This window comes from Monomorium pharaonis, chromosome 6 (assembly GCF_013373865.1).
Source record: "Monomorium pharaonis isolate MP-MQ-018 chromosome 6, ASM1337386v2, whole genome shotgun sequence".
Classification (NCBI taxonomy): Eukaryota; Metazoa; Arthropoda; class Insecta; order Hymenoptera; family Formicidae; genus Monomorium; species Monomorium pharaonis.
The window spans coordinates 11,987,253-12,252,629 of NC_050472.1; the positions used below are offsets into that span (position 1 = coordinate 11,987,253).

At 33.1% G+C, this 265,377-nt stretch overlaps 6 protein-coding genes and 1 long non-coding RNA gene across 19 annotated transcripts; 4 read left to right on the plus strand and 3 right to left on the minus strand.

Annotated features, from left to right (window-relative positions):
- The first annotated feature begins 5,763 nt into the window (after positions 1–5,763).
- LOC118646275 (putative nuclease HARBI1) lies at positions 5,764–9,035 on the plus strand. Of its 4 annotated transcripts, none has more exons than XR_004963816.1 (5): positions 5,764–5,997; positions 6,073–6,369; positions 6,503–6,711; positions 6,982–8,281; positions 8,348–9,035. XR_004963816.1 is itself a non-coding variant. In XM_036288793.1 (4 exons), exons 1-4 carry the CDS (start codon positions 5,881–5,883, stop codon positions 7,097–7,099), a joined length of 741 nt encoding a protein of 246 aa, XP_036144686.1. In that variant the 5' UTR covers positions 5,764–5,880; the 3' UTR covers positions 7,100–9,035. The 4 variants fall into 4 exon arrangements, 1 of the variants encoding a protein (XP_036144686.1); XR_004963814.1 differs by having other exon boundaries at positions 6,982–7,840; positions 7,942–9,035; XR_004963815.1 differs by having other exon boundaries at positions 6,982–7,347; positions 7,417–9,035.
- A 118-nt stretch (positions 9,036–9,153) lies between these two features.
- LOC118646346 lies at positions 9,154–12,094 on the minus strand. Its single transcript, XR_004963920.1, has 3 exons — positions 10,291–12,094; positions 9,548–9,984; positions 9,154–9,442 (listed from the first exon to the last, which is right to left on the minus strand). It is a non-coding gene; the product is annotated as an uncharacterized LOC118646346 (long non-coding RNA).
- Positions 12,095–18,312: 6,218 nt separating this feature from the next.
- LOC105840012 (SEC14 domain and spectrin repeat-containing protein 1-B) lies at positions 18,313–49,833 on the plus strand. Its single transcript, XM_036289054.1, has 12 exons — positions 18,313–19,028; positions 36,757–36,979; positions 37,077–37,190; positions 37,290–37,461; positions 42,844–42,944; positions 43,025–43,234; positions 43,456–43,641; positions 43,719–43,833; positions 44,453–44,694; positions 44,783–44,905; positions 45,031–45,222; positions 49,427–49,833. The coding sequence occupies exons 1-12, from the start codon at positions 18,313–18,315 to the stop codon at positions 49,637–49,639; spliced, it is 2,607 nt and encodes an 868-aa protein (XP_036144947.1). The 3' UTR covers positions 49,640–49,833.
- A 516-nt stretch (positions 49,834–50,349) lies between these two features.
- LOC105840013 (muscle M-line assembly protein unc-89) lies at positions 50,350–215,994 on the plus strand. 9 transcript variants are annotated; one of them, XM_028192292.2, is made up of 41 exons: positions 50,350–50,415; positions 65,254–65,704; positions 66,114–66,298; positions 69,204–69,360; positions 73,360–73,582; positions 89,340–89,581; positions 95,372–95,494; positions 95,598–95,776; positions 96,247–96,494; positions 96,601–96,857; positions 96,998–97,189; positions 97,313–97,492; positions 113,178–113,786; positions 113,885–114,061; positions 114,301–114,484; positions 114,561–114,688; positions 127,702–128,142; positions 128,253–128,619; positions 128,701–129,125; positions 129,205–129,616; positions 129,702–130,004; positions 130,091–130,257; positions 130,322–130,606; positions 130,680–130,860; positions 130,930–131,126; positions 131,223–131,507; positions 132,383–132,557; positions 134,259–134,599; positions 134,817–135,045; positions 148,675–148,872; positions 154,365–154,565; positions 154,698–154,858; positions 155,009–157,756; positions 158,319–158,502; positions 169,096–169,785; positions 181,531–181,716; positions 181,996–182,508; positions 204,737–204,834; positions 204,946–205,126; positions 212,052–212,129; positions 215,309–215,994. In XM_028192292.2, the coding sequence occupies exons 2-41, from the start codon at positions 65,255–65,257 to the stop codon at positions 215,341–215,343; spliced, it is 12,615 nt and encodes a 4,204-aa protein (XP_028048093.1). In that variant the 5' UTR covers positions 50,350–50,415; position 65,254; the 3' UTR covers positions 215,344–215,994. The 9 variants fall into 9 exon arrangements, with proteins under 9 accessions (XP_028048093.1, XP_012542169.2, XP_012542174.2 ...); XM_012686715.2 differs by having other exon boundaries at positions 215,816–215,994; XM_012686720.2 differs by lacking the exon at positions 155,009–157,756 and having other exon boundaries at positions 215,816–215,994.
- On the minus strand, positions 76,899–87,298 carry LOC118646248. Its single transcript, XM_036288737.1, has 2 exons — positions 86,458–87,298; positions 76,899–80,223 (listed from the first exon to the last, which is right to left on the minus strand). Exons 1-2 carry the CDS (start codon positions 86,478–86,480, stop codon positions 78,432–78,434), a joined length of 1,815 nt encoding a protein of 604 aa, XP_036144630.1. The 5' UTR covers positions 86,481–87,298; the 3' UTR covers positions 76,899–78,431.
- On the plus strand, positions 80,221–81,866 carry LOC118646249. The gene is made up of 3 exons (XM_036288739.1): positions 80,221–81,110; positions 81,742–81,746; positions 81,854–81,866. The coding sequence occupies exon 1, from the start codon at positions 80,601–80,603 to the stop codon at positions 81,090–81,092; it is 492 nt and encodes a 163-aa protein (XP_036144632.1). The 5' UTR covers positions 80,221–80,600; the 3' UTR covers positions 81,093–81,110; positions 81,742–81,746; positions 81,854–81,866.
- On the minus strand, positions 141,977–144,564 carry LOC105840572. Of its 2 annotated transcripts, XM_012687535.3 has the most exons (4): positions 144,003–144,564; positions 142,906–143,315; positions 142,746–142,807; positions 141,977–142,331 (listed from the first exon to the last, which is right to left on the minus strand). In XM_012687535.3, the coding sequence occupies exons 1-3, from the start codon at positions 144,060–144,062 to the stop codon at positions 142,747–142,749; spliced, it is 531 nt and encodes a 176-aa protein (XP_012542989.1). In that variant the 5' UTR covers positions 144,063–144,564; the 3' UTR covers positions 141,977–142,331; position 142,746. The 2 variants fall into 2 exon arrangements, with proteins under 2 accessions (XP_012542989.1, XP_028049386.1); XM_028193585.2 differs by lacking the exon at positions 141,977–142,331 and having other exon boundaries at positions 142,571–142,807.
- Positions 215,995–265,377: the final 49,383 nt, after the last annotated feature.

Here is a 265,377-nt window from a genome sequence, read left to right on the forward strand (position 1 = left end):
GTATACAACATTACTGTGTCCAAAATTCTTGTGTCAATGAACCGCGTCCATTTGAAACGTGCACAATATTTTGTGTCCATTTGCACTGTGTTCATTTGCACTTTGTCCAATTGTACTGTGTCCAAGTGAACCACTCCCGTCAAAATCTATGCGTATCATATTGGGAAAAATTGCAACAATAATTTGAGCTAATGATTTCGGTATCTTAAAACGTAAATCGTATCTTTATTTCGTAATACTGATTGCGAAGAATGAAGAGCTTGAATCGAATTTTGTCTTTACTTTCCTGGCCTTTAAATGGATACATTTTGAAAATAATGAATTTCCAATTCCCAAAATAATGCAAATTATTAATGTAGAGAACAATAAATCTGGCTGTTGAAGTTATGAAAAAACTAAACGAATTGCAACGCCTCCGAGCTCTTTAAGCCTTAATGAATCGACCTTGTTACAAATTGAAAATTGAACATCTCGGCACCTAATTGCCCTAGCACAAAATTTCAAAAACGGTTTGAAAGATTTGAAATCATACTTTTCGAAATTTGTATCGACATTGTAGGCAAAAATTTTTCAAAATGGTGGATGACAAGGAAAGTGCAAGCAAAGTTGAGAAATAAATATTTGAGCTTGCGACAACACGTGGCGTAAAGTAGGTGTCATAGCCCAATGGGACAAAAATCCTCTAAAAGTATAAAGTATTATCTCTAAAATGCTTTTTTACGGAGCTTGATATGATAATTTTTCGCTGAGTTATGCAAGTTTAAAGAGAAAAGCTGTTTTTTAATTCAAATTTTAATTCAAATTTACTCAGCGAAAAATGATCGCATCGAACTCTGTAAAAAAGCATTTTAAAGCTAATTCTTTATATTTTCATTTGCATTTCGTTCCATTGGGCTGTGACACCTGATTCACGCCATGCACCGCCGAAAACTCAGATCTTTATTTATCAATTTTGCATCCTCTAACTTTGTCATCCACCATTTTGAAAAAAATAGCCACGCATAATTGCTATTAAAATATTCTTAAAGTGGACATTTCAAGCTATTTTTTTTTTTTTTAAATTTTTATCTTTATTATTTACCAAGTTATGATCATTCGAAATTTCGTAAAATTTTCCAAAATTTTAAGTGTACCACTTTTTTTGCTGCTGAGCGTATATATCTTAGTTTCGTATCAACTGTTTATTCGTGTCCAAAATTACAATCACAAAATGTATCTATAATAACGATAAATCTAATTATCCTCTCTCAACGCAATGAGTCGCGTACACACGGTGACACCGCCTAGGAAGTTTTTTCCTCTGAGTCACCAATATAACGCACTCTGATTACTTTAGCGTATCGCTTTACTATTTGGCTCTGTTCAAATAACGTGTTCGTCTTTACTACTCGTTCGAGCTAGACTGGTCCTGATGATTGCTGCATTCTTTTTAGCGATTGCGATCTCCTCTCTTTCTTAATTCTTAGGAATATTTCTATTGGTGAATATTCAATAAAACGAAGATCAGTGGAGGCCGTCCCTATGCTGTCACCACAGAGTAGTAGTGGAAAGAAATCCACATCGGAGTGATTGATTTATCGACAGTTTTACACTTAATGTTCTTCAAAAACATTAACCTCAACTTATTCTGTTGACATTGAGTGTCGCGATCGGAATGAGCAGAGGTACTAAGATTTGACAAAAGACGATTGAATAATACAAGAAAATAAGAGGGTATAGAGAAGTAAAAGAAGTTTTTCCGACCAACACGAATAGCGACGGAAAAATAAAAATAAAAGAGCCAAATATAAACGAATATAGCAGGAGATAGGACTAGAATACCGGTCCTGGTTAGGGAAGAGATTAGGAGAAGAAAGAAAGGAATGCCACGAACTTATACAGAAAGCGCCGAGGAAAAAAAAGAGACCAGGTACATACAGGATATGAATGAGAATAAAAAAAAGACATTTATGAAGAGAAAAAATAGTAAAGTAGCCATTGGACAAAAAGGAGAAAAGGAAGGAGGAATAATATCACTGCAGATGAAAGAGACGGCAACAACATGGAAATTGAAACCAGTGAACGTGGAAAACAGGCGAGAAAGGTCGAGGAACAACACACGAACGTCCATAACTGGTGTGTCAGAACAGTGATGACAAGATAGGATGGGAAGAAGAATCCACAAGCAATGGAGAGTGTGAACTTGAAAAGAGGTTGAGAACATAAGAAGATATGAAAGAAAGTGCGACAGGTATCCGCAAGAAAATTAAAATGATAAGAGTCAGAAATAAAATGAGATATGCAAAAGGCGTCACAGAGGAGTAGAGAAGAGTAAACGACAAAGAAGAAGCACTATACAAAAGCAGCCATGTGGGAGAAAATATAGTAGAGGCAACTTTGATCCCGTCAGCAAGGATAAGTAATAAAGATGTAACGGTTTACCTTTCCCGATCGCCTCGGACAGGCTCGCCGGATGTCAGGATTCGGGAGAAGGGGGGAAACCAACTTGCGTATACCGATATCAAATTAACAGTCCTTTATTATAAAACTTATGCTATGTACATACTTAGCCTACGGGTAATCTTATGCTAGGCCTTAACCTACGGATAGATATTTACAAGATATATACAGGCTAGTCTAACGGTATCCGGACGGGAGAGCGCTTATGCGCAGCACCGTAGTACGCGGTCGCGGTCGCGAGATTTGCGGATTGCAGGAAGCCGAAAGCCGGTGTGTGCCAGGTGGCGGAACGGTCTGCTGACCTGCTCCGTCGGCGGAATCGAGGAAGCCGAAAGCCGGCGTGCGCCAGGCGGCGAGACGGTCTACTGACCGGCCTCGTCGGCGGGAACTAGGAGGTCGAAAGCCGGCGTACGTCAGGCGGCGGAACGGTCTGATGACCTGCTCCGTCGGCGGAATCGAGGAAGCCGAAAGCCGGCGTGCGCCAGGCGGCGAGACGGTCTACTGACCGGCCTCGTCGACGGGAACTAGGAGGTCGAAAGCCGGCGTACGCCAGGCGGCGGAACGGTCTGATGACCTGCTCCGTCGGCGGAATCAAGGAAGCCGAAAGCCGGCGTGCGCCAGGCGGCAGAGCGGTCTGATGACCAGCCCTGTCGACGAGGAATGGTGCTCGATTCCGATCGAGCTCGGCTTTTATATCCGCCGGGGCGATCCCCACGCGCTCCCAGCAGCGTGGTGGGATCGATTCCCTGACGGGGATACTAGACTTTCGGGAGGGGCGTCCGTAGACGCCGAGTCCCGTATAATGGGACGAGTGGTCGGCCCCGGGACCTAGTGACAATCGTCACAAAGACAATAATAAACTAAAAATCTTAAGATATGTACATGAAAATAGATATAAGATAACTGAAATACGAGAAAGAGGTTTTGTAAAGATAGAGCTTAGATTCGAGAATTCTAAAGAAGCGAACTTGTGTTTGGCCGATAGAGAAAGAAAAAAATAAAAAGATAGTGGAAAAGAACTTTGAAATTCCGTACCGCGCTAAAACATGTCGAGCGGTATTATACGGGTAAGACTTTTTCAATCGAAGAATTGGTGGAGGCTATGGAAAATACTACAAATAGAATTAGAAGAAATGACTAGAAGAACTTTAAATTATTATAATAAGAAAATTGAAGAGGAAAATACAAATATGGTAATTATCACATGGGAAGGGAATAGAATTCCAGAAGACGTAAAAATCCACGGAGGCCTAACGAGGCTTAGAAGGTTTGACCATATGTTAGTCCAGTACTATAATGTTATAACTGTTATAATTACGGTCATCTTAAGAAGAACTGCAGATCCAAGAAAATATGCATGATTTGCGGCGACGAATATTATGGGATGTGGAATAAAGGAATAAAATGTGTTAATTGTGGCAGAAATCATAGATCTACGGATAAAAGGTGCGAAAGGTATGCGTATAAGCTAGAAGTTACAAAAAGAATGGCATACAAACGCTTGAATATTACAAAAGCCCAAAAAGAAGTTAAAGAAGAAAGAAAAGGGAGAAGAGGAAAAGAACTAGGAAAAGAAAATTGGTCAACTTTAGAAAAAAATGGAAAGGAAAAGGTAAGAAAATCAAATAAAAGGCAGACATGAGATCATATGCTAGGGCAGTAAAAGGTAGCATAGATGAGGGAATAAACAGCTGCGTCAAATGATATTAACCTACAAGATATTCAGATACTAATAAAATATATGAAAATAGTAATTAAGGAAACATACAAAAAAATATGCGAGATTATACATCAAGAATATTCTATTGAGACAGTCTTAGGGCGGAATTCATAGACGTTTTTTGAAACTCAAGATGGGTTTAAGCTCGTTCTTAAGACCACAATCGATTCATGGTTCTTGCTTAAGATCGATTTTTAAGTTCAAGCTTGAGCTCAGTCTTGAGTAAGCAATAACGTTACGTAGATAAATCTTAAAATCGAATTGACATTATTTGATACACAGTTCTTACTTAAGACTTGTCTTGAGATCATTTTTGTCAAGTTCACTGAATTGTCGACTTGAGTCTTGACATACAGGTTATGTTCCATGCAATATTGCGAGGAGACCATTCCGCATGGCGTATATCAATCATTAACCAAAAAGAAAAAAAAGAAGTTTGCAAAATAAGATAATAAAAGGCATAATTAGTTTTTCAAAAAACAATTTTTTACAGCGTTTTTTTCATCAAACTGTTACATTGCCGTTAGTGACAAATGTTTTGTTAAAAGCAAATGAGAAATTTTAGAGAAATAAAATCAATTATTTTGTTTTTCCAAACACTGATTCTAATAAAGAAATTTATATTTTATTTGGTAATTGTATATTACAAGCTTTATTATTTTCAACTTTTATTTATTTGATTAAAAAATATATTATTACCTGATGCTTGCTTTATCTCATGTTTATGATTTCGTTTTCATAATTTTTCTTTTTGACAGTTAAAGCAAATTGAAATTGTTTGCTACCAGTTAAAAATTTGTCATATAAAATTGATAATAAAAAATTAACAAACAATTGGGCATTGAATAAACTACTGGCTTCCTCAGAAGAAAAAAAGATTAATGGTATGTATAATTGAAGAGCAAAATACATTACACGTTGTAAAATTGTGCAATAATATCATTTAAATTATAGAGAACTGTGTGTTCAGTTAATGACTATCATTAGTTTCTGCGTATATTTGTTTTACTTGGAAAAGTAAGTAAAATTATATTATTATCTTTAATTGTACGTGTCTATCAGTTTATTTGATATTAAAGATATGTCTACTACTTGCCAGTGTCTTATGATTCCGTTTGTAAAACTCTTTCGTTTTCTTTCTAGTTTATAGCTATATAATTACGCAAATAATTGTTTTATAAGCTTGTTCCATAAACATTGTTTAATATAAAATTATTTTATAATCAAATTATAGTCCAGCTCAATCTTAAGTAAAGAGTCAACAAAATTAAACTAAAAAACTGCTATTGTGACACATTACGAATGTATATCGAATTTGACAGGTAATATCTTAAACTAATTTATAAAAAATTATTGATAATATTTTGTTAATAATATATATATATATATATATATATATATATATACAAAAATGCTTAGTAAAGGAATTATGATTTGGTAACGACTAAAAATATTATGAGTTATATAATTTTTAGGATAAATATAGTTTAGCCAATAAACTAATAATTATTTACTGTACATTTTAAAACATCATGGAATTAAATTTGTATGGCATATTTGATATTAATTTATTTGATAGTTCTGAATCCTCTTCAGATAAAGAATACAATAATATTGGCATAATACGAGAGAAACGATACGTACGAGATGCAATTAATCCATTTACTGCTTATCGTAAACATGAATTCCACATAAGATACAGATTTTCTAAAGAATCTGTTATGTATGGACTACTACCTTTAGTTGTGAACAGTTTAACAAATATGCGAGGTCTTTCAATCGAACCAGTTATTCAACTACTAATTTGTCTGAGATTTTATGCTACTGCTAGTTTTCAAGTAATATATATTCTTTATACTACGTCTTTAATGTTAAAGAAACTATAGAAATAATTGTATTACTTTATGATTTAGAAAGTAAATGGAGATCTCATAAACTTACCACAATCTACAATTAGCAGGATTATATTTAAAGTAACTACTATATTAGCTACTTATCTAAATACTTATGTCAAATTTCCAACAAATGAAGCAACCATAGAAGAAAATAAAAATCTATTTAAAGAATTAGGCTATGGATATGGAGCTATTGGACTTCCTAACATTAGTGGGGCAATAGATTGCACCCACATAAGATTAGTGAGTAATAACTTTGGAGGAATAGGTGAAATGTATAGAAATAGAAAGGGATATTTTTCCTTAAATGTCCAGGTAAGTTAATAAATGTAATGTTATTTAGCTGCGAGTAGACCATTCCGCATGGTGTATATCTATTTGCATGGGGTACATACATTTAGCTTTGTTGTTATTTTGTTTTGTTTTTATTGTGTTTTGTATGTTCAAGGCTATTGTAGGACCACGAACGGAATTTTTGGATCTTGTCCCCGAATGGCCAGGAAGTCAACATGACAGTCGATTTTTCCAAAATTTTCGAGTTTTTATGCGGTTTCAACAACGTGAACTAACAGGAATGTTAGTTGGAGATTCAGGATATCCCTCTCTCATATTTCTTCTAACACCGTTCAGAAATCCACAAAATGATGACGAACACAGGTTAAGAAAGCAGAATATAATAAGTTTTAAGGCTTTTGATCTCTTGTTGCAATTCTCTTTATTTATGACTTTAGAAGTGAGAAAATACAAAATACGATGACAAAAAAAATATATTTGTGAAATAAACTTGATCGAGCAGATTTATAAAATTCCAATTAATAAATAATGAATAATTATAAAATTATTAATAAAGAAAATTGCGGCAAATGTCTAGAAATTATAGGAGATACACCAATAAAAATTAACATGCTATAAAAAATTTATTTGCAGGTATAATGAAATTCAATCACGAACACGAATGGTTGTTGAAAGAACTTTTGGAATATGGAAAAGGCGATTTCCTTGTCTATCAAGAGGATTATCATTAAAACATATTAACATGTACTAGAGTTCTATCAGCTTGTGCAGTTTTGCATAATTTATCACTACATTACAAGGACGTTCTCCCAGAGGAACCAGAACCTAATGTAGCAATTGAAAATAATGAAGAGCTGCCCTACAATGAACCTCATGGGCAACCTGGTGATGGTCATGTTATTAGGCAAAATGTAGTTCGATAATTATTTAATTAGTAGTGAAGCGGAATGGAGCAAATTGGCGTCGCGTCAATAACAGGCAACTAAAAATATTTTACAGGTAATTAAAAATATTTAATCTTTTTTTAATCGAGCAAAGACATAATACGTCAAGTTGTTTCCGTTTTAGTGTAAACAACCGGAATTTCATTTATACTACATACTAACAGAGTTAAGATGGTCGCCTAATTTAATAAGCTGTCGTAAAGATAAAACGTCTTGTTCCATGATGACCAATTTTGTCAATGTATTGAATACAATTTTGTTCCGCAACGAAAAAATAGATTTGGGAGAGTTCAGTTTTACACACATTCCCAGCAAACAGAACATTGTAGCAATATTGCGACAATTTTGTAATATTGCTGTAATATTGCCACAATGTTATAACATTGCCGCAATGTTGCTGCTATGTTCTGTGTTTACTGGGTTGGCAGTTGGATCGATAGTTATCCTTTGGAGTGCCCGAAGAACAGAATTGGATCTTTATTGGAGATGCTCGCGACTATTTTTGAAAAATGTATTGCACTGCAAGTTTCTTGTAATAATTCGAGTCGGTACGTTTTTGTCTTTTATTTTAGATATATTAATCTCATAATTTTTTTCGAGCTACATTTTCAAGTTTATGTGACGAACACTTGCTAAAATTTGCTTGTAGATGGTGTCAAGAAAATGTTGGACGCATTATGGTGTGTCGTCGCATCTCGAGTTCGCCAACTTGTTTTCGATCCCGTGCTCTCTGGTTACAATTATAAAATTAGCTGCGTTCAGTGCGGAGAATGCAGCGGTAGCAGCATTGATATTTGTGAAAAACAAGGTAAGAATATTTTATCCAAATATCAGTATCTATTTTTTGAAAAAATAATATAACAATAATAAATTGCTTTGTGTCTTTAGAATTACCCAATATTATTTCATGTCGATTCTCGAGAATAAGCAATTTGTTGAAAACTTGAAGAAGGAAATTCCAAATTTTGACACTATTTTTATCCAAGTTTGTACGTATTTATCGTTTATTATGTTACGAAATAATCAGAGCAGAGTTCATAAAATTTATATTTTAGGTTTGGATAAAATGTTCCATTGTCAGTTACGACACAAACAGAAAAGATGTAAAGATTCTGCAAAACTACATTCAGTCTCAGTGAGATCAAGAAGATGGATACATGTCATTTACAATAGATTGAATTGCGAGCAAGTTGAAAAGATTCTAAAAGCACGCGGCATTAAAGGTGGCGATGACGAAAAGAAGAAAGAGACATGATCTAATGAGAAGTCAGTGGTGTAATGCGTTTTAAATGCGTGTGGGAGAAATGAGAATTGTCATTGTGCGATGTTTATTTCAATGTAACTTATATTTGGTTTTATGTTTACATATCACATATCAAACTGGTTTACATATCACATATCAAACTGTTATTACATAATTACATAAAAAAAACGAGATCATCTTTGTCAGCATATACATATTAACTTAGTATGTAATTAATAATTTTATATTTTAATAATAAAATAAAATAATAAAACAAAGTAAAACTTAATATCTCTTTAAATAACACTTATGCGTGCGCTTGCAATTAAGCATTAAACATCATCCGAAACGTAATGTTCTCCCCTAAAATTTAAAAAACATTTTAAAATAGAATTATTTTGTTTGAAAAAATTACTTACATCTCTTTTTGAGCACGAAACTTTGCTAGCTTGTATTTCTCTTGCAACTCCTTTTTTTCCAACAATAAGCTAATTACTATCTTTTCCTTTGTAACTTTATTAATAAACTCTTCTCGGTTTTTCTTAATATTATGCATCTCTATTTCATGGCTGATTTTTACATTTGCTAATTCTATTTCTTTTTTACATATTAATGTAATTCTATCCGTTTTTTGCTTCTTTAAATTAGAAGACAAATTGTCATTTATATGTTTATTATTTTTCTTTAAATCAAATAAGGCTTCATTTTCTTTTTCAATAAATATATCTAAAGTAAAATTTTTGTATACATTGTTAAAAAAGAACACATACACTTGTACATTTTATTTAAAATAATATTTAAATATCATTTGACATACCACTAGATTGGCTGTTGGATTCTCTCTCTATAGATGTTGAATCGTCAATGTCTGATGCAACTTTTATATTGTTGTTTATTTCTTCGCCTGCTATATTTAAAAAAATTATACACATATGTAATCAACAATAATTATTTTAATGATACAATTGTTATATGAAAAGCTTTATTTGTATAAATTAATTATTAAACTTACTTGTATCAAATACTACTTCGATGGATGGTGAAGTTAATATTTCCTGCTTTTTTGGATGTTCTTCGTTAATAATATCATCAATATTTTTAGAATTCTGTTGGATTGCTTTTTAAACTTTTTTTTGTCGATCTAAAAAACAAACATTCCATTTAATTATTGCTTTTGTCAAATACAATTTCTTTAATTTGTTACAAAGACATATATTATTTAAGGATATTTAAATTACTTGTAGATTCTTGGGTGAAAAGATTGCTTGAAGAAATGGTTGGTGCCGTTGTCATTAAATCAGAAATAATATCCTGAATATTCGGATCAACTTCACTTATATTTTCCTGTGGTTCTCCAGTTAGAAATCGTGATTGTCTTTCAGCAGTTAATATATTTCTAGTTTGTTGTTTTAAATTAAACCAGTACTTTTTCAACTGTTGTACGTCTCTCTGTAAACATTAACAATAAGAAACATTATTGTTGCACTGGTTGAACTCATGAACTGGTGGAATTCATTCTAACTTACGCCGTGTGAACTAGTTCATCAGTGCGGCAATAAAAAATAAATTTATTAACTATTACAAAAACTTTATTAAGCTAAGGGCTAATTTCACCATCTCTGATTAACATAATTAGCTAATTACTATCTTTATCTCTACCTTATTTTTTATAATTTAAATTCTATCTTATCTCTTGTTGAGATAAAGATAGAATTTAAATTATAAAATATAAAGTTGTAAAATAAACTTTAATACCTTAGTAGTTAAAGAAGAATTATTATATTGTTCTGTAATAATCGACCAAGCTTTTGATTTGTCTTTCAGCGTAGACGTATTTGTACTTTTTGATTCAATTACGTGTTTGTATTTTTTCAAAATTTCCAGGAATACTTGTTTTTCTAAATCCAAATATATAGTTCTCTTAAGCGTTGCCATTCTGAAAGAATTATTTATTATAAATAAGAATAACAAAAAAATGTAATCACAAAGAATTTTCACACAAACATGGTTATATCTTAAGGTTATATTTTTCCATTTAAATAAATTCGCATAATTATGAATAACAACAACATTACGTCAATGTTATAATTTCTCACTCAATAATATAATATAATGTTATGTACAACATATGTTATATGGCTTAATTTGTTTAGAAATGATAATCAGATGTAATGTTATTTGATGTTTATTGGAATTGTACTTTTATTTAATTAGATTTATTTTTACAATTAATTTTCAGATCTGATCGGAAATAATAACCTGACAAAAAAGCAAAAAGTTTTAATACAATTATTTATTTAACATATTATCTACGTAAAATATCTGCACTTGTATCTTTAATGCTATTGGTACATTTGTAGGAATTCACTAGAAATCCCGAATATTTCCGAAGTCGGATGCTCAAGCATAAGCTTCGTCAAGGCAATCTTAAGTTCAAATTCGAGTTTATAAGGTCCGTCTATGAATGTAAAGCTATCTTAAGATGAACTTGGGTCTCAAGTCGATCTTGGCTCAAGTCGAGCTCTGCTTAAGACAAGTCTCAAGAACTGTGTATAAATTCCGCCCTTAGAGAGGGCTTTAGAGAGCTCAGAGATCCATCAAGAATAGTATACAAAATGACGATTTCACTCACAAAGAAAGGGAAAAGTATAGAAAAGTAGATTTTGCGGGAGGCATTATTTCTAATAAACAATGGGACCGGGATACAAGAGAAGTCCAGGAAAACATAGTATTAGAAGAAGAAAACGAACTGGAAAAAGAGATACTTGATTTAATTAATCTAATTTGATTTGATTAATTTAATTTGATCTAATTTTCAGCAATACAAGCCAGAACATGTTGACGGAAATTAAAGAAGTGTTATGGAACGCAAGAAAATAGACAAACAAATATGCTGAACTATGGAGAAGAAATCCAAAAGTATGGTATCGCTATAATAACAAAAATAAAAAGCATAAGAAAATAACAATTTAAAGTACCACGGTACAAAACAATAATACAAAATAAATATAACGAAGGTGAGGGAGGAGCTGGAGAAATAGCCATTTTCCTCAAGGAAGAGATAAAGGTAGAAAAGGTTAATTTAGGAGAAGAAAGAAATGCAAAGTATAACAATATAAATATTATAGGTAGAAAAATCAAGAAAAAGAACAAAAAAGTCGTGAGAATATACAAAAGATCGGGTAGAACAAATTCAGCAAGGACTTGGTCCAGTATAGTTAAAAACATCCCTAAGAAACAGGATTTAATTGTGTTAGGTGACATGAACGCGCATAACATAGTTTGGAACTGTTCAGATACAAACAAGAATGGAAAAAGATTGCTAGAGGAATTTGAAGAAAAAGGTATGTACATATTAAACATGAATACATTATCAAGAATGGGAGAAGAGGGTCAAAAAAGTCAAAAAGACTCAAATATAGATCTCCTATTTAGTAACGAAGATTTATTGGACAAGATAGAATATAATCAGTTGGTCGACACTTGGGAATTAGATCACCATCTTACTGAACTTGAAATTAAAGAAAAACTAGAAATATATAAGAAAAAAAGCAGAATAAGCACAAAAAAATGCAAAGAATATTCATAAATCATAATATCAAAAAAGGAACGGTTAGAAGAGAATAAATATCTACAACTAAATGAAAAGGAAAAATATAAGGCATTGATAGAAACTATGAAATAAGCGCACAGTAGGCCAGGAGACCGGAAAAAGTGGCCAAAAGACAACTTAAAAATTTTATGAAATAAATTACGTCTTTATGTTGTGCATATTTTGAAGTTGCTGGGATACAATTTTTAACATTTTTTATCGATTCGTACTCTTTTGGCAGCATTTTAATCTGTAGCTAAGCATTATTTTTCTTCTCTAGATTATTTGTTGCAAACGTCGAAATTAAATATATATTATTATTTGAAGGGCCCGTTAGCTTCGTTTTTGTATACATAGGAATGAGTGAAATACATGAAAATTAATTACATGTATAAATAATCAAAATTACATACAAATTCCTAATATTATCAGCTTAATTAGTAAATTCTTCAGTATAATTTTGTATACTGATTATTCATAATCGGCCATAACTCATTTAAAAAAAAAAGAAGTATGGAATGTGTTGTTTATATTATGTACTTTAACGTACTTATGCAACTTTATGCCATTTTTTATTTACGTTTGAAAAAATAATATATACATGAGGCATCTTTCGCGCGATCAAATGCCACGGTGCACAATGGGCCAGGAGACTGGAAAAGCGACCAAAAGTCAAGATTTTGTTGGATTTTAATAAAACCTTATATATAGGGGTTTTGGAGGTCGCTAATAACGAATATGATGTCAAAATCTAAAAATTTAAAATGGCGGATCTAATATGACGGACGAGAAATGCAAAAACATGGCAATTTTAATGCAAATTTTTTATTGGAGATTTTCAAGGACGTTGATTACGAATATGCTATTCAATTTTTTAAATTAAAAACGGCAAATTTAAAATGGCAGACCAAAAATGCAAAAACTTGTCGTTTTTTAATAAAAATTTTTTCCCAAGGGTTTTCGAGGTCTCTGATTACAAATTTGCTATTCAAATTCTAAATTCAAAATGACGAATTGAAAATGGCAAAAAAAAGTCAATTGTAATACAAATAAATGTAAGTGGTCAGATGTCTATGAAGATAGGATATTAAAAATTTAAATCAAATATTTTATTAAATTCGCAATTAGCCTACATAACTATAATTTCTGAGATCTACCGCGAGAAGGTTGCAGGACATTATCGGACTCCATTTGTTTTTTATTTGTTTTTTTAATTAAAAAATTAAATAGCATATTTGTAATCAGCGTCTTCAAAAACCTCTGATTAAAAATTTGCATTAAAATTGTCATGTTTTTACATTTCTTGATAAAGATGTTGTGTTTGCCATATTGGATCCGCCATTTTGAATTGTTAGATTTTGACATCATATTCGTGATCTCCAAAACTGCCATATATTTAGTTTTATTAAAACGAACCAATTTTTATTAATTTTAGTCGCTATATTGTATCCGTTATTTTGAATTTTTAAATTTTGACATTATATTTGTCATTAACGACCTCAAAAATCCCTATACATAAAGTTTTTTTAAAATCCGACAAAATCTTGACTTTTGGCCATTTTTTCTGGTCTCCTGGCCCACTGTGAAGCGGTAAGAGAAGCCTGTTACGGAATAATAGCCTTTGCAACAGTGCTCTTCCCCACATCTACGAGGAAGGCAGAGCGTGCAGTTGAGAGCAGCGCGAGCATCGCTCTGGCGGCGTGGCGTGGGTGCGATGTGACTAACATGAATTTCTGAACAGACCTGCGCACGCGCGGTGACGGGCGTCGTGGTCCTGAGCTTGGAGCGTTGTTGCTTGACGGGTGCTCGCTTGAATTGAAAATACGTCGCCTTTTAATTGTGTGTGCGGGCGTGTGTGCTGTTGGTCTGTTTTTAGTCATTGTGAGAAGCGATTGAGATTAATTTGAATAACGACGTCGGCTTCGTAAGATTGTTCGACCGGGAAGTTTTGTACGCTCATACGCCGATACGGACGCATGCCACCAGAGGACAAACTCGAGCGGATACCACTTGCGGCCACCTCTACATCCGAAGGACCGATTTTGCCGACCTCCCGGGGATGCTGCGACTCGCCGACGACTACGAGCGCGCCCGCCAGTACGAGCAGAGTTATCAAGCACCAGAGAAGCCGAAAGACAAGGCAAAGGCCTCCGCCGCCACCATCGCTCCCGCCTACGACCCCCGCGAATGCTGGGGCTTCGGGCAACGCGGACATACCCGCCGATTCTGTAAGCGACCACCGAAGCTGTTTTGCTCCCAATGCGGCAAGGAAGGAGTGCTGACCCGCAATTGTCACAGCACCCCGGGAAACGCCAAGCAGGCCAAGGGAACAGAGGGGGCCCCCCCGTCTGCCAACACGGACGCCAGCGCTTAAGGAGCCAGCTACCGAGCATCAACCCTCGCGACACACCGACCGACCCGCGACCGCAGGGGAACATCGAGATCGCTGACCGCAAGTACACCGCCTTGCTGGACTGCGGGACCGTCCTGTCCTACCTGGCACCGGACACCGCCGAGCAGATACGACCGTACGCCCGAGTTCGACTAATTTCCGCCGCCGTACACCTGGCCGACGGCCGAACCAGCACAATCAAAGAGGAGATACACGCATAGGTCCGAATAGGCCGCTACCGCGGGTGGCACACATTCCACATGCTCAGGCCTGACCTCCGCCGTCATAACCGGGATAAATTTGCTCCGCAAGGTCGGCTTCCGATGGGACTTACCATAGATCGCGGCATTGTCACCGGACGACAAGGCGACCACCGGACTCGCCCCCTGCATCCCCGCACAACAGGAAGAGCTCGAAGCCCTCCTAGGGGAATACCTACCGAAATTCGAGCAACAGCGCGGTACCACACCGCTCACCGAACACCGTATACGACTATGCGAGGGACAGAAACCGATCCGACAAAGGTACCAAACCTTCAACCCCGCTATGCAGCACATTGTGGACCAAGAGATCGACGCCATGCTCAAAGAGAGGCACATCGAACCAACCAGCAGTCCGTGGAACTCCGGAGTCGTCCTGGCAAAGAAAAAGGATGGAAGATACCGTTTTTGTATAAACTTCCTGAAGGTCAACGAAGTCACAGAGAGAGACGCCTATCCGGTCCAGCACATACTCGACCAGCTCCGAGAGACCCGGTTCCTGTTCACCATCGACCTGAAGAACGGGTACTGGCAGGTCTCATTCCAATCTAGCCGACCATGACCGCCTTCGCCATCCCGGGCGGGGGACAATTTCAATTCACCGTCATGCCCTTCGGATTACACGCCGCTCCGGCCACTTTCCAGCGACTACTCGACTGCGTTATCGGGCCGGACATGGAGATACGCACTTTCGCTTACCTAGACGACATAGTGGTCTTGGGGAAAACATTCGAGGAACACCTGCAGAACCTACGAGAGGTGCTACAACGGCTACTAAGGGCCAACCTCAAGATCAACTCCGACAAGTGCTACTTCGCATGCACCAGCCTTAAATACTTGGGCCACGTCGTCGACAGAGAAGGGCTGAGAACCGACCTCGAAAAAGTGAGGACAATTATGGACATCCCGCCACCCACCTTCCTACCGGCCCTCCGAAGATTCCTGAAGATGACGTCGTGGTACCGCCGCTTCATACCGCAAATCGTCACAACCGCAGCACCGCTAAACGACCTGCTACGAAAAGGTAAACGATGGGAATGGTCGACAGCAACAGGCATTTAAAAAAATAAGGGACTGCCTGGCCACCGGGAGCGTCCCAGATGCGCACAGTAATAAACGGACACAGCAGGCTGAGTGAAACGGACACAGACCAAACGGACACAGTAATAAACGGACACAGTAACAAACGGCCAAAGTAACAAACAGACACAGACCAAATGCGCACAGAGCGAAACGGACGCAGTGCGAAACGGACACAGTAACAAACGGACACAGACTAAATGCGTACAGAGCAAAACGGACACAGTGCGAAACGGACACAGACCAAATGCGCACGGACCAAATGCACACGGATCAAATGCAATCCATGTACATTGCAAGCAGAGTAAAATCCACATAGGTTAGCGACTTGGACGGGGTGGGTGCGGGAGAGAGGCTGAAGGCCCTTCTTGCACCTCCCCCCGTGTGTATGTGTGTGTGTGTGCGTGCAAAGCATTTACTGCATCACATGGGTTTGCGACTTTCCGTGTGTGCATTTGGTCCGTGCGCATGTGCAGTGTGCGCATTTGGTCTGTGTCCGTTTTGCACTGTGTCCGTTTCGCTCTGTGCGCATTTGGTCTGTGTCCGTTTCGCACTGTGTCCGTTTTGCTCTGTGCGCATTTGGCCTCTGTCCGTTTGTTACTGTGTCCATTTTGCACTGTATCCGTTTGTTACTGTGTCCGTTTCGCACTGTGTCCGTTTATTACTGTGTCTGTTTGGTCTGTGTCCGTTTGTTACTGTGTCCGTTTCACTCAGCTTGCTGTGTCCGTTTATTACTGTGCGCATCTGGAACTCACTTTGGCCACCGCCCCAGTGCTACAATGTCCGGACTTCTCGATACCGTTCGTCCTGCAAACTAACGCCAGCGATGCCGAACTAGGAGCAGTTCTCACGCAAAACATCCGTGAAAACGAACGGGTCATAGCCTACGCCAGCCGAGCCCTCCGACCGGCCGAAGGACACTACTTGGCCACCGAGAAAGAATGTCTCGCCGTCGTATGGGGAATTGAGAAGATGCGGCCATACCTGGAGGGCTACAAGTTCAAAGTGATCATTGACTACTTCTCGCTCAGATGGCTACGGTTCCTGGACAACTTGTCCGGCCGCCTAGCTCGCTGGGCCGTAGCACTGCAGCAGCACGACTTTACCGTTGAGTACCGGAAGGGGGCCCTCAACTATGTACCGGACGCTTTGTCACGCCAGCCCTTTGAGGAGGGGGAAGAAGAAGAGGAAAATACCGATGGACAGGATCTGGCAGCCATCTCGCCCTGCAAATGGCATCAACGGATACTTCAGGCCGCGTAAATATCCGGATAGAGTGCAAGGCGACCGCCTATACCGCCACTTCCATGAACGCCACTCGACCGATAACATTCGCCTGGAAGCTGTGCCTGCCGCTACGGGAGGAGGCACTGAGTGAGTGCCACAACGCCGCTATCGCAGGACACCTAGGAATAACAAAGACCCTCGCTTGACTGGCGCAGAGGTATTACTGGTCAAGGATGTTCCGGCAAGCCGCCAATTACGTGCGACAATGCACAAGCCTATACAACGACAAACGGCCGGGCTTCTACACCACACCGCCATAGACGCTCCGAAAATGGTCGTCGCCATCGACTTAATAGGGGCTCTGCCAAGGTCATCCGAAGGCCATACGTGGATACTGGTCTGCCAAGACGTATTCACGAAGTGGATCATCACCAGGCCCTTACGACAAGCCACCGCCTCCACCGTCACACGAGCCGTTAAACGAGACATCATACTTCAACATGGATGCCCGAAGAGAGTCATCACGGATAATGGACGGCAGTTTGAGAGCCGCGAGTTCCGTGACATAATCGCCCAAGCCGGAATTGAACACCGAAAAACGCCGCCATACTCGCCCCAATGCAATCCCGTCGAGCGAGCCAACAGGACGTTGAAGACAATGATCGTGCAGTTCATTGGCCAGGACCACCGCCAATGGGATCGACACCTGCCGCAGCTGACGTTTGCCGCTAATACCGCTATCCATGAGAACACTGGATACACGCCGGCAATGTTGACGTATGGACGAGAACTTACCGCTCCCGGCACGCTACAAGCGAGAAATGAACAGACCCTGGGTGACGCACCGACCGACCGGCCCGCCGCGCGAGTTTGGCATTTTAAAAAAATGCGCGAACAGTTCGAACCCGCCGGCAAGAAGAAGCCACAGCGAAACAAGCGCGGTCTTATAATCTGCGGAGGCGCGATTGAAGGCCGGACATAGGACAACACGCCGGAAACATCCGCTGTCGAACGCCCAGAAACACTTCGCGGGTAAATTAGCATCCCGATACGCGGGACCGTTCATCGTTGACAGGCACATCTCCCCGGTCATCGTCCGCTTGCGGGATCAAAACAATAAGATCATCGGGACCGCACATGTCAAGGATTTGAAGGACGCCGAAGCAAAACACGACCGGGAGGATATATAAGACGCGACAAGAGTGAAGAAGGAAAAGACAGTCAGCATGGGCAAGCAAAGGAGCACTCTCCGGGAGCGTCTCACACGCGCTATCTCCGGACCACCACGCATCCCGGTAAGCAATCGGCCTTTCGAGGCAACAGCACAGCCGCCACCACCGAAACAACCGGGCACTCAGGGGATCAGTCAACCGCCCACCACCATCCGGGAGACAACGTCGCCGACGCACGAAGTACGACGACCACCGACCATCCGCCAGTGGACCTGCTCTCGGCAGGAGCGCCTCTACGAGCCGGCTCCCGCCGACACAGCTGCTGCCCGTCAAGCCGCGCTCCTGGCCACATTCGAATCCACATTGTTGGACCTCGACGACGACGATGACGACAACAACAACGGCCACGAGGAGGCCACCGGGCGCACGACAACCCCGCCCAACCCCATACCGGACATCGCGTCACTGACGATCGCGGGACCCAGCACGGTTCCGCCAGGGACGGCCCCACCAGCGCCGCCGCCGCTCTCGACGCTACCGACGCCGCCGCCAACGCCGCGACCCACACTGCCCCCGACGCCGCTGCCGACGACGCCCGCACTGCTGCCGACGCCGGGGTATTTCACCGGACCGCCACCACCAGCGACGTCCTTGATGACGTCACCGCCGCCCGGACCACCGATCCCAGCGACCATCGCTACACTAGGGGAACCCTTTCCCGAGGACGCCTTCCGGACCGTGCCGTGGGACCGCATCCGTTCGGGGCAACGGTACCGCTACGTGCACGGGCGTAAAATTGTTATCCGGCGCCGCCGCGATGGTTCGTGGCTCTTAAAACGAAGTCTCTTTTTTTGTTTACAAGGACAGGGTCTGCCGAGGGGGAGATATAACGAGCCGTTCCTCCGCTGCCGCTAGAACGGAAGTAAGGCAGTTATCCCCTACCTCGCACACTCCCTCCGCTCGTCTCTGCTTCCCTCACCACCGAGTGGAGGGTTTATAAACCCTCCACTCGCGATAAGAGACAGAGCTTCTTCGGCCTGCGCACTGAGCAAATCGCCCTGATGGAAATATTTTATTGAAAATCTCTTTCAATTGACCGATTTCATTGAAATTTATAAAATTCATTAAAATTTATTAAAATTTATTAAAACTGATTTAATTCATTAAAATTTTATGAAATTCATTAAAATTCATTAAATTCATTAAAATTCATTAAAACTCATTTAATTCATTAAAATTTTATAAAATTCATTAAATTTATTTTATTGTTATTTAACAAAAAAATAAATTATATGAATTTTAATGAATCTTAAAGAAACCTTAATAAATTTTAATTAATTTCAATTAAATGTAACGAATCTTACTGAATCTTAGTGAAAAGGGGTCAATTGAGAGAAATCTTTAATAAAATTTTCAGAAATATATTTCCATTAGGGCGTACCTCCTGGTGCACTGAGCTAGGCATCCTCGAGCGCACATTGAAGGCCCCCCTTGCACCCCCCCGTGCGCGCGCGCGCGCGCGCGCGTGTGTGTGTGTGTGTGTAAAGCATTCACTGCACCACATGGGTTTGCGACTTAAATGGTGTGTAATTGAACGGTGTGCAACAGAACGGTATGCAAATAAACGGTGTGCATCTTTTTGTGTGCAAATGATCAGTGCGCATCTTTCCGTGTGCAAATAATCGGTGCACATCTTTCCGTGTGCAAATGATCAGTGCGCATTTTTCCGTGTGCAAATGATCGGTGCGCATCTTTCCGTGTGCAAATGATCAGTGCGCATTTCTTGGTGTGCAAATGAGTGGTGGGCAAGTGAACGGTGTGCAAGTGAGCGATGTGCAAATGAATAGTGTGCAACTTTTACATGTCCAAGTGAACGGTGGGCATTTTTTCGTGTGCAAATATCAGTGGTCAAATTTTACGTGTGCTTATAACTGGTGTACATTTTTCATAAAATTTTTTTTGTGCGTGTCCAAATGCACAGTGTGCAAATGCACCGTGTGCAAATGCACCGTCCCAGGTAGCAAGCCAACGTCATTTTGACGTCCCAAAATGGTCATATCTGGTCATATGTCGTCAAAATGACCATTTTTTTACATGACCTAAAATTGACGTCATGATGACGTCATTTCGAAGTCATATTTCAGTCATGATCTGACGATTATTTTCCCAAACAGCACACATCCAAAATCGGGACATAAAGACGTCATTAAGACGTATTTTAAACACGCTCTAAAGCGGTGTCTATACAATGAGATTTAAGGCGTAAGGCATAAGCATATTATATAAGCATATTATATTTAACTTTAAGAGAACTTTTTTAAGAAAACATTTAGATATGTTGGAAATAATTTCAAAATGGTCAAATTAACCATTTGAACGCTTCAAAGTCTTAGTGCTAAATAGATCGCAATTTCCATCAAATTATAAAGATTATGGAAAAAGTTAAATTTAACAATGAAATTAATAAGTAAATAAGTTAATGCTATTTATTTTTAATATGTTTTGCAAAATTTAATTGCTTTTATAAAAAATAATATAATTGCGACAGTTTATAACATATAGGTATATGTAGACAATAACAAGTACCCATATCGATGATTTAAACTGGCGTAGCAGATAGAGTACAAGGTTTGTAATCCTAAGGTCCCGGGTTCAAAACCTACCAGCGGCAAGTAAGAGAATAAAATAAAATAATATAATTTAAATTTAATTAATTAATAAAAATTTGTCCCAAATTTAGTACGTACTGTTGATAAGAATAATAAAAAAAATGAAATTTTTATTTTATTTTTTAATCTCTAGTTGCATTTTAAAGATATCCGATTTAAGAAATCTTTTAGATATTAGTTTCATGATATCTTTCTGTTCTCAAAAAACGACGCATTGGTTAACATTCTGACATTATATGTTATCTTTTAGAAGTCTCTTTATGTTATCATTTTCAGAAACAGGATATCTTTTAGAGATCTTTTTGACAACATATTGTTCACGTCATTTTATGACGTCAAAATACGGTACATTTCATGACGTCAGGAATTTGTGACATTCGACCGTCATTTTAACGTCATAAGGACGTCATTTTGTGACGTCAAGAATAGTCAGTAAATGACCATTTTGGGACGTCAAAATGACGTGAGTTTGCTACCTGGGGTGGTCATTTGAACCGTGTGCAGGATATCGTGTCCAAAAGCACCGTGTCTAAATGCACTGTGTTCATTTGAATTGTGTGCAAGTGCATCGTTCCCACTCACGCGGGATGATCGAAACGATAACGTCGATCGCGTCAGCTGATGTGCCGAACAGCTGACACCGGGTACACCGCCGCCAGCCGCAGCGCTTCGCGCACCGTCAGCCAGGCTGGCACCGCACGTCACAGCGCCGCTACCCAAGGAACACACTAAAGTCAACAAAAAGTCAAAATGACTTTATTTTGATTCGAAATAGTCACGCATTTTTTGTATGACCAAAAATTGACTCCAGTATCTGCTACTAGCCACTTAGTGACGAAAAGATGACTTCCCAGATAGCACAACGAATTCGAAAAGAATTCTTTTTGAACACCCAAATTTTGAAATGAAGTCTTTTTCTAACCCATTTCTGCACCAAAAGGATCCTTAAGAGTTCAAAAAAAGTTCTTTTGTATGTCACCAATTCTGAGCCCCTTTTGTAATGCATATAAAGTTCATTTTATGTTCTATAAGAATTCGCATTGAATTTAAAATTATTTTTTAATAGTATTCTAATAAAACTTTATCGAGATACTTTTTTGAATTTATTATGATTTTTTTATAGTACAAAAAAGAATTGCTATTTGGTGTAAAAAAAAGGATTTTTGAAATTTTAAGAAATGTTAATTTAAAAATATACTGCTACAAAAATAGAGAATTTAGTATATTATTATTATAAGTGAGAAACTCTCTTATTGTTACTATACATGTATAAATTATGTATAAAATTTTCGCATATTTTATTATAGTATATTATTGAATTAACATTTCCTGATTTTATATAAAAATATATAACGTACTTTTTTACCATTTTTTTTACAAATTTTTTATTAAACGCATTATTATACGTTTATTATAATAAAAAAAATATTTATTTAGTTATATATCAAATTTATGACAAATAATATATATATATATGTATATACATATACTATATATATAATAGCATAAAGTATTTATATACTATTTAGATAATAATAGTATTTTTTACAAATAACAAAGAAATATATATTTTTATGTTCTTTTTATTAAAATCAAAAAATGTGTTATAGAAATTTTATGCGTTGTCAAAAGCAAAAAAAATAAAAAGACACTTATATTTGTTATACCTTTCTATAGTGTTATGGCTCTTTATAAGAATTTTAATATTGACTAAATTATATAAATTGATAATAAATTTGTATGTGGTATTCTTTTTAAACTAATTTCGAATCAATTATATGAATTCATAACAAATTTGAATATTGAATTTTTTTAAACTCATTTTGACTACATTATGTGAATTTATAACAAATTTAAATATGGTACTCTTCTTGAACTCATTTCGAACAGATTATGTAAACTCTTAAAGAATAAAAAAAGGTGAATTCTTTTTGAACTTAAAAGGATCATCTGTGCTATCTGAGTTTGCTCCGTGACGAAAAGATGACTAATCTCTAATTTTAATATATAAAAACGTATCAGCTTATATAGAAATTATACTTATGGTACATTATGCATATGTAATATGTACAGGTAATAATTAATTTTGCAATAGAACTATTTTTAGAGCAATACATTAAATTAAACAATACACTAAAATTATGAAAACTATAATACTAATATATATATATATATATATATATATATATATATATACAGGGTGTAATGTAATCGGAAGCCATCCCGTAATGGGAAGATAGACGGGATCGAGATGAACATAAAAGTCCAACATTGTCTTGGGTTAGGTCTATCAACAATCGAGATATAAATTTTTCAAATTGTACGAATGAGAGCGCGCCGTGTGAAGAGCCGAGACGCTCGAGCTGTAGCGCGGCCCACTGTGTCGAGCATTGGCTGCCGGCGGCGGGGGGAAAGGAGCAGAAGCGGCGCCGCTGCCTGTGCTTCGCCGCCCTCGCGTCTCGCCGCACCGCGCCTACACTCGCGGCGATGGTCGCTACGCACATTCGCGATTACTTGACAAATTAGGAGTTAGCAGAGATATGACAAATTAAAACCGTAATAAACTGCTGTGATTAAGAAAGTCGAAAGAGCAAAAGCGATAAAAACTTATGGAATCTACAAATAATCTAATTTCTATCGTAATTGTGAATAAGTAAATTAATAAAAGTTTTTCGTACATTCACGAAAGAATCTTTCTTTTTCTTAAATATCTTATTTACAGTATCATACAATTCTAACTTTGTTTCTCATCGAATTGTGTCGTACTGTTAAATCCTTGATGAAAACATTAATAAAAAATTACCATAAATTCACGATTGATTCTCAAAGTAATAATTTTCTTTTATAAGTGTATTATAATATTTGCCGCATCAAATTCTCTCATCATTTCTTATCGTTTTTCTTTTCATGAAATGTTAAATTAACGAAGGTTTATCACAATTAACATCTATGATTCTTCATACATTCTCTTTTCGTAAATATTTAATTAGAAAATTACAAAATGCGCAATATATCCATATAATATGTTACACTCTTTGTTCATAACACGATAGAAAAATATCTCTTGATGTAACGATTTCATAATAGATTATGCCTTCTACGATAATTATGCTTAGAGATCGATGTTCAATATCAAGTATTGTTAATACAAGAAGAGTTTTTCTTTCATAACGATAGGGAACTTGAAATTTCTTTTATCTTTAATTACATTATTAATTACGACAGTAATTTTTACTGATTGATTCAGAACAGATATAAAAAAGAATACAAGAATTTAATTGATTACTCTTTTGTAATCCATTACTTGTCTGAATAAAAAAAAAGAATTTCAAGAAGTGATATCATTGATATCAATGATATGTCTCCGTAGATATTTTGTCATATTCCAACGAGAAAATATACTTTCCTAACAGGAAACGAGAGAACGATAGACAATGATATCACTTCTTGAAATTCTTTTTTTTTATTCAGACAAGTAATGGATTACAAAAGAGTAATCAATTAAATTCTTGTATTTTTTTTTATATCTGTTCTGAATCAATCAGTAAAAATTACTGTCGTAATTAATAATGTAATTAAAGATAAAAGAAATTTCAAGTTCCCTATCGTTATGAAAGAAAAACTCTTCTTGTATTAACAATACTTGATATTGAACATCGATCTCTAAGCATAATTATCGTAGAAGGCATAATCTATTATGAAATCGTTACATCAAGAGATATTTTTCTATCGTGTTATGAACAAAGAGTGTAACATATTATATGGATATATTGCGCATTTTGTAATTTTCTAATTAAATATTTACGAAAAGAGAATGTATGAAGAATCATAGATGTTAATTGTGATAAACCTTCGTTAATTTAACATTTCATGAAAAGAAAAACGATAAGAAATGATGAGAGAATTTGATGCGGCAAATATTATAATACACTTATAAAAGAAAATTATTACTTTGAGAATCAATCGTGAATTTATGGTAATTTTTTATTAATGTTTTCATCAAGGATTTAACAGTACGACACAATTCGATGAGAAACAAAGTTAGAATTGTATGATACTGTAAATAAGATATTTAAGAAAAAGAAAGATTCTTTCGTGAATGTACGAAAAACTTTTATTAATTTACTTATTCACAATTACGATAGAAATTAGATTATTTGTAGATTCCATAAGTTTTTATCGCTTTTGCTCTTTCGACTTTCTTAATCACAGCAGTTTATTACGGTTTTAATTTGTCATATCTCTGCTAACTCCTAATTTGTCAAGTAATCGCGAATGTGCGTAGCGACCATCGCCGCGAGTGTAGGCGCGGTGCGGCGAGACGCGAGGGCGGCGAAGCACAGGCAGCGGCGCCGCTTCTGCTCCTTTCCCCCCGCCGCCGGCAGCCAATGCTCGACACAGTGGGCCGCGCTACAGCTCGAGCGTCTCGGCTCTTCACACGGCGCGCTCTCATTCGTACAATTTGAAAAATTTATATCTCGATTGTTGATAGACCTAACCCAAGACAATGTTGGACTTTTATGTTCATCTCGATCCCGTCTATCTTCCCATTACGGGATGGCTTCCGATTACATTACACCCTGTATATATATATATATATATATATAGTTTGTTCAATTATATCTATTATAATTATAAGATATAAACATTTTAATAAATTTGTTTTACATGTGTTTTTACTCTATAAATGTATTTCAAAAATTCTTTTAACTAGCAAAGAAAAACCCTGCACATTACTATAATACTAAATATATAATATTACAAGCATGACATTTTTTTGACGTCAATAAACCGTCAAATGTTGTTACCAAAAATTATCATTTTGACTTTTTCTGTCGTGATGTAATTATGACATCAATGTGATATCATTTTGACTATAATGTGTTCTTTGGGTAGCGACAGGCCTTAAGGCCACAGCGTAGCAACGCGCCGCGCCGACCGACACTGATCACACGCACCGCCGCGGCCAATCACGGTACTGCACCGACGCCGATCACACGCGCTGCCGCAACCAATCACGGCACCGCACCGATACACACGAACGCACGCCGCGACATAGTCGCCAGCACCTAGCGCACGAATACCTCGCACGGCGAGATTACACTGTACATATCAGCATAGGATTTTGTATACATTAGCGTAGGAGTTATTCTGCAATAAAACCACCCACCAACCCACATAGAAATAAAACCTCCAGTAGACGTCTAATGGAAGTCTGCCATGGAAGTTTAAACTGACGTCCAATATAGAGCCATTAGAAATCCACAGTTCCGCATTGTGGACGTCCATTAGACCTCCATTAGAGGTCGTCAAAGAGGACTATTAGACGTTGCGTGGATCATTAGTAGAGGCTTCATGGAGCCTCGATAGATGATTGACAAAATAAAAATTTAAAATAAAAATTTTATTTTTTTTAAATTATTTTTATCAACAGTACATATATTAAATTTAGGACAAATTTTTACGAATTAATTAAATTTAAATTATATTATTTTATTTTATTCTTACTTGCCTCTGGTAGGTTTTGAACCCGAGACCTTAGGATTACAAACCTTGTACTCAGTGTTGGGTAAGATACTTTTAAAATGTATCTCGATACAGATACAGATACTTATAAAAAAATGTATCTAGATGCAGATACAGATACACAAATCAAAATGTAGATACAGATACTGAGATACTTTAAAAGTATCTCAGATATGTATCAGATACTCTTAAATTATTCAAATAAAAAATCTGAAAAATTTAAATGTTTGTGCGCAACACGAAAAGCGCATTATAAAATAAATAATTACATTTTTGTGTTGCGCATAAATACCTATCGCTGAACTCTTACTGTCTTTTCCGAATTTTTTATTTGTTTGTTGAGTTGTTGAGTAAACTTGCGTTTCTCGTCTTTTAAATTATATTTTATTGTAATAATAATAATAATAATATTAATAATGTATGTTATAATATGCACAAAATCTAATGATTCTATAGACTAGATAGCAAAGTTATTTCATACATAAGTACTGTTTGCGCAAATCTAAATGACGCTATCGACAGTAATAGCAAATCAAAAATGACCTTAAAAAAACATTTTTTTCCCAATAAAGACAAAAAGTACGTGAAAATGTATTTGAAAATATATCTGAAAATGTATCTGAAAAGCAGTTCAGATACTGTGTTTTGTATCTAGATACAGATACAAATACTCTAATTCAAATGTATCTCAGATACAGGTTCAGATACACAAAATGTATCTCTATACATGTATCTAGATACATGTATAGAGATACTACCCAACACTGCTTGTACTCTATCTGCTATGCCAATTTGACTCATCGATATGGGTACTTGTTATTGTTTACATATACTTATATGTTATAAACTGACGCAATTGTATTATTTTTTATAAAAGCAATTAAATTTTGCAAAACATATTAAAAATAAATAGCATTAATTTATTTACTTATTAATTTCATTGTTAAATTTATCTTTTTCTATAACCTTCTTAATAATTTAATGGAAATTGCGATCTATTTAGCATTAATACTTTGAAGTGTTCAAATGGTTAATTAGATGGTTTTAACTATATAGATCATATATTCTAAGAAAAATTGAATAGTACATTTATTATTCTGTTTTTGTTCAGTACATGATAAATTTAGATTTTGTGCTTTTTTGTGCGCAGTAATTGTAGACAAACCGTTATTTTTGAAAACATTATCTTTATGATAATTTTTTTAAATATTAAATGGATCTCTCATTCAGGATGTTATAGTGTTGTCTGATTTCTGAGTCAACTACGACGCGCATGGACGGAGCAAAAATCGGACAGCATTGTGGTATCTTTTATGAGACATTAAGCTGATATCATTTAGCTGTGATATCATAAGAATAACATTTTCAAGAAACTTAAATGAAACTCTTCCATGAGATATCTGAACCCACACAGCAAAATTGATCCCGGGATCATCTCGATTTTATCCCATTTTTGTCCTGGCAAGATAAAACGTCTTATGGTTGTCCATAGGAGCTCTCAGTAAGAGCTCTCGTCCTGCTCAAGATCAATGCGGGACGGTTTAAAGATATCCCGTTGTAACAGCAAATAGACGAGCAAAGCGTACTCTCCAGAGGACATCCATAAGAGCTCTCAATAAGATCTCGTTCTGCTCAAGATCAATGCGGGACGGTTTAAAGATATCCCGTTGTAACAACGAATAGACGAGCAAAGCGTACTCTCCAGAGGATATCCATAAGAGCTCTCAATGAGATCTCGTCCTATTCAAGATCAATGCGGGACGGTTTAAAGATATCCCGTTGTAACAGCAAATAGACGAGCAAAGCGTACTCTCCAGAGGACATCCATAAGAGCTCTCAATAAGATCTCGTTCTGCTCAAGATCAATGCGGGACGGTTTAAAGATATCCCGTTGTAACAACGAATAGACGAGCAAAGCGTACTCTCCAGAGGACATCCATAAGAGCTCTCAGTAAAATCTCGTCCTATTCAAGATCAATGCGGAATGGTTTAAAGATATCCCGTTGTAACAACGAATAGACGAGCAAAGCGTACTCTCCAGAGGACATCCATAAGAGCTCTCAATAAGATCTCGTTCTGCTCAAGATCAATGCGGAATGGTTTAAAGATATCCCGTTGTAACAACGAATAAACGAGCAAAGCGTACTCTCCAGAGGACATCCATAAGAGCTCTCAGTAAAATCTCGTCCTACGCAAGATCAATGCGGGACGGTTTAAAGATATCCCGTTGTAACAGCGAATAGACGAGCAAAGCGTACTCTCCAGAGGACATCCATAAGAGCTCTCAGTAAAATCTCGTCCTACGCAAAATCAATGCGGGACGGTTTAAAGATATCCCGTTGTAACAGCGAAAGATGAGCAAAGCGTACTCTCCAGAGCACATCCATAGGAGCTCTTAATAAGATCTCGTCCTACTCAATGCGGGATGGTTTAAAGATATCCCGTTGTAACAGGGAATAGACGAGCAAAGCGTACTCTCCAGAGGACATCCGTAGGAGCTCTCAGTAAAATCTCGTCCTACTCAAGCTCAATGCGGGACGATTAAAAGATATCCCATTGTAACAGGGAATAGAGCAAAGCGTACTCTCCAGAGGACATCCGTAGGAGTTCTCAGTAAGATCTCGTCCTACTCAAGCTCAATGCGGGACGGTTTAAAAATATCCCGTTGTAACAGCAAATAGACGAGCAAAGCGTACTCTCCAGAGGACGTCCATAGGAGCTCTCAGGAACATAAAAATGTGACAATTACGACAATATTACACTTATTGAAACAATATATTAACAATATTAAAAATTATAAAAAATGACATCTAGTTCTTATTTTTTTTATTTTATTTTACCCAAACAGAGCAAACACAGATCTTTTTATAAGTTTTCATCATATTTCACATCTTATTTCGCATACGTAAAATTAATAAAAAACTGTAAAACTTTATATTTATTTATAAAAAAAAAATTGTAAGTTAACTATACATGTTTCATCCTTCTTACAACATCTATTAAAATGATTTATAAAAAATAATATGTAATGATAAACATGAAGTATTCATGGATCATCACGAAGCGTTAGATGCGTACGATCTTCAAAGTCAAGCAACGTCGGCGATGGTTCGCACTTGGATGGGTGACCGTTTTTTCCGGATGCAGAATTAAGCAAGATCTCCATAAGACATCGAGAGGACATTGAAATTTACATCTATAGTACATCCTTGGGACATCATGCTAGTTATCCCGCGATTGTCACGAGATCGTCTCATGGGATGCCTATAGGATCATAAATGTCCGCTTTTTTTTATCGCAGTAGGCCGATCTTGTTGACGTCCTAAAAACGTCAGCAAGATCGTCCTACTGCGGTAAAGGCAGTGGACATTTTTTATCGTATGGGCATCCCATGAGACGATCTCGTTACAATCGCGGGATAACTAGCGTGATGTCCCAAGGATGTACTATGGATGTAAATTTCAATATCCTCTTGATGTCTTATGGAGATCTTGGGCTATCGTAGGGACGTCTTTAGGACGTCAGCAAGATCGTCCTACTGCGGTAAAGACAGTAGACATTTTTTATCCTATGGGCATCCCATGAGACAATCTCGTTATAATCGCGGGATAACTAGCGCGATGTCTCAAGGACGTACTATGGATGTAAATTTGTTGTCTGGGTTTATTGTGTAAAATTAAAAGTGTGTGCACATTGTGTTATTTTTATACCTTTTTTCAGTTATTCTAATAATTTAACACTTTACTTTAATTAACACAACAGCAGTATGTTAAAGTAACAAACAAATATGTTAAACTTTAATATAAAAATTATAACCAGAATATTTTTTAACAAACACAACATTTTTTACTTTGTGTGAATGATTAACAAAGAAAATTTCAACGCCGATAATTTTGGCCAAAAATGCTATTATAATAAAACGCCAAGTGTTGTCCCACTATCCCGTCAAGTGTTGTTCCACTGCCCACATGCCAGACCTGCTATTTACTGATGAGGAAGATGTACATAAAAGGAAAAATAGGTTTTAAGGAGATGCTGGACTGCCTCTCAAATTTGATCGGGGGTCGATAATGTAAAGTCATTCGTGCACATCATTAATGAGACTTCGTATATATTTCTTTTATAGATCTGTAAATTCTTTTCCAGAATTAAAGTACACATATTACCCACCAAACACCAAGTTACATGTAACGTGCCGTTAGTTGTAATTTCCCACTCAACAACGTAATTATAATATAACACGTGTGTTATATTACAATTATATTATTGAGTGGGAAATTACTAACAACAAGCACGTTACATTTAACTTTGTGTTTGCTGGATAATATCAATCTATGAATTAGATTTTATATCGAGAACAAAAAAATTTTTTTTATATTACTTTACTTATCGACTTCTTCCAAATCTGTACTCACACATACATATAAAATTTTCAGACAAATTTTTTTCTTATATCAAAAGCTTTTAGCTGTTCTGAAAACACATTATTATCTTTTCCTATAGTGACAACCCTGCATAACAGTTATTTTACGTATAGAGTTTTCAAAACTTACAATTAGTGCTGCGGATGAAAGCAACGAAACGACTGCACAAAAGTATAATTTTCTAATTTTTTTCTTGTTTTTTTTAAAGAAAATTATATCTAGCAGGATTTGTTATTGCCTATACTTTAATTCTGGAGAAGGATTTACAATTCTATGAAATCAATTAAGAGCCAAGCTTGTTAGAAGATAATTAGTGTTCGATCGATAAAAGAGACGACTCCAGCATCCCTTTAAAAGTTGATGAAATGAGTCACTGAAATCTGTCGCTAGCTCTCGGACTATTGCAATGATTGGATGAAATAAATAACATCCCACACGGCATGTGACGTTGCTAAAATATTGTGATGTAGTATCGGAAAGAGTACAGAAACATTTCATTAATATTTTAATTATAACTCCCCACATAGAAATTGGCATCCAGTGAATGTCCAATGGACGTCTATTAAACCTCCATAGATCCATGAGACGTCTATGCCCATGGCGGAAGTTAGATAGACGTCCATTAGGGATCCAGTAAACTTCCATGGCTCCATTAGAGGTTTACCTCCATGGTGGAAGTTAGATAGACATCCATTAAGGATCCATTAAACTTCCATAGCTCTATGGAACATTTACTTCCATGATGGAAGTTAGATAGACGTCCATTAGGTATTCATTAAACTTCAATAGCTGTATGGAACATTTATTATAAAAATAACTCCATTGGATGTTTTCTTTCATGGTGGAAGTTAGATGGACGTCTATTAGGGATCCACTAAACTTCCATAGCTCAATGGAACATTATTTATGTAGAAGTTACCCAATATGTTCCTTATTATCAGTGATAGGATTTATTTGTTAAAATTGACAAAAAAATGTTGAGTTTACTCTGTAATTGGATTTTACCGAGGATCATTTCATTTCTGGGGACTTCTATCTACCCCGAGATGGCGCATTTCTCGTAAAAAAAATTCACATACTGGGTGAATAAAAAGGGCTCGCCAAGAACAAAGAACCAAATACGATTGCATTCACATATATTATATTGGACTGATTAGTCAAATAATAGACTCATAAAATTTTTATCGAAGATCCTGGAACAATCTGTATATGCAATTAAAAAATTTTTTCATTTCTAAAATAATTATTATTTAACATAACATATATGATTTATTAAATTAATATATGTATATAACGTGTTAAAATAATATTATAATCATGTTAAATAACATACATAATGTTATTGTAACATGTTATATATGTTACATTAACATTATTATAATGCTAAAAGAACATGTTACATGTGTTACTTTAATATAATTTTCCCATTAAATTGTTACACACAAATTATGTCAAATTATAAAATTTACATTTATTTTTATGTTAAAATATAACATAATATTTATGTTGCTATTTAACATATGCTTTTAATATTAAAGTTAAATTAACAGAAAAATTTCTTTGGACTGTTTGGGACAGGTGATATCTGTTATATTTAACTTTTAGCCTACACCTGGGATATGACATACTCCAGCACATGTTCAAGCTCAATTTTAGATACGTAAATTGATGAAAATGGTACTTATGATGCCATTTGTTAGTAATCAAGATGTGTTTCTTTAAATTGAAACGGTTGCTATTACCAGCGCGGAGTCAGTCTGCTTCTGGCAATCGATCGAAGTAGACACTCCGAAAAGTTGGAATATGACATACCCCTAGTGTAGGACATGTAATTTTTTCAATTACAATTTTTTTAATACTTTTTTTCTTGTAAATAGTGTAAGATTGTATAAAAAAGAAAAAAAAAATTTAAGAATAATGTGCCCAGCTTTCCAGCATCACATATGTGACAATCATCGTGCGGCCTTATGCACTAATTGTGCTTGCACAGATTGAAAAGAATGGTTTAAAGGTTTAAACAATAAATTACACTTTACTTGTTTATTTTTATACTTTTTGTTTTATAACTTAACATAACATTGTTTTATAACTTAAAATGGTTGGTAAGTAATATCTACTGAAATAAATGCGAATTTTTATTACATTTTATTGTCTTTATTTGTCTATAAAATCTACATTTTGGTACCTTCAAATAAATGTGGTTATTGCAACGCTCACCCTAGCATTTATTTTTCATTTTTAGTATTACATCTCTAGAGAATAATCGCATAAGATTTTTTTAAAAATATTGAAAATTAAAATTAAATTAAAATTTTTACTAAAAAATTATATAAATTTTTTAGTAAAAAAACGTCAGTTTTCGTCTAATCTTTACTTCAAAAATTTTTTAATGTACGTTAAAATTAAAAAATTTTTATGAAACTTATTAGATATTGCTTTTAAAGCTTCAAAGTTTATTTAGAAATTTTTCAAGTTAAAACAATGTGCTTAGAGCAACAATTTGAAGTAGCTGAGGTATAATACACCCTCTGTGTAGGCAACGTAATTTTTTCGAAGTGTGTAGGCTAAAGGTTAACACAAACTTTTTTACTGTATGATTATATGTATATGAGCAAATTTTTCTCATTTCTTCAAACTTAACTGCTTGTAAAAGAAACAATGCAAAAATTATTTTTTAAATTAGTTTCTGTCTTTTCAGTATAACTATTCTTTATTTTATATTAAATAGAAATTTTACAGAAAAAACAAATATAAACGTATATGGACATATTTTATATATATATTTATATACGCCTTATATAAAAAATTGTTCTCGGTAAAGAGTAAAAATTGAATAAAATTTTTTAATTAATAATATTATTTGTTACAATTAATAACAATTTAACTAAATCTATATGTTTTTAAGAACAATTTTTTTTAAACTTTTAAATAAATATATTGTATTAACTTTGGTAATTTTTATAATAATAACAGTTATTATTATTATCATTCAAATAGATAAATAAATAAAAAATACTTTCTCATTTTTTAAATTTCTTGCAATATTTTCAATTTTTAAGTGTAAATTTATTTGAATTCTTCTTCAGAATTATTATCGGATATATATTCCTCATCATTTTTATTGAAATTGTTATCGAACTCTTTATTTATTTATAAAATAAAAAATTTTTATACTTTTGTTAAGAAGCAAATTTATACAGAAGTTACATTTTATCAAAAAATTAAAGTACTTAATTGGGTAAAAGATAAAATTTAATTGTTGCGCTCTTCGTAACGTGCAGCGTGCCAATGTCTTCATCTTTTCAAATGGCTACCAGACCAATAAAATAATGATCGTACAAATGTTATTCATATAATTTGTTCACATTTATATTGTGTGTGTGTGTGTGTGTGTGTGTGTGTGTGTGTGTGTGTGTGTGTGTGTGTGGTGTGTGTGTGTGTGTGTGTGTGTGTGTGTGTGTGTGTGTGGTGTGTGTGTGTGTGTGTGTGTGTGTGTGTGTGTGTGTGTGTGTGTGTGTGCGGGCGCTCGCGCGCATCCGTTTGTGCGTGCGTGTACAGATAAATTTTCTTTAAAAACTATATTATTTCACCAAACATACTATATTTCATAATTTTAATTTGTATTAAAAGTCATAAATGATCACTGCATTAGAAACTGAATAAAAACCGCGTCATGCTGTTACACTTAACCTAGACGCAATATGTAAATTCAGTATGAAAATTGGCGTGCGAATTTGGTATTTTAATTGTATGTAATACAAAAACAGTTATACGTACCATAATGTAGTATATGTTTTAATAAAACTCTTCTGAAAATATATAATAACATTGGGGAGTATTAAATTGGCCAGCATAATAATTATTACTTTTTTTAAATATTAAAAGTACTACGGTAATACTGTTAATATTTAGAATAAGTAATAATTATTGGTTAATTTAATATTGCCCGCTATTATATTTTATAAAGAAAGTTTTCTTTATTGCCCTTTGTAATTATATTAGATATTAAAGAATGCACAAGCTGATGAACACGCATGAGCATGTTTCCCAGAAGCCATCAATAAATAATTTAAGCGAACGACGATACGACGAATCAATGATATTTGGTAATATGATTCCATTATTTTCACTAATAGCGTTTTCGACCGGGCTGCGTTAACACATTTCAGGTCCTTTTCTTTTAGAACTGGCAAATCACAGTTATTCCATTCTTTAAAAGAATGGCTGTTTCTTTAGAAGACTTGGCCATTTTTTATGCCATAATTGTGCAGTGCGTTTGGGCATATTTTACTAAATTCGTTAGTGATGTAAGACGTCATTAGTTAAATTAGTAATTTTTTTATTGATTTGGAAAATTTTCAAAAATTAAGATGGTAAATTCAATATGGCGGAGAGAGTCAATAAAATAACAAAAAGTTTTCCTAACTTGAAGAAAATAGAACATTCAGGATTATTCGTGAATACAATAAATGTAAACTAGAAAATGTCTTTTATCAAATGGATTCGTATCTAAATGACACTGAGTGTATTATTACTAATTTGCAGTGGTATACATATAACTGTGATAATTAATGAGTATTCACTGTCTTTTAATGATATTGAATTTAGAATTAGTGTATTATAAAACTGAAAGATTAGTATATTTATTTCATTGATTGATAAATGATAAGTCTACCCATAAAAATCAGTGTATTTTTACTAACTTTATTGATTATGCTTCAGAGAGTACAGCAGTTTTATTTCATATATATATAATTTACAAAAACCCAAATTATATTTTTGAAGTTGCATTACAACAAATTAGTAATATCTGTCAATTCTATAAACACTCATTTGTAAAAATGGCATATTGCCAATATTTGTGTCATTTCCGTAATCTTCACGATTTCGTGTTTAAAATATGCCTGCACATTCTTACTCAAAGAAAATAAGGAGCAGAAAAATTCGGTTCTAGAGAGACAAGGAGATGAAAGGAAGGGAAGAGCCCGTACATAGAGGAAGGGGGAACACACGGTTAATCGGTGCCAAAGTACCGTTGTATCTGAATGGACCAGAGATGGCTTTCGGTTTTCCTGCAATCTCTTTCACAACTGCAGCTTCGCGCTGCATCTATCGTGGATTGCGCTTGTGCATGTTTCACATAAATACATGTGTATACATTTACAGTCATGTAAAAATTTTTCTTCCGTTATTAACTCGACACGGAAAACGTACGACAGAGTCAACGAGACAGTTTGCTCGTCTTTCACGTGGATATAGTGCTATACGTGGACATACATCTGGATTTGAAACAGCTGCTTGCTAATACTTTACGTTTTCGCGATGCATTCTAAATAGATGTTATATATTGGGTATTGCGCCTGTATAATGTTTTCTTATAACATCCTTCAAGTGTTTTTGAAGTTTTCGATGTGGTTTCTCTCTTAGTGTGGAGATCGATATATTAAACCGGTAAGTACATACCATAGACTATAACTGTAATTAAATAAGTACTATTGTACATAGACTGTAATTGCAATAAAAATATCAATGCATAAAACATTTTAAGAATAAGAAATATACGTTTTTGGCGTACTTTTAATTTGCTATTCAAAATTATCGTTTTTAACAGACAGAGATGCTTACAAAAAATTTTAAAGCAGCAAATATTCTAGAGGCTTTAGAATCGAAGCTTGCGTATGTCCCAGGTGGTCGTGATCATGATGGACGACCTTTAATAGTAATTAATGTTCCACCAGAATTTGATCCAACGACAAAATTAAAATTAGAATCCCTTATTTTATATTTTATTTCAATTTTCAGGTATAGAATGTCTTTGTTATTTTACTACTATACTTATAGACTTAAAAATTATTTATATCATTAAATTTAAACGTATAAGTGACACATACATATTTATTTAACTACAGCGAGGAGACTAAAGAAAATGGATTGATTCTGGTTCTAGACGCACGTCGCAGTGCATGGCGTGTAACTAGATCTTGTATTAGACTTTCTACGAATCTTATAGGATCTAAAGTTATTTCCGTAATCGTAATACGGCCTGATGGTTTTTGGGATAAACGTGTCGATAGCTGTACTAAATCGCATAAAAAAGGCGAAGTGAGTACATTAATCTAATAAAAATATGTTAACTTTACTCTTCTAAGTATTATTACATATAAACACGTAAAAATTCCATTTTTATCAATTGTTTCAGCCAATATACGTTACTCTAACGCGATTGCATGTTTACGTTGATTTTTCTCAATTACCATACGAATTAACAGGTAACAAGCCATACAATCACGTCGAATGGATTAAGAAACGTATGGTAAATTTAGACATTTTTGTTTTCATGTATGAATTTATTACTGAATTTTCAATGCAAGTTTATTAATTTCTTAACAGATTAATACTCGTTATTTTGTAGAAAATAGAAGATTATTCAAACGATGCGTTAGAACTTGTATTAAAGATGACAGATTTACATCAAAAATTGAATTCTCTTGATAATATTCGTATCACGCAATCAAATGATATAGAATCTTATTGGGAGATAGGCACAGAATTGTTATCAACAGCACGTCATATACTTCAATCAGGTTTATATATATATATATATATATATGTACATTTTTAAATCTTTGTTTTTACAATTAATATAAGTACAATTAATATAGTATTTAAATCGAAAAATGGATAAAAATTTAAATAGTTTATAATTGACTTAGGGTAAAGACGGGCATTATGGCCATAATTTTTATTTGAAGTCATAATTTTCAAACCACTGGTTTTTTTATTTCGTAACTTTCTGAAATTCTAGTGTATTTAATAAGCTTTGATGACAAAATGTCTTGATCAATTAAAATATATCCATATTCGAAGAAAAAAAAAAGAATCTGAAAGGATGCGTTTTGGCCATATTAAACGTGGGGTGGGTAATATGGCCAACTAGTAGAAAAGTGTACAAAACAGTAATATTTTGCAAAGGTAATCGTACAGAACATAAACATTCAAACATTTGAAACATACACATTTGAAAAATAAACATTTAAAAAAAAAACATTGAAAAATAAACATTTAATCGGAATGTTAAATCTATGCACCCGCTAACTATAAGAAAATTACATAAAACGGTAACACAACACATAATGCTGTTGTGCTCTCACAATCATTATTTTCTTGCTTCGCTGTCATTCTCTGGCGTACTCTAAACTTTGTATTCGCTCTTCGTAAAGTCTTGTACTCGCTGCTCTCTCGTTGCACTCGCTGGCCATATTTGCCGCTGAGCATACATTTAATAATGTGCATTATAATTACAAAAATAATGGGCAAAGCATAATAAATTTATTATAAAAATATAGCCAAGATTTACTTTTTGAAATGTGTAATGACCCACACAGTACACATTTTTCAGAAAGCTTTCTGAAAGATATTGTGCTGTATGGGGAGAAAAGCCAAAATTATTTTGTTTTAATTTGAAAATCTTATTTAGTTGGAAATGCGATGTCTGACTTTGACGTGTATATTTTAATGATTATGGAGAACAATGAAGCACCAAACCACAAATAACAACAAAATAGAGAGGTTCTTGTTACCAAACTTCAAGAATAGCTACACTAATTAGTTTTTATACATTATCGACGTTTATCAATGTTTAGAATATTTAATACGGGCATTGTGGCCATATTATCCGCCTGGCTATAATGCCCGCCTTTACCCTATATATAATAAAAATTTAATTTTTCTTATGCAGCGTCCTGATAGAAATATATTACTGAAACGTTTTACTGAAAATCTCTTTTAACTTGTTAACGGCCAAATGGCCATTTAATTTCCTTATTTTCAAGGTAAGTTTTAAGCATGAAAGTGGAATATTTTAACAAGAAAACAGTTTCCTATAGGTTTCGGAATCGCTCTTCAAGATGTCGTTAAAATTTTATTTTGTAAACAAAGAAATGCAATATGGCGCCTTAAACGGAAGAAGTGCCCAAAAAATCAGTATTTTTTTAAATAAAAATACATTACTTTCACATTGAAAACGTTTTCGTGACTCTTCTGGAAGTGCTTAATCGTTGTTGGGCTTAATAGTTGTAATTTAAGAATAGACATTAAAATTTTTTTAACTTATGGCCGATTCAAAATGGCGACTAAAGGATCAAAACATCAAAATTTTAAAACTTTTTCATTATTATTTCATATAATTTAAGTGAATAACCGTTTTTAATCCTTAAAATAATATATATCATGTCTCTTGATTAGATCTTGATTATATTAAAAAATTTCAAAATGGATCCAATATAGCGATCTTAAAATTTAATATTTAAGTAGTTTTTTCTTTTTAGATGTTATGAACAGAATACTTTTGATACGTTTTTTACATATATGCAAAATTAAATATCGAACATTCCAATAAAAAATTCTTTTCGTAATAAAATAAAAAATTATATAATTAAAAAATACAAAAAATATAAAACTAAAAATTAAAAAATCATAAGATTTAGAAATACAAAAAAATTATTAAACTAAAAAATATAAAATTTAAAAACAAAAAAATAGTTAAAAAACCAAAAAAGACTTCTTATTCGTCCATCTGCACGTGGTGAAAGTTGGGTAATGTTGAATATTGACGGCTGATGGACGATTACATTTGACTTTTGTAATATTTGTGGATAGTGAAAAATATCATAACTCTTTTTTCACTTCTATAATCGCATTAATTTCTCATTATATATATGTAAGGTACCTGTACTCAATATGCTTCCCCTCCTTAAGCTTTGGAGATTTTTCCAATTTTTTGATGAATACGAAATTGAACAATGAAGGTCAAATTTTATATAGAAAACATTTTTAAAACAAAAAATATATATAATATTATATTAAAAACATTTTCAATTATTTATATAAGTATAGTAAAGATTTAAAAAAAAAAGCATTTAAAGACTATGTTGATTACATATGTACCCAATATGGCCCAGCTATGTTTTTCCTCTTTTTCGTAAATATTAAAAAAAAAGCGAAATAACCAAATCAACATGTTTAATTAAGCACTTATTAATATCCTAGGTAGCAAGGTCTACTGGACGTCAATAATTCGTCATTTGAGATCGTGATCGTCATGTTACTAAATTAAGACGTAATAGTAACGTCATTTTTTGACCTATTAATTAGTTTTATCCATCCTACAACGTATTTCCGACGTCATATTCTTGACTAACTGATAACGTCAGTTTAATTGATCATTTTACAACGTATTAATAACGTTTTATTAGTGACTAATTACTGACGTTAATTATAATTCTCTGTAATAATACTTACAACATAAACTTTTTGAATAATTTTTACGTTAAACAGTTATTATTTGATTATTATATGTCAAAGTTAATTATAAACTTTACATTAATTATTAATGATAATTACTTATTTAGTTTATAATTGCAAAAATAATAAAGTATAATTTTTCATGTCCTTAAGGTAAAACAAAGTACGTTAGTTTTATGACATTTGGGCAGTGTTCAAAATTGCTGTCAATACACAAAGAGAACTATTTCTTTGAATATAATATATGTATTTGTTTGAATTATATTTGTTTCGCTGGAAAAAATTTATTTCTTACCAAATATTGTTTTATTAAATGTTTTGAACATTACATTATGTTGTTTGACGGAATAATCACTATTGTTTGAAACAATAATTGATTTAAATAAAAACATTATTTGGTTCAAATAAGATTTAATCTTATATGGTCGTAGCAGCCGCGATATAGTTCGCGGACCGTCACTAGGCGACGACGAACGCAGCACCTTTCTCGTAATGCAATTTTCACTCCAAAGGCTACATAAACAGACTACCCACGGTGACAGAAAATGGATCAACCTATGCTATTGTAGTGATTTCTCGGGGTCTATGTATTTTTTATTACGTCTTAAAGATACATCTTAGCTGCCATGGCTACATTTTAACTTTCGTAACGAATCCTTTTTCTGCGTGTAGTGGTAATCACCTGTTCGGTTACGAGCTTTTATCTCTTTGGAAGAAAAATATGTGCTTAAATATTGTTTTATCGTTTAATAACATTATAATTTAAATTTAAAAAAATTAAATTTTTTCAAAAAATATTTTATTTAAAAGAAACAATTACTTTGTTTAAAAGTCAAAACAATTGTGTTTTTTAATTCAAACATTACAGTTTCATTGGCGTATACCAATGATCAAATTTGTTTGACTTAAAGAAAATTTATTAAATCCAAAGAAACTTTACTCTCTGCGTATTGAAAATCTATAGTTTTCGTTACGTATACTATAGATGTTTAGTACTGACAGCAATTTTAAAACACAGCCTTAGATGTAATCTAAAAACCTAAGTTTTGTCATAAAAATAACAATAAAATACCGTCAAATGTACGATACTAGCTTCTTGAAAATGACGTCAACGATATGAAAATAATGACGTATTTTTGACGTCAATATATGACGTCGTTAAGATAAAACAAATGTACGTCAGTTTTACGACATTGGACGTCATCTTATGATGTCTGCTTCGTCATAAAAATGACGTCAATTATACGACACCTTGCTACCTGGGATACTAATGGAAAAAAATTACACATGCAGCTTCATTAAATAATGAAACTGTGTTTATTTATTACTAGGAGCGTTATCATAACTTTTATCTGTCAAAAAGGTTCAACTAGAGAAAGACAAATATTAATAAAATATTAAACATTAAATAAAGGAACAAAATCTTAACTTTTTTATTAATAAGATATATTGTGTTTTTAGTAGAGTCCCTCGCCATAATGGTTTTACAATGCAAAGACCTTTTTTTCTTTAATTATAAATAAGACGTTTTAATAAAAACCTAAAATAAATACAATGTTGAAAAGTCTAAATAAAGAGCTACAATAATATGAATTGTGAATATTTATAATTGTTACATGATGGTAATACAAAGCAAAAACTTATCTCTGAAAATTATAGATTCAAAGGAACACAATTTGAATGAAGTGTGATTACAAGCCATAGAAAGCAGATATTGAATAGTTAACTAGCATAAATACATTATATCGATTTCTTGAGCGATATATTAGCATTATCTGTGAAATTCATTGTGTAACTATTTAAAAAGGAGGGGTGAACCAAATTGGATACATGGCCATATTGGATACCATATATATATCCCAAAGGGAATTAAACCAAAAAATATAAATTTTGATTCAAATTTGAATGAAAAATTGAGATTATTTACCTGAATTGTATGAAATAATAACAAAATAGTTGAAATTTTGAGGTTTTGGATACTTTAGTCGCCATCAGACATGATAAATCAAAAAATTAAAAACGCACATTCTTGAAGTACAACTATTAAGCCCATCTATTAAGCACGTTTTCAATGTGAAAGTAATGGTTTTATAAAGAAGTGCTAATTTCTTTTGGCAGTTTTTTCTTTCAAGGCGCCATATTGGATTTCTTTGTTGACAAAATAAAATTCTGAAAACAGCATCTTAAAGAGCGTCCCCAAAACCTATAAGAAACTACATTCTTATTAAAATATTCTATCCTTTTGCTTAGAAACTGAATTACAATATACCTTAAATACAAGAAAAATGAAATAACCATTTGGGCGTTAACGAGTAAAATTCATTAAGATTCGTTAAAATGCATTAAAATTTATTAAAATTTATTAAAGTTTTTTTTATATCTATTCAAATTTATAAAATTGATTTTTTTGTTAAAGAATAATAAAATAAATTTAATGAATTTTAATGTATTGAATCTTAATGCATTTTAATAAATTTAATGCATTTTAATGAATTGAATTTGAATTTTAATGAATTTAATAAATTTAATGAATTTAATGAAATGCATCAATTGAGAGCAATTTTCTGAAATATTTTCATCAGGGTATAATTTTTCCTATAATCTTTTATAAAATTAATGGAAAAGTTAAATAAGATTTTGTTAAATAAATTTTGTTTATTTAGGTAGAAATCTAGTGAGTTCTATGAGTAGAGAATCTTCTAAGGATATTTTGGATACCATTAAAGAAATTCATAAACTACTCGATTCTATTGAAATAAAACAGGTATTTAATTACATTTAATAGCGTACTTGTGTGTAAAATTATTTTACGTTTAATTAACAATATGTTTTTGTTGTTTGTAGATAGACATTGAAAATTCATGGGCAAAGATGGAAAGAAATTTGGATATTGCCAGAGTAATCGAAGATCTTGAACAAGGTGTCTCGAGTGTTACTGATTGGATTTTGGGTCCAGCTGACACAATGTTGAACTCCTGTTATCAAGTTGGTTTCGATGTTTCTTCATCTGAGGAACTTAGAAGACAGCATGAAAAAATTGAACTTCAATGTCGGGTAAACAACGAGTAAAATTATATAAATAAGTAATTAAGTGCGAATTGCAATCCAGGCTAGGTCTTGATGTCTAATATTATTTTCCGAATATAATTTTAAACACATTTTTAGTTTTATAAATTTCACGTCAAATAGTCAGTTTTGGAATGTAATCATAAATTGAAGCTATATAGAAATAATGGCAAATTAAAACAATTGTAAGTTTTGATGTGTTTTTACAGGAGACCTATGGGCGATATGCAGAATTACTTCATAAAATAGATAACTTACCTAAAAATAGATTACCAGAAGATCTAAAATCTCAGAGAGATTTCATGAACTTTGTTTGTCGTAGCTTCGCTTCACGACTCGAAAGACGTAGAAATGTATTAATAACTTCGCAAAGATTCTTTAGACTTGTTTCTGAGGTAGAAAAAATTGTTAAATCTTTAACAATAGAATTATTAGTAATTAGAGAAGGTTTTTTTTAATTGTTTGCTTACAGTACTTTGATAGAACGAGTGAAGTATTCGAACAGTTAGTTATGGGCAACAGGAATTGCAATTTCTCTCAAGCAAGCATTAAGCTTTTAACTTTAGAAAGAAGTCAAACAGTTTTAGGTAAAAATTATCAAATTATACATACATATATATGGGTCATTCCACGTCAAATTGGTCATCCTTCTGCCTAAAATTGTATTGAAGTAAATGTACCATAAGGTACAAAATTCCAGCTTAAAAGTTTTCAATTTTCAATATCGTTTGGTAAGAGTATGAAAAAGTTCAAATAATTTTGATTTTGTCAGTTAAATACAAAAAATATTTCCTTATTTAAATTTTCAATATATTCTCTTATTTTTATTTAAATTTTCAAAAGTGAATATTAATAACAATTAAATGTTTATTTGTAAAAATATAAAATTTTGTTTGTTTTACTTTAAATTCGAATTCAGCAGATAAAATTACAGTTGAAAATGACTTGTATATTCTCTGCTAGAAATAAGAGATTTGAATAAAAAAATAACTATTATTTTGTATTTGATCGACAAAATCAAGATCATCATTAGAAATTTTTCAAAGTCGTCATACGACATCGAAAACTGAAAGCTTGTAGCTAGTTTGACGTAGAGTGATACACGCACGCACGCACGCACGCACGCACGCACACACGCACGCACGCACACACATTTAATTAATTTTTATTATTTGTTTAGAGTTTTATATTTAAATAACTTTTTAGATTGTTTAGAACGCGAGCTTGTTAAAGAAGGTGAAAAATTGTCGGATATTCTTTCTATGCCTGTAAAAGATGCCCTTGGTCGAGAAGTCTATATAAATTATGATGAAGATATTGTCAACGTAAAAGATATATTGGATGCAACAAATGCCAGAAGAAATATATTTAATGACAGCGTGGAATTACAAAAGTTGTCGCTAAAACAAATAGCTTTGATATACATGTACGAGAGCGATGCTGAACAAGTAAGTTTATGATATGATATAAAAACGATATAACGCATCGAAAGGATACAATAACAATAACTTAATATTTGTTTATTGCATTTTTCAGGCCGTTAACTGGTTATATGATTTATTTAATGTTTTACTTCGCAATCATATAGAAGTTGGATGTAATGTAAAGGAAATACAATCGCAAAAAGAGGAACACCAATCTTTCCAGGAAACAGCAAAAGTAAATCATATTTACTATTACAAATTACTTTTATAAAATAAAACACAAATAATGAAGAAGTAATAATTATTTTGTTTTATACAGAATTGTTAAGTACATAAATATAGTGAAAAAATTTTTTACAGGGTATTTACGAATATGGTGGACAATTGGTGAATGGAGCGCGTGTACTGAGATTATCTTGCAGAATATCTTTAGAGAGTAATGCTAATCTATTTTCAAAATTACGACAGTCTTGGCGACAGTTTCGATTTGTTAGTCAGGAACAATTAACCAGACTACGAGTATGCGCTGTTTTTCACAGAAACGTTGAAGATGTAAATGAATTTAATATTAATAGTTGCTTAAGTTATTTTAATATTTGAGAATAAAGGAATCATTATCTTGTGCATTATCTACTTTGATAAAATTTTTTCTGAGTTTTTCAAAATTTTTTGAAAAAATTAATATATTTTTTAGAAATAATTTGAAAAATTTGAACATTTTTTCAGACTTTTTTATATCACAATATCTAAAATACTAGAATACGGATATTTAAGTTAATTTGAAGATTTGAGTTATTTCTTAAAATCCAGGTATTTGTGGTAGTATAATATTTAATTAATAATACATTAATAATAATAAAAAAATTATTTATTTTGATTTTAGAGATTATTATTAAGGCTTATACTCAAAACACTACTAGTATTACATTACGTTAAAATTTACATAGTTAAAAAAAAAGAGTGTCAAAAAAGTGCAATTTTTTGCCGACCAAAGGAAACCTTGGGATTTAGTTTTTCTTCACAGTTTTGAGAGTACTGAGTTCAAATATGTATAATAATTTAAACTATTAAAAACTTAAGGAAATACGAGGGTAGTCCCAGAAGTACCCGACCTAACAAAGAAGACATAAAAAATTTGGGAAAAAATATTTTTATTTTTCAACATAGTCTCCTTTTAGCTCGATACATTTTTCCCAGCAATGTTCAATAGTTTCGATACCCTGTTTATAGTAAGAATTGTCAAACTCCTCAAAATAGCTATCAACCACCTCTTCATTGTTGGCAAATCTTTTACCACTCAGCCATTTTTTCAAGTTTGGAAAGGGAAAATAATTCGAGGAGGCTAAATCTGGCGAATAGGGTGCATGAGGAAGCAATTCGAAATTTAACTCATTGATTTTGACCACCGCGATAACGGATGTGTGAACGTGTGTGTTATTCCACTGTGAGCAAACGCGGCACTCATCTTGCGCACAGCTTTCACTCTATGCTACAAGCTGGCACAGCCACTTTAGCACATTCAATAAAACTTATATAGAAATTTAGTGCTTTTTTGTTGCTAATTAGTTGCTCCAACTTAAAATTAAGTTAGCACAACCAATGAAAAAATTTCTTTTTAATTAAACAAATGCGGTGGATTTCTTTAGATCTAATTAGTTGTTAATTAGTTGCTTTATTCCCGAATTTTTTGCTCCATTATTAAACCTCGAAAACCACTCCCAATGTTACGTTAAAGCAACAGAACATTCTGAAATTATAAATAACCACATATATCGAATAATAACGATTCCTCAGTTTTATTGCTCGCAATTTATAACAATTTGGATTTTGTTGCTCCACCCCTATCAGTTGAAAACCACCCTTAGCTACTCCACATTAGCATAACATCCTAAAACAGGAAATAGAAGCTATATCTCAACTGATAACGCTTAATCGATTTTGTTGCTTGCAGTTTATAACAATTCCGATTTTGTTGCTCCACCCTTATCGATTAAAAATCACCCCTAGCTACTCCACATTAGCACAACACTAAAACTAAAAATAGTAATTATATCTCGATACTGATAACGCTTTATCGATTTTGTTACTTGCAGTTTATAACAGCCACTTTATTGCAATAAACAATTAGCAACAAATTCAGAAACTGCATATTCTTTGAGCACCTAAATTGAGAAAGACTTTAATATCGAAATTCGTCGAGCAACAAATTCCATAAGGATACTTTACTCTTGAACGCGCATAATCAGGGATGATTTTCAATTGATAGGGGTGGAGTAACAAAATCGGAATTGTTATAAATTGCGAGTAATAAAACAGAGAAATCGTTATTATTCGATATACGTAGTTATTTATAATTTTAGAACGTTCTGTTGCTGTAGGGTAACTTTGGGGATGGGTTTCGAGGTTTAATAATGGAGCATAAAATTCTGGAATAGAGCAACTAATTAGCAACTTATTAAATCTAAAGGAATCTATCACATTTGTTTATTTAAAAAAAAAATTTTTTTGGTTGTGCTAACTTAATTTTAAGTTGGCACAGTCTCTATTTTCTTCAAATCGGCTGGAGCAACAAAATCAAGAATAGAGCAACTGATTAGCAACAAAAGAGCAATAAATTTTTACATAAATTTTATTCGATTGTGCTAAAGTAGCTGTGCCAGCTTTATAGACGTACAGCTTTCTCATCTCTAAATTTTCAGTCAATATGCGACGTATAGGACTTTTTGAAATGCGGTGTCTGCCAGCTCATGCATTTTTAGTCGGTAGTCATCCAATATCATTTTATGGATTTTCTTCACCATTTCTGGCGTGGTCATCTCATTTGATCGATTACTGCGATTTTTGTCTTAGCAGCTCGTACGGTCTCGTTCAAACTCTACCACCCAATTTTTACTCTTGTAAACGAAAGAGTAGACTCCCCCAGTATAGAATCTAGCTCGGCTTTGATATTGGTTGGACTGAGGACTTTTAAATGAAAGTATTGTATCACATAACGATGACCAATTTTTTCCTTCTTTCCTGAGAGAAAATTTACTGAGAGAGTTTACTATTGATGGCTGCCAAACAAATATTAAATAACGTAGCGTCTTCAAACTTTACACTTAAGCTTTATAAGATTGGTACTTCTTATCATAGTAATTGTTTTTTAAACAACAACCGCCATCTATACGTTAAGTTGAGTATTTTTAGGACTACCCTTAAGTACAATGTACGCATTGTACTTGAGATTATGTCAGCAATCTGTATAATTAACTATAGCAAAATTTAAATAAGAATAACGCGTATTATACATTAAGTTGATGAAGTGAATATGTAGATATTAATATATAGATGAATCTATTTACATACGTATACATGTCCAATTACCTGTTCAACAAATATCGCAAGCTTCGCGGTGACAAATCGAAAAGAGATTATGAATACATGTGTACAAGAATATCCGAATTGCCCATAAACTTGCAATTAAACAAGAGTTTAAAAAAATGATCGCTGTTCTTATGCTATACGCCATTTCCAGAGATTTGATTATATGGGGAAGGAGGAGGGAGAAAGTGCATTCTTTATGCGCATGAAGGGAAAGTGGATATGTGAGTGTAGGGAAGAGCATCGGGTTTGGATGACTGGATGAATGGATAGGCGGTAAGTGGGTGGGATAGTGAATAGATGGATGGATAGATAAATACATAAATGAACGGTTAATATAATTCACATTGGTTTCTGAATACTGTGGTCTTCACTTTTCTGTACATATATATGCATGCGCATGAAGGGTGTATTCTCCTTTTTCTTTCTTTTTTATATAATCAAACCCTTGAAAATGACGTGTCGCATAAGCACAACAATCATTTTAACACACATGGTTTTATCGCAAAAGGATATAGGTAATTCGGACACTCTTATATACACATGTCATAATATTTTCTTGTTCTGTTACCACAAAGCTTGCGATATTTAATTGAACAGATAATTGGTACACTTATGTATACGTATGTATGTGAATAGATTTACTTATATATTAATATCTGCATATTTACTTAATGTATAATACGCGTTATTTCTTATTTAAATTTTGCTATAGTTAATTATACAATTTGCTGACATTACCACAAGTATAATGTATTTCCCTAAGTTTTTAATAGTTTAGATTATCATATTTAAACTGAACACCCTTAAAACTGTGAAAAAAACTAAATCCCAAGGTTTTCTCCGGTTGATAAAACAATCGCACTTTTTCGACATCCTTCTTTTACAATGCAGCATCTTATTCCATCCAACGTCATTTTTAATTACTAAAAATAAAACCTTACTACAATTTGTTGGTATTTCTCGTTCGATTCCATTACAACAGAAAGAAGATATATTCTTCTTTTATTGTATTTAATTAAAAAATGAAAAATTCGATATTTTGTATTTATTCTAAATTTCTGAAAAAATTTTATAAAATCTAAAATATATAAAATTTTATAAAATCTAAAATATATAAAAATGTATGAAAAAGTCTACATTGTTTCTAAAAATTTTCATATACATGAAGTTTAATTTTATATATTCTAAGATTTCTCATTCTATAATTTTTGTAAAAAGAACTTAAAAATTAAAAGAAATGTTTTAATATTTTTTCAGAAATTTTCATAAGTTATAAAAAATTCAGAAAAAAGTTTTTATCAGGTTATCATACGCACAAATGTATACATATTATGTATATAACATTTTAAAACTTTTTCTTTTTTCTATATTTATATGAATTTCTTTAAAGCATTGTATTGGGTTACAAAATTTGGTGGAAACAGTGACGATCTTATATCACTCTGTAAAAAATAAAGACGTGGCGGCCAAAGCACGCGTCAAAGAGAATATAAAATATATACTTGATAACCGAGAGAAACTTTTATTGGAAGTTGGTCGTATGGTAAGATTGGGTCGTCTTCTCAAGACGAGGTTGAAGGAACCTCTTTATCATCAGCCGTAAGTATAACGAGAAATTATCTCGCATTTAAACATAATTGTATAGCAATAATAAATTTTTTCCTATTCTATTAATTTGAAGATATCAGGTTTAAGATGTTATGAAACTTATTATACAATTATACAATTATAATTAGGATGAGACACAATTGTAAAAAATAAAAGGTAATAAAGTAAATCTATAAAAATGTTATAATAATACACTGATAAGCATGAATCGAAAAAAGAAATATTAAAAATTCTCCTTTTCTATTCTACATCAAAAGATAAAAAAATGGTTAGCTATAATCTCATTATAATTTATACCAATTTTTGAACCAACTATATTTTTATAGTTATTCAACTTTATAAATTATAGTTTGTTTAAACTATATTAAAGTTCTCATATAATATTGATTTATACAACTTTATGATATAGTTGCTATAGCCAAATTGGAGATTTTAATATCTACAATACGTTGTTCCATAAAATATTTACTATAAACATCCACTATAAGCATATTATTACTATTACCAATATTATACTAATTAATAATTATTTTAAAAATAATAGTACTAATCATAATTATTTTACTATGCAATTATATAGTCACATATTATATATTTTTTCTTAGTTTAATATTATACTATATTTCTTTATTATAATTACATGAGAGTGAATAAAATATAAGTAAGCGTGGTGTAATACGCTTGGTAGAACGCCTGCGTATTTAACGGAGACAGTGTCAGTCCATGGTCGACTCTCGTCGAGATAGCTTCTGTAATTTAGAAACGGCACACGTAAGTCATAAAATAAAATTTCATAACATTCTTCAGCTTACGCAAATTATTTTCTATTCTATATTTATGTTTTTTTATCAACTTTGTGTTTAGCACAAGTTGTCAATTACTTAGTTTACAGATAAATTCTTATAAAAGATCATTCGACGAGTTTTCTTTTAAACTTGTACTGCATAATAAGATTACCAATCTTATGGATGTTTTTAGCTGAATGATTACATTAACAAAAATTATTATTCGTGAATAATGAACTATTGTAGTCTACAATTCATTGGCTTCGTTCCACGGTCACGTCGTAACTTAAAACTCGGCTGGTAACGCGAATCTCGTTTCGATAATATTTTGGCGAACTGGTTTGCGTCACGAAGAATCATCAACCGTATTGCATCACGAAGGCTATTTTTGGCATATTTATTACGGTAATAGAAGAAAGAAGTATTTTAGAAGAAATCGATATATTTTTGAACATAAAGATTTTTTAATTAAAATTTATTTTTGAAATTTTTTAGATTTAGCATAGCAATTAGAGTTATAAAATTAGAACTTTGCTCCAAATTGTAAGGACCACCTGGTGACATATTGTCAATGTACTTCTTTTGATTATTATTATTATTATAATCCACTAATCTAATTCTTAACAATATTTTGTACTTTCAATTTGTACTTTTAATTTAGTCATACTATAATCAATTTAAATTATACATAATCGTGAAAAATATTATTTTTATACGAAAGAATAATATTGAAATTGATATTTGCGAATTTGAAAAATAGTTTATATGATGTTTATGCATTTCTTTAACGTTTCTAAATTGCTATTTTAGGCAGTTTTAGACAACTATAGCAAAATTATAAATATGACATTAATGTGAAAAATAGAGGATTTCATTGATAGTTTTTAAAAACTATATTAAATTATTAAAAGCAAAAACTTACAAAATTAATTTAAAACTAATCAATTAATTACGTCAAAAGTTACATAAACAAATTTAATTTAGTTAAAGTTACATTAAGACTAAATTAATTTTTATTAATTATAAGTTTAATTACAAGTTAAATTATAAGTTTACTTTGTGATAATTTATTTATATTAAATTAAATTGTCGTAATTCTTAAAAATTTTAGATTACGCAAAACAATTATAATATAAATTATCAAATAAATTTAATGCTGCATAAATTCATTTGTAAATTAAGCTTACAAAACAAAGAAATATTGCTTTTTACGTGAAAACGCATAGTTTCTATTATAATTTTTTCTTTTACATATAGATAAAATTTAAACATAGGAACAATTTAATAAGTTAAAGTTTGTAATTAAAAAATAATTAATTAGCGTTAAAAATTAACTTGTTTAAATTCAATTAAGTTAAGTTAAAAGTTAGCAATATGTCTGTATTATTATAACAAATTTATAAAATGTTCATGGTTTTAAATTTTATTCTCTAGCAACTATTTAAATATTTTTGCTTGAAATTTGCTATAATAGACACCACAGACGCGCGCTTCGCGCGCGCTACTAGCTTTTTATTTTTTACTGTTTAAAAATAAATTACAATAATAATTGTACAGATATTTATACAAATTTGACAGCTGTCAGAATTCAATTGCAATGACAGCTACTATTGCAATACGAAGTAAGCGCAGCGAGAGAACCAGTCGGCATCGCGGAAAAGCGACAACAATAAACTTCGAGAAATGCGAGCAATCGACTTTACATGCCTTTCTTTAGATAGGGGGTTTGTGAGATTCGTTGATTACGAATCCGATGTCCAAAGTTCAAAATTCAAAATGATTGATTTAAAATAGCAGATTGAAAATAATAAATTTGATAAAATTTAAATAAAAACCGATTCATAGAGGATTCTAGTGAATCTTAAGTACAAATTTAAAAATAAAATTTTTGATAAACAAAATTCTTGAGTATAAATTTCCGTTCCGTATATAAAAATTTCTAATTTACCATTTTAAATCTTGGATGCTGAATTTCGAAATTCTGACCTCAAATTCGTTATCAGCGATCTAAAAAATTTCTATATACCAAGTTTCATAAAAAACCGATCAGAAATAAATGTAAGCTTAAAAGGATTAAAATTTTAGTAAATAAATTTGGGTACAGTTCCAAAAACGACTTACCTCCGATTTTTTTGAAACCATGTATTTTTACGTATTTTGGGGCGCTGAATACGAATATTATATAGTTAATATTAGCGTAAATATGATTTTCATGGCGAAAATCATGAAAAAACCATAAAAATGGTTTTTTCTATTTATTTCCGTAAATAATGGGAATTTCTAAAAATACTTTAAACAAAAGTTGTAGATCTCATCAAAATACATATTTTATGTTCTATTTATTTTTGCCATAAAAACAGTAGTTTTTGAGAAAAACGACGTTAAATGTTCAAAAATTTATACAACTCATTTAATACACGTCGAGTTTTATTAGATAATTTTAATGCTTTTAACTATATTTAAGTACATTATATATATATTATGTGTTTTTGTGCGTAGAACACGAATCTGGCAGAAAAAAGTGTCGCTCTGCCCCGCGAGACGAGATATTAATCGTTAAAGTTCACTATTTGACAGATTATGAAACCTGTCATACCGACAAAATGTTGCGACTGGTCCCGTGGTCCGTGGCCATATATTTTGACATATTTTGACTAAGAGAGAATCAATATATTCTCAGAAAACGCGTGGGCGGGGGAGGGGCTCCGCCCTTCCTTCTGCACCCTTTACCCGTAATTTTTTCTAACCTAACCCACACATTTTAAAGTCGATCTTTGGTTAATGTGAAAATATTGGTGTGGGTTAGGTTAGAAAAAATTACGGGTAAAGGGTGCAGAAGGAAGGGCGGAGCCCCTCCCCCGCCCACGCGTTTTCTGAGAATATATTGATTCTCTCTCAGTCAAAATATGTCAAAATATATGGCCACGGGACCACGAGACCATGTTCAGTCGCAACATTTCGTCGGTATGACAGGTTTCATAACCTGTCAAATAGTGAACTTTAACGATTAATATCTCGTCTCGCGGGGCAGAGCGACAATTTTTTTTTAAATTAACTAATAAAACTAATAAAACTCGACGCGTGTGTTAGATGAGTTGTATAAATTTTTGAACATTTAACGTCGTTTTTCTCAAAAACTACTGTTTTATGGCAAAAATAAATAGAACATAAAATATGTATTTTGATAAGATCTACAACTTTTGTTTGAAGTATTTTTAGAAATTCCTATTATTTACGGAAATAAATAGAAAAAACTATTTTTATGGCTTTTTTCATGTTTTTTGTCATAAAAATTAAATTTGCGCCAATATTCACTATATTCGTAATCAGCGCCCCAAAATACGTAAGAATACGTAGTTTCAAAAAAATCGGAGGTAAGTCGTTTTCGGAACTTCATCCATAAATTTACATTTCTTAATAAATTTTCTTCACGATAATTTTGAACAACAACTTATAATCAATTGACAACTTTGAAATTGTTATTTCCAAAATTTGTATTGTTGCCATAATAATTTATATAATCCATTGTATTACGACAAAACAAAGTCATCTTGATGTTGTTATTTGTTGTATTAAATTGCTGGCAATATATATATGCACATCGTGGTCTACCTACTGTTCTATCTATTGTTGTTTGTAATTGTTAAAGAAAATAAACGTAAGGCAAGTTGCCAACATCGCAAATAATAACTTTGCGTAATTTTGTTTAAGACACGTCTGTTAACTTTTTAATTTAATTTATTTAATTAATAGCAATACAATTTAAAATTGCTTATAGAGCCAAAGCTAGTTGTATTTTTAATACTTTCCGATCAAAAATTTTTTATAATATGTAATTATATAAAATCAAGTACAAATATATAAAATTATATAATAATTGTATATGCATAATTTTACATGACTTTAATTATAATTTTATATAATATTGTATGAGTTGTTTATGCATAATTATATATAATATTTTATTGCACCAAATTATTTATAATTTTACATAACTTTAATCATAATTTTGTATTATATTGTTTGATACTGTTCATGCGTAATAATATATAATATTATATTTTATCGAATTATGTAAATATATATTATATATATATATATATATTATACAGGGTGTTTCGTAAAGATTTATGCAATCTTTATAAGCAGGTAAAGCGCATTAAGTTGAACAGCAAAATCTTTTACCGTTTTTCCATTTTCGCAATAGTTAACGAGTTATTGATTTGTAAAATTTGCTGCATTAGCCCGGCCTACCGGCAAATGCAAGTGCGCCGAGCGCCCCGCCGCCCCCTCTCCCAACGCTTGAGCCTTGCGATTGCTAGGCGCGCGAAGGGACCCGAGTAGAAAATGTAATAGGGCACTGATAAGGCCTTGATAAGGCTTCCGTAAAATTAATCAGGCCCTAGTAAGGATATATAAGTAAGGCCTGAAAAGGAAGTGAAACAAATGGTTTAAGAGCACCTTAAAGGAAAAATTATCAGGGTCCTATAAGCAAATATTAACAGGGGCTTATAAAAATATTTAGGTATACCGTATTCGGGCCAGATCTGGCAACCCCCAATTGATTCTGATAAGGGATGTAATAAAAATAAAAATTTAGGAACCATATTTTATGTATACCATATCCAGATCAGGATCAAATCCGGCATGCCTGATTCGGTCATTATTACAGCATTTTCTGCAATCGAAAAAACGGTCACCCATCCATCTACGAACCACCTTGAACGCTGCTTGACTTTTAAGATCGAACAGAAACTGACACCTCGAGTTGATCCATGAACCCTTGATGTTTGTGGATACTTATATGTTATACATACGGGTTGTAGATCAGTTCAATAAATGTTAAAAAGATGAAACATGTTTAGTTAAATTATATTTTTATAAATAAATATTAATTAATAGATTTTTTAATTAATTTTCACATACAAGAAATAGCATGTGGAACAATTTAAAAAACGATTGTTTTGATGAAAAAAGAATGAATTTTTGCAACAAAAATTAATTGCAAAAAATTTTTTTAATAATTTGTTATAAACAAGAAACATATGTATTATAAACATTATATTATTTTTTATAAACATGGACATATTATATATGTTTTCGTCGTGGTTTATTTCAGGCTAGGATAATTATTTGTTAATTTGTTTATAACAAATTGTAAAAAAAATTTTTTTGCAACTGTTACAAAAATTATTGCCAAGAAGTGCATTAACATTTTTTCGATATCGCGACTTGTCCTTATTAGCTTTTCGCAACCAAATCTTACTTAGTAAATCTAAGGCATCCTTAATAGTACCTTGTAAGGCCCTTTTTCGGTTTCCGTAACATAATCTTACTCAGTAAGTTTAAGGCATCCTTAATAATACCTTATAAGGCCCTGATGTGGTAATATTAAAGTAGCCCTTTTTATGGCATCCTTATGCTACATAAGGATTTCCCTATTTTCTACTCGGGGAGTTGTTACAAGCGACAATGGCTACGCACAAGCGACGCGTAACGCTGGATTCTCCCTTTGAATTATGATAGTTCCTTACCTTTTTTAATGAAAATAAAATTTTCTAACGACAAAAAGTATGTGTGTACGTGTACATACATGTGTACAAAAAATATTAATTCTAATGCTTAAAGAAGCGATTACTAAATTTTTTTAATAAATAATGATTATTTTTAATAAAAAATAATTTTTTGGTAATAGTCTTAAATGTTGTAAACTGTCATTATAAATTTTAGAAGAAGCTGTTATCATATGCTCGAAACAAAATTTATACTTCTTTAAAAAACATTAGAAAATTTTATCAATTAAAATCAAAATGACAACCAAATAAAATTTTTGTTTTAACTTTATATTCTTAATTAAAAATTAAATAACTAGGATATTTATATTTTTAATAAAATTAATCTTTGTGATTTTTGTCTACCGTAAGTGCTCTACACCTGGTGTAGAAATGATAGCGCTTTGTCATTTTTTATGGAAAAGATGAATGAAAATTATAAAATTATTTTTCGCCGCATGGTACTTACTTACATTACACAACCCTCGTTGCTCATGCACGCGTACGTCAAATAATTTTATGAGAAATATAAACATCATAGTTATTTAATTTTTAATTAAGAATATAAAGTTGAAACAAAAATTTTATTTGGTTGTTATTTCGATTTTAATCGATAAAATTTTCTAACGGTTTTTGAAGAAGTATAAATTACTGTGTACGTGTACATATATACACATATATGTATACGTACACAGATACTTTTTATCGTTAAAAAATTTTATTTTCATTTAAAAAAGTAAGGAACTATCATAACTCGAAGGGAGAATCCAGCGTTACGCGTCGCTCGTGCGTAGCCATTGCCGCTTATTGCAACAACTCCCCCCCACGCGCCTAGCAGCAAGGCTTAAGCGTTGGGGAAGGGCGGCCGGGCACTCGGCGTGCTTGCATTTGCCGATAGGTCGGGCTAATACAGCAAATTTTACAAGTCAATAACTCGTTAACTATTGCGAAAATGGAAAAACGGTTAAAGACTTTTCTATTCAACTTAATGCGCTCTACTTGCTTATAAAAATTGCATAAATCGTTACTAAACACCCTGTATATATGTATATATATAATATATATTGTATATAATATAATATATATATTATATTATATACATTATATAATATACGCATAATATAATATAAATATATATAATATATATAAATATAATATACATAAATATATATAATTAATTATGTATAATTTAAATCATATACATATATTATATATAATTTTACAAGATTTAAAAATAATTTTGTATAATATTGTCAGATTCTGTTTACATGCATAACTATACAATATAATATCTTATTATATTATACATAATTATCAGGAATAGGAAAGTTACTTTTTAAAAGTAACTCGTTACCGTTACTTGTTATCGAATAAAAAATGTAACTAGTTACCGTTACTTAAAAAGTAACGATACGTTACTCTTTCCGTTACTTTTTAATATTAACCCTCGCATACACTGGGTTACCACTCATATTTAAAAATTCAGCGCTTTGTACAGCAGTAAATAAAAAAGACTGAAAAACTGCAAAAAGTAATTTTTTTTATCGTAAAATGTAATAATTTTTTTTATTATAAAATTTTGTAAATTTTAATATCAAAAATTTGTAAATATTTTTTATAAACTTTAAAGTTAATTTATAAATTTTTTCAGAATTTTAACAAATATTATAAAAAATATGTATGTTTGAAATTGTTATAAATAGCAACCGAGTGGCCTTCACTTGGACACAGTACCATTGGACACAGTGCAAATAGACACAAAATAATGTACACCGTACATTTCTACACCGTAATGTTGTAAACCGCAAAGTTGTACACCGTAAAGTTGTACATCGTACATTTCTACACCGTAACCGTGGCCACACACACACACACACACACACACACACACACACACACACACACACACACACACACACACACACACACATGGAGGGGGAGGTACAAGGGGGGCTTTCGGCCCCCCTCCCGCCCCGTCGGTAGGGGTGCTCTAAACAGAAGCGTATAAAAATGTACGGTGTACAACTTTGCGGTGTACAACTTTACGGTGTACAAAGTTTCTGTATCCAAATAAATCGTGTCTATATTTGTAAAATTTGTAAAATAAAAAAAATTTTTAATACGATCAAAATGCAAATAAAAAATTTCTGACTGATTTTGATTTCTAAAGTAAATAAGATGTAAATAAAATAAATAAAATGTTATGTATGTAGTTTTATTTATAGAATTTTGGATGCTGTATATAAAAATAAATTAACTTAAAGGATGTAACATAACAATTTGATTTATTTTGCATTAACCAAAATGTAAAAATAAGTAAGAGAAACTTAAAATATACAAAAATTCCAAAAAATTAAAACAAATAAAATTTATAAAAAATAAAATAATATCTATATTCGTCAAATCCCTTGCGAGGTATAAGCGGACTGTTGCTCCGCTTACAAAGAAAAATCTGCTCACGTGCTAAATTTTATCGCCCTATGCAACGCCACATAACGAACTATTTCGAGAGAGAGAGAGATCGCATCACACCACTCATTCTCTTCTATTTTCCCCCCGTCATTTCACCCCCTAACCTATACCTTGCCATCCTCTGCCACTTCTCTTTCCAGTTCCTCTTTAAACATTCTCCCCATACCAGAATACTCTCTTATACCTATTGTACTTGGAGTCTCCGATCTTCTCCCATTTCTCTCTTCTTTGTTTAGCTCTCTCTCTAACTAACTCTCCCCCTTTTCTCACCCTCTTCCCTTAATCCTTCTACTTCTTCTATTCCCCACCCCTTCTCCTCATAAAACCTCCGCCTTTTTTCCTCCCACCCTGTCCTTGCTCTACCACTTTTGCTCTTGCCACTTCTTATTTTCTCCTAGCTAATTCTCTCCCTTTTCCTTCCTCTAATTTCTTTTCAAGTCCCCACGCTCTCATTCCCGCCCTAAAAGCAAGGTAAACAAGTACGGACTTAGCAGACATCCTTGCCTTAATCTCCTCTTTATCCAAAATTTTCTTCATTAAATTAATAAACGCTTATCATACATTTGCGATACATTTTTTCTTTTGTGTTATGACTCGAGCAGGTTGAGCTCTTCCTTCGGCACGCTCTCATTCGCATAATTTGAAAAATTAATACTTCGATTATTGGTGGACTTAACCCAAGACCTAACCTAAGACAATATTGGACTTTTATGTCAATCTCAATTTCTTCTATTTTTTTACAAGCGTTAACCTACATGTTTTGGGATACCCTATATATATACATATGTACAAGTTTGAATATTGATTATATATAAATTTATGTATAATTATACAAGATTATATAAATTTATATATAGTTATATAAAAGTATGTATTATTCTGTATAGACAAATTGTATACAAATTTTTGAATAATTATATGCAGACATTTTTGTATAATTACCCGGGAAAAAAGTATATAAGGAATACAAAATTAGCCATATATGGATTTTGTCAATATCTGATCATATTTTGTCAAATATGGTCATATATGGTTATCATATATGAATATATATATAATTAGATCTAAAATTACAGCATTTCTCATATATACTTAGATACGATCAAATACAAGGACAAATAGGATTTCAGGAAATTTGTGAACGTGTAATATTTAAGGCTATATGTGTAACGCGTATTGCGTAACCAATCAAAGGCGTAATTCTGTTACAGTTAGGGTAGGTCACAGAGTTTGAAATATAAAGGAATGAAAAAAGTACACGGGATTAGGATTAACTAAATTAGAACAATTCCATTCTGTTGTTTCATTGTTTTGATTGATTAACACCTACTATTTGCTTTTTTTGTTTTGTTTTTTTGAACGCCATGTGACCGTACCCTAATAGGAGCATAACAGAATTATGTCTTTAATTATTAATTATGCGGTACGCATTATTCAGAAATTATTAGACTATGTGGTCTTTACTTTTAAATTATGATTGTAATATTTTGTATAATATTTCATAATTTGTGATTATCAATTTTTAATAAAAAAATTAATTAAACGTGTATGTCGAAATTGAACTACAAATTATAGAAAACTATACAGAAAAACATAATATAAAAGCAAATACTACACGTGCAAAGTTTTGCACATTTTTAAAAACAATGTATGAATTTTGTAAAATATGTAATTTAATATCGTAATTATATTTTAATTAATTACTGTTTATTCTACAATACTATACAATACTGTAGTGTGTGTATGTGTGTGTCTTATCTACAAAATTGCACATGTATCAAAACATTTTCTGAGATTTTTTGAAACAGTTCATCAAAATAAAAAAAAAATAAAAAAGTTTTATATTCCCGGGAAAAAATAGAGGAGATCTGAATGGATCTTATCAGATCTGATCACTCAGATCTGATTTGATAAAAATATTGGCCCTATCTGATTAGATCCAATCAGCCATGAGTGCATTTTTGCAAGCATCCCAGACAGCACCAGATATCGTACGAATATTATACTCTCATACGTAATGTACTGTGATCATACCGAATATACGTAAAACATTCATATAACGTCTCAGTAGAATGTCATTTTGATATATCCTCAAGATAAACTTAGAATATAGCGACTGAACTTCGCAACTCCTACTGAATATACTGAGATTATATCTAATATACTCAAAACATCCGTAAAATATCCTATGATATATCTCATGTATATCTATCACATATTTCCAAAATATCCGCGTAATATCGAAAGTGAATCATGTCAACGCTATCTATGATCTGTAACGTTACGCATTTTCGTCTGCCGTGTGATGCAGACACGTGGTGAAGTGTAGGGTGTGAACGTGCGAACACGAACTCACGGACAACGTGGTTTTCTCAGGAATTACGCCCAGATAACTCTGGTATGCACATAAGATATAATATAGTAACGTAAACTATAATAATAATATATATATATATATATACATATATTATTTAGGTTATAACCTACAATTATCTGAGCATAATTTCCCAAAGCACCCCAGCGTATTCAACAGATATTACGCTTCATTTCTCGCGATAGCTTCCTGATGTGCGAAATGATTAATTCCTCTTCTTATTTCTTCTTGCTAATTCTGTATGTTTAATTCCTTGTTCCTTATTCCTCTCATTATGCATGAGCCCATATAATGTGAACATACTGTAGACATATTGTGAATATACTGAAGATATACTTTAGACATACGTATAACATTCTTAAGATATATTCGGTATATTCTCATAAACTGCCAGCGAAATTCTATGGGATAAGGCAACGCGGACATAATACGTTATGAGTATATACTCGCCATATCACAGACGTATCTCTAATATTATACGAATATTGCAATATACTTTCGCAATATCCTATTATCGTTCTCATAATCTACATGTGCTGTCTGGGATATTTGATCCAATCTTAGCGGACATGGTTACCTTTACGAAAAATGTGATCTAATCGTATATAACTCTATATAACTATATAAGTTTGTATGTGATATAAATGATATAAAATTTTAAATTTTATTTTTATATTTCCTCTATTCTCGGAAGCTCTCTCTGAGTTGCGAAGGTCCACAAATTTTCTTTGAATAACATAACAAAAATAATATACACTACAGTTTCCTGCTAGTGCTAGGTAACTGGATAGTCTTCTTTTATAGGTTTTTTGGAGTAAATTTTCTCACAAGAAAGAGAAGCGCCGCGCCCTCGCCTAGCAGCGATCTTGCGAATTATTCGCTGAGGCATCGTATTGTGATCTGATCATATATAATTCTATATGACTATTTAAGTTTGTATGATTTTATATTTTCAGTTAAAATTATATGGTACTTTTTTAATAGAATAATTATAATGTAGTTCCAAATATGGTATCAAATTGACAATTATTGTCAAATTGGTAGGAACTTATATGTGTGTGCGTGTGTGTTAATTTTTCAAAAATTGAGACGATTATTTTTAATATAAAAAAATCAATTTTTTGTCCAAAAATCATTTAAGCTCCTCCTTCACAAAAGTTATTACTTATATTTGATATAATGTCCAACATTAGGTGTAAAATTTAATAATAATGATAAAAACAAAATTGTTATAAGTTCTAGCTGATAAGATATGCTCAGATCCGATAAGATTTGACGCACAATATCCACTCAGATCTTAGGAGATTTTACTTAATCTAATAGTGTCAGATTAGATCCGACGAGATCTGATTCGACCAGCTGCTCAACTTCGTAGGCCAAAAATGATCAGATCTGGTGAGACGAAGTATAGTTTAAAATATCTGGCTGGAATTGATCAGATCTAGTTGTGCAGACCTGACGAGATAAAATTGTATTCAATCAAATCTGAGTCTACTTGAATTTCAGATCTGGTTGTATCTCATTTTATCAAAACAGACATAGTCAGATCTCCTCCACTTTTCCCGGGTTGTTTTCATATTATAATATATTATCCGAACATTTCTAACTATATAAAATAAAGTAAGGTATCTAATACAATTTTTTATAATTAAAAATGGAACCATATTTAAGCATATACAAAACAAAAAGTTTTACGTATGCTTTGATAAAATTGTATATAATAACATAAATAACATAAATAATCGTATATAATTATATATAATACCATATATACGTAAACAAACATGGACTATTTTTTCCCGGGTATGTATAAACAATTTTTAATCGGGTTTAATATTTTATTGAATAACTGTACATATGTTTCAACACATTATTTTCAGCCTTTACTCAGTGTACAAATAAATTTCATTGCAGTTAAGGACTTAATGTAGTCAAATCGGGAGCGTTCCATTAAGTGAGTCCTAGATGCGCACAGTAATAAACGGACACAGCAAACTGAGTGAAACGGACACAGTACGAAACGGAGACAGTAACAAACGGATACAGTACAAAACGGACACAGTAACAAACAGACACAGTGCGAAACGGACATAGTTGCAAATCCATGTGGTGCAGAGAATGCTTTACACACGCGCGCGCGCGCACACACACACACACACATACACACCCGCGCGCGTGGGTCCAAGGGGGGTTTGCCCCTTTCCCTCACTCACCCCGTCGGAAAGGGTGCCCTGGAAAGTCATATGGTATGTCCGTTTGTTACTGTGTCCGTTTCGTACTGTGTCCGTTTTGTACTGTGTCTGTTTTACTCAGCCTGCTGTGTCCGTTTATTACTGTTTGCACGCTCCTGTCCCATTTGCTCACGTCAATATTAGTCACCGTCCCAATTGCCTACGTCAATATTGGCCACGTTAATATTGGCCAGCGTCAATATTGACCACGTTAATATTGGCCACGTCAATATTGGCCACATGTTAGTATTGGCCACGTTAATATTGTTTACGTACATATTGGTCACGCATTTCTGCCCAGGGCACCCCTACAAACGGGTGGCTGCGGAAGGGAGGCTGAAGCTCTCCCCTCTTTGCATCCTCCCTGTATGTGTATGTTACGCAAAACAAGATTCTTATAAACACCGGTTTCTTAACGTCAATAACTGTGTCCGTTCGGCCAATATTGATGCGAGACCACTATTGACGTGGCCAATATTGACGCGTGGCCATTATTGACGTGGCCAATATTGACGCGTGGCCAATATCGACGTGGCCAATATTGACATGGCTAATATTGACGTGGGCAATCGGGACCGTGGCCAATATTGACGTGGGCAAACGGATGCCACTCGTCAAATCAAATAATAGATTATAATCGTAAAATTTCTTTCTTAAAACAGCAAATAAAAACTAGGATTTAAAAAAAATACAAAGTGTGTTAATAAATTAGAGTCAACGTTTTTACAATGATTGTAGTCATTGTAAATTGCCATAGAAAATAAAATTAACTACTCAGCAAGAGATTATTAACTTAGTCATTAAGATTGTATAAGTAAATAGATTAGCAAATTAATGGAATAAAAATTAAATCAAAATGTAAATAAATAAATAAATAAATAAATAATAAGTAAATAAAAATTAAAAAGTAAATAAATTAAGTAAATGAATGGATAATTATTATAACATGTTAAATTAATTTTTCGATTTACTCTTTTTAACAAATTTTCTCATTTTTTTATGATTACAATACTTTTGTTGTTACAAAGATCGGATCCAGATTGACGTGTAATATTTGAATATAATTAGATTTTTTTGTTTATTATTTTAACAATTTTTGAAGAAATTTATAATAGATAGATAAATATTCGGAAGATGTTTTGTATCACTTTTCTTATTTAAACTTATTGCCTTTTTATATGTAACACTTCAGATGTTAGTCTTTTTACATAACTAAGTTCTCTATTTAATATCTATTTAATATTACTACCTCATTCTAATTAAATTTATGTTGATATTCAATTCTATGACTGAAGATAGATGACTTACAAGTTCTATTAATATCTGTTTTATGTTCCTTAATTCTTGTTTCTAATTTTCTTTTTGTTTGGCCTTCGCATGAGGCTTTGCAGTCGTAACAAGAAATCTTATTTAACTTTTAACTTTTATTTAACATTTATTTAAACTTAAAAAAAAACTAATTATTATACTCAATCCTGGAAAAATAATAATATCGTGTAAAGCTTATGAAATCTATTGAACATAAAGTACCATTCAAAGATTTCTACAGGAAAAAAGAATTGGAATTAAATTAATTCAGTGATACTCTGATGGTATACAGTTCTAGTATTTCTACTCCATATAGCTTCGAATTCGTACCATTATTGTTCAAATAGTCTTGGAACTGAGAGATTACTAAAAATCAAGCTCCAGCGCTTCCAAGTTTGTTCTAGTACTGTCCAACAATTCTCGAAATAGTGGGGAGTCGTCGCTGCGGTACGATTTGTCTCAGATTTGGAACTTGTGAGTTCCAAGCTTCTGTGCATTGTAACGTTTCCAAGTAGCTTCCAACTACAATGCGTAGAAGCTTGAAACTCACGAGTTCCAAATCTGAGCAAAATCGCACCGCAGCGACAACTTCCCCACTTTTCCAAGAATTGTTAAACAGTACTAGTACAAACTTGGAAGCGGAGCTTGGTCTTCAGTAATCTTTCGGCTCCGAGACTACTTAAGTAGCTGTAGTACTAAGTTTTTATTGAAACAAATTTTCGATACAAGAAAGTTCAACTACGTTTGGAACCCAAAAACATAAAATTTTGGACTTTCTTAATTCCATTTTTTTTCGTGTAGTTTAAAAAAAAATTTACTTGCAATATGATATTCTATTTATAAAATATTAATTTAAGCAACACATCTGTTTTTTTTTTTGTTTTTAGAATGTTTGAAGCCGAGAATGGTCCGATCCTCGGCAATAATTTGACAGCTGTCGATGCTATCTCGACGAAATTAGCAGAGGTTACGCATCTCGCAGAAAAATTGGATGCGAGACTGTGCGAAGCTGGAGCTAGAACTCGACCGATGTCTATTCCTACGAATGTTGCGACGTCCTCTGCTTCGTCTTTGCTCTCGATATCTGGCTTGTCGCCGTCAAGCGCGACCATACGTACAGCTTCTAATACAGCTGCATCATTGAATATGACAGCTACAGCTGTACCTGTAATTTCTCAAATGCATCCAATAAATTCGGGAACTGTAGCTACAAGAGTTAAGTCTGATGTCATTAAATCCATTATTCCTTCGACGGAAAAATTCGATGAGAATTTACATCATACTCATTCGCATTCCACAGAGAACGTTGATTCATGGAATAGAAATTTTAATATTAAGGTATATTAACATATTAATAAATATCTATTGATTTACAATTCCTCTTTTTCTCTCTCTTATAAAAATATTTCAAAATATTTTTTAAATAGAAACGATAATTTAGCCGTAAGTTGTAATTTTGTGTTTTTTGGATTGGTGAATACGGTGACAATATTTTTATTCGTCTAAACCTATTTAAAATATGGTCACAATTTGCTTTAAAAAATTTAAAATTAAAGAATTATTTTGACTCCTTTAAAACAATTTTAATTACTTTTCCATAGATTTAGATTAGACGGATAAGAAATTATCATCATATTCAGCAACTCAAATAACGTAAGATTACGTGTATAATATTATACTTGTGGAGTCAAAATCGGCCAATTTTACCCATCGTCCTTGATGTTTTCTTTTATTTTGTATTTTATAGGAACTTACTGAAAATTCTCATAGCGAAAGTGCAACAGGAGAATATAATGTAGAGGGTTATACAACAGCAACTGAATGTTCAACATCTCCACCTCCGCGTTCGAGAAGCGAATCTTTCGTAACATCACCGGAATGCGAAGATCTTTCCATCACACCTACGACGACATATTCTGATTTTATTATTGGGTATATCCGCAGATTTTAATTATTTTCTATACAATATATACAGAAGCTTGCAACAACATCGTTACAACGTCGCTTTATACAGTATTAAAAAAAAAATAGGGAACACTTTTTAAATATAAAAAAATTGGACTATTTTCAAATCGCTGAAACTCGGTGTGAAACATCATCGTAAAACCAAAAAAGGATTTTTAAACCTTAAAACTTTTTTTTTTCAAATGCCTATCACAGATTTTAATTATTACTTTTTTTTACAAAATGGCACGATGATAAAGCTTGATCTTTCAAAATAAATGTTTTTAGTACGAATTTGTTGTGTTATATTTGGCGTATAGAAAATTGTAGAGAATTTCTGTTTCTTGTAACTCATAGTAGAATTTTTTCTCTTTAATTTGAGTGATTGTTGATTATATTGTACGATTTTATTGACCGAGATACATGAATAAAACAAACCTTAAATTAAAAAAAAGATGTTTATTGATATTAGCATTATTATACTTATTTTAACATTACAATATTTGTAATATTTGTAATAAATAATGCTTGTTACACAAAGTATAATAAAGGACACTTATAACACGTGTCGCAAATTTTCAAAATGTTGCACAAGCCCTTACCAGTACCAAAAATAATACGGATAGTCACACTTTTGGAAGAAAACTTTTGCGTGCATTATGTAGTTTTAATGTTGGTAAATGTCTGCGTGACATTCTGAAAATTGTCGCGATGTAATAAGTGCCCTTTATTACATTTTATATAACAAATACGGTTTATTACACCACGTGTAACAAGTGTTGTAAACGTTACAGTGAATATAGGCTAATGCTGACGATAAATGTTATTTTTGAGAAAAATTTAAGGTTTGCTTCATACTCATGTATCTCAGTAAAAAAATCATATTAGCGATCAATAATTACTCAAATTAAAGGGAAAAATTTCCGCTGCAATGTACAAAAAACAGATATTCTTTACAATTGTTCATACGCCAAATGTAACGTAGCAAAGTCGTACTAAAAATTTTTATTTTGACAGTCTAAGCTTTAATTGTGTTATTGTTGTGATATTTTGTAAAAAAAAAGATAATTAAGATTTGCAAAAAACATTTAAAAGAAAAAGTTTTAATCTTTAAAACATTCTGTTTTTTAAATTTTTCTATAATTTTTCGCCAAGTTTTAGTGATTTTAAAATAACCCAACTTTTCAATATTTAAAAAGTATCCCCTATCTTTTTAATAATATAATTGCAGTGCAATGAGATATTACAAACATTCTTTTGCAATAATAATTTAGTAATAGATTAATTTAGTTTGTGTTGTTCAAAATCTTTCAAAAATGTTTGCACTTAAAAAGAAATAAATATCTATATTCGAGTATTGGAAAAAACGCGAGGATTCTAAATGCATAAAGTGCAACCAATAAAACAGGCTTAACATTGCAGCAACATTTCCAAAATATTATAAAAAATAATATTTCCTCTGTTTTATCAGCGAGCAATACGCACTATCGCTACTAAGGTAGCGGAGTCTTACTCTTCTGTAATAAAAATAAAAAAATCACACAATTAGAATAAAAGACAATATTGTTATTTATATTTTTATTTATATTTTAATAAAATAATTCCTTGAAGGAGGAAAATCCTAAAATAGAGTTTGAAGACAAATATGAATGAGAAGAATTTTACGATTAAAATGCTTCTCATTCATATTTGTCTTCAAACTCCATTTTAGGATCTTCCTCCTTCAAGGAATTATTTTATTAAAATATAAAGAAAAATATAAACAACAATATTGCCTTTTATTCTAATTGTGTGATTTTTTTATTTTTATTACAGAAGAGCAAGACTCCGCTGCAACTACTAAGGTATACCTTAGTAGCGATAGTGCGTATTGCTCGCTGATAAAACAGAGGAAATATTATTTTTCATAATATTTTTGAAATGTTGCTGCAATATTAAGCCTGTTTTATTGTAAAATTGTCTGAGTAAAATGGAATTAATTTGGGACGTATAATATTTCTGAATATTATGTATGCTAAAAATGTATTAATATATAGAACACCTGAAATATTATCACAAACATCAAAAACATATTATATTGTAATATTGCTATAATATTTCCAAAGTCAGACATTTTATCATTACTGCAATGTTGCATCAACGTTTGCAACGTTTGCAACGTTTTATGTTGTAATCTTAAGGGGATGCTGGACTGCCTTTCAAACTTGATCGAGGTCGATAATGTAGAGTCATTCGTGCACATTATTAATGAGATTTCGTATATATTTCTTTTACAGATTAAAAAATTATTTTCCAGAATTGAAATACACGTATTAATATTAATCTGTGAATTAAACTAGTGCTCTGTTTCTATCCTCGGACCGCCTCGTACCGATTCCTCACTCACACATATATACGAAATTTTCTCTGAGGCTTTTTTCTTATACTAAAGCTTCTAGCTCATTTCTGCAAGCATTTTATTATTCTTTCATATAATAAGATTAGTGCGTACTAGTTATTTGTACTTACAAAGTTTTTAAAACTCATGTGTTGCAAATGAAAGATACGAGACGACTGCACAAAAGTATAATTTACTAACTTTTTTGTTTTTTACATGAAATTATAGGGAGGCACTATTTGTTATTGTCTATACTTTAATTCTAGAGAAGGATTTTTAATTCTATGAAATCAGTAAAAAAATAGGCTTAATTAAAAATAATAACATTCAATCGGTAAAACAGACGATTCCAGCATCCCCTTAAGATGAAATATTTTTACAATGTTGCTGCAATTTTTTTGCGGCATAAATTTTAATGTTAAAATAAAATATTAAATATTAAATCAATAATATAAACACTTTCAACACTTTGCAACAAAATCTCTTATTAATTTGGAATATTCCAATTATTTATAGGTGGACGGAGAAGCCAAAATTAACAACTACGATTGCTTCCCTTATTTCTACTCCAAATAATGAAAACCAGAAAAATGCTAAAGTGATATCAAATATTTCCAATATCAGCGAAATAAAACCAACGTCACGAATAGAAACAATCGATAAAATTACTAATGTATGTTGTATTTAATCTATTTAGTAAAATCTCTATCTTATGGGAAAAGATATACATAGAGTGTCTTACAACTTACGATTGAAATTTTAATGACATATTTCTAATCTAAAAATAAGACCAAATTTGTAATATAAAAAAATCAAGAGTATATTTTTTAAATAGAATTATTTGCGGAAAACGAATCAAGTAGCTTAAAGCACGCTACATTACAATGATAGTGAATGTTCTTGCGCTCTAATTAACTTTTTATGTGATTGAAATATGTAGTTACAATGATGCTGAAATGCTTTACTGATTAATATTTAAACATAAAAAAATAAATACATGCATTCCTGGTAAAAATTGCCTTGTTGTCGCCATGATACTTGCTAGCGCCGTACAAGTTCGTCATGTTTTCTAAAATATTCATATATTGACATTGCGATCTTGACTATATTCATATCATAGTCCGAGAACTAGCGATAGATTTTAGTGATTCATTTCATCACCTTTTAAAGCCTATTTTTCTTTTTATATACATCTTCTTCAGTAAATGACAGGTCTAGCATGTGGATAGTGGAACAACACTTGATGAGGGCGTTTTATAATAATAGGATTTTTGGCCAAAATCATTGCCGTTGAAACTTTTTTTGTTAATTATTTATAAGATAAAATACCTACAAAAAGTCTGACAATTTACCTGCGGTTCAAAGTGGGTTTAGCACTTAAACAAACATGTAAAAAAAATTATGTATTTTGATTTAAATCATTATTTTTGAAACTTTTGGTATAAGTAATTTATATTTATAAAATATTAAAAAAACCTTATCTGGCAGTTTTCTAGTGGAACAAATATTGTCTAGCAGCCGTTTGAAATAGTACAACATGTCTATGCGTGGGAGAATGAAGATAACGTCGCATTCTTTCTGCTTTTTATTCAAGTATATAATTATTTCAATAGCTTTGAAATTTCCTAAATTTGATAATCAATAATAATGTAAAATGTAATAAAAACATTATCTGTCTTAACTTTTAGCGGGTTAAATAATACAGACATTTAAAAATATAAACGAGTTGATGCGCGGCGAGTGCGTAGGCAGACAATTCTTTTTATTATTTTTCTTTTCAAGAAGTCATAAAATAATTACTATTGCTATTTATTTATCTATTTATTTTATTTATTATAGGCTTTGACCTTAAAATTGCGTAAAAATTTTGCAGAAGTTATCTTTACATCAAACAAGAATTTTACAAAAAAATCAAGCTAATGTAAACATATATGGGTATATTTTATATTTATGTATCTTTTTATATAAATTTTTTTTTCTGTATAGTTTAAGTAATAATAATTAAACTACTCAAAAAATTATATAAAAACATGTAAATATAAAATATACTCGTATATGTTTACACTAGTTTCATTTTTTTGTAAAATTATTGTTTGGTATAAAAAAATAATAGTTACACTAAAAAGACAAAAACTATTAAAAAACATCATTTTACATTGCTTTTTTAACAAAAAACTAGGAATAAAAAAATAACAAAAAATTATTTATACATAATCATATATATTTTATAAATTAAAAATTAGTATAATATAATCATGTATAAGTATAAATAATTAGACATAAAAAGATTTAATAACATATATAATTTTACGTGATTATATATAATAATATCGTAATTTTGGCCCAATATGATCTTATTTTTTTGTAATTATATTTATCTAAATATGTTTTCATATATAAATATATGTAGCTAAATATGACAACATAAAGATAAAATCATATCATTTTTTAATTTAAATATTATTATAGATTATTATATATCGTTGCTTCCGAATAAAAGGGTATTAACTCAGAAGCTGTTTGAAAAGAGTGTTAACTCGGAAACTGATTGAAAAGAGTTAATTCGGAAGCTAGTTGAAAAAGGCGATAACTCGGAAGCCTATTGAAAAGAACGTTAATTCGGAAGCAGATTGAAAAAGGCGTTAACTCGGAAGCCGGTTGGAAAAGGCATTAAATGGGAAGCCGGTTAAAAAGGCGTTAACTCGCGGTCTCAAATTTTTTGTCTCAATTTAAGTTTTGACAGCATTGCCGAAATAATTTTGGTGCTCTACCTATATGTGGATATTCATTTTTGTTTTAATATGTTTATGTTTTAAATCAAGCACCAAAATTATTTCAACAGTGCTGCGAAACTAAAATAAAGCGAAAAATTTTAGCAGGCGAATTAATGCCTTTTTCAACCGGGTTCCCAATTAACGCCTTTTCCAATCAGATTCCTAGTTGATGTCTTTTTCAATCGGCTTCTGAGTTAACGTCCTTTTCAACCGGCTTCCGAGTTAACGCCCTTTTCAATCGGCTTTCGAGTTAACGCCCTTTTCAAATGGCTTCTGAGTTAACACTCTTTTATTCGGAAGCGACGATGTGATTGTATAATACAACATATATCGTCGCTTCCGAATAAAAGAACGTTAACTCGGAAGCCAATTAAAAAGAGCGTTAACTCGGAAGCCAATTGGAAAAGATGTTAACTGGGAAGTCGGTTGAAAAAGGTGTTAACTTGTGCACTTTTTCGCTTTATTTAAGTTGGCAGCACTGCCGAAATAATTTTGGTGCTTGATTTAAAACATAAACATATTAAAACAAAAATTTATATACGCACATATAGGTAGAGCATCAAAATTATTTCGACAGTGCTGTCAACTTAAATTAAAGCAAAAAATTTGAGCGCTCGAATTCTTAGTTAACACCTAACGCTCTTTTATTCAGAAGCAACGATCAAATCTTTATCGCGTTATCTTTGAATTTATAGTTATACATATATGGCCAATTATATGTATAATCTTATACAGGATGTTACAAAAGCATCGGATTTGCTTAGGACCATGCGATAGAGAATGAAAATCTAAGAAGAAATGATTATTAGCTCTCGAAGCTGTAAGCTGCAGAATAAAACATTTCTTTAGTTAAAGATACAAATTCGAAAATTTTCTAAGTCCCGTCGAAATGGAAATATTTCTCGGTAACCGACAGTTTTATTGAAAATTTTGGTAGCCTTCCAAAGAATTTTATTGATAATTATTAGCATTAGAAGCATTTTTTAATTTTTAATAACCAGAAGTCAACTTCACGCATTCTCCGTCACTGACTTTCTCTTGTACCTCCGCGCTTATTGACTTATTACAAAGATGAATTAAGACGAAACTATTTACCGCATCGAAAAATAGTATTAGACATTTCTTCTTAGATTTTCATTCTCTATCGCATGGTGCTAAGCAAATCCGATGCTTTTGTAACACCCTGTATAATTGCAAGTCCATTTTTTCTCGGGGTGCTATAGTTTGAGTGGCTCAAGCACTTTTCTTGACGCGCTTTTATTCGTACAATTTAAATAGTTAATATCTCGATTATTATTGCGGTAGCCCAAACTAATAATGGACTTTTACGTTTACCTCAATCCTTTCTATCTTCCCTTGAATTAATGGATAACATTCCCACTTCATCCTCTCTGTGTGTGTGTGTGTGTGTGTGTGTGTGTGTGCGCGCGCGCGCGCGCGCGCATGCGTGTGTGTGTAGAGAGAGGGGGGCGGGGGTACACTTATTTTTTATGTTTAAATATAATTCAGTTAACATTTCATTATTGTAATTACTTCAATCACATAAAGAGTTAACAATAGCACAAGGGCATTTATTATTAGAGTGCAATATTTAAGGGCACCAATTTTAAACTTCTTTGTTTATTGTAAATCTTTCAAATGAGATATAATATATCTCATTTGAAAGACATACTCTCTATTTTTGTATTAAGATTTTTATCTTATTTTATCGGAAATATGTTATATTTTTTATCACAAATTATAAGAATATATATATATTTTTTTAAGCCTACTATTTTAATTTTTGTTTCATCTTGTATCAAGCAATATAATATAATTTCTCTGATTATATCTTTGAAGTATTTTTGTAACTTAGAGCTTCATATATTTTTATTATAAATCATAATTTGCTTGCGCAGGAAAAGTCAAACAGAATTGTGAAAGAAGTTACTGAGACAACCGTTTTACGAGTATCGCACGAGGTTCGATTAGACGTAGCCTCATATAAAGTGATATCAAATACCATACAAGATCATCAATACAATATCGACGTGAAAGCTATTCAAAATGCAGAACGTACATTAAAAGAAGGATCAAGCGAAAAAACAGATGACATTCACCAATCTGATTTATCGCCATTTAGTTAGTATTTTAATAATTTTAATAGTATTATATAGGATATATGTTTTAGAAATATGTGACCACACTTTAAAAACATATCCTACTAATTTTAACCCTTATACGACACCCTGGATCAAAGTGACCCGAAGAAAAAAATGCGTCGCAATATCTCCCATTAAAATGCTGATATCAGGACTTGTCGCGCCATCTCTTGGTAGTTTCAATCTCTCCCTTGACGAATAATTCGTGAAAGAATCTTGAAGCAAATGTGCTATCGTTTTTGTGTAACGACTTTGCGTAAAAATCATATATTCGGTTTTCCAATATGTACTTTTTTGAAATGTTGGCTTTCGCGCGCATTTTCGTTTTAAATTATATGATCCAAAGAGTATGCAGTTCAATTTTTACGTAAGAATATTGAAAATTTCTAAAGTTATTAAATATACTGAGCAATAAAATTAGCGCAACAAGAATTTATACCAAAATTTCACTCAGATTCGAATAATCGTAACTTCGCGAAAACTTTTTATATTGGAAAGTTTTTTTTCATTTTAAAACTTGAAATCTTATCAAAGACATATCAAAGTTACCTATGCATTTTAGTCTGTTTATGCCTGTTACCAACATTAGCATCACCCGATGTACAATACGAGAAGGTTGCTGGCCAAATTTTGCGCATTGTGTGCGTGCGTGCGTGCGCGCGCGCGCGCGCGCGCGCGCGCGCGTGTGTGTGTGTGTGTGTGTGTGTGTGTGTGTGTACGAAACAAATAGCAACTGCAGATGGCATTATAGCGCATATAGAAAATTCCTCAAGATGCAATTAGATTCTGCATCCTGCATCTTCAAAAAGTCATTCAGAGACGAAAAGGTAAAACACATGTATTTATTTCGGGCAATATTTTTTTCATTTCGTTTGTCCAACACGTCACATATACACACACACGCACGATACACACATACGCGCGCGTGCGATTCGCAAAATCCACCATTTCTTTGTAGTGCATCGAGAAATGCTAATGTTGGCGACAACTATAAACAGACTAAAATGCATAAGTAACTTTGATATGTCATAACTCCCCCCCAAAAATTGTACAGACTTCAATTTGTAGGGAAAAATTCATATTGTACAATAAGTCTTATAAAGTTTAGGAGAAAAATTTATTGCACTTCGTGAAGCGCATCAAAGTATAAAAATTTTTGAAAAAACAAAACACGTTTTTACTTTTAAAGAGATGCCAAAAAAGGAAAAGGGTTAAAATTTGACAAATGCTCTTTGAAGTGAAAACTCCAAGCTTTAAAATGAAAAAAAAAACTTTGCAATACAATAAGATTTGCGAAGTTATGATTATTTGAAGTTGAGTGAAATTTTGGTATAAATTTTTGTTGCACTAATTTTGTTACTCAGCATATTTTATAAAAATGATTATTTTTTGTTTACAAATCAATTCAAAATTTTTAATCATGAAAATTTATTACCAACTCTCTTGAAACAATCTCTTATTTTGAGTGCTGGAAGAATGCACCCTATCAATTTCAGCCAAAAAGAATCGATCTCCCGTTTGTGGTAATCATGCAAAGTAACGTCGGGTTAAAATGACCCAGTGCGTATTTTATGTCTCGCACAAATAGTGTGCAGTTCAAGAGTTAAGAGTAAAAAAAATTATAGAAACATAATACCTGAAATGTTTCTTATCCAACCGACAATACATTTTATTTGTAGAAAAAAAATGTTTTAATAATAATTCTATTGACCAATAAAGTGACAAATGAGATCAATTGTAAGGTTTACATTGTTCACTCGCTCAAAAATTTTAGATTTCTTGGAGTTTCATTTAGAAACATCTTAAAACTTTTGTTTATTACTCCTGTTGTGGACGTATTCCGAAAACGTATTATCTCTTTGTGTGACAAAATGTGAAATATAAAAATTTTTTGACGATCTTTTCAGTCTATGAGATCAATGCAAGACAATACGGAAAGAAATTATTTCCAATAAAAAGAACCGTAAAAATACCCGTTTTTTCGTTTTTTATTTTTCGCAGAAAGTTTTACGATGAGCGTACAATTGGTTTCAGAGATATAAGAAGTCAAAGTAGTTAACACCTACTAAGAAAGTATAACTCCATCGATACTTATCTGAAAAATTTAAGATGGGAGATCCGATATAATGGATAAAAGCATAATGAAATTAATTTGTTATGAGTGACATACTCATAACAATAAAGTGTCAGTAACACAATGACGTAAGTCGGTCAGCTGCAGTCAGCATCGAGCGAGGTTTCGCGCAATCCGCTCGACAATTAGCGCAATGCTCCTTAGACAGCACTTGCTGTCTAAGCAATAATTTGGAATACTGACCGATTTACACCCTCACGCAATCCTCCCCTTCTTTCGATCCAACTACCGAATTATCGGATATATAAACCGGCGAAAGAAGGTGAGGAGCGGGTCAATCCGAAGTAGACAAACTAAGACTACACACGACACTCTGCTTTGCGGGGTCGTGTATCGCCGAGATAACTTATTGTAAACACACAACCACGACGCTCTGCCTTGCGGGGTCGTAGACAACGAGCTAATAGACGCGACACTCTGCCTTGCGGGGTCGCGATCTACCCATTGTAACTGAATACAAGAATAAAAGTGTTCAAGACAAATAACGGTGTATGTGACGAAATACCTTCCTCGCGAGATCTCTGGCAGCGATCCCAAATCGTACTCACAACGAGAGGTACAACAAATTTCTCCAAAAATTGTTATCTAATTATCAGATCTGACATCAGATTCGTAATCAGGAATTCAAAGAACCCGTAGATACTGAGTTTCGAAAAAATTCAACAAAAGTTTATGCTATCAAGTGTCGATAATGTCATACTTTGTTTGTAAGCGTTAACTACTTTGATCCCCCTATATCTCTGAAATCAATTTATGCTCATCGTAAAACTTTTCTGCAATTAATTTTTTATCTGAGTTTGGCATAAAACTCATGTGATGACTATTTGGCATAAAATTTATATGATATATCGAGGACGGAAAAACGGACATTTTTTGCACCCTTTTTGCGATTCTTTTTTAATAAAATATTCTTATCGACATCTTGTAAATAAAGTAATTATATGACTTTAAAAAATTCTTTTATAGTGAGTAGAATATGTTGTTAAAGTTTGACCACTCATTTATAAAACCTAGTACACATGTATAATTCATAATGCACATATGCATATATATATATATATATATACATATACACATTGTTGTATCCCTGGTCTCGGGATACAGTGCGGGACCGCTGCCGATGACTCCTCGGGATCAGGTTTCCAAGAGATAACGCCGAGAGTTAATAATAAGAGATATATATTTATTCTTCCTGTACAGTTTTCGTTAGCGAACCCGAAAGATGAGTTACTTCGTCTAGTTTGTAGTTTCGACGAGCGACATATACTCGTCGCTATTATTATTGATTATGAGCCCACTCGTTCTCTTTCCGCGGTCTTTATATACTCAGCCTTTCGGCTTGTTACCAAGGGGTGTCACTCGCGGTCACGGGCCTTTGGCCCGTGCACTAGCTTAGCCAGCAATTGCTAGCTAGGCGCATTCCACCGGAAATCAGGAGATTTCGGGTGGCAAAATGAGTAACCGGATATGTAGCTCGGTGTGATGTCCGGTGTGAAGGCCGGTGCGATGCCCGGTAGCAAGGCCGGACGGTGTCGTCGCGCGAGGTGTCACTCGACACCCTTCTCGTTATTACAAGTAGAGTTTGTGTGAGTGTCGCGCACTCACAACATCCCTCCCCCTTATTGGAAAGAAAACGAGGGGCTGAGTTTTCGCAACTAATAGTTTACGCTATCTTATCGCTTTTCCTTAGTGAAAAACTATATACTAATCGCTATTTCTTTATTGTTTTATACTAATAATTACATACCATTTGTAGCTGGTATTGCTCGTTCTCAGATTCGCGTACACACAGGTTTTAAAATCTTTCAAAACTGAACATGTTCATGTCCAGGGTCTCGTTTACGGCCTCTTCTTCGTCGAGGAATATCTCGATGCACTTCCGGCAGTTTCTGGCAGGGCACACGTTCATTAACACTTTTCCGCATTTGAAACACTCGGTGATCGTTTCCCAATGTTCGTCAGGTGAGAGCTGCGTCCGGTATCCGTGTGCCGATGGATCTCGTATGGTGCAATAAAGCCGGTATCGTTGGCGATAACAGCTTCGGCACCATCTTCTCCAAGGAAACTCTGTTTCCACTAGACATCTCTCTGTTGGTTGGAGGCAGATGCTTCGTAGAAGTCTTTCGTATCTTTCTGGGTGGTCCAATGGGCGCACTCCATCGATGGGCTGACTGAGTTCAAATTCCACAGGAATTTTCATCCTGTCCTTGGAGTTGGTGTGTGTGTTGTAAACTCTATGTCACCGGGGTAATTTGCGGGGCTGGTTCCGCCTGGCTGCTGCTGTTGTTCTTGAGCTTGAACTTTGTTTATCGTAACGACAGTATCGAGTCTTTAGGGCTCGATTGGGTCGTCAGTTTTTATAGTCTCGTAGGAATGGAAGTGGTGGGGTGTAATTCCCTAAATCGGGCCATATATGGTCATAGTCAATTCAGCTATGCACATCCGGTGTGTGAGCGAAATTTGCAGAAATAAGTTTTTTGATTCTTTGGTTCCGGTGTAACGCGATATATCGTGTGATATATGGGTCTAATTTTGTTAATCCGAGACGTAGAGCTGTGCAAACTAATGCCACGTTTTTTCCCGCAGGAAATAATGGATCAAATTGTATATGATATATATAATAATTACTATTACATATAGTTGTTAATTACTATTACATATATATACATATATATATATATATATGTTTTTTGTGTTAGAAACGTGTGCTGTTGCTTCGTTTTAGGATAGATCTCGGTATCGTATATTCTGTATCTATATCTAATGTCACCCGCTTATTGTTATTCCGTTTTTTCTTTTTTATTATAATAAATCCTATTACTACGGCTATTATTATTATTACAATTGTTGTTCCGCTTGTCGCCATTGGAAAAATAAAGTGTGGCGACTGAAAAATCGAACTTGAATTTTTATCTAGTTCGTTGTCTATCTCCTCTAATTTATCCTTGGAATTTTTTAATTCCGTCGGATTTGGTATAATATTTTTTAATTTTATTTCTTTGAGACCTGTATCGTTTTCTAAACCAGGCTTCTGTAGTAGTGAAATATTATACTGAGGGAGATATGATTCTACTCTTGTCTCATGTGACATCTTGGGTGATCTTATAATTGTATTTTCTGTCACTAACTTACAGTTATTTTTTAATGTAATTTTACCTACTTTTTCAATTGTTTCCTTTATTTTTCCATGGTCTTTACAATGTAGAGTAATTACTTGCTTTCGTGGTGACGAGTATAGCCACGAGTGTGAATTACTTAACGCTATCCAAAGACTGTGGTTCGACGTCGCATTTTTTATGTTACAATTTTTATAATGATCTTTCGTTTCTAGATACATTTTTATCTCGCAGATAGAGTCTGGGTTTATTTGATATACGGGGTGATTTTCCGTGCATAGGTATTCGGTATTTATCTCTATGCATTTCCGCAGGTCGTTCTTTGCGAGGGTTATGTAAGTACGCTGTTCTGTGTCTATTGCAATCAGGGGATTGTTAATTTCTACGAACGAAAAAATGTTGTTCTGACTTGGGATAGGTAGCGGAATTACACTTAGTATTTCGTATTTTGGCATCGAAATTAGAGGGAATCGTAAAATAGTATATATATTTATTTGATCGCAGTATGCGCCTACTGTCGCAAATTTCTCTATTGTCGACCATTCATTCTCTTTTATTCTGAATGGGAAGTAGAGTCCTTCGGGCAATTGCGAGCTAGCGTCTTTAAGTGATTCTATTATTATTGATATAGGTGTTAACCGAGGATGCAGAATTCCTTCTTTTAAAAACGTTAAATATTCTAGTACGTCTTCCGCGTCGCGTGTTAGATCAGACAGTACCGCGTTAATTATTATAAAATTTTCGTGTAAGTTACTTTGGCGTTCGTCTTCTAATAATTTTGTTCTTAGTTTGTCTGTCGCGTCCGCGAGAGTATTTTCGTTTTGTCGGATAGTTCTTTCACTGTTATCAATGTGAGCGATAGTGGCTTGCATTATTTTTATTTGGTTTTTTATTGCGTGTTTGTTTAATTCCTGTGAGTCGTGTAATACCGTTAGTTGTTCGTTAATTAATTTTTCATCGTTTGCGTCCATCGTACCGAACAATGATTTTGCGACTGATCCTATCCCGTCGATTAATCCTCTTTTGTGTATTCTTGTATTGTATGTTGAGTTTATGCGTTCTATTAATTTATTAGTTCTTTCACACCCTTTTTCAATAACGCTGTGTAAATTTTCGCATGTTTCTTTCCCTATGACTGCTATCATTTTGCATAGATTATCCGTTTTGCGTACGTATTTTTCTACCTGTGCGAGTCGTTTTGATAGTGTCGTCACGTCTATCTTGATGACCACTTTCCAGAAGGATTCAACCTGATGTAATCCTCCTAGCTTTTCAAAATATATCCCTGGATGGTGCGTAAATTTTTCTATTTCATACGGTGCCTTCATGTCCGGGTCTTCTGCGGAACTTAGCGTCACCCAGATTATAAATCTGTAATTATTTTGTTTTATTTAAAAAAAAAATTTTTTTTTTTTTTTTTTGTATATATTATTTTTACTTGCTACAAAAGTATTTTTATATGTGATCGTTGTGGGACCGTGGGAGCGGAAAAGGATTCTCAAGTTCAGATGGGAGCGGAAAAGAATTCTCAAATTTGTATCGTTTATCATTTCGCACTTCGAAATGTGTCATATTTTCGTTTCCGTTGCCTGTGTATCTCGTTGATTCCTCATTTTTTATCGTATGCTTAGCGTTGCATCCTGTTATCTATTTACACCTTTTTTCGTGTGTCTTTTCTTTTCTGGACGATCCGGTCCTTTAGTCTCTTGTCGGCTATCTGTTCGTGCGTTTGCTTGTTTTTCATAATCATGTCTCGTCGTGAGTTTTTCTTCGCGTCTTCCAGTGAAGAGAGTGCTGAGGAGAGTGAGAACAGTTTCGACGATTTCAGTGATCTTGACACTGTGGCTCTTTTGGACGAAAGTTTTTCGTCCGTTGATGAGGAGTGCACGGGTGCCGCTGAGCCATTGCTCGTTAGTGGGTTTGAACATTTATCAAACCCTGATAGTGCTCCTTATGGAGATTTAGATTTATTCATGGACCTTTCTCAGGAGTCCGAAATGTTTGTTCCCGCCGGTGCGGAGGGCGAGGTGTTCTCCGAGTGTTTTCCGACCGACGAGCTTGGGGAAATTTTGATTCCCGCCCCTTTGCTTGCTCGTTTTTTAACTAATGATTATAGTGAAGAATTCGGTGGTGACCTCGATTTGGAGTTCGAGTTTGCCGTGGATCAATATTTGCGCGAGGGAAACTTGCCTCGTCTGGATCTTTCGCCGGAGGATCCAGACATGGACGCGGTTGACTAATCCGTGTATAGATACTTTGTAGTATAGTAGTTTGTAGTGTGTAGTTTAGTTTTAGTGTTTAGTTTAGTTTTAGTGTATAGTGTATCCTCTGCTGTTATGGATTATGTTCCTGGTTGGCGGTCTTCGTTTTGGTGAGTCTAATTCTTTTTTATTTATTATATTTCTCTTTTTTCTTTTTATTGTGTATGTGCGTGCATGTGAGCATGTTTTTTATCCTCTCTTTTGACCGCGGGTTAGGCCTCAATAAACGGTTTCAGACGGTTTACGTGTACGCGCGTCGTTGTCCTCCCTCGCCTTATTGTATAGTTTATATTAGAATGTTTTTCGGTTACCGTATACGGTCCGGTCCATTGCGCGTCGAGTTTTTTCGATCTTCCGCGTCGGAGCGTTTCGTCGTAAAGTAATACTTTTTCGCCGACTTTAAATCTTATTTCTTTTGTCTTTTTATCGTACTGCGTCTTGGCCTTGGCCTTTTCGTCTTTTATATTTTTGCGTGCGACACGATTAGTGGCTCTTAACCTTTCCCGTAATTCCTGCGCGTAATCGTCGTAGTTGTAGGTAGGTTTAGGCGGTTTTGTCAGGGCCGTCGGCAGTTCTGCCTGTCGACCGTAGATTAATTCAAACGGTGTATACCCTGTCGCCGTATGAGGCGTTGTATTATACGTGTGCATCGCGTACGGGATCCATTCGTCCCAATCGGTTTGGTCCTTATTTATATAATGTCGCAGGTATTCTGCTAAGGTCCGATGTGATCGCTCGAGGATACCATTGCTTTCGGGATGATATGCGGTAGTCTGAATTTTATTTATCTTCAGTAGCTTGCACGTATTCTTGAAAATTTCGCTCAGGAAGTTAGTGCCTTGGTCTGTCAGTACGTATTCTGGCGTTCCGTATTCCAGGACGATTTTCGTGACAAATTCTTTGCTCACGGTATTTGCTTCCTGGTTCGGTATAGGTATTGCCTTACTAAATTTTGTAAGATGGTCTTGGAATGTCAGTAGGTACCGATTTTCATTTTTCGTTATTGTTAGTGGTCCCACTATATCCAGTGCACATTTTTCGAAAGGTCGGCTAGGCGTGTCTGTGACGACAAGAGGGGCTTTTATTCTCCGAGAAAGTTTATTTTTCTGACAAAGCTCACATTTTTTAATGTATCGCTCTACATCGGCCGTTAATCCGGGCCAATTATGTGTCAATCGTATTCTTTTTATTGTTCTCTCAATTCCTTGGTGCCCTCCCATAGGTGCATCATGATATTCGTATAGAATTTGTTTTTTCTTTTCTTCTGTGTACGCTGGTTCGCATACGTTGTCTTCTTCCTTTTCATCTTCTGTAGATGCACGTGCGTATTCGCCGTCTTCGTCTAGTGTGAGGATTCTATCAGCTGCTTTGGTAACGTGAGCTTCCCGCTTCACGTTGCGACTTAGCGCGTCGGCGTTCGCGTTCGCTCGACCGGCCTTATGAATAATTTCATAGTCATATTCCTCCAGTTTTAATCGCCATCGGATCAATCTTGATCCGGGGTCATTTACGTTAAATAACCATATAAGGGGTTTGTGGTCAGTTACGATTTTGAATTTTGTCCCATAGACATATGGCCGAAAGTGTTTTACAGCCCATACTATTGCAAGTAATTCTTTCTCTGTCGTGCTGTAGTTTTGCTCGGCGCGGTTTAATATTCTGCTCGCGTAAGCAATGGGACGGTCTTTTCCTATCGGTCCCTGTGACAGTACGGCTCCTATTGCATAATCTGAGGCGTCGGTAGTCACGTTGAATTCTTTTGTAAAATCTGGGTATTGAAGTACGGGCGCCGTAGTTAATTTTTCTTTTAATGTGTTGAAAGCTATTTGCTGTTCGGCAGTCCACGCGAATGTTTCCGTCTTTTTTGTTAGTTTTGTTAATGGTTTCGCGATCTTGGAAAAATTGCTGATAAATTTTCTGTAATATCCGGCCAGGCCTATAAATGATTGGATATCTTTGACCTTTTTGGGCTCCGGAAAATCTTCTATAGCTTGCAATTTTGCCGGGTCGGGCGATATTCCATTTTCGGAAATTACGTGTCCTAGGTAATTTACTTCCTTGCGCAGGAATTCGCACTTGTCCGGTTGCAACTTTAAGTTCGCTTCTCGTAGGCGTTGCAATACTTCTGTTAGGCGTTTATTATGGTCGCTTAAACTCGATCCGTATATCACTATGTCATCGAGATATACTAGGCATCTGAGTCCTTGAATTCCCATGAGTACCGAGTTCATCAGCCTCTGGAATGTGGCTGGCGCATTTTTTAATCCAAAGGGCATCCGATTATATTCATAATGTCCGTATGGTGTCGAGAACGCTGTCTTTTGTTTATCTGGCTCAGCCATCGGTATCTGATGATACCCCGACGCTAAGTCTAGCGTCGAAAAATATTTGGCGTTTCCCAGCTGATCTAATATTTCCTCAATATTGGGTAGGGGAAAAGAATCGCCAATTGTTAGATCATTTAGTTTTCGGAAGTCGATCACGATTCGGAGCTTCGGTTTTCCAGACGAGTCGGCCTTTTTGGGTACCACTAGCAGTGGCGCATTCCATTGGCTCGTGCTGGCTTTGATAATGCCATCATGCAGCATTTGTTTTATCTGTGTATTCACCTCTTCCTTATGCCTTGCGGGGAGGCGATACGGCCGTACGTTGACCGGCGATGAGTCGGCTTGTGTACGTATCTCGTGTTTCACTGCTGCAGTGCATGTCAGTGGTTCTCCACTGAGGTGGAAGGTATCTTGGTATTCTTCGCATATCCGTGTGAGTGCCTGTCGTTCTTCCGAATTGAGATGCTGGGTACGCAATGTTTGTCAGATTCGTTTGCTTCGTGGGAGTTTATTCGCGCGTTCCGCCTCGTTGATAACCGCGTATATTTGATGATCACTTTCGTCGGGATCTTCTATTGTCACGTGCGGCGTGCGTATCTCTACCGGCTTATCTGTGGTATTTATGATGCTGATTACGCATGCAAAATTCTTCGGCTTGACCATGCATCGTCCGATATATACGCCGGGCTTAGTTTCCTTCGCCTGGATTACTCCGGGCTGATTTCGGTTAGTGGTTGCTCGGACAATAGTCTCGCTGCGCGGTTGTAGAATTATCTTACCGTAAGGTTTTATTTTGAAAGTGACGCCGGCGATGTTCAATTGTTGTTTGTCGTAATCGCAGATCACGCGGTGATTTTTCATGAAGTCCAGTCCCAGTATTCCATCGTACTCCATGGGGAAGTCATCCTTGACCACGTACATGGTATGTCTTAATACCTGTTCGCCTATATTAATGTGGGCTTGCATGCTTCCGATTGTATACATTTTGTGCCCCGTTATTCCCGCAAGGGTGATTTTTTCGGGGGAAATTCGAGTTTTCCCTTTTAAGTTTTTTACCTTGATGAGTGAAAGGGTTGCGCCCGAATCGAAAAGCATGTTTATTTCTCCTGAGCGCGTTTCTTGTATCGGAAGCGTGATTTGATCTAGGCCGCTGCTCGGCTGGGCGGCTCGAGTTACTTGCGCGACCTGATACGTCTGAGCGCGCTTATCTTTCTTTCCGGCTGTTTTCCTTTCGTCTTCGCTACTAGACTCGGATCCGGAATTCTTCTTTTTACGCGGTTCGATCGCTTTTCTAGGGTTGTTATTTTTATTCCCATTATTTTGTGGTCGAGGAGGGTGATATGGCGTTTTGTTGCGAGGCCTCCCGTTCAAGTGCCAACACTCGGCTTGTGTATGGCCACGTTTTTTGCAATGCTTGCAGAATTTCTCTACGGCATTTATACGTGTTTTATCAGGTTGTGGTAATGCGAACCGGTTCGAGTAACGACTGTTGCGACAGTCTTTTCCGTGGTGTCCTAACTTTCCGCACTTTCGACATTGTAGCTTATTTTTGTAATTATCTGCGGCCGGCATATAATATTTTGGTTTCGGGCGGGAAACTGTTGTTCCCTTTATTCGTTCTTCTGCGGTCGCGGCTGCTATCGCATCCTGCAACGTTGCATATCCTCGCGATCTGACTACGGCTTTTGTGTCGTCGTTTAGCCCTATCTGATAATTCTCAAGCGCCTGTTGTTGTAGGATATCTAATATCGCGCGTTTATTTTCCGTTGTGTAATGTTGTCGACCCTCTATCATGGACTCATACAGATCCATTGTTAATTTGTCGGCTCTAAGTCCGTAGGTCCGTGCATTTTCTCCGGTTCTTTGTTTGAGAGTATTAAATTCAATTTGCAAATGTGTGGTGCTCTTTTTACTCACGTAGCACGCTTCTAATTCCTGTCTTAGTTGTTCAAAATTGCGAATCTTTCGCGTTTGGAAATCCAACATTGCGCGCCCTTTCAACTTGGTGCATAGGATAGCTCCTAACAGAGTTACCTCATCGTTCGGATCGATGTTTTCGACCGCATATGTCATGGCGCTTAGAAACTCTTGTAGTTTACTTGCATTCCCGTCGAATTCAGGGATCATGCAGCGCGCTTCTTTTAATGGTAGGGACCCGCGACCTCGCTGGTGGCGAACATCATCGTGATCTACGTAGGTTGTGTCTCTCCTACTGAGTCGCGATGGTCGATAGTCGTGAATGCGCTGAGTGTGTACTTGCGTTTCCCGTACGGCGTCTATGTCTGTTTGTAACCGACGTAATTCTTGAATCACCGCGCGCAGAGTGTCTCGGACTTCATTGTCTCTCTCTTGTGCTACGTTTGGCGGTGCTGCTCGTGCAACTGGGTTTTCGCGGATTTCATGGTGTATTTCTTGAAGTTCCCGCTCTGCGTCGGCTATGAAATGTTGAGCCTCTGATTGTTGAGTTCCCGAGGGTTGAGCTTGTTCGTTGGTACTCATTTCGTATCTCTCGAAAATTTCTTCAGGGTTAAAGATATCGGAATCGTACGAGGTCAGCGAAAATTCATCTCGTGAAGATACGCGGCTCGGAGTGCGACTAACGTACGGTCTCGTCCGTCTGTCCACGCGGTCTCGTCTTGTCACGTCAACTGCGTCGGTGGAAAATAAACTGGCGTCGAGGGCCCCGAAAGGAAATTCTCGCTCACGTATGACGTGCTCGGGTAGCTCGCTATCGCCGTCTAGGAGACGCCCTAAGGCCCTGCGATCGTTATCTCGATCCTCACGGAGGGCCTGTGCCGCTCGCCACGCTAGTTCTAACTCGCGATAGTGTATGGATCGCGCCGCCGCTCTACTGAATAGCCACGATTCGTTTCTTATCGGTGTGCTATTGTCGTCGGACATTCGCTATCGTTAGTACGCGTTTCGGTAATAGTGTTACCGGGGGCCTAATCAATTCGGGTTCGCGTGTCGTTTTTATTACAAGGTTTTTGGTATACAAAATAATTTCGTGGACTTACATTACCGCGATGTATCGCCGCATGTTGTCCGTCGCTCAGCTGCTTGTGGCTGGTGCGTCACGTTGCGGTAGGTCGGTGTCGTCTTAGATAACACTGCTATCGCTGTTGTCCGATGCTATCTTCCTTCCTTGTCTCGGAGAATCAGCAGGTCGGCTTTGTTGCGCCTCGGGTGAATTGTCGCCCTGGCTTTAATGTTTCTCTTCGGCGGTTTTCTTCTGTGCGCTGAGTCCGTTAGGGAGCGTTTTTTCCCTTTTCGGTATTTTTCGGCAGTGAATCCCACCGCTGCCACCAATTTGTTGTATCCCTGGTCTCGGGATACAGTGCGGGACCGCTGCCGATGACTCCTCGGGATCAGGTTTCCAAGAGATAACGCCGAGAGTTAATAATAAGAGATATATATTTATTCTTCCTGTACAGTTTTCGTTAGCGAACCCGAAAGATGAGTTACTTCGTCTAGTTTGTAGTTTCGACGAGCGACATATACTCGTCGCTATTATTATTGATTATGAGCCCACTCGTTCTCTTTCCGCGGTCTTTATATACTCAGCCTTTCGGCTTGTTACCAAGGGGTGTCACTCGCGGTCACGGGCCTTTGGCCCGTGCACTAGCTTAGCCAGCAATTGCTAGCTAGGCGCATTCCACCGGAAATCAGGAGATTTCGGGTGGCAAAATGAGTAACCGGATATGTAGCTCGGTGTGATGTCCGGTGTGAAGGCCGGTGCGATGCCCGGTAGCAAGGCCGGACGGTGTCGTCGCGCGAGGTGTCACTCGACACCCTTCTCGTTATTACAAGTAGAGTTTGTGTGAGTGTCGCGCACTCACAACAACATATATACATATACATTATATGTATAAATATGTGTATAATGTATAATATATTGGTCAACAACATTAGCGTTGATACATACAAAAATTTGTGTCGAAATTTTGCGTAACTTCAAATAAGTATAAAAACCATCCTCAAAAAACCATCGTATTTTTATTTGCAAAAACGCATTTTAAAGCTTGAACTCTCTACTTTTAGATGAATTTGGATGATTTCAATTATCCTTTTTTTTCACAAAACGGCACAATGATAAAGCTTGACCTATCAAAATAAAATTTTTAATGTAATTTTGCTGCATTACACCTGCTGTGGAAAAAATCGCGAAGACTTTCTGCTACTCGCATCTTACAGCGGGATCTTTTCCCTTTATTTTGAGTAGTTGTTCATCGCTCTGCGATTTTTTTGACCGAGTTATTAAGATTTTAAGAAAAAAGTGGTCATTTTGATTTTCATCGCTTATTACTCGTGAATAGATCAACGTCAATAGATCAACGTACAAAAAAATAATGGAAAGTTGAAACGGTCGTCGAAATATATGGAACATTAAACAACGATTAAATAAAGATTTTCAATTCTGAATTGCGTATTGAGTATAGCAGCGATTCAATACCCGTTACGAATTTTTTTATTTTTAAAATTATTTCTAAAAAATCTTTCAATTGTTCAAAAGTCTATGAAATTTTCTAAAAATGTTTAATAAAGTTTATAGGAGAACACAGAGCATAATAAATACCCTAAGCATTAAACAAGTTTTCAATACGTTAAAAATAAGTAAATTAATTTTGTCACTAAAATATTCTTCGGAAATATTTTTCGGAATATCCACAAGAACAATTTAAGTTTTATTGTAAAATAATTCAAATGGACGAGGTCACTAATTTAGAAAAACTAGATTAACCTGTATATATGTTTCATGCGGGGTATATTTTGTATAACGTGTTTATTTCCCCATTAATGTTTAAAATTTCTTGAAAGTTATAAATTATGGCTGTGTATGATATATTTTATATTTGTGTATGATATATGAAATATATCATATACAGTTATGATATACTTTAATCACATATTCACAAAACTTCTTTTTTTATTCTTCTGTAAACATTGTATAAAAGCGTCTATTTTTATAACTTTGACTATGACATTACCACTGTTCTTCTTCTTTTGAACATATTGCTTTAAAGTCGTTTTGGGGATTTTAAATTAAATGGAAATCGCATAATTACTTATTTTTTCCTCTACAACTGCATATACAGCTCGTAAGTCATGCTTCAAAACATATAAATTGTTTATTTAAATTCTAAAATATTATAGCTAATCAATATTTACACAGCCACGTTATCAAAATGACAAGAGAAAATCGTTTCATGACATAAATGTGTTTGTAATAAAAAGTAAAATTATCAGCCTATCTTAATTAAGTAAATCAAAGAATTGTAACTTAGATGCGGAGAGCATAGCAAAGGTATGAAATAATTTGTAACAATTTTCTGCTAAAAACAATACGGCAACTGATAACAGTATGCAGAAGAACAAATTTAATAACATAATTGCATTTTACATAGCAGCAGTTCTATGAAAAATCAATCCTGTAATCATTATTATACCTCGTAGTAGAACCATTATACTCCAAGTTCTAGAAATTCTAGAAAATGTTAAAGAATTATATAATTAATTTTGAGAAAAATTTTTATGGAAATAATAATCTCTTTATTATATGAAGAAACAGGTCAATACATCGAGCTAATATAATATTCTTAATAAAAATATGATTTATTGACTGACATAAAAAAGTAAACAAATCATGAATACAAGAAATCTAATACGCGTTATAAATTAAAGTCTTTTATTCATAATGCGTATTAAATTTCTTGTATTCATGATTTGTTTACTTTTTTATGTCAGTCAATAAATCATATTTTTACTAAGAATATTATATTAGCTCGATGTATTGACCTGTTTCTTCATATAATTTGTTGCTTTGCATTACCGAGCTCATTATATTGTGTTCATAATCTATTTATATTTATTAATTCATTGTTAATTCTTTGTTTAACAGAAAAATCTAAAAATTCTATTGACAAAAAGATCCAATCGAATCAAAATGCTGAAACAAATCTCACAAAAACCCAAGAACATATGTTGAACAAAAGCACATGCATTAATCTGAAAGAGTACGAAGGTGCACCATTGTCTTCGCAAGCTCTTTTACAACTTCATGAAAATAGTGGAATTAAAATATCATCGATGAAAAAGGATAATAATTTAGAAAGTGAAAATTTTCTTGAAAAAGCGAGAAAGGTGAGTAAGTGCAATTATGACTATGAAGTTAGTATACATAATTAATAACTTTGATCGACGCTTGATCGATTTTTTTGTTTCAAATTCTTTCTTGTCATTAATACATACTATTATATCTTTGCATTCGTGTTAACTTATATAGTTCTTAAGCTTTATTCCTTTATTAATGCATTAAGTACATAATGATTGTCTATCTAATCTTATAGTAAAAAATTATTTGCAGCTGTGATGAAGAAAAATTTTATATATAAAGGATTTAAAAATTAATTTTACCGATATAAGTCTCGATTTTGATTGATTGAGTAAAGAAAAAAAAAAGATATATATCGTTTATATTTAATATATATGGACTACGTAATTTATATTAAGAATGCGCTGCCATAAAAAAATTAGCAAAATTGAAAGTTTTAAAAACCATTAACTGCACTTTTATTGTACTTTGCTATTTGTAACTTTATTACTAATAAAACTTTAATAATACACTGTTGTGGATTTTTATGTGTGTATTGCATGATGCAATTGTTATTTTTATAAATAAATGTTGTTTAAAAGAAATTAACGAGATATTTATTTAACATATATCGGATGACTATCCCAATCTTCGACTTTCCTTTATTTTAACGACCGAATTCCACTTTCGACGCCGCTGCGCCGCGCAACTCTGTTCCGTAGATCGTGCTCGACGAAGGTGAGCGGGAGGCTGCCGGCCGGAGGCTAACCAGAGGCCGGAGACCGTACCGTCGATTCAGTCTTGGTTCGACTGGTTACCGCAATCGATCGGCTGGTGACGTGATACACTCGTGACATGTGTCACGCTAGTGTTTCTGCCGCTGTTATCATTGATATTAACGCCATTTGATATTAACGTAAATTGAATTTAGGTGATTATTATATCATGCCAAATCTAAATTATGCTCCAAAAAAGACATTAAAAAAAAAAATGTAACCTAGTGCATCACATATAAGTTAAAACCATAAATTTGTTGAGAGGAATGATAAAAATGAAGCAAAAATTTCTTTTTCCTTTTTCTAACTTAAACATAAGAAAATAAAAATCTGTTAAACATATTTAATAATTTAAATTATAAAGAGATAAAAAATTAAAATTATGTATTAATAAATGAATAGTTTAATCGGAGAACTTTTTTTAATATAAAAAATTCATCAAATTATTTGTGAATAATAAAACAATTTTTATTGTAATTTTAAAATAATAAAGAGGAATCGTAAACCTAAATCCAATAAAGAAACGTAAAAAAGTTTTAGCGAGATGATTTAATTAATTTTTCTATCGGATCATCTTCAGTTACACATGACTTTTACCGTGATGTACTTGTTGAACGAACACTACCAGTCAGTCCGGTTTTATTCTACCATTTATGTTCGTCTCTGTAGATGACGTCATCGTATAAAGATATCTACAAAGTATTTATATATTGTATATTGTATTATATTTTGTTGAAAGAGAAAATAGGTATTCTAGTAAACAAGAATTTTTAAATTGATTATGACTTCTATTATAAATCAGCAAGTTGCTAAAAGATATTTTTTCTGCAAAAAAAAACTTGATTTTGACGATAATTTAAACTTGTTTTTTATATTTTTTGAAGAAAATAATACAAATTGAGAAGGCAAGTATAAAAAAAAGTAGCGAGTTGCAAAAGAAAATTTTATAAAATATTTTGGTTTGTCTGTCTCAGTTGTACATTCACGGAATTTTTACACCAGCGCCTTTAGCAAAGTGCCAAAAATAACGTCATAGAAGATTGAGCCAATTGGAGAATATTTTAATATATCTTTCATTTATAAAACTTTTGAGAATATCGATGAGTTAGATGTTTATTGTGTCGCGTTTTAGATCGACGTACGTCACTGTAATATATTTAGCACCAGGCATTGAAATCACTGTGTCCGGTCAAAACGTATAATATCACTATTTATGTATCGCGTAATACTCTGTTAATTTTCAGCATATATTTCAACTATATATACTGCTCAATTCGTAATATATATCCAGTGAGTATTTTACTATGTAATTATATCGTGAATTGACCGTCGCTTTAACATAGATTTAAAATTATTTTGATTATCGCACGAAAGATAAAAATAACAATGATGGTGGATGGTCCTGACTTGATGGAAACTCACGTGCATCCCGAAGGATATACTGAGATGAATTCAGGAACAGTAATGCAAATAAACGAAGATATACCGCAACAAATTACTTCTCCAACTACTACTATAAGTACCATAGCTGTGCAAAGCGGAGATACGCGTGTAGTAATCGCTTTACTTCAAGTAAGAAACATGCGTTGCATTTAATGAATAATAATATTAATAATCAATTTAATAATTAATAATTAAACTTCTACAAACATTTATATATGTTTATTTTATGCTACAAATTCAGCAAATATTTTAACTTTTTAAGTAAAACTCAATTAGAAGTAAAAATTTTGTCAGTGATGCATCAATATGTGTGTGTGTGTGTGTGTGTGTGTGTGTGCGCGCGCACGCGCGCGCGTATGTGTATAATTTTATATAAAATAAATTTTCAATATTTTCTGTGTCCAAACAATTAATTTTGTAAATGTACACTAAAAAAAAAAAAATTTAAGTAATTAGTAATAAATATTTCTTGTAACATTTTCTTCGATATTTATTCATTGTAAATAAATTTATTTATGAAAACAAAATAAATATTTCTGCGAAATACATTTTATTTTTCTTATTAATTGGTTTATTTTTTAGGAATAAAATTTTTGAAATAAAATTTACATTATTTTCCACAAAAAAGCTTTAAGTATTTTTTTAACAATTTATTTTAATAGGACAAAAAAGTTTTATTTTTAGCAAATAAATCATTTATTTTTACGCACGCTGGATCATATCTCTTTAAATAAAATACATTTTATAGAAATATATTTCAGAAATACATTTTACAAAATATTGCATAGAAATGTATATTTCATTTTCATAAATAATTTTTTTATAAATATCGAAGAAAACGTCACAAGAAATATTTAGTTTTCAACTTTTCAACTTTTCTCTCATTGTCAGTAATAAAATTAGCTTGTATTATATTAAAATTTTTTAATAAATTATCTTGCTTATTTAATACTATTTCACCACAAATTTATCATTTTTTACACATATTTTCAGACTTATGTATAAACATAAAAAAAATATATATATAAAGTAGAACTGTGATGATTTATTGCAATTTTATATAATCAATTTATTAACAACAGGCCAATGATTTTTTCATTTTAGACACAAGTATGCTTTTCATTGATATTATATTATGATTAATATTATTATAGATAATATTATTATTAGTAAGGGTTTTTAATATCTCCAATCAAATTTTTACTAAAAAATTATATTTAATAAATTTGTAACATAAAATAAATTTCTAATATCTTATATCCGGACAACTTTGTGAACGCATATTCTTTATTTTACAGTCTTGTTCGGTTAACGCAAGTAATTTTATTTAATTTTATTTATAAACTCTGGAAATAATGTTTAAAAATATTTTTGTTTTAACGTGCTTCTTTCAAATAATTTTAAGTGAAGGCTAATCTTCCATTGTGCGATTTTGTATATGACATTATGGTGTGGGTATTTTGGGATTCGGTTACTTCGCTCTATAGCTATTTCCGAGACTTCTTGAAACCGTAAACGTTTTAGGTATCTGCTGAGCAAAATGAGTCTCCCGAAACTATACGAAGGATAAATTTAACCGCTAGGTACAGTAACTCACATTATGCGCCACCATGATTAGTTAAATCATTTACATACGTTATGTTGGATTCTGAAGGAATCCATGATTTAGGATTACGATTCAAACACAATTTATATAAAATTATGTTTCAAGTATTTTATTACTAATTACAGAATGCACATCTTTACTATATTTAATATTTCTTAAAAGTAAAATGTCGCGGGAAATAAAGCGAAGATTTTTTTCAGTTTAAAATTAAATATTTTATTTTATAAAAGATTTGGAAGAGAAGAATTATTTCTAAATTTAATTTTTGTTTTAATATAAATTATCAATTTAACTTATACTAACTGTACAACAAATTCTACAAAATTGATCGATAAGTAAATTGAGTAATCGGTGAACTCGTATCGAACAATTCGATTCGTGGTACGGATCCGCACACTTTCGTATAATCTAACAAACCGGTATTATATATATATAAGCGAGATGGCTTGAGGCAGCCTGTGCCCAACCTGGTTCAGTGGCAGACAAGTGGCATGATTCTTTCTTTTACCGTACCTTCGTCTATATCTTACCTACAATCTATCTATAGTACTTTCTTCTATGTCCAAAACAAGAGAGAAAATGTTAAGTAGAGATTAACCAGAATGTCTAGATACACATAGACTTATGATATCTCCCTGGTGAAAATGGAAAATTGGAGCGTAAGTCGAATGTAAAGGGAGAGTAATAGAAGCGTTAACAAACCTTCTACGAAGCGTAAATTGAAACAATGAAATGTAAAAGGAGCGTTAACACTTCTTTTACATTTCATTGTTTTAATTTACGCTTCGTAGAAGGTTTGTTAACGCTTCTATTACTCTCCCTTTTCATTCGACTTACGCTCCGATTTTACATTTTCACCAGGGCTTAACGACGCAGTTACAGTAACATCGCCAAGCATAAGAATTTGTCAAGTATTTTCATTGCATGTTGTGATACCGTGTTTATTAAATAATCGTTCAATTAACATCTAAGAAAATAAAACAGTTTACAGATAAAACAATTAATTTAATAACTTTTACTGAATAAACTTTTTTGTCTTTTCAAAATTACATTGAATTTTTGTTTTCTAATTGAGTTACTTAGTGCAGTTTTAACATATGCCGAAAATGGTCATGTTTTTTTCCACTAAAGTTTTATTTCGTGATATATATATATATATATATATATATATATATATGTATGTATGTATGTATGTATATGTAATTGTATAAAATCGTATTTAATTTGAGCTGTTTGTCTGTTTTACTAAATAAATTTACAAATCACATCTTCTTATAATGCAATGTAAACAAATAATATCTTTTAAATTCTTAACAAATATGTCTAATATTCGCTAATTATTTTCCGTCAACTATCTAATATTTAAAAAAACTTGTTATAAAGTACTGTTATGTATTTCTTTCTTTGCATGTACATATTAAAGGAAAAGAAACGATTTTATCGTTCGAGTGATGTATACCAGAAGACAGAATTGGTCAGTCCAAATGTAGTTATTTGGCAGTATGCCAAAGATGAAAATGGAAACATATCTTGCCCCTTTTTGTGGCCTAACTTTACAAGGCCAATGAACTCTGCAGGGCTAATTTCTATACGATCTTTATCAAATCTTATTTCTTTCCATCTCTTCTTTTTAATAATACTGACTGACAAAGACTAAAAGAAACTTTGTTCCGAATTTGATTTACGATATTCTATAAGTTATTGTTAGATTTCTAGACAATTATTAGAAATTTATTTAAATGTTGAAACAAACATTATATTGCGACATTAAACGAATTTACATTTCTTGAGATTCTTTTTTGAGATTGTATTGTATATTGCCTTCCATAATGGTTCCAAATGTTGGTACAATATTGTATTAATTATGAAAATGATAATTTCCACATAAAATGTGATATTGAATAATATATCAAACTTATATATTTAGTCTATGCAATATTATTTATATTGTTAGAAGTTAATTTATTTTATTATTTTATTACTTTATATTATTTTATTATCATTTTTATGTTTAGAGCGGCGAATGGTTAAAGCTGAAAATACTCGAATTCCAACCAGGACTAACAAAACTTGGTGCTTCTGTAAAAGAAGCCACAGAATTCTTGAACGCACATGATCAGATATTACTTCGATTACAGGTGAAATTAGACGTGTCAAGTAAAATTTCAAATTGTGTAAAAGTTTGCATTAAATATGCATAAATAAAAAGCTTAAAGTTAATTAAAACTTTATCATAATCAGAATAAACAAAGCCCGGTGGAAGAATTATTGCGACAAGCTGATCAATTAATCGCAACCCAAAAACCAAGAGCAGAAGTATATACTGCTATGGCGGAGACATTAGGTCAGGCATGGCACGATGTAAATCAACTTTTAGATCGTCGTAAGGAGATACTCGACCGAAATGTATCATTTCAATGGTAAAGTGTTTGTATGCATAAAATTAAAGAAATTCTACATAATAAAGATTTAGACATTATTTTCCACATAAATTGTCAAAAGATTAAAGTTTATTAAATTGATAAGTAATGTAAAGTATTTTTCCTCTTTATTTTTTTAGCAATGTACTTCTCTAAATTTATATTTGTTTTTTCAATTAAGTAAAAAGAGGAATGTATAACTTATTGAGATATATTTTATTCTTTAAACCAAAATTTAAAAACTTATATGTAAGTTTACTTTACTATTTTGTTTATTTTACTTGCAATTATAACTTGAGTCTTGTTCTAATACAATAAAATTGTGATATTATAAAATTAATATATAGTATAATTTTTAACTATTATAGAAGGACGTGGTTTCTCTCTTACAATTAGATCATAGAAACAGTATCCTGAAACGTAACGACAGGAACAGAGGATTAATGAAATTGATTTAAATCTTTTTGTAGTCGCGCGGCAGAATGTAGAGAAAATATGGAGGCATTGGAAATGGCGTGTAATGACACGTTACTACCGATCGAGAAAGAAGCAGTAAAAAATTTTCTGTCAAAGATTCAAGATCTTCGTAAAGATATGTTGGAAGCATTGATGGGTGCATTACGGGAGGGTAAGACATTGCTAGATGGACTCAAGGAATTAGTAAGCGAAGGCACTTTAGATTCTAGACCAGATACAATTAAAGATGAAGCTAATCATGGTATGTTAAATATTTGTTCAATAGCTGCAAATAATTATTTGCTTATTGTTTTAATTACCTTATTGATACTAAACTTAAGATTTCTGATGTAAAAATATTTCATTAGCTGTGTTACGAGTTGAAAAATGGCTGGAAGAACTTCATGATAGAAGGCGGCTGATTGAAACATCTTTTCGTAGCAGAAAAACTCAGTTGGAACAATGTCTTGCTCTCGCATTGCTCGCGACTGATCTTCGTGATCTTGAAGAAATTCTCAATGATAGAATTGTCGGACTAGAGAGTAATTGCGATCAGTTGGGAAATTCTGCATCTAATGCAGAACTACTTCTTTTTGAATTAACAAAGTTGCAAGTGGAAGCAAAGGTATCCGAAAAGAAATTTAATTTAGGCAACGTCATCAAAGTTAAATATATTAAATAAATATATTCTATGTTCCTTTACATAATATGTATATTTTCTACATAAAATAATTTATTTTAAAAGAAAAATTTCATGTTTTCTAGGATTTTCAAGATAAGGCCATTAAAATAACTAAATCGACCGAACGATTAGTGTCATCAGGACACTTTGCAGGCGAACAAGCGACCAAACAGGCGTATGCGATTCTTAGCACCGCCGCCGATTATATCAACGATTTAGATCAATACAATATATTGCTGAATAGGACAATAGCTTTTTTCAATCTTGCACAATCGGTAAGGGCTTTTAGTTTCTAATTATATAGAACTAATTAGTGAAGTAACATAATGAATTTTTAAATTTAATTCAATCACGTATATCTACTGAACTTAATTACTAACATTGATTAATATAATCAGGCTTTTACAAAACTGGACCAGCTGGAAGTTCAATTAATGACAACAGAGTATCCTTCTTATTCTGCACAACTCGCACATTTTCACGAGCAGACAGTGGCTACGATAGAAGACATAACCTTGAAACCATTGTCAGAAGGATATGCGCTTCTAGATATCACAAAACAAGCATCTGGTGCTGAGGTTAGAATAATCTATTAATTAACCATATTTATTATGTACTTTAACAAAAAACTTATATATCTCCTTATTTAAAAGACAGTTATATTATTACTAAATATACCCAAACGCAACAGACAGATATTAAAAAATGTTAAAACCGCACTCAAAAATAATCTTGCAATTTCAACACAAATTATATGTGTGTACAAATTAGTTGAGGTAGATAAATAACACAGGCACACAAAAAAAAAAGTGGTTGGTCCGGCGGACTAGACTAGTCAATCCTTATGTATTTCGACCCGCTGAATCCGAATCTAAGGTCAGAATTGCAAAGTTAGCTCGCATTTTCAAACCACAAAAAAAATTATTTTTTAATTACACAGGCACACAAAAAAAGTGGTTGGTCCGGCGGACTAGACTAGTCAATCCTTATGTATTTCGATCCGCTGAATCCGAATCTAAGATCAGAATTGCAAAATTAGCTCGCATTTTCTAACCTCAAAAAAAAATTTTTTTTTAAATATTGGTCCGGTGGGCCAGACTAGTCAATTCTTATGTATTTTGACCTGCTGAATCCGAATTCAAGGTCAGAATTGCAAAGTTAGCTCGCATTTCCTAACCTAAAAAAAATTTTTTTTGAGATTAGGAAAAAATGAGCTAATTCAGCAATTCTGACCTTGGATTTGGATTCAGCGGGTCAAAATACATAAGGATAGACTAGTCTGGTCCGCCGGACCAACATTTAAAAAAATTTTTTTTTTGAGGTTAGGAAAAAATGAGCCAATTCAGCAATTCTAACCTTGGATTTGGATTCAGCGGGTCAAAATACATAAGAATAAACTAGTCTGGTTTGCCGGACCAACATTAAAAAAGAAATTTTTTTTTTAGGTTAAGAAATGCGAGCTAACTTTGCAATTCTGACCTTGGATTCGGATTCAGCGGGTCAAAATACATAAGGATTGACTAGTCTGGCCCACTGGACCAATATTTAAAAAAAAAATTTTTTTGAGGTTAGAAAATGCGAGCTAACTTTGCAATTCTGACCTTAGATTCGGATTCAGCGGGTCAAAATACATAAGGATTGACTAGTCTAGTCCGCCGGACCAACCACTTTTTTTTTGTGTGCCTGTGTAATTAGCATAGCGTGATATATATGTATTGCATAATCAATTTAACTTACAGAAGCAGAATTTATAAATTCTTTACGGCAATTAAAATTCTAGCAGATACAAAAATTAACGATACATTTTGGTCGTGATATAAAAAAGTTTATATCAAAAAAAAAACTTTTTAGGTGTAGCATATTAAAAATGGACGTAGTGGACGTTCCATAACGTATTTAAAACGATTCTTAAACATTTTTAGAACATTTTAAAGACATCTCGTGTTACTCTTCTAGACATCTGAAAAATGTTAATTTTAAATAAACGGATTAAAATTGGACCTATTTGGATTATTTAAAATTTAAAAAAAAAAAGGTTTAGATAAAATATTTGTTTTTAATGCAAATTGAAGTTACCCAGACAGCACCAGATATCGTACGAATATTATACTCTCATACGTAATGTACTGTGATCATACCGAATATACGTAAAACATTCATATAACGTCTCAGTAGAATGTCATTTTGATATATCCTCAAGATAAACTTAGAATATAGCGACTGAACTTCGCAACTCCTACTGAATATATTGAGATTATATCTAATATACTCAAAACATCCGTAAAATATCCTATGATATATCTCATGTATATCTATCACATATTTCCAAAATATCCGCGTAATATCGAAAGTGAATCATGTCAACGCTATCTATGATCTGTAACGTTACGCATTTTCGTCTGCCGTGTGATGCAGACACGTGGTGAAGTGTAGGGTGTGAACGTGCGAACACGAACTCACGGACAACGTGGTTTTCTCAGGAATTACGCCCAGATAACTCTGGTATGTACATAAGATATAATATAGTAACGTAAACTATAATAATATATATATATATTGTATATATACATATATTATTTAGGTTATAACCTACAATTATCTGAGCATAATTTCCCAAAGCACCCCAGCGTATTCAACAGATATTACGCTTCATTTTTTGCGATAGCTTCCTGATGTGCGAAATGATTAATTCCTCTTCTTATTTCTTCTTGCTAATTCTGTATGTTTAATTCCTTGTTCCTTATTCCTCTCATTATGCATGAGCCCATATAATGTGAACATACTGTAGACATATTGTGAATATACTGAAGATATACTTTAGACATACGTATAACATTCTTAAGATATATTCGGTATATTCTCATAAACTGCCAGCGAAATTCTATGGGATAAGGCAACGCGGACATAGTACGTTATGAGTATATACTCGCCATATCACAGACGTATCTCTAATATTATACGAATATTGCAATATACTTTCGCAATATCCTATTATCGTTCTCATAATCTACATGTGCTGTCTGGGTAAGTTGTTTGCAATTTATTAATTGCACAAAATATATTGACAAATTAATAGAAGTATTCTGTAACTCTTGATGATCTTAAGCCTCAGGGAACTAACCTCTGGATTAGCGTAACCCAAGCAAATTTTAAAATTCGTGCCGTTTTTAAACAAAGAAAGGTGAGGAAGCCGAAAGCGGAAGGGGGAGGGGGGGGCTTTAAGATTCCAAGTATTAGTTCACCGCTTGGCAGAGCCAGTATTCTTAGAGTGCTGTCCCATGGCAGTCGGAATCTCGGAAAAGTAATAGAGAAGGGATCAACCAATCAGAAATTTCGCGCGTTTCTCCTAGTAGACAGTTAGGCACATTCAAAAAACACAACAAAGATTGATTTATGAGGTTAACAAGGTTAACTTTTCATTTTATTTGACAATATGTCCGAAAATCTTTTTCACCATGAGTAAAAACATATCAGTGGTAAATTAATTTGATTATTTTATTTACTGTAATTATAATTTTTTGTAAAATACGTATTTTATTAAAACAAATTATAATAAGATATTTTTATAAATATAGAATAGGTTATTAAATAACTGATATACTAATAATAATAATGAAAATGTTAACTTTTTAATTTTTAGAAGCAATTCATATGCAGCTACTGTAATTATTGATGATTATGGAATTTGTTTCCATTTAATAATTTTTTCAGTTAAAATTATTCTTATTTTTTTCCATTTTATAATGTAGCTAGAAAATACAAATATACAATTTTTTATATAAATAATATTATATAAACAATTATCAATAATATATCATATTGCCACAGGTTCAAAAATTGCAAACTTGTTAGTCCGGAATTTTTATGACTGAGTTGACTTATGTACTAATATTTTCGGAATTTTTAAAAGTCGAAAAATTTATTTTTATTGTTTTAGAGCAAAAAAATATTCACCGTAGCAAAAGAATTAGTAAAAAAGTGGAATTTATATATATTATATTATATTATAAGATAATAACAAAATTTTTTTAAATTAAAAACAATTTTGAAGTTAGAATACTCTTTCGCTTTCTGTAAAAAATACTCCATGAGGAACGAGAACATCAAAAACTCGGAACAATAAGCTGATTCTGATTGGCTAACCCCCCTCTCCATTATTTTTCTGAGATTCCGTTTTCCGGACTCCGGCTGCCATGGAACAGCACCCTTACGAGCTGAAGGGCAAGCATCAATTAAATTGTGTTCTCAGGTATTTTTCATCCCAGTTTGTACGGAACCTCACACAACTGCTGGGTTAGATCAAATCAAATTTTGCATAAACGTAATTTTAATTGCTTTTTCGTAAAATTTAATACAAAATATCATCATTTAGTGCGCAATAAGTGAACATAAAGTGTTATTTGATAACTTTAATCCATTAAGTCTCATGGCGAAAATGTTTTGGTCTCGTCTCGACGAGACGAGACTAACTTAGTCTCGGACTCGGGCTCGGTGTGTTTTCGAAATTCTCGATATCATCTCGGTCTCGCCCGATCAAGTCTCGATTTCGGTCTCAATCTCGAGTCGAGAATCTAATTGGTCTCGACACTCTCGACCGTTTTTATGCACGTTGTTGCAGATTTTTACTGCAGAACAGATGAACGATAAAACAACTGATCTTCGCGAACGACTTTTCCGTCCAGTAGAGCAGGCCTCGATGCGTGAGGGGAAGACGTATGTACCACCTCTCCGCGCGGCCGCCTCTTTCGGCGTATGTTAAATTTGCCCCCACACATTAAAATTCTGTAGTTCTGATATGAGTTCCCGTTTCAATTTGAAGAGATAAAGAGTTCTCTTTAATTTAGAAAAAGAGTTCTGTTGATTAACAGTCGAAAATTAAAATTAAAAGAATGGAGTGCTAACTTCTTATCAAAATTTCCGATCGAATAGTTCTGACTGGCTAATAGCTTCATTTTGCGATTATCTAGAGTTCTTGAAGCATAAAAAAACTTTTTCATTTATTAAAAAAAAAAATTAAAAATTGTTGAAAATTTAATTTTAAGATACATTAATTCCGAGATGTTTCTATAGTTATTTTACTTATTTCGAAGAGTTCTCGACGAATAAAAAAAATTTAGATAAAAAAATTGAAGAATTATGGACTATTGACGAAATTTCAAATGTAGTTAAAAATGACACGTATCTGCTTATTATGTCATCCAATCGCTTTGGCTTATAAGACTTTTTACCAGAACTCATCGAGAATTTTATAACTTACATATATATACAACTTTAACTGAACAAATTTATTAAAAATAAATAATTGGGTTAAAAAATCGAGAATCTTGACAAGACTAGTCGAAATTCTCGGTTTCGTCAAGACTCTTGGCATAATAGCCAGTGTATCAAAAGCGCGTATAAATAAAGACAATAAGAGAATATAGACATGTACAAACACAACAAATAAAGAATCTGCCTTATTTGGTCATGTAACATTTAGGTGCCATTGGACTATTGGAGTTAAAAATTTTTAAGTACAAAGTTTTAAAATTTGGAATGACCACATGCGTGACAGATATCACAGCAAATAACCGAAGCTTTACAGAATCAGTCTAATCCCAGCGCTCAAATTCTATATCAAATTTTCCACAGTCGCCAATACTTACTTTTTATCAATATTTACTTTTTATCAATGACTCGATATTACTTTACAAATAAACTACTTTAAATTAAATATCATAATCAGTAACAAAAAGACTGTGTTCATAATACAGAATAAATAAGTAAATTAATAATTTTAAAAAAAGTCACAATACTGATAGCAATACTAATTAAGTTCTTAAAGGAATTATCTTATTTTTCGAAAAATAAACATTATATTTTATTAATATTAATGAAAATATAATTTGTTTAATTATAATATATAACTGAAGAAGAGAAAAGACCATAATTCATATATCCAACGCTTGTTTCTATACAGAATTAGCTAAAAACAAATATATAAAAAAATTAATTTTTTACTAATTTTTTTTGCAAGTTGCATAATTTAATAACAACGAATATATTATTGAGTATATAATTATATTCAATTATTTTACATTTGTAGTGTCCTAAAACTGTTTTATTCATATTCCTCTCTTTTTAACTTTTCCTATTATTTTAAATATAAAATTAAGATACAGTATGAAAATAAACTAACATACCTGTCAATAAAACAGGCTACAAAATAGCAAAAACTACACAAGACAAAGGACACAGCATTATAAGATCAATTTATTAAATTAGTAATGTAATTTAATGTTTATGTATAGATATTAGCGCACTGCATGTTGCGCCGGTTATTATGCAGATAGAGGACAACCTCACCGATTTCAATGGAGTGGCCTTCACTTGGACACAGTACAATTGAACATAGTGCAAATGGACACAGTGCAAAGAGACACAAAATAATGTACACGTTTCATTTCGACACAGGAATTTTGGGCACAGTAATTTTGTACACAGGAAAAATAAATTTTGGACAAATTACAATTTGGACACGATAAAAATGTACACCGTGCAATTGGACACATAAAATTTGTTACACCGCAAAGTTGTATACCGCTAAGTTATACATCGTAAAGTTGTACACCGCAAGTCGCAAACCCAGGTGATGCAGAGAATGGTTTGCGCGCGCGCGCACACACACACGCTCGGCCCCCTTTCCCGCACCCGCCTCGTCGAAATCGCTAACCCATGTTGTACATTGCAAACAAAGTAAAGTTTATATGTATTAGCAGATTTCCAATACAATATACACGGTGTACAACTTTGCGGTGTACAAGTTTGCGGTGTACAACTTTGCGGTGTACAAATTTTACGTGTCCAATTGCACGGCGTACATTTTTATTGTGTCCAAATTGTAATTTGTCCAGAATTTATTTTTCCTGTGTACAAAATTACTGTGTCCAAAATTCTTGTGTCGAAATGAACCGTGTCCATTTGAAACGTATACATTATTTTGTATCCATTTGCACCGTGTCCATTTGCACTGTGTCTAATTGTACTGTGTCCAAGTAAACCACTCCCTTTCAATGACCTTGATATATGTTGTCAGGGTCATTATTCTAAACAACTTTTTTCTATACATGTTACCGTCACTCGGCCTTAGATTCCGAGATATACACAAAATTTTTTTTAATTTCTTGCTTTAATTTTATTAGTTTTGAAACAGAGGGGAGAGTAGAGTGCAGAAAACGCGTGGGAGGGGTGCAGGGAGAGAGGCTTTGTCCCTCAGCTTTGTTCTGTAAGCAGGGGGGAGGTGTAAAAAAAAGGAGTAAAAAAGAATAAAATGTACCATTGCTTTCTGACTAATATGGAATGAAACTTGTAAAAAATCGTAAAGTATGGTATAGAGAACGCTCCGCCGCTTCCCCTGCACCCCCTCCCGTAATTTTTCCTAACTCTAACCCATCAATTTTATGTCGCTATTTGGTTAATGCGAAAATATTGGAAACGAACAGCGTGGAAAGTCGCAAACCTGTGTGGTGCTGTACAAGCGTGGACGTCGTTTACTTTACGTTTCATAAATACGATACTTGATATCAGTGCTTTACGTAAAATAAACGACATCCACGCTTGTACAGTACCACATAGGTTTGCGACTTTCCACGCTGTTCGTTTCCAATGTTTTCGCATAAATAGCAACATAAAAATGGTGGGTTAAAGTTACAAAAAATTCCGTAAGGGGGTGCAAGGGTAGGGTCAGAGCCCCTTCCTCGCCCACACGTTCTCTGCACCCTTTGTGAATTTCCACGCGAAACAAAATTCTCATTATTATCAAATACTCGTGTTATAATTTTTGAACTTTAATCGCTAATAATTTTTAAACGAGTTGCGACCGACAATTGATCGAAGGTGAAGGTAACTCAGAGTCATGACCTTGACAACATATGTTAAGGTCAAGGTAGTCGGTGAGTTTGCCCTCTGTCTGCATAATTACCGTTGCATCTTATAGGGAATAGCAAAAAATATTTGTATTAATAAAATTGATAAAAATGTATAACATTAATGTGAAAAGTTTTTTAAATTTCATATACATTAACTTCTAATTATTTTGTATAGATAATCATGACAAAGAAAAAAACAAAAATTGTAACTTTACTATATATTATGTCAGATTTGAGGCTTATCTTGAAATGTGACTTCGGAAGCGCTGGAGCTCGGTTTTAGTCGGTGGCACTCACTTGGACATGGTTCAAATGGACCCGGTTCAAATGAACAGTGCTTTTGGACATCGTTCATTTGCATACCATTCATTTGCACATTGCTCAGTTGCACACCGCTCACTTGCACACCATTCAGTTGGACACAAAAAGAAACGGACATATACACACGCGCACGCGCGCAGACACATGGGGGGGGGTGCAAGAGGGGCCCCCCTCTCGCACCCACAACGTCGGTAGGCTGTCCTCGGCATAATTATTTCTCACTGTGTCCAAGTAAACGGTGTACAACTGAACGGTGTGCAAAGGAACGGTGTGCAAAATATTGTGTTCAAAAGCACGTGTGCAAATGCACCGTGTCCGTTTGAACCGTGTGCAAATGCACTGCTCCTAAACTGTATACCATCAGAGTATCACTCTATTAATTTAGTTCCAAATGTTTTTCTGTGTAAGGTAAAGTCACCGACATTAATTGTACCGACTCTTAAATTGTACCACTTTATATTTTGTACAATCCGATGGCTTAGCGCTATCTGTATATCATGCAAGGTATTCTTAACCCTACTAAATTAGGAGATGAAAACACATGTTGCTGCGCGAAAGCGTCTAAATATAAAAAGCAAGTGAAGGTTTTTCTGATTTTAAAAGTAAGGTTTATTCACTTTTATACATGTTGTACCCCTCGTTGAGAGTACGTTTGGGATCGCTGCCAGAGATCTCGCGAGGAGGGTATTTGGTCACTTACACCGTTTCTTTGTCTCGAGCACTTTATTATATTATTCGTTTACAGTGTGCGAATAGATCGCGACCCCGCAAGGCAGAGTGTCGCGTTTATGAGTTCGCTGTCCACGACAAACCATAAACGGTTTGAAGGAGTGAAACCACTCTTCTAAGGTTGAGACATTTTTATCTTTTCTCGATATATCTTGTAAACTAAACAAAATATAAAAAAATGTTTTATACAAAAGTTTTATAGCATAAATACCTTCATTTAACTACATTGTTTATTTTTCGAAAAAAAAAAATTTTTTTTAATTAAAATAAATTTTCAATAAAATTGACTTTTATGTATATAGCATTTATAAAGTAATTATATTATTTCATATACTACGTTTTATTTATATTATCTATGTGTATATTATATATGTTATGTATTATCTATGTTATAATACTATACATTTATATTATCTGCATCCCTATCTTTCATTTATAGGCTTTCATTTATTGGTGGAATGTGTATAATTTGAAATAAAATAATTAACATATTAAGAACATTCGCAACATTTATATGTAACATTATGCTTCGCTTAATTAAAAACAATCTAACAGAAAAATCGAGCACACATTAGATGTGATACTGATTTGAAAATGACGCGTAACATTATTAATAAAGATACCAAACTTTTATTAATACGTTTCCATTTCATATATGATACATACCGTGACATGACAAATATAAAACTTGAATGTGAAATATGTGACTTAGACAGAATGAACACTGTGTGAAAGCAACGTGACTACTCTAATATTGCTCAACTGTTAGATAAAAACTAATACAGGGATGCAGATAATATAAATGTATGGTATTATAACATAGATAATATATAACATACATAATATACACATAGATAATATAAATAAAACGTAGTATAAGATAGTATAATTACTTTATAAATGCTATATACATAAAAGTCAACTTTATTAAAAATTTATTTTAATTAAAAAAAAATTTTTTTTCCCGAAAAATAAACAGCATAGTTAAATGGAGGTATTTATGCTGTTAAACTTTTGTATAAAACATTTTTTCATATTTTGTTTAGTTTATGAGATATATCGAGAAAAAATAAAAATGTCTCAACCTTGGAAGGGTGGTTTCACTCCTTCAAATCGTTTATAAGACCAAACGAAAAATTTTCTGATTTTAATGAAACTTGGCATAAATGTAGAGGAGGTAAATACATTAATTTAGAAATTTTCTATTTTGGTTCAAAAACGGCTTGAAGGAGTGGAACCACCCTTCAAAGGATTAATTATGCTATTTATTTTTTTATTTTTTTTCAAAAAAAAAACTTTTTCTTAAAAAATAAATTTTTTTCTGGAAAAATAAATAGCATTGTTAAATAGAGATATTTATACTATAAAACTTTTATATGAAACATTTTTTAATATTCTGTTTAGTTTGCGAGGTATATCGAGAAAACGCAAAAATGTCTCATCCTTGAAGGGTGGTTTCATCCCTTTAAACCGTTTATAAGCACCAACTAAAAATTTCTAAATTCATGTATTTACCCCCTCTACATTTATGCCAAGCTTCATTAAAATCAGAATTTTCGGATTCGCGAGGTTCCCTTGTTAGTGAAAAATGATCGCATCAAACTCTGTAAAAAAGCATTTTGAAGCTAATGCTCTATATTTTCATTTGCATTTCGTTCCATTGGGCTGTGACACCTAATTCACCGCCGGAAACTCAGATCTTTATTTATCAATTTTGCATCCTCTAACTTTGTCATCCGCCATTTTGAAAAAAACATTTACGCATAATTGCTATTAAAATATTCTTAAAGGACACTTCAAGTTTTATTTTCCTTTTTTGAGAAAAATTTTTATCTTTATTATTTACCAAGTTATGATTATTTGAAATTTCGTAAAATTTTCCGAACTTTTAAGTGTACCGCTTTTTTTGCTGCTGAGTGTATATTTGGCGATTTGAAAATATGATATTTTCTGATATTTTCACCAAAATAAAACGTAACGTGAAATACTCACTTTTTTAAATATAGTTAAACATAGTTAAAATTATTTTAATAATTTATTATCAATTTTTATTTTTTTCCAATTTTTAATTTTTTACGAAGACACTAACGCTATTATTAATCCCATGACAAAACAAGTCGTGATATCGAAAAAATGTTAACGCAGTTTTTGGCAGCGTTCATAGCAATAATTTTTGTAACAAAAAATTAGATGCAAAAAACTTTTCAAAACAATTTGTTGTAAACAAATTAACAAATAATTATCTTAGATAAAATAGACCATGCCAATTGATTCTACGCGAAAAACCACGACGAAAACGTATAATATGTCCATAATATACACCGGCCAAAATTATATCACCTTTAGGTTTTTTAAGCATAACTTGTTTTAAAGTGCACGGATCTTTAGCATATCATAATATATTTTGATGGCAAGTATACCTTACTGAAGAAATAACTTTTTATTAATTTATTTGAAATTTCTGAAATAATAAATATTTTGATTGCATTATAACAAATACATACAAACGCTTTAAAAATAAATAACAAATCTATAATTTATATTGTACAACTCTAGTACTTTGTAGCAAAACCTTTGGCACCGATTACAGCTTGGTGTACTTTGTCATGGTGTACTTTGTCAAATCTCATTACACTTTATGCACAAGGTGTACCTGCTATTAAATGTCTATTATAAAATGTTTAGCGTATTTGATGTACCTTGACAAAAGTTATACTTAAAAAACCTGGTTATACTTAAAAAAGGTGATATTATTCTGGCCGGTACTGTAAATAACCTCTTTTATTATAAAAAGGTTATAAACCATTTTTATATGTACAAAATGGAGGTATTTACATGGATATATTATATATGCTTCGTCGTGGTTTTTTTAGCAGAATCGATTGGCATGATTTATTTTAGTCTAGAATAATTACTTGTTAATTTATTTATAACAAATTGTTTAAAAACTTTTTTGCAAAAACTAATTTTTTGTTGCAAAAATTATTGCTAAAAACGCTACCAGAAACTGCATTAATATTTTTTTGATATCGCGACTCGTTTCGCTATGGAATAAAACGATTACACACACATGCACATAGAAATAGTTTATTAATTTTCTGTAATAAATGGGAATATTTACATGAATATATATCACCCAGCAAACACAGAACATGTTGTAATATTGCTGTGATGTTGCTACAATATTATAACATTGCCGCAATGTTGCTGCTATGTGTTTGCTGGGCATAGTACACTTCAACGACAATCATTTGACTGACAGTTTACTTGACCGACATTATTTGGCAGACAGTATATTTGACTGACAGTATCACTTATTCGACAATGACCGACAAGTACTTTTAACCGACACGGTCATTTGACTGACAGTTCACTTGACCAACATTACACTTGCCCTCCTATCACCTACAAAGAAAAAAAGAAAAAATAAACAAAAAGTGCATAGCTTTTCAATTTTATTAAGCTATACTTTTTTGGCCTCGCCACACGCACCCCCTCTCAACGGATGAAATTTGCTTTGCGTGGAAAGTCGAAAACCTATGTGGAGCAGAACAATTATAGACCTCGTTTTGGACCAAAACGGGGAGTGTGTACACACACACACACACACACACACACACACACACACACACACACACACACACACACACACACACACACACCAAAGGGGCCTTCAGCCTCTCTACCTGCATCCCCACTCGACGGTTCGTTTCGCGTGGAAAGTCGCAAACCTATGTGGGACAAAACAATTACAGTACAACAAGTATATTTGTCGGTCATGTAATTATCGACTAAGTGACACTGTCGGCCAAGTGTACTGTCAGCCAAATGGTGTCAATCAAGTGAACTGTCAGTCAAATGACCGTGTCCGCTAAGTATATTTGTCGATCATGTAATTGTCGATCAAGTGGTGTCGGTTAAGGAAGAAAATTCATGTAGATCACAATTTTTTAGCAATTTTTTTTGCTTAAACTTATAAGCAATCTTCCGTAAAATATGAAAAAAATAGCAGAAACCGATTTGAGGTTTTCCTTTATGTTATTTCCGTCAAAAAGTGAAACAGTCGCTCTGAGCGGAGAGTGTATGTATGCGGCATGTGGCGGACGCTTAACCGTCGATCTTTTTTATAACGATGAAAGGAGAAGAAAGACAGAAGAAAGTGCAGGTTTCTTTATGTGTATTTGTTTGTTTATGTTTGTTTGTTTGAGTTTAACGGTTGTATTAAACGCGATCGTGTTAATTATAAACGCGTTTTTCTTGAAACGCTAAATTTTTTGCGCCGGAACGGATTGCTCGAAAACTACTCGACCGATTTTGATGAAACTTTCAGAGAATATTCTTCAACTTATTAGCCATTGTATGGACCTCTCCGATTTTTAATTTTCAATGTTGAACAAAACTTATAAATAATTATTTATTAAAAAAAAGATCAATTCTTTTTTAAAACATCATTTTTAAAATTTTGTAACTTCTAATAATATTGGAGGTTTATGCAATGCGTTTTGACATAAATTAAAGAAATTATTTTGGATTTTCTGTTTCAGACTATTTTTGCGGCCTCCATTTGTCCCGGCGCACTTTTGAGGTGGCATTTTTTAGCCGCCATTGCTAATTTACTTGTCGATATTTACTAAGAAAAAAATTATATCTTATAATTAGTCATGTCAACAAAAAACACAAAATTTTAAATAATTCTATCTATTAGTTTTTTCTTCCAAAATTTCTAAAAAACAGGTCATTTACACTAGTTCCTCCTTAAGTAAACTGTCGGTCAAATGATTGTCGGCCAAATGAATGCGACCCCATATATTATATATGTTTTTGTGGTTTTTTACTTAAAATCGATTGGCGTGACTTATTTTAGTTTAGGATAATTATTTATTAATTTGTTTATAAGAAATTATTTAAAAAAATTTTTGCAACTAATTTTTTGTTCAAAAATTATTGCCAGAAACGTTGCCAAGAACTGCGTTAACACTTTTTGGACATTGCGACTCATTTCGCCATAGTGTTTCGGACGATACGGAGACCGGTCTCGTCTCGGTCTCGGTCTCGGTCTCGTCATCGAGACAAAACCGAGATCGAGACCGAGACTCTGTTTTCAAATCCGTCATTGAGACAAAACCGAGACCGAGACCGAGACGATTATGCCGAGAGTCTCGACGAGACCGGGAATCTCGGCTAGTCTCGAGATTTTCGATTTTTTAACTTAATTATTTATTTTTAATAAATTTGTTCAGTTAAAGTTGTATATATGTATATGTAAGTTATAAAATTCTCGACGAGTTCTGGTAAAAAGTCTTATAAGCCAAAGTGATTGGATGACATGATAAGCAGATACGTGTCATTTTTAACAAATTTTGAAATTTCGTTATAATAGTCCATAATTCTTTAACTTTTTTATCTAAATTTTTTTTATTCGTCGAGAACTCTTCGGAATAAGTAAAATAACTATAGAAACATCTCGGAATTATTGTATCTTAAAATTGAATTTTTAACAATTTTTAACTTTTTTTTTAATAAATGAAAAAGTTTTTTTATGCTTCAAGAACTCTAGATGATCGCAAAATGAAGCTATTAGCCAGTCAGAACTATTCGATCGGAAATTTTGATAAGAAGTTAGCACCCCATTTCTTAAATTTTAATTTTCGACCGTTAATCAACAGAAATCTTTTTCTAAATTAGAGAGAACTTCTTATCTCTTCAAAATGAAACGGGAACTCATATCAAAACTTTAATGTGTGGGGACAAACTTAACATACGCTGAAAGAAGCGGCCGCGCGGAGAGATGGTACGTCTTTTCGCGCACCGAGGCCTGTTCTACTGGACGGAAAAGTCGTTCGCAAAGATCAGTTGTTCTATCGTTCATCTGTTCTGCAGTAAAAATTCGACAACAAAACACCTGCATAAAAATGGTCGAGAGTGTCGAGACCAACGAGACTCGAGATCGAGACCGAGACCGAGACTTGATCGGGCGAGACCGAGACGATACCGAGAATTTCAAAAACAGACCGAGCCCGAGTCCGTGACCAAGTTAGTCTCGTCTCGTCGAGACGAGACCGAAACACTAAGAATCCGGTAACTATAGAATCTTGCAAACGGCGTCTCGCGTAAAAGAGGCATGGCAGTCTTGATTATCACATCTGTTATAAATACCTTATATTATTTTATGTGTTTCTATCTTCTTTTTCTATGAAAATAGAAATTTACCATTTCTATTTTATGTAGTTATTTTATATAAATATCGACAAAAAATTTTTATTTCACATTTTCAGCTTTTATGTGGATATAATCGATATTTTCTATTATAATGTGTACAAGCATTCATGTTTTATCGTATCATATATTATCATTTATTGTAAATATTTTATAATATTCTATGTGTTCCTATCTTATTTTTCCGTAAAAATATAAATGATCATTTTATGTAAAGTGATAAAAACTTATTTTACAGTTTCAGTTTTTATATGAATTTTTCAATACTTTTTGTCGTAATTTTCAGCGATGACACCATTTTAGTTACTTTTGCGCTCGACGAGCCTCTTTCATTAACTCAGTAGATGCATCTTGGTTATAAGAAATGCGCACGGAGCGGTGGATAGTCACCCATTTACATGCGCACAGATTTACATCATGTATCATACACCAAAGTCACACAACATAGAATTAATCAGTATATGAATTCGAATTTTGCAAGTACAAACCGTAGATTTTTTAAATAAATGTTGTTACGATGTGATAGCTCCAGACACACATCACACTCAATTAAAAATACCGTAAATTAATCATTTTTTGTTTTTTTATATAAATTCCATAATATAAACTGGTAGGACTTGAGTATACTTTTATTCTAGAGAATTTCCAAATATAATCTATAAAAAACCTAAAAGGATTTCGCGATACAAAAGTTACTGCGCATATGCACGTATGCATTTATATTATATACAATGTTGATTATAGAAAATGCATGTATATGCGCGTTACGGAACGTAACCAAAGACTAAAAAAAACTCATTTTCGGTGGTTTACATTTTAGTAAACTTTGAAAGACATATAAAATCATATAAGTAAATATCAACACAAAAAGGTGTAACCGAATCTATAATAGTTATATCCAAATATAGTATATTCTCTATTAGTTGTGTTTTTACATGTCAATCTATATCCTTTTATTATCTTTTTATATATTATTTTTACAACATCTAATCTTATATTTTTGTATAAAACTTCTTAAAATTTGCGAGATACGTACTTGAATTTCCTCTTGTGGGTAAAACATGATCTCAAATATATGTCATGTTTATAGGGTATAAGAAATACTGTAGAAAAATTGGAGAATCGCAAACTTTGTTTGATGGAACGGTGTACGGCTCATAAAGAAGAAAATTTGGAAGTCTCAAGAATACTTGCTATATTTTTAGATAAGCATGATGCATTACGATCTTGGTTAACTAATACAGTCAATACCTTTCTTCAAATGCATCAAGATATGGGCAATAATCTGGTGATGGCATGCGATTTTCGTCGAATTCACTGTCAATTACTAACTGAATTGGAACATAAAAGTGAAGAAGTAGATCATTTAGAATTGGAAATTCTTCCAATTATAGAACGTCTGGACGAAATACAGAAATACGAATTACGATTAAAAATAAAAAGTCTTGAAGACGAATGGACAAAAACAAAGATTGCATTGATGAAAAGAATTGAATTGGGTACTATTTATATGCAATTTCATGAGATTGTAGAAGAATTGGATCATGAAATAGATTCTATCGATAATGAATTAAAAAAATATGGAGATATATTAGATGAAGCTAAATTTAATGAACTAGAAAGAAGATGGAAATCTTCGGAGCCTTTTTATAAGAAACTTCAAAATCATGCAAATATATTTCTCAATGAAACAAATAACGTAAGAAATTGATAAAATATTCTTAAATTAAAGCAATGCTTTTATTTTAAGAAATTTTGAGATATACAAAAATTGCATTCCGCATTTCTTTCTTGTAGACTGATGACTCTTATCTTGACGTATCACGAGCTTGTCTATGTGTGCGGAGTCTTTTAGAGAAGTTTGCCAATCGGCAATTAATTATAACGAAGTTGTGGGAAAAATGCCTGACTACTGTCCAAATAACAAAACAAAAACAAATGGAATATAAACAAAAAATAGAAGAAAGTACAAAGGTATGATTTCTAATTTACATTGTCAAATTTTATATTATACTTTTTTACAATGGCTTTTATTTTTATAAATTTATACTTTTTACAAGTTATACTTTTATGGTATTAAGTTATATATTACGTTCATTTGTGTTGGATCCATTTTTAACTTATTCTGTATTTAAAATAAGACAAAAAAGAGTAAGTATCGATAAATGTGCTTACAGAAATATTAATTTTATTTATTACTTATTTTATTGCAGACATTAGAATGGATTACAAAATTTGAGACAACACTATATCCAATGATAACAATATCATCTTCTAGAATAGGCGATATTTTAAATCATTTAGAAGATTTAAAGGAAAGAATTCCATCTCAATTAAACAAAGCTCTCCATGAATTGGATGTTCGAATAAAAAACATTCAAGAATTTGTCAAAAAAGGTAACTGAAACATATTCATGCGCGTATGTTGCATCTTAACAAGACATATTTAATTAAAAATATTTAATTAAATTAGATGAAAATAAAGCAGCTGGGCAGATTTCGCAGAGCCTTATGGAAATGCATGAAAAAATAAACATTATTGTCAAAGGTTATGAGATATTATTAGAATCTTTAATTTCTATTTTTAAGAATCTCGAGGAGGTAAGACAAATTTTTAAATATTTTAAACGCAATATAATACCCAACATATACATATATAAGACGTATTCTGTCAAAAAAATCATCCTCTCGTGTATCCTCTCCTCTCCGTGCATTTCAATTTTTGAGATAAAATGTTTTAAAAAAGTTTTACATTTTTGTTGAACAGATTATCTATTAATGCCATTAGGTCTGCTTTAAAATTCAAAATAATCGATTCAGAATTTCAACTAAAATATAAAAAAATATGATGTAAACTTTTTGTCGCCAGTGGTAATAAACGATAGACAAATTAGTCAAGTCGACTTCCTGGCAAATTAGTTTATTAGAAAAACAACGTTTCGACTATTGATTTTGGTCCCCTTCAGGTATAAATACATGTGCTTGATTTACGACATAACGACTTAATATGTTGAGATCAATAAAATATAAAGCAAGTTTTACAAGATATACAACAAAGATGTAAAATAAATCATAATAATAAAATTGTAGCAATACACGAATATAGAAACGGAAAGGCAAAAAGAAATATATAAATTAGAATGAAATATTGAGTACTTACATGTCCAAAGTCAATGAATACATTTATACACCAGGTAAAATTAAGAATAATATGATGGTAAACCATAATGTAAAAGACCATATATAAAAAAAGTCCAACGCATGATGAGTTAACAAATCGATTGAGGATCAATAACAAAACAATCTCTAAGGTACATATAAAGAGCAAACATTAAGCAATCTGTATTATTCTGTTATATAGTGTGTTGAAGCTTTGGTATTTTTTTGTAAGTTAATTAAATTCTTGTTCTCTTTTATGAAAAACGTCTCGACAATCTCTTTTTTTCTTGTGTTTTTTTCCGTGTGTAGGAGGAGTTTGTCACTCGAAGTCATGCTTTGCCGTAGTGTATGATTTGCAGTAGTCAGTAAGTTCTGTGCTTACTGACTACTAAATGTTCATTCATTTTTATGTCGCTTATATGTTTTTTTATTCGAGTCTCTAAGAGGCGTTTAGTTGAAATGTAATAATTGCAATCCAGAGAGCCAAGCGAGATTAAGCATATCGGGCAAATTAATACACTGCATGTTGTAAACTTGCCAACAATTTGCTGTCATTATAATTTAACGTGAAACGAAGTTAACATCAGGAGAGCAAATAACCTTCATGAGTTTATAAAATTATAAGTGCATGCATTGAGAAATAATAAACTTGTCACATTGACAGCAATTGTGCATGCATGTTGACAACTTGCCGTCAGTTTGTTGAATTCTAATGTAGAATTTTATATGATGTCAGAACAACAGACAGTTTGAGGAAACACTTTGGCTTTAGTTTGATAAAATTAATACGGAATAAATAACAGCAAAATAACAACACGTTGCCTTTATTTGGCTATCTGGGACTGTATTCTATATTGGGCAAATTAAACACCATGACGAGATGTGAGAATACACATAAGGACCAAATAGGACCAAAGTTCTCCAACAAGAGTGTGTGAATCTATGTGGAAAATAATTGCATTTCCCATGCGAGTCATACATATCGCGAGGTAAACGTTGATAGTTATGTGTATCTTAATTTCAGTGACGTGTGTAAGTTGGCGCTCGTATCGATAAGATCGGCGCCAGCCGATACCTACTAATATGGACGAGGAATATACAGGATTTACATGTGTGACATGTAAGAAGGCAATAAAAAGTTACGTCGTAACATGTAAGTCATGTATTAAACTTTTTTCCATCCAGGAGGTGCAAATAAACACAAGGTGTACGATAGAAACCGAGAATATGTGTCATGTGCTGGCTCATTTGAGAAGTTTACAGTAGAAAGTGAAAAAGATACGGATGTGAAAAAGACACCAATTCCAAGGGAAGCGGAAGAGAAAGGCTAGGTTCTAGATCGGCAGGAAACAATGGAAGCAGAGCAATAGATGTGAATAGTTCCGTGGGCATGGATACGAAAATTGATCGGTTAGTAAGAACTATGAGAGAAATGCAAAATGAAATGGCATGCAAAAGAGAAATAAAAATACTGATTAAGGCGATAGTGGAGGAAATGAAAGCTATGAAACAAGAAATGGAAGACTTGCGAAAAGTGATACGAGCAGGAATGCATGCTTCAGCGGAAGATGTGCACGGCAGTTACACTGAGGCTGTTAAGAAAAAGAAGAAAAATATTATAATCATCAAGTCGATGATTCAGCAGGAAAGTGAGACCACTAAAAAAATAATTAAAAAAAAGTTTGATTGATCATAATAGTAACAATCCTACAACCATGTGGAAAACATTAAAAGAAGTTATTAGAGGAGGACTAATAGACGCGAGTTGTAAAAAACATAAATTTTGAGATATTAGACAATAATATAGAGTGCGGTATAGCTGATAAATTTAACTTATATTACATACAAAGTATTAAAGATATAATAAAATCTATAGATTAGAATTATGTAATAAGCATAGGTAAGAGAACTATTTATTATATTAAAAAGAAGGCTGAGTTGGAAAAATTTGAATCAATTACGACAGAACAGTTATTATTAAAAAGTAATTATTAGAGAGTTATTAAAAAAGAAAGGTACAGAAGAAAGAATAACTAGCAACATATTAAAAATGGTGTTTTGTGTAATAAAAAAAGAATATTATGACATAATAAATAAATCATTGAGTGAGGATTGTTTTTTGAAAGAGTGGAAAACGTCCACAATAATTTCAATACCAAAAGTAAAAAAACCTAAGAGGACAAGTGATTATAGGCCTATTAATATACTACCAATATATAAGAAGGTATTAGAGATAATAGTTAAAACACAAATTGAATTTTATCTAGAAAGTAATAATATCATAACCGAATATTAGTCGGGCTTCAGGAAAAATTATTCGTGTGAAACAGCAATTCAAGTAGTTATAGACGAATGGAAATTCATAATTAGAGATCAAATAGTAGGAGTTATTTTTGTAGATCTTAAGCAGATATTTAAAACAATTTATAAAGGGAGGATATAGAGAAACTATATCAGTATAGTATTACAAGAAGAGTTCTAGAATGATTTAAGTTGTACTTAAATCATTCTAGAAGATAGAATGCAGCAAGTTTAGTTTAATGATGAATGATCTAAGATACTAACTACGAAATACGGAGTGTCACAGGATTTGGTATTGGGCCCATTGTTGTTTATAATATACAAGGTGTCCGCAATTTAAATGGCAAAACTTTGGGAGTGTGTAGAAGACTAAAAAACTAAAACAAAAAGTCCTTTAGAGATATGTTTGTTTCCGCTTTATTTTGGAGAAAATCACAAAAAAGAAACAAAACAAGTTTTTGTATTTTTACCTATTTATTTACATTTTATTTATGTTTTATCATCTATTTAATTTAAATGTTGTTCAAATTGCTGCCGTCTTGCAGCAATGCAAGCATTACATCTAGCACTGACCGCATTTATTGTAGCTAGACATTGTTCTGGTGATATTTGGCTTGCAATGTATCTATGATTACTTTAAGAACTCAAGAGAAAACAAGAATGTAAACACTTGATGTTTACGTTATCCTTTACATTCTTTTGTTTGTTTTCTCGGAGGTGTGTAGTATAAAAATGTTTGCAGACGATACCTTAATATATGTAAGGGGTAAGAGTAGTGCGGAGATAAAGAGAAAATTGAATATTGCATTTAACGTAGTAGAGAAATAAATACTAGCAAACTGAAGATGAATGCGGGGAAAACAAAATATATGTTAGTTAAAAGTATAAGAAAAGAGTTGAGAGGCAATACTAGTGTGAAATTTGGATAAAAATGAGATTGAGCGCGTAGAAATAATGAAGTACCTAGGCGTAATTATTGATAACAGACTTAGATTCAGCGGTCACTGATTACATACTAAAAAAGATAGGGAAGAAAATAAGTTTTTTAAATAGAATAGGAAATTATATATCGGTATATACTAGATGTACTTTATATATATAAGACAGTCATAGCACCTCACTTTAAGTATTGTGGGACGCTGTTAATTCATATGGGAGATGCACAGCTAAATAGGCTACAAAAAACGCAAAATAAGGCTGTGAGAGTCACATTGTAATGTGACAGACATATCGAAGTCACTGTATGCTCCAATTCATGAACATAAAACAAAAGCTGTACTACAATATGTGCATACTTATTTTTAAGATCCTAAATAATATGATGTCGGAGCAATTAAGTAATAGACTTAGAATAATAGGGGAGGAACGTGAAAAGCAAACTAGGCAAGAGTGGGACATTGTAATCGTATTTCGTAGTACAAGAAGCGCTCAAAGAAGTTTGTTTAACGAGGGAGTGTTAATGTATAACGCATTATCAGCCGAAATAAGACATTGTGATCGTTTAGAAATGTTTAAACAAATGTTGAAAGGGTTTGTCATAAATGATGTGACATAACATTGTATATGGATGTATTTAAAACTAGCTGAGAAAGCTAATAAAAGATCAATCAATCATGGTGAATATTATTATCGGCGGTGACTTAAATTGTAACCTGTTAACAAATAACGCGACTTACTTGCGTCAACTTATGTTAAGTCTATCATTACCCTGATGAAAATGTAAAATCGGGGCGTAAGTCGAATATAGCTTGCTGCCGCTCCTGTTTCGATTGAGCATATCTCTGCCGCTATCTGCGTTCGGGCAATTTTGTTTCAAGCATATATTCATTTTTCATTGTTTTTCACAAATATTAATTCATCTTTCTGCCTGCTTATCACCTTCTTGCTGATTTCTGGCGACAAGTTTTCCGATATTCTAATCTCACTTTTTGGTTACTGTATTCATCATGTGGCTTGCTTGTGGGTTTGTTGATACACATACGTGCGTTCACCGTCCCTTTTGCGTATGCTGCTAGCTCAGTATGTGCGTTAGTGGTAATATGAATTGCTATAGTAGACTAACCGTGTGGCTAAGGATAGATCTTATGCGTATGTCTGGAAAAAGAGGTTGCATTCATGTTAGACACTCTGATGGTAAGCTTGATCTTATTCTGATCAACTTTTTAACTGATCCTGACAAGCTTGTTTGACATTCTCTTCCTGTTCATTCGTCGCTTTCTGTCTCACTTTGTAGATCAATTCCGAGGTCTGATCAGTTTCGTGTAGCTCAGTTTAATGCTAACTCTTTGCGTGCGCATATTGACATTATCAGACTGCACTTTATACCTTCTTTTACCATGTAATTTCCGTATCTGAGACTTGGCTTCACGCAGGCGTCTTCGATGATTTTGTTGCATTGAATGGCTATTTTTTAATTTGCAATGATCGAGTTGGTCGGATTGGTGGAGGTATTGCCTGCTATGTTCAACTCTTTTAAAGCGTCAATTATTGTCATGTCTGCTGGTGGCCATGTTAGTGACCCTAAATATTTAATCATTGATATTCGTTTGCCAATGATGAATCATTGCTGTTTGCGTCCGTCTATAGAAGACCTAAGGGCCATCTCTTCTATGATTTTATCGAGTCGTTAACCAGCTTCTTCCATCTATATAAAAATATTATTATCGGCGGTGACTTAAATTGTAACCTGTTAACAAATAACGCGACTTACTTGCGTCAATTTATGTTAAGTCTATCATTACCCTGATAAAAATGTAAAATCGGAGCGTAAGTCGAATATAAAGGAAGAGTAATAAAAGCGTTAACAAACATTCTACGAAGCGTAAATTGAAACAATGAAATGTAAAAGAAGTGTTAACGCTCCTTTTACATTTCATTGTTTCAATTTACGCTTCGTAGAAGGTTTGTTAACGCTTCTATTACTCTCACTTTACGTTTGACTTACGCTCTTACTCTCCCTTTACATTCGACTTACGCTCCGATTTTACATTTTCACCAGGGTACATATTGTACGCTTGGATGCCACTTATTATACTGCTACATCATTGCTTGATGTCTTTATTGTCGATGATTGTGATAAAATCTCATCATTTACTACATTTTCGTAGCCATTTATTGCTAGATATAATCTTCTTGAACTTTCTGTGTCTCTTAAATTTGATGTTGACATTAAGCGTTCTATTCTACAGTATACCCACTCAGCAAGTAATGTTGAAATATATATTGTAATATTTGAAAATGGTACATAAATATTTCGTTAATATTTTAATTGAAACTTTGCATGTGAAATATTTTAAAAATAAATCTGCACTATATTTCTATAATAATGCAAATGGAATATTTCTGAAATCTTTGAGAGAAGATAAAAAAGTTTGCTTTCATATTTGTATGGCTCTGTAATATTACAAAAGAAATGTGACAAATGCATTATTTCAAAAATGTTTCTGAAAAATTATAAAGTAATATTAATATTTCTGCAAAATATCAAACTCAACATTGCATTTGAAGTATTTTTAAAAAATTTTTGAACAATTGTTTAGGTAATAAAAATTTAAATTGCTGAAAAAGAATTTCTGCAATACTGCACAAAAAATATTGCACAAAAAATACTGCACAAATATAATAATTCAGAAACATTTCTGAATGTTTAAAATTGACATAAAAATATATTCTCTATATAATTATATAGTTAATAATGATAACATTAAAGTATACATGAAATAAACAATAAAAAAACACTTATTTTAATGTGCATATATTATTTTTTATTTAATCTTTTATAAATATTTTATATTTTATTGCAATAATTATTGAGATATTACCTTTTCAAACTTATAGTTTCCTCGATGCGTTCTCAATCATATAAGTTAAAAAAATTAATATCTTGGCAACATTGCAAAATAATATGAAACTTCTATTTCAATTTTTTCTATCTTTCTAGCTATTGTACACTTTAGAGCACTCACTCTAAATATTTATTTATTTATTTTTATTATTTTCTCATGTAACACGTCCCTTTTTACGATATATTATTTTTTTGTAATGTTATAAAATGAATATCTTTTTTTTAATGTTACTAAAACAAAATAAAGTTATAAAAAATTATGACCAAATGGAAGTGCTCTGTTACAAATTTCTATAATAATGCAAATCTATAAACCTTTATTAAAGTAAACCTTTATTAACATAATCAATGTATTAAACATTTTTTTAATATATTTATTTTAAAACTGTTGTATTACATAAAAATAGGATTGCTTACATTTAAAAAATATTATTGTAATACAATAATAATAATTGAAATAGGACCGATGAAATTGTCAAAAATAAATATACAAATAAGATCGCTTATATTGATCTATATCAGATCTTGATGCTAAAAAATTTTGGTATAATTTTTATTATTTCCAACTCATATATATGAACTGTGCGCATTTTATCGGTCTTGAAACAGTCACTAAATATAGACTGACAAGAATGCGACATAGTTCATAAGAAATAGTAAAAATTACACAAATTATTCAGTACCAAAACCCGCTGTAAACCAATGTAGGCAATTTCATTTTTATCTTCACATTTAACAATTTCATCGATCCTGTTTTAATTATTATTATATATTACAATAGTATTTTTTAAGTGTATCTGCAATTTCTTGGATAAAATGTATTTAAGATATTTTCTGAAATGTTTCTGCTATCTGCATAGATATGTTTCAGAAATATTTCAGTAATATTATCGAAATATTACTAAAATTTTTTAAAAAGAATGCACTTGAAATAATCGCGGACATTGAAACATTGCAGAAGTGTTGCAGAAATAGTCGTGCAATATTTCTATTGCTGTATACAGTGTAACATTTCAAATAAAATATTTTAAAAACATTACATGCCGAGTGTGTAGTTACAGAGGTATTGTCTCCGAATTTCTCGAATTTCTTTGTGCTAGTGTAAATAACGCTTAAAATAAAATTAATGGCTTGCCAGTTAAAATTTATGTTAAAAATCGTGTGCCTTGCTAATCTCCGCTTTATGTGAAGCACTTGATGTTTTTGCGCCAGCTCAAGTTTTTGTTGTTAAGAAGCTTCTTATACTGTAACTTTCGGACGAGCTCAAGATTCATCTTTGTGCTTGCAATTTGTTATATAAGCAAGCTAAGCAATCTAATAGTCTGCTTGACTATGACAGGTATAAACTCTTTCGGAATCAACTTAATGTCGACATTGAGCGTGCTAAGAGTGAGTTTCTTTTCAGCTCTCTGAACAATATTACTGATTCGGTTAAACTTTGGAAAAAACGCTCGTTTTGGACTTGTAAAATCTATCTTATCTTCTCCTGTACACGTTTTTACACTTTTTACATTATTTACCGAATCAATTGAACTCTTATTGTGCCTCTGTTTCTAGGACATTACCGCTGTGTTATGCAAATTTTGTTTCGGCTACCACTTGTTTTACTTGCCCACCTGGTTGCCTTGTGTTTGTTTTTTCTCCTGTACAATCCGGTACAATTTACATCGTTGCTGGACCTCTTCACTCTTACGCATCACGTTCGGCATAGCATTCCCCTTCATGCTTTGCGTATTGCCTGGCCTTGTAAGTCTCATTGTGGTTTACTGCATTAATTAATCATTCATTCCCAGCAAGGAACGGTAATGTATTCGACATCAATTCGACGTCGAATCGACATCGAAATGATGATTTCGATGTTGAATTGATGTCGATTCAATGTACTATTTCTCGCTGGGTTAAAGTTCTCTTCGTTTCCATGGGAGCGGTGCATTTGCGCACGGTTCAAATGGACACGGTACATTTGCACACGGTGTTTTTGGACACGATTATTTGCGCACCGTTCATTTGCACACCGTTTATTTGCACACTGTTCACTTGGACACAGTGAGAAATAACTATGCCAAGGGCATCCTACCGACGGGATGGATGCAGTAGGGGAGCCAAAGACCCCCTTTGCACCACTTCCCGTGTGTGTGTGTGTGTGTGTGTGTGTGTGTGTGTGTGTGTGCGCGTGCGCGCGTGTGTGTGTGTGTGTGTGCGCGTGCGCGCGTGCGTGCGTGCGTGCGTGCGTGCGTGCGTGTGTGTGTGTGTGTGTGTGCGCGTGCGCGCGTGCGTGCGTGCGTGCGTGCGTGCGTGCGTGCGTGCGTGCGTGCGTGCGTGCGTGCGTGCGTGCGTGCGTGTGTGTGTGTGTGTGTGTGTGGCCACGGTTACGGTGTAGAAATGTACGGTGTACATTATTTTTGTGTCCATTTGCAACGTGTTCAATTGTACTGTGTTCAAGTGAAGGCCATTCGTTTCCATCTGGATGGAAATGGACTCTTTTTCCAACATTCGTATTCCTTTGTTCCCGTCGGACACAGGACCGATTGCAAACTGAATTGTCTAAAATTTTAGAAAGGATTGTCATTGATCAGGTTGTAGATTATTTAAATGAATATAATTTCTTAGATCCTGGACAAAATCTGCATATCGTACTGGTTACAACACTCAGACTGCTCTTTTACCTGTCTGCGGTGACATTAGGGAGGGGATTAATGGCGGACTTGTCACTATCATTTGATATTATCATTTGATATTATTTGACTTCAGGTCGGATGTTTGACACTGTTGCCGATCTTTAACTATTTATTAAACTTAAGAAACTTGGTTTCTCTGATTTTGTGCTTACTTGGTTTTTCTGGTATTTAACTGGTTGTGCAAGCTGTGAAATTGCTCTGGTTGGCTACCTATGTCCTTGGGTGTTTCTCAGGGTTCTGTGCTGGATTCGTTTTTATTTTCTTTCTTTATTAATAATGTTAGCAAAGTTTCCTCTTCTAGTCACATGCTTCTTACTGAGGACTTGCAAATATATTTTTCTTGTTCATCGGCTGATATTCTTGATGAACTTAAATTTAATCTCTATGGATGCATGTGTTGTCTGTAATTTGGCTAATGCAAATGGTCTTAAACTTAATCTTGCTAAATCCAAAGTTATTATATTTGCTAGTCAAACCTATATTAATAACATTGATACTGCCCTACTACCACCGGACATTGTCGATCGCTTTTACCTTTCGTTAGTGAAATAAGAAAGGGTGTCATTTTTACGTCTAGTCTCTCATGGAAGAAGCATGTCTTGCATGTCTTGTAGGATGTTCATCATGCTTTGTACAAACTTAAGTTCAACATGAACTAACCCAGATAGCACACGGACGTTCTCAGAACGTCCAGGACGGACTTCGTGGATATCCTGAGGACATCCTGATTTTATCCCAAAATGTCCTCAGGACATCTCAAGGAATAGCAAACGAACGCCACTTTTTAGTCCTCAGGGCATTCTGAGGACAGTCCACCGGACGTCCTCAGAATACCATAGAATTTCCTCAGAACATCCTCAGAAATAGCAAACAATGACTACTTTTTGTCAGAATTTTTAAAATTTTTTTAAGGATTTCTGATAAATGTTCTGATTTTTTATAAGAATTGAAACGTTTTTCAGAAAAATTTTTTTAATAAAAAATTCTGATTAATTTCGAAAATTTTTTAATATTGCTGAATATTTTTAAGAGATTTTGAGAATTAAAAAAAATTGAACAAAAAATAGAAAGTTCTAATTATTTCTCTACGGTAATTTTGTAAGAAGAAGAAGACTATACATGTTTCAGCCAAGCCATACCTGTTAAAGCATGTTTAATCTCTATACCCCAGAAAACGGTCACCCATACAAGTGTCAACGCCGACGTTGCTTGACTTCGAAGAGCGTACGCATCCGAACGCTTCGTGATGATTCATGAGTATTTCTTGTTTATGCATACATATTTGTTATAGATCATTACAATAAATGTTGTCAGGAAGATAAAACATATATAGTTAACTTATATTTTTATAAATAAATATAAAGTTTTACAATTTGTTTAAATATGCGCGCGAAAAAGCATGTGGAATAACTTATTAAAAAATCTGTTTTTGCTTTGTTTGTATAAAATAAAATAAAAAAATTTTTGTATGTCAACTTTTATAATTTTTTAGTATTGTTAATATGCCACATTGTTTCAATAAGTGTAAATATTCAATCTGACTTTGAAGTCGACTTTTGACTACTTTTGCCGACTGATAGTCGGCTAACAGTCGATTTGGTGTGGAATTTTATTGTTATTTTTGAACAGAGAAACAAATTATACACACATGAACGAGATACATTTTACACATTTGATTTTACAATGTATTTTAGAAATACGATATTTAAAGATTGCTCACTTGATATATTAATTTACGGTCTTTTTTAAAAATTAATATATGTCTAGGATGTCCCCGAATACTGTCTTAGGATGTCTTGAGGATTTTCATAGGATGTCCTAAGGATTTTTCGTACAATGTCTTGAGGATTATTTTAGTATGTCCTGAAGACCGTTTTGGGATGTCCTGAGGACTGTCTTAAGATGTCCTGAGGACTTTTAGGATATCATATTCTCAGAACATTCTGTGCTAAAATCTAAAATGTCTGGTATTTATACAGTCATCATATTTAAGTTTACCTTCAGACATTTTGTAGTTAATGAAACTCTTTATACAATGCTTCCAATAGAATTTTTATACAATATTTTAAGAATAGCATTTTTAACTGGAATACATATATCCTTAGGACATCCAAAGGATGTCCTCAAGACGTGAGTAGGATTTTAATTCATAATTAATATTATTACAGAACCTAACATTCTAAACTTACTTTAGAAGTTCAATTTATACATAAAATATTTATATAAAATATTTACAATAATACAACTATTATATCCTGACAAGATCCCAGGACATCCCGGGACATATTCAGGATGATCCTGCGCTATCTGGGAAGCTTAGAGGCAACTTTTCAATATTTTGATCTTAGTTTATATTGATTATGGTTATCTTGTTCATCCTGACTTGAATAATGAATTGAATCTTAAACTGCAAAGGCTCGTTAACTATTGCATCAAATTCACTTTTAATCTTATGGCCCGATGAGCATATTACTCCATTCAGGCGTGATCTAGGTTGGTTTTCAGTTGAGAACAGAAGGCTTTATTTTCTTGGCCGCCTGACTTATCGCATTCTTTACATGTATTCTTCTTATTTACAGGAATTCTTTACTTCTCTAGACCCAACAATTAAGAGATCTGATCGACTTGCTTCATCATCACAGGTCTTTTACATTCCACTATAGAATTACTATCTACAGGAACTCTTTTTGCCTTTCTGCTATTTACTTTTGAAAGCTGTAACAGGCTGAGGGACTTGGAAATGGCTTAGATAGTTTCTATTGATGTTTATTTAATAAAGTAAATTGATTCTAAACGATTACGTTCACATACAAACTCAGGAATTAAGAAAAACTCTATAGCGGGCATCTAGGTACCCTGGGTGTGTAACAACATGGTAAACGCTGAGTGTGCACATAAGGATTAATGCGTTTATGTACTTGGGATATCTCATTTACCTTTATAAGGTTTTTGATAGGATTATATATAATCAAAGATCCTCACAAATGTTATGTCAGCAAAAGAAAATGTTTTTAATCTATAAAAATTGCAACAATATGGTGCGTATTTTGCGGCATAAGCAAAAGCAGAATCTAATTAAGTTATTATTATTAAGGTATGATTCAAATAGATGTTGCAATTTTATTCGTTTACAATGGCATCACAATTTATAATTATTATAAATGTTTACTTGTTATGTTTAGTACGACACGTTTATCTGGATAACTTTTGCGATTCTGAGTTCATCATTTTAGACTTTTAAAAAAGGTTAACGGTATTGAAAAATTGTTACTTCAACGAAAATTTTAAGCGCTTTTGGAACATTTTATATAAAAAATTAAAGTGAGCCGATGAATGTTTTTTGACAGAGAACGCCTCATATACATACACTGACAGAAAAAAATGCTTGATTAAAATACATATTTATTTGAATAGTACTAATAACATATTTTATAAAAAATGAATAATATTTATTTCAAATAAGAAATATTTTTTAAATTATAGAAAGTAATACTTGTTTTAAATAAATATTATTGATTTTCTATAAAATATGTTATTAGTACTATTCAAGTAAATATTTATTTGAATTAAGCATTCTTTTCTGTCAGTGTATGCTTTAACATTATATTAACTGTTCTTCATTTATTTTTAAGATTGAGTGTAAAATTGATGAAGCAAAGCAAGAAGTTGAACATGCGTCAGAATTGATTAATGTAGATAGTTTGTTAAACAAATTTGACATATTGAAAACACATATTACGGAATCTTTACAATATGTACGCACAAAATCAGATGAAATAATGAACAATATTATATTACAAGAACCGTTGAAATTAGCAACACAAGATATTGACAAACTAAAGCATACGATAGATTCCGTGAATGTCAAATTCGAATCGTTCCAAATCGAAACAACAAGCCATTTCGAAAAGCATCAACGACTCTGCGTTTTTAAAGAAGATCTTGAAAAGATTAATTCGGATCTACATGAATTAAACAAACAGCTGAAAAACATGGATGAAAGAATCGGTGACAACTTATTAATATCAAAAGCAACATTGGCAGCTTTTGAACAGTTTGAGCAAACGATGACGGTAAATAATTTGTTAATAAATAAATTAATAATAAATTGTTAAGGTATTCGTGATTACGTAAAAGTTATATATTATAATTATGTAATGTAAATAATGTTATATGTTTGTAGACTTTAGAAGAAAGAATTGAGACTTTTGTAAAGAAAACAGAAGAAATAATTGTTCCATTAACTCCACAAGTGACGGATGAAATTTTATTTCTACAAAACAGATGGGATCATTTGAAGAAATGTGTTAAAGATACTAAAAAGAGAATGAATTTAAGCATTGATTATTTTATGCTCTTGGAAGAAGCCAAACAGTGGTTTAGAGAAGGTAGTAAACTTTTGATGATTGTTGCACGTAAGGCAACGATAGTCAAAGTGCCTGAAGAAGCTATCAATTTATTGCGAGAAATTGATGCTTATATAAAACTTGGTGAAGAACAACAAGAAAGGAGAATTGAGAAGCTGAAACAATTATCGACAATAGTTTTTGGTAAAATTATAATCACAAAAAATTGACCAAATAAATAAAGTAAGTATAAAAAATTTGTTTACAAAAAATATTTTTTTTAAGGTACAGACAGACTTCCGCAATTCAACGAGGTGGTAGTAGAGAATCGACAGATGCTAGATTCCTTTGCAGTTATTTCTTCCGAGTTACGTACTCTAAGTCAAAATTTACAGAATGCTGTAGATCTTCGGGAGAAAATGCGAATCGAACAACTTGAAGCTGATAAGAAGCTACAAGCTGTTAAAATAGAAATAGCCGCAGTGGAAGCTGCAAAAATGGAAGCGGAAAATGCGAAGAAACTTGCAGAACAACTTGCTTCTGAGACCTTAGACAAAGCTGCAATAGAGGCGAAGAAATTAAAAGATGAAGAAGCACGAAAATTTGTTCCTCCCGTCTCTCACTCTGTGTCTGCCAAAACTGATGAGACCATAGTTGAAGAAACTATTACTTCCGCTGTGGAAACTAAAGAAATTCATATTCTTCAGAAGGTTTTAATTTTAGACGATATATTTTAATTATTAATTCTACAATATATATTATGAAATTTCTGCTTAATTATAATTACAGATGGAAGTCGAGAAAAGTGTTCCTGTTATTCGAAAAGAAACTAGTCCTCCAAGAAAACTTACATCTAAGGAGATACATCAAGACAAATCATACGAATGCGCTGAAAAAACACAAACAGATAAAATAGATTTATTAGCACCAGAATTCACAGTTGCTTTGAATGACGCGACAGTTCAAGAAGGCAAAGAATTCAGTTTTGAATGCCACTTAATTGGTCAACCGACACCAGAAGTAGTGTGGTACAAAGATGGAATATCGATTTTGAATAATCCAGACTATTTAACAACTTATATGAATGGTGATTGTACTTTAAAAATAGAAGAAACGTTCGCTGAGGATTCTGCCAAATATACTTGCCGTGCCTTTAATATTCATGGTTCTGTTGAAACATCAGCCATTTTAACTGTCAAAGGTAACTTGATTAAATTAAAATGTACATTTTATTATAAATACATACACTAATACTCGACTGTTTCTGTTAAAAATTTGGAACGTAGAGATTATCACGGAAGAACAGCCAAGTGCTCCTGTTTTTGTGAAAGAATTGCAATCTTCCTTTGCGAAAGAAAGATGTTCTCATAAATTAGAATGCACTGTTAAAGGAAATCCTTTACCAACGGTACAATGGTACAAAAATGATGTTAACATTGATAATTCTCCAGATTACATTATTACTTTTAATAACGGAGAAGCGATTCTAAAATTTAATGAAGTTTCCTTGGAAGACAAAGGTTCATACACCTGTAAAGCAACAAATCAATGGGGACAATTGTCTACTAGTGGTTTTCTAAGCGTGAAACGTAAGTGTCTTGGTAATGACATCAATAATGACGTATATATTAAAAAATATATATTTGTTATTTAAATACTTAAATATTAATTTCAGCTGCACAAATTTCTGCAAAAGAACCATATTTTGTAATACCGTTATCAAATGTTATGGTTAGAGTAGGGCAAAGAGTGAAACTAGAATGCGAAGCCAACGGAGATCCGATTCCTGAATTAATCTGGACTCATGATGGAAAGTTGATTGAAGAAAGCAAATATCATAAAGTAAGACAACACATAATTATTTCGATATATTTAACATAATGTAATTATTTGCATATTTATTCAGATTCAAACAGACGGTGGTCGAACAAGTTTGACTATTACGGAAGCTTTTCCAAAGAATGCTGGTTCTTACATGGTAACTGCCAATAATAAAACGGGGAAAGCTACTGTGTCTTGTATCGTTTCTGTGAAAGGACGTTTGCTTCATGAAACCAGTGAATCCGATTTTGTTTGTAGCGACACGGAATCCATAGTACCAAAATTTCAATTACCCTTGCAGGATCTTAAAATTCAAGAAGGACGATCAGCTAGGCTAGATTGTGTGATTGTAGGTCAACCTGAACCGGAGGTAAACTCTTTACCTATTTCTAAATTTATTATTGTATTATTTCTTTTTGTTTTAACATTATGTAACTTTTTAGGTAATTTGGTATCATAATGAACAGCCTGTAAAAGAATCATCAGACTTCCAATTACTCTTCCAAGGTGATCGATGTTCATTAGTTATTCATGAAGCTTTCTTGGATGATGCTGGTGTATATAAAGTAGTTGCTATTAATTCTAGTGGCGAAGCTTCTAGTCAATGTACATTAACAGTTACGCGTATGTATAATCATACTTTTAATTACAAATATTTTATGCTTATGTGTATAATACTTTCTTTATTTGTAGCGGCATCTCACATTTCAAAGGAAAAAGAAAAAACTCTTGCTAATGGTATCGCGCCGAAATTCATTAAATTTCCGACGGATTTGCTAGTAGCTGAAGGAGAAGATGCAATTTTTGAATGTGTCGTAATTGGAGAACCTAAACCTGATTTAAGATGGTATTTTGACAGCAACGAAATAGTTCACAACGGAAGGATTTTAGTGAGTATCATTTGTATTTACATAAATTACATTTTATTTAACGTTATTTAAATAATTATAATACTTTTTTTATAAAATTGCTATATAACGTAATAGATTGGGGAAAAAACAGATGAAACAAGTTTTTTAAAAATTTCATCAACAATACCAAAAGATAAAGGCAATTACATGGCCAAAGCCATAAATGTACATGGTGAGGCAAAAGTTTTTACGAGATTGGTTGTGAAATCACTTGGTGATTTTAAAAGGAACGAAGAATTTATTCAGATGGAAGAAAAATTAATTCCACCAACGTTCAAAGAAACATTTCAAGACAGAAAAATACTCAAAGGAGTTTCAACAAAATTTGAATGCATCGTCACTGGTAAACCTTTTCCTAAGGTAAACACAATGTACTTTTTTTTCAAAAATTACATACTTTCTATTTGTTCTTGCATATGATAATGTAATAAATTTTGAAATTTTTTTCAAACATAAGCTATGTTAAAAATCCTGTCCTAATAGAGATGAAAAAACTGGTAAACATAAAATTAAACTTAAAATTTGCATAACGGTTACATTTGTATGTTCATCCTTGAAATATATAAATTGTATAATTATATAAAGCGCAAAAAAATCGGGTGTTATATAACATTAACAATAATGTGATTTTTATTTTAATCATGATAATTGTAACTAACTAATAAGATAGACAACTATCTAGATAGCAATAACAAATTATAGAGAAACAGGAGAATATGCAGTCGAATACGAATTGTCTTGCAAGATTGCATTATGCATCATATAATGAACATAAGTAAGAAGATTATTTAATTAAAAGATTCTTGAAAACTTAACGGTTTAAATTTTGCATTGGCCACGTAAACAACATCTAGATAAAAGGTTGGCTAGCCTGTCAAGAGGGGGCAAAAGTAATTTTGTCCGCGACGAGTTATATTTAAACGCGTGAACAATATACTTCATATGAAAAGCTCGATTGCAGTCGCGCCGCGAAGTATAAGATGAGACTTTCGATGCTGTGTAAAACGTGGTTTTGTTAGAGAGGTATCATGTCGTTAAGATATAGATAGAGAGATGTTATGTTTACTAATGTTTTTTCTTTTCATTAAAATTGTAAATTGTTGAATATGATGAGAATGTAGACGCGCACATACTTTTTTCTGATATACATGTATATGTGTCCAGTGTTTCATTTTCTTATTAAATGTGTGTAACAGCAGATTTTATTAAGATTTCGTTTTTATTCTCTTTTTTAGATTCAGTGGTTGTTTAATGACCAGTCAGTTCATGGAAAAAATTTTTTAATTTCCGTTAGTGGGGATAGACAAGTTTTGACGATTCCTGCAGTTGAAGATGCACATGTTGGTACTATTTCTTGTGTAGCGGAAAACGTGGCTGGTAAAACGATTTGTAGCGCTAAAGTAGAAATTGGTAAGTTAATATACACACATTTTATATGTATCCCATATATAGCACACCATCTTTCAAAAAACTTTCTGAAAGATATCTGGCAGAAGATATCCTTCAGAAAGCTTTCTGATGTGTGCTGTGTGGGATACTTTGTATATTACTCATTTTATAATATTGCAACATTATCATTTTCAATTTTTTCCTTTTCCGTAAAACATTATATGTAATATTAGAAAGTGCAATGGTGTCACAAGTTATTAATACTCATATCACCTACTCCAGTGTGACTCAAATTCCTAATTAACAATAAAGAAAATACTCTTATTCAATGAAGTTATTTTTTTTAATAAAATTACACAAAAATGCACAAAGACATCTTAAAATTTGATAATTTTGCTTTGAATGAAATATTTTTAATTTGTTATTTTTTAATATAATAATAACGGTTTTATGTTTATCACATTTATAACATGATCTATCACATTTATAACGATTTAAATATATAATTTATGACATCATCTCTTTTCTTCTTCTTCTTCTTTCTCTCTCTCTCTCTCTCTCTCTCTCTCTCTCTCTTTATTTTCTGCATGCAAAATATTAAATAATATAAGAATTAATAAAGAACTTAAAATCAAATTTCATAAAAATTTAGGAATACTTAAAAGACAAACCATTTTTTTCTTTATTCATCTTTCTTTCTCTTATTTTATACAAGCAATAACCGTGTTATTTTTATCAATACTTGATGCACCATTCTTCCAAAATTACAAATACATTTTCGTAACAGTATCATTTTCGTTAACATTTACTTTATTCAATAATTTTTAATATATGCACTTATCATTTTTATCATTTTTTTAAGAATTAATTTTATAAAATTGATAAGGAAATAAATGTAATAATTATATCTTAAAATATAATATTTTAATTTACATTAATGTAAAATTAAAATATTACATTTAACTATTGAAACATTCAACATTAAAATTTTTTTTTAATATCATGAAACATATTATAATGTATAATTTTTAGACTTATTAATTTATTTCTAATTAATAATAAGAATAAAAAATATAAACAGCTATACAAAAAAACCTGATATCGCTTATCGAATATTAAGCATAAGATACGCATCATTAAAGAGTATAGAATGACAACGATAAATTGGGTCTTGGGTTATATATTGCAGCCGAGTGCTCGATTCACCTATTACTAGGTGAACGATACTATTTCTGTCGTGGATTGGAGGCAAAGTATTTCGTTACTTCGCTAGGAGCATTTCGACCGTGTGGTCAATGCGCTCTTGTTACTTTCGGTTTCTTCATATTTATTACATATTTGTGAAATACATATTATGAATGTTAATTAAAATAAAACATAAATAATTTACAATCACGTAAAAATAATTCAGTAGTTCTTGCATAATATAATTTTTTAATTTATTGGATAAGTTTGATAATCGTTGTTTAAATAATCAGGTAATATATATATATAAGGAAAACACTAAAACAGTAAGTTATAATTATATTAAAGTTGACGGCATAATAATAATGTTGGTTATCAAAATAAAAGTTTTTTCTTGGTACACATAATTAAAACATATTTTTCAAATACTTTCTTGTCTCCCAATCACAATAATAATTTCATATCTCTTAAAGTATATATTATTACTACTTATTATCATAAATATATAATTATTTTATTGACTGGAATTACTTCCAGAGCGTGGATCAGCGGACCCAGCTGCAAGTGAAATAAAAAAAATACTCGAATTAGTTCCACATTTTCCTACAAGCATTATGCATCCCGCAAGTAGTGGTGACAAACATTTTTCAAGCGAGAAAACATATCACAAAGATGGTAGCGAAAGTCAGGTGTTGACCAAAATGTCGTCGACTGTCACACATTCTTCAACAATGTCTACGAAAAAGGAATTCTTATCTTCTACTATGACTTCCACTTTATCGCAATCTGGACACAAACCTGCCAGTATTTGCACGAAAACAACTGTGCAAAGTTCCAAACAATCCACTTCAGAAAATGGAGCACCACCTGTCGTACAGGTAGATATAGTATGTCTGTTTTATACAACAGTTCTGTGAAAATAATAACTTTTGCTTATTTTAATTTTACAGTATTTGTGAATGGTAAAATCACATACATTATATAACATGTTAATTAAAAATTATATAATATGTTAATTATATAATTATACAATATGTTATATTTTGTTATATAATGTGTTAATCAATCTATGTGTTAATCAAAAATATTTTCTAGTCTCACAAGATTGAAGAATATGAAAAAATCATACAAGACCAGCCTAACGAAATAAAACAAGAAAAAACTGTTCTCGTAACTGAAGAAACAGGAGACGTAAAACACGATGTTAAGACAAGTCAAGTTCAAAAACCATCTAGGAAATTGGTTGAACCAAGATTTATTTCACCAATTACAGGAATGATTGTCGATCAAGGAGCTAATGTAATTCTTGAAGGTATCATTGATGGTAAGTGTATAGTATACCGCGCGCGCGCGCGCGCGCGCGTGTGTGTGTGTGTGTGTGTGTGTGTGTGTGTGTGTGTGTGTGTGTGTGCGCATATACATATTTATATAATATAGTACAAATCAGAGTTGTACGTAAAATATAAGTAATCTATATTACGCGTATATAAACTATATTTTACGTGTCATTTACGTAAATAATAATCCATGAATTGTAGAAGATTTAGATTTCATCATCAGAAATGGTACAAAATAGTATATCCATTTTGCTCTCTATCTCTTTCCCTCTCTCTCATATAAAATATATCTTATATTATACATATATATATATATATATATATATATATATATACATATATATACACATAATATATACAGGGAGTCCCAGAGCATACTGGTCACTGTTCATAAAAAGGTAGATGGGATCGAGATGAACATAAAAGTTCAATATTGTTGTGGGTTTGGTCTGCTAATAATCGAGATATAAATTTTTTAAATTATGCGAATGAGAGCGCGCTTTGCGCGCCGAAGGAAGGGCTCGAGCCGCTCGAGCCATAGCACGACCTACTGTCTCAAGCATTGGCTGCCGGCGGCGGCGGGGGGAAGAAGGAGAAGCGTGGCGTCGTCGCCGTTCCCACGTCTCGCCGCACCGCACCTAAGCTCGCGTCGATGGCTGCTACGCACACTCGCGATTACATGACGAGATTATAAATTATTAATAAAAATAGGACAAATTTAAATCGCAATAAACTTTTGTAAATAAGAAAGTCGAAAGAGAGAAAGCAATGGAAACGTATGGAACCTGCAAATAATATAATATTTGCCGCATCAAATTCTCTCATCGTTTTTTATGGAATATTAAATTAACAAAGATTTATCACGATTGATTCTTTATACATTCTCCTTTCGTAACCATCTTATTAGAAAATTACGAAATGCACGAAATACTATCCCTAATATGCACTCTTTGTAAAATAACACGATAGAAAAATATTCACGTTTGATCTAACGACTTCAGGATAAATTATTCGATGCAACTTCTACGATAATTATAGGTAATTAGAGATCAATGTTATGTCAAGTATCGTTAGTATGGTTAACTAGAAATGATTTTCTCTTGTATATGATAGAGAACTTCGAATTTCTTCTATCGTTAATACATTATAAGTCACTGAAAATCTGTCGTAATTAATAATGCAATTAAAGGTAGAAGAAACTATAAGTTTTCTATGGTTATAAAAGAAAATCCTTCGTTGTGTTAACAATACATGATATTGAACATTAATTTTTAAGCATAATTATCGTAGCATTGCGCCTAAGCTATCGTGAAATCGTTACATCAAGAGAGAATATTTTTCTGTGTTATTACAAAGAGTGTAACATACTATGGATAAGTATTTCGCGCATTTTAGTATGATACCTCTCTCTCCTTCTCTCCCTCTCTCTCTCTCTCTCTCTCTCTCTCTCTCTCTCTCTCTCTCTCTCTCTCTCTCTCTCTCTCTCTCTCTCTCTTTCTCTCTCTTTCTCTCTCTCTCTCTCTCTCTTTCCCTCTCAAGCACTACGTAGTACACAAATACAATAAATATTACCACGTTTAACAACATCTTTAGTTTGTACTATTCTACTTTCATTATGTGTAATTTGAATAAAATAAAATTTTAACAATTATCATTTCTTTATATTTTAGTGTTACACACGATCGAAAAAAAAATTATCAAAAATTATCACTAAAACTGCGCTAAATAATCAGCACGATACTTTCTTTCTGAGTGTCGTATCGTGTTTAATGTTAAAAATGTTAAAAAATAGTAATATTGTTAAACAAATTTTATGACATTTAATGAAACTCTAATAATATTGATTGGAACTGTTGTTGAAAATGACGTTTATCGTGTTTCAGTAAATACTTTAGAGGGAAAGATATTCCTGCTAAATTACAAAGTATAAAAGTACAAAGTTCAATTTTACATACGAATCAAGAGTAAATAAAAAATTCAATAATCAATAAAAGAATTCAGAGTTTCTTCTACCTTTAATTGCGTTATTAATTACGACAGATTTTCAGTGACTTATAATGTATTAACGATAGAAGAAATTCGAAGTTCTCTATCATATACAAGAGAAAATCATTTCTAGTTAACCATACTAACGATACTTGACATAACATTGATCTCTAATTACCTATAATTACCGTAGAAGTTGCATCGAATAATTTATCCTGAAGTCGTTAGATCAAACGTGAATATTTTTTTATCGTGTTATTTTACAAAGAGTGCATATTAGGGATAGTATTTCGTGCATTTCGTAATTTTCTAATAAGGTGGTTACGAAAGGAGAATGATAAAGAATCAATCGTGACAAATCTTCGTTAATTTAATATTCCATAAAAACGATGAGAGAATTTAATGCGGCAAATATTATATTATTTGCAGGTTCCATACGTTTCCATTGCTTTCTCTCTTTCGACTTTCTTATTTACAAAAGTTTATTGCGATTTAAATTTGTCCTATTTTTATTAATAATTTATAATCTCGTCATGTAATCGCGAGTGTACGTAGCAGCCATCGACGCGAGCTTAGGTGCGGTGCGGCGAGACGTGGGAACGGCGACGACGCCACGCTTCTCCTTCTTTCCCCCGCCGCCGCCGGCAGCCAATGCTTGAAACAGTAGGCCGTGCTATGGCTCGAGCGGCTCGAGCCCTTCCTTCGGCGCGCAAGGCGTGCTCTCATTCGCATAATTTAAAAAATTTATATCTCGATTATTAGCAGACCAAACCCACAACAATATTGAACTTTTATGTTCATCTCGATCCCATCTACCTTTTTATGAACAGTGACCAGTATGCTCTGGGACTCCCTGTATATATATATATATATAATTATACATATATATATATATATATATAATTAATATTGAATTATATTAGATACATTGACAATTTTTACAACTTAATTAAAACTAAACTTTTGTATTTAATAAAATTTTTAATGAAAAAATTTTGCCGAAAAAAAAATTTTTTTTTTAATTGTTCAACATTTTAGATTTTTCAAAAATTTTTAGCAAAATTTTAGCAAAATTTTATCATAGTTTTAGAATAATTTCAACGAAATTTAATTAAATTTAAAACAAATTTGCATATTTTTTATGCATATTTTTATCAAAGTTGAAATTTGATTAAAACATTCGATGATAACACTTGAAAATTTCCTATTAAAATTGTCTAATTTTTTTCACTCTGAAGCTCAATTTGGTGGTCGCTTTTAAAAAATTCTTTAGTGATATAAAATCCACTTGTTCCAAAAAGTATTTTTATTAAGACAAGAATAAAAAATTATATAATACTGCGTCTTTCTGCCACTCTATCGTGTGGGTTTTTACTTACAAAAATAGGTAAAAATGCCGAATAAAGGACCCAGCCTCAATGACCTTGACCTTGACATATGTTGTCAAGATCATGACCTTGAGTAATGTATAAAAGGTTTTAGCCGCTCATTGTTTATTAGAAAGTTATAAACACAAGAAATTCATACATTTTATTTTATATATAAAATTTTATTTAACATTTAATGCATTTAATGGATATATTAATCTTATTATAAAACATGTCAATACGTTCACCATACTCATACATTCTCTTAAATAAAAATTCCACAATATAATTTGTAAAATGATAATTACATATGCCATAACGGGATATGTTTGCTTGCATTTTTCTCCACAATCTTTCTATATTTTGTGTGTGAGTCCTAGTTACTGGATCGACAAAATTAACAGAATGATTAACTGTTTTGTGTATGTAATTATTGTATTAGTTTATCCATCGTATACACGCTATTTATCGGTATGAATTACAAAACCAGATGCAACATATTTTTGGACAATAGGTAACAACGTTTCAGAACATCGGTTTGGCATAGATAATGTAAATACTCTTTTAGGATCTTTTTCAATATCACCAAAAATCACTGTCCTTTTTCTAAAACTATATGTCTATAAAGATCACGTTTTACATGAAAAGTCATTAAGTTATATGGTATTATAGAAAACGCGTAAGCGGAGAGCGCCCCCCCTCCCCCCTGCACCATCTCTCCATAATTTTTTCAAGCTCTAACCCAACCAATTTTATGTCGTTATTTGTTTAATGCAAAAACATTGAAAACAAACAGCGTGGATCTTGTTTGACGTGGAAAGTCGTAAACCCATATGGTAGAATACAAGCGTCCCTTACGGAAAAAACACTCTAATTTTGAGAGTTTACACTCAAAATTGAGTGTTAATACTCGATTTTGGGAGTTTTCTCCGAAATTTAGGTGTATACGCTCAAATCTTGAGTATTTACACTAAAGATTGAGTGTTTATACTCTAACATTGAGTGTGTACACCCAATGATTAAGTGTTCATACTAAAGTTTGGATTTAAATACTGAATATTTAAAAGTATACTCTCAACATTTGGATATAACACACAATAAATGAGTATATACTTCCAACATAAAGTGTGAACACTGAAACGTTGGGGATGTACACTCAACATCTATCGGTTGAAGGTATACACTTAATATTGAGTGTGCATTTTCAAACATTGGATTAGAAGATATTAAATAAAAACAAAGAAAAAAAAGTAAGTTCAACCAAGATTAAAATTAATCTGCATTGGTAAAAATGGACATAAAACGAATATCTAAAATAAATATTCAATTAGAGTGTTCAGCTGGCTTCGAGTATTAATTTGAGTATTACTTTCAACTTGGATGTTTGCCATCTAATTGAGTGTTAATTTCAATGTTTTTCTTAAATTTAGGATTAACATTGAAATTAACACTCAATTAGATGGCGAACATTTAAATTGAAAGTAATAACACTCTAATTAAAAGTAAATTAAAAAGCGAACACTCAAATTGAGTGTTTACACTGAATTGAGTGTTTACCCCTTGTCCAAAATTATACTCAACTTGAGTATTTTTTTAAGTGTTATTTTCAGTGTCTTTTTCGTAAGGGGTGGACTTCGTTTACTTTACGTAAAGCACTGATAATATCGTATTTATGAAACTTTAGTCAAATAACGTAGACCTTACTTCATAGGTTTATGTTTATGTTTGCAGGTTTATTTGTTGTCAAGATCAAGTTTTATAAATTATATGTAATTTTCCAAAGCTACATGTTTATCCCAGGTAGCAAGCTCACGTCATTTTGACGTCCCAAAATGGTCATTTACTGACTATTCTTGACGTCACGAAATGACGCCCTTATGACGTTAAAATGAGGGTCGAATGTCACAAATTCCTGACGTCATGAAATATACCGTATTTTGACGTCATGGAATGACGTGAACAATATGTTGTCAAAAAGATCTGTAAAAGATATTCTGCTTCTGAAAATAATAACATAAAGAGACTTTTAAAAGATAACATATAATGTCAGAATGTTAACCAATGCGTCGTTTTTTGAGAACAGAAAGATATCATGAAACTGATATCTAAAAGATTTCTTAAATCGGATATCTTTAAACTGCAACTAAAGAAAAATAAAATAAAATAAAAATTTCATTTTTTTTTAAATTATTTTTATCAACAGCACATACTAAATTTAGGACAAATTTTTATTAATTAATTAAATTTAAATTATATTATTTTATTTTATTCTTACTTGCCGCTGGTAGGTTTGAACCCGGGACCTTAGGATTACGAACCTTGTACTCTAGCTGCTACGCCAATTTGACTCATCGATATGGGTACTTGTTATTGTCTACATATACCTATATGTTATAAACTGACGCAATTATATTATTTTTTATAAAAGCAATTAAATTTTGCAAAACATATTAAAAATAAATAGCATTAATTTATTTACTTATTAATTTCATTGTTAAATTTATCTTCTTCCATAACCTTAATAATAAAGGATAACATTTTCAAGAAACTTAAATGAAATTCTTCAATGAGATATCTCAAAGACCGCTCTTAGTAGACATCTCTGATAAATGTTACCATTTTGACATTATTTCCAAGATATCTAATGTTTTCTTAAAAAAGTTCTCTTAAAGTTAAATATAATATGCTTATATAATATGCTTATGCCTTACGCCTTAAATCTCATTATAGACACTGCTTTAGACCGTGTCTAAAATACGTCTTAATGACGTCTTTATGTCCCGATTTTGGATGCGTGCTGTCTGGGAAAATAATCGTCAGATCATGACTGAAATATGACTACGAAATGACGTCACATCATGACATCAATTTTAGGTCATGTAAAAAAATGGTCATTTTGACGACATATGACCAGATATGACCATTTTGGGACGTCAAAATGACGTAGGCTTGCTACCTGGGATAAAGATCACGTTTTGTATAAAAAGTTGGGAACTTATATAGTATAGAAAACACACACACACGTGTGGGCGGGAGAGAGGCCCTCTCCCTGCACTCCTTCACCGTAATTTTTCCTAACTCTAACCAATTTTATATCGTTATTTGGTTAATGCAAAAACATTAAAAACAAACAGTGTGGATTTTGTTTGGCGTGGAAAGTCGCAAACCCATGTAAAGCAATGAGCGACGGCTAAACCTCTTATACATTACTCAAGGTCATGATTTTGATAACATATGTCAAGGTCAAGGTCATTGGGGCTGGGTCTCCTATTAGTCTATTTTTACCCCAAAATATAGAACTCTCATGTCAACTTAATGGTAAAGCCGCATACTGACTGCAGTTAAAAACTTCCCATAAATTTTCAAATCGCCTTTTTAAGTTAGAATTAGTGCTTTTGCTTTCACATAAAAATTGATACTTTGTGATAATCTGTAAATACCTTATTTTAATACATACATATACATCAGTGTCTACATTAGTTCAATAGATGTTAAAAAATTAAAACATAATTTTTAATTTATTTTTCTTTAACTTTTATTGTTATTATTTTACATAAATATGTAAAATAAATATTATTTATATTAAGCAAATTGTATGGTGTACAACTTCGCTTCCGCCGTTTTTTTTTTTCGAAATTCGAGGCTTTATTGTGAAAAACTGGTTATACATTTACGATTCAAAGTATTGTCCATCCTTGTTATCAAAATCGAATCCATCATTACTTATGTCCATCTCTGTGACATTTTGTACTGAATGATTGTAACATGCCCCTAGTCCATTTTTTATGGCGACCATTGCATTGTCTCGAGCCGTTTCACACAGGCACTTCAATAACCATCTCATTTTGAATTTCTAATGAGTTGCCGCCGTTACAGCTGCTTGCTTTCCTTCCTCGACAATATTAAACAAATTCGAAAATCTACAATGAAAGGAAAAACGATTAAAATTTATCTTAAAATTACTGAAATATGAACATAGTTAAATTAATATTAAATTAATTTATTTTAATAATTAAAATTATTTAGTTTTACTGTATCGCGTCTGTAACATTCGATATTCCAAATAATAATTAATACAATCAAACTTATTAAGAGGCACTTAAAAGTTTAATTTAATAATATGGTTTTAAAACATTTTTTTAAGAAACATCTACTATTACAAGAATATAAAATTATTGTAGAGTTAAATTGCTTTTATCTTCTTTCCAAAGTCGTTATTAGTAGATTAACAAATGCTGTACAATAAATTAGATTTGCGTTAATTATTTTTTAGAATTTATTCTTGGCAGAAATAATTGTTAGTAACAAGTAACCATAGCTGACTTCAACTTCACCCTAAAGAATATCAAGTGCTTCTGCAATTGGTTCAGTGCATTTGATGTACTCTTCTATAAATCTGTAAAATTAATAACATATTAGGTTTGTTTATTAAAATTAATAACATATTACAATAAAAAATTTCATTTTGTATGTTTTCAAAATTGTGTATAATACATAAAATCGCTCGTTGTGAAAGAATCTGCAATATCCAGTTGAACAGACAAGATCCAAGGTTTATCTTTGAACTTTATGAGTTGTTTCAAACAGTTAAACAACGTCCACCGCGTAGCAATGGGTCGGTTTAGTGCTTCTCTCAAAGCTTCGAACATGATCTCATGCTTTTTTGGAGATCTTGTCAAGTTCCACAAACAGGTACATTTATTGATAACATCATTGTACAGCAAATTAATATTTTCCATTAAATTGATATCACTTAAGATATCAATTGTTGCAACTAAATGTAAAGTGTGGCTGGCACATCTTTGATGAGGAGGCAATAATGGAGAAACAATTCCTTCAAAAGAACACTGTTTCCACAGACTGATATTCATTTTGATTCTATTCTCCGTATGCTTCAATGTAATCTAAAACATCCATATTATCATTAGGTCTCGTATACTGTTCAAAATCTTTGGAAATTTTCATTGATTTCAGTATATTTATGATTTTTCAATCCCGTAATTAATTAAAATTTAGGGAACTTTTGCCTCTATTTATTGCTTCCGAAACTTTTTCTATCTACTTATTAATGTCTTCATTTATGTGTATTGGATTAATATTGCTGAGTAAAATGTTTTAACGTCAATTTACCTTTATGAAATAAAAAATCATCTAAGCAAACTTCGAATTTTTTAAAAACTTTAACAAAATTAGAACCATTGTTTGTAACAGTGGCTACCAACTATTCACCAATTATTTCATATTTTAAATGAATTTTATTCAAAATATTGGCAATTTGATCGTGTGACTTCCGAGAAATCGTTTGCAGGCAATGGCATATGATATTTTTTGAAAGACTGTTCATCAATCTAAATAAAAACATATAGTAAGTTCCAAATAAAATGACCACTGTTACAGGTTTCAAATTGATAATTCAACTTAAAAATATTAAATGTTTAATTTATTTTCTCAGAACTCATGCGGCTGAAAATGTTGAAAATATACAAAAAATTTATTTGATTTTTTCACATAACTAAAATAGCGATTCGATGACTAAATGCGAGTTTTTCAAATATACATTGATTCGATAGTATTAATTCTATAGTAATTACCCAATAAACAGTCACACCAATGAATCGACGACTGTGACTACTCCAGATATCTGCCGTCATTTGCTTATTAAAAACGGAGAATTTATATTGTAAATTAAATCGAAGAACATTTCGTTAAATATATTATTTTTTTCTGTGTGTAATTGTTGGTTTACGCTGATCTAATTTTAATAATTAATTGAATAATGAAGAAACATATGATCCTGATTACTGAGCGATGTAGTAATTACCAAAAATAAAATTATATCTATAACTAAGATTCGATATAGACCGTTAGGCGACTTATTACTCATTGATATATAATAATTAAAGTTTAGTATGTATCATACTTCCCGAGTAGAAATAATATGGATTAGGGACTGATTAAGAACTGGTGATGTAAGCCTTATTTAATAATTAGGTGTATTCAATCAGGACCTGAAAGATTTGATAACGTAGTCTTTACCAAAAACTTAATCAAGGTCTTTATCAGGAAAAAATCGGATTACATTATTATCAGATTACAATTACATTTATTTAACCAAGATTCTTATTGAATGTGATTACATGATATAACTTTATTAATTATATTACAAAAAAATGTAATGCATAATTTAGAATAATATCGATAAAGTTTATATATATTTATATAACATATATATATAATATATTATATTAAGGTAAATATAATATATTAATGTAATGATATGTTTTATAAATAACATAACAGATCACGCATAAATTAAAATGTATTTTTAAATACGTTTCAAGTGTACTTTTATGTTTATTCTTCATAAAATGTATATAATATCAGTATATTCAGTTAGTACGTTATATAAACATATATATATGCATTATCGATATTATTTAAAATTATGTATTTCATTCTCTTGTAATATAATTAATAAATTGTTACATCATAATCATCCAATAACTATCCCTGTTATGAGTGACACACTCATAACGATAAGAAAGATGTCAGTAGCACAATGACGTAAGTCGGTCAGCTGCAGCAGTCAGCATCGAGTGCATTGCGCGAGGTTCCGCGCAATCCGCTCGACAATTAGCGCAATGCTCCTTCGACAGCACTTGCTGTCTAAGCAAGAATTTGGAATACTGACCGATTTACGCCCTCACGCAATCCTCCCCTTCTTTCGATCCAACTACCGAATTATCGGATATATAAACCGCCGAAAGAAAGTAAGAGACGTCAATCTGAAGTAGACAAACCAAGATAACACACGACACTCTGCTTTGCGGGGTCGTGTATCGCCGATATAAATCATTGTAAATACACAACCATGACATTCTGCTTTGCGGGGTCGTGGACAGCAAACTCATAAACGCGACACTCTGCCTTGCGGGGTCGCGATCTACTCGCACATTGTAAACGAATAATATAATAAAGTGTTCAAAACGAAGAAACGGTGTGAGTGACCAAATACCTTCCTCGCGAGATCTCTGGCAGCGATCCCTAACAGTACTCCCAACGAGGGGTACAACATCTCGATTAAAAAGGTTTAGAAATCTTGATTAAATGAGTTAAGATTAAATTCAAAGCTTAGATATTTTAAAGCCTGTTTTGCAATATTAAGCAACAAATTGTTATCAAATATTTATAATTATCATTAGAAATTTAATTTTATTAAAACAATATTTTGTTATTAACCATCTTGTTCAACATTTATATCATATCTTTCAATACATACGTATATACATACGTATATACACTTTATTTGGATTGTTTTTTCTCTTTTCTTACAAATAAATTTTTTCATTATACATAGTGGGTAACTATTCAGAATAACGGACCACCTCCTGATATCAATGACCTTAATATATTATCAAGATTATCATCCTGAATAATGTTATAAAAGTTTTGCTTGGCGCTCGTTATTTATTAAAAAGTTATAAACAAAAAAGGTACGTTTTAAAACGTACCATTGTTTTCTGATTAATGTGGAATGAAATTCGTCCTCCCAGGGGTAGACACACACACGCGCGCGCGCGCACACGGAAAAGGGTCCAAGGAGGACCTTCGGTCCCCCTTCCGCACCCACCTCGTCAGTAAGGGTGCCTTAGGTAGAAATGCGCAAAAGTACGGTATTGAAAATAACTATATCAGTTAAGCCGTAATTTATCATCAACAAAGTACGCACCGTACTTTTGCGTACTTCTACCCAGGGCATCCCTATCGACGCACAGTGGGCCAGGAGACCAGAAAAAGTGGCCAAAAGTCGATTCCAGAAATAAGATCAGACAAATGTCCTGTCTTAATCTTGATAGTCGAAAGTAGTTATTTTGAAAATGTCATTCAATTTGATCGGTTGGTTTATATTTGACAACAATATAAACTTTTAAAATCATGGATGCAATCGAAAATTTTACTTTTCAAATATTTTATTGGCATTGTTGTATTTCAGTAAACAAAAAATCTTTTGTTATTTCTCATTCATTATTATATATAGACAAATCATTATAATGGAGTTTAAAGTAAATAGTGCAAGAATTAAAAAATGGTATATCTTTATTCTCATTTATTATTGAAATTTGATAGGTTGCGCATATTTTCAAATTATGGCTCCCTTAAACTCTGTCAGTTATTGACATTAATCGAGTAGTATTAAATTTTTTAAAGTATGTATTTTAAAAATATAGCGCCCACTTTCGTCCATTTTTGCATAATGTAATTTGAAGAATTTTATAATAATTCGAGACTGTACGCGCATGTAAAATGTAAAGAATTGATTTTTGCACATTATGTACCATATCAATATTAATGTTAAAATTAAGTTTAATTCAGAATTATTAAATAATATGTAATATATTTTGTAGATTAATGTCAAAATCTAAAAATTCAAAATGGCGGATCTAATATGGTGGATGAAAAATGCAAAAACATAGCAATTTTAATGCAAATTTTTTATCGGAGATTTTCAAGGACGCTGATTACGAACATGCTATTTAATTTTTTAAATTTAAAATAGCGAATTTAAAATGGCAGACCAAAAATGCAAAAACTTGCCGTTTTTTGATAAAAATTTTTTTTCAAAAGTTTTCGAGGTCTTTAATTACAAATTTGTTACTCAAATTCTAAATTCAAAATGATGAAATCAAAGTGGCAAAAAAGTCTGTTATAATACAAATAAATATAAATAGTTGAATGTCTATGAAAATAAGATATTAAAAATTTAAATAAAATATTTCATCAAATTTGCCCGCGATTAGCCTACATAACTATAGTTTCTGAGATCTACCGCGAGAAGGTTGCAGGACATTATCAGACTTCATTTGTTTTTTTTTTTTATTTTAAAAATTAAAAAGCATATTTGTAATCAGCGTCCTCGAAAACCTCTGATAAAAAATTTGCATTAAAATTGCCATGTTTTTACATTTCTTGATGAAGATGTTGTGTCCGCCATATTGGATCCGCCATTTTGAATTTTTAGATTTTGACATTATATTTGTTATTAGCAACCTCCAAAACTGCCATATATCCAGTTTTATTGAAACAGACCAATTTTTATTAATTTTAGTCGCCATATGTATCCGCCATTCTGAATTTTTTAATTTTGACATTATATTTGTTATTAGCGACCTCAAAAATCCCTATATATAAAGTTTTATTAAAATCCGACAAAATGTTGACTTTTGGCCACTTTTTCTGGTCTCCTGGCTTACTGTGCGACGGGGTGAATGCGAGAGGGGATCGAAAGTCACCTTTGCCCCCCGTGTATGTGTGCGTGTGTACCCCTGGGAGGACGAATATTTCACATTAATAAAAAACCAATGGTACATTTTTAAATCTTTTGTTTATAAATTTTTTTCTTGTACTTCCCCCGAGTTAAAATTGTTATTTATGTTTCTCTCTAAACATAAGAAGTCATTACAAAAAACTTCAAGGTTTGTCATGCTTAAAGAGCATGAAAAAAATATTAAACATAATATTATTACTCATTCTGTGATTACGGACCATAAGATACATCATAATCATGAATTTGATTGAGAAGGAGTCGAAATTTGGAAAGAAATCTAAACAGAAGATCAAAAATGTTATACAAAATAACGGTTTCAATCTCCAAACAGACACTGACTTATTAAACCAAATATATTTATCCTTTATTAAAAACAAAACTCATAAACAATGATTATGCTTTTTATCAAGCGACAACAACACGTTAGGCTAACGAAAACATCTCACTCGCATTTTAAACGTTACACTGCTTGGATTTGTCTTATATGAAAGCATTTAGTTCCTCAATATTGCGACAGACATTAATTTTTTAAATTAAATTTTTTTATCAATTGACTACTTTGTTATACACGTTTTAATTTTTTATTGTATACTTTTACGCTAAAGATGGTCTAGAGATCCTAAGGTGAGTTTTATTGATATAATCAGTTGTTCTTACATTGCTAATTTTATATTATTTTTATATAATTAATCTCTTTATCCGGCTATTGAATCGGCTGTGTTAATTAAACTTAGCTCTGGATCGCCATGAATACAAGTTACTACATTGTCGATTCTTTGCACTAAAGATGGCTCAAAGTGTAACATTACTTAACATGACTTACTGCGATAAAGATACTAAAAGTTACTTGTCTATAAATTTGCGCACAAACAGCGTTGACTCCTTATAACCCGTTTTTTCTTGTTTTTATTATTTAAAACATTTATAATTTATTTCAGGTTTTCCACAACCGAAGATTTTATGGTCAAAAAATGGTCAAGAGTTGACATTGAAAGATAATATAAAAATTAGTTATGCGCATAATCACGTAAAATTGGAACTGAAAAATGTTAATGCAAACGATGCTGGACGTTATACTTGCACGGCGAGCAATGATATTGGAAGTGCTAGTAGCACGTCTGACTTGGTTGTTAAAAGTAAGTAATATCCGTATATATTATAAATTAATTTAAAAAGATTGTAGAAATAAAAAAATGTAAATATCTGATAAATACGAGTCGACTACGATTGATGATGCGCACAAAATAAATCACAATTTTTTAACAATTTAAAAACATGAATATATTAGTTAAACGTTTCGGCTCTTTGTTTGAGCCATTTTCATCATAAGTTGCGCAGATATAAATACCCAGCTAACCATTTGCTGCCAAATTGTCAGTAGACTGCTAAAAAATTTCTTGCAGAATCAGGCTGCCAAAACCATGGCCTAAAACGTGTTCTCGACTGCGCCCCAATTGCAAGCAAAAATTGTTATCAAATCCTGATATCAAATTGGGTGCAACACCAGAGCAGATCTGTCACTAGCAACACAATGACAAATTCACGCAGCAAATTGAAAACAGATGTTGCAATGTAAACTCACAGCAGATTCGCGCCAAATATGCAGCATATCTGTATTCATAAATGACGACAGATTGGCGACAGATTTATCGAATCTTTTCATTTTCACAGTTATAATTTTATTTGAGAATCGATGTAAGCAGTCTCTTGGGAAGATTTATTAATTCAGGAGTAGGAACAGATTGAATAATTTACCCCACCCTCTCCTTAGCATCTAATATTTCCTATAGGGGGACCTCAATTGACCTATCTATTTTTTCCCTTTATATCGCAGGTATATCATCTATTCTAGGAGCAATTAATTTCATTAAATTTCTTGTAGTTAAATGTCACTCCAAAAAAATAAAAATACTACCAGTTCTGTATCATAAAAGTATAATGTGGCGGTCCTCCGCCTCATCGGACTCCTCCGCAGGCGCAGCGAAGGAAGATAACTTTTGCTTACCTTATTCGCGCTGTGAGTGGTCTTTATGTAGCAAGTTGATTGCATTTTACGCCCGAGAGAATAGGCCGCCTATCGACGGTGCCGCACTTTTTATTGCCAATTTAACATTTCGACAGATCTGCTGCGTTTTGGATATCAATCTGTTGCGTACTTTGACACACAAATGTTATTGTATTTCTAAAGGCAATTTGCTGATATTGTATGCACTTTGGTGTTTGTCGTCAATCTGTCATCAATACTTTCAATAAATCTGCTCGCATTTCACTATTATTTTGTCATGTATTCTGATAACAGACGTTGCTAAATATTTGCTGAATATCTGCTAACAGTGTTTGTAATGACAAAATATGTTTCTCATTTGTCGCCTTTTTGGCAACAGAATCTGTTATCAACATTTGTTACAGCAGAAATGGTTATCGGGGTATATGCAATATTGCTGATCTTGAGAACACACAAACGCTCTTTTAGTAAAGCTATATCAATTTATACGAGCTGATATACGGATAGAATGCATAAATTTTTCAGTCAAAATCGGCCATAATTCTATTTGTAACTCGCTTAGGATACACTTGCATATATGAAGAGACGATAGTGTTTTGCGCCAAGTAAACGCGCAACGCGAGACCGCGCCATGTATCTTTACGTGATACGACGATTTACGTACGAGCATCAAATTTCAGTAATGGCTGAACCGAGTCAAGTTCTGACGAAACTTCCAAAAATGCTCTTGCTCCGATTTAGTTCAAAGAGCGTAGCAGGATAAGCATGTGTGTGCTGCTCACGCACGGATTTGATTAAGGTTTTTACGAAAAGTTGGCATTGATATAAAATCAAATTTCTTTGAGTATTATATCTGAAAAATAACTTTATGGGAGTTATGGGTGAAAAAAGAAAAATCGAAAAAAAATTTTTTCTCAAAAACAACTAAACCGATTTTAATAAAAAATATGTTATGGGTCTCAATTGTTGAGAAAAAAAATTACGGAAATTTTTTCTCAAAAAATACGAGTCAAAAAAATTGTCAAATTCTTTTTGAATTTTTTTTTATGGAATCCAGATGAGGCACCATCATTGTTTTTTGTAAGAAAACTCTATAACTTCTCTAGTATGACATATTTAATATATGTTGTAATATATGTATTATATATATGGCGGTCATCGTAAATCTCAATCACTTTATATATACATTATCCAAACAAAATTACCTTTTTAAAAAAGGTAAAAAAAAGGGTCAAAAGTTTTTCTTTAAAGAAAAAAATCACAAATCCTAGATAGTACTTTTGATCAAATTCAACGTAAGTGACATGGGAGCGTCCGGTTTGCCCACGTCAACATTGGCCACAGTCCCGATTGGCCACGTCAGTATTGGTCACGTAAATATTGACCACGTCAATATTGGCCACGTCAATATTGACCACGATCCCGATTAACCACGGGATGGATTGGCCATGTCAATATTGGCCACGCATCAATATTGCACACGTCAATAATGGCCACGCGTCAATATTGGTCACGTCAATATTGCCCACGCGTCAATATTGTCCACGCGTCATTATTGATCACGTCATTATTGGCCACGTGTCAATATTAACCACGTCAATATTGACCACGCGTCAATATTGCCCACGCGTCATTATTGCCCGCGCGTCACTATTGCCCGCGCGTCACTATTGGCCACGTCACTACTGTACATGGTTTTGCGACTTGGACGGGGTGGGTGCGGGAGGGGGCCGAAGGCCACCCTTGCACTCTCCGTGTGTGCGTGTTTGTGTGTGTGCAAAGCATTTCTCTGCACTACATGGGTTTGCGACTTTTCACGCTAAACAAAAAAAAAATTGATTAATATTGACGTGGGCAATATTGACGCGTTGGCAATAATGACGTGGCCAACAATGACGCGTGGCCAATATTGTGGTGGCCATATTGACGTGTCCAATATTGACACGTGGTCAATATTAACGTGGACAAACAGGTGCCACTCAGTGATATATACCTTTATGGTTAGAAAAAATCACATTTATTTATGCATCAAATAAATTCAAGATAATACTTTTCCTCAAATTCAACCAAAATGATACATATATAAATGATATATGTCTATATATACGTATAATCGTGCAATGTGCATGTCCAATCGTTACGTAACGTGTCCAAAAGGAAATCAACCGCCCGCCTCGTGGCAGACTGAGCACATGACTCTTCCGGTTGCATCAGTAGCAGACCCAGCTTTGATCGGCGTCGACCAGGCATCTCTGCCTCACGTGCTCTTTTTGGAGGCACCTGTAGCACTGGAGAAGGTGGGGAGAGACCTGTAAGACCCCCAAGAGGGAGGAGACCCTCAAGGAGGTCCATCCTCACCATCGTCCAACCTAGTTTTATACTTCCTTTTCGGCCATAACGGCATTGGCAGCAGCAATTGGTCATCGGACTCACATAGTATACAAGCTTTTGGAAGATCGTTTTGGCCTTTCCGTCTTCACCTCCGATTGATTACATCCCCGGTTTTGGCAATAATCTCACGGACCTCCTGTTTCGTAACCAAGTTCAGGAGGTCCTTGACCCTAACTCCGATTGTCTTGGTTGGCTGTGCAATCCTAACTTCCTGGCCCTCAAACACGTCCTTCAACTTGGTCGCCGGAAGGTTAGCCTTCTCGTACCTGTCTTTGCGTGGTATCTCTAGTATGAGCGCGCCCATCTGCGTTTTCCTCGGCCTCAGCTCTGTAATGCCGATAACGTCAAGGTTTATCTTTTTTCTCCCTTGCTGTTTTTATTGCCTCAACATATTCTCCCTCCAGGTATGTAATTTTTATTGCCGAAGTGTTAGGGCGTCTTTTCTTTTTCCGTTTGTTAGGTGTTGTCTTAGACGGAACAGTTGCAGTGGCAGCCGCATTGCCGCCGCCGATTCTTCGCCTGGGTTGCTTTACCGTTCATCCAATAATTGAGTTAAGTGAAAAACTCAGAAGGCAGTCATCGAATAAGACAAAAAAATATGCCGAAGTGTAATGTATATGCCAACCCCATCAAATGACTTGGCGTCGACCATAGCGGCAAGCGTAGAGGCGATTCTTAAGTGCACTACGGTATCAAGGGGGCTCAAGAGTACGATCGCCAAACAAATAAAGGAAAAGATGTGTCACGCAGCAGCATGCGCAACTCTACTTTTGCTGAAGGCACAGTGGCCCCCAGAGGAACGAGCTGCGGAGGAGATCTAAGATGTTCAACTCCTTGTCCAACTCTCCTTACGTCTGGCTACCACGAGTTTTTCTATTGCAGCGGCCGGTGCCACGTACAGCCCTGTGGTTAAGAGCCTACCTCTACCAGTTCTGGGAATATCTAGTGACTCGGAAATCTCTAGGTCGCTGTCAAGCAGAGATCTCGGCTGCCGTGGAGACTATGGAGGGGGCCGGTAATACCTTTCCTCCCCTTGCCTTTCTCTTCGTCTCGGTTTCAGCTCGGCCACTCTTACCGGCCTCGTTGTCACCTCCCTCGTTACCTATCTCCTCTACCTTGGAAGTCAGCAAGTCTGTGTTTCGCGCCACCTTTCTCCATCTTTTGTTTTTAGTCGCCTTCATTTTGGTTTTTCCTTCTCCCCGCCACGGCTCCGCCAACCGGGCGTGCCCTCCTAAGCGGGCGGGGCTTCGAGTTCCCTCGGGGGTCGGCATATGTCTCTGGCTAATAGAATATCCATCCACAGCGCTGGACTTCTGCCCGTTACTCGCCCATAGATTGGAGCAAGCTCAGCCTCAATGAGTTTTCAGGGGTCACGGGCCTCCGACATCCTCGGCATCGCGGCGAGTGGCGCCACCCGGGTGATCCCACCGATGGTTGAAGGGCTGCAACCCTCCAACACCTTGTCCGCTGTGGCGACCAGCTACCCCTTTCAGGAGGGTAACCCCTTCCACCGGAGCGGACTCCGCGTATCCGCCAGGCGTCTTCGGAAAGGTCGTCGCCCGACGGGTTCATATATTTGTATCTGAACAACTTATACTGAAGATGACTTAAAGGAAAAACCAAAACGTTCAATTAATATATTGGATATTGAATGTTTTTAAATTGTTAATAAATTGTGTTTTATTTTATGCGAATATCAACCGCACATAATTTATATTTGCCGGATATTTGCGCAATGTTTTAAATTTTGACTGATTGCATATAGAATTGAAATAAAAGATGTTAAAAATGGGCCGATTTTTGCCCCCAAAGGTGTAAATAAAAGCAAGTGCTTTTATAGATTTTGACTTTCTAAATACGAAAAAAATATTGAGAAATTTGTGAACATTGGAAAACACTATGAAAATTTAACAAGAATGTGGTAAATTGTAAAAATTTAGATAATGTATTAAGCCATTAAAAATCTATCTGTATGGGTTTTTTTAGAGATTGAAGGGAAGAAAGGTAAAAAAAGGTGTTTTATGACAATTTACTACATTTTTATTAAATTTTCACGGTGTTTCCCAACGCCTACAATCTTCTCAATATTTTTTTCGTATTTAGGAAATCAAAATCTATTTAAAAAATACTCTTCTTTTTACTTACACCTTTGGGGCAAAAATCTACTTATTTTTAACATCCTCCTTTGTATAATGTGTAAAAATTTACTGCTTATGTATAATATAATTTTAGAAACAATATTTCCCCCGGTCTTCGGTAAGCGTCTTAAAGCTCAAGTAGTGAAAAAAGGAGATCGGATTATTATGGAGGTAGAAATTACTGGTATTCCTGAGCCTACAGTCAGTTGGTATAAAAACGATGTACTGATCAATAAACAACCACAATTGAGAATTATTCAACAAGGAAATTGTTATACGTTGCTCATTGACAAAGGTACATTTTTGTTCACATATTCTCATATATCATAAATGAATTTATCTGAGGCTAAATAAATCTTTACCTATTACTCTCTTATTTTACACTTATTAATATTTGTAAAATTATTAATTTATTAATTTAATATAGCTGAAGAGAAAGATGCTGGTAAATACATGGTACGAGCGATAAATGCCGGTGGCGAAGCGCAGAGTATCGCTGATATTGCGATTTTTGAACCAAAGCCTGATATGTTCGAAATACATAAGACTGTTATTTACGAAAACGTTCAAGATAAAAATGTCGTCCAGGTAACTTATTTTCTTTATAAGCTTCATAATATTTTTATAATAATAATAAATAATAATAATATATAAAACAAATAAAATACACTTAATATTCTTAATCAATAGTGTATTTACTGTTTTTAAATATTTGTAAAACTTTATACTTACACTTAGTCGGAGGGGAAGAAAGAAGATATATCATCAAGTATTTTAAAGAGTGAACAAATACCAGCGGCAGCAACCGAGTTAATCGGATTACTTAAACCTGTTATGACATCAACTGCAATTGACGGTATGCAAAAGAAAGACAGATCGGAAATAAAGGCTAGTAAATCAGAAACAATTTCATCTTTAATTGAATCCCATGAATCCGAAACGAAGTCAGAACAGAAATATCATATAAAATTGGAACATAAAACGCCATCCATTGTGGAATCCAAACTTCAAACCGAGCAAACGATGGTAACAAAGATGGTCGATAGTGATAGAACAGATATTACGAAACCAATAGAAATAGAGAAAACATCAGTGATTAACAATGAAAACATAGAGACTTCTACAATTGCAAAGAAAGATGCATTGAGCTTTTTCGAATCTATTACCAAGGAACGTGAAATAATGCCAAAAGAGTCAAAGGAAATGATTAAACTAACAGAAGATGGACAAGTTCAAGAAAAAAAAGTTGAAAAATTAACAAAGGATTACGAGCGAGCAAGTACATACCAAGAAGCAAAGAAATTGGAAGTAAGACCGTCTGAGTTTCAAACAACAAAAAAGGCCGCCCAGAGTGTTTTTACGAAATTAGAACAAGGATTATCATCTCGGGGAGTAGAAAATAAACTATTTGAATTTCCATATGAGAGTTCTAAACTACAACCAAAACTAAAAGAAACTGTAGAAGAAAAAATAGCTTCTGATTTGCAACTACAAATTCAGACCAAAAGTTCTGAATCAACTATAAAAAGTTTAGATCTTGTGCCGGAACCACCTCCCGAGATATGCTATATGCCAAAACCAGAAGAAAAAATAAAACGGCTTGATGTATTCATCAAAGCAAAACAGCTTCAGGAATCTTTTGATAAAACTCTATCTCCAATAGATGCTCCAGTTGGAGGGGTGAAGATCTTTCCTATGTTTACTCCAACAGTAGCAGAATCCACCAAAGCAGCGGAACCTGTTTTTGATTTAACATTACCGCCATTTGTATACGAAAAAAACGAAATATGCGCGAAGACATTCGAAGAGACAAGTGTAAAGAAAGATGCATATGAGAAAAACAAAAATGAATATTTTAAAGAAGTGAAAATGGAACCATCAGAATACACTTCAACATCTGTTTTGAGAAGTATGTCTCCTATTAGACCGTGGTCATCATCATCAGATGTGGAAACCAAATCTCATGTATCTATAGACTTTTCAGAAGACAAATGTCATTCGGCTGCTTCTGATCATCAAAAGATTTTGAAATCTACATCACCAAAACCATCTGCGGATACTTTAGCAATAGAAAAATCATGGGCAAAAAAATATGCAGATTCAAATAGAAAATCGTGGCCACCGCAAATCAAATCTAATCAGAAATATGAATGGAATGTTCCTTCTGATGAATATAAAAGCTTTTCAAGAGAATATCAGGAAAAAATTGAGGAAACGCCGCAAGGCGAAACAAAGAGAATTAGTACGGAATCGTCCGCCAAAGTGGAAAAACACTCATACAGTAGCAAAGAAAAATTCACTGAAAAGACAGTGGAAGCATCTCCTACATCAAAATTAGGTTCAATAATCTATAACGCCGAGACGATTAAAGTTGATCATACTGTAAATACTGTGCAAGAGAAGGCTTTGTTCAAGAAATACACTACTGAATGCAATATAGAGAAAGCTGAAACGACACAGAAATTTAAAGATTTTAATTCGAAATGTTGGACAGAAGATAAAGAATTAAAAACACCTAGTTTGATAAAAAAGATTGAGCCAACTAAATCGCTTGCAACACCAGACTATCTTATGGAAAAAAGAGTTAACTCAGTTGTTATTAAGCCAGGATCCCCTCCAGAAATTGGATATATTTCACCACCTGTTGTAAAAGAGGAAACTGTACTGGAACATACTACAAAGAAAAAAAAAATAGAACCACCCGTTCTTCAACCAAGAAACGTACATATTATACCGCCGCCTGTTCCAGCTAAAAAACCTATTAAATTTTCGGTACCAGTTCCATCAAAGTTCATTAAAAGTTCTTTTACTCATGAAAGTGATTATGAGTCTGATTTTGATAGCCGACCGAGAGCAAAATGGAGACCTTATGAAAGTGATAGCGAAGAACCGTATTTTCGACGAGTCAAAGCACCTATTTCAAAGCACCCGCGACCAAGATCCACTGAACCCGAACCACTTCCGCCTTCAAAATTCGAAACTCCTGCACAATTTACAGGACCATCTAAATCACTAGTTACTATAGAATCTTCTGAAAAAACGGCAAAAAGAATAACATTTAAACGGCATGAAAAAGAATTTAAACAACAGCAAAGTCCTATTTCTTTGAAACCCGGTTCGCCACCAATTTATGTACAATCAAGTACGAAAGGTTCTACAAAATCTCTTTCTGTAAAAAAACCGGAATCTCCAAAGTTTAAAGCAAAAGTTTTTCAACAAGAAAGCGGTTATATGGCAGATACTGATGAGCCATTCCAGCAGAAGGTTTCATCTATGACACAAAAATCTTTTGGAAAATGCGATGCTTTGTCAACAATTCAAACAGAAAGCCATACTACGTGCAGTGAGAATAAAATGAAGTCCTTCGAAAGTCATAGTTATGAAAGTGATTATTTGCGAAAAGAAGAGTCTTCCCCAATCTCGCCACGTATTTGTGCACAAGCGACTCCTAAAGCCGTTCAACAGCAATTCGAGAAGAACATAAAGGTTCGAGATTTGATGTGTGTCCGTGCCACTTTAAATGCTATTTGTTTCATGCTTGCCTAAAAAATTGATTAATAAATAATGTGAAGTATTTTGTGGATTTCAGTATTTACTTACACAACACTAAGTCGACTGTCAGTTAGCAAAACATTTCAAAGTTAGACTAAATAACGATTTATAGTTAACTAATATCTGGCAAATGTCTTGACTACAGTTGATACATTCTGCCAGTAAGTCAATTTAGAAGTCGATTTTAAGTTGACTAAAAGTCCACTTTTAGACAATATTATGTGATTATTTGCTATGCCGAAAGACGACTTATAGTCTACAATTAAAATTAATAAAAAATTATCATACAAAAAGTCGAAAATTAAACTTCAAAAATCAACTTCAAAAAGTCGACTTTAAGTCGAGTTAAAAAAGACAACTTTAAGTTGACAAATAGTTACTTGTGTTGTGTGAATAACTATTGAATTGTATTAATAAATTTGGGTATGCTATTTATTATTCTTTTTTTTGTTATGTATAAATTATATCGAAAATTCTCACAGAATGATGTTTGCAGGAGTATTCCATGAATCAATTATATAGAAAATTGGAATCAGTAGAAAAAATTCCGTCAACTTCTCCGGATCCTTCGAAAATAGTGAAGGCTGATTTCCGCGAGAGCGACTACGAGAGTGACTATGATATTAAACCATCATTATGTCATAGTATTAGCGCTACGAAATTTAGTAGCACTGATTCAGGTATTACTTATTAAAATGAAATATTTAATACTACGTTATTTCTTTTAATTAAGGTAATGTGTGAGTTATATTACACATTAATTCAAAAAATTATTAATATATATATGTATATATGTATATATATAATATATATACATATAAATATTAATAAATTTTTATATTTATTAATATGTGACATTGTCGCACGAGGGGAATTGTTTACAAGCGGCAATGTTTACGCACTTCCCACTTGTCTAGACGACAATAAATGTACATATATCTTGCTGAGCGGTTTCTACTCGGTAAAATTTTTGTTTATATAAAATATATATGAACATATATAACACATATTCTTCATATAAAGTTATATATAAAATACGTCCATATATGTTTATATTAGTTTCTTTCTTTTATAATATTTTTGTTATGTGTTATAGAAATAATAGTTATACTAAAAAGATAAAAACTAATTAAAAGAATAATTTTTGCATTGTTTTTCTTAGAAAAAATTAAGTGTAAAGAAATAAGAAAAAATTACCAATGTATAATTAAGAAATTAAAAAATTGAGAAAACTTTATCTGAAGTGAAATTTGTTTACAATTATGCTGTCTCGTCCCGGATGGATACTGTGTAGTGCGTTCCGTCGCGCTGTTCAGACAGATACTTTAATGAGAGTAAAAAGCGCGCACGCTTTATCTTTATTGGTTGCACTTGCATCTCTTCATCGATCGCGCTCGCGCGGTACGCGCCAGCTTTCATGCTTCATTATTTTAAAGCTGACAAATCTGATTTTAGAGAAGAGGGGAGAGAGAAAACATCCATCCGGACGAGAGCATAATTGTAATCGAACTTCGCTTCAGGTAAGTTCGTTCAGTTTCTCAATTATGCCACGTCTCGTCCGGATGGATAGATCTTTCAAGCTCAGATTTATCTATAAACTGGAAGTAAATTTCTGTTAATGCAGTAGTGAACAATTTTTCAGAAAAACAAGGGGGGCTTTCGGCCCTCCTCCCGCACCCACCCATCGATCAAGTCGCTAACCCATGTACGTTGTATTAAAAATCTACAAACATATGTGAACTTTACATTGTTTGCAATGTACATGGGTTAGCGCGCATTTTTTGCATGGCTTGTGCTAGACAGAATATGCGCTTGTGGCCAAGAAGCATGAGGATATGACCGCTGCGCATACTTAAGTAAAACATACGTGGCCATTTCGGACGTGGTGTTGTGAGTGTGATGTATTCACACAAAGAATGTCGCAAGCGACAAAGGAGTCAAGTGACACCTCACGCGTGCAACATCGTCCGACCTACATACCGGGCGTCGTACCGGGCAAGGCACCCGGTTGCTTAATAAACGACACCCAAAATCTTCTAATTTTGGGGTGGAATCTGCGTAGCTAACAATTGCTGGCTAAGCAACACATTGACCGAAGGCCAATGATCGCGGAAGTACCTTCCCAGGTTATTTGCCAAAAATCGGTGTATATAAACACCGATGTAAAGATAACGAGTGGGTTCAATCGAATAGCGTACAGCGACGAACGTATGTCGCTCGACATTACATATTTGTCACGGGTTATTCAGTAATGAATTAGTGTAACTCATTTTTAACTAATTGTAAGAGGAAGAATATATATATAGTGTTATTCTACAAACGGTTTTATCTCTCATGGAATCTGACCCAAGGAGTTACGGCAGCGATCCCTAAATACTGTGTCTCTCTTTAATAAGGGGCACAACAGTAGTCATTTCTGAATTGGCCATTTCGGACGTTCCTAAAGATAAAACCCAGAAAACGAATAGATTTCGTTGAGATAAATGCACTTTTATGTTCATTGATAATCCCATGGACAATAAAAGAGATGATGTTGCTGAGACATTTCTGAGACATACCTGATAGGAAAATACGATGAGAAAAAAATCGTCCAGATAGACGACCAAAAGAAAGCTTCTGTTTTTGAGAGTAGACACCACCGGATTCAGAATCTTGGTGAAAATGTACGGAAATGACACAAGACCAAAGAGAAGAACCCTGAATTGAAACAGCTAGTTCTGAAAACAAAACGTAGAAATTTTCTGTTTTCATGGGCAACAGCCACCAGAAAGTATGCATCCTATAAATCAATGGTAGCTAGAAAGTCATGGGGTGATAGAAGACGTATAATTGTTTTCCAATCCTTTAACTTAAAATGTGGAGCCATAATAAATTCATTGAGACATTTTAAGTTTAAAATAAACCTCCAGCCACCCGATGATTTTTTGATGACAAAAAAAGAGGGAAATAATTCATCTTTGTAATCGGCAACTCTTTCAATAACTCCAATGTTGCAGAGGGAGCGTCCCAGATGGGCACAGTAATAAACGGACACAGCTAGCTGAGTGAAACGGACACAGACCAAATGCGCACAGACCAAATGCGCACGGATTAAATGCGCACGGACCAAATGCGCACAGACCAAACGGACACAGTAACCAACAGACTTACCACATGGGTTGCGATTTTTCGGGCACTTCTACCGACGGGGTGCGGGAGGGGAGGCGAAGTCCCCCTTGCACCCCCCGTGTGTGCGTGCGTGCGTGCGTGCGTGCAAAGCATTCTCTGCACCACATGGATTTGCGACTGTACGCATTTGGTCCGTGCTCATTTGGTCCGTGCACATTTGGTCTGTGCGCATTTGGTCTGTGTCCGTTTCACTCAGCCTGCTGTGTCCGTTTATTATTGTGCGCATTTGGGACTCATTCGTTGCAGAGCCTGATAATTTTGCGGAGACAGATTTGCTCTTCTGAATTAGATAGATGAACTGAGGACTCAGATATCTGGATGGGTGAAATCTAAAGATAACCGCTGATGGCATGCAGGATTATTTGATTTGAAGTAATTTTTCTCCATTTAGGAAGAATATGAATATGCCGCAATATATACCTGTGAATCATTCTCCTCAATCGTGACCTGGAATAATCTGGCGACCAGTGTCTGCTGTTCAAAACCCTTGACTTCCTAGTTATCTTCGATCTCATTCTAAGGGCAGAGGCGCGGGAGTTTCCCGAAGTGGAGTGGGCTATCTGGGTTGGTTGTATAATCGGCTGTTGAATTTTTTGTGACAAAGTTGACTTCACAATCTGTCTAGATGATTTTTCTATTGAGAAAGCCTGTTTAATTTCTTCTCCAAACAAAGATTCAAACAAAAAATTATCCGCTGGGTTGGTATCTGCAGTAGTTTTAGCCAAGAAATTAAACTCCAATTTAATTTGAGCTCTCCTAGACAGAGTAAAGCGATAAAAAAAATCTGTTAAAGTCCTAAATCTCTTTATTAACCTTGGCGATTGCTAGGTGAACTTCCGGGCTTAGGGAGTGTTGCATATCCGGACTCAAGAAGTCTGAGATAGCACTTCTTAAAACGTAAAAAGCCATACTTGTCTGGTCCTGATTTAGGTAGCTGAAGTCGTCTCTCTTAACTATGGAGTTATTTTTTAGGACTGACCTACATTCGACAGTCTGGAAGCTTTAAGGAAAACGATTCTTTCGGACGGAGAGAATTTTTTAATCCTTTGAGCCACAAATTATTCTTGCTCACCAATTTCGATAAAACTCTCCAGAATTTTTTTGGGTTGTTGATTACAAATTTAATGTCAGATTTCTAAGATTTAAAATGGCGTATCCAAAATGACGGATGTAAAATTAAAACTTAACTCAAATTCTGTGAAACTTAGTATCCAAGGATTTTTCTGAGCGCTGATTACGAATTTGTTGTCAGATTTTCAAAATTCAAAATGGCGGATTCAATATGACAAAACTCCTAGATACTAAGTTTTACGGAAATTAGTGAAATTTTTAATTTTGTTGTAGCCCTTATTAGGTCACAGGTATTTGGGATCGTCTGTCGGTACTCCTCGGATCAGGTCTAGTAAGAGATTGTAGCCGTTGGTTGAGTAACAATGTAGATATAATATATTTTCTCTCTTGATTACATTGATTCGTTATAACACGTATACTATAACCCGTGACAAGTATAAATGGACGAGCGACATACGTTCGTCGCTATGGCACGCAAGTAAGCCCGCTCATTGTCTGTACCTCGGTGTTTATATACACTGTTTTTGGGCGTATGACCGGGGAAGGTACTTCCGCGGTTACTGGCCTTTGGACAGTGTACTTGCTTAGCCAGCAAGTGCTGGCTACGCAGATTCCACCCCAAAATCAGATGATTTTGGGTGTTATTGCTTGAGCAACCGAGTGCATTTCCTGGTGCGACGCCCGGTATGTAGGCCGGGCGATATCCGCGCGCGAGGCGTCATTTGACACCTTCTATCACTTGCAACATGTTGTATGTGAGTGTGATGCACTCACAACAATTTTAAGCTCGCCATATTGGATTCATCATTTCGAATTTTGGAATTCTGATAATGGATTCGTAATCAGCATTTCAAACAACCCTTAGATACTAAGTTTTATGGCAATTGGTTGAATTTTAAATATTGTGTTCGCCATATTGCATCCGCCATTTTCAAAAAATTGACAACGGATTCATAGTCAGCACCTCAAGTGCAAGTTACATATAAAGGTAACTCGCACTTGAGGTACTGATTACAAAGTACGCACATAGTTATCACTACACAGTATCCATCCGGACGCGATGTCGCATAATCATATATATTTATAATTCTAAGAATATACATATATATGATTGTACATAGGCAATATTTTTATTTTTTCATACTTAACTTTTTGTGAGAGAAACAATGCAAAAAATATTTTTTTAATTAGTTTTTGTCTTTTTAGTATGATAAATATTTTTTTAACATTAACAGAAATTTAAAAAAGAAATTAGTATAAATATACATGAACATATTTCGTATATAATTATATAGAGGGATAGGAAAGCTACTTTTTAAAAATTATACTTTTATTTATTATTGAGTTACCGTTACTCGTTACTGATTGTGAGTCTCGAAAAAACTAATTACTGTTACTTAAAAAGTAACGGTTAGATTCTTTCGTTACTCTTTTAATGCTAAAGCAAGATTAAATAAAAAAAATTGTAAAATATTTTTTTAAATATTAACAAAAGCAAAATTTAAAGGAACAAAATTTTGAAACGCTCAAAATGTAAATAAAAAGTTTTGCTTAAAGGAGAAAAAAAAGGAGAATCGATCTTGGTCCCCAAATGTATAAATAAGAGAAATATATTGTTTTATGTAGATTTTAATCTCCTGAATACAATAAAATTATTTAATTATTCTATTAAATTAAATTATAGTAAAGCTTAGAGAATATCTTGAAAATTAAGCAAGAATATAGTAGATTTATAAAAATTTAGATAATGTATGTAAAAATTAACCAATTTGGAGAGTACAACATAAAAAGTAGATTTTTCAATTAATCAGAATATAAAAATAAGTAAAAGAAGATCAAAATATAAGAAAAACTCCCCCATAATTTAATAATTTTTTAATAAAATACAAAAAATTAAAAAATATAAAATATATAAAATAAAAAAAACAGTATTAATATCTCATTGCATCCTCATTGTTTCGAATTTTGACAAAAAATGAGACTAAAAGGTTAATGAAAAATTAAATTATTTTAGTTTTTTTAGCATAATAATAAGAAAATGTAATAAGCAGTTAAGCCCGTTTAATTGTTTTGTCGAGTAGCATTGTAAAATAAAATTTTATATATAATATAATTAATCATACAGAAACAGTCTCTTTATTCTTCTCTTTAACTCTTTTCACTAAATAAATCTTCGCACTCAGTTGCTCACATTACTGTAATCGTGCTCGCAAGCAACTTTGCCGCCGTCCTTGTCGCAGCCCTGCGTACCCAGATAACGGGGCGATCGTGACTTCGCGAATTTTGCTGAATGAAAAGAATTGGACGCCAGGTACGATAGAGCGTACCACTCTCTCGCGTAATGAGCGGGAATTATCTCCTGAACGGCAAAACAAAAGGCGAAAAATTATGAGCGACAGGGGCGTCGATTTCTTTGATAGCCGATCACTCAGCCCTAAACTTGGTAGAGAGGGAAATTCGGTACAGGCTGATGTAATCGGGAAGGCGAGAGAACTATTGAATTACACAATTATTTAAACAATAAAAAAGAGTAACAATTATATTTGCAAACTTGTGTAATTACAGTCGTTTTGTGGCTTCAAGTGCATGATCGAGCGACGATTATAATCCGTGCACGACGAGTCAATACTTGCTGGATTTAAATTCTATTCGGATAGGGAACAATCATCTTAGGCGCGACACAATGTACATACGCGGAAATTCTTCAGCTAGTTTTAAGCCTTTCTAAACGCAAGTCAATCGTCGTCGAACTCCCAGTGTGAGAACGGTTGTCAAGGACAGCTGAGACGTACAGTGCTTTAGGATACGCGCAACACGTTATGAATTTGTGCTCTCCCGTAAACGATCAGCTTATTTGTGAGGAACGTTCGCAATACTTAATTCTCGCTTGCAAGAAACGCGGCTATTAGCCGTGAACAATTATTTGGATGAAATTACAAACGGAAGTATTCTAGATTTGGCGACACAGAACAACAAGAGTGACTCGATTGCAATACAGACTCGCCCGCAACATAAACGCGAACAAAGAGAACGAACCGGATTTATATGTGCAGGCGTGATTGGGCGAGGCGGCGGAATTACTAGAACCTTGAGATTTTCGTGGCTTTAAATTAAGCGTGGCTAAAATTAAGCGAAAGAAAGGCAATACCAAACTCGCGGTCGTTCCGGGACTGGCCCGATCGCGAAATCGGAGACTTTACAATAACTTTGTGACGCTTGTCTCACCAATATTGTCCCCGGCTTGTCTTCTCGGGATTCAGGATGTCGGCTCCTGCATTCTCTTACAAAGGTAGCTCTCGGCAACTCGGAATCAGGCACTTACAACGACTTTCACAGCCAGAGTGAAGATTGATCGTCGATCTCGCGGGAGCCACCGTGGCCTCCGGCAAGCCGTCCTTTTCACAGTCCATAGTTCAACGGGAAATACCCCTTCAGCCTCTGCGGTTTTTACCGGGATTTTCATGGAGTCCGCTCGGATGCCGTTCTGTCTTGGTGTTATTGGAAAGCGTCTCCTCGGAGCTTGCAATTATAATTTCGCAACAACATCGACATTTTTTCAACGGGCAGTAAATTTAAAGCAAAGTAAAGGGCGGCATGACCTGCGTGCCCGCGGTCTCAAGGGAGTTCCGGCTATCTCTCAGTGGTAGCTCGTTCTCCTTCGCCGTTCCATTTCTCTTCCGGACGTCTTCCGGTGGGACAAGGCGTCAGAATAATACAATTTAGATAGCTTTCGGTCATCTATCTCCGCTGCACTCTCAGAATAAGATTTGAAACAACGCAAATTAAACGAGACACGGAACAATACACGGCACACGGGACGACACGTGGACAAAACAAAATGCGCCACGCTTCTGCGTTTACTCCCGAGCGGAAAGACACAGGACTCGCGCAATGAAAATGCGTTAGAATCGTTGCGGCCCTTGTCACGGACGATAGCCCGCAGTTGTCACGTCACAACACACATTAAATATATCTCATACTTATTTTTCTTCTTCTCAAAAAAAACTCAAACGGATGTATTTTGTGACTTCATACCTGATCCAAATTTTTTACAAATATATATCACGTACTTGCTTAATTTTAGAAGTGTTCTCTAAGCCACAAATTTTGTAATAATTTTATCATATTTAGGTTAATAGTTAATGAAGATTGAATTATAATAATTACGATAGTTGTAAAATAAAATTCAAAATATAAAAGTAATAATGAAAGTAATTATTAAATTCGTTACCGTTGCTAAAAAAAATGTAATTTACGTTACTGTTACAGTTACAGAAAAAGAAAAATAATGTCATAACCAGTCCATTATTAAAAAAAAGTAATTGTAAAAATAATGGTGTTACAAGTAACGCAAAATTTCTCAATCCTATTTATATATATTTATATATTCTTATATATTATTTATATTTTTTTATATAAATATTTTTTACCGGATATCTTGTTGCGCGTTTGCATTTTGCGCTAGGCCGAGCAAATTCAAATATCTTTATAAATTAATAACTTATTAATTATAAAATTTGCAAAATAGTTAAGTATTTTTTTATTTGGTTTAGTCCGTTCTATCTCTATGCAAGTGTCGAGTCAAAAAGTTTCAGACCCCCTGTATGAACAATGTTAAAAGAACCGTTGATTTTATCTCAAGCGGAAAATTTGAATTTTTACCTTTTTTCTGTAAATTTTGACCTGAATACGATTCTGCTATTAATTTTTGGGCGAAGTAAAAAGAACGTTATGTTTTTTTAGACTAATGGATGATATTTTTTCCTTGTCATAAGGGCAGCCGCAATAGGACCTTTTATAAAAACGGTAATTTATTGAAGGGAGGTGAATAACAAGGAGAAAAAGATAAAGTTTGCAAGAAAAATTTGTAGAGCACGAGCATCAACTTAAAGCATGGACTGCGCCATCCCTATATTATTCATATGCGCAACTAAATTTTAAAAAAAGAGTGAGAGCAATGGCCGGCCGCCAATTAGCTCTGTCTTTGTTTTTTCATGACTAGGAAAAGACAGAATTGACCGACAATTCATGCTGTCTTTCTTCCACAGTTAGACTCATTTTCGATTCGCATTGCGCAGTCCATGCTTTATGTCGATGGCGCAAGGATGTACTGATCGACAGGAATGGTATCCCTTGCCGAACTTCACACAGCTTTCGGCGTAGTCGGAATTTTGCATCCTTACTTAGCAAGGAAAGTTTGGCAAGGGGCATCATTTGTGCCGATATCTGTACATACAATGTGGATCATCTACAGAAGACGTCAATAATGCCTTCCTATATGAAATAAGTCACACTCGGGGCCAGTAATGACTAAGCGCATCACGTCAAGCTATTTGTGCATCATGACTGTTGGTTATATTCTTGTTGTTATCCTTTTGGAGCAACAGTCATGATGCATGAATAGTTTAATGTGATGCGCTTAGTTATTACTGGCCCCGAATGTGGCTTATTTTATATAGGAAGGCATTATTGATGCTTTCTGTACATTGTGTCTTGAATGAGCATGCGAGTGTGAGACTCGAGTTTAGGATGTTTTACCTACCCAAGTAGCAAGGTGACATCAAATATTGTTTTAATGACGCCTTATTGACGTTGCAAAACGTCATTAAAACAGTCTTTAAGACTATATTTGACGTCAGTTTGCTACTTGGGTAGTGACAGTTCGCTTAAAAATGTTTTGCTTAGGACTATTTTGCCAGGTAGACGTTTCGCCAAGTTATAATGATTCTGTAGATAACTCATCCCTCGATATTATTTTCGTGCCAAAGGATAAACCACCCCCAACTTTCCTCCAAGTAAAAAAATGGTCTTTTACTTGTTTTCCTGGCAAAACATCACACTGGCGAAATGTCCTTCTTGCAAAATAGACTTAAGCAAAACTTCTTAAACGAACTGTCACTAGGTGAAACGTCCTAGACCCAAGCCTCACACTCACATACACATCCAATATACGATGTACACAATCCACGTTGTACAGATATTGGCAGGAATGGTGTCCCTTGTCAAACTTCACTTTCTTTCCTTGTTAAGGCTGCAGTATTCCGACAACACCGATAGTTGTGTGACGTTTGGCAAGGGACATCATTCCTGTTAATCATATATATATACTTCCTCGCGCTCTACAAATTTCTTTTGTAAACTTCACTTTCCTCTTTCTACTATCTATTTACTTTAATTATCGTTTTTATAAAAATTAATAGTAGAATCGTATTTAGTAGATCAAAATCAATAGAAAACCAGTAGAAATTTAGGTTTCTCGCTTGAGTTAAAATCAACGGTTTGTTAATTGTTCTTTAAAAATCCTTGAAAATATTATGTAGCAGTTTATTAATTTTTTTACAATAAAATGATACTGACACATGCGAATTTCTAAACTTTAATTATAGAAAATCTGACAAGTTTTACATGCGAGAAAAACATCATTTACAATTTGTAGCAGTTTTACAATTATTGTATTTAGTGACAAATCTTGCTCGATTTCCGGCAATAATCTGCTATCAAATTTTGTTGTACAAATTCTACTCGATTTCTACTGTTAATCTATCCAGAAATTATGTCAATAAGCTTTGCGCAATCTCTGACAATAACCTGTTGTCACATTAAGATAGATTTTATTACTGTTTTTGTTAATAATTTGCCAACAACATTAGCCATAACAGATTTGGTATTAAATTTATGGTCTTCTAAGTAACAATATTTGTAGCAGACATTTAGAAATATCTGATCTATCAGATCAGATGGCGAACGGGAGAATTTGATATTTTTAAATATTTTTTAATTTTAATCTTGTTATATACGGTTTCATTATTGTAAGATGAAAGAAAAATTTGAGATATTTGTGAGAGTAACATTTAAAACATATCAAGATAGAAAAATTTGATTGAAATTATTTGAAACTCATCAAATTTTGATTCGTACTTTAATAAGATCTACTCGACGTAAAACTGATCGTTATTATTCTATTTTTTTAAATATTTTTTTTCTCGAGTTGTCAGAAAGGATTTGAAGATCACATAAATAAATTTTTAATGTAGGAAAACCGATGGAGCCAAGCTCGCCTCATAAGCAACATACAATAACACCAACAAAACCAAAAACTGTTCTCTTACCTGGTTCTCCGCCAGAAATCGCTTATGCACCACCTCAATCGCCACAACAATTTTACAAAGCACATACAAGCATGCCATTTACCAACGCAATGGGCACAGAGATGAAAAAAACAGTGAAAATGGACGAATCAACGGAAAATGCAAGAAGGATTGTTACTGTTAAACAAACAAGCCGCGTTATTAAGTTTGGTGACATCAATGCTACATCTGCCCAGAAACAGCAAAGGACTAATTGCTATGTGCCTAAACCAAAAAAATTTGTGCAAGGACAATTTCGGGAATCAGATTATGAAAGCGATTCAAGTAGAATTCGATCAAAATGGGCTCCAGCAGATAGTGACACAGAAGAACCATATTACCGAAGAGTTCAACCACCTAAAGAAAGAAGTCCAAGATCTTTAAGTGCACCGGTTAGATCGACACACATTGCATCCCCAATGGAGTTTGACACCGGTCCTCCGACAATGTCGCAAATTTGCAGAGAAGATACAAATAAAAAGATGCAAAAATATCAGCAGCATACAACTTCTGAAAAGATCGATAACACTTTACAGCCTGGTACACCGCCTGAATACGGATTCATCTCAAGAAGCAATGTTAAAAAAGCAGCAAGTCGTAAGAACAATTTCAATACTACACAATATTCCCACAATATATCTATGAGATCTCAATTTACATCTTTCGTTTCTTTAGTTTTTTGTGACACCTTGTATAGCCAATAAAATAAAAAATAACTTACAGATTATATAAAAATAGGAAGAATAAGAAATTAATAATCAACCAAATAAAGAGCAAATAGTCGATAAAGATATAAATGATAATTGTAACTTACAATAATCTGTAAATTATTCACTATTTTATTGGCTACACAAGGTGTTACAAAAAATTGGAAAAACAAAAGGTGCGAGTAGATTAAGGGGATGCTGGAGTCGTCTGTTTTACCGATTGAACGTTATTATTTTTAATTAGGCCTATTTTTTTACTGATTTCATAGAATTAAAAATCCTTCTCCAGAATTAAAGTATAGACAATAACAAATAGTGCCTACCTATAATATTACGTAAAAAACAAAAAAAGTTAGAAAATTATATTTTTGTGCAGTCGCTTCGTACCTTTCATCTGTAACACATAAGTTTTAAAGACTCTGTACGTACAAATAACTAGTACGCACTAATTTTATTACATGAAAAAATAATAAAATGCTTGCAGAAATGAGCTAGAAGCTTTGGTGTAAGAAAAAAGCCTCAGAGAAAATTTCGTATATATGTGTGAGTGAAGAATCGGTCCGAGGCGGTCCGAGGATAGAAACAGAGCACTAGTTTAATTCACAGATTAATATTAATATATATACTTTAATTCTAGAAAAGAATTTCTAAATCTATAAAAGAAATATATACGAAATCTCACTAATGATGTACACGAATGACTCTACATTATCGACCTCGATCAAGTTTGAGAGGCTAGCATCCCCTTAAGTCAAATCGAGAAGAGAAATCATATACTATAAAATTTTGTAAAATTTGTAACAGTTATTAAGTAATTTAAATATCTGAGCAAATAAGCGCGACGGCGAGTGTTAGGGCCTAAGCACGATGCCAGGAAACAGGTAATAGGAATAGAAATAATGAAAGAGAGAAAGAGAGAAAGGATCTTCTTCTCTCTTTTTTTCTTTCTTTATTTCCTGTTCTTATTGCCTGCTGCCTGGCATTGTGTTTAAACCTTTAGTCTACCGAAAGAGATAGTGTTAACGAGCGACGAAGAGCACGCGCCACACGCGGCAAGAAAGGCACGGTAAGCGACGAGCTGACGAGCGCGCAGCAAGCGGTAAGGGGCGAGCGACAAAGGGTAAGCCGGATAGTGATTTCCTCGGAAAATCTAATCTACTCTTATTGTTTAATGCAAAAATTGTTCGAAGTGTCTCTCGAACTGCTTCTCGAACACAGAGTTTCGTACAATATTATAGGTTGCACGCGGTGCACTATGTCCGGCGTAATAGTATTGAAAGCCGCAACAATAGATTCACGTACTTTGTTTTCTCTATTATTACGCCGATGCTCGATTAGACTTTCATCATTTGCTGACACTACTTCCTTCCAGACTAACGCTCGCCGTAGCCGTTTATTTGCTCAGACATTTTAATTAATTACTTAATAACTATTACAAATTTTATAAAATACTACATGATTTTTCTTTTCAAATTAACCTACCTACACAATTTATTTTTTAATAGATTTTTTTGTGGCATCCTGTATGCTCACATAACAAAATACTACTAATATGTCAATAGTAAGGCAGAAAATTCAATCTATCTGTAGAGCAAATTTCTATTTTCTTTAAGCTTAGTTTCCTCGATATTTTCTTAAAATTTTTCATATAATTTTTTAGAATTTGCATATAATAGCAAGATTCTCATCGAGACATTCTTTCAACAGGGCTTTGGCCGTTCTGCATTTGACTTCTGTTTCCTTCTTCAGCACCTTAGCTGGTTTCGGAGCCAGCTTCTGATCCTCCTCTTGCCTAAAGAGAAGGAGACTCTAATAGAGCCAGCTCCGGTCCCAGCAACTTTATTCCTGTCACCTCCTTGGCAAGCAAATCAGCCGTTTTGTTGCTCTTGATCCTCGAATGCTTGGGGACCTACACTAGGTCAATGTCGTTGTTCTTCGCCAGCTGGTCCAATACGCACTTACAGTCCCAGATCAGTCGCAAGTTGACTCTTGGACTCTCCAGTGTCTTAAACATTGCTTGTCTGTCCAAACATATTTTGATGCGCCTTCTTATCCTATTGGATTTTAATAGATTCTGGACACATTTTATGATTGCTACCACTTCCGCTTGAAAAACCGTAGCATATTCTCGAAACGAAACGATTGTCCTTGTCCTATCGCATTGGCAGTAAAAACCGGCTCTGGAACCAATTTGGAGCCATTTGTAAACCAGACGTCCCAATCCCGGGGATGGGCTTTTTGGATCCGTGCCACTCTTTCCGGCAAAGCTTATTTTGTACATCCTCTCGAAGGCACAAATCATTGGTCTGTCTTGTCCCATTGCAAAAATGGAATCTGACAGTATATTTCCGGGAAGTTTCGTATGCAAGGCTTCTACCTTCCACCCCGATTCACACCTCAGGTGATATGCCGCAGCAGCGACCAAGCAGCACTCCCATTGCCGGCGTGGTCCGCATGACTCCCAGAGCCCCTCTTAAAAATAGAGTCCTAACATGCTCTAGTATTACCTTGGCGGTTTTCTTTAGCACTCTCGGCCACCACACGATAGACGTGTATAGCAGCCTAGGTCTAAGTATCGCTGTGTTGATTCAATATACTACTTTTGGTTTCAGACCCCACGTCTAACTGAATATATCTTTCTGCACCTCCAGAGATAAGAACACATGCTTTTATAGTAGTCCTCAAGATGTTCCCTCCATGTTAGTTTCTTATCCAGAAACACTTCTAGATATTTAATCAACCCGGCTGGGACTAGTCTTGTCCCTCCAAGGACCGGCTCTTCTATCGGCCTTACCTTGTACCTGTGAGTAAATACTATGAATCAGTCTTCAGTAGGTTCACCGATAAACCGGTTTTGCAGCATTCCACAGTCACTCTCAAGGGTCTCTGCATGAGTTCCAAGAGTGTCTCTAAAAAGTTACGATGTAAAAATGTACGGTGTATATTATTTTGTGTCCATTTGCAACGTGTCCAGCTGCACTGTGTCCAATTGTACTGTGTCCAAGTGAAGGCCACTCGTGAGTTTCTCCTTTCTACTTCCTTTCTACCCCTCTTCTTCTTTTTAATTCCACAGCGTTTCCTCTTGAAAAGACCCGGCCCCTTCACCGATCCGTCCTTTGCAGTTTCGATGCCTCCCATGTCTCTAAAGGGCCGTTCAGCGCTCGATCCCGCCCCTACTACCCCTCTGGAGTCCTCAGATGAAGCCTCTATCGGAGTATCTTCTGTGAGTTTTAGACTTTTTATAGCCTTCAATGGAAACTTCCATGGAACCTTTCACGAGTAGCTGGGAAAGAGGTGATTCGCCTACACAGAGTCACACGCGGAGTGAGCCCCAAATGCGCACAGTAATAAACGGACACAGCAGGCTAAGTGAAACGGACACAATAATAAACGGACACAGTCTGTCACAAAAGGGACACTGTGGTGGCAATAAGACACAGTAACAAACGGACACAGTGTCAATCAGACGGAAATAAAATGCATAATTTTATAAGCATGTAGTATTTATTAAATGTAATAAAATAAACGGGTGGCACTCACTTGGACACGGTTCAAATGGACACAGTGCATTTGAACACGGTGCTTTTGGACACGATATCTTGCGCACGGTTCAAAATGACCACGGTGCATTTGCACACTGTGCATTTGGACACAAAAGATATTTAATTAAAAATGTACACCAGTTATATGCACACGTAAAATTTGACCACCGGATATTTGCACACGAAAAAATAACCACCGTTTACTTGGACACGTAAAAGTTGCACACCATTCATTTGCACACCGCTCACTTGCACACCATTTACTTGCACACCGTTCACTTGCCCACCACTCATTTGCACGTCAAAAAATGCGCACCGATTATTTGCACACGGAAAGATGCACACCAATCATTTGCATACGGAAAAATGCGCACTGATCATTTGCACACGGAAAGATGCGCACTGATCATTTGCACACGGAAAGATGCGCACTGATCATTTGCACACGGAAAGATGCACACTGATTATTTGCACACGGAAAGATACACACCGATCATATGCACACCGTTCATTTGGACACGGTGCTTTTGGACACCGTTTATTTGCACACCGCTCAGTTGCACACCGTTCAATTGCACACCATTTAAATCGCAAACCCATGTGGTGCAGTGAATGCTTTACACACACACACACGCGCGCGCGCGCGCGTGAAGAGGGGGTGCAAGGGAGGCTTTCGGCTCCCCTCCCACATCCAAGTCGCTAATTCATGTACACTTTGCAAACGCAGCCATAATGTATAAATATTTAATATGCATTTGATTGAACGTTGTGCAATTGAATGGTGTGCAACTGAGCGGTGTGCAAATAAACGGTGTCCAAAAGCACCGTGTCCAAATGAACGGTGTGCAAATGATCGGTGTGCATCTTTTGGTGTGCAAATGATCAGTGCGCATCTTTTCGTGTGCAAATAATCAGTGTGCATCTTTTCGTGTGCAAATAATCAGTGCGCATCTTTCCGTGTGCAAATAATCAATGCGTATCTTTCCGTGTGCAAATGATCGGTACGCATCTTTCCGTGTGCAAATGATCGCATTTCTTGGTGTGCAAATGAGTAGTGGACAAGTAAATGGTGTGCAAGTGAATGGTGTGCAAGTGAGCGGTGTGCAAATGAATGATGTGCAACTTTTACGTGTCCAAGTGAACGGTGGGCATTTTTTCGTGTGCAAATATCCGGTGGTCAAATTTTACGTGTGCATATAACTGGTGTACATTTTTAATAAAATTTCTTTTGTGTCCAAATGCACAGTGTGCAAATGCACCGTGGCCATTTGAACCGTGCAAAAGATATTGTGTTCAAAAGCACCGTGTCCAAATGCTCCGTGTTCATTTGAACCGTGCAAGTGCACCGCTCCCAGGTAAACAAGTCAATATGTCGAGCTAATACCAATTTTCACAATATAATACAATTTATTAAATCAAAAATATATCATTATAAACGCTATTAAAAACAACTATGTTAAAATTGTTATACAAATTTTGAAACGTTTCGACTATACATAGTCCTCTTTAGTCGTGCAAATTAGAAATCTGATTTCTGCTTCTGACCGAACATTACAGTCGTTTTTAACGCTTTGTAGAAACTGTTGGCTTTTTTGCTTGTGTTAATATTGTCTGAAATTAATATATGTAGTTTATAGTTTTTTTACAATACGCATATCAATTTATATTGTTCATAAGTTACACGTTTTCCATCGGTTTTGATCTTTTACATTTCTCGACAATATTTTTTACCATAATTTTGGACTGCTTTTGATTGTATTATTTATTTGTTCACGCTTTAATTATTATGACACATTTTTATAGACGATATGCATTGTTTTTATGGATATTTAATCGGCATCATTTTCTAAATGATTAATTATATTTTCATTTGCGTTATTTTACTGATGGTAAATTTCATAAATATTGGTAATTTGGTACGACTGAAGAGGACTATGTATAGTCGAAACGTTTCAAAATTTGTTTAACAATTTTAACACAGTTTTTAATAGCCTTTGTAATAATATATTTTTGATTTAATAAATTATATTATATTGTGAAAATTAGTATTAGCTCGATATTGAACTGTTTATGTTATTATTTTCCCTTAGCATTAACAAGCTCTTTATATTTCGTTTATTTTCTGTTTATTAAATGTAGTCGAATATAAACAGGGGGGGAGAGTGTGGGTGGACCTCGCTACGCGTAAAAAGTCGCAAACCCATGTGGTACAGTACAAAACGTGGACACTTCTTCGCTGTGGCTACACATACACACGCGCGCAGAGGGGTTGAGGGGGGGGGGGGGGGGGCTTCGGCCACCTCCCGTATCCGCTTCATCGGAAGGAGTGCCCTGGAAAATCGCAAACCCATGTGTTAAGTCCGTTTGTTACTGTATCCGTTTGTTACTGTGTCCAATTGCCACCATGGTGTGTCCGTTTCGTACTGTGTCTGTTTGTTGCTGTGTCAGTTTTGCACTTTGTCCGTTTGTTACTGTATTCGTTTCACTCAACCTGCTGTGTCCGTTTATTACTGTGCGCATCTGGGACGCTCCCTGTATGCGTGGATCATGCTAAATACTTTGAGGTTTTTCCCCAGAGACATCGTTCAAGACATTGTTCTCCCAGTGCCATGCAGCCCTCGCCATAGCTCCCAGATTGGCCTGAGGCAATGGTTTTCGCTGGGCAGAGTTTTATGCTTGACGAAGCTGGTTATAGCCGTTACTATTTGGGCGGTCCGCCCTAGCACGCGAGAGCTTAAGCCCAAGTCAGGGTTTCCCACCTATGCGTAGTGATCCTCAAGGGAGTGATTGGACAACGCGGGTATCGTTTTCTATTGGTTGGCGGTCATTTTGCTCAAAACCGGAAATAGACAGAGAAAGAGCGAGCGAGTAAGAGAGATAGAAAGAGTGCCAGAAAAGAGTTTGGCTTGGTTAGACAGGTTAAAGTGATTAGACTCGATCGAGTGCGGACTAGTGTGGACATCGGAACCGCAGTTTACTGTACAGAAAAGGAAATATGCCGGGCTATAGTGCAGGTTATTGTACGAACTCGCGTCCAGTAAAGGCTATCAAATAAATACACTACTTCCGCTTTTGATCAAAATGACGACGCTTTGTCTAATCACTCCCTAGAGGATCACTATCTATGCGTTCTTCGATCCGCCACCTGGAGACGCGACCGATAAACTCTCAACTCACAGAATACGAAGTTATTGTGTTGTGTACAATTTCGAATATCGAAATTATGAAAACTGTCCACGAATCCCAGTCGCTTATTAAAAAAATCTATTTTTTTTAGAAAATGAAATAACCATCCGGAAATTCTGATATATTCTAAGGATTTCTCATTCTATAATTTCTAAAAATAATTTAAACAAATTTCATGTTTAAAGTACTTTTGAAGAAAACTTTATAAATTTACAATATAAAAAATTATATGAAAAATACTAAGAAAAATTTTCACTCTAATTTTGCTGTTACAATTTATCACACATAATATAATATAATATAATAACGAGTGAACATTAAGGAACAATACTATGCTTTTAGATTGAGCAAAGACGTCTTAATAAAAAAGATACACATTGGTAAACATTTCGTGTTTCAAAAGAGCAATCTGAAAAATTTTTTTTCATTTTTGATATGAAATTCAATGCATAAGTTGATATTAATACATAAACTTTAATTCTGGAAAAGGATTTTTTAATCTATAAAAGAAATACATACAAAATTTTGTTAATGACGTGCACAAATAACTCTACATTATTATCAACCTCGATCAAGTTGGTGAGCAGTTTAGCATCCCCTTAAAGGTGTATAATTAAAGTCAATAAAAAATTATTATACAAAAAGTAGATGTCAGCTTTAGAAAGTCTACTTCAAGTTGACTTAAAAAAGACAACTTTAAGTGCCGACAAATAATCACCTGTACTGTGTTTTTTATAAACTACTGGATAAAATTAGAGGAACAAAAGTTTGAAATAGTGCCAAGTTCGTAAAAATTGAGCAAAAAATTTGAATTTTTGATCCCAATTTTGTAGCCCAAAATATTGATTTGACCCTTGCGAAGTCTTCCCGTTGTAAGTCCAGTCATTTCGGAGTAGTTTTGAACGCCTCTCAAAGCTACCTAACATAAAGAAATCTAACACAAAGAGAGAATAAAAACAAGATGGCTGGAGTGTAAATAAGGATTTTTTTGGTCTCGAATGCAAGTTGTACCCTGAAACAACTACCGAGTAGTCTGTCGCAACCGCGACTAACTATTTTCGCTGTCCGACGAAAGGCGTGGCTGGTAGAGATTGAAAGGGGTGGGTTTCGTGTGTAGTCAGAGAGGAATACCAGAGACATCTGCAAGTGCGGTTCGGATCATTTCTGAATTTTTCCGAGCCGTTTTCTGCATCAGATTGTTCTGTACCTTCCAAATTGCAACCTTGCAACTTTAGTTTTTGACAGGAAGTTACTTCAAGAGACGTTCGACGCTACTTTGAAACTACTAGACCCATCGCGGGGAGATTTCGCAGGGATCAAGTCAACACTTCGAGATACTTTATATAAAAAATTCAAATTATTTGCTCAACTTTTACGAACTTGGTGCTATTCCAAACTTTTGTTCCTCTAATATTGTCCAGTAGTTTATATTGTGTGTGTGTGAGTGCAAAGTGATTCAGAATAAACCAGGTGTCCTTGTAATGACATATTTCTGAGTCAATTCTGAGACGATTTTTCCTTTACAAAAATTTTATCCAAAGCTTACTTTTGGAATTATTAAATAAAATAGTTACCGAATCACAGGAGGCGTAGAGAATGTAGGCAGAAGCGGCGCAACTCACCATCCAACACGGGTGATTACAAATTCAATGTCTTTTTATAGTGCTTGACGGATGAACAATTTTACTGGGAATGAACAACACTTTACATGTAACAAAGATAAGTTATAAGTTTTTTCTCTCTCGTCACATAATACGCATCGAATTTACTCACGCACTTGATCGAGTAATATATAAATCTATCGATTCATTACATATTCATCACTACTGAGTAAATCATTCCGCGGCTTATTTTTAAGAAAAAATTTAATTAAATTACAGTAATTACATATAATGCAATTACTGTAATCAATCAGAAAATTGTTGTCATTTACAAAATATATCACGTATCAATATTGTTACAAAGAACTCCGCAGTTTTTGTGAGGAAAAATGGGTTTTATAGGAATTGGCTCAAATTTTGGTAAAAGATAGCTAAAGGCACGCTGATTAAAAGTTGTAATTGTCAAGTCAATCATATGAGCCGTTTTCGACGCACCGGTGCATAGTGGGAAAAAAGGCTCATTTTTTGGACAAAAATCTACCGACAGTGCAATTTTCAACCAATTTTAAAATTGTTTGGCTTGTTTTACCCGTTAAAGTTTGCTCTTTGACGTAGTGCTGCGGCATTATCAATATAAAGTTGAAATAGAAAATGGCGGATAAAAATAGAGCGTCGAAAGCGTTAAAATGTTATCATTGCAATGACATATTCCTGAGTCAATTCTGAGACGATTTTTTTACAAAAATTTTATCTAAAGTTCATTTTTTAAATCATTAAATAAAATAGTTACCAAATGTATACACACACACAATATATGTGTATATATGCACGCGCGTGAGGCTTGCATGCGTGTACGTAATATATCAATATACTAAAAAAATACTAGAAGATTCCGTATGATATCATAAATATATATTACAGGATATTCTCAGTACATTCGTAGAAGCAATTTAGAGCTCTGATAGAAACTTGTTTAGCATATCCTCAGTATATCATAGTACGTATATCAAATGTTCCAAGAAGATTAGTCATATACGGTTATGATATTCTTAAAACATTCTCAGAATATACTTGTTCCGTTAGGGTCAGGATATGTTTCTTTATGTATTTTGACTCGTTGAATTCGAATTCGAGATTAGAATTAGTCGTTCATGTCTTAGGTTGCCCCTAATCTTAAATAACGGCTCAAAATACTAAGAATATGGTAGTTTTGTATACATGTGTCTTTAGACTGCATAATAGAAACGTTTCATGATATGTTTCTTTATGTATTTTAACACGCTAAATTCGAGTTCGTGGTCAGAATTAATCAAATTTAAGTTTAATCAATCTTATAAACAGCTTAAACTCTCATAAAATGAGAAATGGGATCTTCTGGGGGGGGGGGGGATCTTAAAAAATCAAAAATTCTTGTAAAACGTACTTTGTTTTCGAAATTGCAAATATTACAAAATCGAGACGACAAGTTACACTTCTAGTCTCGAAAATTGTTATTTCTGTATGATAAATCTAACTGGAATAAATGTCAAAAAGAAGTGAAGTTTCTCATATGCCAATATTTCAAGCTTAACGAAATCAAGTTTCATGAGATTTCCATCCCATTTCCCATGGAATTTTGAGCCGTTTCTATGGTTAATTAAACTTAAATTTGATAAACTAATTTTGACCACAAACTCAAACTCAGCGTGTCAAAATACGTAAAGAAACATATCCTGAATCATTTCTGTTATGTAAGGTAAAAGTACCCAGTTAGTCAGGCCTGTTAAAATCAAATTTCGTAAAAGCTTTATAGCAAAAATTGATTCAATTTTGAGAGTGGTCTTCACTTGGACACTGTACAATTAGACACAATGCAGATGGACACGTTGCAAATGGACACAAAATAATGTATACAGTTCAGATAGACACGGTTTATTTGAACCGTGCCATGTAAAAAATGCGTAAATTTCAAATGTCTGTATATGTATTTTTACGAGCATCTTGTTTTGCGTGAAAAGTCGCAAACCCGCGTGGTGCAGAGAATGCTTTACACGCACGCGCGCCTCCACTCCCCCGCCCACGCGTTTTCAGGTGCAGAAAACACGTACAGAAAACACGTGGATAAAGGAGAAGCTTTGCACCTTTCGGTATTAATAAAATTAACTAATAATACTCGAATTGTGGTAGATGAGTTTTATGAAGTTTTGAACATTTAACGTCGTGTTTTTCAAAAAACTATTATCTTTATGACCAAAATCAATAGAATATAAAATATGTATTTCGATGATCTACAACTTTTATCTGAAGTATTTTGTGAAATTTCTATTATTTACGGAAATAAATGGAAAAACCGTGATTTTTATGGTAGCCATTGAAAATCAAATTTGCGCCAATATTCACTATCATATTCGTAATCAGCGTGCCAAAATACATAAGAATACATAGTTTAAAAAAAATCGGGGCTTCGACCTATACGGGGAAGTTTATCCGTACAAAAAGTCCAAAAAGCCAAAAAGTTGTTGGCAATAAGATACTTTAATATAACATAAATTGCACTTTTTATTTTATCTTATTGTTAATAATAAAAATAAAGAAAAAAAATGTTGCTGGAGGTCGAAACACAGTTTTGGCGTGAGGGAGCCAACCTAGCTCTATAACTTACATTGCGCATAGCGCCCTCTAAAGGCGCCATTCAAGCGAAATATTGCACGCATAAATTCTACTTGACAAGATCTTTCGAATGATATATAACACATATCCATTCGCGATTATCTCTTGGTGCACTTCTCTTGTCAGATTTAGATTCAACCGTTAAAATCCACAGAAATATCTATGTCTGGTATACAGGTCAAATCACTTCTTTTTATTTTGGTGTAGCTGTTATTAATTTACTTAATTTACTCAAAATTACATAAAAATAAAGCTTTTTTTTAATGCGGAGGATTTCGCCCTCGCAGACCCCTCTTAAATTTTTCACTTTCCGCCCTAAACCACTTCCCGCCTCCGTTATTTTCTATGCACTTGTAATAAAAAGTAGAATGTGTTACTCATGTAGGTCAGCTATTTTCACTCATACAAGTGAACGCACTTGCCTTTCGCTTATGCGTCGATTCACTGCACTCGTTAGAAGTAGCCGATTTTCCGCACTTGTAACACAAATATCTATTGTATTTGCAATACTTATAGTCTCTTAACAGGTTTGGAACTATCTAGCTAATTATATAAAAGTTTAGTGGTATTTTTCTTGGTTAATAAATATTTTTTCTTTTCTTCTTTGTTCGAAAGTAAACACTTATTTTATAATACAAACGTCTGAAATCTTTACAGACATTGCGTCACATCACATGAGTGATATGACGAGCAGTTTCAAATCAAAGACCAAAAAGTTTGTAAATGATATCCAATCGGATTTGAGACAGGGTAAACCAATCTTAAAGCATCCTATCGATTCCAAGATAACTGATAGTGATGAGCCAAGAACTTATAGAGAAGAATCGCGAGTGTCCGAACACGGTAATATTAATATTATTAAAAAAAAAAAGTTTTATTTATTATAATTACATGATTTATCTATGCATTAAAAACACATACAACATACTCACATACGCTTGCATGCATTCAATACATATAAGTATAAAGTCTGCTTGCATTCTGCATAAAATATATCGTGTACGTAAATAAATTTATAAATAATATTATTATATTTATTATATATATTATATTGTATTTATATTTTATGTAAATAATTACATTGATGTAATACAAGTGTATTATACTCATTGATACAAACAGGAACAAAACAAATTGATCCGGATACTGGACTCATATATTTCAAGTACGACTTTGGCTATGAATTCGGTATTGTTTTACCTGGCGAGAATAAAAAGACGGTTGAAAGAAGCAAGAAGACAATTCAAGGACAGAGACGTTCTAGCGATATAGAAGTACCTATAATCCACGAATTCACTGAAAAAAAAGCGAATGGTTTTCTAAAGAAGGGCACATCTTTCAATTATCAGAACAAGACAAGTAAATTTGGAAATTTAAAGACTGTCAAGTGGGAACCAACATCGGAAAGCGAATTTTCTGAAGTTGAAGACATGAAGAATCTCAACATAAAGCAATTAAATAAGCGAGATACAGAAAGCTCGATGGCACCTCCAAGTATTATTATACCTAGTTCTGTATCACCATCACGATGGGATCACACAACACTTAGCCCACTTTCTCTTAGTCCAAGCTTGCCAAGCCTTTCTCCAAGACAAAGTAGCGCTACTGGACCACCTAGCAATGTGGATTCCGCAGGTATATACCTGATGTCGAGGACGCCTATATCAATTTTTTTCTTACAGCACTTTTTAACTTGCTTTGGTTTAATTATTATTTACATAATAATAATAATGTAACATTGTTAAATAATAACACTATATTGTTAAATAATAACACTATATTGTTAAATAATTTTCTTGTAATTATTATTGAATAACTACAGTTTTTATTATATAACTTGCATTAAAATTGCACTCGTGCTTTATTGATATTAGGAAAATGGTACGCAACCTAGCACTTTGTGATAATCCATGAACACTTGATTATTGATATTAGGATTTTTGTTGAAAATTCTATTTTCCTCTCCCTCTCTATATGTGTGTATGTATATATACGTGTGTGTGTATATATATATATATACACACACACGTTTTATATATATATATATATATATGTATCCATGTAATAGAGAGAAACGGGGAAGGAAAAAAGTATATGGACGTTCGACATTAATCAGAACGTCTGTCTGCCCAAAATGTAATGTAACACAAAGATATGTGACGGTTTAAAAAATTTATCTTTTCAAATACTTTCAAAAACCACTTGGCACATTGAAAAAAAAGATGGTGACTCCAATGATTTCTAAATCTGCAGAAAATCTTGCGAATTTTTCGAAAATCCTTTGTTATTACGTTTTAAAAATAGACCTTAATCATTTTAAAGGTAATCAAGATCGCATGGTTACAAATCTGAAGTCAAATCACTGAAATTCAAGATGGCGGATCCAATATGGTTCCTGAAAGGGTCAAATATCGCTAAATTTTTCAAAAATTCCATGTTGGTAGCTATTCAAGATCGAGTTAAACCCAAAATTATCTTACTATAAGAATAATCAAGGTCGCTGATTACGAATCTGAATTGATAACGATTTAGAAGTAAATATCCAATCATTCAAAATGGCTGTACTAATATAATGTTGATGTGCTTTAGTGGTCAATTTTGGATTGGAATTTTTTTCAATTATCACTTTTTTTAACCAAAGTTTACTTTTTTGTTAATTAAGAAAAGTGCTATTAAAAAAAAAAATGTTAACCCAAAGTCGGTTACTATGAAAATTATATTGCAACGGTCATTTTAAATGATTGAATACTTATTTCTAAATTATTATCAGCTATTTTATAAATTTTAATAAGGATATTTTGAAATCGATTCAATCACTAGAAAATTAATTACGAAGGATTATCGAGGAATTCATGCAAATTTTTACTATTTTAGATGTCATATTGGATCTACCATTTTTAATTTCGGTAATCTGACTTCAGATTCGTAATCAGCGACTTTGATTACCCTTAGTAAGATAACGACTAACAAAGAATTTTTGAAAAATTCATGCGATATGCGGCATCTTCGGGTGCCATATTAGATCCATCTTGAATTTCAGTGATCTGAAGATTCAACGATCTTAATTATCCATGATTTTAACTTGACTCGATTTTTAAAAGGTAATAAAAGTAATTTTCAAAAAATTTATAGAATTATCCATAGATTTAGGTGCCATATTGTAGTTGCCATCTTGTTTTTTTTTTAAAGTGCCAGATAGCTTTTAAAAGTATTTGAGATGACAAAGGACACCGCACCCAACCAATGGATTTTGGTTCTTGGCCAAATTTGCTGCGAGTACAGCATATTATTCGTTATGACTTCCTGATCAAAAATTTCAATGAGCACACGATTAAAAAATCAATGATTTTCGAAATGTTGAGCTTTAAAAGTCCGATTTTTGAAAATGTAGATATGGATATTATGAACTTTAGTATTTCTAAATCAACTTTTAAGAATATTTATGCAGCGTGTACATAACAATATTTAGAATGAGTGTGCGTGCTTGTATATGCGTATGTATGTGTATATATGTGTGTGTACGCACGCAAAAATGTTCACTTTTTAAAATTATATTTTATTTTAAATGCCAAACTCTCATATGTACATCCACACACGCACGCGTGCGCGCGCGCTACGCACGCACCCACGCACGCACGCACGCACGCGCGCACGTATCATAATTCAGAGATTTCATTATTTGGACTATCATTTGAAGAGTTTGGACTGACGCCCGTCCAAACTAAGCTCGCGAACGCGCTTCCACTTTCTCGCGCTGTCCGACTTCTCGAGAGAGTGAGATGGAGAGTAAACAAAAAAAGGATAGATGCTTTAGCGACAAAAGAATAAGTGCTTTAATATCTATTTTTTTGTTTACTCTCCGTCTCACTCTCTCGAGAAAACAAAGAGATAGAAGTGCATTCGGTGTTTACGCAAATAAAAATATCGATGTCTATGATCAAATTGTTAATAATATCTAGTTAAAAAAACTTTTATTGTGCGGAAAATGGTCCTCCAAATAGAAGTTTTATATTTTTTATTCATAGCACAATTATTGTTACGTTTTGTATTGTTATATTGACAATACGCTTTGGTGAACATTGAGACTAGGCGTTTTTGATGAGTGACGATCGCAACTTTTGATTTTGAAGTTTCTACCTTGGTCCGGTTTTTAATCTTTAATTATACATATTACTTGTAGCCATCACTCATTTGGGTTTTTAACTAATATGAAAAATGGAGACATGAGCTGTTTTTGTCTATTTAGAATTCTGCTTAGTTCTTTTATTCGATCCGGTTATATAACGACGTCTTGATTTTTTTTGGAGATAGTTTATAACGAAAAATAATGAAGATCATACAAACAGTGCAGCGTAGCATTATGCTTTCACAGCACATTTGTTCCAGCCGTGTATGTACATACATTAAATGTACTAATCTGGTTTATACGCTCAATTCTTGAATTATTCTACGACAAAGTTAATAAAAATTTATATTTTATTCTTATTTATATTCATCTTATGCGCCTTTGTTTATCATTGTTTGGTGCTTTAAAATATCACAAAAGGCGATATTTTTCTTTCATCATGAACAGTTTTAACTACCTAGCGAACTTTAGTGACAAAATGTAACTTGTTAGACTTTGTTGTGGACAGTTGTTCCCTTTTTCCTTTCATACCTTGCAAATAAAAATAATGCGATTTTAAAAAGTGTCATTGAAGATCCAAATACTTTGCGTAAGTTTTTAAAAAAAGATGATAACTTTGTCCTTAACTATAATTTTTGTGATAGGAAAGATATTTTAAAAAAGAAAATTTTAAAGTTTTGATGCCTGCTCTGAAAGAAAAAATTGCATTTTTAATTTTATTTTATACTGTATTTTACATAATTGAAAAATTTATAATAAAATAAGGGATTCTTTAAAATTAAAAAACAGAAAAAATGTGTGTGTGTGTGTGTGTGTGTGTGTGTTGAGGCTGTAAGAGTACAACGTGGTAATTAGTGCGTGATTAATGTTCGTTCTTATTAATTAACTTTTAATATATTTAAACAAATCCAATACAAAATAGAAATCCGGACGCGTTTCGACTGCATTTTGAGTCCTTATCAACGGAAACAAACAGAGTACATTAATGTAAAAAGAGAAATGACGAAGTCAAGAAGTATGATGTGTTTATAAGCCAAACGATTAAAATTTGTGAACTCCTCTGAAGCTACTGATATCCTTCTTGTCCATCTCATTGTCAGTTGGTCCATCGAATGGATCAAACTATAATTTAGTTGTAAGAATTATAATTAGGTGCTCAAAGTAAGAAGGAATTAATTAGTTTAACTCACCGGGTGCTCACAAATTCCATATGCTCTTACAACAGACTTCGTCACGAAGTAATAAATTTAAGTGGTTATTAAACATTTTTGGAAAATTTAGCAGTTAATTAGTTTGAATTTTTTAGACAAGTGACCGACGTTAAAATTTTGCAATATTGTCATTTGTTTGAAGATTCAAACACGAATGATCATTGTGTTGCCACAAGTATATGTAGACAGGATAAATAACAAAGAGTAAGAGAATCTGTGTGTGTATATGTGAGAGTGTATACAAATGTTATATATCGCTTATTATCGATGTGGCATGATAGAGAAACTTGATATTTGCAAGTTAATGATGCATTTTTACGTTTTTGTGTGTAGCATGTTAATCGGATGTTAATCTTTATAAGGGATCCTTTCCACATCCAGAATTTCAATGTTATTTCAATTAAAATCATGACTTTCTTCTATCCTGTGGCCAGTAATAGATTGTGTGGTAGACTACTGAGTAATTTGTTTACGATGTTCCTTTATCTTTATGTTTAATTGTCTTCCCGTTTGACCAACATAGTATACTTTGCAATTGTTACACTAAATTTTGTATACATTTTTGTGAGATAGGCGTAGAAGAGGATCTTTGTTAACTTTAATTACAGAGTTAAACTTATTTATACTAAAGAAAGCAAGTTTAATATTGTATTTTTTAGCCAATCCTCTAAAGTTATTTGATATTTTTTCAACAAAGAGACTCTAAAACATCCTTTTCTGTGTAAGCCTGGAATCGTTTTGAACCTAAGAATTATTTTTTACAATTATTAGGATTCTTAATCTTTCAATAATTGTTTTATGGATAAGATCTATGGGATAATTATTCTTGAGCAAAGTCGTAATAATAAGCTTTAAATTCTCTTAATGAAATTCTGGATGTGAAAGAAGGAAGGCTTTGTCAATCAAACCCATAATTACATCTCTTTTTTATGGGAGTAGATGATACGAAAGGAAGTTCAAATATCTTCCCGACCAAGTAGGCTTGTGGTACCAATTTAATTTAATTAAAAAAAAAAATTGTGAATTGCCAGTATGTAAATGAACAATCAACTTGATGTTCTACTTTTATATCGACCTGACTGGCCAAATTTATTAGTATAATTAAAACGACGACGTTTTAATCTGTAATTTGGGTCCTTTTCAAGTTACAATTAGAGCGACCTTACAATATTATCATATGAAAATCCCTAAAAGATATTTTGAAGTTATACACTGCTATTGTGTCGTATGTCATTAAAAATTGTTGTCAATAAATCAGTTGTTAGAATCGTGAATTGTGTAATGATGGGAGAATTTTGAATACAAAAACTGGTAAATATTAAATATAGCTAGGTGTGTCAGTAATGGAATTGAAAAGTTTGTTGTCAAAATTTAATAAAGATGTGGATGTTGCGGCGCGAGAAACTTGAATTTAGTGAACAATGTAACTTACATAAATTGTGTGTCAAAACTACATAAGATTGAATATTCGTAATTAAAAGTGCGCTTACTTTGTTGTTATCTTGTGTAAAAGTTCGTGTTGAGAAGCACGACCATAACACGGACCGTAGCACGACAGTAAAACAATGATATAAAAGTGCGAGGAACAGTTTTTGCTCGCAGACGTTTGTATATCCCCATCATAAGAGAGAGAAGGAAAAAACCTAAGTGGCATGTATTATTTGGTCGTAGACTAGCGGCAAGTTTTCCGTATTCTTTTGTAGATTTATCGTGTCTTTGCATTTTTTAATATAGAACATCTCAGCTATTTCTCTCTTTTTAAAATGTTTTTCATTATGTAAAATTGCGACTTCCCGTCACTTAAATGTCCGTGATATAATTGTTGTCATTATGACATCGACTTCTGAGGATCCTTAGCCTTCTTTTAATGTGTTTAATAATTAAATGTGTCAGAAAACAATTGTTGGGTAAAATTTTCTTAATTATTTCAATATTATTATTATGAAAATGGTCATCGGACAGCATGATCAACTAATGAATTTCTTAGATACGCATGATGAACTAACGAATTTCTTAGATACGACGATGTTCAGACAAGACGAGAACTTAATTATGAACTGGTATCACAAGCCCATATTATCAGGGAGGTACATAAATTTTGTCTCGAAACATCCGCTCAAGTACAAAATTAACACCATTATTAACTAAAGGCATATAGGGCAAACAAAAGGCATATCGAAATGCGTATAAAAGAACATCGAACGGACATTAATAAAGATGTAAACTGTCACTCAGTAGTCAACAAGCATAAATTGGAACTCAATCATGATTTTAAGTAGCAAGAAGTCGCAATTTTACATAATAAAAAACATTATAAAAAGAGAGAGATAGTTAAGATGTTCTATATTAAAAAACTTAAAGACACGATAAATCTACAAAAGGATATGGAAAACTTCCGCTAGTCTACGACCGAATAATACATGCCACTTAGGTTTTTTCCCTCTCCCTCTTATGGTGGGAATATACGAACGTCTGCGAGCAAAACTGTTCCTCGCACTTTTATATTATTGTTTTGCTGTTCATGAGGTGTTACGGTCGTGCTTCCTAACACGAACTTTTACACAAGATGACAAAGTGAGCGCATTTTTAATTATGAATATTCCATCTTATGTAATTTTGACACACAACAATTTATGTAAGTTACATTGTTTACTACATTCAAGTTTCTCGCGCCGCAACATTCACATCTTTTTTAAATTTTGACAACAAACTTTTCCACTCATTACTGACATACCTAGCTATATTTAATGTTCATCGGTTTTTGTATTCAAAATCCTCGCGTCATTACACAATTCACGATTCTAACAACTGACTTAATTGATAACAATTTTTAATGGCATACGACATAACAACACTGTGTAACTTCAAAATATCTTTCAGGGATTTTAATATGATAATATTATAAGGTCGCTCTAATTGTAACTTGAGAAGGACCCAAATTAAAGGTCGAAACGTCGTTTTAATTATACTAATAAACTTGGCCAGTCAGGTCGACATAAAAGTACAATGTCATAAAAGTACAAGTTGATTGTTAATTTAATTTTGTTATTTTGAATGATTACGGTGGTGTCTAAGAAATTAATTTTGTCACCACTTATTTCAATTGTGAAATTTAGTCTCGGATGGACAGTGTTGAATTTCTCTAGAATGACGTTAGTAATCATATTTGCCATAATAAATGTAACCGCCATAATAATGTCATTTACGTATCAGTAATAGAATGGAATACAAAGTTTAACTTCCCTAAGCACTTCACTCTTCAAATCACACATCACAATCTGTGTTGTGTAAGGTACTTTATTTTTAGTACCTAGATACAGGTACAGGTACAGTACTCTAAAAAAAATGTACCAAAGCATAGGTATAGGTATTAGAAAAATAGAGTACCTAGGTACAGGTACCTCAAATGTACCTTAAACATACCTAGATTATAGGTACTTTTATTTATCAACATAAAATTTCAGAATAAATAAACATTTATGATAAAGAAAAATTTATTATTGTTTGTATCCACAAATAATATTTACGTATTATCCGTATTTTAAAAGATATATTCATATTAAATATTCTACACTGACAGAAAAAAATACTTGATTCAAAAAATAGTTATTTGAATAGTACTAATAATATTTGATAAAAAAATCAATAATATTTATTTGAAAGTAATATTTTCTATAAAAAACAAGTAATATTTTCAATAAATTAAAATTATTATTTTTTAAAATAAATATTGATTTTTTATAAAATATATTATTAGTATTCAAATAACTATTTATTTGAATTAAGTGTTCCTTTCTGTCCATATATATAAATAAGTTTAACATGTTAGACAGTAAAATGAATTAACACTTATAAAGCTATTAGTTTTATTCAATTAATTTATTTAACACTTATGCATTATGTTAATTGAAGAATTATTCGATGTAAAACCAATACCAAAAAGTATCTTCCAAAATCATTTGCTAAACAAAATAATGTCTATAAAATCCGACATAATAGTCGATTTCGAAAAACAATCTAGGATCTGTATTACAATAGATATCTGGAACGCTAATAATGATCCTATACAGATGTAACCTGTCATTCTATCAATGAGAATTTAAATTAAAATAGCTCGTAATGCCCGATTGTCTAAATTAAAAAAAATTGTGCTAAAAGTACTTGCCATATATCCAACTATTAAAAAATTTATATATAAATTTAATTTTACCGAGTTTCGCGCTTGTTGAATGTATATTTAGTATTATATAAAAAGTAACTAATGTATATTTAAATACATTAGTTATTTTTTAGATAATACTAAATATACATTCAACAATATATACAAACTTTAAGTCTCCCCAATGGGGTCTTTCCTATCACCAATAATTGCGGACATTGTGATCAGTGTTGTGTAGTACCTAGGTATTTTTTTTCTCTGGTACCTATACCTATAAGACCATTAAGATACAATTTTTTTTATATCGGTACCTATATTTAAATATGATTAGCTGGGTATAAGAAACTAATGCACAGCGGTATCACCTAACTTCATTGGATGGTAATGTCTTTGTACATGAACATTCCTACAGAATGGCAATTAACAATGTTGGAAATGGAGCTTCATAATTCTAAATACATTCTAAAAGAGGAATTCATAACTGAAGTGTTGTTTATTCTAAATTCTACCTTTTCTAAATTTGACAACAAAATATACAAACAGAATCTCCAATGAGCTCTCCCCTATCACCAATAATTACGGACATTATGATGTGTTATTTGAAGAGTGAGATGCTTAAGGAAGTTCAACTTCCTATTCCATTTTATTACCGATACGTAGATGACATTATTATGGCAATGCCAAATACGATTACTAACGTCATTCTGGAGAAATTCAACGCTATCCACATTAGGGCTAAGGATAACACATATCCCACATAGAAATGAAACCTCCAATAGACGTTCATTAAACGTCTGCCATGGAAGTTTGAACTTCCAGTGGACGTCTATTAGACGTCCAATGTAGACCCATTAGAAATCCACAGTTCCGCATTGCGTACGTCTATTAGACTTCTATTAGACGTCGTCAAAGAGGTCTATTAGACGTTGTGTGGATTATTAATAGAGCCTCGATGGATGACTGACGGTTATTTTGTGGATCATTAGTAGAGGCTTCATGGAGCCTCGATAGATGATTGACAAACGTTTTAGGGATCATTAGTAGAGACTTTATGAAGCTTTGATGGACGATTGACGGATGTATCTTGGATTATTATTAGAGGCTTCAGGAAGTCTTGAGGGACGATTGACGGATATTTTGTGGATCATTACTAGAGAATTCATGGAGCCTTGATAGACGATTAATGAACGTTACGTTATGGATCAACAGCAGAGGATTCATAGAAGGGAAGAATGGATGAGATGTGTAGTAAATAATAATATTAAAGGTTGCAAAAAAAGTTTTTACACTAATTAAAAGCATCACCAAATATAGGACAAAAATATAGGAACTCCTCTATACTTCGCAGCAACTAATAACGACAATATACGCATCTGTGCCAATGTTAAGTTTCAGGCAATTTTAACTAGAAATTTATATTTATATAGATGCATATTTGAGTATAATCAGCTGCGGCTATCCTTATGTGCATAGAATTACTACACTATTCTATATAAAATGTAGAAAATAATATATTATAATACATATACACTGGCGCAAAAAAAAACGAAACAAAATTTTTGACCGATTTTTAGACAATCTTCAAAGTGATGCAACTTTGCGAAAAATCATCCAAATTACATGTACTTTTTTTTTAATTAAAGGGCAAAGACTTTACTTTGAGAATCCCTACGCGAAAGTTTGATTTGTTAAGTGCGAATCTTTTGTATCGCATGAAAACCAAACATGTGTTTTTTAATTGAAAAAAGTAAAAGTTTGTTATCATTTTGCACAAGTTTCTCGTTAAAATCTTGCTAATATTAATTCAGATTCTTAAAGTTTATTCTTTTCTAAGCAATTTAAAAAAAAAAACATGTCGATACGATGTATTTGTTGATTGCACGCTAGTTTGAAATTTGCATTGCATTTTAAGGTATTTTAGCGAATAAATACGGTATTTTTTGAATATCATGAATTTTGAGTATCAATATAATATTGCACATTAATTTTATTCGTGTTTAACTCAATCATACCGCCGTCATCAAAGTGACCCGATCTGCACCACGTGGAAAATGACGATCGGATTTTGTACATCATGTGTACAACACATTTTGTACATTCGAAAATTATTTCTTAATACAATGTCGTAATAATTACGTAAATAAATTCAAAATTTATTTTTTAATTCAATGTCGTAATATTTACGCAAAGTAATTTTCAAATTTGTTTTCATCAAAACATATGCGTTTTGTAATCTCACTTGCAACAATTATTGCGAAATTGAGGTAAATAGAAGATGCAATAATTGTGCATTTATTTTGCAATTTTCCTATCTGGGACGTTATTGGCCCATAAGATGGTTGTGTAAGTACAGTCTTAAGACTGTGCTCACAATTTTAAGTTGAAAACAAACTATGAATATCGGCCTTATTAATCCAGATTGTTGACACGGATATTTGAAACATATTTAAAATTTATTATAATATCGTATCATCACAATGGCTCAGACACGATAAACGGAATAAAAAATAGAAAATGAGAATAACAAATTGTTATTCAATATATTGAATAAGAAGCGTTTCCTATTCTACATATTGATGTTTGTTATTGGGCGCGTTTAACAGACGCAGCGGATCAAAGAGCGCTCATATAATTCTTTACTATGATTGATTTCTTTTTCTAAATCCAACGAAGAACTAAGGGCAAGAACCAATCATATTAGAGAATCAGTGAGCGCTCACTGATTCGATCCGTCTGTTAAACGCGCCCAATAACAAACATCAATATGTAGAATAGGAAACGCTTCTTATTCAATATAAGTATTGAATAACAATTCCTTATTCCCATTTTCTATTTTTTATTCTGTTTATCGTGTCTGAGCCATTGTGATGGTACGATATTATAATAAATTTTAAATATGTTTCAAATATTCGTGTCAACAATCTGGATTAATAAAGCCGATATTCATAGATTGTTTTCAACTTAAGATTGTCAGCACAGTCTTAAGACTGTACTTACACAATCATCTTATGGGCCAATAACGTACGAAAACCGTATGTACTCGTAAAACGATTTAAGTAAGACCAGACTATGAGTATCGATTACATTATGTTATAACATTTATAGAAAATATATATGTATTATAATATATTATTTTATGTATTTTATATAGAATAGTGTAGTAATTCTATGCACATAAGGATAGCCGCGGCTGATTATACTCAAATATGCATCTATATAAATATAAATTTCTAGTTAAAATTGCCTGAAACTTGGCACAGATGCGTATATTGTTGTTATTAGTTGCTGCGAAGTATAGAGGAGTTCCTATATTTTTGTCCTATATTTGGTGATGCTTTTAATTAGTATAAAATTTTTTTTGTAACCTTTAATATTATTATTTACAACACATCTCATCCATTCTTTCCTTCTATGAATCCTCTGCTGTTGATCCATAACGTAACGTTCATTAATCGTCTACCAAGGCTCCACGAATTCTGTACTAATGATCCACAAAACGTCCGTCAGTCGTCCATCGAAGCTCCGTAAAGCCTCTACCAATAATCCACAAAACGTCGGTTAAGTCGTCTATCGAGGCTCCGTGAAGCCTTTATTAATTATGCGCGTAACTTATAATGGATATTTTTTAAGATCTTAGACAGAGGTTCTTTATAATGGTAAGATGAATTGTCTATTTGACTGTCACTATAAAAGTAAATATCCCATATAACTATTGACGTTTAATAGATCTCTAATGGACGTCTACCTAACTTCCATTATGAAAGTAAATATTTCATAAAGCTATGGAAGTTTAATGGATCCCTAATGGACGTCTATCTAACGTTCATCATAAAAGTAAATGTTCCATAGAGATATAAAAGTTTAATGGATCCTTAATGGACGTCTATCTAACTTTCACTATGGAGGTAAACCTCCAATGGAGCCATGGAAGTTTACTGGATCTTTAATGGACGTCTATTTAACTTTCGCCATGGAGGTAAACCTTTAATGGAACCATGGAAGTTTACTGGATTTCTAATGGACGTCCACTGAACATCCACTAGATACCAATTTCTATGTGGAATGTTTATAATTTTGGTTGCGTTGTTTACATACTTAAATATATATATAATAAACGTACTTAAATATAGTTTGAATAAGCATTGAAATTAATTAATAGAACTTGATTTGTGTTTGATAAGTTATGTATAGTTGTAAACATTTAGCATTGTCTCAAAAATTATTATACATATGGCAAAAACCAATACGATATAAAATGTGCATTTTGATGAGATTTACAACTTTTATCTGAAATATTGTTCGAAATTACCATTATTTATGGAAATGAATAAAAAAACTATGGTTTTTATCGTTTTTTGATAGTTTTTGCCATAAAAATCAAATTTGCGCTAATTTTCACTATTATATTTGTAATCAGCGTGCCAAAATACTTAAGAATAGATAATTTTAAAAAAATTGGAGGTAAGTTATTTTCGGAATTGTACCCACAATATGAAAGCAAAATTTTAAAACATATTTCTTCAAAAAAATCAACATTCATAATATGTTAGCACACATATAGATTATATTCAATTAATTTATGTCACACAGTAGAAAACATTTTATTTATATAAAAAACTGTTCTTATTAAAATTTTTGTATTAAATTTTTAACATATTTTAGAATCAATTTAAAATCATGTCATTGTGTTTAAATATTTTGTATTAATTAATATTCAACATTTGTTAGTGTTAAAAACATAATTTAAATATCAGGGTAGATAAACAAATAACGTAAAAATAATTTAGTTTAACTCTAATTCTACGCACTATCAAATACTTTCAAATCCTACACAAGGGGTGTAATACACCCTAGCCTCTTTAAATGGTTGTATATTATCAAACATTTTGGCTTAAAAGATTTTGTAAATAAGTCCATAGTGGCTATTGCAAAAAAGGTATTTATTTTGTAGTATAAATGTGTCAATTTTGGGAGAAAGCTTAGGGAGCGGTGCATTTGCACACGGTTAAAATGGACACGATGCATTTGCACACGGTGCTTTTGGACACCATATTTTGTGCACTGTTCAGTTGCACATCGTTCATTTGCACACCGTTCACTTGGACACAGTACGAAATAACTATGCCAAGGGCATCCTACCAACGGGATGGGTGCGGGAGAGGTCCGAAGACCTCCTTGCATCCCCCCCCCCGTGTGTGTGTGTGTGTGTGTGTGTGTACGCTCGCGTACGTGTGTGTATGTGCGTTTGTTTCGTGTCCAACTAAACGGTGTGCAAGTGAGTGGTGTGCAAATGAACGGTGTTCAAAAGCACCGTATCCAAATGAACGGTGCGCAAGATATCATGTCTAAAAACATCGTGTGCAAATACATCGTGTTCATTTGAACCGTGTCCAAGTGAGTACCATCCAAAAATCACATGTACATTAACACTTATTTTTGTTTATTTTAATAAATTACAGTTCTGAATGGCCTTATAACATTATTTTTTATTAAAAAATATAAAAGTAGAAAAAAATTACTATATATATATATATATATATAATTATAAACCATGTACATGTACAAAACATTCACATATGTGAGGACAAATATGAAAAGGGTGTTAGTGACCAAAAACAATTTTTCAAGAAAAACACTCTTAAAGTTTTTAAACACAAGCATGTACCTTCACATAGAACCTGTAAAAATCAAATTTGTCAAATTTACGAATAACATACTCTACTTTGACAGTACCATATTATAACCCAACAAAACCTCACAAATGGTTTTATCAGTTCTTTAGACATTAGCTCCGTGTTTGTCACTTCCACCTTCCTCCCCCTTGCGCTCTTTCTCTTCACCGCCTCCACTATCCTCCACCTCATCCTCCTCTGCTCCATCGATAAGTCTTCATCAAACCCCATTCCCCAAATTTTTCCTATTTTGCCTCCCCTCTCCAATATCTCCTCCTATAATCTTTTACCTTTTCCAGCTTCGTGATTAACACCCACCTTTCCGCCTCCTCCTTTCCCTCTTACTCACCTTCACTGTTCTCCCTAACGCTCTTTCCATCACGCACTCAATGTATCTTCTTTCTTTCAGGTTTTTCTTCCCTCTCCACTCCTCTACATATAACGTTCTTCTCCCTTTTTTTCTTTCTTCTTAATCTCTCCTGTCCCCCGTTCTCTCCCTTCTTCGGCTCCTTTCTCGCTTCCCTAATTCTCTTCTTCGACTGTCCATCTTCATCTTCACTCCATTCCTCTCTCTTCTTTTCTTTTCTACCTCCGTTCTCCCTCCTTTACTATCCTTGACCTTTCTTCTTTGACCATTCCTCTTCTTCTGCACTTTTCTCCACTCATCTTTCTCCCCGTTCTCCATTCATATACTTCTCACCTCCTTGCTTTTTTCCATTGTTTCTTCTTTATTCCCCTTGCCTCTCACTTTCTCATCCGCCACCTCTCCGCTCTTCTCCATTCCGCTCTCTTCTCCTCTTTGGTCCTCTCTTCTCTTTCCCTTCTCCCATTCTCCTTACTTTCTCCTCTTTCTCTTCTCTTTTTTCACCTTTCTCTGTCCTTCTGCCTTTTCCTCCGTCTTTCTACTCCTCTTTCCTCCTCTGCCTTCAGCTTCCGCCACTCTCTCCCACTCCGACTTTTTCAGTTCTTTCCTCCTTCTGGCTTTCTCTCTTCTTCCCCGTCTGTCCCCCTTTTCTCCTTTCTCTTCTCTTCTCATCGCCTTTCACCAGTCCTCTTCACCATTACTTCTCTTTTTATCTGCTGTCTCCCTAATTGCCCTCTCTCTCTCTGCATTCTTCCTCTCTTCCACTTCCTCCTCTTCCACCTTCTCCTTTTCATCCTTTTCCTCTTCTTCCTCTTATCTTCCGTCTCCCTCTCTCGTCCTCTTCTCCTCCTCCTTTTCCCGTCTTCTTTCACTCCCCAGCTTATCTGCTCCTCCACTTTTCTTCTTCTCTCCTCTCTCTCTCCCTTCTCTTCTCCGCTCCATTGCCCATTTCTTATCTTTCTTCCGTCTCTCCTCCGTTTTCCCTCTTCTTTCTCTCTCTCTCTCTCTCTTTCTCTCTCATGCCCCCAATTTTCACACCTCCTTCTTTCATCCATCGTATTATCTCCTGCATACACCTTATTACTCTCAGCTCTTCCATCCCTCTTCTTATCTCTCTCAATTCTTTCACCATCTCTTTCTGCTCCCGCTGCTGCCATCTTTCGGACTCTCCGCCAGCCTCCTTGTGTTACTCTTGCTTCACCCGTCCGGACACTTCTATCTTCCTCTACTCCATCCAACTCTCTCCATCACTCATCGCTGCGCTACCCAGCTCCTTTTCTTCCCTTTTTTTCACTTTGTCCGCTATTTTGTGCACCATTCTCCAAACTCACCGAGCTCTCTGCTTCCACCATCTCACCCAGCTTCTGCCTCGTCATCCATTTTTTTCTCCAATCTTCCTGAACGTCGTCTCCGACTACCTGGCACTCCACTCTCACACTTCTCCCAACCCTCAATCTTTTTCTCTCACAAAATTGGAGCACACGTTTTATCATTCACTCCGCAGCGGCACCATTTTTCTTCCTCCAACATAAAAATTTAAATAAATATATTTAGAATTTAATACAAATTTTTCAATTATAAAAAATTTATGTTTTAATCATAGAAGAAAAAACTAAATTTGCTTAGCTTTAAAGGCAATAGTGAGATGATAAGATAAACTCCAAATTTCTTGGCTGTCTCAATTCTTTCTATTAATATTAAATTAATTGTTAAATAGTGCATTTTCTTAATTTTTTTAACGGGAAAATAATGTACATAAACATATTGTTTTTTGCCAAAAAGAAATATTAAAAAATTTATTTAAAACAAAAAAGCCTGAGAAAAGTGTGAAAAAATAATTTTTTTAAATAAAAATAACTATAATTTTTTAACAAATAAGGCCAAGTTAAAAAGGAGGATGGGAAAAAGTAGTCGATTTTTATTCCTACCCGGCAAGTAGAATCGATGTGTTTTTTTTATAGTTTTTTGGTCGTAGAATAATATGGTGATACTTATTTTGCCCGAAAATGCAATGAAACGCATCAAAAACTAAGTTCAAATACGATAATCGCTTTTTTATGGATCACTTCTTCCTACCCACCTTTAAACGCTATTTTAAAGGAGAGTAAATGCACTTTAAGGCCATGTACAACATTTTAATCTTGAAAAAAAAATTATTTGAAGAGATATTGCAAATTTTCAAAAAGTAATAAATGAGAAAAACAGTAAAAAAAAAATAAAATTCACGTTTGAGTCGTATGTCAATAAACTTTTGTGTTATCAAATAATAAACAATTATTAATGGTAAAAAAACTTATTAATGGTAAAACAAACAGTATAAAAAATGCTTAAATTATAAAAAATTTAGAAGCTCAGGGTAGTATCGGGAGGACATTTTATTCTTTAAATTAAAATGAAATTAAAATGAGAGCGTTTTTCCACTCAAAACATCTAAATAACGTTTGTGTGTGTGATACGTATAATAAATCTTTTCATTTTACTTACTTTTGCATTAAAAAAACTAAAATTAACCATACAATTTCTAATCTAAAAGGCGAAAACGGGGTAATACGGCACTTTATATAAAAATCTATTTTGTTGTTTCTTATTTATGGGACACTTTAGGCTTTGGTTTACGCATTTCAACTGTCAAAGAATTGAATTAAATAATGTCTAGCTCCCAAAATCCATTTAATTACTTCAAGAGTAAAGTTTAAATTTTGGTTGGGCTAATAAAGAATTTTGTATTTGTCTTCCAAGATTAAAGTTAGATTATTTTTATATTATTTGTATCTTTATACATTTATGTATAACTTCTGTAAATTAACATTAAAAAAATGTTGAATATCAACTTAATACAAAATATTCAAATATTGTAATTATGTTGTATTAAATTAATCTTTTGTTGACACAATTCTTTTTTCAATCAACTTTGACACACTAGGTTGCTCACACCTACAACAATTTTTTAACGACAAAGATTTTTATATAAAGCATTCAACCGTTATAAGAAAAATCATAAATCAATTTCAAGGTTTCTAGAATGTATTGCAATAGTTTTTTCAATGAAATCTTGTCATAGTTTTTGTAAACAAATTCTTGTTTATAATATGTCGAGAAAAAAATTTTTTTAATCTTTAAAAAATTGTAACTTTTACAGGTTTCAATATTAAAAGCTAAAAATTTACAGAGTTGTTATTTAGATAAAATATTTTTAGGAAAAACATAATTTTTTAATGGGCACTGAAAAAAAGATATTTATTTCGCATATCAAAGATAGGCAGTTTCGATAAATAAAAAACCAAAAAAGGAAAAGGAAAAGGTATAAAACATTAAAGTCAGAAAAGAAAAAAAAAAGGTACAGAGCGTGAAAGTTATCGTATGGGTGGTCACACCTAGAATGTCAACGAAGAGTTAACATTTGGATATGTTTAAAATTTAAAAAATTTAGTACAAAAAATATACAGGAACTATCCCACACAGCATCGAAAGATTTCAGAAATTTTTCAGAAAGCTGTCAATGAAATATGAAATGTTTCAAAAAAACATTTCAGATATGTTTCAGATACATGAAATATCCGCTTTCATGTAACGTCAGAAATATATCTGAAATATTTCTGAAATCTTCAAAAATATATCGGAAATATATTTTTGAAATTCTTCAGAAATATTTCAGATACATTTCTGACATAAAAGTGGACACTTTATGTGTCTGAAATATATTCAAAACATGTCCGAAATATTATTTTGAAATATTTTATATTTCATTGACAGCTTTCTAAAAACTTGAAATCTTCCGATGTTGTGTAAAAATGGTCACCCATTCAAGTGTCTGCCATCGTCGACGTTGTTTGACTTCGATGATCGCATGCAACCTAACGCGTAGTGATGATCCACGAATACTTCATGTTTATGCATCTATAAATTGGTTATAGATCATTTCAATAGATGTTGTTAAAAGAATGAAACATGTATAATTAATTTAAATTTTTATAAACAAATATGCGGTTTTACAATTTTTATTGATTTCCCATACAACACGTTGCCAAATATCTATCAGAAAGCTTTTTGAAAGATATGGGGCTGTACTCAGCTCACGTTGACGCGAGAAAAAAGATTAATAATGTCAATAAAGCAAAAGTCGTCACGTTAATAATATTATAGAAACTTTTTTACATTTTACTTTAGAAATCAAATAAGAAATTGTATTAATTATTTTAATGATATTCAGGATTATTTCAATGTCGGCTGTCATATTAAATATAACATTTTTAAAAACTTTCAATAATATTTTAGATATTACATACAAAATATTTTAAAATATTCTACAAAATAATTCTGAAATATTTCGCTGAAGAAGTCGGAAATGATTTTGATGAAATGTTTCACAAATATTTCTGAATGATTACAATGTTATATTTTAATATCAATTTGCAAGATATCTTTCAGAAAGCTTTCTGAAAAATGTGTGTTGTGTGGGGTGTTCATAATAACGATAACGCTGCTGTTTCCAGGAAAACAATTTGAGTAAGGGAACTATTGTTAAAATTATAAATATTAATGTAAGGAAACTATTGTTAAAATTGTAAATGTTTATGTACATAGAGAAAAATATTTCTTCAGATTTAATAAACAGTTTGCTTGACTATTCCAAAGCATACCTTTCTTTGTTTATTAAATCTAAAGAAATTTTTCTCTCTACGTACTTGAGACAAGAAGTTATTTTATTATTATGTATATTAATTGATACAAATAAATTGTTTTTTTAATTTATATGACATAAATTGAATAAAAATGTTTACTTATTGAAAACTGATTAGGATTCTAAGACTCAAGTAATTAAAGTTATTAGATTTAATAAAATAATTTTTTACTGACAAATAATTGTATTTCTATTCCAAATTTTCTTTATTACATCTTCTTCATTGATAAATTGTTTTCAATATAATGTTATACCGAAACAAAAACAATTATTGTTAGAAACAACTGTTTCTTTAAGTTTAGAAATTATATTCAAAAAAATTTACTTAAAAGCATTTATTTAAAACAGTACATTTTTTCTCTGCGTATTAAATTAGATTATGCACGATCGTTTTGCCGTCTAAATTGCCTTATTGTCACATTTTAACCCTTTACGGAAAAAACACTAAAAATAACACTTAAAAAAATATTCAAGTTGAGTATAATTTGGGACAAGGGGTAAACACTCAATTCAGTGTAAACACTCAACTTGAGTGTTCGCTTTTTAATTTACTTTTAGACTGTTATTACTTTCAACTTCAATATTCGCCATCTAATTGAGTGTTAATTTTAATGTTAATCCTAAATTTAAGAATAACACTAAAATTAACACTCAATTAGATGGTAAACATCCAAGTTGAAAGTAATACTCAAATTAATACTCAAAGCCAGCTGAACACTCTAGTTGAATGTTTATTTTAGATATTCGTTTTATGTCCATTTCTACCAATGCAAATTAATTTTAATTTCGGTTAAACTTGCTTTTTTTGCTTTTGTTTTTATTTAATATTTTCTAATCCAATGTTTGAAAGTGCACACTCAATATTAAGTGAATATTAAGTGTATACCTTCAATCGATAGATGTTGAGTGTACATCCCCAAAGTTTCAGTGTTCACACTTTATGATGGAAGTATACACTCATTTATTCCCAGGCAACCAGCTAACGTCGAAATGACGTGAATATAACGTCAGTTTTTGACCCGTTCGACGTGAGTTTATGACGTCAAATTGACGTAATGACGACGTGAGTTTGTCTCGTCAAAAATGACGTCAGATTAATGACGTTTACTTACGTAATTTTTATGACTAGTAAGCCAGGTAGTAAAAGTCGCCGTTATTTTGACATTTTAGAAAATATTTCGGGTACATGTCCTATATATACAGTATACCTGCATTGTGAAAATATCAAAATAACATAATTATAATGTAAAAAAAAAATACGTTGTTTCTCAGCAAGCATCGTTACCCACCACACCATGGTCACATCTGGGATTGCCTAACTTCCGCGGTCACCCATCCAACTCTGAACCGCCGTCGACGTTGCTTGACTTCGAAGATCGTACGCAACCTAGTACTTTGTGATGATCCATGAACACTTAATGCTCATGAATACATATTTGTTATAGATCAGTTCAATAGATGTCAGAAACATGAAACTTGTAGTAACTTAACGTCTGAATGTACGAAATATTTATTCATAATACATAAATATACACAATTTTTTAACAAAACCGTGTTATTTAAATAACGTCATTATGACATCTTATTTACTTTTTTCAACTGACGTCACTCCAAAGACCAATAGTTACGTCATATATAACGTATACTTATGACGTATTACTGACGTGATTGTTATGCCGTTTGAAATAACGTCAGTTTTAGGTCATAGTCACCAATTAGTGACAAAAATCATGTAAATTTACGTCATTTCGACGTCAGCTGGTTGCCTAGGTTGTGTGTCATATCCAAATGTTGAGAGTATACTTTTAAATATTCAGTATTTAAATTCAAACTTTAGTATGAACACTCAATTATTGGGTGTACACACTCAATAATCGAGTATAAACACTCAATCTTTAGTGTAAATACTCAAGATTTGAGCGTATACACCTAAATTTGAGAGTAAACTCCCAAAATCAAGTATTAACACTCAATTTTGAGTGTAAACTCTCAAAATTAGAGTGTTTTTTCCGTAAGGAAAGGATAGTCCCGATTGCCTATTGCTTCGTTTGCATAAAACAAATTTTGTTGAAATTTCCGATTGCTTAAACTTCATTTGCACACACGAAAATAATTAAAGTGCGAAAGTACGATTGCACACATTATTGCGTACATGCACATTGCACACATCCCAGTGAACACATTTTATAGTGGCAATATAACGTGGAAGTTACATGTAATTTAATATTGTTATTCTTGTGATATGTAGGTGCTATATGACATGGAAATAACCTGTTACGTAATATTTGTTATACGCAAGTGATCTAGCTGTTATACATCGTTTTGGCGTTACAGTTATTCAATAAAAATTGTATAATCGTAACATAACACGTTCGTATCAATGTTATTACGCAACGATGCGTCGTAGTTGACTCAGAAATCAGACAACATTATAACATCCTGAATGACAGATCTATTTGATAATAAAAAAAATTATTATAAAAATAATGTTTTCAAAAATAACGGTTTGTCTACAATTACTGCGCACAAAAAATGCACAAAATCTAAATTCATCATGTGCTGAACAAAAACAGAATAATAAATGTATACTATTCAATTTTTCTTAGAATTACGATCTATATAGTTAACCATCTAATTAATCATTTGAACGCTTCAAAGATTAGTGCTAAATAGATCGCAATTTCCATCAAATTATTAAGGTTATGGAAAAAGATAAATTTAACAATGAAATTAATAAGTAAATAAATTAATGCTATTTATTTTTAATATGTTTTGCAAAATTTAATTGCTTTTATAAAAAATAATATAGTCGCGTCAGTTTACATATAGGTATATGTAGACAATAACAAGTACCCATATCAATGAGTCAAATTGGCGTAGCAGGTAGAGTACAAGGTTCGTAATCCTAAGGTCCCGGGTTCAAACCTAGCAGCGGCAAGTAAGAATAAAATAAAAAATAACATAATTTAAATTTAATTAATTAATAAAAATTTATTCTAAATGTAGTATGTGCTGTTGATAAAAATAATTTCAAAAAAATGAAATTTTTATTTTATTTTATTTTTCTTTGTAACTGTTGTGTAACGGTTAGATAACATGTAATTATAACATGTTATATTGCTGAGTCGGAAATTGTAACTTACATGTAAGTTACGTGTAATTTTAGAGTAACGTAACCTGTTATATTCGGTTACATTGCTGTTACACTGCTGCTATATTACTGTGTTCACTGGGATGATATTATTGCGCTCATACACATCGAAACGTCTACGTTATTACTGCACCATATGAGTTGCGACTTTCCACGCAAAGCGAGGTTCACCCACACCTCCTCCGTGCTTACAATGGGAAATGATGTCCATGTTTGTACTGCACCACATGAGTTTGTATATGTGCAACAGTGTCATGTGTGCAATGTATGTGGGCGCAATAGTATCATGTGTGCAATTGTACTTTTACACTTTAATTGTTTTCATGTGTGCAAACCAAGCCGTAAGCAATCGGGATGTAGGTAGTTGGCAACATCGGCAATCGAGAATTTCTGCAAAATTTGTGTGCAAACGAAGCTGTAGATAACGGAGAATGTAGGCAATTGAAACCCACTCACATATTATTATATTTCTTTCGTTAAATTTCATTAAAAATTGTAGGTTCTCCTTGGCCAATTAGTAACGGAGTATCATCAAGTAAAGAAATAATTCAGCCTTATCTCGAAATATTACCGAAGAAGGCTCCTATATTCATTACGGTAATACTGTTGAACTTATATTGATAATGTTAAAATTTTTTATTAATTTTAAAAATAATATTACTTGTAAAACAATTATTCTAAAAAAAGAAATTTTGATCATTATTACAGCCACTAAAAGATATTGCTGTAGTAAGCGGACAACCAGCAAGATTCGAATGTATTGTGCAAGCTGAACCACAGCCCAATATCCTTTGGTCAAAAGATCGTAGAATTGTCGAAAATTCTGACAGTCACGAAGTCCAATATCGAAACGGAGTTTGTCGTCTTACCCTACTAAAAGCTTTACCTGGTACGACACATTTTGCTCAGTTTTACTTTATATTTTACTAACTTTTACGGACATTCAAAAAGATATTGGAAATAACATTGAAAATAATACTCAATTCTAATGTTTGTTTTGGACACTCAAATTTAATATAGCTTAGTAACTTAACTTGAGTATAAATTTCAACTTAAGAATTAACTTCAGTATTATTCTCAACTTGAGAAATAATTTGTTATTTATTTGAAGAGAGAGCTTGATAAGTTAATACCCACATCAAGTTGAGAATAATATACAGATTGAAGAATAAGAATAAGCTGGATATACAAGTCAATAAATAAACTACAACATTTGATAGAGTCTACTGTTACATCCTGTTTTTAAGAAAGAAATTTTATTTTATGAAAGGCGAAGGAAAAAGTAAGGCAGGGAAATATGTAAACAAAACCTTTGCCCGTGGTCACATTTTAAGAACGCATGCCACAAATCAATGGTTCCCTTTTATAACCTGGAATCTTGAGTCAACGTCCTAACAGGATGCTTGAAGGGTTCTTCTTCCGTGGACTAGCATCCGTCGGTCCAAGCTTTGAGTCAGTAAATTTAATTGGTTTTGTGATGGTATGGTAATCGGCTATGAAAAGAACACAGATATTATCAAAAGAACCGAACTTTATTAGAACTTTATTAAACGACAGTTTGTTCAGTCTCGGACAGCAAGGGGCCGAGCTATATAACCAACTCTAGAAAAAAAAACTCCCTAGAGATCGAGAAAGAAAAACAGGGTTGCCAATAGACAATAGCTCTTAGATTAGCAGATGGCACCTCCCAACAGTGTGCCATACTGGTAGGACAGTTTACATATACATATACCTTCAATACTGCCCCTTAAACTAAACTACTTACAAAGTCCTATTTTAGTACACATATCTTTAAATTTGATAGAGTTTAGCGGTTTTGTGAACATGTCACCTAGTTGTTCTTCTGAACGCACGAATTCAACATCGATTTCACCTCTTCGATATAGCTCACGAACAAAATAATAACGAACTTCTATATGCTTAGAACGTTTGTGAAATTCGTGGTTCTTTGTCAATTTAATTGCACTTGCATTATCCATAAACAGCACAGGAATGTCATTGTTTCCTTTAATTTCAGCTATCAGTCTTTTAAGCCACACGAGTTCCTTTGATCCTTCGCTAGCGGCAACAAACTCTGCTTCCGTAGTGGAGAGTGCAACAGACTTTTGTAATTGAGAGGTCCATAATACTGCGGTACCACCGCATATAAGGGAGACGAAGCCGTTTGTTGATCTTCGTGTATTGAGATCACCTGCAAAGTCTGCATCTGAGTAGGCACAAAGCCCACCACCAGTCGAAGTGTAGTGTAGACCAAGATTAGGGGTACCTCGAAGATATCTAAATATCTGCTTAACGGAGATCCAGTCAAAAATCGTTGGTTTAGCCATTGATCTAGCAATCTTTGATATCGCGTACGCTATATCCGGACGAGTGGCACAAGCCAGATACATCAGACAGCCCACAGCAGAGCGATAAGGAATGGAGCTGTCGAGAGGACCGTTGGTTGTTTCGTCTGGTTGTTGGTTCTCAGCAGGCGTTTTTATCGAATTGCAGTCAGTCATGTTGAAACGTTGCAGAGTCTTCTCAACGTAAGATAATTGTGACACGAATAGACTGGAATAAAACGTTGTTGAATTTGTATACCCAAAAATGAGTCGAGGCATCCTATAGTGATTTTAAACTCCGAGGCTAGTAATTTTAAAAATGAGTTGACAGCATCTTGTGTAGATCCAGCGATAAGGCCGTCGTCGACGTAGATTGCAACCAATAATTTTTCTGATTGGTTTTGTCGAATATATATGCAAGGGTCTGCCGTTGATCGTGTGAATCCGTTTTCTTCCATGAATGAGTAAAACCTATTGTTGCAACAAGGTGATTGTTTAAGCCCGTATACAGATTTCTTCAGACAACAAACACGACCTGACCCGTCGTCGAAATCTTGTGGTTGAGTCATATAGATATCCGTGTCGATTTTACCGTAGAAAAACGCGGTTCTTACGTCAAATTGGCCAAGAGCCAGTTTTTCTTCAGCTGCAGTTGCAATTAGGGCACGATGTTTTTGAGTTGATGAATTGAGTCATAACGAGCTACAGAACTAAAAGTTTCGTCGTAATCAAGTTCTGCTCGCTGGAATATTCCACGGACGACCAAACGGGCTCGATATCGGTCGATTGCACCATTTGATTTGTATTTCACACGAAGTACCCAACGATTGTCGATAGCACGTTTACCCGGTGGCAATGGTACTAAATCCCAGGTTTCATTCTCCTCAAAAGCATTCATCTCTTCTTTCATAGCACACAACCATTGATCAGAATGTTGACTCTTCATGGCATCATCAAAGTTGGTTGGCTCAAGGTCTTGTTGAACAGCTTCAGTTAAGCATGCTAACGCCATGTGTGTTTGACTGTTCGATAACTTGTGAGATTAATAGCCTACTTCATAGTCATCGAGCCTTACTGGTTGTCGAATCGTGCGAACGGGGCGTGAACTTGGAGCTTTTTCTGGGATGTCATCGCTCTTTCGAATAGTACCTGATCTTGCATCATCGTTTTCTAGAGAGATTCCTTTTTTTTCAGGGATGTAGTTCTTGCCTGAGACACTTTGTTTTTCCTCTTCATAATCACTGTTCTCCTCTGATGAACTGTGGAAATCGAGTTCAATTGAATTATTTGTGGTACATAATTTTTCGGGGCAAAAATCAACATTGCGGGATTTCATTACGCGATGTTTCGATGGTACCCAGACTCTGTAACCATCTTTCTCATTCACGTAGCCAATAAAGTGGCCGAAGACGGCTTTGTCATCGAACTTAGAGCGAAAATTCTTTGGAATGTTAACATAACACTCTGAACCAAAAATTCTTAAGTAATTGAAACTGTCAAATAATTTGCCGGACCATAATTCAAATGGCGTTTTGCTCGGAATACTTGATTTTCCCGTCCGATTAATCAAAAACGCGGCTGTGTCACACGCATGAGCCCAAAACGATTTCGACAATTTACTAACCAAAAGCATTGAACGAGCCAGTTCAACAACATGCCGATTTGATTGTTCTGCAACACCATTTTACTCAGGTGTATACGGGCACGTCATGCGAAACTTGATACCACGTTTATTTAATTGTCTTTGCACATCAACATAGTCAAATTCGCGACCGCCGTCTGAACGAAAAGCTTTCACCTTATGTCCCGCTGTTTCGCACTCATTCAGAAATGTTTCTAGATGCGTAGCTACTTCTGATTTTTCTTTCATAAAAAATATAAGAACGAAACGCGAGAAGTCATCTTTGAAGATTACGTAATAACGAAAACCGTTAATCGAGTCGACGGACATTGGTCCATTTACATCGGCGTTGATCAATTCGCCGACAACTTGCGGACGACTTGGACGCGCGCGGAACGGTTTGCGATGCGATTTGCCAAGAACACAACCGTCACAGAATGATGCAGTGTCCGAGCATCTGACCGAAATACCGTGACGAGATAGTACATCGCGTACGTGACGCTTATCCTGATGGCCGAGCCGTTCATGCCATCCCTGCAGCTGATCTTCAGTTGTAGCAAAGTTAGCTTCTACTTGCAAGCTTGGGGCACGAACGCGCATGTTCATAACGTAAACGGACTGTTCTAGCTTACCAGTTGCAACAATTTTACGGTCACGTCGAATTTTTACACCATCAGAGTCGAATATAACTTTATTTCCACCCTCAGCAGCTTGTCGAATGGAGAAAAGTTGATGACGAGCGTCTGGCACATACCAGACGTTTTCTAAAAGGGCAGGCGACCACGTGTTTCCAATGCACACTTCCACATTGACATTGCCAGACCCATATGCGAGAATGCACTCCTTACCAGCGGTTTCAATACGTTGAGGAATCGGGAACCTTTCAAACGTAGCGAAGTGTTGTTTATTTGCAGTCATATGATTTGTTGTACCAGAGTCCGAAATCCAGGAATCAGCTGAAATAAAGTTTGTATTGACTGTCAATCCGGTAGCTAAAAACGTACTTGGTTTGCTGTTATCTTTTGAGCTGGTGTCGAAACTCTTGTTGTTATTATTGTTATTGGCATTGGCAGTCGTTGCTCTCTGTTCTGCGGCGATTCTTTTTTGACAATTTGCGATAATATGTCCGATTTTCTTACAATAATTACACGAACGTTTTTTTTTCTTTTCAGTTACTGAAGAAGTATCTATTGCCGATTTGTGTTGATTCTTCGATCGATTTTGAGGTTTCGATTTTGCGTGGAAAAAACCGGCTGTTTGCTGCGTTGCATGTGTCACTAATGAACTTTCAATTGAACGCAAATTCTCGATGAGAAGCTTTGTCGTTTGCTCGTTTTCCGGAACGCGGTACCAAGTCGAACGATAATATTGATATTCTGGCTCGAGCGTTTTGAATATACGATGATGAAGCAGCGAGAGTGAGAGTGTGGCATTTACGTTCTTTTTCTGTAATTCTTGAAGAATGTCATCGAACACGTTCGCTAATCGTGAAGTATGCTTTGTAACAGAAGTAGCATCATCTTTCGAGATTTCGAAGAAGCTGTCGAACAGTGTGTATAACCTCTGCAGGGACGATTGTTCGAACACTGATAATAGCGTATCCCAGATTCCTTTAGCATCAGTTTTCTTACGAACGTGCATGACAGCGTCTTCTTCGAGTGCTGTACCGATTATACGCGCCGCGCGCGCATTGTCGCGTTGCCAGCGTTTGTACGCGTCTGACGGTTCCGCGTCGCCTTCTGGCGGTGCCGGACACGAACGAGTTCTATCCACGATTGTATAAAGACACTATTCTTTCAAACAAAGCTCTATTTGCCACTTCCACGTTTCCCACTGATCATCGCTTCCCAACTTGCGAATGCTTGTCGCAACTCGACTGTAATCATCTCCTTGTTGCTGTCCGCTGTCGGCCATTTCTTAACCTGTGTCTATTGACTTCTAGACGTCTCGATGCCGATCCGAACAAAAAATCACAAAAAGAGAAAAAAAAATACTCAATGCAATTTCAAAGCGTAGCTGGGCCCATAACCTGTGATGGTATGGTAATCGGCTATGAAAAGAACACAGATATTATCAAAAGAACCGAACTTTATTAGAACTTTATTAAACGACACTTCGTTCAGTCTCGGACAGCAAGGGGCCGAGCTATATAACCAACTCTAGAAAAAAAACTCCCTAGAGATCGAGAAAGAAAAACAGGGTTGCCAATAGACAATAGCTCTTAGATTAGCAGATGGCACCTTCCAACAGTGTGCTGGTAGGACAGTTTACATATACATATACATTCAATAGGTTTAACTCGGGAATTAATTGCGTGCAATTTCTGTTTAAGAAGAAGAGGGAGGTCACTTGAAATTCAAATTAATAGAAAATTGTTTGAAACTTAACATAAGTATTCTTATACGTTTATTTTTACATGTGTTTATTTTTAAAATTACAAAGATTGATATTTAAAACACAAGTTAAAAAGTTAAAGTCGTCTGTTTATCATTTACTTTACTTAATAATTTACGAATTTACAAAGTGATGGCATAATCAAAATACATTTGTGTGGTTTCGAATATAATATAGTTTAGAGCAACTATATTGTGTATTTGGACATTATTAATTTGCTGAGATCGCAGATTACAAAGATTTCAATTTATTTACTTTAATTAATTTTTAGGAAATAAATAATAAATTTAAAGACAAGGAGGCATATTGCTCATTTTATTGTTTCTAAAGTGGTGGTAGGCGGCGAGAAAAAATTATTAAAAAAGTCTGTATGGATGACCGAGGATCACATTCAAGTTCTTTGGGAATATGTGGATGAATGAATTGTATTCGAGGATGTATGGATAAGTGAACCTTAAACTATTAAGATATTTTCTCCTTGTCCAAAAAAGCACAGGCCCGCCTGACTCCGCCGAACCAACTCTCGTTTTAACGACTTTGTCTTGGAATCTGGAAGAAACTATCTTCAACTATGACTCAATTAAGTTATTTAAGAAAGAGAGAGACCTTGGTTCAAATTTAATTTTGTGTCTTACTTCTTGGCTGAATTGAATTAAGAGTGGATAGCTGTGATTCTTCAAACTCTATCGACTAATCTTTTGAAGCCTCTTGGTTCCTAGGACTCCAGTGAGATATCCAAAATGCAGTGGACCCGGACTTATTGTTAAAGAGAATTCTTACTCCAATCTTACACTCTTCGCTCATACACATTGCACATATGACATTATTGCACATAAACGCATTGCACACATGGTCATGTTGCGCACATACACATTGCACGCATCACACTATTGCACACATGACATTATTGCGCACATGCATATTGCATACATGCTACTATTATGCTTGTACACATCAAAACATTCACGCTTATACTGAATCACATGGGCTTGCAATTTTCCACGCAACGGATGGTCCACCCACATCTCTCTCCTGTTTACAGAGTGAGTGCAATAGTATCATGTGTACAATGTACATGTGCGCAATAATGTCATGTGTGCAGTGTACATGCGTGAAATAGTGTTGTGCAATGTGTATGTGCGCAATAATCTCATGTGCAATTGTATTTTAGCACTTTAATTGTTTTTGTATGTGCAAACAAAGGTGTGGACAATCAGGATGTAGGCAATTGGGAATGTCGACAATCGGAAATTTTTTGTACAATTTGTGTGCAAACGAAGCTGTAAGCAATTGGGAATTTGGGCAATTGAACCCCCCCCTCCCTCTTTGAATATAAACACTTAATATATGAGTGTTTTTTTTCTGTCAGAGAACCTATTACATTTATTTATTTTACAAATTACTTTAATAAAATATTTATATTTAAATACATAAAAAATAATAATTCTGTTATTTACGTGTATTTTTTTGTGCAGAGGATGCTGGGACTTATTCGTGTACAGCAACGAATAGTTTAGGTTCTACTGTAACATCTGCCAACTTGGAGGTTCCAGGTAATAGACGATCAATATATGCTCCTATTTTGTAAATATCTGAGAATTGGAACAAACACTCAGATTAAATACAAGGGTGGTGGAACATTTAATGATCTGCTGGTGTCGGAGACTTGCATCGCATTATTTTATGATTACTTAACCAGGATACAAATTAATGTAGTAAAAAAATAATTATACATAATGCTTAATATATTGTATTTTTTTGTGAGAAAAAATACTTGCAAATTTTTGAAAACTAAGAATAAGTGTGTAATTTGGTGTAAAAAGATGCTTCTATATTCTGTACGGCAAGAAAGCATAAATATAGCGCGCATGATTAAGACAGAGTGAAGGGAGAGCGTAACGCCTTGATGCCGTCGTAACACCTTAACACACTCGGGCCCACACTTACTATTTCATTGTCAGATTAGGTATTGTATACACACTATATATCATATTCCATTTAATCGTGGCAAATCAACTATCGAGCCTATGTCGATTTATTTTCTAAAAGAAAACTAGCTAAAATGGTTATTTGTTATTATCTACCTGACTTTATTATTATTTTTTTTTTTTTCAAAGGAAATAGCAGTGTCACTAAACATGTAATAATATTTTAGGCTTCTGCCATCGTAAAACTGCAAAATTTTGTGAATACTAATGGAAAAATGCTCGTAATGTGAAACTAAGTTGTTCAAGGACTATTTCAATAACTATCAATATTCTGGTGAATCCCATGTTATCTGTTGCTGATACTAATGAAAAGTACGAGCAACAAGACTGTGTTGTGGGAGGGCCATCACACATAAAATGCATAGTGTAGCATAAGCATAGCATAAAACCGTTGAACCAATGATTTATACGAGTATATTGATTTATATAAGATGTTCATTGGCTCAGCGCTCTTATGCTATGCATATGCAAGTTATGTCACTTTGTGTGTGATGGTCTTTACTTTTGCGCGAATCGGATAAAAACCTGTTTGCTCCGTTTCTGCTCTCTCGCCGTACAGAATATATATAGTTTGCTTTTTGTCGAAGGGAAAGAAAAATTTTAATCGCAACATAAAAAAAATAACTAGTATTACTAATCATGTTAAAAGAGAGGATAAAAACGTATTAGTGTTGTTTCAAAGATTTTTAATTATTTCTATTGCATTTTATTAAAACGTTTATTAATGTTTTGAAAGAAGCTAGTCAAAACGAATTAGTTAATAATAAATAAATAACGCAAGAAATAAAAAATGCAAAGACTGTTTCATCAAGTAATACATAAATTATTTCAATTCATGTCATGAGGAAAGTTAAGATAAGTTTTTCTTATACGTTTTATTTTTTGTCTATGTCTTATCTGTTTCAAATGTATTGTGACTTTCTATTAAAGTATTATATTTTTAATTTTTTTTTAAACATACCATTTTTCATTAAGGGGATCCTAAAGTCGTCTCTTTTACCGACAGAATTGTACAATTTGTTCCAATGTCCAACTTTTTATTGCATTTACAGAATAAAAAATCCTTTTCCACAATTCAAGTATAGACGATAACAATGTGCAAACGTAACAATTTTATACGAAAAAAAAATTTTTTTTAATTGTTGGCGTCAGGCGTGGACTCGTAACAAAATGTTGACTCGTAATAAAAGTTGTGCACCTTGTACGTATAAATCAAGTCAGATCCGCACACGAGTGAACATTAAGAAACAATACTATGCTTTCAGATTGAGCGTAGGCGTCTTAATAAAAACGATACACATTGGTAAACATTTCGTGTCTCAAAAGAGCAATCTGAAAAAATTTTTTAAATTTTTGGTATGAAATTAAATTTATAAGCTGATATTAATACACAAACTTTAATTCTGGAAAAAGATTTCGAAATCTATAAAAAAATACAAAAATTTTATTAATAACATGCACAAATAACTCTATATTATCGACCTCGATCAAGTTTGACGAACGGTTTAGCATCCCCTTAACATCACTACAGAATAGAATTACAAAAATTTGTTTTCAAAACTTTGTTAAAAATAGTAATCAAAAATAAAATATTTTATAAAATGGTATATTAATCTTTGAATTAAAATATAAAATTGGTTTTATTTATTTATTTTTTTTAATAAAAATATAAAACCAATTTTATATTTTAATTCAAAAATTAACATCATTTTAAATCATTTTCTTTATACATAAAATGAATAATATAGTTGGAGCTAGTCAAATTACTTAAAAAACTAATAAGAAATGTTGTTTATTATATATATAAAATGATATTTATTACTAAACAATAAATAAATGCAATAGGAGTATTCGATTGTTCTAGGTCTCGATGAGGTTTCTTATTTTATAGTTTTCTAAGTTTCCATATTAACTGTTTTTGTTTAAAACACGAAAATTTAATATGTTATAGTTAGACGGAATATGGGAGTATCACGAGGCATGCATTATGTTATTTAGCTTTTTGCATCGATAATCAGAATCAATTTATAAAATTAAACATATTATACATGTTTAATTTAAAATATAATCACAAACAACGGTATTTCTTAAACAATTTCATCTCAAAGTTTAAATTATGTAAATGATTACCTTTTAATATTAAACAAATGACAAAAAACAATTAAAAAAAGATTTTAATATGTTTCTCATCGCAAGGAATTAACTCTTATTTATTATTTCCGCTGTTTATACATAAATTTACAATACTTATGTACTATGTAAATAAATGTATGCTTTCTCTGCAATCTATGCTTGGGTAAATGGTTTAATTAATTATTTCACATTCTTACCTTATCTTCCATCTTCCTCTTTTAATCTGTCTTTGTAATTGCCTTTTTGGCGTTTATTGTAATGTATCAGCATTAATAATAAATAAAAATTCAAGGTAAGCTAAAATCCAATTAAGCTAAAAAGCTATCTAAACCGAATAAGGCTTATTTAAATTTTATCATTTAGAAGCCCTATTTATGGAAATATTGAATATAAGACATAAACTAAGTGAGAATAAAATTTTTATTTTAATCACTCACAAAAAATAAAATATATCTTTAGTATAGAATATTTGTAAATAAACAAAAAAATTTGCGACATTGAGCTTTTTTATATGTTTATGAATAAAATGCAAAAATTTTTTGGTAATTATTTAGATTAGAAGATATTAATTGCGACAAAAATCTTGACCTTAATATATGTATATTATACAGGTAAAAGTACACACCGATCAACTTTTCCTTCATAAACTAACCAACGCAACGCAGCGATACAGTTTTTGAGATATACTCATATAAAAGTACACATTCACATGTGACACAAAACAATTATTTATTGACGTAGTTCTGAACTTAAGTACCGGAGAAGAGGGGACAGATCTCGCTTTCCGTGGAAAATCGACAATCCATGTGTAACAGAATAATTATTGATGTTTTTGATGACAATTGCAACCAATTAAAATTAGCATACTCAATTTTGATCGAGATTTCTTGCGTAAAAATTTACTTATTTTTCCAAACTGAAACTCATATGTACACACACGCGCGCACGCGCAAATCAGTTTATCATTCAAGAGATTTTCACATTGTCTATATAATACTACTAAACAACATTACGTAATGTAAATAATAACTGTTAATACGCACACATAATAAGTTTGTTCTTTTGTCTCTTTATGTGTAACATTTCAGACAATAATATTTTGTTGAGATTTCTTTCAGTATCCAAGATCTTAATGTTCTTCCACTCAAATTCGTGACTGAGACGCATCCTATGTTCGGTTATTAGAGACTGTGTGTCTGTGTTTCATCTTATATGATTTTTGTGTTCTTTAATGCGTGATTTTTGCTGTCTCCCAATTTTATGTATATTAAAAATAAATTCGAGTGGATAATCATTATCTAATAAAGTTCTAATAATAAAAACCTGGTTTTTTCATGAAACTCACGATGTGACAATAGAAACGCTCTATCTACAAGATTTATTATTAAATCTCTTTTTTGAGAGACCGGGTGCTGTGAAAGAAAATTAAGAAATCTTCTAAAAAACGTGGGTTTCTGATCCCAATCAAAAATTAGTTTATTGTTCTTGATTATTACAGTACACGGATCACGGGTACAATGCGTTAATCAACACAAGTTCACAACATATACTCTCTATACCCAGATAGCACACGGACGTCCTCAGAACGTCCAGGACGGACTTCGTGGATATCCTGAGGACGTCCTGATTTTATCCCAGGACGTCCTCGGGATATCCTGAGGAATAGCAAACGAGCGCCACTTTTTAGTTCTCAGGACATCCTGAGAACAGTCTATTGGACGTCCTAAGGATACCATAGGATTTCCTTAGGACATCCTCAGGAATAGCAAATAATGACCACTTTTTGTCAGATTTTTTAGATTTTTTTTAGGATTTTTGATAAATGCATCGATTTTTTATAAGAATTTAAACGTTTCTCAGAAAAATTAAAAAAAAATTCTGATTAATTTAGAAAATTTTTTAATATTTCTAAGTATTTTTAAAAGTTTTTGAGAATTAAAAAAAACTTTAACAAAAAATTAAAAGTTCAAATTATTTCTACGATAATTTTGTAAGAGGAATAAAACTATACATGATTCAGCCAAGCAACAGTCGTACAGTTAAAGTATGTTTAATCTCTGTACCCGAGAAAACGGTCACCCATCTAAGTGTCAACTATCGCCAACGTTACTTGACTTCGAAGACCATACGCATCCTAACGCTTTGTGATGATTCATGAGTACTTTTTGTTTATGCATACATACTTGTTATAGATCTCTACAATAGATGATGTCAGGATAAAACATATATAGTTAACTTATATTTTTATAAATAAATATAAAGTTTTACAGTTTTTTAAAATCATTTTTACATATGCGCGCGAAATAGCACGTGGAATAACTGATTAAAAAAACTGTTTTTGCTCCGTTTGCATAAAATAGAATAAAAAAATTATTTAATGTCATCTTTTATTATTTTTAAAATACTTCTTATCCTATTCTTTAACTATAATAAATATTTTCATTATTATAATCTATTTTAAACTATTTACTAATTACTCATTTAATAATATAAAAATCAGACTTAATATATTAAACTTAATCTTTATTTTTAATCTTGCAGGAATGCCTCCTTTTCCATTTTTCTATATAAAATGATACTCAATATTTACTTTTATTTTTTACTCTAATTATTTTATTATATTTATCATATTAATACTAAGATCATTACTCGTATTATTTATCTATACAAATATATTAATTTATGCAATATTTATATTTAAATTTAAATCCAAAATACTCAATTATAATAATCCTTTAGCACACCTCCAAACTTACTCATTTTTATATATAAACTCATTCCTCTTCCTTACCTTATTTATAATCTAAGATTTTAAGTTATATTAAACTCTAAGCTTAATAAATAAATATTTTTATAGATCTTAACCTTAAAAATATAATCCTCTTATATATTAAATTAAAATAACCCTACTATTTATCCCCCAACTTTATACTAAAAATCCTATTTTTTCATTAAATTTGCAATTTAATGTTTCTCTTAAACTATAGCATAATCTATAATATTTATAATACTTAAATATTAATGTTAGAAAATTTTACTTTTTAAGTAATAAATTTACAATTTATTACTTAAATCAGACATAACATTTTACTCTTATATTTATGAATAAATGACTTTACTCAACAAATCATAAAGATATTGGAATTTTATACTTCATTCTAGCTATCTGGTCAGGAATAATCGGATCATCAATAAGAATAATATAATTATTCGCCTAGAATTAGGATCGTGCGGATCTATTATTAATAATGACCAAATTTTTAACTCAATAGTTACTAGACATGCCTTTATTATAATTTTCTTTATAGTTATACCATTTATAATTGGAGGTTTTGGAAATTTCTTAGTACTACTCATACTCGGATCTCTAGATATAGCTTACCCACGTATAAATAATATAAGATTTTGACTTCTACCCCCCTCTCTCACCCTATTACTTCTTAGAAGTTTCATTAACTCAGGGGTAGGAACAGGCTGAACAATTTATCCACCCCTATCATCTTATTTTTCATAGGGGAGCCTCTGTTGACCTCTCTATTTTCTCCCTACATATTGCAGGAATATCCTCAATTTTAGGTGCAATTAATTTTATCTCAACTATCATCAATATACACCATAAAAATTTAAGTATAGACAAAATTCCCCTATTAGTATGATCTATTATTGTTAATATGCCACATTGTTTCAATAAGTGTAGACATTCAATCTGACTTTAAAGTCGATATTTTTACACATTTGATTTTGCAATATATTCCAGAAATACGTACGATATTCTCAAATTTCTCACTTGCTATATTAATTTACCGTCTTTTTCAAAAGTTAATATACATCCAGGATGTCCTTGAGTACTGTTTTAGGATGCCTTGAGGACTTTCGTAGGATGTCCTGAAGATTTTTCGTACGATGTCTTGAGGACTATCTTAGGACGTCTTAGGACGTCCTGAAGACTGTCTTAGGATGTTCTGAGGACTGTCTTAGGATGTCCTGAGGACTTTCAGGATATTATATTCTCAGAATATTCTGTGCTATCTAAAATGTTTGGTATTTATACAGTCATCATATTTAAGTTTATCTTCAGATATTTTGTAGCTAATGAAACTTTTTATACAATATTTTAAGAATAACGTTTTCAGCTAGAATACATATATCCTCAGGACATCCCAAGGATGTCCTTAAGAAATGAGTAGAATTTTAATTTATATTAATACTATCATGGAATTTAACATTCTAAACTTACTTTAGAAGTCAAATTTATACATAAAATATTTATATACAATATTTACAATAATACAATTTTATATTATATTATATCGTGACAAGATCCCAGGACATTCCGGGACATATTCAGGATGATCCTAAGGACATCCTGTGCTATCTGGGTACAATCGAAAGCCTTCGGCACACGATACGATTTTTCATGCTAGATCGCATACGAGTCATCTTAATACGTGCCGCGATTGGCTCGGACGATTATGTCACCAATCGTAAGCCAATGAGGATACGTAGTAAGACGCCTCGTATGCGATCTAGCATGAAAAATCGTATCGTGTGCCGAAGGCTTAACTCACATGAAAATTTGACCATAACAGATGCTACACTAATATAACTTTACTAATACCCCACATAGCACAGATTATTTCAGAAAGCTTTCAGAAAGGTTTCAACCTTTCACAGTTCATGTGCAATAATTTTGAAAGAATTCTGTAATATGTCATTTGAAATGTTTCAACAAAAATATTTCTGAAACCTTCCGTATGAAAAGAATTTGTCGAAACTTTCAGTACACGTTATCCCTGAAACCTTTCGTATGAAATATTTTTACAGACCTTTCTATTTAATTATTTCTGAAACCTTTCACATGAAACAATTTAACAAACTTTCAAAAAAGTTTTTTCTGAAATCTTTCACATGCAATAAATTTGAAACTTTTAGTTGAGTTACCCCTAAAACATTTTATTTGACATATTTTTACAGACTTTTCAATTGAGTTATTTCCAAAACCTTTCACATGATATAGATTTTGAAAACTTTCAAGAAAGTTATTTTTGAAACCTTTCGCATAAAGTAATTTAATAAATTTTTCAGTTGAGTTATTTTTGACATCTTTCACACGCTATCTTGAAAACTTTCAGTTGAGTTATCTTTCAAAACTTTCTTATAAAATAATCCAGCACATATATTGTTCGCAGACCGTCACTAGGTGATGCACGCGGCGCTTTTCTCGTAATGCAATTCACACTTCACAAGCTACATAAAGCAGACCACGGTGACAGAAAACGGATCAATCTATACTATCGTAGTGAGCTCTCGGCGCCTACGATATTATTTATTATTGTGTCTTAAAGACACATCTTTCATGGCTAAAAATTTTAGATTTGGTAACAAATCCTTTTTCTGCGTGTAGTGCACCCATATAACACAGAAACCTTTCAGAGATATTTCAGAAATGTTTCAAGTGAAAAGTAAATCATTTCAGAAACGTTTCAAAATATTTCTGAGACAGCTCTGAGATAGCAAAATGTCCGCGATGCTTGCACTTGAAACATTTCTGAATGTTTTCAGAAAGGTTGCAGCAACCTTTCAGTACACTTTCAGAAATGTTTCAAGTGCAAGCATCGCGGACATTTTGCTATCTCAGAGCTGTCTGAAAGCTGTCTCAGAAACATTTGGAAACGTTTCTGAAATGTTTCACTTTTCACTTGAAACTTTTCTGAAATATTTTTTAAAGGTTTCTGTGCTATATAGAACACAATCATAGATTGTCCTTAACAGTGACTCAAGAAGAACGAATATTTTTCATACAAAATCTGTAATTAATTATTTCTTTTCTCTTAAATTTCAACATAATAGTATACAGCGATTTGTTTACATTGATATTGTTACGTTTATTTTACGTTTAAGACAGAGAATTTTGAATTTGGAGCGTAACAAACATACAAATACGATTTTGTAATTTTTTAAAAAGTTGGTTGCTGATGATTCTACGATAAGCATAGGTTTAAGTTTAAAAAAAATATTACGCTGCTTGCTCTATAGAAAATTAACAATACATATCCAACAGATGATCAACAGTCGAGATCATCGCACAGTCTTTCAACTGAAGTTGGATTCATTACATGTCACCCAACTTACTATTATCAGTCACTAACTCAGCATACGTGTAATTCTACGTTTTTATTTATTCATTGAAGATGGCCTAAAACATATAGCCGAAAGGACCTTTTTAAAGATTAAATTAATTGGAGTTCTTGAAGATTAAATCAAGAAAGTTATGCTAACACAAACATTGCGTACCAATTACCACGCTTAACCCTTACTAGCCCTTGTTCATTGGTTTTTATTTTGATAAAATATAATCTTACAATAAAAACAAAACAAAAAAGGGAACGTAGAGGGGGGGAGGGAGGGAGAGAGAGAGAGAGAGAAAGAGAGAGAGAGAGAGAGAAAGAGAAAGAGAAAGAGAGAGAGAGAGAGAGAAAGAGAGAGAGAGAGGGGGGGTAGGGCGAGGAGAGAGGAGGGATCTGTCGGATAGGCATGGTGAGTTCTAGGGCGGCGTCTCTATTGCGGTTGTCTCGAGATCTGAGGTGAGCTGCTATCGTTATCGAGATCGCCTTTATGGGGGTCTCTCTTTCTCTCTTTATCTCTCTGGTGCTCGGTTCCAGTTTCTCTCGTTTCGAGTCTTTCGTTCTCTCTTTGCAGCGTTCTCGCTCGAGAGGGAGGATCAGTAGGGCAGAGATTGGGAGAGAGGGAGTGAGAGGACGAGAGGAGAGAGGGCGAGAGAGGGACCCCTTGACGGAGCTTTACGTACCTCCCTCTCGTAACAGAGGGAGAGAGGGAGAGAGGGAGAGAGGAGAGACGAGGGCGAGAGGGAGACGAGGGATGAGAGGGCAGGAGGAGAGGAGAGAGAGGAGACCGGATTGAGAGGAGGTGAGAGCGAGAGAGAGAGAGAGAGAGAGAGAGAGAGAGGAGAGAGAGAGAGAGAGAGAGAGAGAGAGAGAGAGAAAGAGAGAGAGAGAGAGAGAGAGAGAGAGAGAGAAGGAAGAGGAAATAATTTTAATTTTGATACATATTAATTTATATACATATAAGTAAATTTCAAAATTTATATATATATATATATCTGTATTTAAATTTACACACACACACATTTACACAAGGTGTCTAAAAAAACTAATACAATGAAAGGTGTATATAAATTGAGCCAAATCAAGAAAAGAAATTATACTGTTTTATGAAATATGTAACAGTTATTAAGTTATTAATTAAAATATTTGAGCGAATGAGCACGACGGTGAACATTAATGCAGGCAGAAGGAGGCGGTGTCAGCGACGATAAACGCACGGCAAGAGGAGTGCGACAAATGGCACGCGGCAAATGGCAAGGAACGAGCGACGAGGAGCGAGTGGTAAATGACACTCGTTGGTGAGCGGAGAGCGAAGCACGATTTGTGACACCGAAAAATATGTCTCACTAATTTTTTGCAGCAGGATTCAATAATGCGTTATCATTTTCTATTCATCTAACGGTAGATAACATGGTACATTTTTTATAATGATTTTTCTGGAAGATCTAATCCATTTATATTGATAAATGCAAAAATTGTTTAAATTACCGTTTTCTCTCTCGAACACAGAGTTTGGCCCTTCGTACAATATTACGCATTGCACGCTCAATAACCAAAATATTAGCACGTCATTACAATGAAATTTTATAATGTAACGTTTGCATGTTTTTCTTAATATTGTATACAACGTCAGTATGAAAAATATTTGTGTAAGACATTAACAATATTTACACTGTAATTATAATGTTTAGTAATATTAAGCTACGGAATAATAATATTAAAAATATTTATAAAATATTATGTCATAATGTTCATAAAATTAATGTTTTGAAAGATTGATTTAATGTCTTGCGCTTCTTGGGCGGTACCATGTTTGGCGTAACGTTATAAAAAACCGCAATAATAGCATTACATACCTTGTTTTCTCTATTACTTTAGCCGATGGTTGACTAAACTTTTTATATATTCTCAAAAAACACGTGCCCACAAAAAAGGTCTAGTAGATTTAAATCTGTATCTGCCAGGATATTGAGCCATCGCAAGTTATCTATCTATATGGAAAACACGCATTTATAACCTTGCGTATTTCACAACTAAAATGGATAATACTCTTTCATGGTGAAAAATTAACTGTGCTCGTAGGAGTACATCGTCAAATAAAACTGACAATTTATTCTTAATAAAATAATTGGTAAAATATTACCAGTTAAAGCAATCCATTCTACTTTGTCAGCTTAAAATTTTTATTGCATAATTTAATATCCCTAAGTGTGTGTACAACACAGCTGATCAGTTGTGAGTATCAAAATAAAGATTTACATCAATGAAAACCCAACTTAAAACTAAGCGCATTATTTTGAAAACAACGTTTTTTGAGCTGGCAGAAGTGATAGAGCACGCAATATTCAAGATAGCATCACCAATTTTTTTAAAATGTAAAGCAATATTTTCTCCATGGAATACACCACAATTACATTGATATTTATAATAATTTTTTTTTACAAAAAAACTATTAAAAAATTGAGGCCCAAAAATTGATTTTTTTAATAAAATCCGCCATTTTGTCAATTTATATTCAAATTGTTTGTGGTCTGTTTTAGAATGACACTTACATTGATGAAGAAAATGTTTTGTTCGATTGTTTTAAATGCTTTTTACAATCTCTAGGACAATCCCCCAATAAAACAGTTATGTGACATCCATGTAGAATCCACATAGATTACGTGGATGCAGGTTTTTCCACAAGTTATCCATGTGCAATATTCTTTTTTCATCACTGCATCGAATTCTTTTATCTCTAAAATATCTATTAGATTTTCTATGGATATATCTGTTAAGAAATATTTAGAGAAAATTTATATGGATATTTCAAGAAACGCCGCGCGCTTGTCCGCCAGTTAGTGCATGGCACCATCGACAGGCAGCGTAACTTTCTCGGGAGTAAGGTGCACCCGACGCGCTATATACCCACACAGCACACTTTATCCTAGGGATGTCCCTAAGATGTCATTTTAGGATATCGCAATATCGTTGGATATCCGTGGACCGTCTGCGATATCCGAGGGATATCCAAGGGATGCACAAATGTCCACTGATTTGACATCCTGTAGATATCTCAAACGATATCCAGAGGATGTCCAAGGGATTTCCTGAGATATCGTAATATACCCTAGTAAAAAAATTTGTCAGAATTAAAAAAATTTTTTTCAGGATTTATGATAAATGTTTCGATTTTTTATAATTGAAACGTTTCTCGGAAAAACTTAAAAAATAAAAAATTTTGATTAATTAAAAAAATTTTTGAATATTTCTAAGTATTTTTGAGAGTTTCTAAGAATTGAAAAAAACTTGAACAAAAAATAAAAAATTCTAATTATTTTTACGGCAATTTTGTAAGAGAAAGAAGACTATAATATAACATGTTTCAGCCAAGCCACAGTCGTACCTGTTAAAGCATGTTTAATAGTTTAATATCTCTATACCTGAAAAAACGGTCACCCATCCAAGTGTCAACCCTCGCCGATGTCGCTTGACTTCGAAGACCGTACGCATTCTAACGCTTCGTGGTGATCCATAAACACTTCTTGTTTATGGATTCATATTTGTTATAGATCATTACAATAGATGTTGTCAGAAGGATAAAACATGTATAGTTAACTTATATTTTTATAAATAAATATAAAGTTTTACAATTTTTTTTACTTTTTTTACTATTTTTATATATGCGCGCAAAATAGTATGTAGACTAACTTATTAAAAAATCTGTTTTTGCTCTGTTTGTATAAAATAAAACAATTTTTTTAATGTCATTTTTTATAATTTTTTAGTATATGTGGCATATTATTAATATGCCACATTGTTTCCATAAGTGTACTTTCTTTATGTTCTGACGTTTTAATCTACGTTTCTTAAAGATTTAATTTACACTTCTGTCACTTTTTTGTTACATTATAATTAACTTTCCCTTTACACTTGATTTATGCTCCATTAATTGTAGAGATAAAAAAGGTATGATGGGATATTATTTGGATGTAATAGGATATTAATGAATATCTTACAATATCTTATAATATTTTAAGATATTTTTGGGGGATATCGAAATATATTAATAAGATATCATATGATATCTTAAGATATTTTACGATATTTTAAGATATTTTTGTAGGATATCCCGGGAGCTACTCATTGAGATATCCGTGGGATCGCCTTCATCTGTCTGGGATAATTTGGGATATCCTCAGGATAAAGTGTGCTGTGTGGGTAAAGACCATTCGCAGCAGGTTAAGACAAGCAATAATTAGCTTTCTGCCCGATGTGAGGACCGCCACATAATACTTTTATGATTTACTCAGTTTAATTGAATGAACGATTCGCTACAAGAAAAGTGACCTTCACTCCAGTCAAGTGAAGAGATCGAGCAAAAAATTCATTCTTATAAGAAGTGAGATGTCACTCCATTTCGAGTGGCCGTATTTCACTACCACATAGAGTAAAATTCCATTCTTTTGGAGTGACGTTTCACTCCAAGGAATTTAGAGAGTACGTATATATTACAAGAATGTTTCTAAAATTCGTAAAATTTTTACATCGTAGTTTCTACATCGAATATAATCGCATCCATATAGATTCTAGTACCGTTTTTGAGCGGATGTCCACTCAAATTTCATGTGCATTTCACGATGCCGATCCAAGTAGCATTAACGTGGATACCATGTACTGTTTTGTTTTCCAATAAAAGAGACCGGGGTCTTTTCTATTAGAAAACAAAAACTGTGCAATAATGTTAAGATGTTGAAATCAACGATTTTACGCACAAAAAAATAATACAAAAGAGACTGTTTTCCACGAACATATATAACAAAAACAATTTTTTGTTATCAGTGCGTTGAAAGTCATTTTTTTCGTGCTCCGCTTTCGTTCGCAAAGTCTTTGATTTCCATTTTCGCGAACCTAACCTTGGCTAATCTCTCAATTCGTGAGGACCCAGGGACACTCAAAAACATTTCGATGCATTTGTTGAAAAAACACACTGAGGCCAGTTGAATTTTTGAGATGTGCGAGGAAATTTATAATTCAACGAATAAAGTCAATTAATAAATACTTTTTAATTTATGAGAATATAAAGAAAGAACTAGATAGACGTGTGATAAATTAGAATGATGTAGACAGATTGACGAAAAGGCACTGGATTTGAAACAGTTTTCTAAATTAGAATTAACCCCCTTATTTCCCGGAAACTAAACATTGCACCGTACGAATACCGATGAAAACATGATCCGTTTGGTTAATTAAAGAAATAAAAACCCATATTTTATATATTTATGCTTTTTTTTACATAAAATCTGCTAAAAACGAATTCGTCAAAACCGAGAGTTTTATTTGTACAATTTTCTATTACAAATTGCACAGTTTAAACAATAGTAAGTGCATTATCAATAACATTACCATCATTTCACATGTTTATAGTTTCCTAAATTGTTTCTTTTCATTTTTCTCTTTTATATTTATTTTGCAGTGCAGTTGTAAACATATAGTTGTCGTGTGTGCATAAATTGGAACACTTCGTGAGATTAGACGTTTAGTAATAATAACTGTTACTATGCCGTAACCGTAGTACAGATAGGCTGTGATCGTAACATTAATATATATAACCTATGTATAATAATCTAAATGTTTCGGCGGGATTTCATGAGAGACAATAGACAATTTGGAAAAAAGCGTGCCTGTTAAAAAATGTGCTTCTTAGGCAAACCTAACGGAATAACATAGAGTCTATAAAACTACGTAACTTAAATAAAATGTATAAATCAATAAAATGTAATATTAATATACTTACGATACTTCGATCGTATATGTACGGGTTCCAAATTAGGCGCTTATTTCGACAAATACCCTTTTTGACATGTATTACAAAATCAATGATTATTTAAAAAATACGAAACAGTATTATAAAAATTACTATATTATTTAATAGAAGATACCTTCTAATTTAAATTAGTATTTTCAAAAGTGTTCTTCTAACCATTATTTAAAAAATATAATCCAAAAAAAAGTGGTGTTCCAAATTCTTTTATAGTAGCATTCAATAAAATTGAAAATATAGAAAAAATCATCCTAGAACATAGCATACATAACAAAAATATACATAAGTAAATATCATCAATTTATGCAGCATTAAACGAGTAGTCAAACATGTCAAATCATAGATAATACGGTATCAGAAACACAGAAAATAGATCATGTGAAAATGTATCATATGTGAAAATATATCATATCATAAGCCATAAATTATATAAAGATCTGTTAAATCGAACACATTTTCATAATATTGAAATATAATAAAAAACAGAATGTGACAACGTTTATAGGTATTTGATAAACCATAACATAATGTTTGTAGGAGAATGATGTTACTCTGCTAATCTTTGAGATGTTCAAGTTTTAAGAATTCATTTGTATGAATGAAAATATAATTTGATTAAGCAAAATGAAAGTATCGTTAACATTATAATTAAATTTGTTTATTAGAAGAGTTAGTAAAATTATTTACAATTGCAGTTTTAATATAATATGGATTCTATTAGATTAAAAAGAATGATTAATCCTAGGAAAATTATTAAATTGTAAAGAGAAAGGATATTAATAATAAAACTTATTAGTTTTTATTGGTTCGAATGAGAAGGATTAATTCTTATTAAAGTCATGTAAATATGATTAAAAGTATAAGTAGATAGGAAGTGTAAATATAATTACAGAAAATACTAGAAACTCCATGTGGTGAGTCATTCAGCAAAGATTATCAAAAAATGTATACACATTTAACTCAAGATGTACACATGAAATTATTAACATGTCATAATATAATTATACTTCAAGAATAGCTATAAACAACAGAAATTGAAATATAACAGTACAATCTCATATTTGAGAATATAGGCCATATATATATTTGAATCGTCATATATACATATGAATTGCCATATGTATGTTTGAATCCAGTGAAATAAGCACAGAAAAAAGCTCTTTGATACTTATCGTTTTCGTGGTGATTGGTCATGCAATTAACTCGCGATTACAAAAAATGCTCCTGAGTCCTGAGACTTTCCTGTGACTAGCCATATTAACAAAAGCCAAGATTCAAGATATCATTTTGTATCTCTTGATTCTCAGGACAGAACTATATAAACTACAAAAGCACACTTAAACTCGATAGAAAAATGCTATAGTACTACAAAAATATGCCGTATGCAACTGAAAAGCATACACGCGTGACTTGTTGAACTCTCTACAAAATTTAAACGACTCGAAAGGAATGAGAAATGAGACAAATGAAACGAATGCGAAGATGATCGTAATTCATATCAGCAGATAGCAACAACGCTTTAACAGCGCCCCGCGACATATCAAACTAGCGCTATACTAATCACGTGATTATTGCAAGAGCGCCGCAAGGGTGAAACAGAAATGTCAAGAGAACGCTTGGAGTGCCGAAAAAGCGATAAGAAAGTGTCACGAGAGCACTGCTATAGCGTTGCGAGAGCGTTCCTATAGCGCTACCATTTATCATCTCTACTCATGCGCGCCAACTTTCAAACAGCATTGATAACAAAAAGTACGATATGCAACATTGGCAACACTCGTCTTCGACTCGGTGCGGTAGACGTGCGTCTACTTCCCGCACTCATGGTGAAACAAGCCGACTTTCCGCCTTTGTTAAACAATGGTATATTGTGTGACAAGTGCGGTAAGTCGAGAAAAAAATAGCTAGGAAAATAGTAGGAAAGACCGTCAGTTAACGTAATATGTATCGCAATGCGGTACTCGAATAAATGCAGCAAAGTTGCGGACGCGCTACGTATGTTTTTGTATTGGCTGACGGTTTTTTTTACTACTTATTTAGCCGACTATTTTTTTGTTAAATACATTTAATAAACTTTTACAGAAAAAAATTTAAGCTTTTGTAGTCATTAAACTTCAATTTTTTTTTTCACGCGTTTACATGAGTAGCTGACGCATTTTTCCCCAACTGTTTTACTAACTGACTTTTATTTTCTACAATTTTAGAGCATAATTAAACAGTAAAAAAATTTCGAGTTTTGATAATGAAACTAATTTTTAATATTTCTTTATTTTATCACGTGGGAGGCACTACTGCAGCCGTCCTCACCGCTATTACGTCAGCTGACGGTTGTTTTACTTATTAGCACAATAACTTTTTTATAAATAAAAATCAGCTTTGGTGAAATGATTAGGTCCAAACTGTCGCTAGCCCGCGGATTAACTTTGCTTGCCTTAATCGCGCTGCGGATGGTCTTTATGTAGTACGTCGACTGCACCTTACTCCCGAGAGAATTAAGCCGTCTGTCGGCGGCGTTGCGTACTAACAGACGACGGAACAGTAAAGTGACTCTTCAATTACGAATGAAATATTTACTCCAAGAAAACATTCCCTCCAAAATAAAAAGTAAAAATGTTCACTTCTTGATAAAGTATGAAGGAATTTATTTTGTAAGATTAAGAAGTTACTTTAACTTGAATGACTCGGTCTATTACTTCATATTTTGAGTGAGATTTTTACCCTAAAAAATTTAGAGAGTAAGTCTAATTTATTTTATTAAATAAAATATTACAGAAATATGTATAAAAAATATGCATATTAAACAGAGAAAAATAATATAATTCCGCGTAACTGGAATATTAAAATAACATTTTATTAATCTTTCGGCAATATTACAATGTTAATTTGTAAGAAGTTATATTGTAAGAATAATGGCATATCCTAGTAACATTCTCATTAACATGTGTAAGATTGTAATCTTTCTACAACCTTACCACAATGTTCGGTGCTATAAAAGTATCATTATTATATATAGACATGGTACACTGTGCAACGGGATATTATGTAAAGAGCCAAATTTTGTGTTCGAAAGAGAGGACGGCACTTTGAACAATTTCACAGGCACACAAAAAAAGTGGTTGGTTCGGCGGACCAGACTAATCAATCCTTATGTATTTTAACTCGCTGAATTCAAATCCAAGGTCAGAATTACTGAATTGGCTCATTTTTTCCTAACCTCAAAAATTTTTTTAAATCTTGGTCCGGCGGACCAGACTGGTCGATTTTTATGTATTTTGACCCGCTGAATCCAAATTCAAGGTCAGAATTGTTGAATTGGCTCATTTTTTCCTAACCTCAAAAAAACACCTTGTAAAAAAGAACTTTGTAAAAGCAGTTTGGGTCACAAATATATAATCCAGAGCGTGCAGACTTGCGTAACCACATTACACGGGGAAAATTCAATACGTATGACAAGTTTGAACTTCTGTGAATGAATAGCGTAGAAAATTTACTCCCTTTTTCTATTGTACCTAACTCTTTTATTTTCAAAAGTTCTGTGCAGTGGCTTTCTCTTACGTTTCTTTTCTTTCACGGACCCAGCTAGCCAGGCCTCTTAAAATCACATATCGTGAAAGCTTTACAGCAAGGATTGTTTCAATTTTGACAACAATTTTATGACAAGTAAATGTCTGTTGCTTTGTTTTCTAAAAGTTTCGAGCAAATTTACGGCAAAAGTTTTCATCACACGATGCTGCAAATAACAGAGAAAGACTTGTACATAAATATTACGTATAGAAATTACAAGATTTGTTTCGACACGATAAAATGCAAAATTTAAGCAAATAACAGAGCAAACCTTGCTACACGACATGACAATAAATTTATGGCAGAAACAGGAAATCTTGTTAAGCACAGAATAACGGCAAATTGGTAGCAAGAACAAAATAAAACTTGCCGAGCATACTTTCGCAACAAAATTGCGACAAGGTGTGTCCGTAAACAGCTTAGTTTTTGTTGGCAAGGCTTGTCGCAAATAGTATGACGCACATTTTATGCAAATAACAGGGTTGCATTATCGGGTTTTAAACTTTATTTCTGACTTTACTATCTATCTCGAGATGGCGCATTTCTCGTGAAAAAGATTTACCTACTGGATTAATAAAAGGGGCTCATCGAGAACAGAGAACCAAGTACGATTGCACCATTCACATTTGATGTTGGACTAATCAGTCTAATATTTTATTTTTGTTGATCTAAATTTCGACAATATTTGTTCTGTTCTTGCCACAAATTTGCTATTATATTGTGCATAGCAAGGTTTGCCTTGTTTTTGCCACAAATTTGCTATCATGCTATGTACAGCAAGGTTTGCTCTATTCTTGCCACAAATTTGTTATCATATTGTATACAGCAAGGTTTGCCTTGTTCTTGCTGCAAATTTGTTGTTATGCTTTACTAGCAAATTTTACCCTGTTATTTGCATTAAATATGTGTCATACTATTTACAACAAGCCTTGCCAGCAAAAGCTAAGCTTAATGCGGACACACCTTGTCGTAATTTTGTTGCAAAGGTTTGCTCGAGTTTGCGGCAAACTTCGCGCAAAGTTTGCGTCATTTTGCTAGCTGGGGAGACTCTCGTTTGAGCATCCAGCAAAAATCAGCCATCATGTTCATATCCCACTTGCCTTGATATCGATTCTCCATCTCCTTGATGCCCTGATGAAATCTTTCTTCTTGTTCTTCACTATAATCACCTAGATTTTCTGGAAAGTAGCCGATCGATATGAGAATCGAAGAAATGCAACTTAAGATTCATTAAGCAACCTAATTTTCTATAGTTCCCCGTCATCATTTCCGCCATTCTTTGTCTGCAATCTTAATTTTTGAAGTTTTCTAGAAAATTTTTTGTGACACCTTTGAAACTCAGTCATGTTGCTCTTACAAGAAAAATTTTCCAACATCTTTGATGCAAAATTGCGAGAAGAAATTTTCGATGGACTTCAAATACGTAAAATGTTGAGAGACAACAATTTTGTCACCAAAATAAATGAAGACAAAACCCTGGTGAAAATGTAAAATTGAAGCGTAAGTCAAATGTAAAGGGAGAGTAATAGAAGCGTTAACAAACCTTCTACGAAGCGTAAATTGAAACAATAAAATGTAAAAAAAATGTTAACGCTTCTTTTACATTTCATTGTTTTAATTTACGCTTCGTAGAAGGTTTGTTAACGCTTATATTATTCTCCCTTTACATTTGACTTACGCTTTAATTTTACATTTTCACCAGGGTTTTGTCTTCATTTATTTTGGTGACAAAATTGTTGTCTCTCAACGTTTTATGTATTTGAAGTCCATCGAAAATTTCTTCTCGCAATTTTGCATCAAAGATGTTGGAAAATTTTTCTTGTAAATATTAGTAGCATTCACATTATTTATTCAAATCTTTTACCCATTGTTTCATGAGTCCTAATTGATATAAAGAGGTGGAAGAAGCTATAACTTTTGAAGGCTTAACTAACAGTTTATTTATAATGTTTTTAGACTCAGGTTGCAAAGACGTTTTTGTCGGCCATTCTTATGTAATGGTTCGTTCGATCTCTACTATCACATTCACATAAGAAGCACGGATTTTTTGTGTAACCTGATTGTTGACCCAAAATATAATGAGAATTTTTAGATCTCCACAAATTTTCCACCTATATTCTGTGTATTTAATTTTTTCAGGAACTGTTTTCAGGTTTATATACTCTTCTTTTATCACTACCGAGTGCGCTACAGGAATGGAGGCATATACATTGTACAGCAATAGTATTGTGCAGCAACACTGCTTTCAAGTTTCTCTTAGAAGAATTGATGAATAGTCTGCATTCATCAGACTTGTAACATCCAGGTTTCAGTTTGTTCATTAATCCAAACCTCCGAGAATAAATGAGTTGTATATCCTTTCTAAAAAAGGGCATGGCATCGATACTTGCATCTATCGAAGTATTGTTGTCGCTTTTCCGCGATGCCGATTGGTTCTCTCGTTGCGCTTATTTCGTGTTGCGAGAGTAATCATTGCGATTGAATTTTGACAGCTGTCAAATTTGTATAAATGGTTATTTATACCGGAAGAGACGGGGAGAGACGGGGAGAGACGGGGAGAGACCGGGAGAGACGGGGAGAGACCGGAAGAGACGGGGAGAAACCGGGAGAGACCGGGAGAGACGGAGAGAGAGAGAGAGAGAGAGAGAGAGAGAGAGAGAGAGAGAGAGAGAGAGAGAGAGAGAGAGAGAGAGAGAGAGAGAGATTGGGGGGGGGGGGAGAAGTGCGTGCATCCGTGCGTGTGTACACTGTGGAGTATTTTACTCAAACAAAAAATTTTTGAACGTTAGTTTTCTCTATTGATTATTTTTTTATTTGATTATTTTTTTAATTTATTAATTTCTATATGTGCACGCTACGTGTGCATGCATATGTCACAATATTATTTTATAACTAGCAATAATAGTTAATTAATTAATGTATATAAAGTTCCAAAAAATGTTGATCTTATTTTATATACCCAGTGAACACAGTAATATAGCAGCAGTGTAACAGCAATGTAACCGAATATAACAGGTTACGTTACTCTGAAATTACACGTAACTTACATGTAAGTTACAATTTCCGACTCAGCAATATAACATGTTATAATTACATGTTATCTAACCGTTACACAACAGTTACAAAAAAAAATTAAATTAAATTAAAATTTCATTTTTTTGAAATTATTTTTATCAACAGCACATACTACATTTAGGATAAATTTTTATTAATTAATTAAATTTAAATTATGTTATTTTTTATTTTATTCTTACTTGCCGCTGCTAGGTTTGAACCCGGGACCTTAGGATTACGAACCTTGTACTCTACCTGCTACGCCAATTTGACTCATCGATATGGGTACTTGTTATTGTCTACATGTACCTATATGTAAACTGACGCGACTATATTATTTTTTATAAAAGCAATTAAATTTTGCAAAACATATTAAAAATAAATAGCATTAATTTATTTACTTATTAATTTCATTGTTAAATTTATCTTTTTCCATAACCTTAATAATTTGATGGAAATTGCGATCTATTTAGCACTAATCTTTGAAGCGTTCAAATGATTAATTAGATGGTTAACTATATAGATCATAATTCTAAGAAAAATTGAATAGTATTATACATTTATTATTCTGTTTTTGTTCAGCACATGATGAATTTAGATTTTGTATATTTTTTGTTTGCAGTAATTGTAGACAAATCGTTATTTTTGAAAACATTATCTTTATAATAATTGTTTTTATTATTAAATAGATCTATCATTCAGGATATGTTATGTCTGATTTTTGAGTCAACTACGACGCATCGTTCCGTAATAACATTGATACGAACGTGTTATGTTACGATTATACAATTTTTGTTGAATAACTGTAACGCCAAAACGATGTATAACAGCTAGATCACTTGCGTATAACAAATATTACGTAACAGGTTATTTCCATGTCATATAGCACCTACATATCACAAGAATAACAATGTTAAATTACATGTAACTTCCATGTTATATTGCCGCTATAAAATGTGTTCACTGGGTAGAAAGATACATGTAATGTCAAAGTATTTAATAATTTATTAACAATTGTAATTTTGTTTTTCAAACTATGTCGTCAATCTCTAATGCTAATTAAAGAAAAAAAAACAAGAAGAAGAAAAAGAGTCAGAGCTGACAACATTTCGTTACATTTCAGTGTCAATATCATATTACTTTAAAGAAGATTTATGTATGTTGTGTATATTCAGTATATTGTATTTCTTTTTTCCTTTTTTTATGTGTATAATATTTTTAAAGAAAAAAGAAAATTAGATAATAAATTAATGTATGTACCCAGCTAGCAAAATGACGCAAACTTTGCGCGAAGTTTGCCGCAAACTCGAGCAAACCTTTGCAACAAAATTATGACAAGGTGTGTCCGCATTAAGCTTAGCTTTTGCTGGCAAGGCTTGTTGTAAATAGTATGACGCATATTTTATGCAAATAACAGGGTAAAATTTACTAGTAAAGCATAACAACAAATTTGCAGCAAGAACAAGGTAAACCTTGCTGTACACAATATGATAGCAAATTTGTGGCAAGAATAGAGCAAATCTTGCTGAACATAGCATGATAGCAAATTTGTGGCAAAAACAAGACAAACCTTGCTACGCACAATATGATAGCAAATTTGTGGCAAGAACAGGACAAATATTGTCAAAATTTAGATCAACAAAAATGATTATTAGACTGAAATATTAGACTAATTAGTCCAATATCAAATGTGAATGGTGCAATCGTACTTGTTTCTCTGTTCTCAACGAGCCCCTTTTATTAATCCAGTAGGTAAATCTTTTTCACGAGAAATGCGCCATCTCGAGATAGATAGTAAAGTCAGAAATAAAGTTTAAAACCCGATAATGCAACCCTGTTATTTGCATAAAATGTGCGTCATACTATTTGCGACAAGCCTTGCCAACAAAAACTAAGCTGTTTACGGACACACCTTGTCGCAATTTTGTTGCGAAAGTATGCTCGACAAGTTTTATTTTATTCTTGCTACTAATTTGCCGTTATTCTGTGCTTAACAAGATTTCCTGTTTCTGCCATAAATTTATTGTCATGTCGTGTAGCAAGGTTTGCTCTGTTATTTGCTTAAATTTTGCATTTTATCGCGTCGGAACAAATCTTGTAATTTCTATACGTAATATTTATGTACAAGTCTTTCTCTGTTATTTGTAGTATCGTGTGATGAAAACTTTTGCCGTAAATTTGCTCAAAACTTTTAGAAAACAAAGCAACAGACAATTACTTGTCATAAAATTGTTGTCAAAATTGAAACAATCCTTGCTGTAAAGCTTTCACGATATGTGATTTTAACAGGCCTGGCTAGCTGGGTAAGTATGCTTTCTCTCTCTCTCTCTCTTTCTCTCTATTTTTTTCCTTTCTCTTTGTATATAATTATTTATTTATATAATTATTATTGCAATTGTTATTTTTAAAAAGTAAAAGACTAAATAGCGCGCGCGTATCGCGCGTCTGTGTTGTTCTAGTAACAGAAAAAAGGGAGTGAATTTTTTACGCTATTTACTCTCAGAAAATTAGACTTATCATACATATTAAATTTTCCTCAGATAATGTGGTTACGCAAATCTGCACACTCTGAATTATACATTTGTGAACCAAACTGCTTTTACAAGGTATTTTTTGAGGTTAGAAAAAAATAAACTAATTCAGCAGTTCTGACCTTGAATTTGGATTCAGTCGGCCAAAATGCATAAAAATAGACTAGTCTGGTCCACCAGAACAACATAAAAAAAAAAATTTTTTTTAAGGTTAGCAAAAAATGAGCCAATTCAGCAATTCTGACCTTGAAATTGAATTCAGCAAGTGAAAATACATAAGGATTGATTGGTCTGGTTCGCTGGACCAACATTTAAAAAAAAATTTTTTTTAAGGTTAGGAAATACGAGTTAACTTTACAATTCTGACCTTGGATTGGGATTCAGCGGGTCAAAATACATAAGGATCGACTAGTCTAGTCCGCCGGACCAACCACTTTTTTTGTGTATGCCTGTGTTTTTACATTAAACAATAAAAGTGGATTAGGCCAAGCGAAGAAATCATTATAAAAAAACGCCCCGTGCTATCTATCGCAAGGAGGTAGAGAAATGATATTATATTATTGAATCTTGCTGCACTAAAAATCTGCGGAAATATAACTTTCGACGCGATATACGTTCTGCATCACCTTGCGTTCGTCACTCATCGTGTGTCACTTACCACTCGCCACTTGCTTCTCGCCGCTTGTCGCTTTTCTTGCACATCCAACGTTGTCCGCTGACTTCGCCTGCTTCCATATACTAACGCTTGCTATCATGCTTATATATTTTTATTAAATTATTTAATAACTATTATAAATTTTATAAAATTGAATATTTTTTTTTTACGATTTAATCTAATCTATCTTCTATGTTTTTTTGACACTTTGTATATATAGAATGTTCAACAGCACACAAGTCAAAGCTAATGAATAGATAGAAGGGATTTAGATAAACAAAAATGTTCTCTACCATATTGCAACATTCATAATAATTATTGAATTATTAAATATCAAACTTCCCAGTAAGAAATAGTACATCCAAACGACATTGATTCGACATCGAAATTATCATTTCGATGTCAATTTAACGTCGAATTGATGTCGAATTTATTATCGTTTCTCGCTGGATTATACAAACAAAAGTGCGGAGAAACGGGGTCGGACTACCTAAGCTGTAATACAGTCCAGTATGTCGACATTGTGCGGCGCATACCGATAAGAAAGGAAGTGCTCGGCGATAAGAATAATAGTGCGCGGCAGTGGGAATAGAAACGCGCAGCGAGTGAAAGGATAGCACGATCGCTGCCGTACTTCTATCGCCGCTCTCGCATATTACCGTATCGCGCCGAAACTTGCGTCAACGGTCAAACACACTCGCAATTATGATTATACGGGCACACTAAAAAAGTTGCTTGTTTGCTAGACTACACCACCATACCTATATGTTTTCGAGGTTGCTGAATCCGAATCCGTTATCCATTTTACCTCATCACGTCAGGTTTCAATTCTAATCTTAAGAAATACTTTAAAATAGCTAAAACGACTAAAATAAAAGATTGAGAATTAAAGTATGACCATCATATCTACATGTTTTGGGATCGTTGAAACCGAATCCGTTGTCTGCTAAATGCCATCACGTCACCATTCGCTCCTAATTTTAAAAAATACCTCAAAATTCTTTTACGTTTGACTCCCTTTTGTAACTTTAATCTCTTTGAGTAATGAGTTCATTCCAAATAAACAAAAATTAATAAGATATCTTATCTTCAAGTTTTAAGCTTTTTACTAAATTCTTAAGTATCTCTCATTAACAGTAAAATCAGTTCGTTGCCTTTTCTTCGGTGGTGCGCTCCTCCCCCACAGCGTCTCCCCCCTCGCCTTTTCACCTACTCTACTCACCGAACTGCAGCTATGCAAAATTCATTCTTTATTCAGTCCACTATCCTCGTAAACTCCATCCATGATCTGCTTTTTGATCCTGCTGACCACTGTCCTTACTCTTCTAATTCCTTCTTACTCTCATTACCCGCTTTTAAGACTAGTCTCCATTCCTTTCTCCTTGAACGGAACAGTGCCGCTTGAGCTTATCGGGTGGAAGTCGAGGGCCTCACTGCACCAACGAGCATTCCCTTGTTTACTTACAAGGGAACCTCGCAAACCCGAAAATTCTGATTTTAATGAAACTTGGCATAAATGTAGAGGGGGTAAATACATGAATTTAGAAATTATAAGTTGGTGCTTATGAAGGGTTTAAATGTTGAAACCACCCTTCAAAAATTTAGAGTTTTTGCCTTTTCTCGATATATCTCGTAAACTAAACAAAATATTAAAAAATGTTTCATACAAAAGTTTCATAGTATAAATACCTTTATTTAACTGTGCTATTTATTTTTTCCAAAAATTTTTTTTTCAAAGAAAAATAATTTGTTTAAAAAAAACTTTTTTTGAAAAAATAAATAACATAGTTAAATAGAAGTATGTATACTGTAAAACTTTTGTATGAAACATTTTTTAATACTTTGTTTAATTTACGAGATATATCGAGGAAAGGCAAAAACTCTAAATTTTTGAAGGGTGGTTTCAACCTTTAAACCGTTTATAAGCATCAACTTATAATTTCTAAATTCATGTATTTACCCCCTCTACATATATTTCAAGTTTCATTAAAATCAGAATTTTCGGGTTCGTGAGGTTCCCTTGTTAGTTACTTACTGTGCTTGATTTGCACGCTTATTTTATTTTATTTTATTTTTATTTTATTTTATTTTTATTTTATTTTTACTTTTGCATTATCCTTATGTTGCTTTGTAGTTATTTCACTTGCAGTGAACTTCCGTTTTATATAACTTCTCTACGCTTTGTGATCTTACTGATTTTCTGTATTTTTTTCAACTGTACTACTATTATAAATATGTTATTTACCATGTTATACTTGGAAGCCACATAGAGTTATACCCTACGGCTAAATATATTGTTATCAATCAATTAATCAATCAATCAATATGAAACTAATATTAGAAAAGATCAAATATTTAAAACATAATTGGCAAATCTGTGGAATCTTAAAATTTTGAACATAATATTAGGTCAACAATCAGGCTGTACAAATTTTCTTTGCTTCTTACGTCTATAGGCATAGTCGAGACCGTGACAATCATTATAAACAGAAAATATTGTCAAAGCAAACTTTGTTTGTACTAGGTTCAAAGAACATTATTGCTAACTCTTTGGTTAATCTGAAAAAAGTATTGCTGCCACCTCTTCATATAAAACTTGATCTAATGAAGCAATTCGTCAAAACTCAAAGGAAAAGGAAAATGCTTTAAGTGTTTAGAAAAACAAATTTCCAGAAATATCTGATGCAAAACTGAAAAAAAGCATTTTTGATGGGCCACAAATTTAAAAAATATTAAAGGGTGAGAATTCCATCAAGCCAATAAATAAGAAGGAGAAGACTGCGTGGATTAGTTTTAAGAAAGTTGTATAGAACTTTTTGGGCAGCCATAAAAGTGATGACTGCGCTTTTTACATTCTCATCTCGATTATTTTCCAATGAACTTAGGAGATTCTAGTGAGAAACAATTTCATCAAGATATTATATAAAAATAATGGAGTGTTGCTATCAAGGGAGACCGTGTATAAATATGATGACTGACTATTATTGGACTTTGAAAAGAGAAAATGTACGAGAGGGAATGAAAAAATCACTCCATACATAGATCAGTTAAAATTAAAAGAGTTAAACACAATAGAAAAAAATAAATAGGGAATTGTGATATATTTAGAGTTGAAAAGGAATTCTAATCAATTAAGATTGAGTTGACTTCAAAATTCAAATTTAATATTCTAAAAACATAAGTAATTTAATTTCTATAGATTTCAGTCGCTAGTGTTCATTGTTCAGCTGGGAATAGTGCACTTGCACACGGTTCAAATGGACACGTTGCTTTTGGACACGATATCTTGTGCGCGGTTCAAATGGTCACGGTGCATTTGCACACGGTGCATTTGGACACAAAAGAAATTTTATTAGAAATGTACACCAGTTATATGCACACGTAAAATTTGACCACCGGATATTTTTACATAAAAAATGCCACCGTTCACTTGAACACGTAAAAGTTGTACACCATTCATTTGCACACCGCTCACTTGCACACCATTCACTTGCACACCGTTCACTTGCCCACTATTCATTTGCACACCAACAAATGCGCACTGATCATTTGCACACGGAAAGATGCGCACTGATCATTTCCACACGAAAAGATGCATACTGATCATTTGCACACAAAAAAATGCGCACTGATCATTTGCACACGGAAACATGCACACCGTTCATTTGGACACAGTGCTTTTGGACACCGTTTATTTGCACACCGCTCAGTTGCACATTGTTCAATTGCACACCGTTCAATTGCACATCGTTCAATTGTTCACCGTTCAGTTACACACTGTTCAATCAAACGCATATTAAATATTCATACATTATGGCTGCGTTTGCAATGTGTACATGGGTTAGCGACTTGGACGGGGTGAGTGCGGGAGGGGGGCCGAAGGCCCCCCTTGCACCCCCCTGTGGGTGTGTGTGTGTGTGTGTGTGTAAAACATTCACTGCACCACATGGGTTTGCGACTTAAATGATGTGGAATTGAACGTTGTGCAAAAGCACCGTGTCCAAATGAACGAGTGAGTCCCAGATGCGCACAGTAACAAACGGGCACAGACCAAACGGACACAGTAATAAACAGACACAGTAACAAACGGACACAGTGCGAAACGGACACAGTAACAAACGGACACAGACCAAATACGCACAAAGCGAAACGGACACAGTAATAAACGGACACAGACCAAATGCGCACAGAGCAAAACGGACACAGTAACAAACGGACACAGACCAAATGCGCACAGAGCGAAACGGACACAGACCAAATGCGCACACTGCACATGCGCACGGACCAAATGCACGCACGGAAAGTCGCAAACCCATGTGATGCAGTGAATGCTTTGCACGCGCGCGCGCACATACACACACACACACACACACACACACACACATACGGGGGGGGTGCAAGGGGGGCCTTCGGCCCCCCTTCCGCACCCACCCCGTCCAAGTCGCTAACCTATGTGGACTTTACTCTGCTTGCAATGTACATGGATTGCATTTGGTAAGTGCGCACGTGCAGTGTGCGCATGTGCAGTGTGCGCATTTGATCCGTGTGCATTTGGTCCGTGCGCATTTGGTCTGTGTCCGTTTCGCACTGTGTCCGTTTCGCTCTGTGCGCATTTGGTCTGTGTCCGTTTGTAACTGTGTCCGTTTATTACTGTGTCCGTCTGGTCTGTGACCGTTTGTTACTGTGTCCGTTTCACTCAGCCTGCTGTGTCCGTTTATTATTGTGCGCATCTGGGACGCTCCCAAATGAACGGTGTGCAAATAACCAATGTGCATATTTCCGTGTGCAAATAATCAGTGCGCATCTTTCCGTCTGCAAATGATCAGTGCGCATCTTTCCGTCTGCAAATGATCAGTGTGCATCTTTCCGTGTGCAAATGATCAGTGTGCATCTTTCCGTGTGCAAATGATCAGTGCACATCTTTTCGTGTGCAAACGATCAGTGCGCATCTTTCAGTGTGCAAATGATCGGTGCGCATCTTTTCGTGTGCAAATGATCGGTATGCATCTTTCCGTGTGCAAATGATCGGTGCGCATTTCTTGGTGTGCAAATGGGTGATGGGCAAGTGAACGGTGTACAAATGAATAGTGTGCAACTTTTACGTGTCCAAGTGAACAATGGGTATTTTTTCGTGTGCAAATATCCGGTGGTCAAATTTTATCTGTGCATATAACTGGTGTATATTTTTAATAAAATTTCTTTTGTGTCCAAACGCACCGTGGCCATTTGGACCGTGCGCAAGATATAGTGTCCAAAAGCACCGTGTCCAAGTGAGTGCCACCCGGTTAGCTTCAAAAAAGATATTTTAACGATTTTGAGGTTAGGAATAAATGACTATAGGGTTAAATGGACAACAAATTCAAATTTAGTAACTTTAAAAACATATAGATATAGCAGTCATGCTTCATTTCTCAACCTGAAAAGAATCGTTTTAACAATTTTGAGGTATTTTTTGAAGTTAAGGATAAAACCTGACATGATGGGATAAAATGGACAACGAATTCGGATTCGACTTTGAAAACATATAAGTAGTGGTGTAGTTTACCGAACAAGCAACTTTTTATGGTGTGTCTGTGTTATTAAATATATATTTTATGTTTTATAATTCTCTAATAAGGAATCAATATCAATTGTGATTACAGATTATAGAAAATTCATGACTCAAGGAAAAAGATTGATATGATTTGACGATAAAAGAATTTGAGACTTCAAATCGTGTAATTACAATAGTTTTTTATTACTGTAAGTAGAGCACTAGAAAAGTAAGTATTCTCACGTCCGCCATTTTTCTTCAAACTAGCAAGTAACTAACATAATGTCTTATATATATAATACATCGCAATAACCTTTACAGTCTCAAGATCATAAATATCGTGTCTTCGTTTCATTGTCGCATAAAGTTTGGTGCTTCCAAAGATTATTGACGTATATATGTATATACAAAACATACCTAATTTTTCCTGCTAGTTAGAAGAAAAATGGCGGACGTGAGAATACTCACTTTTATAGTGCCTTACTGTAAAATTTTTATTTATAGTACACAGGCGCAAGAAAAACGAGACAAAAATTTTGACCAAATTTTTAAGCAATATTCAAAGTGATGTAACTTTGTGAAAAATTATTTAAATTATATGAACTTTTTTTAAATTAAAGGGCAAAGACTCTACTTAAAGAATCCTTAGGCATAAGTTTGATTTGTTAAGTGTGACCCTTTTGTATTGCATGAAAAACAAACATGTTTTTTTTATTAAAAAAGATAAAAGTTTGTTACCATTTCTCACAAGTTTCTCGTTAAAATCTTGGTAATATTAATCCAGATTCTTAAAGTTCATTTTTTTCTAAGCAATTTCAAAAAATGAAACATGTCGATACGACGTTTTTTGTTGATTATACATAAGTTTGAAATTTGCACTGCATTTTAAGATATTTTAGCGAATAAATGAGTGAGTCCCAGATGCGCACAGTAATAAACGGACACAGCAAGCTGAGTGAAACGAACACAGTAACAAACGGACACAGTAATAAACGGACACAGTGCGAAACGGACACAGTAACAAACGGACACAGTGCGAAACGGACACAGTAACAAACGGACACAGACCAAATGCACACAGAGCGAAACGGACACAGTGCGAAACGGACACAGACCAAATGTGCACACTGCACATGCGCACGGACCAAATGCATACACGGAAAGTCGCAAACCCATGTGATGCAGTGAATGCTTTGCACGCACACACACACACACACACACACACACACACACACACACACACACACACACGGGGGGTGCAAGGAAGGCCTTCAGCCCCCCTCCCGCACCCACTCCGTCCAAGTCGCTAACCTATGTGGACTTTACTCTGCTTGCAATGTACATGGATTGCATTTGGTCCGTGCGCACGTGCAGTGTGCGCATGTGCAGTGTGCGCATTTGGTCCGTGTGCATTTGGTCCGTGCGCATTTGGTCCGTGTGCATTTGGTCCGTGCGCATTTGGTCTGTGTCCGTTTGTTACTGTGTCCGTTTGTTACTGTGTCTGTTTATTACTATGTCCGTTTGGTCTGTGTCCGTTTGTTACTATGTCCGTTTCACTCAGCCTGCTGTGTCCGTTTATTACTGTGCGCATCTGGGACGCTCCCGAATAAATACGGTATTCTTTGGATACCATAAAACGATATTAATATAATATTGCACATTAATTTTATTATTTAACTCAATCATACTGCCGTCATCAGAGTGACCCAATGTACATCACGTGGAGGTTGATGATCGGATTTTACACATTATATGAAAAGGGCCGATTTTTTAAATGAAATTTATAGCTTTATTTTTTATATATGAGTATGTGTATATTTATATGTGATCTGAGTTGCTAAAATGGCGAACCTGCTGTTGACTTCAGTAAAATTGGCGCGTCAGCTATCCGCTATATTCAGATTAGTAAGTGCAAATTTCCACCAATGAATTTCAGAACCACATGATGTGATTATATTGACACTGTTTCATGGTATCCAAAGAATACTGTATTTATTCGTTAAAATACCCTAAAATGCAATGCAAATTTCAAACTCGTATATAATCAAGAAAAAAATATCGACATGTTTTTTTAAAGTTTCTTAGAAAAAAATAAACTTTAAGAATCTGGATTAATATTAGCAAGATTTTAACGAAAAACTTGAGAAAAATGATAATAAACTTTTACTTTCTTCAATGAAAAAAAAAAGTTTGACTTTCATGCGATACAAAAGGATTACACATAACAAATCAAATTTTCGCCTAGAGATTCTTAAAGTAGAGTCTTTGCCCTTTAATTAAAAAAAAAGCTTATGTAAATTGGATGATTATTCACAAAGTTGCACCACTTTGAAAATTACTTAAAAACTCGATCAAAATTTTTATTTTGTTTTTTTTTGCGCCAGTGTATAACACACAATACGAAACAAAATGGAAATTGTAAATGTTGTAAATAAGATCACTGTCTTTGGCGCGTACACAGATTCTTGATATTTTAAAAAAAGCAAAAATTTATTGTAAATTTATAATGAGCTTTTGTTAATTTATTATTCACAATTACGAAAACAATATAATTATTTTCTATCGGTTTTTCAGAATCTTTCATAAATTTTCGACAAAGGTTGGTAGGCTATTTGTGAATACGCACATTAAAAGATACTAAAAATATGGAAAGGTATAAGAAGGTATAAAGCTTCCACTAGCGAATTATAATAAGCGTTTCTTATATTGCGATACATACATCCAAAACATATCTAACAATTAGATGCCTTCTGCCCTGGTGAAAATGAAAAACTTCTCGAAGCGTTAAAGAAGTGTAAACAAAGAGAATTAACGCTTGTTGAAAGCTTCATTGATTCTCCGTTAACTTTTTAAAATTTTAAAGTTCCATACACGCTTCTTGAACACTTTGTAAAGCACGTATGGAATGTTTTATTACGCTTCCTATACACTTTAATAATATAATTAATGTTTTCTTTACATTTTCCAAAGACATCATAAAACGTATACGAAGCATTCCGAAACGCTTCGTTTACGATTCAATATTTTATTTTACCAATTCTTCTACGCTTCCCTAACGCTGCGCAAAGAGTGTACAAAGCATACAGATACATTTTCCTCATATTTCAATGATTGATACTTTAGAAACTCTTTGTCTGCGCTTTTTGAATACTCCGCAAAGTGTATAAGCGTGAAATATATGAATACACTTTTATCCCACTTTAATAAATAATACTTAGAAACACTTCATCTACGCTTCTTAAATATTCCGCAAAGTGTGTACGGAGTATATGAATACACTTTTTTTCACTTTAACAATTGATACTTAGAAACTCTTGATTTACACTTCTTGAATGCTTCGCATAGGGGAGTGGTTCACTTGGACACAGTGCAAATGGACACAATGCTGTTATGAGTGACACACTCATAACGATAAGGTGTCAGTAACACGATGACGTAAGTCGGTCAGCTGCAATCAGCATCGAGCGCATTGCGCGAGGTTTCGCGCAATCCGCTCGACAATTAGCGCAATGCTCCTTAGACAGTACTTGCTGTCTAAGCAATAATTTGGAATACTGACCGATTTACGTCCTCACGCAATCCTCCCCTTCTTTTGATCCAACTACCGAATTATCGGATATATAAACCGGCGAAAGAAGATGAGGAGCGAGTCAATCCGAAGTAGACAAACTAAGACTACACACGACACTCTGCTTTGCGAGGTCGTGTATCGCCGAGATAACTTATTGTAAACACACAACCACGACGCTCTGCCTTGCGGGGTCGTGGACAACGAGCTAATAGACGCGACACTCTGCCTTGCGGGGTCGCGATCTACCCATTGTAACTGAATACAAGAATAATAGTGTTCAAGACAAATAACGGTGTATGTGACGAAATACCTTCCTCGCGAGATCTCTGGCAGCGATTCCAAATCGTACTCACAACGAGGGGTACAACAATGCAAATGGATACAAAATAATGTACACGTTTCAAATGGGTACGATTCATTCCGCACAGGAATTTTGGACACAGTAATTTTGTACACAGGAAAAATAAATTCTGGACAAATTACAATTTGGACATGATAAAAATGTACACCGTGCAATTGGACACGTATTTGTACACCACAAAGTTGTACACCGCAAACTTGTACACCGCAAACTTGTACACCGTAAAGTTGTACACCGTGTATATTGTATTGGAAATCTGCTAATACATATAAACTTTACTTTGTAATGTATAACATAGGTTAGCGACTTCGACGGGGTGGGTGCGGGAGGAGGGGGCTGAAGGCTCCCCTTGCACCCCTCCCGTGTGTGTGTGTGTGTGTGTGTGTGTGTGTGTGTGTGTGTGTGTGTGTGTGTGTGTGTGTGTGTGTGTGTGTGTGTGCAAACCATTTTTTGCACCACATGGTGTTGCGACTTTCCACACAAAACTTTGTGGTGTACAACTTGGTGGTGTACAAGTTTGCGGTGTACAACTTTGCGGTGTACAAATTTTACGTGTCCAATTGCACGGTGTACATTTTTATCGTGTCCAAATTGTAATTTGTCCAGAATTTATTTTTCCTGTGTACAAAATTACTGTGTCGAAATGAACCGTGTCCATTTAAAACGTGTACATTATTTTGTGTCTATTTGCACCGTGTCCATTTGCACTGTGTGCAATTGTACTGTGTCCAAGTGAAGGCCACTCTCGCATAGAGTGTATGAAGCGTACTGATACAACATACTTCCCTAATGAGAAATGACTTATTAAAACAATTCCATAATAAAAATAAAATATAAAGTTACGTTAATAAAATGATAAAATAAAGCGTAAATCAAAAGTAAAGAGAAAATGAATCTAATGAGAGAGAGAGAGAGAGAGAGAGAGAGAGAGAGAGAGAGAGAGAGAGAGAGAAACGTAAATAAATCCTCTAAAAGATTTAAAACATCGGAACGTAAAAAAAGTGGATATTATAATTACACAGGCACACAAAAAAAGTGGTTGGTCCGGCGGACTAGACTAGTCAATCCTTATGTATTTTGACCCGCTAAATTCGAATCCAAGGTCAGAATTGCTGAATTGGCTCATTTTTTCTTAACCTCAAAAAAACATTTTTTTTAAATCTTGATCCGGCGGACCAGACTAGTCTATTTTTATGTATTCTGATCCGCTGAATCCAAATTCAAGGTCAGAACTGCTGAAATGCTCATTTTTTCCTAACTTTAAAAAATATCTTGTAAAAGCAGTTTGGATCACAAATGTATAATCCGGAACGTGCAGGCTTGTGTAACCACATTACCCGGGGAAGGATGCAACAGCGGCGATCCCCACTTTTTTTGCTCCTCCGCGTCTCCACTTCACCGCGCGCCTAGTAACACGTACGGCGCTTCGTGTATGTGAGTGATCGCCGCGCTGGATTCCGAGGGACACCATTTCCGGCGGTGCGAGTACACACTCAATGTTTAAGTATCAACACTCAATCTTAAACGCAAATACTCAAGATTTGAGCGTATACACCTAAATTTGGGAGTAAACTCTCAAAATCGAGTATTAACACTCAATTTTGAGTGTAAACTCTCAAAATTAGAGTGTTTTTTCCGTAAGGGTTATTCCACATGCTATTTTGCATATGTAAAAATCAGTAAAAAAACTGTAAAACTTTGTTTATTTATAAAAATATAAGTTAATTTTACATTCTTCTGACAACATCTATTAGAATGATCTGTAACAAATATGTGTGCGTAAACATAAAGTATGCATGCATCATCACAAAATGTTAGGTTGCGTATGATCTTCGAAGTGAAGCAATGTTCAGTTGGATAGGTGACTACTTTTTCGGGCTCAGAAATTAAACATGTTCTAACAGGTACGACTGCGGCTTGGCTGAAACATGTATAGTCTTTCCTCTCCTTACAAAATTATCGTAGAAATTAAGCGATGCTAGATTGTGAGGTTACGTTGAATTTATCAAAATAATTAAATAATAGAACTAATTTTTTTGCTTTTCTTGTAATAAAAATTTAATAACGAACTTAATGTGAACTTGATAAGAATATTCGAATAAAGATTTTATTATTACTGTTTTGTCACATGACTAATCATGTCTTGATGAACTTATTCTAACAGAATAACAAAAGTTGATAACAAAATAAAATCAATCTAACTATACAGGCTTCCCGAGAAATTCAATATTTCTTTTTGATTGATACCACTTGACTTCACATTTCGGTTAGTCTAATATCTGCGCTCGAAGAAAACGTATATACCTCACATCTTTTATACATATTCTTATATTTTATACTCTTGACGATACATATGACTTGTAAGTTTTTAAGATTTGGAGATTATTATCATTCATGACTTTATGTTATATACTCAGATTTATTGTGGATCGCGATTTTTGTTGTTCTAGACGATATACCTGGGAACATATCTAAAATCTGTATATGTATATGTCATAGACGTGTATAGCCGCACTTGATAAGGACCGAAACCTATGGTCAAAACGTTGTGCATTATTAAATATACATGTGGCCAGTCAGGTCAAAACTAATAATCAGTCTTGTAACGCTAGACTAGCTTTCTTTAGTTTAAATAAGTTTAGTTCTCTAATTAAAGTTAATACAGATTCTCTTCAATGCCTATGTCACAAAAATTGTATACAAAATTCAATGTAACAATTGCGAAGCATGCTATGTTAGTCAAACGGGCAAACAATTAAACACAAGGATTAAGGAACATCGTAAACAAATAAATCAGAAGTCCACCACACAAACTATAATCACTGACCACAGGTTGGAAGAGGGTCATGATTTTAATTGGGATAACATTGAAATTCTGGAGAGAAATCTTTATAAAAAATTAACCAAGATGTTACACAGAAACACAAAAATGCACTATAAACTTGCAAACAGATACCGAGTTTTTCGACTATGCCTACACATCGATAATAAGTGATATATAACATCTGTACACTCTCTCAAACATACACACACAGATATTCACTCTATATTATTTATCTTGTCTATATATACTTGCGGCGACACAACGATCATTTGTGTTTGGATTTTCAAACAATAATCTCAATATCATAACGTCGGTTCATATTCCAAAAAACTAAGACTAATTAACTGCAAACTCTTCCAAACGTGTTTGATAACCACATTAATTTATTACTGACGAAACCAGTTGTGAGAGCATAGTAAATTTGTGAGCACCCGGTGAGTTAAATTAATTCTTTCTTACTTTCTGAGCACCTAATTATAATTCCCACAACTAAATTATAGTTTGTTCCATTCGGTGGACCAACTAAGATGGACAATCGGGAATCAATAACTTCAGAGGAAACCACAAATTTCGACTGCTCGGCTTATAAACACATCATATTTCTTGATCCGTCATCTCTTTTGTTACATTGATTTATTTACGATTGTTTCTGCCCTGGTGAAAATGGAAAATTGGAGCGTAAGTCGAATGTAAAGGGAGAATAATAGAAGCGTTAACAAACCTTCTACGAAGTGTAAATTGAAACAATGAAATGTAAAAGAAGTGTTAACTTTTCTTTTACATTTCATTGTTTCAATTTACGCTTCGTAGAAGGTTTGTTAACGCTTCTATTACTCTCCCTTTACATTCGACTTACGCTCTTACTCTCCCTTTACATTCAACTTACGCTCCGATTTTACATTTTCACTAGGATGTTGATAAGGACTCAAAATGCACTCGAAACTTTTTTAGATTTTTAAATTGTATCAGATTTTTTACACGTATTAAACATTAATTAATAAGAACAAATTAATAATTATCACGCATCAATTACCGCCTTGTACTTTTACAGCCCCAATAACCAGAATAGCATATCTTTGTTTTTTTTTAATTTAGTTCACAAATAAATCTTTCCAAAAAAGTATTTATTTCACATAGTGCAGAAAAGCATCTTTTACTAAAAAAAATCCATAAATTTTTATTTAAAAAATTAATTTTTTATTAAATATTGGTGTACGCCCTTATGACGCCAAGGTTACATTGATTCAACGTATTCTTTCAACAGCTGCCAATCAGACATTCCTTCCTTTGGGCAAGCATCTCTATCTGTAGTAGATATTTAAAGTTGATTTTAGATGTCATTTATATTTCCAAACGCGCCGAAAGATATCTTACTTTTCACCCAGATAGCCACGTGGGCAACGTGTTGTTATTTTGCTGTCACTTATTCCCTATTAATTTTATCAAATTAAAGCCAAGGTGTTTTCTCAAACTGTCTGTTGTTCTGACATCATATAAAATTCTACATTAGAATTCAACAAACTGACGGCAAGTTGTCAACATGCATGCACAATTGCTGTCAATGTGACAAGTTTATTATTCCTCAATGCATGCACTTATAATTTTATAAACTCATGAAGGTTATTTGCTCTCTTGATGTTAACTTCGTTCCACGTTAAATTACAATGAAAGCAAATTGCGGGCAAGTTCACAACATACATGCAGTGCATTAATTTGCCCGATATGCTTAATCTCGCTTGGCTATCTGGGCAGTTATCTATCCGGGTTATGATGATCTGGTATGACACCTTAGGGTTAATCCCGTAAATGGGGTTTGCTTAAGTCCAGTGGATTAAATTATAGGTTAAATGATTTTAAAAAATCTTGAAAAATTCACATACAATCGGACTTCTCATTTAGCATCCCCCTAAATAGCATAACTTCCTTTTTTATCATCCTCCTCATTTAGACATATTACATGATCACACGTTACACGATGCACGGTCGTCTGCGTCAAGTCCGTATATCGTGCCAGTTCTAACCTTCACTGAATTTGAAATTGGATCTGGTTGCGGCCCTGTTTTGAATGACATTAAACAAATTTCCTACTTATCATATTTGGTTCCGTGGCTAAATGAAAAGTCCGACTGAAGCTTAAATAACTTTTTTATTTTATAAATCCGTTGAAAAAAATGGATTTATAGTGGAAAAATAACACAGGCATACAAAAAAATAAATTGTACGTTCGGCGGACTAGACCACAATATCCTTATATTTTTAGGTTTGCTGAATTTGAATCCAAAACCCATTTTGGTCCATAAACTCAGAATTTTTTTCTACCTCAAAAAATAACCGCTAAAGTCATACTTTTCGCACTAAACTGTAATCTGAACAATTAAAACTATTAGGAAGGAAAAGTATTTTTATATTTTTGAGTTGCTGAATTTGATTCTTATATTAGATTTACCCTATGAAGTTTGACATTTAATAGAAATTAGAAAACCGAGACGTACGTTATTACAGAAAAGAATAAATCTGATTTTCTAATTTTTGAATGCTGTCTTGATTTAGGCCTCGAGTAGATCTCCTACCTACCCTCTCTTCTTCTTCCCGTGAGTTATGTAGGTTTAGGAGTCTACGATCTTGGTTTATATTTTGTAAACATGATGGCTGATCTTTGTTAAACCTATGGAGTAAATCTAATGTAAGGATCAATTTCAGCAACCCAAAAATATAAGAATACTCTTTCCTCCTAATAATTTTAGTTGTCAAGATTGTAGTTTAGTTTAAAAAAGCGATTATTTTTTAAGATTAATAAGAACTCTGACCTGATGAACCACAATGGACTTCAGATTCAAATTCAGCGACTCCAAAAACATAAGGTTATCATGATCTAGTCGGACACACAACTTCTTTGTGTACCTGTATAATCTATAGACACGTAAGTCAAACAGACAAATATTTTTGACAACTTTGTCATCAAGGACATATGCCTTATAATGAAAAAACTTCCTCTTCACTTATAAAGGCCAAAAAAGATTGGTGTCTTTAGATAAGATATGCGTATGTAGCTCAAGAAGAAATGTCATAAGTCAAAAGCATTAAAAGCATCCAGGGTATGTATTTTTTTTATAATAATTAGTAAAAACAAATGTTCTTATGGAGTTTTTGATCGGAGCTGGGTTAATTCGTCTCAGGTTCTTTTTCTCTAGAACTGACTACAGTTATTCCATTCTTCAGAAAAATGGCTATGATTGGCCTTATGACGTCATTAATCGTTCCCGGAACAATTAATCCAGACCGGTCGAAAACGCTATTAGATAGGACAGGTTGGTAAAAAAGTATATCTCACAGACAAGACAGCAGATAAAACATACGCCCATAGGTCAAGGATAAAGTAAGGTCTAATACATAATCCCGCTCTTGTAATTTAAAGTTGCAAATGGTTTTATTGTATTAGTAGAATAAAATTTTTACATTTTCTATACCAACTACATTTCCTATTTCCTACGTTATTTTACTTATTAAAAAAATGTCAAGTTTGTATAAAAACTCCATTGTGCTATTATTTTAATTAACTTCAAAAATAAAGATAGTTTACCCACATAGAAATAAAATCTCAGTGGATGATTGACGGATGTTTCGTGGATCATTAGTAGAGCCACGATTCCATGAAACATCGGTCGGTCGTCTATCTAAGGCTTCTACTAATCGTCCACAAAATGTCGATCACTCGTCCATCGGGGCTCCTCTATTAATGATCCGCGTACCGTCTGATGGATATATTTCAGGTTGTTTAACAAAGATTTGTTATGGAGTTATATAACATACAGTCAGCAACTTTCAAAAAAATCGGTTTTTAGGTTTTTATATTTTCTGTAAGTATAACATTCGTGAAATATTCCCTAAAAGTTTCAAGTTAATCCAAATAAAATTGACGGAGTAATACACGTTCGAATGATGATGGCAAACGACCGCGCGCAGTAGAATACCCGAAAAGCAAGAATGCTTCGCCGGCAGCATCAACTCGATATTTTGGAGACTTCAACTTCGGGCGAAAACTTACTATATAGGCCTGGAATAGATGACTCTGTCATCTATTAAATTAAAAAATTAATATTTTATTTACGTGTATACTTGTCTTGAAACTTTAAATGTGTTTTTTTCAAAATCATATTTTCAAAATCGGTGATCAAGATAACTTAAAAACTACTGCATCGATTTGTTTCAAATTTTGCAGGCTTATTTTAGATAAAAAATTACTGATTGAACGAAGGATGTTTTCCGATGCATAGGTTTTTTTATTGGCAAAAACATGAGTAATTTTTTTCATTGAAAATCGAACTTTAATTTTAAACGTTTGCCATTTTGTTCCAAATCAATATTTTGTTGTAAGTGACACACGCACAACGATAACAGATGTCAATAACACGCTGACGTAAGTTAGTTAGCTGCATCAGGCGCATTTCACCGCGCAATCCGCCCAAAAATTAATGCAATGGCCTTAGATAGCACTTGCTGTCTAAACAAAAGATTGGACAACTGATTTACGCATTAGCTCCTTCCTCTACAACAAAATTATCAAAATTATTGAATATATAAAGCATCAAAAGAAAGCGAGGGACGGGTTAATCCGAGTTCGGAACACGACACTCCGCTTTGCGAGATTATGAATTGTAAACTTCTAGACGCAACATTCTACCTTGCGGGTCGGGATGTAACTAAACACCGTATCACTGTAAACGGGGAAAAAATTATTTATTACAAATACACGGCGTGAGTGACTCCATCTCTTCGCCGGATCGTTGGCAGCGATCCCTACAGTACTCCAGTAAATACGAGATACAACAATTTAAAAAAACCCTTTGTTCACTTAGTAAATAATTTATTATATTAAATAAATATATTCGATTTTTTTATTTTAGATGATCCAATTCTGGACTACAATTGTCACCGCAAAAGCATTTTTTTAAACAGAGTTTTGAAAAAAATAATTGTATCCTTTTTGTTCATTAATATCTTTCAATGAAAAAATATGTAAAACTTTTAAAAATATATTCTTTTAAATGCAAAAAAAGTTTTTGGTGTAAGTCTTACGGTTTGAAAAAATTCCTAAAAATTACGTTTTTTTCAGTTCGTGACTATATATAACCCTTTAAGGAAGTAAGATGGATCATCCATCTGACTGCTATCATGAAAGTGAACATCCCATAGAGCTATGAGAGTTTGGTGGATCCATAATGGACGTCTATTTAACTTCCGTCATGGAAGTAAATATCTCATAGAGCTGTGGAAGTTTAATGCATCTCTAAGAAACGTTTATTTAACTTCTGTCGTGGAAGTAAACATCCAATGGATCCATGGAGGTTTACTGGATCTCTGATAAAAGTCTATCTGACTTCTTTCATGGACATAGACATCTCATAGATCTATGGAGGTTTAATGAACGTCCACTGGATATCCACTGAATACCAATTTTTATGTGGGTAATATTTGTATAATTAATGTTTAATATTAATATTTAAAACGTGCCTAAAAATTAGTACTAATATAGATAAATAACACAGTGCAACACAAAAATTGTTGGAGCGCGATTTCGGTTTTGAATTTACTCTATCGAGTCTGAATCTCGTTTAACATGAGTGCGGAGAATGAACGCACGAATCAAAGGCGAGATGGCATGCATTTGAATGTGGTAACTAGAGAGCCTTTAATCCATTGATCGAGCTTGTACTAATAGAGGGGCCTTAGTGCATCGTGACGCGCGCCGGGAGAATCGACAAAGAGATGGATATATTCTGTCTTTTTTCGTGTGGGAACGGGTTCGTAACTATACAATTTGAGGCTCAATTCTCGAACTCGTACGAAAAAAATTGCTTACAAAGATAACACTATGCATTCATTATGTGGTACATAATTTAGAATCTAAAAGATGCATGTCAATCGATTAATAAACAGGATTACTTTTGTATGTAAAAATTTTTTGTACTAATTGTAACAGCTCAAGGCCCAAGTAGGCACTAAGTAGGTAGTACGTACCTGTCGTACCGCTCGTACGTGCGCTTCTTTTCTTCTAAAAAACGGGGAGGTGGAGATGTCCAACACGAAAAGAGACAGAATATATGAGAATATATTCATGTCTCTGTCGATTCTTCCCGCGCGGACTCCGACACATAGCAATGGTCCCACCATTAATACAAGCTCTATGCTTTAATCAGAGTGGCGCCATAAGAGAGGTTCCACCATGTTTCATCGAAATCGTGCGAGCGAGAAAGAGATATGTCCGAGCAAAAAAGAGATATGTCCGAGCGAGAAAGAAATATGTCCAAGCGAGAAAGAAATATGTCTCTGTCTAACAGTGGCTGCATTTTGATATTACTGCCAGTACTGAAGATCTATATTGTATGTAACGGAAACTAGATTTTCAGTACTGGCAGTAATGGAACAGAACCAGTATTGCAAGCTGACAAAAGGTTATAAAAACAGTATTGACATTGACATTTGTGCAAAATGATTGAATGTACTATACCCTTTTGTAATAATTGTTCTGAAAAAGGATATGTAATGACAATACTACCATGAGATGTACAACGCCGAGAACAATGGATAAAAAATATTACTAATAAATATTACTAATAAATGGACACCTTCAAATCATTCATACTTATGCGAGGTAAAATTGTTTTATATATGTATATTTACAATACTGTTATCTAATTAACTATATAATGTGATAAATGTATTTGAACCTGAAATGAACTTTGCAATAAATAACAATTCCATTGTACACTATATATTTCTAATTTTTTCAATAAAAACACAAATATTCAAATTTGAAAATCGGCGGGATTCGATGAAATATGACGGACCAAGTGGCTTTCACATGGCGCCACTCTGATTAAAAACTCTTTAGTAACGAAGACAAAGGTATAAAAGATGATCAAACCTGGGCATCGATAGTGTAACTTTTTGCCTAAAGTGAAAGGAGAAAAATGAAAAATTCACGTAAACTCGTAATCACCCCTACAGCATGAAATATTGCGGCAACGTTGCAGAAATATTATTTTGCAAGATTGGAATATTGCAGAAAATATTGCTGCAATATTGCAGCAATATTCCTATGTCCGCTCCAAAACAATATTGTGCAATATGTCTGCAATATTTCTGCAATATTCCCCGTAAGATTTCTGTAATATTTCAGCAATATTGCTGCAATATTTCTTGTAAGATTGCTGTAATATTTCTGAAACGTTAATGCACAATATGAAGGAAATGTTGCAGGTGGTTAAATTAATCAAATAATATGTCAGATGTGTATTATACGAAAAACGGAAAATGAATTTATTGTCATACCGTTACGGCACAATAATTAAAAAAATTATTAATTAAAAAAGTAATTAATTAAATTAACATACACCAACGGATATCGAATATCGTTCCATTCTAGATTTAAGTAAGCATTAAAATGAAGCAAGTCCAGAAAATGCCCATCCTGATCAATTTATATGCTAGAATTACACATGCATGTATGGTTCACACATGTTTAATTAATGTATTATATATATAAGTCAGAGTGAACATCTTCTGGATTTGCTTCACTCAATCTAGTATGGGACGCAACGCTGTCGTGATTACAGAATTTGTTGCACATCTATGTATCTTTTAGCTCTAATCTTACATAAAAATTTAAAATAAAAATATCCTGCTCTATTTTTTTATTTGTCCCTTAAAACTATGTAAAATATTACTTATTGTTAGTTCTACATTAAGAAATACGGATTATACGGAAATAAATTTTGCACGGTTGCAATATAATATTGCCACAATATTGTGCAATATCTGTTAGGAAATATTACATTTGTAATATTGCTACAATATTGCACAACATCTGCTAAGAAATATTACATTTGTAATATTGCTGCAATATTGTGCAATATTTGCTAGGGAATATTATATTTGTAATATTGCTACAATATTTCTGCAATATTGGTTATATTATGCACTATTGCAATATTTCTGCAACGTTGCAGCAATATTTCATGCTGTAGGGGCATGTAACCATAGACTTACTAGAATAGACTGCTCATAAAGGTAGTGGGGGTATCCGTCACTGAGAAAAGGATAACTGTCATTAAGATGGGTTGCTATTTTTTTCTAATACAGAATAGTGCGACAGAAAAGCGACCAATAACGGTGTCGGAGTATGCGCGCTACGCATACTATGACAACACGCTCACACTTTGACACCGTTATTGGTCACTATGCTTCCCCGCTATTCTGCATTAGAAAGAAATAGCAACCTATTTTAACGACTGTTATCCTTTTCTCAGTGACAAATACCCCCACTATCGTTTTTTCACCTCATAAGCAGTCTATTCTAATAAGTCTATGCGTGTAACTCGACAAAACGTGGAAATATAAAATTTTTTACGAGAGCATCAAATATGCTGGAGGAAAAATGAAAACCTAGTGACATGATAAGTTCTGTAAATTGTTACTTGGTCATGAAAAAGTTCACGATAAATCAATAAATCAGGAGAGTAAAAAATAAAAAATAAAAAGTGAAAAGTGAAAAGTAAAAAGTGAAAAATTTCACATGAAGTTACACAATTAATGTCCTGCAGAAAAAGTTATGTTGGAAAGTTTTGTTCTATGATTTATGTCATTTATTAGGGGATAAAAACTGTATAATAATGAGTTATTTGTGTGAGAAAACTGTCTCGTGTAGAAATTGACGACTTTACACACGAAAAAGTGACACAAAAAGAACTACTTTAGACATACATGCAACAAAAAATATTTTAACTGAAATATAAAGTATTATTTTTTAGTAATCGTTTTAAAACCGTTTCTTTTAATTAAAAAAGTAAAATTAAGTGTACACTTTATAGTTATAAAATTAATTTTTCTAACTTAATTCATTTATATCAGAGATGTTTTTTTACACAGTAAAAAAAATTTGTGTTAAATTTAATAGATATCGCTTGTCCCAAACAGGGGGGGGGTCTACAGAAATTTTTTTGTTAGTTTAACAAACATATTAAGCATATGTTAACCCAGCAAACACAGAACATAGCAGCAACATTGCGGCAATGTTATAACATTGTAGCAACATCACAGCAATATTACAACATGTTCTGTGTTTGCTGGGAAAGAACAACATAAATATTATGTTATATTTTAACATAAAAATAAATGTAAATTTTATTGATTTTTTGATATAATTTGATATAATTTTTATTTAACAATTTAATAAAAAAATTATGTCAAAGTAACACATGTAACATGTTACTTTAACGCTATTATAATATTAACGTAACATATATTACGAGATCACATCGAGAAAAGAAGTTGTTCTTATATTATAGATTAAACTCAACATTTTTTTTGTCAATTTCAACAGATTGATTCTGTCACTGGTAACAAGCAACAAAAAGAACATATTTATTATGCAAAATTAAAAATACGGGCACATTGTGTTACTTTTACACTTTTTTCAATGTGTGTGTGTGTGTGTGTGTGTGTGTGTGTGTGTGTGTGTGTGTGTGTGTGTGTGTGTGTGTGTGTGTGTGTGTGTGTGTAATTCTCTAATTTAACATTTTACTTAAATTAACTCAATAGTAATATGTTAAAGTAACAAGCAAATGTGTTAAATTTTAACATGAAAATTTTAACAAGGACCAATTTTAACGTAAATACAAAATGTTTTTTACTGTGTATGTTCTAGTCCTATTTTTAATTGCTACTTTTTGACTAACTTTGCTCGACTAGTTATAGGTCTTAATAGATTATATAATAAATTAGAGTAATGTAATATAGCAGTAAATATAGTAATGTAACTTAAATTATTAAAATTATTAAAAAAAATTTTTTGTTTTTGAAAAAAATGTTCTCTTATATTTTTAAAAGTTAAATATTAATTCTCTAACAATATGTTGTTATATTACTGTTTGAACATTTTAAAAAATTTTGTAAAAACATTCTTTAAAAAGTTCTTGTAATATTGTAATTTCTTAATTAAAATTATAGGCGTTTAATGTATATAATATTTATATATAATTTTACATACTTATATCGTTAAAAATTATTTCATTAAACTGGATAAAAAGCTGGTTATTAAAGTCACATCATCTTGTATCTAATTAATAAAATTTTGTATATTGTAATAATTTTTAGATGTTATAAAAATCGATTTATTTCTTACATGAAGAACAGTAGTGACTAGTACGAAAATAGGTGGTAGAGTAATCTTGCGGAATGTGGAGAAAAGTGTGAGTCGGCAATCCAAAAATATACAGAAGAAAAATGAGGAACCTTATTTTTGAAAAGAATATTAATCCGTTTTTTAGACGATTCAGTTAAATAATAAAAAGAATTTAAAATATGTTATTTTCTATTTTCCAAATAATACCACTATTTAATTACAGACGCACTATTTATCAATATGTAACACTTATCACGATTAAAAATGTACGCTTGAACGAGTTTCATTAAAAATATGTAGCTTTAAAAAACCTATTCTTATCACAAGATAAATAGGTAAAAGGGAGGTAAGTAAAATGATGAAATGGGTAAGACGATGAATCGCTAAATTTTTCTAAACTGATAACAGATGTCGACCCGATGAACTCGTTTAGATAATAGTAGATTATTTGTTGTAGTTTGGTTTCAATCAATTTACAAAGGTGGATAATGTAATAAAAAATGTCTTTTAAGTAAACCCACACGTAGGAAAAAATTATGCAAAAATTACTGCACGAAAAATTGCATATTTTTGTGTATGAATTTCTGCAGTTTTTTACAGATTTTTGTATAAAGTTTTTACCTTCAAAATTTTTTCGCAGAATATTTTGCAGAAAAATTCTGAAAGCGAAAACTTTGTACAAAAATCTGTAAGAACTACAGAAATTCATGCACAAAGATATACAATTTTTTCTGCAATAATTTTTGCATAATTTTTTTCTACGGGTGTGCGTAATCTTTTGGCACTTGTTTATAGGAAATAATTATATTAAATACTTTCGGTTTTTAAATAAAATCATGATATAGTATAATTAAAAATCCATGTACTAATGCATTCATATTTTTTATTTCTTGCAGTGCAACATTTTTATTAAATAAATAAGTGAATAAATAAGAAAATTGGTGTTTATACAGATAAGCAATTGATAGGTTACAATGTCACTTAATTAGACTTTTTTCGTTACTGAAAATAATTTTGGTCACATAAGGGAGCAAGATGACGAAATTAACACGTTCTTAAAAAATCAAAATTTCTGAAAATTTAAATTAATTTAAAAGTTTTTAACTTTTATAATAGATACAAAAGGTTTTAGTGAATCTACAAAAATAGATTTCTACACCATTATTTCTACACCATCACAGAAATTAGGAAAAAATCATTTTACCCCACTTTCCCCTACATTAAACCTACTTTGACAAATCACGAAGAACTATGTGAACTCTTTGATAATCTTAGATTAATTTCAAATTGCAGAAGGTTAGCAATTTAATATAATAATATTCTTTTATTATCATTAATTATTATCGAAATATAGGATAGTTTCATAGAAGGAAATAACCGCAAAAACGCGAATAGGGAATTTGATGCCATATAAATCATAGATTACAAAATGGAACGTGAGTTAAATACTATCAACGTAATAAATAGAACTAATAATGATGATTTGAATAATAAATTCTCATTTGTATGATTGTATTGTGATTGAATGTCTAATGAAAGAAACGATGAGTATTTCAGAATTAATAATATAATGATTATTAATTTTGTATGTAAAATTATAAATATAATACATATTTTAAGGGATAAAAAATATTTTTAAGTTGACGAAACAAAATATCGATTATTTACTATACATTACAGAAAATTTATCGTGACAACAAATAATGTAGTTAAAATATAATATATCGTATAAAATTATTCAGTTAATTAACAAATATCTTTTTCTTTACATGTATTATATAAAAGCAATCAAATTTTTTCTATATAAAATATAAAGATTAAAAAAAAAAAAATTAATATCTTCAGCAAAAGCTGTTTAGTTGAGACATTTTTGAATAGCAATCCATATTTTTATATAATAAAAAATTGAATTGCGTTTATAAAATACGTATAAATAAAAAAACATTTGTTTACGTCAATAAATGTTTTATATTAATTTATATTAATTAACATTTTTCATACTTTTTTGTATTTAGATTATAATATTATACTTTATTTTATTTTTAGATTATTCTACATTAGAAAAATTATGTTTTACTTGATACTACATGTATAAATAAAATATTTGTGTATACAGCCTTGGTTGGCAATACTATTAATTTTTATTTGTTTCAATTTATAATATTATTAAAAAGGAAAACATCTTTATTTGTTGAAAATAACACAATCAATTTCTTGTTGCAATTGCCAAGCAGTTAATGGGATATATATTTTAAATTATGTATTGTCCAATGTATCAAAGTTTTGTTCCAACAACAAAATTTTTTCAGTGCAATTAAAAGGAATTTTATAGCAAATTTAATTTTTAATTGCATTGTTTTTCTTTCATGACGATTATTGCCTAAAATGAGACACGATAATAGATGAAATAATTAAGTTTGCGATACTCTTTTAACAGTATATATATTATATTTGTATGTTACCATTTTTCGATATTTACATCATAAAATTATTAAATGCAAAACGCTCTCGTCATCTTGACTAAGATTATTTCACAGAATCTTAAAATAGATGCGTCGTTATGTGGCAGTTTGAACAAAATGTGATGATTCACGCGTGACCATCTTTTCGTGATCACTAACGTGAAAATGCGGAATATTTTTTTCGGTAATTATTTACAATAGCTACTTTTCCGAATTTTGATATTTTTTTATAACTTTCTTGGTAAACAGCTTTGTTGTGACTCCGACAACGGTAATCAATCGGGGGAGCCCGAAAAATATGTAACCTACTAGTTTTTTTGGCCATTTTTTCAAAATAATTTTTTGACTGTACCTTAGGTCTGGTACAGCACAGAACACGTGGGCGGGGGAGGGGCTCCGTATGAAACGTAAAGCAAACGACGTCCACACTTGTACAGTACAGTAGTATAGATTTGCGACTTTTTATACTATTCGTTTCCAATGTTTTTGCATTAATAGCAACCAAATAGCGATTTTAAAATGTTTGGGTTAGGTTTGAAAAAATTACGGAAAGGGAGCGCAGGAGGAAAGGCGGAGCCCCTCCCCCGCCCACGCGTTCTCTACATAACCCTTTGCGAATTTCCATGCTTTAAATTTTAAGAATAATATATTTATTAAACTTTTTTGTCAACTTTAACTGTTAATATCTCCCTTTGCGGGGCACAGCGACGCTTTTTTCTGCCAGTTTTGTTTGTTTTGTACGGTGAGAAATGAGTTCTCCTTAAGTATGACCAAAACGTTCCAGTGCAAATTAAAAAAGTATGGTATTTATTAAACTTTTGTGTTAATACTTTTTTGTGTATAACTCAAAAACTAAGACTGAGCCGCGGTAATATGTATAAGGAAAAGTTGTTCACAATAATGACCTTGACAATATATTTGAAGGTCATCAAAATTGATGAGGAATCGCTAATGTAAATAATTACCAAATTATTTTTAAAAAATGGTCAAAAAAATTAGTAGGTTACATATTTTTCGGGTTCCCCCGATTGATTATCGTTGTCGGAGTCACAACAAAGCTATGAACTAGAGACCAAGTGCACCAAAAAAGTTATGAAAAAATATCATTTGGAAAAGTACCTATTGTAAATAATTATTTTTTTTCCTTATGTGCACCGTAATCATTAACGTTTTCTTTTTATTGACAATGACAATAGATAAAACGTAAAACGCGTTTAGAAAACTGATGTACGTAGATTAATTACAATGTAAAGTATATGTACATTTACGCTTAAAGATACATTGAAAAAAAATTCTAAAGAGTAGTGATCGACTGTCCTATCAAAAAGTAATAAACAATTACATCGGATAAAAATTCGACCATGTTTTGTTGGGAATAAAATCATCAAAATGTTCAAAAATGAATGGAAAATAACACCTATTTTTCACTTTTTAAATAGATAAATGGATCTATTTTTATTTCCGTGGTAGGATTTTTAACCGTTGTAAATATCCAGTTGTTACTTTTTGATAGAATATTTGATCATTACTCTCTGAGAATTTTCCTTAGTATACGTGTTGTTAAAATACGAATAAATAAGTAAGAACTGGACAATTTATAAATATCTCAATCAGTACGTGTTTTGTTTCGATTTGATGTGGTAAAACTTTAACAATTAGATGAAATCACTCCATTGTTTAAAAATAGAACATTATAATTTTTTTAGTCCACATTCGATAATATGAAATTTATGAAACTTGTAGCAAAGATATTTTCAAACTTTATAAAGTTTTGAGAATAGCAAAATGTCTCAACAATAACCTGTTAAAATTTTTTAGAATTTTTAATATAATTTTTTGGAATTTTTCATAATTTCTGCATAAATTTTAAAACATTTGTAGAAAATTTTTTGAATCTTTTAAACAAATTTTGAAACAGTTTTTGAAAATAATTTTCAAACATCTGAATATATATTTTTTAGTTTTTAAAGTAAAATTAATAATTTATTAATAAAAAAAAAATATAGTTATGGAACCCGTAGGGAGATATGAAACACTATCGACAAATATTTTCAAAATCTTGTTTTTTTTCTAAAAAAGTAAAAAATTAACACTCTTTAACAGACCTTGCATATCACAAAAATATCGGTGTATTATACATAATATCACACCAAAGTATCAAAATTATATGTAAAAAAATATTTGACTTTTGCGAGTTCGTGCATTGTACAAGTACATATTATGAAAGTATTAAAACAAACAATATTAGCTAATAAGTATCGTATAAGTTAAACAGTATAACCAAATTAGGATTATGAGACTTAGACTCGTGACACAAATGATCCATAACCCTCAACGCAACACGGAAAAAAGTTTGGTACTACTGCTGTATCATAGGTGATAGTGCAGCGTCACCTTATTACATTTAGGACTATAGAGTGCCGGTTTTGGGTAACTGGCAGCACTAAGCGCCGGGAGAACTGTTCTCCTCATCCTGATGAGGCAACCATTGCACTTTAAGGGTGTATCGGACATACAATCTTAGACAAAAGTGCATGAAATTTGAAATACTTAAATATCTACGCCTATCGCATAGTAAATCTAAATGTAAGAAACTTGAACGATAATTGAAGTCTTATTTTTACTCTTACAAAGATATTTTTTACGTATTTGCGATTTATTTCACTTATGAGTTTAAACTTTTGACAGTGAAAATGCACAATTATCTCAAGTTATATTTTATTTCTTTAAAACGTAGTGAAGACAATTGAAACTTGGCAGATATTTTCATCTATTCATATACTAGATGTACAAAAAAATTCAAAACACTGATACTATTTCTTCTATATTTTTTTAGCTGTTTTATTCGTCGAGATCCTCCTTTTCCATAAGATAGAAAAGGATACCATGTAAAATTAGTAGAAATTAAAATAGTTATAACTCAGCAACCGTTTAGTGGATGCGTTTTCAATTTTTTGCAGTACATTAGGGAAACTAAAAGAACAATTTCACAAATTTTTAGCAACTTTGTACCATTTTGAACTTCAGTCCGATACATCCTTAAGGTTGGGACTGCTTCAGGGCGAAATTGAGGCACCAGAGCTCCAAACCTGAGAGAGCTGCCATGCCAAGGGAGAGTGCAACAGCGCCCTTTCATTTCGTACAGCTGTTGCACTAGTTAGTGCTTCTGTAGTGCCAAACTTTTTTCCGTGAAGGAATACGATTTTACGCGTCAAATGCATGCACACATTACCTTAAACATTAAATTCAATTATGTTATTTGAAAGTTCTTCAAGTTACGCTAAAATTAAAAATGAACTCTTTGCGTCACAGTGATACCATCAGGGCATCACTGATTCCCCAAGTATTTTCTTGTTTCAATTAATTAAGTATTACAACAAAATTACCTTTTTAACCCATACAACACCGAAAGATTACAAAAACATTGCAGAAACTTTACACTGAAATATTGTAATATCGCATTAGACGTTGCAAAATATTTTTGCAATGTTACTGCAAGCCTGCGGCAACGCTGAAATGTCCGCCTTGAGAAATATTACAATGTAAGACTACTGCAATGTTACGGTGCAATGTATTTGATGTATTGAAACGCGTTGCTATAAATATGTATAACGCTTCAAATTTAATAAATAAACTTTGAAAATATATAAAGACAAAAGAGATAAAAAGAAATTCGTTGCAATTTGTGTAACTTTTTATAATCTTTTTGCATTCAAAATTCGGATAAAAAATTGCGAATTTACGCAATGGCAATGAATTTTTTCTTATTTCTCTTGAATATTTTTATATATTTTCAAAGTTTACCTATTAAAATCTAAATTATATTAAAAGCATAGTAGAAAATTAAAAAATTATTATTACATTTTATAGGAATAAAAACTTACACAATATTTTATTATATAAGTAGCATTATTTTTGTTAAGTAGCATTATTTTAGTTATTGTCAAAAGCAATAATATTAATAAATACATATACAGGGTATCTTGTATAACATATGCAATACTTCATGGAAAGATA

Bases quoted from the DNA above. Each gene is read 5' to 3' on its own strand.
- LOC118646275 (XM_036288793.1), top strand. From the start codon at position 5,881: ATGTATGGACTACTACCTTTAGTTGTGAACAGTTTAACAAATATGCGA. The intron at 5,998-6,072 runs GTAATATATATT...TTTATGATTTAG, and splicing joins ATGCTACTGCTAGTTTTCAA to AAAGTAAATGGAGATCTCAT. The intron at 6,370-6,502 runs GTAAGTTAATAA...TGTATGTTCAAG, and splicing joins ATTTTTCCTTAAATGTCCAG to GCTATTGTAGGACCACGAAC.
- LOC105840012 (XM_036289054.1), top strand. From the start codon at position 18,313: ATGGGCAAGCAAAGGAGCACTCTCCGGGAGCGTCTCACACGCGCTATC. The intron at 19,029-36,756 runs GTACCGCTACGT...TTTAAACGTATA, and splicing joins CGCATCCGTTCGGGGCAACG to AGTGACACATACATATTTAT. The intron at 42,945-43,024 runs GTATTTAATTAC...TGTTGTTTGTAG, and splicing joins ATTCTATTGAAATAAAACAG to ATAGACATTGAAAATTCATG.
- LOC105840013 (XM_012686715.2), top strand. From the start codon at position 65,255: ATGTTTGAAGCCGAGAATGGTCCGATCCTCGGCAATAATTTGACAGCT. The intron at 97,493-113,177 runs GTTAGAATAATC...TCATGTTTATAG, and splicing joins AACAAGCATCTGGTGCTGAG to GGTATAAGAAATACTGTAGA. The intron at 129,126-129,204 runs GTTTTAATTTTA...TTATAATTACAG, and splicing joins AAATTCATATTCTTCAGAAG to ATGGAAGTCGAGAAAAGTGT.
- LOC118646249 (XM_036288739.1), top strand. From the start codon at position 80,601: ATGTCTCGTCGTGAGTTTTTCTTCGCGTCTTCCAGTGAAGAGAGTGCT.
- LOC118646248 (XM_036288737.1), bottom strand. From the start codon at position 86,480: ATGCGGCGATACATCGCGGTAAT. The intron at 80,224-86,457 runs GTAAGTCCACGA...AAATAATTACAG, and splicing joins CGGCGATACATCGCGGTAAT to ATTTATAATCTGGGTGACGC.
- LOC105840572 (XM_012687535.3), bottom strand. From the start codon at position 144,062: ATGACGGCAGATATCTGGAGTAGTCACAGTCGTCGATTCATTGGTGTG. The intron at 143,316-144,002 runs GTAATTACTATA...TGGATGTTTTAG, and splicing joins TTGGTGTGACTGTTTATTGG to ATTACATTGAAGCATACGGA. The intron at 142,808-142,905 runs GTATTATACACA...TTAATTTTACAG, and splicing joins TTCACAACGAGCGATTTTAT to ATTTATAGAAGAGTACATCA.